The sequence below is a fragment of the Hemitrygon akajei genome, chromosome 11, assembly GCF_048418815.1.
Source record: "Hemitrygon akajei chromosome 11, sHemAka1.3, whole genome shotgun sequence".
NCBI classification, from domain to species: Eukaryota; Metazoa; Chordata; class Chondrichthyes; order Myliobatiformes; family Dasyatidae; genus Hemitrygon; species Hemitrygon akajei.
This window is the reverse complement of record NC_133134.1, coordinates 23,570,110-23,793,259: the sequence shown is the minus strand read 5'-3', so window position 1 is coordinate 23,793,259 and position 223,150 is coordinate 23,570,110. Positions and strand designations below refer to the sequence as shown.

General features: G+C 41.6%; 3 protein-coding genes across 11 annotated transcripts; all 3 read right to left on the bottom strand.

Annotated features, from left to right (window-relative positions):
• Nucleotides 1–24,382: 24,382 nt before the first annotated feature.
• Nucleotides 24,383–74,775, bottom strand: LOC140736329 (lysosomal dipeptide transporter MFSD1-like). Its single transcript, XM_073062332.1, has 13 exons — nucleotides 74,722–74,775; nucleotides 66,473–66,573; nucleotides 55,396–55,505; nucleotides 53,872–53,927; nucleotides 52,996–53,139; nucleotides 50,027–50,185; nucleotides 44,929–45,044; nucleotides 44,599–44,699; nucleotides 44,135–44,246; nucleotides 42,270–42,407; nucleotides 41,520–41,659; nucleotides 35,539–35,650; nucleotides 24,383–24,490 (listed from the first exon to the last, which is right to left on the bottom strand). Exons 1-13 carry the CDS (start codon nucleotides 74,741–74,743, stop codon nucleotides 24,383–24,385), a joined length of 1,419 nt encoding a protein of 472 aa, XP_072918433.1. The 5' UTR covers nucleotides 74,744–74,775.
• A 14,051-nt stretch (nucleotides 74,776–88,826) lies between these two features.
• On the bottom strand, nucleotides 88,827–151,540 carry LOC140735406 (lysosomal dipeptide transporter MFSD1-like). 5 transcript variants are annotated; one of them, XM_073060435.1, is made up of 13 exons: nucleotides 151,396–151,540; nucleotides 134,877–134,977; nucleotides 122,948–123,057; nucleotides 121,424–121,479; nucleotides 115,134–115,277; nucleotides 112,167–112,325; nucleotides 109,438–109,553; nucleotides 109,108–109,208; nucleotides 108,643–108,754; nucleotides 106,779–106,916; nucleotides 106,039–106,178; nucleotides 100,932–101,043; nucleotides 88,827–89,853 (listed from the first exon to the last, which is right to left on the bottom strand). In XM_073060435.1, exons 1-13 carry the CDS (start codon nucleotides 151,415–151,417, stop codon nucleotides 89,746–89,748), a joined length of 1,419 nt encoding a protein of 472 aa, XP_072916536.1. In that variant the 5' UTR covers nucleotides 151,418–151,540; the 3' UTR covers nucleotides 88,827–89,745. The 5 variants fall into 5 exon arrangements, with proteins under 5 accessions (XP_072916536.1, XP_072916538.1, XP_072916537.1 ...); XM_073060437.1 differs by lacking the exon at nucleotides 151,396–151,540 and adding an exon at nucleotides 148,511–148,888; XM_073060436.1 differs by lacking the exon at nucleotides 151,396–151,540 and adding an exon at nucleotides 146,519–146,821.
• A 673-nt stretch (nucleotides 151,541–152,213) lies between these two features.
• On the bottom strand, nucleotides 152,214–209,270 carry LOC140735405 (lysosomal dipeptide transporter MFSD1-like). Of its 5 annotated transcripts, none has more exons than XM_073060430.1 (13): nucleotides 209,017–209,251; nucleotides 201,982–202,082; nucleotides 194,361–194,470; nucleotides 192,602–192,657; nucleotides 190,604–190,747; nucleotides 188,459–188,617; nucleotides 186,070–186,185; nucleotides 184,749–184,849; nucleotides 184,284–184,395; nucleotides 183,109–183,246; nucleotides 182,365–182,504; nucleotides 166,136–166,247; nucleotides 152,214–158,332 (listed from the first exon to the last, which is right to left on the bottom strand). In XM_073060430.1, exons 1-13 carry the CDS (start codon nucleotides 209,036–209,038, stop codon nucleotides 158,225–158,227), a joined length of 1,419 nt encoding a protein of 472 aa, XP_072916531.1. In that variant the 5' UTR covers nucleotides 209,039–209,251; the 3' UTR covers nucleotides 152,214–158,224. The 5 variants fall into 5 exon arrangements, with proteins under 5 accessions (XP_072916531.1, XP_072916533.1, XP_072916532.1 ...); XM_073060432.1 differs by lacking the exon at nucleotides 209,017–209,251 and adding an exon at nucleotides 204,966–205,442; XM_073060431.1 differs by lacking the exon at nucleotides 209,017–209,251 and adding an exon at nucleotides 203,809–203,925.
• Between the last annotated feature and the right edge of the window lie 13,880 nt (nucleotides 209,271–223,150).

Below are 223,150 nucleotides of genomic sequence, written 5' to 3'. Positions count from 1 at the left end.
CTGTGGTGGTTAGCATTACCTGAATAGCAATGCGAAGATTGGGGAAGACGCTCTCATCTCCATACTGAACAATAAATTCAAGAAACTCTTCAGGTCTTGATATTTTCATGTTGAACCGCCTTGATAGCAACATTCTGCAATCCAAAATTTCTTCATATACCTGCTGTCCATCAACATCAGAGTTGTACAACTCGCCCAAATTTTATTAAGCTCGTTACTCTCGGCGCCGTAACACAGTTCCTCGACATTGAGAAGGAACCCAAACTTGGCGTCAGTGTCGTGCAAACGAGCGAATCCTTCTTCCATTTCAAGGAGGTATTAGCCTTGGGGTTTATCCGTCCGTCAATCTCGCCAGCAGGTGCAGGCTTCGGTTTAGTCCGCAAGAAAGATGGCGAGCTCTGTCCCTGCATCGATTATCGGCCCCTAAACACTATTCTGTGAGGCACCGCTACCCTCTTCCCCTGCTTGCCTCTGCGTTCGAACATCTCCAGGGAGTAATCATATTTTCCAAAATTGATCTGCGCAATGCTTATTATCTGTTTGGTATCAGAGAAGGATGTGAGTGAAAGACAGTTTTCAATACTTCACTGGCCACTATGAATACCTTGCCATGCTCATTGGTCTGGCCAACGCCTCTGTTGGTTTTCAGACCCGAGTTAACGATGCGCTCAGAGACATCTGTAGAATCAGTTCGTATTTGTGCGTTTGGACGATATTCTTATGGATTCTCGCTCTCATCAGGAATACATCCGGCACGTCCGGCGGCTCCTCGAGGATAACCTGTACGCTAAGCCAGAGTAGTGCGAGTTGCATAACGACCAGGTGTCGTTTGGGACTATATTCTTACCCCATCCAGTGTTCAAATGGAGCCGAGAAAATTTCAGGCGGTTCCGGAACAGCTCAAAGTATCTACAATCAAAGATTGTAGAGGGTAGCTGTTCCTCACAGTAATAGTGTTTAGGGGCCGATAATCGATGCAGGGACGGAGCTCGCCATCTTTATTGCGGACAAACCGAAGTCTGCTACTGCTGGCGAGATTGGCAGACGGATAAACCCCAAGGCTAACACCTCTCATGGGCTTTGCGAACTTTAACCGCCGCATCATCCGGAATTTCATCTCTGCGACGGCTCCTAAAAGTGCACACACCAGGAAGACATCTGCAAGATCCCATTGGACAAATGATGCCGATCAAGCATTTTCCGAACTAAGGCGACGTTTCACCACAAACTCGGTCCTTCGACGCCCAGACCCATCAGCTGACCAGGAGATTGATGCGGAGATCCTACTGCGGAACAGCTGATCCAGCGCTACAACCGCTGCTGGAGACGAGCCGGAGCTTCTCTGCTGCGCGCTCGGAGACAACGTACCCGGCGGGCTGATCGGCTCCGCCGGCAGGCGAGGCCTTTCAAGCCAGGAGACGAGGTCCGGTTGGCGTCAAGGGATCTTCCCCTGAAAGCCAGGAGCCGCTTCAGTGTCTCTCTCTCCGCACTTGCGCCATACCCAAATGCCCTGACACTTACAAACTTGAATCACAGTACCGCGCCGTGGTGTAATCGGTTCGGATTCAATCAATAATGTAACTACAGAAGTTTGTTAGTGTTCGGTAACAGGTCAAACCTCCTCAACCTTTAAGAAAGTAAAGATGCTGATGTGAATTCTTCTCGTTGTGGAACACTGCAAAGATCACAATTTGCGAACAGTCCATTGGATTAAAGATGAAGCAAGATCTACGCAAGAAATCTGTCATGGAGGATTTGCCGCGAACACGGTAGATTTGTAAAAGCCCGCCCGATGACCTAATCTGGGCTCAGATCCCACACGCAAATCCATCACAGGTAGGGCTTTGAAAAACAAGAGCAAGTCTGCAGATGCTGAAAGGAACTCAGCAGGCCCGGCAGCATCTACGGAAAAAAAGTCCAGCCGACGTTTCGGGCGGAGACCCTCTGGCAGGACTAGACAGAGAGAAAAAAACGACGAGTAGATTTAAAAGGTGGAGGGCGGGGATGGAGAAACACAAGATGATAGGTGAAACCGGGAGGGGGATGGGATGAAGTAAAGAGCTGGGAAGTTGATTGGTGAAAGAGAGCGGGTTGGGGAAGGGAGAGTCTGATAGGAGAGGACAGAAGGCCATGGAAGAAAGAGGGGAGAAGCACCAGAGAGAGGCGATGGGTAGGCAAGGGTAGGCGAGAGATGGAAAAGGAGATGAGGAATGGCGAAGTGGGGGGGGGGGGGCTTTATTGCACGTCTTTTTAACACCTCGTATTCCCGCACCGACCTATCAGTTCTCAGCCTCCCTTTTACTAGTTGAGCCACGACTGATTATGTAGAATGTTATTTTACATGGTAATCTTCAAAACCTTTCCATGTTTACTGCATTGAGACTGACTGAAATCACAGCGCAGACACAAACAATGAATTAAACGTCTCTTGTACTGAGCAGTTCGGCCACCAAAGTACATAGAGTTATGGTCAATTTTCAATTAGATGGCCAAAGTAAAGATTAACATTCGTGTCTTCCTTATGTAAAATGACACAAACAAAATGTTATCTTAATATTTTCTTTTTAACGTACTGTGTAATAAATCAACATGTAATCCCAACTAAACTTTGCTTTAGCTAATATAATCTTAGCCTTTCTTTGGTGTATGTTAGATCAAAAGAATTCATTCTAGCGCTTAATCTAATCCCCACTCAGGACGAGCAACAGTCCAATACAGCGGAGGGGCCAGTACCTCTGCACAGAATCCCAGTGACAGATTCGGTGTAGCTCAAACGAGCGATACCCTTCATCACACTGTCTGACTGAGAAACTTCACGGCACAGAAAGAGATGATCAGTCTATCCGACTACCAGACAGAGACATCTGAACATTTCAATACTGACCTCTTTCTGCCGGCTGAGCCATGTTGGAGAACCTGCTCCGTTCGCGAAGACGGATTTGACACGAATCCGAGTGTTCCGGTATTTATTTTCAGTCTCAGACGCTGGCGTCCTTGCACTGCTGACGACATCGCCGGGAACAACACGGCCCCGGAAGGATGTTCGTTTTCTGGGGAATCAGCCTTCGTCACGCCAAACTGGGTAATCACGTTTGTGTGGATGCTGTGTAACGTAACCCCAGTTACAAACCCACAACGCAAAATACCAGACAGTACACCATATGCAATTAATCTTAATCTGAATCTAGAGTTAGTAAATGAAAATGAGCAACAGAAAATAGGGCCCAAGTCAAAGACTCTTTGGAGCTCACTCAGCAGTCATTCTTCCACCATCGGTCTCCTCCGAACGTCGCCGACCTTCCGACCTCAGGTCCCAGTCCACTCCGTCCAGTAGTCTACCAGCTCTCTCCACACGCGTCTTCCCTCTTCATCTCCCCTCGACAAAAGACCGCGAAAACAACATCCTGCCGGATACACAGGACAAAACAACAATCCCCAATTGGCTAACAGTCCTGTTATCTCCAGCCATAACCCAAACATTGCTGCTACACAGAAACTGTTATCTCAGCAGTGAACATTACAAAGAAGCCATTACATTTAAATAATACAAAATTCTGGAGGAATACAAAATACAAAATACAAAATACTCTCATCTATGGAAGAGAGTATAGTCGACTTTCCGGGCCGAGACCCTTCGTCAGATTCTGCCTGGCCTGCTGAGTTCCTCCAGCATTTTGTGTGTGTTGTTTGGATTTCCTGCGCCTCCAGTTTTTCTGTCATTTTATAAAAGACAGCTCAGTGGATTGCTGATATGAAGTGCCAGATATTTTGAACATATTCATTCTTCCTTTTTCATTAATATTGCAATTTTGACAAGGAGTGGTTAGAATGAGAATTCATTGTTGCGAGAAGCCTTTTAGAAAAGAAAGTTGTAACTCATTAACTTACAGTATGGCAGACAATTGTGATTTGACTCGAGGGTAAATTTTACTTTAAAGCTGACTGGATCGTTAACTGTTTAAAGGCTGTGTCACATAGTAAATCATTGCAATATGCTGCTCTGTGCTTGAACGTTAAATGACAATTGAACTAGGTGGCTTGGCAAGTAGTTGAGAAGGATTTTCTTTCAGATTTAGCTGGACTATCTTGTCCCACATTGATACGATGAGGGCACCTATTTCTTCGAGAACAAAGATTTGCCAATAAAATAATTGAAATGAGTACAGTGGTTTTTAGATCATAAAACAGTACAATACAGAACAGACACAAAGATGAAAGAAAATTGCAGGGCTATTGGGAGGAAAGGGTTTTGCAATAGAGTCATAGAAATGTACAGCAGAGAACAAGCCCTTCGGCTCATCAAGTCCATGCCAAACCATTTCAACTGCCTAATCCAATCAATCTCCACTGGGACTGTTGCCCCCCTCCCCCATCCATATACCTATTGAAACTTCTCTTAAACGTTGAAATCAAACTCACATGCACCACTTCACTGGTAACTCATTCCACACTTTCAGGAGTCCCTGACTGAAGAAGATTCCCCTCATGTTCCCATTAAACTTCTCACCTTTCATCCTTAGTCCATGATCTGTGGCTATAGACCCATGTAACTCTAGTGGAAAAAGCCTGCTTGAATTTACCCTATCTATACCCCGCATCATTTTGTATAACTATCAAATGCCCCCTCAATCTTCTGTGCTCCAAAAAAAAATAAAGTCCTACCCCTATTGAATCTTTCCTTATAACTCAGGGTCTCTGTACCAGGCAACAACCTGGTAAAGTTTCTCTGCACTCTTTCAACCTTGTTTACATCTTTCCTGTAGGTAGGCGACCAAACATGCATACAATACTCCACATTCAGCCTCAGCATTGTCGTATGCAATTTCAACAGTAGGTGAAAGGGTCGGCATGTTCATCTTGTACAACTGTGTAAATGCAGTATGCTCTCTCTGTTCACTGCTCTTTTCAGGTTAGCATTCTGAGATAAACACCAGCTGCTCTTGGAAGATGATTAATTTAGCCAAGGACACATTTCTTTAAGTATCCACAATGATAGCGGCAGTCACATTACAAATGACAAGTTTTATGTGTTCAGTGGCTATCATCGTGGAGAGCAATTGGTCAGGTTTGGTTTCCTGCTTCTCAGACAGGAGGGGAGGCATGAATGCTACAAGTACATATGTGGATCTCAGGAAATAAACATTGTGATATATTCCTACACACTGCATTGTGATTCACGCGATGAGTGAAATACATTTACAATTTTAGGTAATTGTGCAGACTCTTCAGTTTTCTCCAGGATCATTCCTTTGGATGCTTTACTTTATTAAATCCAATTTTACTGCTGCTTTGTGATTAGTTACTGTTAGAAATTCCTTGTACATGCTCTATAATACTAATAAATGTGTGTGTTCTGCCATTTTCTTATGGCTAATCTAATTTTCCCCTCATCCCCAATCCCTTGCCATTTCCCAGTATCCCTTAATGCAGTGGTCCCCAACCACAGGGCCGCAAAGCATGTACTACGGGCCGCGAAGAAACGGTATGATTTGGCGATATGAAACGATATGAGTCAGCTGCACTTTTCCTCATTCCGCGTCACGCTCACTGTTGAACTTGAACGCACGCGAGGTCATTACGCACGCGCGGTCATCCGTCACCTGAACGCAGTGATACCCTCGCGCCAGGCTGACTGGTTGGCTTCGGGGTCATCGGCCGCCTCCTATCAGCACATGATGGGACCGTCCTGTTGCCGGGAAACAAGCCACTGATTCAGCGATATTGGTGTGTTGCAATGATTTTATATGTTCTTGCGAGGAAAATACGCGCTGTGTGTTTAATATTTAATATGAAAGTTTGGTGACTCCTGTTTTAAAATGGCGCGCTGTGGGGACTCGGAACAGAGTGATCGAGGGACGGTTGTAGGAGGAGGAGCGAAGGGCCTGCGAGAGCGCTGAGCAGCTGAGGTGCGCGTTGCGCAGCGGGGACTGAAGGGTTAAACAGAGTGTTGCTCAGAGGGAGCGAGTACTTGAGATAATTGACAGGGACAAATAAAAGGAGGGGTAACTGAAGAGGAGCAGCCAGTGGTGTGAGTGGCTTAGGGTAGGAGTGGAGATTGGGTAAGTTCCTTTAATTAATTAAATTAAATTACCAGTAGGTAATGGAGACAGCAGCTAGGGCAGTTGAGTGCTCTGTATGCAGAATATGGGAAGTCAGGGACAGCATATTTGTCCTGGTGACTACACCTGTAAAAGGTGCATCCAGCTGCAGCTCCTGACAAACCGAGTTAGGGAACTGGAGCTGGTGCTGGATGAACTTCGGATCATTCGTGAGGCAGAGGCAGAAATAGACAGGAGTTACAGGGAGATAGTCACCCTAAAAGTCTGGAGATAGGTAGCTGGGTGACTGTCAGGAGAGGGAAGGGGAATAGGCAGAATGAGCAGAGCACCCCTGTGGCTGTTCCCATCAACAATAAGTATACCGTTTTGGATACTGTTGGGGGGGGTGGGGGGGATGGCGACCTACCAGGGACAAGTTGCAGTGGTTGCATCTCTGGCACTGAGACTGGACCCTCAGCTCAGAAGGGAAGGAGGGAAAAGAGGAGAGCAGTAGTGATATGGGATTTGATAGCGGGACAGATAGGAGGTTCTGTGGGAGAGATTGAGAATCCTGGATGGTCTGTTGTCTCCCTGGTGCCAGGGTTCGCGATATGTCGGATCAAGTTTTTGGTATTCTCAGGAGGGAGAGTGAGCAGCCAGATGTCGTGGTCCATGTAGGGACCAATGATGTGGATAAGAAGGAGGAGGAGGAGGTCCTGCAGAGAGAGTTTAGGTAGTTAGGTGCAAAGTTGAAGGACAGGACCTCCTGGGTTGCAATCTCAGAATTGCTGCCTGTGCCACGTGCTAGTGAGGCTAGGAATAGGAAGATAATACAGTTAAACATGGCTAAGGAGATGGTGCAGGAAGGAGGGCTTCATGTTTCTGGACAATTGGGCTTTGTTCCATAGAAGGTGGTACCTGTTCCAACGGGATGGCTTGCACCTGAACTGGAGGGGGACTAACATCCTTGCAGGAAGGTTAGCTAGTGCTGCTCTGGGGCGTTTAAACTAGATTTGCAGGGGGAGGGGAACCAGAGGGTTGGAGCAGATAGTGAGGTGGAGGAGGATAAAGATCATGTGAGGACTGATTGTATAGACAGAAATCAAAGGTTTGCACTGAATAGAAATGTTGTCAGGTGCCAAACTGAAAAGACTGGGGAAGAGGTGGCTGGTTCACAAATAGAGGAAGCTAGGAGACAGCGTGTGAGTGAGGATAGGCAGGTGATAGAGAAGGGAAGCGCTCAGTCTGAAGGTTTGAGAGGTGTCTATTTTAACACAAGGAACATTGTGAACAAAGCGGGTAAGCTTAGAGTGTGGATCAGTACTTGGAGATATGATGTGGTGGCCATTACAGAGACTTGGATGGCTCAGGGACAGGAGTGGTTACTTCAAGTGCCGGGTTTTAGATGTTTCAGAAAGGACAGGGAGGGAGGCAAAAGAGGTGGGGACGTGGCATTGTTAATCAGAGATAGTGTCACGGCTGTAGAAAAGGTGGATGCCATGGAGGGATTGTCTATAGAGTCTCTGTGGGTGGAGATTAGGAACAGGAAGGGGTCAATAACTTTACTGGGTGGTTTTTATAGGTTGCCGAATAGTAACAGGAATATCGAGGAGCAGATAGGGAAACAGATCCTGGAAAGGTGTAATAAGTACAGAGTTATCGTGATGGGTTTAATTTCCTAAATATTGATTGGCATCTACCTACAGCTAGGGGTTTAGATGGGGTGGAGTTTGTTTGGTGTGTTGAGGAAGGTCTCTTGAAGCAATATATAGATAAGCCTACAGGAGGAGAGGCTGTACTTGATTTGGTATTGGGAATTGAACCTGGTCAGGTGTCAGACCTCTCAGTGGGAGAGCATTTTGGAGATAGCTATCATAATTCTATCTCCTTTACCATAGCATTGGAGAGAGATAGGAACAGACAAGTTAGAAAAGCGTTTAATTGGAATAAGGGGAATTATGAGGCTATTAGGCAGGAAATTGGCAGCTTAAATTGGAAACAGATGTTCTCAGGGAAAAGTACGGACGAAATGTGGCAAATGTTCATGGAATATGTGTGTGGAGTTCTGCATAGGTACAGTCCAATGAGACATGGTAGGGTACAGGAACCATGGTTGTACAAAGGCTGTAATAAATCTATTCAAGAGGAAAAGAAAAGCGTAGAAAAGGTTCAGAGAGCTAGGTAATGTTAGAGATCTAGAAGATTATAAGGCTAGCAGGAAGGAGCTTAAGAAGGAAATTAGGAGAGCCAGAAGGGGCCATGAGAAGGACTTGGCGGGCAGGATTAAGGAAAACCCCAAGTCATTCTACAAGTATGTGAAGAGCAGGAGGATAAGACGTGAAAGAATAGGACCTATTAAGTGTGATAGTGGGAAAGTGTGAATGGAACCAGAGGAAATAGCAGAGGTATTTAATGAATACTTGGCTTCAGTATTCACTATGGTAAAGGATCTTGGTGATAGTAGAGTTGACTTGCAGCAGATTGAAAAGCTTGAGCATGTAGATATTAAGAAAGAGGATGTGCTAGAGCTTTTGGAAAGCATCAAGTTGGATAAGTAGCTGGGCCCAGATGAGATGTACCCCAGGCTACTGTGGGAGGCGAGGGAGAAGATTGCTGAGCCTCTGACAATGATCTTTGCATCATCAATGGGGACGGGAGAGGTTCCGGAGGATTGGAGGGTTGCGAATGTTGTTCCTTCTTTCAAGAAAGGGAACAGGAAATTATAGTCCAGTGAGTCTTACCTCGGTGGTTGGTAAGTTGATGGAGAAGATCCTGAGAGGCAGGATTTATGAGCATTTGGAGAAGTATAATATGATTAGGAATAGTCAGCATGGCTTAGTCAAGGGCAGGTCGTGCCTTGCAAGCCTGATTGAATTTTTTGAGGATGTGACTAAAAACATTGATGAAGGAAGAGCAGTAGATGTAGTGTATATGGATTTTAGTAAGGCATTTGATAAGGTACCCCATGCAAGGCTCCTTGAGAAAGTAAGGAGGCATGGGATCCAAGGGGACATTGCTTTGTGGATCCAGAACAGGCTTGCCCACAGAAGGCAAATAGTGATTGTAGACGGTTCATACTCTGCGTGGAGGATGGTCACCAGTGGAGTGCTTCAGGGATCTGTTCTGGAACACTTAATCTTTGTGATTTTTATAAATGACCTAGATGAGGAAGTGGAGGGATGGGTTAGTAATTTTGCTGATGACACTAAAGTTGGAGGTGTTGTGGATAGTGTGGAGGGCTGTCTGAGGTTACAGCGGGACATGGCAGAATATAGTATTAATGGTAAGACTCTTGGCAGTGTGAAGGATCAGAGGGATCTTGGGGTCTAAGTCCATAAGACGTTCAAAGCAGCTGTGCAGGTTGACTCTGTGGTTAAGAAGGCATATGATGTATTGACCTTCGTCAATCATGGAATTGAATTTAGGAGCAGAGAGGTAATGTTGCAGTTATGTAGGACCCTGGTCAGACGTCACTTGGAGTAATGTGCTCAGTTCTCATCACGTCTCTACAGGAAGGATGTGGAAACCATAGAAAGGGTGCAGAGGAGATTTACAAGGATGTTGCATGGATTGGGGAGCATGCCTTATGAAAACAGGTTGAGTGAACTTGGCCTTTTCTCCTTGGAGCGATGCAGGATGAGAGGTGACCTGATAGAGGTGTATAAGATGATGAGAGGCATTGATCATGTGGATAGTCAGATGCTTTTTCCCAGGGCTGAAATGGTTGGCACAAGAAGAGGTAGGTTTAAGGTGCTTTGGATTAGGTACAGAGGAGATGTCAGGGTTAAGTTTTTTACTCAGAGTGGTGAGTGCATGGAATGGGCTGCTGGCAACACTGGTGGAGGTGGATACGATAGGGTCTTTTAAGAGACTTTTGGATAGGTACATGGAGCTTAGAAAAATAGAGGGCTACAGGTAAGCCTAATAATTTCTAGGGTAGGGAGATGTTTGGCACAACTTTGTGGGCTGAAGGGCCTGTATTGTGCTATAGGTTTTCTATTAAATATACATAAAGACTTATCCATGCTAGAATCTCTCCTGTAATATAATGGGTCTTAACATTTAGTTGCTTTCTGTTGTGTTTTAAAACTGCTTAATCCTGTAACTTTCCACTAATTTTTGCTCTGTTATATGCCTTGTTTTTGGCTTTCGTGTTGGCTTTGACGTCTCTTGTTAGTATGGTTGTGTCATCTTACCTTTAGAATACTCCTTCCTATTTGGGATGTATACATCCTGTGCCTCAAGAATTGTTCCAGAAATTCCTGCCATTGCTGCTCTGCCGTCATCCCTGCCAGTGGTCATTTCCAATCAATTCTGGCCAATTCCTCTCTCGTGCCTCTGTAACTCCCTTTTCTCCACTGTAATACTTATACATCTCACCTTAGCTTCTCCTTCTCAAATTTTAGGGTAAATTTGATCACCTTGCTCCTTATCACACTTATAACACTTGCTCCTAAGGATTATTTTACCTTAAGCTCTCTGAATTCAAGTTCATTACACACACCCAATCCAAAATAGTTGAATCCCTCGTGGGGTCAAACCTGAGATGCTCTAAACATCTATTGCGTAGGAGGTCTAGAAATTCCCCTTGTTGGAATCCAGCACCAAACTGATTTTTCCCAACCTACCTGTATATTGAAACCCCCATGACGATTGCATTATTGCCCTAATGTCATGCATGTTCTATCTCCCATTGTAATTCGTAGACCACATCCTTATTACTGTTTGGGGGTTCTGTATACAATTTCTATCAGGGTCTTTTTACCCTTGCAGTTTGTTAGCTCTAACCACAATGATTCAACACTTTCCAACCCAATGTCAGCTCTTTCTAATGATTTAATTCAGTTTTTTTTACCAACAGAGCAACATAACTTCCTCTGCCTTCTTGCTTGTCCTTATGATACAATGTATATCCTCGGACATTAAGCTCCCAGCTACAATCTTCTTTCAGTCATGATTTAGTGATGCCTACAACATCATCCTTGCCAATCTGTAACTGTGCTACAAGTTCATCTACCTAATTCTATATACTGTGTGCATTCACGTACAACACCTTCTGTCCTCTATCAAACGTTGCAACTCATCCTGTTGACTGCAACTTTCTCCTATCAACTGCCCCTCCTCACTACAAATTGCCTCTATTTGTAAATCAGCTAGCTCATCTTCATCTGCCTGTCCTACGATATTTCTTGCATTGAATTATATGAAGCTCACGACACGAATCTTACCATGCTCAACCTTTTCATTCATAACTTTGCCTGAAGTCTTACAGATATCTGGCTCCGCAACCTCTCCACTAACTGTTCTGGCACTCTGGTTCCCATCCCCTGCAACTCTTGTTTGATTGCCACTGTTCAGCATTAACAAACCTTCCCAATAGGGTATTAGTCCCCATCAAGTTCAGGTGCAAACTGTCCGTTCTGTCCAGGTCCCACCTTCCCTGGAAGAGTGCCCAATGATCCAAATATCTTATGCCCTTCCTCCTACACCAACTCCTTAGCCATGTGTTAAACTATGTAATCTTCCTATTTCTGGCCTCACTGGCACAAGGCATGGGTAGCAATCTTGGGATCACAGCCCCTCAGGCCCTGCCCTTTAACTTAGCACCTATCTCTCTGAATTCCCCATGCAGAACCTGGTCACTCATCCTTCTCGTGTCATTAGAACCTACATGGACCGAGATCTCTGGCTGTTCACCCTCCCACTTAAGAATGCTGGGATTTCCCAGACCCTGGAAGCTGGGAGGCAAAATACCATCTGGAAATCTCTCTCACTCACAGAACCTCGTGTCCGTTCCTCTACCCAACAAATCCTCAATCACTAAATGTGCCTTTTCTCCCCACCCCTCCCTACCGTTCTGAATCGCAGAGCCTGACTCAGAGCCAGAGACATGACCACTACAACCATCCTGTTATGTCAACCCCCTCTCCCTCAACAGTATCCAAAGTGATATAGCTGTTTGGGTATGCAAAATTATTTCCCATGGTAGGGGATTCTAGGACAAGAGGGCTCGACTTCAGGATTGAAAGACATCCCTTTAGAACTGAGATGTGGAGAAATTAAGTTGTAAATCAAGTCAAGAAGAAAAGAAGCTTATGAAAGGTTAAAATAAAACTAGGTAATGTTTGAGATCTAGAAAATTATAAGGCTAGCAGGAAGGAACTTAAGAATGAAATTAGGAGAGCCAGAAGGGGCCATGAGAAGGCCTTGGTGAGCAGGATTAAGGACAACCCCAAGGAATTCTACAAGTATGTGAAGAGCAAGAGGATAAGACGTGAGAGAATAGGACCAATCAAGTGTGACAGCGAAAAAGTGTGTATGGAACTGGAGGAGATAGCAGAGGGACTAAATGAGTACTTTGCTTCAGTATTCACTGTGGAAAAGGATCTTAATGATTGTAGGGATGACTTACAGTGGACTGAAAAGCTTGAGCATTTTAACCTTACAAAAGAGGATGTGCTGGAGCTTTTGGAAAGCATCAAGTTGGATAAGTCACCGGGACTGGACAAGATGTGCCCTAGACTACTGTGGGAGGCGAGGGAGGAGATTGCTGAGCCTCTGGCGATGATCTTTGCATCATCAATGGGGACAGGAGAGATTTTGGAGGACTGGAAGGTTGTGGATGTTGTTCCATTATTCAAGAAAGTGAGTAGAGATAGCCCAGGCAATTATAGACCAGTGAGTCTTACCTCACTGGTTGGTAAGTTGATGGAGAAGATCCTGAGAGGCAGGATTTATGAATATTTGGAGAGTCAGCATGGCTTTGTGAAAGGTAGGTTGTACCTTACGAGCCTGATTGAATATTTTGAGGATGTGACTAAACACATTGTTGAAGATAGAGCAGTAGATGTAGTGTACATAGATTTTGGCAAGGCATTTGACAAGGTACCCCACATAAGGCTTTTGAGAAAGTATGAAGGCATGGGATCTAAGGGGACATTGCTTTGTGGATCCAGAACTGGCTTGCCCACAGAAGGCAAAGTGTGGTTGTAAATGGATCATATTCTGCATGGAGGTCAGTCACCAGTGGAGTGTCTCAGGGATCTGTTCTGGGACCCCGGCTCTTTGTGATTTTTATCAATCACCTGGATGAAGAAGTGGATGAATGGGTTAGTAAATTTGCTGATGACACAGAGGCTGGGGGTGTTGTGGATAGTGTGGAGGGCTGTCAGAGGTTATAGCGGGACCTTGATAGAATGCAGAACTGGGCTGAGAAGTGGCAGATGGAGTTCAACCCAGATAAGTGTCAGATGGTTCATTTTGGTAGGTCAAATATGATGGCAGAATATAGTATTAACGGTAAGGCTCTTGGCAGTGTGGAGGATCAGAGGGATCTTGGGGTCTGAGTCCATAGGACACTCAAAGCTGCTGCACAGGTTGACTCTGTGGTTAAGAAAGTATGTGGTGCGTTGGCCTTTATCAATCGTGGGATTGAATTTAGGAGTGAAGGGGTAATGTTGCAGCTATATAGAACCCTGGTCAGTACTGTGCTCAGTTCTGGTCACCTCACTACAGGAAGGATGTGGAAACCATAGAAGATGCAGAAGAGACTTGCAAGGATGTTGCCTGGATTGGGGAGCATGTCTTATGAGAATAGGTTGCGTGAACTCGGCCTTTTCTCCTTGGAGCGACGTTGTATGAGAGGTGACCTGATAGAGGTGTATAAGATGACAAGAGGCATTGATCATGTGGATAGTCAGTGGCATTTTCTCCAGGACTGGAATGGCTAGTGTTATGCCGTTGGCCCCCTCCTTTGTGAAAATCGCAAGAACTCTAGTTAAGGGGGGGTCAGCTGTCCCAAAAGAGAGACGTGCGGAAGACCACGTTCTCTCAAGAAGCAGACTAACGGTGACTTCGATTATCGTCTCATGGAAACCACGTGAAAAGCCCTCGGGCAAAGTGGGCTGGTTAAGAGAAAGATCGCATTACCTGCAACTTGATTGATACCTGCGATCCCGTGAAGAAGTATAAAGGCGGGTCTGAGGGGAGGACCCTCAGATGCACCCAGCAGATACGAGATCGATTCCCGTGGGAGCGGGACGCCATTTTGAAGGAAGCTACGTGCGCTAGATTCCGACTTTGAATCTGTGGCTAAAACCAACGAAAGACTGCTTTTAAAATAACAACGGGGAAGTCTGCTCCCCTGATTCCAAGGATTTGCTCTGCCAAGACGACGGGCAAGTGTGCATCTTTTCTAAATTGTAAAGGAAAAAGCCTGCAAACTTCTGAGTGACTCTTAAGACTTCCGTTGGACTCAGTATTACCCCCCTAGACAACTGTAGAGCTTATTTCTGATTGATTATGGTTACACCGGTGTTTTAGATTGAGTTTTGACGATTTGAATGTTTTGTATTAACCATACGTTTGTGCCCTTGTTGAATAAAACGTTTGAAAATAGTAGCATCCGACTCAGCTGATCCATCTATCTTTGCTGGTAAGTTACCTGGTTACGGGGTTTACGTAACAAGTGGGGTTCTCGTCCCGGATTTGAAACCAAACGGGAGGGTCAGTGAATCGGGCTGTAAGTCCAAACTTAAATCTGGTTACGCAGGTAGTCAGACGAGAAACCAGCAAAGATGGATGTGCAGGAATTTATGGGAAACCCGACGGTAGGGGCGCTATGGAAAGCTACAAAATCAGACTTAGTAAGTTTGGCGCAGGCCTTAGACCTCACAGCGGTGAAGCCAGTAATGAAAAAGCAGGAAGTGCTAAGGGTCATACAACAGCATTACGTTGGGAAGAAGGTGTTTACAGCTGAGGATTTGGAAAATATTCCCGAAAGGAGATTAGTGAGTGGGACAAATCAGGCAGAGTTGGAGAAAGCAAGGCTGGAATATGAGTTTAAAATAAAGCAGCTAGAAATAGAAGCAGCTCAGAAGGCTGCAGAGAGAGAAGCCGAGAGAGCCGAGAGAGAAGCCGAGAGGGCAAGAGAAGCCGAGAGGGCAAGAGAAGCCGAGAGAGAAAGAGAGCAGGTGTTCAAACTAAAGCAGCTAGAAGCAGAAGAGAGAGAGAAACAAAGGAACTATGAATTGGAGCTGGACAGGCGAAAACAAGAGCGAAGAACTCAAGGGGGAGAGAGAGAGGAGGGGTTTGATATTAGTCGGGCATTGAGGTTGGTCCCCCCGTTCGAGGAGACGGATGTTGATAGTTATTTCTTGCTCTTTGAAAAGGTGGCAGAGAATCAGCAGTGGCCCAGAGAGCAATGGGTGGCGTTGTTACAAAGTGTGTTACGAGGAAAAGCACAGCGGGTATATGCCGCGCTGCCCACAGAAAGGGACGGGAATTATGATCAAGTAAAGGAGGCCATTCTCCGAGGTTACGAGTTAGTACCTGAGGCGTATAGACAAAGGTTCCGAAATTTAAAAAGAGGGTGGAATCAAACGTATACCGAGCTAGCCCATGAGAAGGGTGTGCTCTTGGACCGTTGGTGCACAGCTGAAAAGGTGGCCGAGAACTATGGGCGTCTCAGGGAGCTAGTTTTGATTGAGGAATTTAAAAGTTGCGTTCCGGAAGAGATCCGAATGTATTTAAATGAGAGGACGAATCAGTCCATCTCAGAGATGGCTAGGCTCGCAGATGAATATGCCCTAACCCACAAGACAAAGTTTTCCTCGCCAAAAAGTTACCCGAGAGACCGTCGGAATGGTAGGGACAGTCCGCCGGCTAAGGGAGAAACTCCACCGGGAGCTAGCACAAAAAGTGAGGATAACAGACAGGAAACCTGGAGATCTCCTGGTTTCAACTGTTTTAATTGTGGAAAGGTGGGACATATTGCATCAAAATGCACTGCACCGAGGAAGGAGTCGGAACGAGGGAAAGCAGCTATTTCCATATGCTGTGTTGCGTCGATCCGAAAATCGACAAGCAGGCCCCAGACAGATGGAATACAGGAGGGGCGGGAGACATTTAGGTCCGAAGGAACCGTGGCTTTGAAGGAAGGGGACCCCCCAATTCCCGTACGAATTTGGAGAGACACGGGGGCGGAACTATCGTTAATTAGCCGTAATGTGTTAAAATTCGGCCCTCGCACGGGGGAGGTAGCCCTTAGAGGTATCGGGAACCGAACCGAGGTCGTGCCTTTGCATAGGGTCTTTCTAGATTGTGAGTTGGTGTCGGGACCAGTAGATCTGGGGGTCCTGCCGGAATTGCCAGGAGAAGGAGTGGACGTCCTTCTGGGTAACGACCTAGCGGGTGGGAGGATGGGTGCCGCCGTGAAGCTGACCACCCAGCCCGTGAGAGTTGAAGACCCTCCCTCAGGAAAAAAAATTCTATCCCGCATGTGCGGTCACTCGCAGCATGTCGAAAAGGGCCGCTGAGACCGAGAGCGGGTGGAATCTGGCCAGTTTTGATTTGGCCGAAACTTTTTTACCGACTCTGTACCAACGAGAGTCCGAGGAAGGGAAAACGGAGAGTAGGGAGGAACGAGTGGGAAATAGGGAGGAGGTAGACCGGTCCTTAGCCAGAAGAGAGTTTGTACGGGAACAGAATGGTGACGAGGAGCTGGTAGCCTTGAGAGAGTCGGTTCTCTCCGAGACTGAACTGGAGGCAGAGCCAGAGGGTTATTATCTCCAGGAGGGGGTGTTGATGAGGAAGTGGAGACCCCCTGCGGTGCAGGCCGATGAGGACTGGGCGGTGCTACATCAGATAGTAGTCCCGAAAGTATATCGGAACGACATCCTTGACTTAGCCCATAAGGGACCTTTAGGCGGGCATTTGGGAATAAAGAAGACCGTGGAGCGGGTTCAGAGGGAATTCTATTGGCCCAATCTGAGGAAAGATGTTACTGAGTATTGTAAAAGATGTCATACCTGCCAGGTGGTGGGTAAGCCGAATCAAGTTATCCCTAAGGCCCCCCTCCGACCTATTCCCGCATGTGAGGAGCCTTTCTCCCGAGTCATTGTGGATTTTGTGGGACCCTTACCTAAAACTGCGAGTGGGCGGCAGTATATCATGACCCTGATGTGTGCCGCTACACGATTTCCCGAGGCCGTGCCTCTGGGTAGTATTAGGACCTCTGCGGTGGTGAAGGCCCTTATCAAATTCTTTACCACCGTGGGGCTACCCAAGGAGATACAATCAGACCAGGGAAGTACATTCACGTCGAACGTATTTCGGCAGATGATGACCCAGCTCGGGGTGAGGCAGATTATGGCCTCTGCGTACCACCCGGAGTCACAGGGAGCGTTGGAAAGGTTCCACGCTACCCTAAAGACCATGCTTAAAGCTTATTGCCAGGAGAACGTTCGAGACTGGGATGAGGCTTTACCCCTTTTGTTATTTGCCGTAAGGGATACAGTCCAGTGCTCCCTGGGGTTCAGTCCGTTCGAGCTGGTTTTCGGTCACAGGCCCAGGGGACCCCTAACCCTACTGAAAGAAAAATGGTCTAACCCGACCGCCCAAGTCAGTGTGGTCGACTATGTGCTGAAATTCCGGGAAAGACTGCGTCAAGTATGCGCCTTGGCAAACGAAAACCTTAAAGCCTCTCAGGAAAAAATGGGTCAGTGGTATAACCAGAGAGCGAGAGAACGAGAGTTTCACGTGGGCGACCGGGTCCTGGTCCTATTCCCGGTAGCTACTCACCCCCTGGGGGCGAGGTTTCAAGGACCATATACAGTGCGTAAGAAAATAGACTCGCTGAATTACGTGATCGAAACCCCCGACCGACGAAAGCCGACCCAGTTAGTTCACGTGAACATGATAAAAGGGTATCACGAACCCACCCCCCCGGTTGTTGGCGCGGCTATGAAAGCCGATGAAGTTGGGGGGGACGGTAAGGAGGAACCAGAACGGTTCGACAAGATAGGTATAGTCCCTACCAGATTAGAGAACTCTGTCGTATTGGCGAATCTTGCGGGTAAAGTTGGCCACTTAAAGCCTGAACAGCGGGAGCAGGTAATACAGCTCGTTAACCGGCATGCAGACTTATGCCCAGATGTTCCCCGAAGGTGTAATGGGACACAACATGATGTGATAGCTACCTCAACCCAACCTATTAAACAAGCCCCTTATTGGATGAATCCTGAGAAAAGCCAGCTGGTAGAGAAGGAGATTGAACATATGCTAGTTGCTGGGATAATCCGCAAATCCTCATCCGCGTGGGCTTCTCCTTGCGTGGTTGTCCCAAAGCCGGACGGGACCATACGATTCTGTACCGATTATCGGAAGGTCAACGCGGTTACCCAGACCGATGCTTACCCTCTTCCCCGGGTGGATGATTGCATTGATCAACTGGGGAAGGCAAGGTACATCACAAAAATTGACTTGCTAAAGGGGTACTGGTGCATTCCTTTAACGGACCGGGCTCGAGAGATTTCAGCCTTTGTCATCCCGTCTGGGTTGTACGAGTACAACGTTATGCCGTTTGGGATGAAAAATGCCCCAGGGACATTTCAGCGGATGATAGACGCTGTGATAAAGGGGTTAACCCACACCAAGGCTTATCTTGACGATGTGGTAGTTTGGAATGACACCTGGGAGGAGCATCTGGGGGCTGTAGAAAGTTTGTTTACCCGAATGTCGGCAGCCCACCTTACTGTAAACCTCGCCAAGAGTGAGTTTGGTCATGCCACGATCACCTATCTGGGGTATGTGGTGGGAGACGGGCAGTTGGCCCCTGTGCAGGCGAAGGTCCGGGCTATTTCCGAGGTCCCGGTACCCTCCAACAAAAGGGCCCTGAGGAGGTTTCTGGGCATGGTGGGATACTATCGGAAATTCTGTAAAAATTTTGCGGACATTGCACTCCCCCTTACAAAATTACTGCAGAAGGAGGAAAAATTTGAGTGGGGTCATTCTTGTCAGAATGCCTTTGAAAAGTTAAAAGCCGTACTGTGCCATGACCCGGTGTTAAAAGCGCCCGATCTGTTAACCCCCTTCTCCTTGGCCACGGACGCCAGCGATGAGGCGGCAGGAGCAGTCCTATTGCAGCAAGCGGGGGATGGAATGGAGCACCCGGTAGCATATTTCTCTCGGAAGTTCAATAGACACCAGAGGAATTACTCTACCGTGGAAAAGGAATTGTTAGCGCTTGTGTTAGCGATACAACATTTCGAAGTGTACATTTGTCCGGCGCAAAGACCCCTAGTGGTCTATACCGATCACAACCCGCTGGTATTCTTGAACAATATGAAAAACAAAAACAGAAGGTTATTAAGCTGGAGTCTGATGCTACAAGAATTTGATATTAAGATCCAGCACATAAAGGGGAGTGATAATGTGCTAGCGGATTGTTTATCCAGGTGTTGAATTAAGTATGCGATGTATGGCACGGTAGGGTAAGGTATTAAAGAAAAGGGGCACTGTACTTGTTACCTGTTTAGATACTGACTTGAATGTATAACAGTAGTACTCTGTGAAGAGAAAAGCTTGTGTAGTATGTAGATTCAAAAAGAAAGAGAAAAAAAAAATCCGGTGTCAACCTGTTTTTAACCGCTGGTTAAAACCCATTATGGGGGGAGGTGTTATGCCGTTGGCCCCCTCCTTTGTGAAAATCGCAAGAACTCTAGTTAAGGGGGGGTCAGCTGACCCAAAAGAGAGACGTGCGGAAGACCACGTTCTCTCAAGAAGCAGACTAACGGTGACTTCGATTATCGTCTCATGGAAACCACGTGAAAAGCCCTCGGGCAAAGTGGGCTGGTTAAGAGAAAGATCGCATTACCTGCAACTTGATTGATACCTGCGATCCCGTGAAGAAGTATAAAGGCGGGTCTGAGGGGAGGACCCTCAGATGCACCCAGCAGATACGAGATCGATTCCCGTGGGAGCGGGACGCCATTTTGAAGGAAGCTACGTGCGCTAGATTCCGACTTTGAATCTGTGGCTAAAACCAACGAAAGACTGCTTTTAAAATAACAACGGGGAAGTCTGCTCCCCTGATTCCAAGGATTTGCTCTGCCAAGACGACGGGCAAGTGTGCATCTTTTCTAAATTGTAAAGGAAAAAGCCTGCAAACTTCTGAGTGACTCTTAAGACTTCCGTTGGACTCAGTATTACCCCCCTAGACAACTGTAGAGCTTATTTCTGATTGATTATGGTTACACCGGTGTTTTAGATTGAGTTTTGACGATTTGAATGTTTTGTATTAACCATACGTTTGTGCCCTTGTTGAATAAAACGTTTGAAAATAGTAGCATCCGACTCAGCTGATCCATCTATCTTTGCTGGTAAGTTACCTGGTTACGGGGTTTACGTAACACTAGCATGAGAGGACAGAGTTTTAGGGTGCTTTGAAGTAGGTATAGAGGAGAAGTCAGGACTAAGTTTTTTACACAGAGAGTAGTGAGTGTATGGAATGGGCTGCCGGCAATGGAGGTGGAGGCAGATTCAATAGGGTCTTTTAAGAGACTCCTGGACAGGTATATGGAGCTCAGAAAAATAGAGGGCTGTGGATAACCCTAGATAATTTCTAAGGTAAGGATATGTTTGGCACAGATTTGTGGGCTGAAGGGCCTGTATTGTGCTGTAGATTTTTTATGTTTGTATGTTTCTAAATTACTTTAGTCAGAGGGTGGTAAGTCTGTGGAATTTGTTGCTATGAGCGGCTGTGGAGGGCAAGTGAGTAGGTGTATTTAAGGCAGAGATAGATAGGTTCTTGGTTAGCCAGGGCATCAAAGGGTATGGGGTGAAAGCAGGGGAGTGGAGATGACTGCAAAAGTTGGGTCAGCCCATGATTGAATTGGCCGAATGGTCTTATGTTGCTGATGGGGATGGCCACAGGGGTACTCTGCACTGGTTCTTTTTAACCTCTTTCCTTTTCCTGACTGTCACCCAGTTTCCTGTGTCCTGCACCTTGGGTGTATCCACCTCTCTATCACCCATTCAGTTGAATGATTCGGAGTTCATTTGGTTCCAGTTCCAGTTCCAATTTCTTAACGTGGACTGTTAGAACCTGCAACTGGATGCACTTCTCGCGGTTCTGGTCATCAGGGATGCTGGATGTCTCCCTGCCTTCCCACATCTCGCAGAAGAACCATTCCACTCTCCTGCCTGGCATCTCTACTGTCCTAGCTGAGCAGATATAAAGAAGGAAAGGAAAAATAATTTAACCTTGAGGTTTTCCTTTTTAAACCTTCTCTGACTCTAGCCTCTCTTTGCTGAAGCCTCAAAGAGCTAAATTCTCAAGATCACCTATCTGACTCAGTCCATTAAGATGCCGGCCGCTGCCCTTGCCCCTGCCTATCTTTAATTTTCTCTTGCTAATCAATCCCAATCGTGGACTGGTTGCTGGTTAACGCTCTATTTCACTGAAGTGACCCGCTGCTCCCTTTTCTGTGGTCCTGTGTGAAACTCCCCCCTCTCAAAACTTCTGATGTTCGGATTCGTCGCTGGTCAAAGCTTGTTGTTATGTTGTGGGTATAATATCAAAGAGAATTAATAACAATAGTGCATGTTATTTTGCTAAGCAATCGTATCAGGATATATAAACAATGCACAATTCGCCACATACTTATTGTAACAAGCAATAAAATATGAATATTTTGCTTTATACTGGAAGAAAATACATGGATCAGTCTCCCCCAGGGATTCCACAATAGCCTAGCCATTTCTTCTTAAACTTCTCACAAAGTAGAGACAATGTACCTTTGTCATGATTACATCCATGGCGCTAGCCCCAGGTTACATCCACCAAGATGGACGGGGTTGAATTTGAAGGGCTTTCTCTAAGAGATTCTTCATGTGCAGCTGGCTCCTCAGTCCCACCATACACAGCCTTTGTTATGACAGCGAGGAGTAGGAGGATGAAATCTGGTCCATCTCCTTCTGGAATATACATTTACCAAGAAGCTCTGGAAATGTATGCAGTGGTCATTGGCGAGGTTCATCTTACATAGTTGTGCGAATACAGGACTCTGTGCTCTCTGTTCTGTACTCTTGCCACATCCGCACACTGAGGTAAACATCAAATGCCCCTGTGATTAACTCAATGAAGAAAACACTTTGTCCTTCATCCAATGTCCACAGTGCGAGGTTGTAGGGACAGTTTATTCAGGTGTGCATAGGTTCTCTCTGCTGTCCTGTTCAAAGGTTTATGTAGTATTGTTGACCATAAAACTCTGATCCACATTCTCCAGTATTCCAAGCTGTCATTGCCAACTTTGGCCAGTCTCTCAATCTCTTATGCGGAACAGGAAGAGGCGCTGAGTATGTTCGAACAGTACGCAGTGGGATTAAGCAAGAATAGATTATTGCTTGGTTCAATATGACGCAGCCCAGGGGTTTCTCTGAGGAAAAATGGCTTTATCTGAGAAGCAGCAGGAGACAAGGATTTGGAGCTGTTACCAATGGACATGTGGCATGACACTTGAAACATCAGCCCAAACATGATTACCCACTGGTCCTGAATCAGCACCATCCCCAAGGATAGGAATGAGGTAAGTTTGGTTCACAAACAAGAGAAAATCTGCAGATGCTGGAAATCCAAGCAACACACACAAAATGCAGGAGGAACTCAGCAGGCCAGGCAGAGTATATTTGACATTTTGGGTCAAGACCTAACATCAGGACCAAGTTACGTTTGGTTTCCTGCTCCTATGGAAGGAAGTGAGGTATGAATGTTACTGAAGCATGATCTCACTAGCATTCCACTTGGCCTTTGATCACTGGACAATAGTAATACCTACATCAGGCTGCTGTTTATTGATTACAGCTCAGCGTTCTACACCACCATACCTCAGTTCTAATCAACAAGCTGCAAAACCTGGGCTTCTGTACCTCCTTCTGCAACTGGATCCTTGACCTCCTCATTGGGAGACTACAGTCTGTGTGGATCAGAAATAACATCTCCTCCCCGCTGACAAATCAATGTTGGTACACCTCAAGGATGCATACTTAGCCCACTGCTCTACTCTGTCTAATCCCACGACTATGTAGCTAGGCATAGCTCAAACAACATCTGTAAATTTGCCACTGACACAACTATTGTTGGCAGAAGTTCAGATGGTGATGAGGAGGTGTACTGGAGTGAGACAGATCAGCTGGTTGAGTGGTGCCGCAACAACTTTGCACTCAACAGTAAGTCCAAGGAATAGACTGTGGACTTCAGGAAGGGGAAGTTGAGGGAACACACACCAGTCCTCATTGAGGGATCAGAAGTGGAAGGAGTGAACAGTTTCAAGCTTTTGGGTGTTGACATCTCTGAGGATCTATCCTGGGTCCAACATATTGTTGCAATTACAAAGAAGGCACTTCAGTGGCTACATTTCAATGGGAGTTTGAGGAAACTCAGTATGTCACATTTGTTGCTGTGCTTCAAGAGATACCAATAATTGTACACTATTTCAATGAGAAACAAAAAGCAGCCATGAAAATGATTGCTTTCTCAGCTAAAGACAAAATGGTCTCCAAGATAAGGACACATCAGCAGACCATAAACTAAAGGATGCCCATTATCAAAATGAAGGTAGAAATTAAGGATTCCGAAGTTGACGAATTTTATGATCAAACCAACATATATATTGGCAATTCTATAATTTCAGTTTAATATTGACTTACAACCATGATTACATAGATTGACCAAACCGCTCATAAAACCATCCAAGTAATAATGTTTATCTTGTGTAAAATCTAGTACACTCTTGAATTAGAAAAATATATCCAAACAGATATGCACATACAGTTCTCTCTAACTTGCATAAAACTATGCTTCTCTTAAATCAAAGTAGTGAGAGTGACACCATATAACCACTGAAAGCAAATATACTTTAAACGTAGTGTCTAAGACTTCTGAAGTATTAAGCCTATGTCATGATGTTGCAAATTTGCCTGACAAGTCCTATAGGAATGTAAAATATTTTCTTTTGCAAATATATGTGCATCAATCCCAAGAGTGAGTTCAGAACAGGGGAACAGAAATTCTCAGCTTTTATTCCTTGACAACAATCAAAAGATTATCTGTAATCTTACAGCAAGATCCCTTGTCTCTGCAGAAATTGCAACAAATAAATTACCCATAAGCTACAAATGTTGTAAAAGTTGACTAACACCTGAGAGCAGGTTATATCATTTGCTGAAAATTATTACAGCACCATAGGCATTATAAGACTTATTTAAAACGTCCCAAACTGGGATAGTGGTGGAGTCAAATTTATTAGGGACATTTAAGAGACTCTTGAATAGGCACATGGGTTGAAAAAAAATCGGAGGACTATGTGGGAGGGAGGAGTTAGAATAATCTTTGAGTTGTTAAAAGGTCGGCATAACTTCGTGGGCCATGGGAACTGTACCATTCTAGGATCAGCTTTGAAATGACACATGAGAATTGATTATACTGGGAGAATCACACTTCAATAACAGAAAATAAACCAGTTAATATGGAGAATTGTCCATTTTCTCTCTTAAACCCAAAGAGCTCAGTTGTCATTGTCTCTGTCTCTTGACAGAGGAAATATCTCTGCTGCTACTTTGTTTTTCCTTTTTGTAGCCTCAAGCTGCTTGGTGGTTTTGTTCAATGTGTTACCCTGAAAGGAAAGAGAGAAAGAAATACCAATGTTAATTGACAGCTGTTGATACAGGAAGACTTATGTGATCCAGGAGAGGGGACAGGGATTGCATTTCTATAAAGTGCCCCATATTGTAGATGTAAGACTGGCAGTACATTTGCCAACAACTGCCTTCTGGGAAATCATCTTTGTACTTGTCACCAAAGAGTTAAAAGGTTTTAGGTAAGAATAGGCTTTAATTAAACACAACCGAAAGCACTTTGATTATGGAGTATACTGAAAGTTATTGCAAAAGTAAAACAAGATGTGCTGCAATGATCATGACAGGTCATTCCTTGGTAATGCAGCGTGAGGTTTAAAAAGAAATCAGGTGCTTAGAAGATTTTTCGATGGGCTGCAATCATAACAATCTATTAGGCATTTGGCAGGGACCAATAAAGAGAAGTGAATTGTAACAGGAACGGCAATTGTGTGAGTGGACGGTGTTAATTGTGATTAGGCTTGGGCAAGAGCAGATCTTTTGGAAAACACAGGCAGAGGTTCGAAGTAAGTTGGCTCTAAGTTTCTTTTCTCTGCCAGTATATAGCTAATCCACTGAGAATGGGTCCAGAGTTAATGGTATGTTCCCTGTGCGAGATGCGAGAAATTTGGGAGACCTCAATTCTCCATGATAACTGTATAGTATCTGCACAAAGTGCACTGAGCTACAGACTCCGCCTTCCGCCTGTGGACATGTAAGTCAGTTTCTTTCTGTCCGCCTTTAATCCCTCCCTTTCCCGACTTGAACTTTGAGATTTTAACTTTATTCAGTCAGTTATAATTATTTCTAACATAAGAAGCACCAGAAGAAATCCAGAAACAGGCAACGGTAACTTTAAAAAAGCTGACGAGACTTCAGAGGAGCCACCCTGGGAAATGGATTAGAGTCTCAAATCAGCTATATCATTGCTGAATTAACTCAACTAAAAGAAAGATTTCTCCCCCTGAGGAAAAAATTGACTCTTTGAGTCTTGATCTTAAAGAGGTTGGTCGTAATACGGCTGATATTTCTTCTCGTTTGGAAAAGGCTCAACAACGGCTCGTTGATTTAGAGGCTCGCTCTCGTCGGAACAATATTCGAATTGATGGATTAAAAGAGAAATCATAATATGTCGACACACTGGATTATTTTGCTAAAATGTTTCAATCTTTATTTCCGGAGGCTTGCCTACAAACTGCCGGAGATTGAAATGGCTCACAGAGTTGGTGCTTTAAAATCCTCGGATCAAGGTAAAAACAGGCATGTCCTTGTGCGTTTTCTTCGTGTTAGAGATAAAGACCACATTATTAAACTTGCAAGAAAACAAAGGTTGTTTCAATTTCAAAGCTCTGAGATTCTCTTCTTCGAAGATTTTCCACGTGAAATTTTTCAGAAACGTTCTGGATTCGCTGCTGTAATGCGTACGGTTTATCAAAGACAGTTGCATCCATCTCTTCAATACCCAGCTAAATTAGGGCTTTTCGTCAAAAATTCTGGGGTTTGTATTTATGAGGACCCATAGTTTTATTAATTCTCTCCCTGACGAGTCTGGAGTCTGAAGTCTGAAGTTTGAATGATTTACTACTGTTTGATTGTCTCGCGACATAAGGAGTGATTAATAAATCAGAAGATTTGATGGGTATAAAAAGTGTTTACCTTAAAATGTACCTTTATCTCTGAAATAGACTGGTTTGGATGGTTTTAACCTCAGAAGACATAGCGAGAGAACTGTCAAAAGACTAGATAACTTTGAACCATCTAGAATTTTTTTTTCTGTTTGCAGCATTTAAATGAACTAATTGCTTTTTTGCTTTGTATGCTTTTGCTCAGGACTTGTAAGTAATTATCTGGGTTTCTTTACATTTTCAAGATAGATTTGATAATTTTAAAATGGCAACACACACAAAATGCTGGTGGAACACAGCAGGCCAGGCAGCATCTATAGGGAGAAGCGCTGTTGACGTTTCGGGCCAAGACCTTTCGTCAGAAATGTCGCCAGCACTTCTCCCTATAGATGCTGCCTGGCCTGCTATGTTCCACCAGCATTTTGTGTGTGTTGTTTGAATTTCCAGCATCTGCAGATTTCCTCATGTTTGCATTTTAAGATGGCGATTGATTTTCTTCTGAGCAAATATTTCAAGATTTTTTTTGGACATGTTTTTTTTCCTTGTATAATGTTATGAAGGTTATTTTCAAAACTGAAGGTGGTTTCTAATAACTGTTCTTTTCAACTCAAATGTAATGAGCTGTATGTCGACTGTAATGAGATATATATCTAGGAGAGGAAGGCAGAGATTACTCTTTTCATTTTTACCTTCTATTCAGGCAGGTGGAGTTTATAATTGCTTTTCATACATTCTTTTGGGTTTGCATCGATCGATATTGACTTATTTCTGGGCTTTATAGGTTGGGTGGGTTTTTTCCTTTTTTCTTTTCTTATTTTTTATCCACATTATGGAATTCCGGAGCGTACGCAAATTATTATTATTGTTGTTTATCACCGCCATTCTCGACTACCTTATCCTGACATGCATCTAACTACTTTTTTAGATATAAAGTTTCATGATGATATTTAAACAGTTAAATGTTTTAAGTTGGAACATCCATGGTTGGAATAATCCTATTAAGCGTAAGAAAACATTTAAAACTATTAACTGATTCCAACCTGATATAATCTTTGCACAAGAGATCAGGTTATGTGATAAAAATCTCTAGTGATAGAGAATATTCCTTTTTCTCAAATGTTCATAATAAATATTCGAGAATCGACTATTTTATAGTCGACCCTGGACTTCTATTTAATGTTCAGAAATGTGAATATGATGCAATTGTTATCTCTGATCATGCTCCCTTAAATCTGAACTGAAAGATGTTGCTTCTACAAGTCCACTTTGGCATTTTCCAGAATATTCGTTACAAAGCTCAGAATTTGTTGAGTTTATTGAAAGTCAGATAAAAGAGTTTTTTCTCTTTAATATTACAGGAAACATCTCAAAGTTAGTACTTTGGGATACATTAAAAGTTTATTTACGTGGTCAGATTATTTTATATATAGCTAAGCTGAAGGAACAGACAAGAATGGAATTAGATAAAATTTCTAAACAAATTAAAGATTTGGATAACATCAATGCAACCTCTCCAAATGTTGATTTGTTTAAAAGAAGAGTGGAATTACAATCACAGTATAATTTATTACTAACTTATCCTATTGAAGGATATTTGCTTAAATTGAAAAGTCAGTTTTATATTTTTGGGGATAAAAATAATAGGCTCTTAGCTTCCCAATTAAGGGCAGCTAGAGCTAAAAGACAAATTTTAAAGATTCGTAAAGATAATGGAGATATAGTAAGTAATCGTGAAGACATTAATAATGTTTTTCAGGATTTTTATTCTGATCTTTATAAATATCAATTTCCTGCAGATTCCTCCAAAATGAAGGCTTTTTACATAAGATTAAATTTCCTCAAATTACTGTTGAAGATCAACAGATGCTTGATGCTCCAATTACTGAGCATGAAATTCAGAAAGCTATGTTGTCCATGCAATCGGGTAAAGCTCCTGGACTTGATGGTTATTTGGTAGGGTTTTACAAAAATTTTTATAAATTACTTTCTCTGTATCTTTTGGAAATATTTCATGAATCCTTTGAGAAGGGTAATTTACCTCCTTTTTATGAAGCTTCTGTTTCCTTAATCCTTAAGAAAGATAAAGATCCTACTGAATGTTCATCATAGACCTATTTTGTCATTAAATGTGGATGCAAAAATTCTTTCTAAGGTGATGGCTAACCGTTTGGAAATTTTTAAACTAAAATCATCTCTATGGATCAAACAGGCATTATTAAAGGCTGTTACTCTTTCTCCAATGTTCGGAGATAGATGAACATTATATATTCATCACTATCTAAGATACCCCAATGTGTTATTTCTCTTGATGCAGTAAAGGCATTGATAGAATTGAATGGACATATCTGTTTAAGGTATTAGAAAAATTTGGCTTTGGTAATAATTTCAATAGGTGGATTCAAATGATCTATAAGAATCCTCTTGCTTCTGTTATTACTAATAATCTCAGGTCTCCTTTATTTCCCTTTCACGAGGTACTAGACAGAGATGTCCATTAAGCCCTTTATTATTTAATCTTGTACTGGAGCCTTTGACTATAATACTCCGTGACACTAAAAATATTCATGGTATCTCTATAAATGGGACCACACATAAAATTTCTCTTTACCCAGATCTTTTTGTTTATATTTCGAACCCTGAAAAATCTATTCCTAATCTCTTGGAAATACTAAATGACTTTGGAAAATTTTCAGGATATAAACTTAAATAAAAGTGAATTGTTTCCATTAAATGCTCCTGTTTTTATATACAATGATATTCCATTTAGAATTGTTAGTTCTTTTAAATATTTAGGTATTATAATTACTAAAAAAATATAAAGATCTTTATAAAGCTAATGTAGTTCTTTTAATGGACTCTATGAAACAATTATTTTCTAGATGGAACACAATTGTGCTTTCTTTAATAGGTCATATCCCTGCCGTGAAAATGATGACTTTACCTAGATTTTTATATATTTTTCAAAATATACCTATCTTTTTAACTAAAATTTTTTTGATCAAATTGACTCAATTATTTTGTCCTTTATTTGGAATAATAAAAGACCAAGAATTAATAAGTATCATTTATAAAAACCTAAAAAAGATGGTGGACTTGCACTTTCTAATCTAAGATTGTATTATTGAGCTGTTAATATTCGAAATTATGCTTTTGGCTATATTTGGCTCGATAAGAGACAAAACCCAGCTTGGATTGATTTGGAATTAAAAGCTATCAAACAATTTCATTTAACCTCATTATTAGGAGCTTCATTACCTTTACAACTCTCTAAAATTCCAAATTTAAACCTCTACCCTGTTACTAAACAGTCCTTACGGATTTGGTTTCAGTTTCGCAATTTTAAACATTTTAAACAATTTAAATTGTCTAGCTGTTTATATCGAAATTGTTTTATTTAAACCTTCAATAACCAATCCCATTTTTCTCTTGTGGAGAAATAAGGGGATCTGTTTTTTTTGCAGTTTTACTTTGTGATGGTCGATTGATGACTTTTGAAGAGTTAATTAGCAAATATTCTCTCATATACACTTTCTGCAATATCTTCAGGTTAGACATTTTTTACAAAAATACTTATGTAAGTTTCCATATATGCAAGAATCTGATTTGTTGGATACCATTTTGAATATGAATCCTTTAGTAAGAGGTTTCATTGGTAGAATTTATAATTTATTTTTACTACAGAAAGATAACCTCTCACTAAAGATTAAACAAGATTGGGAGAGAGAACTTAGTATGACCTTTGTTAATGAAGATTGGTTGCGAGTTCTGAAAATGGTCAATTCTTCTTCAATATGTGCCAATCACTGTTTAATTCAATTTAAAATTGTTCAACGTTATTATTTAACAAAGGAGAGACTATCCAGAACATTTCCTAACATAGACAATTATTGTGATAGGTGCAAAACTGAAGTAGCCACTTTGTCACATGTGTTCTGGTCATGTTCTTCATTAAAATCTTTCTGGAAATCTTTATTTTCTACAATTTCTAAAGCTCTGAAAATTAATTTACAACCTAATACATTGACTGTTCTATTTGGAATAGTTCTGCATCATATTCAGGGTATTTCATCTTCAGACCAACATGCAATTGCATTTGTTACATTGTTGGCAAGAAGGGCTATTGAAATGGAAAGATACCTCTGTCCCTACATTAATTCAATGGTTTTCTCAAATAATGTTATGTCTTAGTTTGGAAAGAATTAGAAGTAGAACTGTTGATCCTCGATTCGATTTTGAGAGAAGATGGGGCTCTTTTGCCAAACATTATCATTTAATTTGAATTAATTTATATGGTTTCCTTCCAATTTTATTTTATATAAATGTAAATTGGCAGTTGATGATTCTTCTTTTTATTTATATATATATATTATATAAATACGATGGTAAGACATATTGCTCCAGGAGTTGAGTCCTAATGGGTTATTCTTCTTTTTTTTCTTTTGTTTTTAGTTAGTTGGGGTTCTCTTTTTTTTCCTTTTCTTTATAAAATAAATTGTTTTCATTATATATTCTTTTTTGGTAAGTTTTTTTTCTTCAGCTTTATTAATTGTATAAATATCAACTTGTTGAAGTCTTGTATCATTTTGTAGCTGTAGAAGATTATGTATCAATAAAAAGGTTTCAAAAATGAAAGTGCACTGAGCTACAGCTCTTGGAGTCTGTGTAGAGGAACTGGAGCTGCATCTGGATGACTTTCAACTCGTACAGGAAAATGAAGATGTGATAGATAGGAGATACTTGGTGGTAGTCACCCCTTCGTTGCAGGAGGCAGGTACCTGGGTGACTTGTCAAGACAGGGAAATGAAATGGGCAGCCAGTATTCACTGGAATTTAGAAGAACAAGGAGTGACCTCATTCAAAGCTATTGAAAGCTGAAAGGCCATGATAGAGTGGATGTAGAGAGGATGTTTCCTGTGGTAGAAAAGTCTAAGACCAGAGGATAAGGCCTCAGAATAGAGGGGCATCCTTTTAAAAAGGAGATGAGGAGGAATTTCCTCAGCCAGTGAGTGGTGAATCTGTGGAATTCTTTGCCACTGGCAGCTGTATGTATGTATAAGTCTCTATGTATATTTAAGACAGAGGTTGATAGCTTCTTGATTGGTCCGAGCATGAAGGGATACAGGAGAAAGACAGGAGATCGGGGCTGAGAGGGAAAATGGATCAGCCATGATGAAATAGTGGACTAGACTCGAAGGGTCAAATGACCTACTTCTGCTCCTCTATCTTATGGTCTGACATTCTCACATTTCTGGCATTCTGCTAGTGTCTTCCATAGTGAAGACTAATATAAAAAAGCATATTAGGTTCATCCGCCATTTTTTGTCTCTGACTACTACCCCTCTAGCATCATTTTCCAGCAGTCCAATATCCACTTTTGTCTCTCTTTTACTCTTTATACATCTGAAAATTTGTTTTTTATTCTCCTTTTCTTTTATTGGCAAGCTTATTTTTGAATTCCATCTTTACCTTAATGACTTTTTAGTTGCCTTCTGTTGATTTTTTAAAAACTTTCCTACTACTCTACCTTCCAATTACTTTTTGCTCTATGGCTTTTATGTTGGCTTTGACTTCCCTTGGTTGTGTCATTTACCTTAAATAAAAAACTCTTCCACTTTGGGATGTAAAGATTATATGCCTTTCAAATTGCTTCTAGAAATTCCAGAGATTGCTGTTGTGCCGTCATTCCTGTCAGTGTTCTTTTCCAATCAATCCTGGCCAACTCCTCTCTCATGCCTCTGTAATTCCTTTTACTCCACTGTAATACTGATACATCTGACTTTAGCTTCTCCTTCTCAAATTGCAGGGTGAATTTGATCATATTATGATCACTTTCCCCAAGGGTACTTTTATCTTAAACTCACTAATTAATTCCAGTTTCTTTGCACAACACTTAATCTAGAATAGGGGATCCCCTAGTGGGCTTCTACAATAGTTGATATCCTAGTTGGCTCAACCACAAACTGCTCTAAAAAGCCATCTTGTTGGCATTATTGAAATTCCCTTTCCTCGATTCCCGCATCTACCTGATTTTCCAAATCTACCTGCATATTGAAATCCCTGTAACTATTTGTAACATTGCCCTTTTGGCATTCATTTTCTATCTCACATTGGAACATGCAGATCACATCCTTTGGGGGGGTCTGTACATAACTCCCATCAGGGTCTTTTTACCCTTGCAGTTCCTTAGCTCTAACCACAACGATTCAACACATTCTGACCCTATACCACCTCTTTCTAATGATTTAATTTCATTTTTTCCAACAGAGCCACCCACCCCCTCAGCCTTCCTCCCTGTCCTTTCGATGCAATGTGTAACCTTGGACATTAAGCTCCCAGCTATAATCTTCTTTCAGCCATGATTCAGTAATGCCTACGTCACACTTGCCAATCTGTAACTGTGCTACAATTCCAACGACCTTATTCCGTATACTGCGCAATTTCAAACATAACACCTTTAGTCCTGTTCTGACTTTTTTCAATTTTGTCTGCCTTTTACTTTGCAACTCATCCTGTCGACTGCAATTTTGCCCTATCATCAACCTCTCCTCACTTCATATTGCCTCTGTTTGGAAACCAACCACCTCATCTTCACACTATCACTTTGGTTCCCATCCCCCTTTCGAATTAGTTTAAACTCACCCGAAGAACTCCAGTCTTCCTGCCCACAAGGATATTAGACCCCTTTGGGTTCAGGTGTAATCCATCCCTTTTGTACAGGTCATACCTTCCTCAGAAGTGATCCCAGTGATCCATAAATCTGAAACCCTGCCCCTTGCACCAGTTCCTCAGCCACACATTCACCTGCCAAACCATCCTATTCTTACCCTCACTGGCACTTGGCACAAGCTGCAATCCAGAGATTACTATCCTGAAGGTCCTGTTACTCAGTTTTCTACCTAGCTCCCTAAAATCTCTCTTCAGGATCTCCTCACCTTGTCTACCCAAGTCAATGGTGCCAGTATCTACCAAGACCTCTGGCTGCTCACCCTCAACCTTGAGATTGCCATGGACACGATCCAGGGAGGCAACACAACATCCAGGTGTCTCTCTCATGCTCACAGAACCTTGTCTCTGTTCTTCTGACTAAGGAATCTCCTACAAGCTCTGGAGTCCTCTTCACCTCTCTGCTCTTCTGAGCCACAGCACCAGACTCAGTGCCAGAGAGTCGGTCACTGCAGCTCCCCCCGGTAGGTCGTCCCCCTCAGTAGATTCTGAAGTTGTATACTTAGTATTGAGGGGAACAGCCGGAGGTATACTCTGCACTGGCTGTGCATTTTCCCTCCTTCTCCTGACAGTCACCCAGTTACTTATCTCCTGCAAGATAGGTGTAACTACCTTCCCATAGCTCCTGTCTACCACCTCCTCATGCTCCCATATGAGACGCAGCTCAGTGCACCTGGTGCAGATGTGCTCATCTGGGAGACTGGAGGTCTCCCAGACTTCCCACATCCCACACACAGTACAAAACACTGTCCCAGGCATTCTCACTATACCATGCACTAATAGATGAGGAATGAACAAATAAGAACAGAGAAAAAGTAACTTGCAAGACAATCTAGCTCACCCAAGCCTGACCTTGCTGAAGGCTGATGAGCCAAAGCCACTCTAAAGGCAGGCACACTCACAAGAACGGCCGCACCGCTTGCATTTTTATTATTCTTATTGGCCCTTCATAATTAATCCTTCTTGCTAATTAGTCGGTCCTCAATGCAGAGGAACTGACGTGAAACTCTGCCTTCAAAACCTCTATCACCATTCTAGTTCAAAATTAGCTCATGTTATGCATCCCTGGTGTGGATTGTCCAAATAAGAAAACAGGCTTAAAGGTCTGCTTTTTAAATCTTGAGCGCGGACCTGACTGAAAGGTAGCTCATTTAACACAGTCTCTTGCTGACTGGTCACTCCTAAAACCAGAAAATCTGCTGCGAACCTCTGCCTTTAAATGCCTGATTGCGTCCCTGATTTAAAAAGTAGTTCTTTTTACGCACCCCTGGTGTGGATTGTCCAACTCAGAGCATAAGTGAGTGTCATTGCTATTACTAAGGTAAGCATGGAAAGCTGAAACATCTGAAGGTAGGTATGTCACCTGCTCCAGTTGGATTACATCTCAGTGTTCTGAAAGAGGTAGCTGAAGTGGTGCTGGGACGGCTTCTTTTCATGCTGGATATCAATGATTTGGTTGAAAGAACTGATGGCTTTGTGGCCAGTTTTATGGACAACACAAAGATCGGTGGAGGGGCTGGTGGTGTTGGGGAAGCAGGGAGACTGCAGAAGGACTAAGATGGATTTGGCAAATGGGCATAGAAGTGGCCAATGGAATACAGTGTAAGGAAGTGCGTGAGCATGTATTTTGGTAGAAGGAATAAAGGCATGGACTATTCTCTAAAAGCAGAGAAAATTTTAAAAATCAGTAGATTTGTGAGTCCTCATGCAGGATTCCCTAAACATTAGCTTGCAGGTTGAGATGGTGGTAAGGAAAGCAAATATAATGTTACCATTCATTTCGAGAAGACTACAATACAAGAGCAAGGATGTAATGCTGAGGCTTTGTCAGGCACTGGTGAGGCCTCAATAGGAGTATTGTGAGCAGTTTTGGACCCCTTATCTAAGAAAAAGTGGAGAGGTTCCAGAGTAGGTTCACAAGAATGATCCCAGGAGTGAAAGGGTTAACATCTGAGATGCACTTTATTGCTCTGGTGCTGCACTCTGAAGAGTTTTGAAGAATGAGGGGCAATCTCTTTGAACCTATCGACTATTGAAAGGCCTAGAGAGAATGGAAGTGGAGAGGATGTTTCGTATAATGGAGGAATCTAGGACCAGGTGGCACAGTCTCAAAATAGAGAGACTTCCATTTTGAACAGAGATGAGGATACATTTTAAAACTAGATGGTCGTGAATCTCTGGCATTCATTGCCACAGATGGCTGTGCAGGCCAAGTCATTGGGTATATTTAAGGTAGAGGTTGATGCGTTGTTGATCAGGGTGTCAAAGTTAACGGGAAGAAGGCAGGAGAATAGGTTTGAGAGGGATAATAAATCAGCCATGATGGAATGATGGAGCAGGTTCGAAGGGTCAAATGGCCCCATTCTACGCCTGTGTCTCTTGGTCTAAATATCACATGAGTTTAGCTTAAAATAAGTGAGAAAGGGAATAACAGTGAGGAAATAAAGGCTAAGGGAGAAAAAAGTGATGTAAAAAGAAGGCAAACATTTTATAAACAGAATATTTGATTATTGGTAAGATACAGAACAGACACTTGTGGGCTGCCCCCAGACATCCTCAGCCTGTTTTGGCTGTTAACACAATGGATGCATTTTACCAAATGTTTTGAGGTATATGTGATAAATAAATAAATATGAATCAGTATCTGAAGCTGAATATTTCACTCCATTTAACTCTTTGCCTTAAAGTGAGACCCTTACCTGTTTTGTGTCCACTATATTGAGAATGATGGAAGTGCTGAAACAGCAGATGGTGTTGGCCAGCATGAAGATCAACGTCCACTGCCAGCGCCACACTGGGATCTTTGGATCACTGCGGGTCAAACACCGAGTGTTACTTGCGGAGAATGGAGTAAAGGAAAAACCATTCCTCTAGTACTTTGAAAATGCAAGTGTTCAAAGAGACAGCAATCAGCATTCAGGGTGACTGGACAAGATGTTAAAACATTAATCTCCATTTCAGAAAAACCTGGTCATGAACTCAACAATCCATTTTCCTGAATTCCATACTGATTTTCCTATTTGGGAATAAGAAAACATTTTAAAATGTTAAGAAATGAATCTTACAGCCTTTATTTTCCACCCTCACTCTTCCCCAACAGAAGAGCATAGCTTTGTACTATGTTCTCTCTTTGACTTATAATCTTCAAACCCCCATATTGATCCCTCACTTTCCAGATTGTCACACTTGCATATTCTGTCATTCTACCCACAATGACCCAATTCCAGAGATCCTTCAGGTATCTCACTCAGTCAGAGATCTCTATCCAATTGCCAGTCCTTTTGGACTGCAAAGCCTTGGGGAAATTGGACCTTAAAAGTGAATATCACCTACTGATTCACAGGTCAGGAAAATGAACTGCCACTGTTGGCTTCATAGATCAAAGGGCTTTCCTCGCCCCTCTATTAATGCAAAGGAGATCAAAAGGTTGGCCATTCCGTAATCCAGATCTGTAGAGCAATCAATCTAGCCTTTTATTCTGCTTCAGAATTAAGTTTTTATTTCTTTGTCATATGTGATAGAAGAATGGAAGGCTATGTAGAAGGGAAGGGTTAGATTGATCTCAGAGTAGGTTAGATACCGCACACCATCATGGGCTAAAGGTCTTCTAATGTACTGTATAAGGAAGTAAGCAAGATTGTTACAGAAACATAATGTGCTCTTGGAGAAAACCTAAGATTTCTCATGTAACCGACAGTATGCGGTTCAACTTAAACGTAATTAAGCACTAAACAGAACAGAATACGTATAAAGTAGATAAACCCACGAGAAGTTGTATAGATGAGAAAGTCATTCTGCTAAGCATAAAAAAAATTGAGAGCACAGAAGTGGGAGAATCATGTCCCCTTTAATAAATCATGTAACAAGTGCAAAGAGCAAACATTTTGCCAAGAAATACCACAAAGAACCATCTGGACACAGACAACCAGAGCAGTTGATAAGGAACCCGCAACAGATGATTTTCTTGTCAGTGTTGTCAATGCTTTTGGTTGGTGAAAGATGTCTTCCAATTAATGTTAGTAAATTGTAATCATCTTTCAAAAAACATTGGACTCAGGCATGGTGCCAGAGGAGTGGAAAATTGCAAATATCACCCCATTCTTTAAGAAAGGAGGCAGACAGCATAAGGAAATTATACACCAATTAGCTTGACTTCAGTGGTTGGGAAGATGTTAGAGTCAATTGTTAAGGACAAGGTTATGGAGTACTTGCTTGACACATGACAAGATAGGACAAAGTCAGCATGGTTTCCATAAGCAAAAATCTTGCCTGACGAACCTGATGGAATGCTTTGAGGAGATTACAAGTAGGATTGATAAAGGGGATGCAGTGGATGTTGTATATTTCAATTTCAGAAAGCCACACATCAGGCTGCTGATCAAGTTAAGAGACCATGGTATTACAGGAAACACAGGAGACCTGTGTAATTCCATTTCACTTACACAAAAAAGCAAATAAAGGTTTAATTTTGTACACATTAGAACCACTTCAGCTTGAGGTTGAAGAGTATGGTGTGGCCACTCTGGGTCATTGATTTTATTCAAAATTACAATGTAAATATTTCCTGCAGGACACCGCCAAAGCCGTTGGTAACTTGACCGTGTTCAGGGAGTAACTGAACTGTACAGCCATACAGTATACACTTCACGGCTTGATCACCGGTCTTTGTGAATTATATTACAATTGCTGTCAGAGAAGCCAGGATACAAAGGAGAAGGGAGAAAGACAAATCATGGGATATTACTCATGTTCAGTATTGATTGCTTAGATGACTCAGGTACAGTGGCATGCAAAAGTTTGGGCACCCCTGGTCAAAATTTCTGTTACTGTAAATAGTTGAGTGAGTAGTTGATGAACTGATCTCCAAAAGTCATAAAGTTAAAGATGAAACATTCTTTTCAATATTTTAAGTAAGATTAGTGTATTATTTTTGTTTTGTATGCCTTTAGGGTGAAAAAAAGGAAAGGAGCACCATGCAAAAGTTTGGGCACCCCAAAAGATTTGAGCTCTCAGATAACTTTTACCAAGATCTCAGACCTTAATTAGCTTGTTAGGGCTATGGCTTGTTCACATTCATCATTAGGATAGGCCAGGTGATGCAAATTTCAAAGCTTTATAAATACCCTGACTCCTCAAACCTTGTCCCAACAATCAGCAGCCACGGGCTCCTCTAAGCAGCTGCCTAGCACTCTGAAAATTAAAATAAATGATGCCCACAAAGCAGGAGAAACCTATAAGAAGATAGCAAAGAGTTTTCAGGTAGCCGTTTCCTCAGTTCGTATGTAATTAAGAAATGGCAGTTAACAGGAATGGTGGAGGTCAAGTTGAGGTCTGGAAGGCCAAAAAAACTTTCCGAGAGAACTGCTCGTAGAACTGCTAGAAAGGCAGATCAAAAACCCCATTTGACTGCAAAAGACATGCAGGAAGATTTAGCAGACTCTGGAGTGGCGGTGCACTGTTCTACTGTGCAGTGACACCTGCACAAATATGACCTTCATGGAAGAGTCATCAGAAGAAATCCTTTTCTGCATCCTCCCCACAAAATTCAGTGTCAGAAGTTTGCAATGGAACATGTAAGCAAACCTGATGCATTTTAGAAACAAGTCCTGTGGACTGATGAAGTTAAAATAGAACTTTTTGGCTGCAGTGAATATGTTTGGAGAAAAAAGGGTGCAGAATTTCATGGAAAAAATACCTCTGCACCTGTTAAGCATGGGGGTGGATCAATCATGCTTTGGGCTTGTGTTGCAGCCAGTGGGTCAGGGAGCATTTCACTGGTAGAGGGAAGAATGAATTCAATTAAATACCAGCAAATTCTGGAAGTAAACATCACACCATCTGTAAAAAAGCTGAAGATGAAAAGAGGATGGCTTCGACAACAGGACAATGATCCTAATCACACTTCAAAATCCACAACGGACTACCTCAAGAGGCACAAGCTGAAGGTTTTGCCATGGCCCTCACAGTCCCCTGACCTAAACATCATCCAAAATCTGTGGACAGACCTCAAAAGAGCAGTGCGTGCAAGATGGCCCAAGAATCTCACAGAATTAAAAATTTTTTGCAAGGAATAATGGGCAAAAATGCCCCAAAAAACAATTGAAATTCTCTTAGCCTGCTACAGAAAGCATTTACAAGCTGTGATACTTGCCGTAGGGGGGGGGGGGGGTTACTAAGTACTGACCATGCAGGGTGCCCAAACTTTTGCTTCAGGCCCTTTTCCTTTTTTGTTATTTTGAAACTGTACAAGATGGAAATAAAAAAAGTAATCTTGCTTAAAATAATAAAGAAATGTGTCATCTTTAATTTTATGCCTTTTGGAAATCTTTTACTCGCTTAGCTATTCACAGTAACAGAAATTTTGACCAGGGGTGCCCAAACTTTTGCATGCCACTGTATATAAACAGGAGAAATCTGCAGATGCTGGAAATCCAAAGCGACACACACAAAATGCTGGAGGAACTCAGCAGGTCAGGCAGCATCTATGGAAAAGAGCAAATAGTCGATGTTTTGGATTGAGACCCTTCATCAGGACTGGACCAAAAAGATGAGAAGTCAGAGTTAGAAGGTGTAGGGAGTGGAGGAAGAAGTACAAGGTAATAGGTGATTGGTGAAATTGGGAGAAGGGGAACAGTGAAACACAGAGCTGGGACGTTGAATGGTAAAAGAGATAAAGGGCTGGAGAAGGGGGAATCTGATAGGAAAGAACAGAAGGTCGTGGAAGAAAGGGAAGGGGAGGAGCAGCAGAGGGAGGTGATGGGCAGGTAGGGAGATAAGATGAAGGAGGGAATGGGGAATGGTAAAGAAAAGGGGGAGCAATTATTGGAAGTTTAACAAATTGATGTTCATGCTATCAGATTGGAGGCTACCCAGATGGAATATAAGGTTTTGCTTCTCCAACTTGAGTGTGGCCTCATCGCGGCGGTAGAGGAGGCCGAGACTCAGATTGACACCATAGTCGAATAACTCAAATGCTATTCTCTATCAAAGCACTAGTATGAAGAATAATTCATGTACAGGATATGGGAAAGTGAACAGGACACGTTGTGAAGAAGTCTGCCGCAGAGCAATTTTCCAATAAAATCAGTTCAGTTTCAGTTTATTGTCATTTAGAAACCACAAATGCAATGCAGTTAAAAAATGAGACAACATCCCTCCAGAATGATATCACAAAAGCACATGACAAAACAGACTACACCAGAAAATCCACATAATGTTTGGCAATCCCCAATCCAGAATCTGGAGAGGCTGCTGCGTATTAATATCGCTCTACCATCTTAGTGCGTTGTTACGTATTCAGGCAACAATGAATTGATGAGTTAGGCAAGGGTTTATATAACAAACAACACTTTTATTAAACACTGAAAACAAACCCCCCAAAAGTAAACAAACACTAACGTAACCGGAAATCAGCTGCTGTGCAGCAGCTTAACAGTTCTTAAAGCGATGCAGCTCAAACAGTTCTTAAAGCGATGTTGCAAAAACAGTTCTTAAAAGTGGTATTGCCAAAATTTCAAAATGCTCACAGTCCATTTAAAAGGAGAGACTTTTTAAGGCGATTTAAATTCTCTTCCACGTCGTTTTTCTTCCGTTTCCAAAGTCGAACTCTTCCCACGAAGAATTTTATGAAACAAAACGGCTTAAAGGCACTGACCTTCTCTTCCACACTATTCTCAATCTTTTCTGGTATTTCCCAGAGATTAACACGAGAATAGTCAACGAAATCCTTCCGAATAAGGATCAAATAAGGTCGAACCTGTTTCACCGACGTAAATAGATTCTCCTCGATCTTTAACTCCCGAACTCCGATCTTCACTCTCCACTGATTCTCAAACTAGCAGTATTGTAAAGAAACTGCTGGGAATGAATCTTTTAAACTTTAGGCATTAGATAAAACTTCATTTTTCAACTAAACTGCATCGTAACATTAAATCACGCAGTGGCATGAAGTCAACATGGCAAATCCAGCCACGAACTGCCCCTCCTCACAAGGTGGGGTCTTCCTTTTATAACCTGTTAAAAAAAAACTGTCACATGACCTCTACTGGCGGGAAAATGACATCACTCCACCATCACAAGACCATTACCTCAAGTCCAGTATAGCTTCAACCCCAGTCACATGACAAGGGTACCACTGTCTCGTGCCACGAGTACGTAACAGCGTTCCCCAGAAAGGAGCTCCAAATCCACAAGATAAAACAAGACTACCCAGACACACCAAGTCAGGAGACCAACTCTAGCAACCAAAAAACCCAAAAACTAAAGCTACAAGACCTGCACAATAAACAAAAACAGAAAATGCTGGAAGAACTCAGCTAGTCATGCAGCATCTGTGTGCAGAGGAAACAGTTAATTTTAAGTACAGGGACCTGAAGGTTTTCTGACTCAAAAAGTTATAGTTCACATTCTGTCACTTCTATCATTTTCAATTTAGTCTTCCTATCAGATAACTACATCTAAATGTATCAAGCAATCTGGGTCTACATTGAATATGCAACATTTTCACTATCATTATGCAGTGTGGAACCTGTATCTCTCAGTTCTGAACAGCATGGTTAGTGGATCTAGTAGGATGGCAGAAATAAAACAACAGAAAATAAAACATCAAATAATGCAAAATAAAAAGGAATTAAGTACATGCATTTCATATTACTAAACTTTATAGAATGAAAAAGCTTACCTGAATTTGGTTCCAAGTATCCGTCCAACAATCAAGTTGCAAACACCAAGACCAATCATTTGCACTGAAGTAGCGATTCCTAAAGCTGTTCCAAGGTTTGCTGAAGGAACCACTAAAATGATAGAGGGCCACAGACTTGCCTGTGAAATAATCGGAACTAACTGATAAAAACAGCAATTAAGTACCTAAAATCAGAAAATGACTGCAAAGATATTATCACAATATGCCCTTGCTGGGTTGACTATGAGTTCACTGCATAAACGACTACAATATATTTAAAGTTTATTTTAAATAACCCTGAACCCATTTGTAATGATGAATGCTTTGGTGTATTGGTATTGGTACTGGATTAGTATGTTATTGTCACATGTACCTGATAAGGTGTTCTGCAAACTGTTTACACAGATCAAATCATTACACAGTGTATTCAGCTAGAATAAGGTAAAATATTAACAATGCAGAATAAAGTGTAAAAGCTACCGAGAAACTGCAGTGCGGGTAAATAATAAAGTGCACAATTATAATGAGGTAGATTGTGAGTCTATCCTGTCATACAAGAGGTCTGTTCAACAGTCTGATAACAGTCGGGTAGAAGCTGTCCCCGAGCCCAGTGGTACATGCTTTCAGGCTTTTGGATCTTCTGTCCGATGGGAGAGGGGAGAAAAGAATGTCTGGAATGGGTGTGTAGATGGTGAAAGAATTTAATGAGAGCTACTTGTCAGCGGAGAGAAAATAAAAATAACATCTTACAACAGCAAATGAATAGGTGACTCCCAGCCATATCATTGAAACCAATGGTGGTACGAAGGTGAATGCCAAAAGAGCGAAAACAGGGACTGTCAACACAGCACACATCGAGACAAGTATTCCTCTTAATCCTATGTAATCCTGAAAATGATTTTTAAAACATTTAATTGATTAATTTGTACATGAATATATAACATTAGAGCATTTGGAAAGAGTGCTCATTGTTGGTGAGTGGGAGGGTGTGGGGCCTAGTACAGGCAGTGTAGCAAACCACACAATTATTTAAATCCTTCCTTCTATTTAATTATAGACTGGTAAGCTGCTCTCCCTTAACATGTTTTGTATCCTATGTTACTTTTTAGTGTTTATCATTGTATACATTTAATATATTTGATGATGTTTCTTCTTTCTTACTCAGGAAACTCATGTCTCACTGAGTCTATGGTTGTCACATGGCCAGATCTGTATGATATCATGGCTGTAGGATAGAGTTCTCCAAGTCTGTCACTTTGGACTTGCTTCAATGAAGAAATGTTCGGGAGGGTCATACCAATTGGGGAACTGACAAAAGCAACGGTGGGTTTTATATTTCTCTTTACTTTCAGTCAGTAAGTTCAGCTGCAATCATTTCAATGTACAATAATCAAAAGAACAAAAGATAAAGTTAACTGTACACGCTAGTGTGAAGCCAGTGGTTTTACGGGCCTGAACTGTGATAATGCCCATTGTTTTCTAGATATGGTATGACATTAACAAGAAAGTTAAGAAAGTCTGTTCTCTATAAGTAAACAATGATAATAGTTAATTGAATGTGATAAGCAATGATAAGGGATGATTAAATATGTAAACCAAATTTGTATTACTCAGCAAATAAACACAGAATTATTTTATGGTATTGGAACAGGAAATATTGCTAGAGGGACAGGGGATGTAACTTGGATTCTTCTGCTATCTGTTTGCTTCATATTTTACTGAAACCCACACTTTAAAATTCAGCCTGTGTGTTGCCTTTAAGGCATTTGTTTAGTTTATTATATTTTCGCTTTAGTAATTCATTTGTTATCGTTTTCTAGTTAAAGTTAAGGTTGTTTAAAGTAAATTCGTTGTCTGTGATATATCGCGGCATGCGATGACGTCACACCCGGTTATGCCGCGTCTTGTGGGAAAATACCGGTTTGGAGAAACGGGAAGGAGGGGGCTTATATGTGTGCAGGATCAGCGTGAGAAAAGTTCTCTTTCTACGCATTAGAAACATCAGAGAAGCAACGCCGTAAGTTCATAAGATAATCGATATGTTGAATTAAAATGTTAACGCTGATTCTGTTAAAAGTAATGATGATTGATAAAGTTTATGTTTTTTGTTATTTAAAGAGTTGCGGATAGTTTGTGTTGAAGTGTATTTAAAGCCAGTCGATGGCGTAGGTAGATTCTGACTGTATGTTGAACTTTAATGTAATATAGTTGTTGTAGTTTTACTTTTGCAAGTATTTATGATGTAAATGTGATGTCAAGAAGGAAACAAATACTGTATATATTTTGTATTGTTTTATCAACAGTTTTCACCATACGTTAATGTGGAAGAGTGAACAGTAAACGGTTAATCTTACTGGGACCGCCTCATTGACTGGTTTATGCTTGGTGTTTAGTTCAGAGTTCTTTTACACCTGTGCGAGAACACTACAGCCTGAGTTCAATACAGTTAATATCCATGAAAAAGATGTCTGACGTTCCTGGTGATCACAATCTACCTTGCATTTAGGATAGGGGTTCCCAACCTGGGGTCCTTGGACCCTTTGTTCAATGGTATTGGTCTATGGCATAAAAGTGGTTGGGAACTCCCGAGTTAGAACAAAGCAGATGGTACTCACAATGAGGATTCCAGCTATGGGTAGTAGAAGCATCGAGGTATCGAACACAGCACCAGTGATGTAGGAGGCTTCCTGATTACTGTACCTAGAATACTTATCCTGAATGAACTTGCTGAAAAATAAATGCCAAGATATAACAGATATAATTGCAATAGTCACCTGTATCTAGTTTTCTCATCACATGAATAATCCTGGAGACTGTTGCAAAGAATTAATCAAAGATTCAAAATTACAACAGTATGCCATGAGTGCTACCATATAAAAGACAAAGTGCCAACTTATGAGTGAAAAATCACTGCTGTCCTTTTGTAGAGCATCTCAATTTTGAAAAATAAAGAGAGGTACAGTAGGTGTGAGAAATAAAGAGAAACTTGCAATGATTCCTTACAATTAAATAGCAAGATCAGACCATTTGGAAGATGGTATAAACACATTAGATGTTTAATACATTGAACTCTACTTACGTAGCATCAGCAATAAATGGAAATAATCCACTATAAAAGAACATGATGGTAAGAACCAGCAGCCAGTAGCGGAGAGACAAATGACAAATATCCTTTAGCCTCTGGGGAGAAAGAACAAGAAGGTCAGAGAAGACCCTGTGGGGGAGCTGTAGTTAGATCCCACTCAGTCTAAATAATGTCGATATATCTTCTGGTACACATCTTCCAGAGGTCTACTTTAAGGACCACTGATTACTCACCAAAATAGCTGATTACTATAGATAGTTGTTCCATATCCAAAATCAGTAACTTTTTTCCAAAGTTAGATCCTGAGCCACTGAATCTACCCACCATTTTTTTGGATTCCTGCTGGTGGACAACATCAAGTCCCAGCTGTTTTGCCCCACTTCTATCCAGGATGCCAACGATGAGGGCTGAGACAAAGCCAAGAACACACAGCAAAGTTCCTGAGAAAATGAACCACAGGATACTCAGATTACTGCCAAAAATATACCAAAGCAGATAGAAATCTGAGGTGGTCCCACAAGTGGTACCCACTCTTGGGGTTCCACAATCAGCAGCTATTCGGCACGCCAAAAGCTTGGCCCAAGATTTCAGCTCGCATTCAGAAGCCTGGGATCTCGAGGAACTGGAGACGGGCGAATCATGTGTCGGTGTCTCCACAGGAGACCCATGTGTCATTGGGGAAGTCGGAACATCTGTTGTGTGCCTGGGGACCCGGGATCTTTGCGATCTTCAGGTACAGGGCTCAAGGGGTATGGTATTGATGTGGATAGAGAATTGGTTGGCAGACAGAAAGCAAAGAGTGGGAGTAAACAGGACCTTTTCAGAATGGCAGGCAGTGACTAGTGGGGTACCAGAAGGCTCAGTGCTGGGACCCCAGTAGTTTACAATATATGTTAATGATTTAGACGAGGGAATTAAATGCAGCATCTCCAAGTTTGCAGATGACACGAAGCTGGGCGGCGGTGTTAGCTGTGAGAAGGATGCTAAGAGGATGCAGGGTGACTTGGATAGGTTAGGTGAGTGGACAAATTCATGGCAGATGCAATTTAATGTGGATAAATGTGAGGTTATCCACTTTGGTTGCAAGAACAGGAAAACAGATTATTATCTGAATGGTGGCCGATTAGGAAAAGGGGAGGTGCAACAAGACCTGGGTGTCATTGTACACCAGTCATTGAAGGTGATCATGCAGGTACAGCAGGTGGTGAAAAAGGCAAATGGTATGTTGGCATTCATAGCAAAAGGATTTGAGTACAGGAGCAGGGAGGTTCTACTGCAGTTGTACAAGGCCTTGGTGAGACTGCACCTAGAGTATTGTGTGCAGTTTTGGTCCCCTAATCTGAGGAAAGACATTCTTGCCATAGAGGGAGTACAAAAGAGGTTCACCAGATTGATTCCTGGGATGGCAGGACTTTCATATGAAGAAAGACTGGATCGACTAGGCTTATACTCGCTGGAATTTAGAAGAATGAGGGGGGATCTTATTGAAAAGTATAAAATTCTAAAGGGATTGGACAGGCTAGATGCAGGAAGATTGTTTCCAATGTTGGGGAAGTCCAGAACACGGGGCCACAGTTTAAGGATAAAGGGGAAGCCTTTTAGGACCGAGATGAGGAAGAACTTCTTCACACAGACAGTGGTGAATCTGTGGAATTCTCTGCCACAGGAAAGAGTTGAGGCTGGTTCATTAGCTATATTTAAGAGGAAGTTAGATATGGCCCTTGTGGCTAATGGGATCAGGGGGTATGGAGAGAAAGCAGGTACAGGGTTCTGAGTTGGATGATCAGCCGTGATCATAATAAATGACGGTGCAGGCTTGAAGGGCCGAATGGCCTACTCCTGCACCTATTTTCTATGTTCCTATGTTTCTAAGAAAAGCAACATAATGGATTTTTAACATCATAAATCAGTGAATTGTTCGTTATGTCTCCCCATTCATTGGAAAATGGAGTCACCTCTTTCTCCCTTATTAGGAGAGAGAGAGCCTGCAGCACGTCGAATAATCGAGTGAACAATGTAGTCTGTGGGGTAAGTGCAAGTCTGTGTCTTTGCTATTGCTTTGTTCACGCTTGAGTGCTGGTAGCAGATGCGCTTTATTTTTGCCGGTGGGGGAGGGGGATTGTTGTTCGCTGCCGCTTACGCACAGGAGGGAGGGGAGTTGGGGGGGACTTTGGGGTTATAACATTTAACTGTTATTCATTCTTGGGGCACTCCTCTGTTTTTATGGATGGTTGTGAAAAAAAAGCATTTCAGGATGTATATTGTATACATTTCTCTGAAACTAAATTGTAGCTTTGAACCTTGGAGATGGCAGCCAGATCTGCTGCAGCCTCTTGCAATTGAACTCAGTGACTACTTTACTAGGTACACCGGTACACCTGCTCATTAATGCAAACATCTAATCAGTCAACTGTGTGGCAGCAACTCAGTGCTCAAATGTACGTGCATACATGTTGAAGAGGTTCCGTTGTTGGATCTGTGATGAAGGGCACTCATAGATGTTGGATTAGCAAGTACTGTGGATGAGGCCTGGCGAAGCTGAGGGCTGGTAGCCCAACAGGTCATCTAGTTCCCAGAGGGGATAGGTCCTGGGATTGCATGTCCGTGATCTAACTGGGAATGATTCTTTTAGCACATAGAGATTCAAGCACGATTACTGAGGGCCTGTGCGACTGAGCTGGGAGAACCACTACAGCGCATCTTCAACATGAGCCTGGAGCAGAGAAGAGTACCCAGACAGTGGAAAACATCCTGTATTGTCCCGGTACCGAAGAAACCACAACCAAAGGAGTTGAATGACTTCAGACCTGTTGCCTTGACGTCGCACGTGATGAAGACCATGGAGCAGCTGATAATACAGAATCTGAGGCCACAAACCAGGCACGCCTGGGATCCTCTTCAGTTTGCGTATAAGGAGAAGGTGGGAGTGGAGGATGCTATCACATATTTGCTGCACAAATCCCTCTCTCACCTAGATGGGGTCAGTGGTGCTGTGAGGATTACATTCCTGGACTTCTCTAGTGCCTTTAACACCATCCAGCCCAAGATCTTAAGGCACAAACTAACGGAGATGGGAGTAGACTCTCACATGGTGGATTGGATAGTGGACTACTTGACAGAGAGACCTCAGTATGTGTGGTTGGGAGACTGTAGGTCTGACACGGTGGTCAACAGCACAGGAGCGCCGCAGGGGACCGTGCTCTCTCCGGTCCTGTTCACCCTGTACACATCAGACTTCCAATATAACTCGGAGTCCTGCCATGTGCAGAAGTTCGCTGACGACACGGCCATAGTGGGGTGTGTCAGGAATGGACAGGAGGAGGAGTATAGGAAACTGATACAGGACTTTGTGATATGGTGCAACTCAAACTACCTGCATCTCAATATCACCAAGACCAAGGAGATGGTGGTGGACTTTAGGAGACCTAGGCCTCATATGGAGCCAGTGATCATTAATGGAGAATGTGTGGAGCAGGTTAAGACCTACAAGTATCTGGGAGTACAGTTAGACGAGAAGCTAGACTGGACTGCCAACACAGATGCCTTGTGCAGGAAGGCACAGAGTCGACTGTACTTCCTTAGAAGGTTGGCGTCATTCAATGTCTGTAGTGAGATGCTGAAGATGTTCTATAGGTCAGTTGTGGAGAGCGCCCTCTTCTTTGTGGTGGCGTGTTGGGGAGGCAGCATTAAGAAGAGGGACGCCTCACGTCTTAATAAGCTGGTAAGGAAGGCGGGCTCTGTCGTGGGCAAAGGACTGGAGAGTTTAACATCGGTAGCTGAGCGAAGGGCGCTGAGTAGGCTACGGTCAATTATGGAAAACCCTGAACATCCTCTACATAGCACCATCCAGAGACAGAGAAGTAGTTTCAGCGACAGGTTGCTATCGATGCAATGCTCCTCAGACAGGATGAAGAGGTCAATACTCCCCAATGCCATTAGGCTTTACAATTCAACCGCCAGGAGTAAGATATGTTAAAGTGCCGTGGTTGATTGTATATAATGTATCTAAGTAAACTACTTAAGAACTTTTTAAAAGCTATTATTAATGCTTTTTGAGAGAGTGATTTAGATGCATATCATATTTTTACTGAGTTAAGTATTGTATGTAATTAGTTTTGCTACAACAAGTATATGGGACATTGGAAAAAATGTTGAATTTCCCCATGGGGATGAATAAAGTATCTATCTATCTATCTATCTATCTATCTATCTATCTAAGAAAATCAACCATCAAAGCTAACCAGGGGAAATATCACTGTAACTCTACCCTTTCCATGAAGCTTGCTGACTGCTGAGCGGTGTGGAGGATTAAATCCCCCTATTAGATCCTAGACTAGTCACGGGACAATTTATGATGTCTAATTAACCTACAAAATGCAACATCTTTGGGCTGTGGGGGGAAATCCACGTGGAGTAGGTGCAAACTCTATATAGGCAGCAGCGGGAATTGAACCGGGGCCGCCTGTACTGTAAAGTGTTATACGCTACCATTTCATAGTGGCTGTGATGAAGAGAGCAGAGAGTTAGGAATGGTTTGGCCAGAATTCATTGTCTACAATATCTGGGTGGCTAGGATCAGTAGAGGGACAGTTCGTAGCACCTTTCCCCTGACCAAGAGCTGCTGAGGCAGGGCTTGGGAGAGGAAGAGTGGAGAGAACAAAGGAAAATTAAGGACAGGAATGATCTTGGCACTCTCTTCCCTCTGTTATAGTGGAAAGCCCTGCAAATAGCTCCAAGCCATGATTTATAATCTATTGACATCAGTGACAAGATTAGTAATTATTGTCAATTTCAATTACCCTTGACATGGTGGTGGGTATGCCTTTTGGAATCACTGTAGCTCATGTGATTATAGGTATTATCTGTGGTTTTGAGGGCTATTAGCAATCAACTGAAGTCACGCATAGACCAGTCCAGTTAAGTAGTTGCTGAGGGACATTAGTGACTCAGATGGTGTTTTACTTCAATATGATGATTTAATTCTATTTTCGACATTGCATTCCAAAATAGCTTTAAATAAATTAATTTAATTAAAATTGTAAAGCTTGGTATGGTGAGATTTAAACTAAATTCTTTGCAACAATCGTCCAGAAGACGCAAGTTTCAAATCATCCTGTTTACCAACCGTTGAAAATTGTGGCATTAATTCAGTTCACTTACTAGTTATGTCAGAATAAGATTTATACCAACATCCAATTTAACTGTTTATCAGAAAATGAGTCACGGCATAGTTCTAGCATTATCTGGAAAGTTCAATTTGGTTAAAGCTAATTATGAAAATAACAGATTGCACTCATGTCGTATCTGTAACCAGCATTTAATAATCTGATTTAATGTGGTGATAGTAGAGCACAAGACTGATTTCACTCCCTTTGTACAATTTTCAAGTCCATGCCTTCAAGTTCATCATATTCATCCGTACCTGCCCAAAGAGTCCACTGCAGCCCAAAACGTGATTCAAAAGATTGGGTGAATAAAAAGCTGAAGACATTGCCAAGATGAGAGAAGGCCACATTCAGCCCAAAGGCCAATGACAACTCCTTATCTTTGAACCAGAAAGCGATAGTACGGTCCTGAATAACTGAAAGAGTGGAAAAGAAGAGAATGTGAGTGACAAAATACACTGTTCAGTTCAGAGCTAAGGGATAATTGTTAAAATTGTTAAAATGTTAAATTGTAAAAATGTTAAAATGTTAAAATTGGGATGTAATGTTAAAATTGTACAAGGCATTGCTGAGGCCAAATTTGGAGTATTGTGTATGGTTCTGGTCACCGAGTTATAGGAAAGATGTCAACAAAATAGAGAGAGTACAGAGAAGATTTACTAGAATGTTACCTGGGTTGCAGCACCTAAGTTATAGAGAAAGGTTGAACAAGTTAGGTCTTTATTCTTTGGAGCATAGAAGGTTGAGGGGGGACTTGATAGAAGTATTTAAAATTATGAGGAGGATGGATAGAGTTGACAGGGATAGGTTTTTTCCATTGAGAGTAGGGGAGGTTCAAACAAGAGGACACGAGTTGAGAGTTCAGAGGCAAAAGTTTAGGGGTAACACGAGGGGGAACTTCTTTACTCAGTGAGTGGTAGCTGTGTGGAACGAGCTTCCAGTAGAAGTGGTAGAGGCAGGTTTGATTTTGGCATTTAAGAAAAATTTGGATAGGTATATGGACAGGAAAGGAATGTAGGGTTATGGGCTGAGTGCAGGTAGGTGGGACTAGGTGAGAGTAAGCATTCAGCACAGACTAGAGGGGCCGAGATGGCCTGTTTCCATGCTGTAATTGTTATATGGTTATAAAGGTAGATTTATTAGATCTGGCAGAATTAGCAGAAAAATTACCATTAAAAATTATTTTATGGGTATGAATGAAGGTTTGGCCAGAAAAGCCCTGAATTATAGTTCTTACAAGTGTGGTCGACTGGATTTTATGAACTTCTTCCTAGCTTCACAACTCCAGCCATCTTCTGAAGGACAATTAAAGGTAGGCAGTAAAAGCTGGCCTTACCAGCAATGCTAATGCCCACTAAAATGTATGAGACAACATGTATCTAAGGGTACTTAACATATATCTAAGGGTCTGTCATTGTATAAACAAATCTCTATCGTATATTTCATTGAAGACTGGTAAAATTTCTAAAGACTGGAGATGGGCGAATGTCAGAAGGGTGACCACACTTACCCTGCTAACTACGGACTAGTAAGTTTCATGTGTATTGTAAGTAAGATGATGGAAACAATAATGAAGAATGAGATGAAAAGCAACTGATAAGAACAGGCATGTTAGCAGAAAGCCAGCATGGGTTTGGGGAGGGGTTTGAATTTAGAAGAATGTGGGGGGGGGGGGTGTAATCCTGTTGAAACCTTCCGAACGTTAAAAGGAGAAGATGATTCCTATGGTGGGGGTATCCAGAACCAAAGGGCACAGCCTCTATGCTGAGGGGCGTCCTTTTAGAACAGGTGGAATTTTGTTAATGAGAGTGTAGTGAATCTATGTAATGCATTGCTACAGATTGCGGTGGAGGCCAAGTCCGTAGGTACATATAAAGCAGAAGTTGATCGTTTCCTGATCAATCAGGGCATCGAAGGATATGGCGAGGAGGCAAGTATATGGGGTTGAGTGGGATATGGGATCAGACATGATGGAATGGTGGAGCAGACTAGATGGGCTAAATGGCCTCATTCTGCTCCTTTGTCTCATGCTCTTATGGTACCCCACATCGGGTAAATAATCAAATCACAGGAGGTTGGCATTCAGGGCAAGGTGTACGAATGGGTGCGGTATTGGCTCAAAAACAGAAATCATTTTCTCACCGAGAAGATGTTAAAAGTGAGTTCTGCATTGCGATCAGTTTTGGGGCCATTACTGTTTTTAATTTACATTAATGGTTTGGAGAAGCACAAAACAAATAAATTAGTAAAGTCTACTGATGACACAAAATTAGGGGGAGTGGCTGATAACATTCAGGCAGCAGAATCAATACAGTTAGATCTGAACAAATCCAGATGTGGGAAGATAAATGGCAGTTAAAATTTAAGTAATGTTAAGTAAATGTAAAGTATTACATATAGGAAGTAGAAATATTAGACATAAATATACAGTGGGGGTCTTGAGTTAGAAAGTACACTGAATGAGCAGGATTTGGGGGTCCTGGTAGACTCATCACTATCAACGTTTAGACAGTGCACAGAAGTGATTAGGAAGGCTGATAGAATGTTGGACTATATAATGCACTCAGTGGAGTTCAAGTCAAGAGACGTTCTTAAGCTGCATAATGCACTTGAGAGGCCACACCTTAAATACTGTGTACAGTTTTGGTTTCCATATTGCATGAGGCATGTGAAGGCACTGGAGCGAGTCCAGAGAAGGGCAACGAGACTCATTCCAGGTCTACAGTGTAAGATAGATTGAAAGAATTACATCTTTTTAGCCTAAGTATTCGTAGAATGAGAGGAGACTGATAGAAGTGTTCAAAATCATTAAGGATAAACATCAAGAAGCATTTCTTTACACAGCGAGTTGTAGACATGTAAAACCTAGTTGTGTAGTTGAGAATAATACCGAAGAGATTCTCAAATCTAAACTCGATAGTTACTTCAACACAATATCTGAATAGGAATTTGGCAAGCTTTTTTGGGCTGAATAGCCAGTTCTTGTCAAAAAGTTTCTGATGTTCTTGGATAAGTACAAAAATCCAAGCTCTCATTTTTTTGAAAAAATTTATGTCACATCTTCATCCAGTCCTTCACGAACGAAGGGTAGAAATCACCTTGAAAAAAAAAGTAATTTAGATGCTGGATGAAATGAATGAAGAATTTTAACTGTTTAGAAAATCTGTACTAAGCTACTGACCATTCCTTGTCAGTCTGTTAACAACAGATTGAAACTGGTACTTACGATGGAATGACCCACTGCTTGAGCCAGTGAGAATTTGGCCGATGATCATCAATGGCAGTAGGTAACTGGTGCCTTTGAAATGGGATCCCAAAGCAAAGGTAGCCGAGCCCAACATAATAATAAAGTAGGACAAGATGACTCCAACTACAGGGGAACACAAATAAAACTGTTTCAACAAAAGAATATCTCAGAAGATTTACTTCAACATTCAAGTTTCAAAAATTCAAAGTACATTTATTCTCAAAGAACGTATAAATTATACAACCTTGAGATTTGTTTGCTTATAGGTAGCCAGAAACCTGAAAGAACCCAATTATGCAAGCAACAGTTAAAAGCTACAATCCATCAACACATATTCCTGAACAGCTGGTTTCTTTTTTTTTGTGTGCTGGGAGATTATTTACTACTTATTAAAAAGCTTTTTCCTAAATCATTTTTAAAATGATGGTGGACCCTTATCTTGATCTCTGACCTAATTAGGAAAAAAATCATAATTTCTGTATCTATTTCAGCTGATGTTGTGCATTGCATCCAAAGTTCAGCTCCACTGAAGTCAATTAGCTCATGTGGTTAGCAGCTGAAGAACCTGATGGTTCTCAATTATGTGTATAGAGTCATATCTCCTGCTTCTAATTTCTGATCATATTTATTAACGTCAATCTTAACTTAACCATGGTGTCTTAACCTGTACAATTTTATATAACATCTAATTCACTATGCAATTGATCAAACACGACATACAACTGCCAATGCACTAATGCAGGCAGCATTCAGATAAACAAGATGCTGTAAACATTCTGCAGAAGGTGCAGAAGGAGAGTAAATTACAAGGCTGAGGACATCTTTGTTTAAATTGATACTGTTCTTCATACTCACTGCAATTTCCCAGCTTGTCTGTGTAATACCCGGCCAGTATCACCACCACAGCGTTTCTAGAGGAGAGATGAAGTAATTAAATGAAAATGAATGATGAGGGCCTCAACTAAAATGTTAACAGTACATTTCTCACAATAGATGCAGCCGGAGCTGCTGAGCTCCTCCAGCATTGCTCCAGAATACAGCTTCCGTAGACTCTTGTGTCTTGTGTATCCAAGAACCTTGTGCCTTCTAAAGTATTAATACTGGAATGAATTCCTGCGCATCCTCCTTTCTATACCTTTGACAGAGGAGAACTATTTCCATCTTTGCAGTATGCCATAATTTAAATGCCTTACAATGGTATAATTTTTGTGCCATTTGAACACAAGGTGTCAATCTCAGATATACAATTGGATTCACTTAAAACTAGAGCTCCTTATTATAAAGGTGGAAATTATGCCTTAGATAGTGGTTAAAATGGTTCACAACATATTCTTCCAGAAGATTCTACCAGTTTGAAAAAACATATAAGCATTACCAGCACAAAATGCACATGGACACTTACATGGATGGGAACGGTTCAGCGGGCTTTGAGCCAAAAATGGGAAGTGGTACTGGTTTAAATGGGCATGGACCAGACATGTCAAAGGACCTCTTTCCATGCTCCAATGCTCTATGACAACAGGGTATAGACTGTCCTTGTTGGAGAAGAAGACTAAAACAAATTGTGCTTATTTCTCTCCTCTAATTGCAAACAAATAATCATCTCTGTAAATTATAATTACATAGTAAATGCAGGTGAACACAAGTGAATCATGATAAACTTGGTGCCTTGCCTTTCCCATGAAGAACAAGCAAGAACAATACAAAGACAGATGGTCCAGAACATGGTGAATTGATTAGTGCAGCAGACAGAGAAGGCCAGGAAAGGAATATAAGGTTGCTGAGTATACACTGAATATTCCAGCCATTTAACTAACCACAAACAGATAATGGCACAGTAGTGTAGCAGTTTGCTTAATGCTACTACAGTGCCAGTGACCAGAGTTCAATTCCACCACGATCAGTAAGCAGTCCCTGTGACTCTGCAGGTTTCCTCTGGGTGCTCTAGTTTCCTCCCACAGTCCAAAGACATACTAGTTATAGTAAGTTAATTGGTCAAAACAGTGTAATTGAGTGGTGTTGGCTCATTGGGATGGAAGAATCAGTACCATGATGTATCTCCAACATAAAATAAAGATGTTTCAGAGAGAATGTGCAAGAAAAATATAGATTGAAAAATTATACTAACAAGAAATTCCACAAATATGGCCTTTACACAAAACCCCCTGTGGTGATAAATGGAATTCACTAGGATTACCATACTCCATTTCTGGTTTGACAAGACTATTGGTAACTAGACTAATTTAATGATGATTTTGAAAGTGAGCTGCTAGGAATAGGGGTCTGCATTGAAATTTATTCCACGTTCAAAGCAAAGGAACAGAGTAAAAATGAAGAGGGCATTGTGGAAGTGTATATTCTGTTAAATATTATACATACGTCCATGCATAGGTAGCAAAGAGAAGGTTGAACTGCTCTGGGGTCATTCCCAATCCTTCCACACAACCTGTTGTCCCATTAGTCATGGTAGAATTAAAACAAGTGATATTCTGGAAAGACACAGGTCACAACACAGTCAGGCAGAGACAACAGATAGAAATTTATCCAATAACCTTAAAATTTTCATAACTGTGCAACTTATCCATTGAGGATTTGTGACCAGTGTCAATACATCATCATTAAATCTTCAAGCTCATTGTCTTCACTTACACAATATCAGTTGTAAATTTACCAGCATCAAACCAAAAGCAATAAATGAAATCGTTAAAAGGCACTAAAGGTCAGAAGACAAACTGACATTAAATTGACAATAAATGGGAAAGGCAAAGGCTATTTGATAATGTGAATAGTTTTCTTTGTAACTTTTTGCTTCTAATATTGGGTTTTTAAATTGCAATACAAATCAGTAAATTTTCTGATAGTTGTTGACAAAGATGCGACCAAAGAGCTGCTCCCCAAAACAGTGTGGATTCTTCTCATTCTAGAAGTATCTAATGAGAACACCAATAAAAATAGCCGGAATCAATACTAGCCACTTTTTCTTCGATTACCCCACTAAACTGTTGACTATCAATCAAGAGGTAATGTGAAGCAGACTCCTCAAATTCAGATGTCCACAGAAATTCACTTGCATTTTGCATTTGCTCAACAATAGAATGCAAGTCATGGCACAAGCCAAAGTGCTAATAACAAAACAATCTCAATGAACACGAGTGTCAAACAAACTTGTTGATGCTTTTCTCAATATTTCTTGTTGCAATGTTTCACCTCAATTCCAATTAGCTTCCCACATGTGTGGACCAAACTTTTAGAATCAATGTGAAACCATTCAACCCATGGTGACTACATTTTTTTAGACCCAAGATCACCAAACCTCACAAATTGAACTATTGTATGGAGACTATGTTAGTGTTTGTACACATTCTTAAGTTCAGATCCCACACTTACAAGAAATGGGCCTTACAATTAACTTCTTCAAGAGATACTGTTATCTCAATTGTTATCTACTGTATTTCACTGTCCTTGGACAATAAAATTTTATAGTAAGGCCTTGGAAACTATAAAACTCTTCCAAACTTCAAAAGTTCCTATCAGCAAAACTAGGCATTGATGACAGAATAAACCCTCATCATTAAAGCTTTTTTTCACCCTTTGGTTTATTGAGGAAAGAAGTATTTGGAGATCAATAATTCAAACCCTGCATAAAACATGGGAGCACAGATCTCTGCTTCTGGGCTATTAGAACAGGAAATTCATGTTATGCAAAACCTAATTCCACAAAATCATCTGAATTGCATGTCAGGCTATGCAAATTAACACTAGCACCTTCTTGCAAGGAGTCCTTGTTATGAGGGCTAAGCCTTTCTTGGCTGTTATTTAGTCCAGCTTGGAATACAGATGACCTTGGAATTAATTATGAGTCGATCAGCAGGCTGTTTGGGGAGAGTGATGTCATTAGTTGTAGCTGCCAGCTTTCCTTTGGCTGGCCTTCTGACTTTGGGAGGGGGGAGGGGGGTGTCTTTTTCTGGGAGCTGTTTTGGGATGTTAGCCAAATCTGTTGCTTGCTTACCCTATTTCAAGGCTTATTGTTTGGTTTTAATGTTCATATTACTGGTTATTACTTTAATTTCTCTATTAAATAGTATTAATAATGGGTCATACTATTAACTTACTCAGTCTTAACATGAAAGGATTAAATCACCCTGTGAAGCAGAATAAGACTTTTGTCTATTTTAAAAACTTAAGGCCCCAATTATATTTTTACACGAAACACATGTATGTAAGTGTGATAACTTATGTCTTTTCAGTAGATGGAAAGGACTACATTTTTACTCCTCTTTCCAGGCTAAGTCTAGAGGAGTTTCGATTTTTATGGATCATACAGTTCCCTTTGTCCAACATAGTGTCTGATACTAATGAGCGTTTTGTCATTGTGTCAGGATAATTAGATAATAAATTAATGGTATTTAACAATCTATATGCTCTGAATATAGATGATCCAGGATTTTTTGAGTGTTATTTTTTGTTTTTTGCCAAATTTGAGCCTTTACTCATTGGTGATGGGAGGAGATTTCAATTGTTGGTTAAATCCAGTTTTAGATAGGTCATCCTTTAAAACAGTGACACTTTATAAATCAGCTTTGTTTATTCAATCTTTAATGAAATGCAATATCGGTGGTATATGGCGTTTCTTACATCCACTAGATAAGGAGTATTCATTTTATTCTCATGTCCATCATACGTATTCCAGGATTAATTTCTGTTTTATTGATAGTCAAATGATTCCTTTAGTTTGATCTTGTGAATACAAAGAATTTGCTGTTTCAGATCATGTTCCAGTGCTTTCATCTTTAAGTCTTCCTGGTCTTCCTCAAATGAACAGACCTTGGCATTTTAATTTAATTTTATTATCTGACAAAGATTTTTTTAAATTTCTGGAGAGACAAATTATTCTTTTTTTTTGAGGAGAATACTTTGGAAGAGACTTCTAGTCTTATTAGATGGGATGCTTAAGGCTTTTATTAGAGGTCAAATTATTTCTTATACTGTAAGTGTCAAGTAAAAAAGCTAATAAAGAGAGAATTGAGTTAGCTAATCAGTTAAAACAATTGGATCAAAAATATGCCTTGGTTCCAGATCCTGCTTTATATAAAATGTGTGTTGAAATTCAAACTAAATATGATCTTCTTTTAACATATCCAATTGAAACTCAACTTTTAAAAGATAAAAGTCAATTTTATATCCATGGAGACATAACAGGTAAATCATTGGCTAACTAATTAAAAACCTTTATAGCTAAACGGCAAATTAAAGGAATTTGTAAAGCCAATGGTGATAGGAGCACTGATCATTTAGAAATAAACAATGTTTTTAAAGATTTTCATTCTAAACTTTATAGTTCTGACCCTCCCAAATATAACACTGTAATGAATAATTCTTAGATTAATTAAACATTCCTACATTTTCTGTTGATAACCAAAAACAATTGGATCAACCTGTTTCATATGAGGAAATTGCCGAGGCTGTACGTTCCTTACAGTCGGGGAAGGCTCCGGGTATTGAAGCACTTTCTGCAGAATTTTGTAAAGCTTCTTCCTCACTGCTTATACCTCATTTATGTGTAGTTTTTTCAGACTCCTTTAAGTTGGGTAGGTTGCCACAATCTTTTTATGAAGCTTCTATTTCACTTATTCTCAAAAAGAATAAGAACCCAACCGAATGCTCTTCATACTGTTACAAAGGATGAACAACTCTGATGGGCAGAAGGGTGCAGAATCGCCCATGCCCCCCCCCCCCTTTTGGAGAATCGCAAATCACTACTATTTCGATGCTGTTATCCAGGAAGTAAGAGAGACAAAGGAAATCTGCCAGGGCAGTTGTTATTAATAACAGCTCATGAAAGAGAATGAGAGAGAGACACAGCTAAGGTGGAACGTCTCCTACTGACAAAAGCCATTGATTTACTGCTATTGTCTTGTGGAAAAGGATTGTTTACTTGGTACTGTTCTATTCATTGAAACCCCTCAGGGGGCAACCAGAGTGGGCTGGTTTGATGGGTTATATCATCCCAACCTGATTGACACCTGAGACCCCGTGAGTGGGGATAAAAGTGAGGTCTGGGGTAACACCCCTCAGACGCATCAGGAGAAACACTAGTGAGCATCAGAACCCCCACGAGACAGGGTGGGAGACCGGAGATCGAACGAAGGGTCAGTAAATTTTAACTCACAGTGTTTTGTAGCGAGACTGGTGGGGGCTTGTGTGTGTGTCCACCCTTGCCTGGGTGACGACTCCACCACGGAAGAATGGTCTAGCTAAAGGGCGGAGGGGTCATACGTGAATGGCCACAACAACAACGCATTGACGGATCAAAATCGTAAAGGAAGGTTGGCAAGATAATAGCTGTTACTGTTCATACTTTTTTTTTCTCTCTCCAACAATTGCAACACATCGACAAACAGCTACCGCAGCCTGCATGAACTGAACTGAACTTTATATTTCCATCTGTCACTTCATTATCCCCTAGACAACGATAGAGCTTGTTTCATTAGTGATTATTATTATACCCGCACTTTTAGGTTTAGTATTGCTAACGTATATTCTCTGTATATTCGCATTGATATTATTTTGTATATTTTTGCTAATAAATATTGTTGAAAATAGTATCACCAGACTCCAATGGACACTTCTGTCTTTGCTGGTAAGACACCCAGTTATGGGGTACGTAACGATACAGACCATTTTCTTTACTTAATGTTGATATTAAAATCCTATCTAAAGTTCTGGCCCATAGAATAGAAAATATTTTACCATCTATCATTTCTGATGATCAGACGGGATTTATTAAAAATCGATATTCCCACTTGAATACTCGTTGTTTATTAAACATTATTTATTCCCCTTCTAAGGAGGTATTGGAATGTGTGATTTCTTTGGATGCTGAGAAGGCTTTTGATCGGTTTGAATGGAACTATTTACTTAAAACTTCAGAAAAATTTAATTTTGGGCCCGATTTTATTCAATGGATTAAATTACTGTATTTATCTCCTTCTGCCAGGATCCTTACTAATTTTCAGTATTCCAAACCTTTTAAACATCAATGTGGAACTAGACAAGGTTGTCTCCTGAGCCCTTTGCTCTTTCATTTGGCCTTAGAAACCTTAGCCATGGTTTTTGAGAATCTAATGATATTACTGGTATTCTTAGGAGATGGACTGTTCATAAAGTTTCGCTTTATGCTGATGATCTACTGCTTTTTATTTCTAATATCGAGACTTCACTACCTCCTGTGCTTTCTCTACTTTCTTGTTTTAGTCAGTTTTCAGGATACAAACTGAAGTTACATAATGATTAACTTTTTCTTCTGAATAATTTGTCAGCAATTAATACTAATCTTCTTTTCAAAATTGTAAAAAATCAATTTACTTATTTTGGGTGTAATAATTACCAAGAATTATAAACACCTATTTAATGAATATTTTCTTACCTTACTGAATTTTGTAAAAAGAACACTATCAAGCTGGCAGCCTTTCTCATTAGCCTTGATTGGCCAAATTAATTCTATTAAAGTGAACATTTTATCTAAATTTATATACCTTTTTCAGGCATTACCTATTTTTATTCCTAAATCTTTTTTTTAATTCTCTTGATTCTATTATATCTTATATATGGAAAAACAAACATTCTTGACTAAATAAAGTTCATCTTCAAAAATATAAGAAGAATGGAGGTTTAGCTTTACCAAATTTTAGGTTTTATTATTGGGCAGTCAATTATACCAAATCTTACGATTTGGAAATATTATATTAACTGTGAGAACTGTCTGATATGGGTTCTTTAGAAGCTAACTCTGTTAATAAATTTTCTATCATTTCTCTTCTCTGATCCTCACTCCCTTTATCTTTTAGTAAACTAACTGAAACTTTGGTAGTTAAACATACTTTGAGGATCTGGGTACAATTTAGGAAATTCTTTGGTCTATTGAGATTTTCTTTGTCTAGTCCCATTTGTTTTAACTTTTTTTTAACCTTCGGTGATTAATTCAGTTTTTAAAGAATGGGACAGATTGGGTATTAAATACTTCCAGGATTTGTTTGTTGGAGGAAGTCTTCTTTTGTTTGAGCAAATATCAGCTAAATATAGTTTAACCAAAACTCATATTTTTTGTTATTTACATATTAGAGACTTCCTGCGTTCTCAACTATATACATTTCCTATAATTCCAGCAAAGACTTATTATATGTAATTTTTAATTTGAAACCTTTTTATAAAGGTTCAATATCCAATATTTATGGTATGTTGTTAGGAATGAGAAATGTTTCTATAGACAAAATTAAAAATCTTTGGGAACAAGATTTAGACTTCAATTTCTGAGGAAACTTGGAATGAAATTTTTAAATTGGTTAACACTTCATCGTTTTGTGCCCGTCATTCGGTTTTACAATTTAAAGTGGTTCATGGGGCTCACATATCTAAAGATAAGCCATCTCATTTTTATTTGGATATATCCCCTTTCTGTGATAGATGTAATAAAGGAGAAGCTTCATTAATTCACATATTTTGGACATGTCAGAGCCTTGGAAGATACTGGAAGGAAGTATTCCAAACTTCCTTGGTTCTTTTCAAGATAAATTTTAAGCCTAACCCTTTGACTGCATTATTTGGTATTGTTGGAGGAAAAGACTTTATTTTGGAGACACCTGATTTGCATATTTTGGCTTTTACTTCTCTTATAGCTAGGAAGGCGCACTTGCTTAAATGGAAGGATGCTGGTCTGCCTACTCATGCTCAATGGTTACGGGATGTTATGTCATGCTTAAATTTAGAGAAGATTGATGTTCAGTTTTTGAATCTAGCCAAGACTTTTATACATTGTGGGGACTAATTTTGAGTTATTTTCAAAACCTTTGATTTGTTGTAAAAGTACAGATGGTGGCTAATAATATATTCTGTTACATAAGGGTTTTTCTTTTCCCTTTTTTGTTGCTTTTCCTAACAGCTCTGACTTTGGTAGTGGGTTTAGAATTATTTTCTGTATAACACAATTATTATATTTCAATATTATGATTTAATTTAATTTTTACGAATACAGGGTTTTGTGATTGTAACTGTACTTTTAATACAATGTATTTGGTACTATACTTTTTCTTTTGACTTATGATATATATCTTCTTGTACTCTGTACTCCTTTACACAGAAACTAATAAAAATATTGAAGGAGTACCCTCTTGCATGCAAATATCCCTGGCATTCAATCTCTGGTCCATGACAAGCCAAAATGGAGAACAACCACTTGAGGTGGTTTAAAAAACTTTGAAACTATACATGAGGAGCACAAAACAGTCCTGCACAAGATATGGAAGGAGCGTATCACTTCACAAACCACCCACCCGCCTGCTCCATTAGCCACCTCCATTTGTGGAAGGGACCAAGGTTCCCATATTGGTCTCATTGGTCAACACTGAAGGAGAATGGATATGCTCATCATCCTTAATCCCAAGGAACTACATGAAAATATACAATGAGCCTCCATAGACTGCTTTACACAATTTGAATTTGTGCAATTTCAAAGAGATGCAAAGCACTAACATAGTAAATTGGTCACATCTCATAGTTGGCATCATCCATATCATACCATGCAATTTGATCAACCCAAGTCTTACCACCTCAGCTAGTGGGTCATTCCAAGCATTAATCATTCTGAGTGATATCATTCTTCCCTGCATTTCCACAGGCATCCGTGACAACAAAATCCACAGATTCACCACCCTCTGAAGAAAATTTTCTTCATCTCTGTTATAAATGGACATCCTCTATTCTGAGACTGTGTCCCCTGGTCCCAGATACCTCCACTATAGGAAAATTTCTCTCCATATCCTCTAGAAAGGCCTTTCAATATTTGATAGGTTTCAATGAGATCTCTCCTCATTCTTCTAAATCCAGCGATTACTGGCCCAGGGACATCAAATGCTCCTCATATGTTAACCTCTTCATTACTGCGATAATTTCTGTGAACTTCCTCTGGACTTTCTCCAATACTAGCACATTCTTTCTTAGATTAGGGGCCCAAAACTGCTCACAATACTCCCAAGTGCAGTCTGACCAGTGCCTGATAAAGCCTCAGCATTACATCCTTACTTTTGCATCCTAGTCCTCACAAAACAAATGCTAACATTGTGTCCCTTACCACCAACTTAACTTGCAAGTTAGCCTTTAGGAAATTCTGCACAAAGAGCTCTTTGCATCTCTGATTTTTGAATTTTCTCCCAATTATAAAATAGTCCATGCCTTTATTCCTTCTACCAAAGTGCATTTCAGTGCACTTCCCTACATTATATTTCATCTGCCACCTCTTGGCCCGTTTTCCAAGACGTCCATGTCCTAAAGCAGAATCCCTGGTTCCTCAACACTACATGACCCCCATCTATCTTTGCATGGTCAGTAAACTTCGCCAGAAGGCCACCAATTCCTTGATCAGAATCATTGACATACGGGATAAGAGGCTGAACCTGCGGCACACCACAAGTCACTAGCAGCCACCCAGAAAAGGTCCCCATTGTTCCCACTCTTTGCCTCCCGCCAGTCAACCAATCTTCCATCCATGCTAGTAACTTTCCTATAACACCATGGGCTCTTATCTTGTAAAGCGGTCTCACCTGCAACACCTTGTCAAAGGCCTTCTGAAAATCCAAATAAGCAACATTCACTGACTTTCCTTTGTCTATCCTACCTGTTATTTCCTCAAAGAATTCCAACAGATTTGTCAGACAAGATTTCCTCGTAATAGACCAAGCTGACTTTGGCCTATTTTGCCATGTGCCATCAACAGCCCCAAAACCTTATCCTTAATAATACACTCCAACATCTTTCCAACCACTAAAGTCAGACTAATTGTCCTATAATTTATTTTCTTCTGCCTCCCTTCCTTCTTAAAGAGTGGTGTGACATTTGCAATGATCCAGTCCTCAGGAACAAGTGATTCTCGAACGATTAGTACTAATGCCCCCACAAACTCTTCAGCTAACTCTTTTAGAAACACTGGGGTGTAAATCCATCTGGTCTAGTTGTCTTATCTACCTTCACACTTTTCAGCTTCCCAAGAACCTTCTCCTTACTAATAGCAAAGACACTTCTGCCCCTGCCAGTCTTGCATTTCTGGCATTTTGCTAGTGTCTTCTACAGTGAAGATTGATGCAAAATACTTAAGATCATCTGCCATTATAAACTCTCCAGTGTCAATTTCCAGTGGCCCGATACCTTTGCCTTCCTTTGTCAACTACGGTTGCCTCATCCTCCCTTTAGAATACCTCTTCATCACTGGGATGTATTTTTTCTGCATCTTCCAAATTTCTGAAAGAATCTCCAGCCATTTCTGTTCTGCTGTCATCCTTGCTAGTGTCCCCTTCCAATCAACTTTTTCCAGCTCCTCTTTCATTCCTATGTAATTCCCTTTCCTCTATTGTAATACTGATACGTCCGATCTTAGCTTCTAATTTTCAAGCTGCAGTGTGAATTCTATCATTTATGATCACTGCCTCTTGTGGGATCCTTTACACAAAGCTCCCTAATGAAATTTGGATCATTAGATAACATCCACTTCAGAATTGCCATTCCCCAAGTGGATTCAACCAAAATCTACTCTAAAAAGCCTTCTTGTAGCAATTCTACAAATACCTTCTCTTGAGAGCACCAAATTGATTTCACCTGCATATTGAAATTCTCTATGACTATTGCATCATTGCTTTTTTTTAAATCTCCCATTGTAATTTGTAGCCCACATTCTGGCTACTGTTCCAAGGCCTGTATATAACTCCCATCAGAGTCTTTTCATATGTGCAGTTTCTTAAATATACCCACAAGGATTCTACACCTTCCAATCCTATGTCACCTAAGGATTTGATTTCATTTTTATCAATAGACCTACCCCACCCACTCTGCCTACCTGACTGTCCTTTCAATACAATATGTATTCTTGGATATTAAACTCCCAACTATGATCTTCTTTCATCCATGACTCAGTGATGTCCACAACATCATTCGTGCCAACCTCCAACTGCACTACAAGATCATCTACCTAATTCCATATACTGTGTGCGTTCAAACCTTCAGTCCTGTATCCATCACCGTCTTTGATTTTTGCCCTCTGTTACACTTTAACTCATCCATATGACTACAATTCTGCCCTAACATCTGCCTGTCCTTCCTGACAGTTAGACTACACACTGCATCGAGTTGTATATCAACTGCACCACCCTCAGCCCATTACTCTAGTCTCTAACCCCCTACCAGATTAGTTTAAACCCTCCCCTGCAGCTCAAGCAAACCTGCCCGCAAGGATATTGGTCCCTCTCAAGTTTAGGTGTCACCTGTCATTTTGATGCAGGTTATATTTATACTAGAAGAGATCCCAATGATCCAGAAATCTGAAACCCCACCCTTTGCACCAACTCTTTAACCATGCATTCAGGTGCCAAATCATTCTATTCTTAGCCTCAATGATGCATGATACAGGCAGCAGTCCAGAGATTACTATCCTCGAGCTCCTGCTTTTCAGCTTTCTACCTAACTCCCTAGATTCTCCCTTCAGGACATCATCCCTTTTCCTTCATATGTCGTTGGTACCAATATGCACCATGACTTTCAGCTCTTCAGTCTCCCTCTGTTGAATGTTGTAGACCAGATCCGAAATATTCCTGATCCTGGCACCTGAGAGGCAATTTACTATCCGGGTGTCTCTTTCCTGTCCACAGAGTCCGCTCTCTGCTCCTCTAATTATGGAATCCCTTCTGCACTCCTCTCACCCCTTCCCTTCCCCTTCTGAGCCACAGAGACAGACTCAGTGCCAGAGATCAGGTCACCGCAGTGTTCCCCTGAGAGGTTGTTCCCGAACAGTATCCAAAGTGGTAACCTTATTATTGAGGGGTACATCCACAGGGGTACTTTACAGTCTCTGACTCCTCCCTTTGCCTCCAATGACAATCACCCAGGTACCTGCCTCTTTTAACTTCAGGGTCTTACCCCCCCCCCCCCCAACCCCCTGCAGCTCCTATCTATCACCTCCTCATTTTGTCGTATGAGCCAAAGGTCATCCAGCTAGAGCTCTGTGCACTTCGTGCAGATGTAGTTATCAGGGAGAATGGGGATCTCCCAGAGTTCCTACATCTCACACTAGGAGCACACCACTAACTCTGGACCCATCCTCAGCAAAACTAGCTATAGTCAGAAGGAAAAACAACGTCCAAGAAACTTACTTAGAACATCTGCCTCTGCTTGCCCAAGCTTGTTCTTGACAAAGGTTCTTGATCCAAAGCCTGACTACTCTAACACAGTCCACTCACACGTGTTAGGTGAATTCTTGCTCTGAATATTTCAGAGCAATTTGCAGAATACTAGAGGCAGAAGGTAAGACAGTGTTGTGCCTTGGACAGATACGTAGGATTCAAAACAGGCAAATTATTTGCATAATATTAAAACTAGATAATTTACATACTCATGCACTGGGCATTTCAGTACTCACCCCCTGGAACTTGTCCTGAAGCACACTAGGAATTGTGTAGCAGAAGTAGGAAGCAAAGCCTGGCAGACAGTTGAAGATTAGTAACAAGAACCTGTAATAGGCTTAAGTGGGAAGGATGTGTAAGAAGATTCAGAATGAAGAGAAGGAATATTAATATTAACATTTTACTTACAGTTATACAAAAATTAAACATGTTCCTTGGTAAACAAAAACAAAACACTTACAGAAAACACTGAAAAAACTCATTAAGTTCTTATCTATCATCTAGGCACTAAACAGTTTTCTAGAAGAAGAACTAATTTTCCAGCCCTTTTCTTATGTATCTGTAAGGCAAGGCAAGTTTATTTGTACTTTTCAAGCACAAGGCAGTTCAAAATGCTTTACAAAGAACAAGATATAAAAATCAAACATCAAATTTAGGACAATATGAAGAGAATAAAATCACACAAAAATAATATGATTAATAGATTTTTAAATGAATAAAAGTTACAGTGCAGGAGATTCTAATTAAAAACTACAGCAAAATGAAAAATATTAAGCCTCGCTTTAAAGAGCTTAAAGTTGGGGCAGACTTCAGATCCTCCGGAAGGTTATTTTAGATATGTAGAGCATAGTAACTAAAAGCTGCTTCACCGTACATAGTTTTGACCCTGGAGACGGTAAGAAGACCAACCCCATCTGACCTGAGAGCTTGGGAAGGTTCATAATGGAACAGGAGGTCAGAGATGTATTTTGGCCCTAAATCATATAGCGCTTTATAAACCAGTAATAATATTTTAAAGTCAATCCACTGATGAACAGCTGCTATTAGTACCCACGCTCATTATTACCTGATCAGTCTTAAACAAATTCCATATTTGCTTTAGTCTTGCACTGCAGTCTCCCCCAGAACTCTGCTTTCAAACTCACACCTCTCCATTCTTCCCCAATTCTCAGGAACTGTCGCTGATCTGAAAGTTTAACTAGTTTCTCTTTCTACATATACTGCTTGACTGTCTGATTTTCTCCAGTAGTTTTTCTTTACAAGGACATTATTTCTCTCACAAGGAATAATTTTTCCATGGCATATAAAAAGAATGTAAACTATGATTTTATAGTGCTGTCAGACAAAAGAAACACCAACAATGTTATGATTGGACATTTCAATTATAGTCTTCTCTTAATCCAACACAATGGTCTAGAATCTCTAATCAATGGGAATGCACCAACACTCCATGCTCAACTGGGAAATAAAATCCATGCCCCTCCAACACACAAAAAAATTAGCAATCTCTTTCCTGGCATCTCTTCCTGACAGGTCTCAAGTCTCTGGACTGGAGCAGCTAGATGAGAGCCAATCACAACAAAGAATTTTTATATCATAGAACATAGAAAACCTACAGCACAATACAGGTCCTTTGGCCTACAATGCTGTTTTGAACCTGTACTTACTTTAGAAATTATCCAGGGTTAGACACATCCCTCTATTTTTCTCAGTTCTATGTACATATCCAAGAGTCTCTTAAAAGACCCTATTGTATTCGCCTCCACCACCGTCGCCAGTAGCCCATTCCACGCACTCACCACTCTCTGTGTAAAAAAACTTACCCTTCACATCTCCTCTGTACCTACTTCCAAGCACCTTAAAATGGTGTCCTCTCATGTTAGCCATTTCAGCCCTGGGAAAAGCCTCTGATCATCCACACAAGCAATGCCTTTTGTCATCTTATGCACTGCTATTAGGCCACCTCTCATCTTCCATCGCTTCAAGGAGAATAGGCCAAGTTCACTCAACCTATTCTCATAAGGCATGCCCCCCAATCCAGGCAACATCCTTGTAAATCTCCTCTGCACCCTTTCTATAGTTTCCACATCCTTCCTGTAGTGAGGTGACCAGAACTGAGCACAGTACTCCAAGGGGGTATGACCAGGGTCCTATATAGCTGCAACATTATCTCTCGGCTCTTGAACTCAATCCCACGGTTGATGAAGGCCAATACAACATATGCCTTCCTAACCAAACAGTCAACCTGTGCAGCAGCTTTGTTGTCCTATGGACTCGGACCCCAAGATCCCTCTGATCCTTCACACTGCCAAGACTCTTACCATTAATATTATATTCTGCCATCATATTTGACCTATCTGAATCAACCACCACATACTTATCTGGATTGAACTCCATCTGCCACTTCTCAGCCCAGATTTGCATCCTATTGACATCCCTCTGTAACTTCTGACAGCTCTTTTCACTATCCACAACTCCTCCAACCTTTGTGTCATCAGCAAATTTACTCACCCATCCCTCCACTTCCTCATCCAAGTCATTTATAAAAGTCACAAAAAGAAGGGGTCCCAGAACAGATCGCTGAGGTACACCACTAGCCACCGACCTCCATGCCGAATATGACCAGTCTACAACCACTCTTTGCCTTCTGTGGGCAAGCCAATTCTGAATCCACAGAACAAGGTCACCTTGGATCCCATGCCTCCTTACTTTCTGAATGAGCCTTGCATGTGGTAACTTATCAAATGCTGAATTCCATATACACTACATCTACTGCTCTACCATCAATGTGTTTAGTCACATCCTCAAACAATTTAATCAGGCTCATAAGCCACAATCTGCTTTTGGCCAAGCCATGCTGACTATTCCGAATCATATTATGCCTCCCCAAATGTTCATAATTCCTGCTTCTCAGGATCTTCTCCATCAACTTACCAACCAATAAAGTAAGACTCACTGGTCTATTATTTCCAGGGCTATCTTTACTCCCTTTCTAGAATAAGGGATCAACATCTAAAATCCTCCAATCTTCCCTGTCCCCATTGATAATGCAAAGATCATTGCCAGAGGCTCAGCAATCTTCCCCCTCACCTCCCCCAATAGTCTGGGGTACATCTCGTCTGGCCCCAGTGACTTATCCAACTTGATGCTTTTTAAAAGCTCCAGCACATCCTCTTTCTTAATGTCTAAAGGTCAAGCTTTTCAATCCGCTGTAAATCATCCCTACAATCCTTTTCTGTAGTGAATACCGAGGCAAAGTATTCATTAAGTACCTCCGCTACCTCCTCCGGTTCCATACACACTTTTCCACTGTCAGTCTTGATTGGTCCTATTCTCTCACATCTTAACCTCTTGCTCTTCACATACTTGTAAAATGCCTTGGGGTTTTCCTTAATCCTGCTCGCCAAGGCCTTCTGATGGCACCTTTTGTCTCTCCTAATTTCATTCTTAAGCTCTTTCCTGCCAGCCTTATAATTTTCTAGATCTCTGTCATTACCTTGCTTTTTGAACCTTTCATAAGCTTTTCTTTTTTTCTTGCCTAGATTTTCAAAAGCCTTTGTACACCGCGGTTCCTGTACCCTACTGTCCTTTCCCTGTCTCATCAGAACGTACCTATGCAGAATGGCACACAAATATCCCCTGAACATTTCCTATCATGACAACTCTGTTTTACAGAGGTGAAACCAGAAAGCAGTCCTTAATTAAAGTTATACAAAATAGTATATAAACATTGTAACATGCATTACTGGAGAGTAGAAATCATAAACACACATTACTAAATACTTATTTTATCACTGCAATTAAGAAAACTACAATCAATCTTCATAAATGTAGTTTCTTCAGATGCCAGAAGTTTGATAGGTGAATGCCTTAATATGCTCTAGAATCTCAAGCAATTAAGTGGAGAATCCACAGGGTATTTTATACTGGGATAAGTTTGTAAAACCCTGTATTTCGATTATAAAGTCATAAAATTGAGTTGATTAACATAGCACTAGGACCGCCACTGACTCTCGCGTTCAGACCACCACTGGGCAGATTCTCCCGTGACCCCGAAGTGGCAGAACTTTTATCACCCAGTGTGAGCTGACATTCCAAGCCCACACTGGATGTTTTGGTGATGAGGTAGAACAACTGGCTTACCTGGTAAATCTCCTCGATAGACAACCACTCCGCCTGTTCAACGCTTTACGGGTGCAAGGATATCCTGCAGCCTAACCCTTTCAACATTTCTTTGCAAAGATAAGGAGAGTTTTTAATCTTCCAAACCGGAGTCAGGAGAAAGCCCATCGACTCCTGGACCTGTACCAAGGCAGAGGGACGGTGAGGCCCTATGCAGTCATGCTTGCTGGAGTGACGGGATGGAACGAGAGATCTCGCATCAATGCCTTCAGTCGCGGACTGACCACAGGGGTCCGACACGAGATCGCTGTCCGTGACGAGCAGGATAGTCTGGATGGCCCGAGTAATCTGGCTATTCGAATTGACGACCGGGCAGCTGAGTGGCGCAGGGTAAGAATGTCTCAAGCTTCCCACTCACCGTCTGATCACAGTGTTTCCTCACCTTCTCCCTGATTACCCAGCGCTCAGTTTACGGAGGTGCCTGTGCAAGTGGGAAGCATGCGCTTATTTCAGGAGCAACGGGATCGACACAGGAGAACAGGTTCCTGTCTCTATTAAGGTGATCCAGGACAATTCTGAGCGTCTCGTCTCAACCGTCCAGTAAATTAGGATACCCGTCAGTGGGGAGAGGAGTCTTGACGGGTCGGTCCTCTTTGCATTCACCTTCCCCTAATTGTGTAATGCTCGCAGCTTCCTTGCTCGGACCCATGAACTTCAGGCATTTGTCAACTCCGGTGACATCAGGAATCTCATGGACATCTCTCTGGCTCAGAGATGGGGAGTTCCTACTCATGAATTAAGACAAAAGATGAACGTCAAGGCTATGCTCGGTCAACTTCTGGGCACCGGCCAGGTCCACCTTTCCAACAAACCCCTCCAACTTGTGCTCGAAGACGACCATAGTGAAGAACTCTCCTGTCTGGTTGATTGGTCTGAACTGCCGCTGCTGCTTGGTCCTCCTGGTTATCCCTAAATAACCCACGGGTCGATTGGTCTCTTAATGCACTTCAAGAGTGGGGACTGGCATGCCTGTCCACCTGTCTGGGTCCAGCTCAATCCGCTCCATGAATCTCCTCCTGTGTCAGCAAAGGATGAGGACCTGTCTGGGATTCCGGCCGAATATGCTGATCCAGGGGCGTATCTACGGAGAATAGCACCTATGGCAAGCACTGAAATTGCGCCCCTGTCCAAACATCTAACACCCATCTTTTAGATAACTTTATCGTAATATCAGCTCAAAAATACAAGTCAAGCTCGTTAATCTTTTAATTAACAAATTATGGCACTACATGAAAATTATAACTGCACCTTTCTTGTTTTCACTGATGCAAATTGGTCTATGATGTGATCAAAGTCAGTTTTTTCAGTTTCTTCTCTTTCTGCACTCAGCAGAGCAAGATCACAGAGTCTGCCTTGACCCTTGGAGGCTCTCAAATACGAAAGTATTAGCTTTAACTTGCTGAATGATCTGTCACAGCTGGCGATGGAAACTGTGGTGGTTAGCATTACCTGAATAGCAATGCGAAGATTGGGGAAGACGCTCTCATCTCCATACTGAACAATAAATTCAAGAAACTCTTCAGGTCTTGATATTTTCATGTTGAACCGCCTTGATAGCAACATTCTGCAATCCAAAATTTCTTCATATACCTGCTGTCCATCAACATCAGAGTTGTACAACTCGCCCAAATTTTATTAAGGTCGTTACTCTCGGCGCCGTAACACAGTTCCTCGACATTGAGAAGGAACCCAAACTTGGCGTCAGTGTCGTGCAAACGAGCGAATCCTTCTTCCATTTCAAGGAGGTATTAGCCTTGGGGTTTATCCGTCCGTCAATCTCGCCAGCAGGTGCAGGCTTCGGTTTAGTCCGCAAGAAAGATGGCGAGCTCCGTCCCTGCATCGATTATCGGCCCCTAAACAATATTTCTGTGAGGCACCGCTACCCTCTTCCCCTGCTTGCCTCTGCGTTCGAACATCTCCAGGGAGCAATCATATTTTCCAAAATTGATCTGCGCAATGCTTATTATCTGTTTGGTATCAGAGAAGGATGTGAGTGAAAGACAGTTTTCAATACTTCACTGGCCACTATGAATACCTTGCCATGCTCATTGGTCTGGCCAACGCCTCTGTTGGTTTTCAGACCCGAGTTAACGATGCGCTCAGAGACATCTGTAGAATCAGTTCGTATTTGTGCGTTTGGACGATATTCTTATGGATTCTCGCACTCATCAGGAATACATCCGGCACGTCCGGCGGCTCCTCGAGGATAACCTGTACGCTAAGCCAGAGTAGTGCGAGTTGCATAAAGACCAGGTGTCGTTTGGGACTATATTCTTACCCCATCCAGTGTTCAAATGGAGCCGAGAAAATTTCAGGCGGTTCCGGAACAGCTCAAAGTATCTACAATCAAAGATTGTAGAGGGTAGCTGTTCCTCACAGTAATAGTGTTTAGGGGCCGATAATCGATGCAGGGACGGAGCTCGCCATCTTTATTGCGGACAAACCGAAGTCTGCTACTGCTGGCGAGATTGACGGACGGATAAACCCCAAGGCTAACACCTCTCATGGGCTTTGCGAACTTTAACCGCCGCATCATCCGGAATTTCATCTCTGCGGCGGCTCCTAAAAGTGCCCACACCAGGAAGACATCTGCAAGATCCCATTGGACAAATGATGCCGATCAAGCATTTTCCGAAATAAGGCGACGTTTCACCACAAACTCGGTCCTTCGACGCCCAGACCCATCAGCTGACCAGGAGATTGATGCGGAGATCCTGCTGCGGAACAGCTGATCCAGCGCTACAACCGCTGCTGGAGACGAGCCGGAGCTTCTCTGCTGCGCGCTCGGAGACAACGTACCCGGCGGGCTGATCGGCTCCGCCGGCAGGCAAGGCCTTTCAAGCCAGGAGAGGAGGTCCGGTTGGCGTCAAGGGATCTTCCCCTGAAAGCCAGGAGCCGCTTCAGTGTCTCTTTTTCCGCACTTGCGCCATACCCAAATGCCCTGACACTTACAAACTTGAATCACAGTACCGCGCCGTGGTGTAATCGGTTCGGATTCAATCAATAATGTAACTATAGAAGTTTGTTAGTGTTCGGTAACAGGTCAAACCTCCTCAACCTTTAAGAAAGTAAAGATGCTGATGTGAATTCTTCTCGTTGTGGAACACTGCAAAGATCACAATTTGCGAACAGTCCATTGGATTAAAGATGAAGCAAGATCTACGCAAGAAATCTGCCATGGAGGATTTGCCGCGAACACGGTAGATTTGTAAAAACCCGCCCGATGACCTAATCTGGGCTCAGATCCCACACGCAAATCCATCACAGGTAGGGCTTTGAAAAACAAGAGCAAGTCTGCAGATGCTGAAAGGAACTCAGCAGGCCAGGCAGCATCTACGGAAAAAAAGTCCAGCCGACGTTTCGGGCGGAGACCCTCTGGCAGGACTAGAGAGAGAGAGAAAAAACGACGAGTAGATTTAAAAGGTGAAGGGCGGGGATAGAGAAACACAAGATGATAGGTGAAACCGGGAGGGGGATGAGCTGGAAAGTTGATTGGTGAAAGAGAGCGGGTTGGGGAAGGGAGAGTCTGATAGGAGAGGACAGAAGGCCAAGGAAGAAAGAGGGGAGAAGCACCAGAGAGAGGCGATGGGTAGGCAAGGGTAGGCGAGAGATGGAAAAGGAGATGAGGAATGGCGAAGTGGGGGGGGGGGGGGGGCTTTATTGCACGTCTTTTTAACACCTCGTATTCCCGCACCGACCTATCAGTTCTCAGCCTCCCTTTTACTAGTTGAGCCACGACTGATTATGTAGAATGTGATTTTACATGGTAATCTTCAAAACCTTTCCATGTTTACTGCATTGAGACTGACTGAAATCACAGCGCAGACACAAACAATGAATTAAACGTCTCTTGTACTGAGCAGTTCGGCCACCAAAGTACATAGAGTTATGGTCAATTTTCAATTAGATGGCCAAAGTAAAGATTAACATTCGTGTCTTCCTTATGTAAAATGACACAAACAAAATGTTATCTTAATATTTTCTTTTTAACGTACTGTGTAATAAATCAACATGTAATCCCAACTAAACTTTGCTTTAGCTAATATAATCTTAGCCTTTCTTTGGTGTATGTTAGATCAAAAGAATTCATTCTAGCGCTTAATCTAATCCCCACTCAGGACGAGCAACAGTCCAATACAGCGGAGGGGCCAGTACCTCTGCACAGAATCCCAGTGACAGATTCGGTGTAGCTCAAACGAGCGATACCCTTCATCACACTGTCTGACTGAGAAACTTCACGGCACAGAAAGAGATCAGTCTATCCGACTACCAGACAGAAACATCTGAACATTTCAATACTGACCTCTTTCTGCCGGCTGAGCCATGTTGGAGAACCTGCTCCGTTCGCGAAGACGGATTTGACACGTATCCGAGTGTTTCGGTAATTGTTTTCAGTCTCAGACGCAGGCGTCCTTGCACTGCTGAGCGTGACAGCTGACGACATCGCCGGGAACAACACGGCCCCGGAAGGATATTCGTTTTCTGGGGAATCAGCCTTCGTCACGCCAAACTGGGTAATCACGTTTGTGTGGATGCTGTGTAACGTAACCCCAGTTACAAACCCACAACGCAAAATACCAGACAGTACACCATATGCAATTAATCTTAATCTGAATCTAGAGTTAGTAAATGAAAATGAGCAACAAAAAATAGGGCCTAAGTCAAAGACTCTTTGGAGCTCACTCAGTAGTCATTCTTCCACCATCGGTCTCCTCCGAACGTCGCCGACCTTCCGACCTCAGGTCCCAGTCCACTCCGTCCAGTAGTCTACCAGCTCTCTCCACACGCGTCTTCCCTCTTCATCTCCCCTCGACAAAAGACCGCGAAAACAACATCCTGCCGGATACACAGGACAAAACAACAATCCCCAATTGGCTAACAGTACTGTTAGCTCCAGCCATAACCCAAACATTGCTGCTACACAGAAACTGTTATCTCAGCAGTGAACATTACAAAGAAGCCATTACATTTAAATAATACAAAATTCTGGAGGAATACAAAATACAAAATACTCTCATCTATGGAAGAGAGTATCGTCGACTTTCCGGGCCGAGACCCTTCGTCAGATTCTGCCTGGCCTGCTGAGTTCCTCCAGCATTTTGTGTGTGTTGTTTGGATTTCCTGCGCCTCCAGATTTTCTGTCATTTTATAAAAGACAGCTCAGTGGATTGCTGATATGAAGTGCCAGATATTTTGAACATATTCATTCTTCCTTTTTCATTAATATTGCAATTTTGACAAGGAGTGGTTAGAATGAGAATTCATTGTTGCGAGAAGCCTTTTAGAAAAGAAAGTTGTAACTCATTAACTTACAGTATGGCAGACAATTGTGATTTGACTCGAGGGTAAATTTTACTTTAAAGCTGACTGGATCGTTAACTGTTTAAATGCTGTGTCACATAGTAAATCATTGCAATATGCTGCTCTGTGCTTGAACGTTAAGTGACAATTGAACTAGGTGGCTTGGCAAGTAGTTGAGAAGGATTTTCTTTCAGATTTAGCTGGACTATCTTGTCCCACATTGATACGATGAGGGCACCTATTTCTTCGAGAACAAAGATTTGCCAATAAAATAATTGAAATGAGTACTGTGGTTTTTAGATCATAAAACAGTACAATACAGAACAGACACAAAGATGAAAGAAAATTGCAGGGCTATTGGGAGGAAAGGGTTTTGCAATAGAGTCATAGAAATGTACAGCAGAGAACAAGCCCTTCGGCTCATCAAGTCCATGCCAAACCATTTCAACTGCCTAATCCAATCAATCTCCACTGGGACTGTTGCCCCCCTCCCCCATCCATATACCTATTGAAACTTCTCTTAAACGTTGAAATCAAACTCACATGCACCACTTCACTGGTAACTCATTCCACACTTTCAGGAGTCCCTGACTGAAGAAGATTCCCCTCATGTTCCCATTAAACTTCTCACCTTTCATCCTTAGTCCATGATCTGTGGCTATAGACCCATGTAACTCTAGTGGAAAAAGCCTGCTTGAATTTACCCTATCTATACCCCGCATCATTTTGTATAACTATCAAATGCCCCCTCAATCTTCTGTGCTCCAAAAAAAAATAAAGTCCTACCCCTATTGAATCTTTCCTTATAACTCAGGGTCTCTGTACCAGGCAACAACCTGGTAAAGTTTCTCTGCACTCTTTCAACCTTGTTTACATCTTTCCTGTAGGTAGGCGACCAAACATGCATACAATACTCCACATTCAGCCTCAGCATTGTCGTATGCAATTTCAACAGTAGGTGAAAGGGTCGGCATGTTCATCTTGTACAACTGTGTAAATGCAGTATGCTCTCTCTGTTCACTGCTCTTTTCAGGTTAGCATTCTGAGATAAACACCAGCTGCTCTTGGAAGATGATTAATTTAGCCAAGGACACATTTCTTTAAGTATCCACAATGATAGCGGCTGTCACATTACAAATGACAAGTTTTATGTGTTCAGTGACTATCATCGTGGAGAGCAATTGGTCAGGTTTGGTTTCCTGCTTCTCAGGCAGGAGGGGAGGCATGAATGCTACAAGTACATATGTGGATCTCAGGAAATAAACATTGTGATATATTCCTACACACTGCATTGTGATTCACGCGATGAGTGAAATACATTTACAATTTTAGGTAATTGTGCAGACTCTTCAGTTTTCTCCAGGATCATTCCTTTGGATGCTTTACTTTATTAAATCCAATTTTACTGCTGCTTTGTGATTAGTTACTGTTAGAAATTCCTTGTACATGCTCTATAATACTAATAAATGTGTGTGTTCTGCCATTTTCTTATGGCTAATCTAATTTTCCCCTCATCCCCAATCCCTTGCCATTTCCCAGTATCCCTTAATGCAGTGGTCCCCAACCACAGGGCCGCAAAGCATGTACTACGGGCCGCGAAGAAACGGTATGATTTGGCGATATGAAACGATATGAGTCGGCTGCACTTTTCCTCATTCCGCGTCACGCTCACTGTTGAACTTGAACGCACGCGCGGTCATCCGTCACCTGAACGCAGTGATACCCTCGCGCCAGGCTGACTGGTTGGCCTCGGGTCATCGGCCGCCTCCTATCAGCACATGATGGGACCGTCCTGTTGCCGGGAAACAAGCCACTGATTCAGCGATATTGGTGTGTTGCAATGATTTTATATGTTCTTGCGAGGAAAATATTTAATATTTAATATTTAATATTTAATATTTAATATGAAAGTTTGGTGACTCCTGTTTTAAAATGGCGCGCTGTGGGGACTCGGAACAGAGTGATCGAGGGACGGTTGTAGGAGGAGGAGCGAAGGGCCTGCGAGAGCGCTGAGCAGCTGAGGTGCGCGTTGCGCAGCGGGGACTGAAGGGTTAAACAGAGTGTTGCTCAGAGGGAGTGAGTACTTGAGATAATTGACAGGGACAAATAAAAGGAGGGATAACTGAAGAGGAGCAGCCAGTGGTGTGAGTGGCTTAGGGTAGGAGTGGAGATTGGGTAAGTTCCTTTAATTAATTAAATTAAATTACGAGTAGGTAATGGAGACAGCAGCTAGGGCAGTTGAGTGCTCTGTATGCAGAATATGGGAAGTCAGGGACAGCATATTTGTCCTGGTGACTACACCTGTAAAAGGTGCATCCAGCTGCAGCTCCTGACAAACCGAGTTAGGGAACTGGAGCTGGTGCTGGATGAACTTCTGCAGAGGCAGAAATAGACAGGAGTTACAGGGAGATAGTCACCCTAAAAGTCTGGAGATAGGTAGCTGGGTGACTGTCAGGAGAGGGAAGGGGAATAGACAGAATGAGCAGAGCACCCCTGTGGCTGTTCCCATCAACAATAAGTATACCGTTTTGGATACTGTTGGGGGGGGGGTGGGGGGAATGGCGACCTACCAGGGACAAGTTGCAGTGGTTGCATCTCTGGCACTGAGACTGGACCCTCAGCTCAGAAGGGAAGGAGGGAAAAGAGGAGAGCAGTAGTGATATGGGATTTGATAGCGGGACAGATAGGAGGTTCTGTGGGAGAGATTGAGAATCCTGGATGGTCTGTTGTCTCCCTGGTGCCAGGGTCCGCGATATGTCGGATCAAGTTCTTGGTATTCTCAGGAGGGAGAGTGAGCAGCCAGATGTCGTGGTCCATGTAGGGACCAATGATGTGGATAAGAAGGAGGAGGAGGAGGTCCTGCAGAGAGAGTTTAGGTAGTTAGGTGCAAAGTTGAAGGACAGGACCTCCTGGGTTGCAATCTCAGAATTGCTGCCTGTGCCACGTGCTAGTGAGGCTAGGAATAGGAAGATAATACAGCTAAACATGGCTAAGGAGATGGTGCAGGAAGGAGGGCTTCATGTTTCTGGACAATTGGGCTTTGTTCCATAGAAGGTGGTACCTGTTCCGACGGGACGGCTTGCACCTGAACTGGAGGGGGACTAACATCCTTGCAGGAAGGTTAGCTAGTGCTGCTCTGGGGCATTTAAACTAGATTTGCAGGGGGAGGGGAACCAGAGGGTTGGAGCAGATAGTGAGGTGGAGGAGGATAAAGGTCATGTGAGGACTGATTGTATAGACAGAAATCAAAGGTTTGCACTGAATAGAAATGTTGTCAGGTGCCAAACTGAAAAGACTGGGGAAGAGGTGGTTGGTTCACAAATAGAGGAAGCTAGGAGACAGCGTGTGAGTGAGGATAGGCAGGTGATAGAGAAGGGAAGCGCTCAGTCTGAAGGTTTGAGATGTGTCTATTTTAACACAAGGAGCATTGTGAACAAAGCGGGTAAGCTTAGAGTGTGGATCAGTACTTGGAGATATGATGTGGTGGCCATTACAGAGACTTGGATGGCTCAGGGACAGGAGTGGTTACTTCAAGTGCCGGGTTTTAGATGTTTCAGAAAGGACAGGGAGGGAGGCAAAAGAGGTGGGGACGTGGCATTGTTAATCAGAGATAGTGTCACGGCTGTAGAAAAGGTGGACGCCATGGAGGGATTGTCTATAGAGTCTCTGTGGGTGGAGATTAGGAACAGGAAGGGGTCAATAACTTTACTGGGTGGTTTTTATAGGTTGCTGAATAGTAACAGGAATATCGAGGAGCAGATAGAGAAACAGATCCTGGAAAGGTGTAATAAGTACAGAGTTATCGTGATGGGTTTAATTTCCTAAATATTGATTGGCATCTACCTACAGCTAGGGGTTTAGATGGGGTGGAGTTTGTTTGGTGTGTTGATGAAGGTCTCTTGAAGCAATATATAGATAAGCCTGCAGGAGGAGAGGCTGTACTTGATTTGGTATTGGGAATTGAACCTGGTCAGGTGTCAGACCTCTCAGTGGGAGAGCATTTTGGAGATAGCTATCATAATTCTATCTCCTTTACCATAGCATTGGAGAGAGATAGGAACAGACAAGTTAGAAAAGCGTTTAATTGGAATAAGGGGAATTATGAGGCTATTAGGCAGGAAATTGGCAGCTTAAATTGGAAACAGATGTTCTCAGGGAAAAGTACGGACGAAATGTGGCAAATGTTCATGGAATATGTGTGTGGAGTTCTGCATAGGTACAGTCCAATGAGACATGGTAGGGTACAGGAACCATGGTTGTACAAAGGCTGTAATAAATCTATTCAAGAGGAAAAGAAAAGCGTAGAAAAGGTTCAGAGAGCTAGGTAATGTTAGAGATCTAGAAGATTATAAGGCTAGCAGGAAGGAGCTTAAGAAGGAAATTAGGAGAGCCAGAAGGGGCCATGAGAAGGACTTGGCGGGCAGGATTAAGGAAAACCCCAAGTCATTCTACAAGTATGTGAAGAGCAGGAGGATAAGACGTGAAAGAATAGGACCTATTAAGTGTGATAGTGGGAAAGTGTGAATGGAACCAGAGGAAATAGCAGAGGTATTTAATGAATACTTTGCTTCAGTATTCACTATGGTAAAGGATCTGGTGATAGTAGAGTTGACTTGCAGCAGACTGAAAAGCTTGAGCATGTAGATATTAAGAAAGAGGATGTGCTAGAGCTTTTGGAAAGCATCAAGTTGGATAAGTAGCTGGGCCCAGGTGAGATATACCCCAGGCTACTGAGGGAGGCGAGGGAGAAGATTGCTGAGCCTCTGACAATGATCTTTGCATCATCAATGGGGACGGGAGAGGTTCCGGAGGATTGGAGGGTTGCGAATGTTGTTCCTTCTTTCAAGAAAGGGAACAGGAAATTATAGTCCAGTGAGTCTTACCTTGGTGGTTGGTAAGTTGATGGAGAAGATCCTGAGAGGCAGGATTTATGAGCATTTGGAGAAGTATAATATGATTAGGAATAGTCAGCATGGCTTAGTCAAGGGCAGGTCGTGCCTTGCAAGCCTGATTGAATTTTTTGAGGATGTGACTAAAAACATTGATGAAGGAAGAGCAGTAGATGTAGTGTATATGGATTTTAGTAAGGCATTTGATAAGGTACCCCATGCAAGGCTCCTTGAGAAAGTAAGGAGGCATGGGATCCAAGGGGACATTGCTTTGTGGATCCAGAACAGGCTTGCCCACAGAAGGCAAATAGTGATTGTAGACGGTTCATACTCTGCGTGGAGGATGGTCACCAGTGGAGTGCTTCAGGGATCTGTTCTGGAACCCTTAATCTTTGTGATTTTTATAAATGACCTAGATGAGGAAGTGGAGGGATGGGTTAGTAATTTTGCTGATGACACTAAGGTTGGAGGTGTTGTGGATAGTGTGGAGGGCTGTCTGAGGTTACAGCGGGACATGGCAGAATATAGTATTAATGGTAAGACTCTTGGCAGTGTGAAGGATCAGAGGGATCTTGGGGTCTAAGTCCATAAGACGTTCAAAGCAGCTGTGCAGGTTGACTCTGTGGTTAAGAAGGCATATGATGTATTGACCTTCGTCAATCATGGAATTGAATTTAGGAGCAGAGAGGTAATGTTGCAGTTATGTAGGACCCTGGTCAGACGTCACTTGGAGTAATGTGCTCAGTTCTCATCACGTCTCTACAGGAAGGATGTGGAAACCATAGAAAGGGTGCAGAGGAGATTTACAAGGATGTTGCATGGATTGGGGAGCATGCCTTATGAAAACAGGTTGAGTGAACTTGGCCTTTTCTCCTTGGAGCGATGCAGGATGAGAGGTGACCTGATAGAGGTGTATAAGATGATGAGAGGCATTGATCATGTGGATAGTCAGATGCTTTTTCCCAGGGCTGAAATGGTTGGCACAAGAAGAGGTAGGTTTAAGGTGCTTTGGATTAGGTACAGAGGAGATGTCAGGGTTAAGTTTTTTACTCAGAGTGGTGAGTGCATGGAATGGGCTGCTGGCAACACTGGTGGAGGTGGATACGATAGGGTCTTTTAAGAGACTTTTGGATAGGTACATGGAGCTTAGAAAAATAGAGGGCTACAGGTAAGCCTAATAATTTCTAGGGTAGGGAGATGTTTGGCACAACTTTGTGGGCTGAAGGGCCTGTATTGTGCTATAGGTTTTCTATTAAATATACATAAAGACTTATCCATGCTAGAATCTCTCCTGTAATATAATGGGTCTTAACATTTAGTTGCTTTCTGTTGTGTTTTAAAACTGCTTAATCCTGTAACTTTCCACTAATTTTTGCTCTGTTATATGCCTTGTTTTTGGCTTTCATGTTGGCTTTGACGTCTCTTGTTAGTATGGTTGTGTCATCTTACCTTTAGAATACTCCTTCCTATTTGGGATGTATACATCCTGTGCCTCAAGAATTGTTCCAGAAATTCCTGCCATTGCTGCTCTGCCGTCATCCCTGCCAGTGGTCATTTCCAATCAATTCTGGCCAATTCCTCTCTCGTGCCTCTGTAACTCCCTTTTCTCCACTGTAATACTTATACATCTCACCTTAGCTTCTCCTTCTCAAATTTTAGGGTAAATTTGATCACCTTGCTCCTTATCACACTTATAACACTTGCTCCTAAGGATTATTTTACCTTAAGCTCTCTGAATTCAAGTTCATTACACACACCCAATCCAAAATAGTTGAATCCCTCGTGGGGTCAAACCTGAGATGCTCTAAACATCTATTGCGTAGGAGGTCTAGAAATTCCCCTTGTTGGAATCCAGCACCAAACTGATTTTTCCCAACCTACCTGTATATTGAAACCCCCATGACGATTGCATTATTGCCCTAATGTCATGCATGTTCTATCTCCCATTGTAATTCGTAGAACACATCCTTATTACTGTTTGGGGGTTCTGTATACAATTTCTATCAGGGTCTTTTTACCCTTGCAGTTTGTTAGCTCTAACCACAATGATTCAACACTTTCCAACCCAATGTCAGCTCTTTCTAATGATTTAATTCAGTTTTTTTTACCAACAGAGCAACATAACTTCCCCTGCCTTCTTGCTTGTCCTTATGATACAATGTATATCCTCGGACATTAAGCTCCCAGCTACAATCTTCTTTCAGTCATGATTTAGTGATGCCTACAACATCATCCTTGCCAATCTGTAACTGTGCTACAAGTTCATCTACCTAATTCTATATACTGTGTGCATTCACGTACAACACCTTCTGTCCTCTATCAAACGTTGCAACTCATCCTGTTGACTGCAACTTTCTCCTATCAACTGCCCCTCCTCACTACAAATTGCCTCTATTTGTAAATCAGCTAGCTCATCTTCATCTGCCTGTCCTACGATATTTCTTGCATTGAATTATACGAAGCTCACGACACGAATCTTACCATGCTCAACCTTTTCATTCATAACTTTGCCTGAAGTCTTACAGATATCTGGCTCCGCAACCTCTCCACTAACTGTTCTGGCACTCTGGTTCCCATCCCCTGCAACTCTTGTTTGATTGCCACTGTTCAGCATTAACAAACCTTCCCAATAGGGTATTAGTCCCCCATCAAGTTCAGGTGCAAACTGTCCGTTCTGTCCAGGTCCCACCTTCCCTGGAAGAGTGCCCAATGATCCAAATATCTTATGCCCTTCCTCCTACACCAACTCCTTAGCCATGTGTTAAACTATGTAATCTTCCTATTTCTGGCCTCACTGGCACAAGGTATGGGTAGCAATCTTGGGATCACAGCCCTTCAGGCCCTGCCCTTTAACTTAGCACCTATCTCTCTGAATTCCCCATGCAGAACCTGGTCACTCATCCTTCTCATGTCATTAGAACCTACATGGACTGAGATCTCTGGCTGTTCACCCTCCCACTTAAGAATGCTGGGATTTCCCAGACCCTGGAAGCTGGGAGGCAAAATACCATCTGGAAATCTCTCTCACTCACAGAACCTCGTGTCCGTTCCTCTACCCAACAAATCCTCAATCACTAAATGTGCCTTCTCTCCCCACCCCTCCCTACCGTTCTGAATTGCAGAGCCTGACTCAGAGCCAGAGACATGACCACTACAACCGTCCTGTTATGTCAACCCCCTCTCCCCCAACAGTATCCAAAGTGATATAGCTGTTTGGGTATGCAAAATTATTTCCCATGGTAGGGGATTCTAGGACAAGAGGGCTCGACTTCAGGATTGAAAGACATCCCTTTAGAACTGAGATGTGGAGAAATTAAGTTGTAAATCAAGTCAAGAAGAAAAGAAGCTTATGAAAGGTTAAAATAAAACTAGGTAATGTTTGAGATCTAGAAAATTATAAGGCTAGCAGGAAGGAACTTAAGAATGAAATTAGGAGAGCCAGAAGGGGCCATGAGAAGGCCTTGGTGAGCAGGATTAAGGACAACCCCAAGGAATTCTACAAGTATGTGAAGAGCAAGAGGATAAGACGTGAGAGAATAGGACCAATCAAGTGTGACAGCGAAAGTGTGTATGGAACTGGAGGAGATAGCAGAGGGACTAAATGAGTACTTTGCTTCAGTATTCACTGTGGAAAAGGATCTTGATGATTGTAGGGATGACTTACAGTGGACTGAAAAGCTTGAGCATTTTAACCTTACAAAAGAGGATGTGCTGGAGCTTTTGGAAAGCATCAAGTTGGATAAGTCACCGGGACCGGACAAGATGTGCCCCAGACTACTGTGGGAGGCGAGGGAGGAGATTGCTGAGCCTCTGGCGATGATCTTTGCATCATCAATGGGGACAGGAGAGATTTTGGAGGACTGGAAGGTTGTGGATGTTGTTCCATTATTCAAGAAAGTGAGTAGAGATAGCCCAGGCAATTATAGACCAGTGAGTCTTACCTCACTGGTTGGTAAGTTGATGGAGAAGATCCTGAGAGGCAGGATTTATGAATATTTGGAGAGTCAGCATGGCTTTGTGAAAGGTAGGTTGTACCTTACGAGCCTGATTGAATATTTTGAGGATGTGACTAAACACATTGTTGAAGATAGAGCAGTAGATGTAGTGTACATAGATTTTGGCAAGGCATTTGACAAGGTACCCCACATAAGGCTTTTGAGAAAGTATGAAGGCATGGGATCTAAGGGGACATTGCTTTGTGGATCCAGAACTGGCTTGCCCACAGAAGGCAAAGTGTGGTTGTAAATGGATCATATTCTGCATGGAGGTCAGTCACCAGTGGAGTGTCTCAGGGATCTGTTCTGGGACCCCGGCTCTTTGTGATTTTTATCAATCACCTGGATGAAGAAGTGGATGAATGGGTTAGTAAATTTGCTGATGACACAGAGGCTGGGGGTGATGTGGATAGTGTGGAGGGCTGTCAGAGGTTATAGCGGGACCTTGATAGAATGCAGAACTGGGCTGAGAAGTGGCAGATGGAGTTCAACCCAGATAAGTGTCAGATGGTTCATTTTGGTAGGTCAAATATGATGGCAGAATATAGTATTAACGGTAAGGCTCTTGGCAGTGTGGAGGATCAGAGGGATCTTGGGGTCTGAGTCCATAGGACACTCAAAGCTGCTGCACAGGTTGACTCTATGGTTAAGAAAGTATGTGGTGCGTTGGCCTTTATCAATCGTGGGATTGAATTTAGGAGTGAAGGGGTAATGTTGCAGCTATATAGAACCCTGGTCAGTACTGTGCTCAGTTCTGGTCACCTCACTACAGGAAGGATGTGGAAACCATAGAAGATGCAGAAGAGACTTGCAAGGATGTTGCCTGGATTGGGGAGCATGTCTTATGAGAATAGGTTGCGTGAACTCGGCCTTTTCTCCTTGGAGCGACGTTGTATGAGAGGTGACCTGATAGAGGTGTATAAGATGACAAGAGGCATTGATCATGTGGATAGTCAGTGGCATTTTCTCCAGGACTGGAATGGCTAGCATGAGAGGACACAGTTTTAGGGTGCTTTGAAGTAGGTATAGAGGAGAAGTCAGGGCTAAGTTTTTTACACAGAGAGTAGTGAGTGTATGGAATGGGCTGCCGGCAATGGAGGTGGAGGTAGATTCAATAGGGTCTTTTAAGAGACTCCTGGACAGGTATATGGAGCTCAGAAAAATAGAGGGCTGTGGATAACCCTAGATAAGTTCTAAGGTAAGGATATGTTTGGCACAGATTTGTGGGCTGAAGGGCCTGTATTGTGCTGTAGATTTTTTATGTTTGTATGTTTCTAAATTACTTTAGTCAGAGGGTGGTAAGTCTGTGGAATTTGTTGCTATGAGCGGCTGTGGAGGCCAAGTGAGTAGGTGTATTTAAGGTATTAAGGTTCTTGGTTAGCCAGGGCATCAAAGGGTATGGGGTGAAAGCAGGGGAGTGGGGATGACTGCAAAAGTTGGGTCAGCCCATGATTGAATTGGCCGAATGGTCTTATGTTGCTGATGGGGATGGCCACAGGGGTACTCTGCACTGGTTCTTTTTAACCTCTTTCCTTTTCCTGACTGTCACCCAGTTTCCTGTGTCCTGCACCTTGGGCGTATCCACCTATCTATCACCCATTCAGTTGAATGATTCGGAGTTCATTTGGTTCCAGTTCCAGTTCCAATTTCTTAACGTGGACTGTTAGAACCTGCAACTGGATGCACTTCTCGCGGTTCTGGTCGTCAGGGATGCTGGATGTCTCCCTGCCTTCCCACATCTCGCAGAAGAACCATTCCACTCTCCTGCCTGGCATCTCTACTGTCCTAGCTGAGCAGATATAAAGAAGGAAAGGAAAAATAATCTAACCTTGAGGTTTTCCTTTTTAAACCTTCTCTGACTCTAGCCTCTCTTTGCTGAAGCCTCAAAGAGCTAAATTCTCAAGATCACCTATCTGACTCAGTCCATTAAGATGCCGGCCGCTGCCCTTGCCCCTGCCTATCTTTAATTTTCTCTTGCTAATCAATCCCAATCGTGGACTGGTTGCTGGTTAACGCTCTATTTCACTGAAGTGACCCGCTGCTCTCTTTTCTGTGGTCCTGAGTGAAACTCCCCCCCTCAAAACTTCTGATGTTCGGATTCGTCGCTGGTCAAAGCTTGTTGTTATGTTGTGGGTATAATATCAAAGAGAATTAATAACAATAGTGCATGTTATTTTGCTAAGCAATCGTATCAGGATATATAAACAATGCACAATTCGCCACATACTTATTGTAACAAGCAATAAAATATGAATATTTTGCTTTATACTGGAAGAAAATACATGGATCAGTCTCCCCCAGGGATTCCACAATAGACTAGCCATTTCTTCTTAAACTTCTCACAAAGTAGAGACAATGTACCTTTGTCATGATTACATCCATGGCGCTAGCCCCAGGTTACATCCACCAAGATGGACGGGGTTGAATTTGAAGGGCTTTCTCTAAGAGATTCTTCATGTGCAGCTGGCTCCTCAGTCCCACCATACACAGCCTTTGTTATGACAGCGAGGAGTAGGAGGATGAAATCTGGTCCATCTCCTTCTGGAATATACATTTACCAAGAAGCTCTGGAAATGTATGCAGTGGTCATTGGCGAGGTTCATCTTACATAGTTGTGCGAATACAGGACTCTGTGCTCTCTGTTCTGTACTCTTGCCACATCCGCACACTGAGGTAAACATCAAATGCCCCTGTGATTAACTCAATGAAGAAAACACTTTGTCCTTCATCCAATGTCCACAGTGCGAGGTTGTAGGGACAGTTTATTCAGGTGTGCATAGGTTCTCTCTGCTGTCCTGTTCAAAGGTTTATGTAGTATTGTTGACCATAAAACTCTGATCCACATTCTCCAGTATTCCAAGCTGTCATTGCCAACTTTGGCCAGTCTCTCAATCTCTTATGTGGAACAGGAAGAGGCGCTGAGTATGTTCGAACAGTACGCAGTGGGATTAAGCAAGAATAGATTATTGCTTGGTTCAATATGACGCAGCCCAGGGGTTTCTCTGAGGAAAAATGGCTTTATCTGAGAAGCAGCAGGAGACAAGGATTTGGAGCTGCCAGATGCCCCTGTTACCAATGGACATGTGGCATGACACTTGAAACATCAGCCCAAACATGATTACCCACTGGTCCTGAATCAGCACCATCCCCAAGGATAGGAATGAGGTAAGTTTGGTTCACAAACAAGAGAAAATCTGCAGATGCTGGAAATCCAAGCAACACACACAAAATGCAGGAGGAACTCAGCAGGCCAGGCAGAGTATATTTGACATTTTGGGTCAAGACCTAACATCAGGACCAAGTTACGTTTGGTTTCCTGCTCCTATGGAAGGAAGTGAGGTATGAATGTTACTGAAGCATGATCTCACTAGCATTCCACTTGGCCTTTGATCACTGGACAATAGTAATACCTACATCAGGCTGCTGTTTATTGATTACAGCTCAGCGTTCTACACCACCATACCTCAGTTCTAATCAACAAGCTGCAAAACCTGGGCTTCTGTACCTCCTTCTGCAACTGGATCCTTGACCTCCTCATTGGGAGACTACAGTCTGTGTGGATCAGAAATAACATCTCCTCCCCGCTGACAAATCAATGTTGGTACACCTCAAGGATGCATACTTAGCCCACTGCTCTACTCTGTCTAATCCCACGACTATGTAGCTAGGCATAGCTCAAACAACATCTGTAAATTTGCCACTGACACAACTATTGTTGGCAGAAGTTCAGATGGTGATGAGGAGGTGTACTGGAGTGAGACAGATCAGCTGGTTGAGTGGTGCCGCAACAACTTTGCACTCAACAGTAAGTCCAAGGAATAGACTGTGGACTTCAGGAAGGGGAAGTTGAGGGAACACACACCAGTCCTCATTGAGGGATCAGAAGTGGAAGGAGTGAACAGTTTCAAGCTTTTGGGTGTTGACATCTCTGAGGATCTATCCTGGGTCCAACATATTGTTGCAATTACAAAGAAGGCACTTCAGTGGCTACATTTCAATGGGAGTTTGAGGAAACTCAGTATGTCACATTTGTTGCTGTGCTTCAAGAGATACCAATAATTGTACACTATTTCAATGAGAAACAAAAAGCAGCCATGAAAATGATTGCTTTCTCAGCTAAAGACAAAATGGTCTCCAAGATAAGGACACATCAGCAGACCATAAACTAAAGGATGCCCATTATCAAAATGAAGGTAGAAATTAAGGATTCCGAAGTTGACGAATTTTATGATCAAACCAACATATATATTGGCAATTCTATAATTTCAGTTTAATATTGACTTACAACCATGATTACATAGATTGACCAAACCGCTCATAAAACCATCCAAGTAATAATGTTTATCTTGTGTAAAATCTAGTACACTCTTGAATTAGAAAAATATATCCAAACAGATATGCACATACAGTTCTCTCTAACTTGCATAAAACTATGCTTCTCTTAAATCAAAGTAGTGAGAGTGACACCATATAACCACTGAAAGCAAATATACTTTAAACGTAGTGTCTAAGACTTCTGAAGTATTAAGCCTATGTCATGATGTTGCAAATTTGCCTGACAAGTCCTATAGGAATGTAAAATATTTTCTTTTGCAAATATATGTGCATCAATCCCAAGAGTGAGTTCAGAACAGGGGAACAGAAATTCTCAGCTTTTATTCCTTGACAACAATCAAAAGATTATCTGTAATCTTACAGCAAGATCCCTTGTCTCTGCAGAAATTGCAACAAATAAATTACCCATAAGCTACAAATGTTGTAAAAGTTGACTAACACCTGAGAGCAGGTTATATCATTTGCTGAAAATTATTACAGCACCATAGGCATTATAAGACTTATTTAAAACGTCCCAAACTGGGATAGTGGTGGAGTCAAATTTATTAGGGACATTTAAGAGACTCTTGAATAGGCACATGGGTTGAAAAAAAATCGGAGGACTATGTGGGAGGGAGGAGTTAGAATAATCTTTGAGTTGTTAAAAGGTCGGCATAACTTCGTGGGCCATGGGAACTGTACCATTCTAGGATCAGCTTTGAAATGACACATGAGAATTGATTATACTGGGAGAATCACACTTCAATAACAGAAAATAAACCAGTTAATATGGAGAATTGTCCATTTTCTCTCTTAAACCCAAAGAGCTCAGTTGTCATTGTCTCTGTCTCTTGACAGAGGAAATATCTCTGCTGCTGCTTTGTTTTTCCTTTTTGTAGCCTCAAGCTGCTTGGTGGTTTTGTTCAATGTGTTACCCTGAAAGGAAAGATAGAAAGAAATACCAATGTTAATTGACAGCTGTTGATACAGGAAGACTTATGTGATCCAGGAGAGGGGACAGGGATTGCATTTCTATAAAGTGCCCCATATTGTAGATGTAAGACTGGCAGTACATTTGCCAACAACTGCCTTCTGGGAAATCATCTTTGTACTTGTCACCGAAGAGTTAAAAGGTTTTAGGTAAGAATAGGCTTTAATTAAACACAACCGAAAGCACTTTGATTATGGAGTATACTGAAAGTTATTGCAAAAGTAAAACAAGATGTGCTGCAATGATCATGACAGGTCATTCCTTGGTAATGCAGCGTGAGGTTTAAAAAGAAATCAGGTGCTTAGAAGATTTTTCGATGGGCTGCAATCATAACAATCTATTAGGCATTTGGCAGGGACCAATAAAGAGAAGTGAATTGTAACAGGAACGGCAATTGTGTGAGTGGGCGGTGTTAATTGTGATTAGGCTTGGGCAAGAGCAGATCTTTTGGAAAACACAGGCAGAGGTTCGAAGTAAGTTGGCTCTAAGTTTCTTTTCTCTGCCAGTATATAGCTAATCCACTGAGAATGGGTCGAGAGTTAATGGTATGTTCCCTGTGCGAGATGCGAGAAATTTGGGAGACCTCCATTCTCCATGATAACTGTATAGTATCTGCACAAAGTGCACTGAGCTACAGACTCCGCCTTCCGCCTGTGGACATGTAAGTCAGTTTCTTTCTGTCCGCCTTTAATCCCTCCCTTTCCCGACTTGAACTTTGAGATTTTAACTTTATTCAGTCAGATCCTGCAGACTGACAGTTATAATTATTTCTAACATAAGAAGCACCAGAAGAAATCCAGAAACAGGCAACGGTAACTTTAAAAAAGCTGACGAGACTTCAGAGGAGCCACCCTGGGAAATGGATTAGAGTCTCAAATCAGCTATATCATTGCTGAATTAACTCAACTAAAAGAAAGATTTCTCCCCCTGAGGAAAAAATTGACTCTTTGAGTCTTGATCTTAAAGAGGTTGGTCGTAATACGGCTGATATTTCTTCTCGTTTGGAAAAGGCTCAACAACGGCTCGTTGATTTAGAGGCTCGCTCTCGTCGGAACAATATTCGAATTGATGGATTAAAAGAGAAATCAGAATATGTCGACACACTGGATTATTTTGCTAAAATGTTTCAATCTTTATTTCCGGAGGCTTGCCTACAAACTGCCGGAGATTGAAATGGCTCACAGAGTTGGTGCTTTAAAATCCTCGGATCAAGGTAAAAACAGGCATGTCCTTGTGCGTTTTCTTCGTGTTAGAGATAAAGACCACATTATTAAACTTGCAAGAAAACAAAGGTTGTTTCAATTTCAAAGCTCTGAGATTCTCTTCTTCGAAGATTTTCCACGTGAAATTTTTCAGAAACGTTCTGGATTCGCTGCTGTAATGCGTACGGTTTATCAAAGACAGTTGCATCCATCTCTTCAATACCCAGCTAAATTAGGGCTTTTCGTCAAAAATTCTGGGGTTTGTATTTATGAGGACCCATAGTTTTATTAATTCTCTCCCTGACGAGTCTGGAGTCTGGAGTCTGAAGTTTGAATGATTTACTACTGTTTGATTGTCTCGCGACATAAGGAGTGATTAATAAATCAGAAGATTTGATGGGTATAAAAAGTGTTTACCTTAAAATGTACCTTTATCTCTGAAATAGACTGGTTTGGATGGTTTTAACCTCAGAAGACATAGCGAGAGAACTGTCAAAAGACTAGATAACTTTGAACCATCTAGAATTTTTTTTTCTGTTTGCAGCATTTAAATGAACTAATTGCTTTTTTGCTTTGTATGCTTTTGCTCAGGACTTGTAAGTAATTATCTGGGTTTCTTTACATTTTCAAGATAGATTTGATAATTTTAAAATGGCAACACACACAAAATGCTGGTGGAACACAGCAGGCCAGGCAGCATCTATAGGGAGAAGCGCTGTTGACGTTTCGGGCCAAGACCTTTCGTCAGAAATGTCGCCAGCACTTCTCCCTATAGATGCTGCCTGGCCTGCTATGTTCCACCAGCATTTTGTGTGTGTTGTTTGAATTTCCAGCATCTGCAGATTTCCTCGTGTTTGCATTTTAAGATGGCGATTGATTTTCTTCTGAGCAAATATTTTAAGATTTTTTTTGGACGTGTTTTTTTTCCTTGTATAATGTTATGAAGGTTATTTTCAAAACTGAAGGTGGTTTCTAATAACTGTTCTTTTCAACTCAAATGTAATGAGCTGTATGTCGACTGTAATGAGATATATATCTAGGAGAGGAAGGCAGAGATTACTCTTTTCATTTTTACCTTCTATTCAGGCAGGTGGAGTTTATAATTGCTTTTCATACATTCTTTTGGGTTTGCATCGATCGATATTGACTTATTTCTGGGCTTTATAGGTTGGGTGGGTTTTTTCCTTTTTTCTTTTCTTATTTTTTATCCACATTATGGAATTCCGGAGCGTACGCAAATTATTATTATTGTTGTTTATCACCGCCATTCTCGACTACCTTATCCTGACATGCATCTAACTACTTTTTTAGATATAAAGTTTCATGATGATATTTAAACAGTTAAATGTTTTAAGTTGGAACATCCATGGTTGGAATAATCCTATTAAGCGTAAGAAAACATTTAAAACTATTAACTGATTCCAACCTGATATAATCTTTGCACAAGAGATCAGGTTATGTGATAAAAATCTCTAGTGATAGAGAATATTCCTTTTTCTCAAATGTTCATAATAAATATTCGAGAATCGACTATTTTATAGTCGACCCTGGACTTCTATTTAATGTTCAGAAATGTGAATATGATGCAATTGTTATCTCTGATCATGCTCCCTTAAATCTGAACTGAAAGATGTTGCTTCTACAAGTCCACTTTGGCATTTTCCAGAATATTCGTTACAAAGCTCAGAATTTGTTGAGTTTATTGAAAGTCAGATAAAAGAGTTTTTTCTCTTTAATATTACAGGAAACATCTCAAAGTTAGTACTTTGGGATACATTAAAAGTTTATTTATGTGGTCAGATTATTTTATATATAGCTAAGCTGAAGGAACAGACAAGAATGGAATTAGATAAAATTTCTAAACAAATTAAAGATTTGGATAACATCAATGCAACCTCTCCAAATGTTGATTTGTTTAAAAGAAGAGTGGAATTACAATCACAATATAATTTATTACTAACTTATCCTATTGAAGGATATTTGCTTAAATTGAAAAGTCAGTTTTATATTTTTGGGGATAAAAATAATAGGCTCTTGGCTTCCCAATTAAGGGCAGCTAGAGCTAAAAGACAAATTTTAAAGATTCGTAAAGATAATGGAGATATAGTAAGTAATCGTGAAGACATTAATAATGTTTTTCAGGATTTTTATTCTGATCTTTATAAATATCAATTTCCTGCAGATTCCTCCAAAATGAAGTCTTTTTACATAAGATTAAATTTCCTCAAATTACTGTTGAAGATCAACAGATGCTTGATGCTCCAATTACTGAGCATGAAATTCAGAAAGCTATGTTGTCCATGCAATCGGGTAAAGCTCCTGGACTTGATGGTTATTTGGTAGGGTTTTACAAAAAATTTTATAAATTACTTTCTCTGTATCTTTTGGAAATATTTCATGAATCCTTTGAGAAGGGTAATTTACCTCCTTTTTATGAAGCTTCTGTTTCCTTAATCCTTAAGAAAGATAAAGATCCTACTGAATGTTCATCATAGACCTATTTTGTCATTAAATGTGGATGCAAAAATTCTTTCTAAGGTGATGGCTAACCGTTTGGAAATTTTTAAACTAAAATCATCTCTATGGATCAAACAGGCATTATTAAAGGCTGTTACTCTTTCTCCAATGTTCGGAGATAGATGAACATTATATATTCATCACTATCTAAGATACCCCAATGTGTTATTTCTCTTGATGCAGTAAAGGCATTGATAGAATTGAATGGACATATCTGTTTAAGGTATTAGAAAAATTTGGCTTTGGTAATAATTTCAATAGGTGGATTCAAATGATCTATAAGAATCCTCTTGCTTCTGTTATTACTAATAATCTCAGGTCTCCTTTATTTCCCTTTCACGAGGTACTAGACAGAGATGTCCATTAAGCCCTTTATTATTTAATCTTGTACTGGAGCCTTTGACTATAATACTCCGTGACACTAAAAATATTCATGGTATCTCTATAAATGGGACCACACATAAGATTTCTCTTTACCCAGATGATCTTTTTGTTTATATTTCGAACCCTGAAAAATCTATTCCTAATCTCTTGGAAATACTAAATGACTTTGGAAAATTTTCAGGATATAAACTTAACTTAAATAAAAGTGAATTGTTTCCATTAAATGCTCCTGTTTTTATATACAATGATATTCCATTTAGAATTGTTAGTTCTTTTAAATATTTAGGTACTATAATTACTAAAAAAATATAAAGATCTTTATAAAGCTAATGTAGTTCTTTTAATGGACTCTATGAAACAATTATTTTCTAGATGGAACACAATTGTGCTTTCTTTAATAGGTCATATCCCTGCCGTGAAAATGATGACTTTACCTAGATTTTTATATATTTTTCAAAATATACCTATCTTTTTAACTAAAAATTTTTTGATCAAATTGACTCAATTATTTTGTCCTTTATTTGGAATAATAAAAGACCAAGAATTAATAAGTATCATTTATAAAAACCTAAAAAAGATGGTGGACTTGCACTTCCTAATCTAAGATTGTATTATTGAGCTGTTAATATTCGAAATTATGCTTTTGGCTATATTTGGCTCGATAAGAGACAAAACCCAGCTTGGATTGATTTGGAATTAAAAGCTATCAAACAATTTCATTTAACCTCATTATTAGGAGCTTCATTACCTTTACAACTCTCTAAAATTCCAAATTTAAACCTCTACCCTGTTACTAAACAGTCCTTACGGATTTGGTTTCAGTTTCGCAATTTTAAAAATTTTAAACAATTTAAATTGTCTAGCTGTTTATATCGAAATTGTTTTATTTAAACCTTCAATAACCAATCCCATTTTTCTCTTGTGGAGAAATAAGGGGATCTGTTTTTTTTTGCAGTTTTACTTTGTGATGGTCGATTGATGACTTTTGAAGAGTTAATTAGCAAATATTCTCTCATACACTTTCTGCAATATCTTCAGGTTAGACATTTTTTACAAAAATACTTATGTAAGTTTCCATATATGCAAGAATCTGATTTGTTGGATACCATTTTGAATATGAATCCTTTAGTAAGAGGTTTCATTGGTAGAATTTATAATTTATTTTTACTACAGAAAGATAACCTCTCACTAAAGATTAAACAAGATTGGGAGAGAGAACTTAGTATGACCTTTGTTAATGAAGATTGGTTGCGAGTTCTGAAAATGGTCAATTCTTCTTCAATATGTGCCAATCACTGTTTAATTCAATTTAAAATTGTTCAACGTTATTATTTAACAAAGGAGAGACTATCCAGAACATTTCCTAACATAGACAATTATTGTGATAGGTGCAAAACTGAAGTAGCCACTTTGTCACATGTGTTCTGGTCATGTTCTTCATTAAAATCTTTCTGGAAATCTTTATTTTCTACAATTTCTAAAGCTCTGAAAATTAATTTACAACCTAATACATTGACTGTTCTATTTGGAATAGTTCTGCATCATATTCAGGGTATTTCATCTTCAGACCAACATGCAATTGCATTTGTTACATTGTTGGCAAGAAGGGCTATTGAAATGGAAAGATACCTCTGTCCCTACATTAATTCAATGGTTTTCTCAAATAATGTTATGTCTTAGTTTGGAAAGAATTAGAAGTAGAACTGTTGATCCTCGATTCGATTTTGAGAGAAGATGGGGCTCTTTTGCCAAACATTATCATTTAATTTGAATTAATTTATATGGTTTCCTTCCAATTTTATTTTATATAAATGTAAATTGGCAGTTGATGATTCTTCTTCTTTATTTTTATATATATATACGATGGTAAGACATATTGCTCCAGGAGTTGATTCCTAATGGGTTATTCTTTTTTTTCTTTGTTTTTAGTTAGTTGGGGTTCTCTTTTTTTCCTTTTCTATATAAAATAAAAATTTTTCATTTTTTGGTAAGTTTTTTTCTTCAGCTTTATTAATTGTATAAATATCAACTTGTTGAAGTCTTGTATCATTTTGTAGCTGTAGAAGATTATGTATCAATAAAAAGGTTTCAAAAATGAAAGTGCACTGAGCTACAGCTCTTGGAGTCTGTGTAGAGGAACTGGAGCTGCATCTGGATGACTTTCAACTCATACAGGAAAATGAAGAGGTGATAGATAGGAGATACTTGGTGGTAGTCACCCCTTCGTTGCAGGAGGCAGGTACCTGGGTGACTTGTCAAGACAGGGAAATGAAATGGGCAGCCAGTATTCACTGGAATTTAGAAGAACAAGGAGTGACCTCATTCAAAGCTATTGAAAGCTGAAAGGCCATGATAGAGTGGATGTAGAGAGGATGTTTCCTGTGGTAGAAAAGTCTAAGACCAGAGGATAAGGCCTCAGAATAGAGGGGCATCCTTTTAAAAAGGAGATGAGGAGGAATTTCCTCAGCCAGTGAGTGGTGAATCTGTGGAATTCTTTGCCACTGGCAGCTGTATGTATGTATAAGTCTCTATGTATATTTAAGACAGAGGTTGATAGCTTCTTGATTGGTCCGAGCATGAAGGGATACAGGAGAAAGACAGGAGATCGGGGCTGAGAGGGAAAATGGATCAGCCATGATGAAATAGTGGACTAGACTCGAAGGGTCAAATGACCTACTTCTGCTGCTCTATCTTATGGTCTGACATTCTCACATTTCTGGCATTCTGCTAGTGTCTTCCATAGTGAAGACTAATATAAAAAAGCATATTAGGTTCATCCGCCATTTTTTGTCTCTGACTACTACCCCTCTAGCATCATTTTCCAGCAGTCCAATATCCACTTTTGTCTCTCTTTTACTCTTTATACATCTGAAAATTTGTTTTTTATTCTCCTTTTCTTTTATTGGCAAGCTTATTTTTGAATTCCATCTTTACCTTAATGACTTTTTAGTTGCCTTCTGTTGATTTTTTAAAAACTTTCCTACTACTCTACCTTCCAATTACTTTTTGCTCTATGGCTTTTATGTTGGCTTTGACTTCCCTTGGTTGTGTCATTTACCTTAAATAAAAAACTCTTCCACTTTGGGATGTAAAGATTATATGCCTTTCAAATTGCTTCTAGAAATTCCAGAGATTGCTGTTGTGCCGTCATTCCTGTCAGTGTTCTTTTCCAATCAATCCTGGCCAACTCCTCTCTCATGCCTCTGTAATTCCTTTTACTCCACTGTAATACTGATACATCTGACTTTAGCTTCTCCTTCTCAAATTGCAGGGTGAATTTGATCATATTATGATCACTTTCCCCAAGGGTACTTTTATCTTAAACTCACTAATTAATTCCAGTTTCTTTGCACAACACTCAATCTAGAATAGGGGATCCCCTAGTGGGCTTCTACAATAGTTGATATCCTAGTTGGCTCAACCACAAACTGCTCTAAAAAGCCATCTTGTTGGCATTATTGAAATTCCCTTTCCTCGATTCCCGCATCTACCTGATTTTCCAAATCTACCTGCATATTGAAATCCCTGTAACTATTTGTAACATTGCCCTTTTGGCATTCATTTTCTATCTCACATTGGAACATGCAGATCACATCCTTTGGGGGGGTCTGTACATAACTCCCATCAGGGTCTTTTTACCCTTGCAGTTCCTTAGCTCTAACCACAACGATTCAACACATTCTGACCCTATACCACCTCTTTCTAATGATTTAATTTCATTTTTTCCAACAGAGCCACCCACCCCCTCAGCCTTCCTCCCTGTCCTTTCGATGCAATGTGTAACCTTGGACATTAAGCTCCCAGCTATAATCTTCTTTCAGCCATGATTCAGTAATGCCTACGTCACACTTGCCAATCTGTAACTGTGCTACAATTCCAACGACCTTATTCCGTATACTGCGCAATTTCAAACATAACACCTTTAGTCCTGTTCTGACTTTTTTCAATTTTGTCTGCCTTTTACTTTGCAACTCATCCTGTCGACTGCAATTTTGCCCTATCATCAACTTCTCCTCACTTCATATTGCCTCTGTTTGGAAACCAACCACCTCATCTTCACACTATCACTTTGGTTCCCATCCCCCTTTCGAATTAGTTTAAACTCACCTGAAGAACTCCAGTCTTCCTGCCCACAAGGATATTAGACCCCTTTGGGTTCAGGTGTAATCCATCCCTTTTGTACAGGTCATACCTTCCTCAGAAGTGATCCCAGTGATCCATAAATCTGAAACCCTGCCCCTTGCACCAGTTCCTCAGCCACACATTCACCTGCCAAACCATCCTATTCTTACCCTCACTGGCACTTGGCACAAGCTGCAATCCAGAGATTACTATCCTGAAGGTCCTGTTACTCCGTTTTCTACCTAGCTCCCTAAAATCTCTCTTCAGGATCTCCTCACCTTGTCTACCCAAGTCAATGGTGCCAGTATCTACCAAGACCTCTGGCTGCTCACCCTCAACCTTGAGATTGCCATGGACACGATCCAGGGAGGCAACACAACATCCAGGTGTCTCTCTCATGCTCACAGAACCTTGTCTCTGTTCTTCTGACTAAGGAATCTCCTATAAGCTCTGGAGTCCTCTTCACCTCTCTGCTCTTCTGAGCCACAGCACCAGACTCAGTGCCAGAGAGTCGGTCACTGCAGCTCCCCCCGGTAGGTCGTCCCCCTCAGTAGATTCTGAAGTTGTATACTTAGTATTGAGGGGAACAGCCAGAGGTATACTCTGCACTGGCTGTGCATTTTCCCTCCTTCTCCTGACAGTCACCCAGTTACTTATCTCCTGCAAGATAGGTGTAACTACCTTCCCATAGCTCCAGTCTACCACCTCCTCATCCTCCCATATGAGACGAAGGTCATCGAGCTGCAGCTCCAGTTCCTTAACACATTCTCTTAGGAGCTGCAGCTCAGTGCACCTGGTGCAGATGTGTTCATCTGCGAGACTGGAGGTCTCCCAGACTTCCCACATCCCACACACAGTACAAAACACTGTCCCAGGCATTCTCACTATACCATGCACTAATAGATGAGGAATGAACAAATAAGAACAGAGAAAAAGTAACTTACAAGACAATCTAGCTCACCCAAGCCTGACCTTGCTGAAGGCTGATGAGCCAAAGCCACTCTAAAGGCAGGCACACTCACAAGAACGGCCGCACCGCTTGCATTTTTATTATTCTTATTGGCCCTTCATAATTAATCCTTCTTGCTAATTAGTCGGTCCTCAATGCAGAGGAACTGACGTGAAACTCTGCCTTCTATCACCATTCTAGTTCAAAATTATGCATCCCTGGTGTGGATTGTCCAAATCAGAAAACAGGCTTAAAGCTCTGCTTTTTAAATCTTGAGCATGGACCTGACTGAAAGGTAGCTCATTTAACACACTGCCTCTTGCTGACTGGTCACTCCTAAAACCAGAAAATCTGCTGCGAACCTCTGCCTGATTGCATCCCTGATTAAAAAGTAGTTCTTTTTACGCACCCCTGGTGTGGATTGTCCAACTCAGAGCATAAGTGAGTGTCATTGCTATTACTAAGGTAAGCATGGAAAGCTGAAACATCTGAAGGTAGGTATGTCACCTGCTCCAGTTGGATTACATCTCAGTGTTCTGAAAGAGGTAGCTGAAGTGGTGCTGGGACGGCTTCTTTTCATGTTGGATATCAATGATTTGGTTGAAAGAATTGATGGCTTTGTGGCCAGTTTTATGGACAATACAAAGATCGGTGGAGGGGCTGGTGGTGTTGGGGAAGCAGGGAGACTGCAGAAGGACTAAGATAGATTTGGCAAATGGGCATAGAAGTGGCCGATGGAATACAGTGTAAGGAAGTGCGTGAGCATGTATTTTGGTAGAAGGAATAAAGACATGGACTATTCTCTAAAAGCAGAGAAAATTTTAAAAATCAGTAGATTTGTGAGTCCTCATGCAGGATTCCCTAAACATTAGCTTGCAGGTTGAGATGGTGGTAAGGAAAGCAAATATAATGTTACCATTCATTTCGAGAAGACTACAATACAAGAGCAAGGATGTAATGCTGAGGCTTTGTCAGGCACTGCTGAGGCCTCAATAGGAGTATTGTGAGCAGTTTTGGACCCCTTATCTAAGAAAAAGTGGAGAGGTTCCAGAGGAGGTTCACAAGAATGATCCCAGGAGTGAAAGGGTTAACATATGAGATGCACTTTATTGCTCTGGTGCTGTACTCTCAAGAGTTTTGACGAATGAGGGGCAATCTTTTTGAACCTATCGACTATTGAAACGTCTAGAGAGAATGGAAGTGGAGAGGATGTTTCGTATAATGGAGGAATCTAGGACCAGGTGGCACAGTCTCAAAATAGAGAGACTTCCATTTTGAACAGAGATGAGAATACATTTTAAAACTAGATGGTCGTGAATCTCTGGCATTCATTGCCACAGATGGCTGTGCAGGCCAAGTCATTGGGTATATTTAAGGTAGAAGTTGATGGGTTGTTGATGAATCAGGGCATCAAAGTTAACGGGGAGAAGACAGGAGAATAGGTTTGAGAGGGATAATAAATCAGCCATGATGGAATGATGGAGCAGGTTCGAAGGGTCAAATGGCCCCATTCTACGCCTGTATCTCTTGGTCTAAATATCACATGAGTTTAGCTTAAAATAAGTGAGAAAGGGAATAACTGAGGAAATTAAGAAAGGTTAAGGGAGAAAAAAGTGATGTAAAAAGAAGGCAAACATTTTATAAACAGAATATTTGATTATTGGTAAGATACAGAACAGACACTTGTGGGCTGTCCCCAGACATCCTCAGCCTGTTTTGGCTGTTAATGCAATGGATGCATTTTACCAAATGTTTTGAGGTATATGTGATAAATAAATAAATATGAATCAGTATCTGAAGCTGAATATTTCACTCCATTTAACTCTTTGCCTTAAAGTGAGACCCTTACCTGTTTTGTGTCCACTATATTGAGAATGATGGAAGTGATGAAACAGCAGATGGTGTTGGCCAGCATGAAGATCAACGTCCACTGCCAGCGCCACACTGGGATCTTTGGATCACTGCGGGTCAAACACCGAGTGTTACTTGCAGAGAATGGAGTAAAGGAAAAACCATTCCTCTAGTACTTTGAAAATGCAAGTGTTGAAAGAGACAGCAATCAGCATTCAGGGTGACTGGACAAGATGTTAAAACATTAATCTCCATTTCAGAAAAACCTGGTCATGAACTCAACAAAACCATTTTCCTGAATTCCATACTGATTTTCCTATTTGGGAATAAGAAAACATTTTAAAATGTTAAGAAATGAATCTTACAGCCTTCTTTATTTTCCACCCTCACTCTTCCCCAACAGAAGAGCATAGCTTTGTACTATGTTCTCTCTTTGACTTATAATCTTCAAACCCCCATATTGATTCCTCACTTTCCAGATTGTCACACTTGCATATTCTGTCATTCTACCCACAATGACCCAATTCCAGAGATCCTTCAGGTATCTCACTCAGTCAGAGATCTCTATCCAATTGCCAGTCCTTTTGGCCTGCAAAACCTTGGGGAAATTGGACCCTAAAAGTGAATATCACCTACTGATTCACAGGTCAGGAAAATGAACTGCCACTGTTGGCTTCATAGATCAAAGGGCTTTCCTCGCCCCTCTATTAATGCAAAGGAGATCAAAAGGTTGGCCATTCCGTAATCCAGATCTGTAGAGCAATCAATCTAACCTTTTATTCTGCTTCAGAATAAGTTTTTGTTTCTTTGTCATATGTGATAGAAGAATGGAAGGCTATGTAGAAGGGAAGGGTTAGATTGATCTCAGAGTAGGTTAGATACCGCACACCAGCATGGGCTAAATGTACTGTATAAGGAAGTAAGCAAGATTGTTACAGAAACATAATGTGCTCTTGGAGAAAACCTAAGATTTCTCATGTAACCGCCAGTATGCGGTTCAACTTAAAAGTAATTAAGCACTAAACAGAACAGAATACGTATAAAGTAGATAAACCCACAGGAAGTTGTATAGATGAGAAAGTCATTCTGCTAAGCATAAAAAAAAAAATTGAGAGCACAGAAGTGGGAGAATCATGTCCCCTTTAATAAATAATGTAACAAGTGCAAAGAGCAAACAATTTGCCAAGAAATACCACAGAAAAGAACCACCTGGACACAGACAACCAGAGCAGTTGATAAGGAACCCGCAACAGATGATTTTCTTGTCAGTGTTGTCAATGCTTTTGGTTGGTGAAAGATGTCTTCCAATTAATGTTAGTAAATTGTAATCATCTTTCAAAAAACATTGGACTCAGGCATGGTGCCAGAGGAGTGGAAAATTGCAAATATCACCCCATTCTTTAAGAAAGGAGGCAGACAGCATAAGGAAATTATACACCAGTTAGCTTGACTTCAGTGGTTGGGAAGATGTTAGAGTCAATTGTTAAGGATAAGGTTATGGAGTACTTGCTTGACACATGACAAGATAGGACAAAGTCAGCATGGTTTCCATAAGCAAAAATCTTGCCTGACGAACCTGATGGAATGCTTTGAGGAGATTACAAGTAGGATTGATAAAGGGGATGCAGTGGATGTTGTATATTTCAATTTCAGAAAGCCACACATCAGGCTGCTGATCAAGTTAAGAGACCATGGTATTACAGGAAACACAGGAGACCTGTGTAATTCCATTTCACTTACACAAAAAAGCAAATAAAGGTTTAATTTTGTACACATTAGAACCACTTCAGCTTGAGGTTGAAGAGTATGGTGTGGCCACTCTGGGTCATTGATTTTATTCAAAATTACAATGTAAATATTTCCTGCAGGACACCGCCAAAGCCGTTGGTAACTTGACCGTGTTCAGGGAGTAACTGAACTGTACAGCCTTACAGTATACACTTCACGGCTTGATCACCGGTCTTTGTGAATTATATTACAATTGCTGTCAGAGAAGCCAGGATACAAAGGAGAAGGGAGAAAGACAAATCATGGGATATTACTCATGTTCAGTATTGATTGCTCAGATGACTCAGGTACAGAGGCATGCAAAAGTTTGGGCACCCCTGGTCAAAATTTCTGTTACTGTAAATAGTTGAGTGAGTAGTTGATGAACTGATCTCCAAAAGTCATAAAGTTAAAGATGAAACATTCTTTTCAATATTTTAAGCAAGATTAGTGTATTATTTTTGTTTTGTATGCCTTTAGGGTGAAAAAAAGGAAAGGAGCACCATGCAAAAGTTTGGGCACCCCAAAAGATTTGAGCTCTCAGATAACTTTTACCAAGATCTCAGACCTTAATTAGCTTGTTAGGGCTATGGCTTGTTCACAGTCATCATTAGGATAGGCCAGGTGATGCAAATTTCAAAGCTTTATAAATACCCTGACTCCTCAAACCTTGTCCCAACAATCAGCAGCCACGGGCTCCTCTAAGCAGCTGCCTAGCACTCTGAAAATTAAAATAAATGATGCCCACAAAGCAGGAGAAGCCTATAAGAAGATAGCAAAGGGTTTTCAGGTAGCCGTTTCCTCAGTTCGTAATGTAATTAAGAAATGGCAGTTAACAGGAATGGTGGAGGTCAAGTTGAGGTCTGGAAGGCCAAAAAAACTTTACAAGAGAACTGCTCGTAGAACTGCTAGAAAGGCAGATCAAAAACCCCGTTTGACTGCAAAAGACCTGCAGGAAGGTTTAGCAGACTCTGGAGTGGTGGTGCACTGTTTTACTGTGCAGTGACACCTGCACAAATATGACCTTCATGGAAGAGTCATCAGAAGAAATCCTTTCCTGCATCCTCACCACAAAATTCAGTGTCAGAAGTTTGCAATGGAACATCTAAGCAAGCCTGATGCATTTTTAGAAACAAGTCCTGTGGACTGATGAAGTTAAAATAGAACTTTTTGGCCGCAATGAGCAGAGGTATGTTTGGAGAAAAAAGGGTGCAGAATTTCATGAAAAAAATACCTCTGCAACTGTTAAGCATGGGGGTGGATCGATCATGCTTTGGGCTTGTGTTGCAGCCAGTGGGACAGGGAGCATTTCACTGGTAGAGGAAAGAATGAATTCAATTAAATACCAGCAAATTCTGGAAGCAAACATCACACCATCTGTAAAAAAGCTGAAGATGAAAAGAGGATGGCTTCGACAACAGGACAATGATCCTAATCACACTTCAAAATCCACAATGGACTACCTCAAGAGGCGCAAGCTGAAGGTTTTGCCATGGCCCTCACAGTCCCCTGACCTAAACATCATACAAAATCTGTGGACAGACCTCAAAAGAGCAGTGCGTGCAAGATGGCCCAAGAATCTCACAGAACTAAAAAACTTTTGCAAGGAATAATGGGCAAAAATGCCCCAAACAACAATTGAGAGTCTCTTAGCCTGCTACAGAAAGCATTTACAAGCTGTGATACTTGCCATAGGGGGGGGGGGGGGGGTTACTAAGTACTGACCATGCAGGGTGCCCAAACTTTTGCTTCAGGCCCTTTTCCTTTTTTGTTATTTTGAAACTGTACAAGATGGAAATAAAAAAAGTAATCTTGCTTAAAATAATAAAGAAATGTGTTATCTTTAATTTTATGCCTTTTGGAAATCTTTTACTCGCTTAGCTATTCACAGTAACAGAAATTTTGACTGGGGTGCCCAAACTTTTGCATGCCACTGTATATAAACAAGAGAAATCTGCAGATGCTGGAAATCCAAAGCGACACACACAAAATGCTGGAGGAACTCAGCAGGTCAGGCAGCATCTATGGAAAAGAGCAAATAGTCGATGTTTTGGATTGAGACCCTTCATCAGGACTGGATCAAAAAGATGAGAAGTCAGAGTTAGAAGGTGTAGGGAGTGGAGGAAGAAGTACAAGGTAGTAGGTGTTTGGTGAAATTGGGAGAATGGGAACAGTGAAACACAGAGCTGGGACGTTGAATGGTAAAAGAGACAAAGGGCTGGAGAAGGGGGAATCTGATAGGAAAGAACAGAAGGTCATGGAAGAAAGGGAAGGGGAGGAGCAGCAGAGGGAGGTGATGGGCAGGTAGGGAGATAAGATGAAAGAGGGAATGGTAAAGAAAAGAGGGAGCAATTATTGGAAGTTTAACAAATTGATGTTCATGCTATCAGATTGGAGGCTACCCAGATGGAATATAAGGTTTTGCTTCACCAACTTGAGTGTGGCCTCATCGCGGCAGTAGAGGAGGCCGGGACTCAGATTGACACCATAGTCGAATAACTCAAATGCTATTCTCTATCAAAGCACTAGTATGAAGAATAATTCATGTACAGGATATGGGGAAGTGAACAGGACATGTGGTGAAGAGGTCCGCCGCAGAGCAATTTTCCAATAAAATCAGTTCAGTTCAGTTTCAGTTTATTGTCATTTAGAAACCACAAATGCAATGCAGTTAAAAAATGAGACAACATCCCTCCAGAATGATATCACAAAAGCACATGACAAAACAGACTACACCAGAAAATCCACATAACGTTTGGCAATCCCCAATCCAGAGTCCGGAGAGGCTGCTGCATATTAATATCGCGCTACCATCTTAGCGCGTTCCCCGGAAAGGAGCTCCAAATCCACAAGATAAAACAAGACTACCCAGACACACCAAGTCAGGAGACCAACTCTAGCAACCACAAAAAACCAAAAACTAAAGCTACAAGACCTGCACAATAAACAAAAACAGAAAATGCTGGAAGAACTCAGCTAGTCATGCAGCATCTGTGTGCAGAGGAAACAGTTAATTTTAAGTACAGGGACCTGAAGGTTTTCTGACTCAAAAAGTTATAGTTCACATTCTGTCACTTCTATCATTTTCAATTTAGTCTTCCTATCAGATAACTACATCTAAATGTATCAAGCAATCTGGGTCTACATTGAATATGCAACATTTTCACTATCATTATGCAGTGTGGAACCTGTATCTCTCAGTTCTGAACAGCATGGTTAGTGGATCTAGTAGGATGGCAGAAATAAAACAACAGAAAATACATCAAATAATGCAAAATAAAAAGGAATTAAGTACATGCATTTCAGATTACTAAACTTTATAGAATGAAAAAGCTTACCTGAATTTGGTTCCAAGTATCCGTCCAACAATCAAGTTGCAAACACCAACACCAATCATTTGCACTGATGTAGTGATTCCTAAAGCTGTTCCAAGGTTTGCCGAAGGAACCACTAAAATGATAGAGGGCCACAGACTTGCCTGTGAAATAATCAGAACTAACTGATAAAAACAGCAATTAAGTACCTAAAATCAGAAAATGCCTGCAAAGATATTATCACAATATGCCGTTGCTGGGTTGACTATGAGTTCACTGCATAAACTACTACAATATATTTAAAGTTTATTTTAAATAACCCTGAACCCATTTGTAATGATGAATGCTTTGGTGTATTGGTATTGTTACTGGATTAGTATGTTACTGTCACATGGGTGTTCTGCAAACTGTTTACACAGATCAAATCATTACACACTGTATTCAGCTAGAATAAGGTAAAATATTAACAATGCAGAATAAAGTGTAAAAGCTACCGAGAAACTGCAGTGCGGGTAAATAATAAAGTGCACAATTATAATGAGGTAGATTGTGAGTCTATCCTGTCATACAAGAGGTCTGTTCAACAGTCTGATAACAGTCGGGTAGAAGCTGTCCCCGAGCCCAGTGGTACATGCTTTCAGGCTTTTGGATCTTCTGTCCGATGGGAGAGGGGAGAAAAGAATGTCTGGAATGGGTGTGTAGATGGTGAAAGAATTTAATGAGAGCTACTTGTCAGCGGAGAGAAAATAAAAATAGCATCTTACAACAGCAAATGAATAGGTGACACCCAGCCATATCATTGAAACCAATGGTGGTACGAAGGTGAATGCCAAAAGAGCGAAAACAGGGACTGTCAACACAGCACACATCGAGACAAATATTCCTCTTAATCCTATGTAATCCTGAAAAAGATTTTTAAAACATTTAATTGATTAATTTGTACATGAATATATAACATTAGAGCATTTGGGAAGAGTGCTCATTGTTGGTGAGTGGGAGGGTGTGGGGCCTAGTACAGGCAGTGTAGCAAACCACACAATTATTTAAATCCTTCCTTCTATTTAATTATAGACTGGTAAGCTGCTCTCCCTTAACATGTTTTGTATCCTATGTTATTTTTTAGTGTTTATCATTGTATACATTTAATATATTTGATGATGTTTCTTCTTTCTTACTCAGGAAACTCATGTCTCACTGAGTCTATGGTTGTCACATGGCCGGATCTGTATGATATCATGGCTGTAGGATAGAGTTCTCCAAGTCTGTCACTTTGGACTTGCTTCAATGAAGAAATGTTCGGGAGGGTCATACCAATTGGGGAACTGACAAAAGCAACGGTGGGTTTTATATTTCTCTTTACTTTCAGTCAGTAAGTTCAGCTGCAATCATTTCAATGTACAATAATCAAAAGAACAAAAGATAAAGTTAACTGCACATGCTAGTGTGAAGCCAGTGGTTTCACGGGCCTGAACTGTGATAATGCCCATTGTTTTCTAGATATGGTATGACATTAACAAGAAAGTTAAGAAAGTCTGTTCTCTATAAGTAATCAATGATAATAGTTGATTGAATGTGATAAGCAATGATAAGGGATGATTAAATATGTAAACCAAATTTGTATTACTCAGCAAATAAACACAGAATTATTTTATGGTATAGGAACAGGAAATATTGCTAGAGGGACAGGGGATGTAACTTGGATTCTTCTGCTATCTGTTTGCTTCATATTTTACTGAAACCCACACTTTAAAATTCAGCCTGTGTGTTGCCTTTAAGGCATTTGGTTAGTTTATTATATTTTCACTTTAGTAATTCGTTTGTTATCGTTTTCTAGTTAAAGTTAAGGTTGTTTAAAGTAAATTTGTTGTCTGTGATATATCGCGGCATGCGATGACGTCACACCCGGTTACGCCGCGTCTTGTGGGAAAATACTGGTTTGGAGAAATGGGAAGGAGGGGGCTTATATGTGTTCAGGATCAGCGTGAGAAAAGTTCTCTTTCTATGTACTAGAAACATCAGAGAAGCAACGCCGTAAGTTCATAAGATAATCGATATGTTGAATTAAAATGTTAATGCTGATTCTGTTAAAAGTAATGATGATTGATAAAATTTATGTTTTTTGTTATTTAAAGAGTTGCGGATAGTTTGTGTTGAAGTGTATTTAAAGCCAGTCGATGGCGTAGGTAGATTCTGACTGTATGTTGAACTTTAATGTAATATAGTTGTTGTAGTTTTACTTTTGCAAGTATTTATGATGCAAATGTGATGTCAAGAAGGAAACAAATACTGTATATATTTGTATTGTTTTATCAACAGTTTTCACCATACATTAATGTGGAAGAGTGAACAGTAAACGGTTAATCTTACTGGGACAGCCTCATTGACTGGTTTATGCTTGGTGTTTAGTTCAGAGTTCTTTTACACCTGTGCGAGAACACTACAGCCTGAGTTCAATACAGTTAATATCCATGAAAAAGATGTCTGACGTTCCTGGTGATCACAATCTACCTTGCATTTAGAATAGGGGTTCCCAACCTGGGGTCCATGGACCCTTTGTTCAATGGTATTGGTCTGTGGCATAAAAGTGGTTGGGAACTCCTGAGTTAGAACAAAGCAGATGATACTCACAATGAGGATTCCAGCTATGGGTAGTAGAAGCATCGAGGTATCGAACACAGCACCAGTGATGTAGGAGGCTTCCTGATGACTGTACCTAGAATACTTATCCTGAATGAACTTGCTGAAAAATAAATGCCAAGATATAACAGATATAATTGCAATAGTCACCTGTATCTAGTTTTCTCATCACATGAATAATCCTGGAGACTGTCGCAAAGAATTAATCAGAGATTCAAAATTACAACAGTATACGATGAGTGCTACCATATAAAAGACAAAGTGCCAACTTATGAGTGAAAAATCACTGCTGTCCTATTGTAGAGCATCTCAATTTTGAAAAATAAAGAGAGGTACAGTAGGTGTGAGAAATAAAGAGAAACTTGCAATGATTCTTTACAATTAAATAGCAAGATCAGACCATTTTAGAAGATGGTATAAACACATTAGATGTTTAATACATTGAACTCTACTTACGTAGCATCAGCAATAAATGGAAAGAATCCACTATAAAAGAACATGATGGTAAGAACCAGCAGCCAGTAGCGGAGAGACAAATGACAAATATCCTTTAGCCTCTGGGGAGAAAGAACAAGAAGGTCAGAGAAGACCCTGTGGGGGAGCTGTAGTTAGATCCCACTCAGGCTAAATAATGTCGATATATCTTCTGGTACACATCTTCCAGAGGTCTACTTTAAGGACCACTGATTACTCACCAAAATAGCTGATTACTATAGATAGTTGTTCCATATCCAAAATCAGTAACTTTTTTCCAGAGTTAGATCCTGAGCCACTGAATCTACCCACCATTTTTTTGGATTCCTGCTGGTGGACAACATCAAGTCCCAGCTGTTTTGCCCCACTTCTATCCAGGATGCCAACGATGAGGGCTGAGACAAAGCCAAGAACACACAGCAAAGTTCCTGAGAAAATGAACCACAGGATACTCAGATTACTGCCAAAAATATATCAAAGCAGATAGAAATCTGAGGTGGTCCCACAAGCGGTACCCACTCTTGGGGTTCCACAATCAGCAGCTATTCGGCATGCCAAAAGCTTGGCCCAAGATTTCAGCTCGCATTCAGAAGCCTGGGATCTCGAGGAACTGGAGACGGGCGAATCATGTGTCGGTGTCTCCACAGGAGACCCATGTGTCATTGGGGAAGTCATTGAAAAGTATAAAATTCTAAAGGGATTGGACAGGCTAGATGCAGGAAGATTGTTTCCAATGTTGGGGAAGTCCAGAACGTGGGGTCACATTTTAAGGATAAAGGGGAAGCCTTTTAGGACCGAGATGAGGAAGAACTTCTTCACACAGAAAGTGGTGATTCTGTGGAATTCTCTGCCACAGGAAACAGTTGAGGCTGGTTCATTAGCTATATTTAAGAGGAAGTTAGATATGGCCCTTGTGGCTAAAGGGATCAGGGGGTATGGAGAGAAAGCAGGTACAGGGTTCTGAGTTGGATGATCAGCCATGATCATACTAAATGATGGTGCAGGCTTGAAGGGCCAAATGGCCTACTCCTGCACCTATTTTCTATGTTCCTATGTTTCTAAGAAAAGCAACATAATGGACTTTTAACATCATAAATCAGTGAATTGTTTGTTATGTCTCCCCGCTCATTGGAAAATGGAGTCACCTCTTTCTCCCTTGTTAGGAGAGAGAGAGCCTGCAGCATGTTGAATAATCGAGTGAACAATGTAGTCTGTGGGGTAAGTGCAAGTCTGTGTCTTTGCTATTGCTTTGTTCATGCTTGAGTGCTGGTAGCAGATGCGCTTTATTTTTGCCGGTGGGGGAGGGGGATTGTTGTTCGCTGCCGCTTACGCACAGGAGGGAGGGGAGTTGGGGGGGACTTTGGGGTTCTAACATTTAACTGTTATTCATTCTTGGGGCACTCCTCTGTTTTTACGGATGGTTGTGAAGAAAAAGCATTTCAGGATGTATATTGTATACATTTCTCTGAAATTAAATTATAGCTTTGAACCTTGGAGGTGGCAGCCAGATCTGCTGCAGCCTCTTGCAAATGAACTCAGTGACTACTTTACTAGGTACACCGGTACACCTGCTCCTTAATGCAAACATCTAATCAGTCAACTGTGTGGCAGCAACTCAGTGCTCAAATGTACGTGCATACATGTTGAAGAGGTTCCGTTGTTGGATCTGTGATGAAGGGCACTCATAGATGTTGGATTAGCAAGTACTGTGGATGAGGCCTGGCGAAGCTGAGGGCTGGTAGCCCAACAGGTCATCTAGTTCCCAGAGGGGATAGGTCCTGGGATTGCATGTCCGTGATCTAACTGGGAATGATTCTTTTAGCACATAGAGATTCAAGAAAATCAACCATCAAAGCTAACCAGGGGAAATATCACTGTAACACTACCCTTTCCATGAAGCTTGCTGACTGCTGAGCGGTGTGGAGGACTAAATCCCCCTATTAGATCCTAGACTAGTCACGGGACAATTTATGATGTCTAATTAACCTACAAAATGCAACATCTTTGGGCTGTGGGGGGAAATCTACGTGGAGTAGGTGCAAACTCTATATAGACAGCAGCGGGAATTGAACCGGGGCCGCCTGTACTGTAAAGTGTTATACGCTACCATTTCATAGTGGCTTTGATGAAGAGAGTAGAGAGTTAGGAATGGTTTGGCCAGAATTCATTGTCTACAATATCTGGGTGGCTAGGATCAGTAGAGGGACAGTTCGTAGCACCTTTCCCCTGACCAAGAGCTGCTGAGGCAGGGCGTGGGAGAGGAAGAGTGGAGAGAACAAAGGAAAATTAAGGACAGGAATGATCTTGGCACTCTCTTCCCTCTGTTATAGTGGAAAGCCCTGCAAATAGCTCCAAGCCATGATTTATAATCTATTGACATCAGTGACAAGATCAGTAATTATTGTCAATTTCAATTACCCTTGACATGGTGGTGGATATGCCTTTTGGAATCACTGAAGCTCATGTGATTATAGGTATTATCTGTGGTTTTGAGGGCTATTAGCAATCAACTGAAGTCACACATAGACCAGTCCAGTTAAGTAGTTGCTGAGGGACATTAGTGACTCAGATGGTGTTTTACTTCAATATGATGACTTAATTCTATTTTCGACATTTTATTCCAAAATAGCTTTAAATAAATTAATTTAATTAAAATTGTAAAGCTTGGTATGGTGAGATTTAAACTAAATTCTTTGCAACAATCGTCCAGAAAACTCAAGTTTCAAATCATCCTGTTTACAAAGCATTGAAAATTGTGGGATCAATTCAATTCACTTACTAGTTATGTCAGAATAAGATTTACACCGACATCCAATTTAACCATTTATTAGAAAATGAGTCACGGCATAGTTCTAGCATTATCTGGAAAGTTCAATTTGGTTAAAGCTAATTATGAAAATAACAGATTGCACTCATGTAGTATCTGTAACCAGCATTTAATAATCTGATTTAATGTGGTGTTAGTAGAGCACAAGACTGATTTCACTCCCTTTGTACAATTTTCAAGTCCATGCCTTCAAGTTCATCATATTCATCCGTACCTGCCCAAAGAGTCCACTGCAGCCCAAAACGTGATTCAAAAGATTGGGTGAATAAAAAGCTGAAGACACTGCCAAGACGAGAGAAGGCCACATTCAGCCCAAAGGCCAATGACAACTCATTATCTTTGAACCAGAAAGCGATAATACACTCCTGAATAACTGAAAGAGTGGAAAAGAAGAGAATGTGAGTGACAAACTACACTGTTCAGTTCAGAGCTAAGGGATAAATGTTAAAATTGTTAAAATGTTAAATTGTAAAAATGTTAAAATGTTAACATTGGGATGTAATGTTAAAATTGTACAAGGCTTTGCTGAGGCCAAATTTGGAGTATTGTGTATGGTTCTGGTCACCGAATTATAGGAAAGATGTCAACAAAATAGAGAGAGTACAGAGAAGATTTACTAGAATGTTACCTGGGTTGCAGCACCTAAGTTATAGAGAAAGGTTGAACAAGTTAGGTCTTTATTCTTTGGAGCATAGAAGGTTGAGGGGGGACTTGATAGAGGTATTTAAAATTATGAGGGGGATGGATAGAGTTGACAGGGATAGGTTTTTTCCATTGAGAGTAGGGGAGGTTCAAACAAGAGGACATGAGTTGAGAGTTCAGAGGCAAAAGTTTAGGGGTAACACGAGGGGGAACTTCTTTACTCAGTGAGTGGTAGCTGTGTGGAACGAGCTTCCAGTAGAAGTGGTAGAGGCAGGTTTGATTTTGGCATTTAAGAAAAATTTGGATAGGTATATGGACAGGAAAGGAATGTAGGGTTATGGGCTGAGTGCAGGTAGGTGGGATGAGGTGAGAGTAAGCATTCAGCACAGACTAGAGGGGCCGAGATGGCCTATTTCCATGCTGTAATTGTTATATGGTTATAAAGGTTATATTAGATCTGGCAGAATTAGCAGAAAAATTACCATTAAAAATTATTTTATGGGTATGAATGAAGGTTTGGCCAGAAAAGCCCTGAATTATAGTTCTTAGAAGTGTGGTCGACTGGATTTTATGAACTTCTTCCTAGCTTCACAACTCCAGCCATCTTCTGAAGGACAATTAAAGGTAGGCAGTAAAAGCTGGCCTTACCAGCAATGCTAATGCCCACTAAAATGTATGAGACAACATGTATCTAAGGGTACTTAACATATATCTAAGGGTCTGTCATTGTATAAACAAATCTCTATCGTATATTTCATTGAAGACTGGTAAAATTTCTAAAGACTGGAGATGGGCGAATGTCAGAAGGGTGACCACACTTACCCTGCTAACTACGGACTAGTAAGTTTCATGTGTATTGTAAGTAAGATGATGGAAACAATAATGAAGAATGAGATGAAAAGCAACTGATAAGAACAGGCATGTTAGCAGAAAGCCAGCATGGGTTTGGGGAGGGGTTTGAATTTAGAAGAATGTGGGGGGGGGGGGGGCGGTGTAATCCTGTTGAAACCTTCCGAACGTTAAAAGGAGAAGATGATTCCTATGGTGGGGGTATCCAGAACTAAAGGGCACAGCCTCTATGCTGAGGGGCGTCCTTTTAGAACAGGTGGAATTTTGTTAGTGAGAGAGTAGTGAATCTATGTAATGCTCTGCTACAGATTGCGGTGGAGGCCAAGTCCGGGGGTACATATAAAGCAGAAGTTGATCGTTTCCTGATCAATCAGGGCATCGAAGGATATGGCGAGGAGGCAAGTATATGGGGTTGAGTGGGATATGGGATCAGACATGATGGAATGGCGGAGCAGCCTAGATGGGCTAAATGGCCTCATTCTGCTCCTTTGTCTCATGATCTTATGGTACCCCATATCGGGATAATAATCAAATCACAGGAGGTTGGCATTCAGGGCAAGGTGTATGAATGGGTGCGGTATTGGCTCAAAAACAGAAATCATTTTCTCACCGAGAAGATGTTAAAATGATTTCTGCAGCGATCAGTTTTGGGGCCATTACTGTTTTTAATTTACATTAATGGTTTGAAGAAACACATAACAAATAAATTAGTAAAGTCTACTGATGACACAAAATTAGGGGGAGTGGCTGATAACATTCAGGCAGCAGAATCAATACAGTTAGATCTGAACAAATCCAGATGTGGGAAGATAAATGGCAGATGAAATTTAAGTAATGTTAAGTAAATGTAAAGTATTACATATAGGAAGTAGAAATATTAGACATAAATATACAGTGGGGGTCTTGAGTTAGAAAGTACACTGAATGAGAAGGATTTGGGGGTCCTGGTAGACTCATCACTATCAACGTTTAGACAGTGCACAGAAGCGATTAGGAAGGCTGATAGAATGTTGGACTATATAATGCACTCAGTGGAGTTCAAGTCAAGAGACGTTCTTAAGCTGCATAATGCACTTGAGAGGCCACACCTTAAATACTGTGTACAGTTTTGGTTTCCATATTGCATGAGGGATGTGAAGGCATTGGAGCGAGTCCAGAGAAGGGCAACTAGACTTATTCCAGGTCTACAGTGTAAGATAGATTGAAAGAATTACATCTTTTTAGCCCAAGTATTCGAAGAATGAGAGGAGACTGATAGAAGTGTTCAAAATCATTAAGGATAAACATCAAGAAGCATTTCTTTACACAGCGAGTTGTAGACATGTAAAACCTAGTTGTGTAGTTGAGAATAATACCGAAGAGATTCTCAAATCTAAACTCGATAGTTACTTCAACACAATATCTAAATAGGAATTTGGCAAGCTTTGTTGGGCTGAATAGCCAGTTCTTGTCAAAAAGTTTCTGATGTTCTTGGATAAGTACAAAAATCCAAGCTCTCATTTTTTTGAAAAAATTTATGTCACATCTTCATCCAGTCCTTCACGAACGAAGGGTAGAAATCACCTTGAAAAAAAAGTAATTTAGATGCTGGATGAAATGAATGAAGAATTTTAACTGTTTAGAAAATCTGTACTAAGCTACTGACCATTCCTTGTCAGTCTGTTAACAACAGATTGAAACTGGTACTTACGATGGAATGACCCACTGCTTGAGCCAGTGAGAATTTGGCCGATGATCATCAATGGCAGTAGGTAACTGGTGCCTTTGAAATGGGATCCCAAAGCAAAGGTAGCCGAGCCCAGCATAATAATAAAGCAGGACAAGATGACAACAACTACAGGGGAAAACAAATAAAACTGTTTCAGCAAAAGAATATCTCAGAAGATTTACTTCAACATTCAAGTTTCAAAAATTCAAAGTACATTTATTCTCAAAGAACGTATAAATTATACAACCTTGAGATTTGTTTGCTTATAGGTAGCCAGAAACCTGAAAGAACCCAATTATGCAAGCAACAGTTAAAAGCTACAATCCATCAACACATATTCCTGAACAGCTGGTTTCTTTTTTTTTCGTGTGCTGGGAGATTATTTACTACTTATTAAAAAGCCTTTTCCTAAGGATGGTGGACCCTTATCTTGATCTCTGGCCTAATTAGGAAAAAAATCATAATTTCTGTATCTATTTCAGCTGATGTTGTACATACTTATAGACTCTAGAGTAAAAGATATGGTCATCGTTTTGTCTTGGCTGGTCTTTACATATCATTTCAATTTTGTTATGCTTTTCTGCTTTCTCTCATAAGCATGCTAAAACAGTTCATTAAAATTCAACAGTGAATAATTCATTTTTAAAATTTATTGATTGAGATACAGCACGGAACAGGCCCTCCCATCCCTTCAAGCCGTGCCACCCAGCAATCCCCAATTTAATCCTAGCCTGATCACGGGACAATTTACAATGACCAGTTAACCTACCAGTGGGTGCATCTTTGGGCTGTGGGAGGATACCTGAGCACCCAAAGGAAACCAATGCAGTCACAGGGAGAACATACAAACTCCTTGTAGGCAACAGCGGGAATTGAATCTGGATGGCCAGCAAACGAAAACATAAAAAGAAATTTGGACTCGCATCTGGAATGGCTGACTATGAAGTGCCAATCAACTCAAGCTGAGGATTCCATGTACATTATACAGTAAAAATAAACACCCAGATCCAAGGGATGCCACAAGCAAAGGATAATATGAAAGCACTGAATGGTCTTGCACGGTGGATTATAATTAAGTAGTTAATGGGAGGGGAAGAATACAAGAACAACATCTTGGAGCCTCTGAGGCATACTGAGGTAGCATGGCAGTGTAGCAGTTAGTGTAATGTTTTTCAGAGCCAGCCGTAAAATCGATCGGGGTTCGATTACCACTATTGCCTGTAAGCAATTTGTACATTACTCCCGTGACCACATGGATTCAGTCCTGGTGCTATCCTTTACTTAACAAAGAAGATAATGGTGGTCAAGATGGAGCTAGGGAACAACAATTCCTCGGGCAACATCTTCCAGATAGTTAATCATTTCAGTTTTCCTATGTCTTCTACTTATTCCTTTCATCTTAATTTTGTTTTTGAAACTGTTGGAGCTTGGGACTTGCAGTTTGTAGTTTGATTGAGTGAGCTAGCACTCTGCTGTTCCCAAGAAGACTCCAGAAGAGAAGCACAAGCACAAGCTATCATGAGCAGAAGCTCAGAGACAGGGCGAGGTGCCATGATCAACAACATTTCACGCCGATTAAAGAGTTAAGGAAGATTGAAACATCAAGGCAAATGCGGAGGAGAGCAAGCCAGTCCGTCACGGGTAAAGCCCTCCCCAGCATTGAACACATCTACATGGTATCAGTGTCGCAGGAAGGCAGAATCCATCATCGAGGATCTCCATACAGCCAGGCCATGCACTCTCCTCACTGCTGCCATCAGGAAGAAGTTACAGGAATCTCAAGACCCACACTACCAGGTTCAGGGACAGTTATTGCCCCTCAACCAGCAGGTTCTTGAACCAGAGGGATACCTTCACTCAAGTTCACTCATCCCATTACTAAAATGTTCCCACAACCCATTGACTCACTTTCAAGGTCTCTTCATCTCACATTCTCGATATCTGTTATTTATTATTACCGTAGATTCCGGACTACAGAGCGCACCTGATTAAAAGCCGCAGGCTCTAATTTTAGAAATAAAATCAATTTTTTAATTGTAAAGGCCGCACCGGATTTTAGGCCGCACCGCTACTTTTAAATATACATACGTATCGGTAACACAAATTACGTTGCATATACTTTTTTACTGAACAGCACGAACAACATTCCAATATCTCCTAGCGACTGGTAAAAATATATATACTGCAGCCTACCAGGAAAAGTTATTGATCGACTTTAACTTAAAAGCAGCGTTTTCGCTCGGGTCTAATCTGGTCTGACGCGCTTGCGCATTGCGATCGGGTCTAATCGGGTCTGACGCGCTTGCGCAATGCGATCGGGTCTAATCGGGTCTGACGCGCTTGCGCATTGCGATCGGGTCTAATCGGGTCTGACGCGCTTGCGCAATGCGATCGGGTCTAATCGGGTCTGACGCGCTTGCGCATTGCGATCAGGTCTAATCGGGTCTGACGCGCTCGGGTCTTGCTTTTCTTCGAGTATTTTCCATGTTGATGAGGGTGAGTACAAATGACTGATTTACAATAATTTAATTGTGAAAGTGCGCTTGATTTATCGTACAATTTCATTGGACCTCTGTGAACTACTCATCAATTTTATTGGTCTACTGTTACGAGGCAAAATGTTTACGAGGCGGCATGAAAAAAAACCATGTATTAGCCGCTCTGGATTATAGGCCGCAGAGTTCAAAGCTGTTCAAAATGTGGGGAAAAAGTAGCGGCTTATAATCCGGAATCTACGGTAGTATTATTAGAATGCTGATCTTGGACTACAGTTCAGCATTATGGTTTGTACATTGCAATGGAGATGCAGCATAAAGATTTTTACTCCCTCATGTTGTGAGATGAAGTAGGAAAGAAAATAGATTTTAAATTCTATTCTTTTTCTTTGACTTACAATGTATGCCCACAAGAAAACTAATCTCAGGTTATCTATGGTGATATAGACGTACTTGATAATAAATTTATTTTGAACTTTGCACACTGGTGTTTGTCATTCTTTGTTTATGTATGGTTTTTTCATAAAATTCTATTGTATTTATTCTTTCCTGTAAGTGCCTGCAAGAAAGTGAATCTTGTGATAGTACCTGGACAGGTGTACGTACCTTGTGACAAACTTACTTTGATGAACATAATCTCTGAAGATCCTGTCAAACACCTGGCCGGACTCTCCAGAACCTAGTTGTTGCTTGAATGAATGCAAGTCAGACAGAAGTAACACACTGTTAAGTGATGGTGTTGTGATTTACTACTGAGATGAATGGAAGCGATGCTTCACTACCAGATGAACTCAATGCCTTCTATGCATTGAAGGGAGAACACAACTACAGTTGTGAAGATCCCTGCTGCACCTGATGACCCTGTGATCTCTGTCTCAGAGGCTGATGTTAGGCTGTCTTTAAAGAGAGTGAACCCTCGCAAGGCAGAAGGTCCTGATGGAGTACCTGGTATGGCTCTGAAAACCTGTGCCAACCAACTAGCGGGAGTATTCAAGGACATTTTCAACCTCTCACTGCTATGGGCAGAAGTTCCCACTTGCTCTACAACAATTATGCCAGTACCAAAGAAGAACAATGTGGGCTGCCTTAACAACTATCACCCGGTAGCACTAACATCGAAAGTCATGAAAGTCACCTAGACAACACAAACACCTACGTCAGGATGTTGTTCATCAACTATAGCTCAGCATTTAATACTGAAATTCCCACAATCCTGATTGAGAAGTTGCAGAACCTGGGCCTCTGTACCTCCCTCTGTAATTGGATCCTCGACTTCCTAACTGGAAGACCACAATCTGTGCTGATTGGTGATAACATATCCTTCTCGCTGACGATCAACACTGGCGCACCTCAGGGGTGTGTGCTTAGCCCACTGCTCTACTCTCTGTATACACATGACTGTGTGGTTAGGCATAGCTCAAATACTATGTACAAATTTGCTGACAATAGAACCATTGTTGGTAGAATCTCAGGTGGTGACAAGAGGGTGTCCAGGAGTGAGATATGCCAACTAATGGAATGGTGTCACAGCAACAACCTGGCACTCAACGTCAGTAAGACGAAACAGCTGATTGTGGACTTCAGGAAGGGTAAGACGAAGGAGCATACAGTATCCCAATCCTCATAGAGGGATCAGAAGTGGAGAGAGTAAGCAGCTTCCAAGTTCCTGGGTGTCAAGATCTCGGAGGATCTAACCTGGTCCCAACATATCGATGTAGTCATACAGAAGGCAAGGCAGCAGCTATACTTTACTAGGAGTTTGAAGCAATTTGGCATGCCAACAAATACGCTCAAAAACTTCTATAGTTGTACTGTGAAGAGCATTCTGACAGGCTGCATCACTGTCTGGTATGGAGGGGCTACTGCACAGGATCAAAAGCAGCTGCAGAAGGTTGTAAATCTAGTCAGCTCCATCTTGGGCACTAGCCTACCAAGTACCCAGGACATCTCTAGAAAGCGGTGTCTCAGAAAGGCAGTGTCCATTATAAAGGACCACCAGCAGCCAGGGCACGCACTTTTCTCACTGTTACCATCAGGTAGGAGATACAGAAGCCTGAAGGCACACATTCAGCAATTCAGGAACCGCTTCTTCCCCTCTGCCATCCAATTCCTGAATGGACTTTGAAGCTTTGGACACTACCTCACTTTTTAAATATACAATGTTTCTGTTTTTGCACATTTTTAAATAATCTGTTCAATATACATAATTGATTTACTTGTTTATTCATTATTATGTTTTATTTAATTTATTATTATCTTTTTCTCTCTCTGCTAGATTATGTATTGCATTGAACTGCTGCTGCTATGTTAACAAATTTCATCTCACATGCTGGTGATAATAAACCTGATTCTGATTCTGAGATCAGAGAGCAACAGATCAATCTCCTCACTGCACTCCCCAAAACAGATTCAGGCCAGGTCAGTACCAAGGAGGGAGGCTACCTGGGAATACACGGTACAGCAGGCTCACATCCTGGGGAAAGAAATCATCCCCCAGCACTGTAAATTCGATTAGAATCTCAGACATATTCTACACACAAAATAGATGTGATAGGTGTTGTTTAAAATAGCATTTGATCTCCCTTTCAATAGCTACCAGTGACTCTTAATACTTTCAGGTGCATCAATCTGCATTAACTAAACCTTGCTCTAGTACCATCCTCCGACAGGATCGAAGAGAGAGATATCATTGGAATGGAGAGGCCCTCCCTCAGGAGCAGCAAACAAGAGGGAGAGGGAGACCATTATACACCGACGCTGTCCTCCGGTAGCAGTGAGTGAGAGGCTGATAGATGGCACTGAATACTTGCTCGACACTATGTTTGCAATCTTCCTTGACAATTTAGTCGGTGAAAAATTGGGTCAATAATGGGCTTGCAACCCATCTCTAAACTTCTTGGCCTCAAGGCCACTTGAGCATGGTTGATAAAAGAGTGTGCTCAGTACAGTTCTGAAATGATTTAACACCTTCAGAAAACAACGCCTCTGGAACCCAACACGTCCACCACACAAGAGGTTATGAAGGGAGACAGTAAAATCCTGATAAAGTTTAACATTGTGCTTCTTAAATAATAATGAATACACCATAAAGCAACCTGGCTGGTTAAGTCATTCAACTTAAAGTAATAAGGCAGTCTATCTTGGGTTTAATTTTAACACTCTTTGTAGATCAGTCATCAGTTGATCTGTTATCTGTAGTAAGTTTCCACCTGAAGTCATTATCGCCTGTGTAAATGGTAATTTAACCATCCATTTTACACGGAAGGAAAAATTTTTAAAAGTCCTCTGAGAAAGTCTCAAATCTGTAGTGATAATTTAACTTATATGGAAATATAGTGCATTTTGTTTAGAAACTGGGCACCAGAAACTTTCAAAGTATTTAGAAGTATAAATTAATATTCCACGATTCAGGCATTTGTGTACTGGGCATTGCATCCAAAGTTCAGCTCCACTGAAGTCAATTAGCTCATGTGGTTAGCAGCTGAAGAACCTGATGGTTCTCAATTATGTGTATAGAGTCATATCTCCTGCTTCTAATTTCTGATCATATTTATTAACGTCAATCTTAACTTAACCATGGTGTCTTAACCTGTACAATTTTATATAACATCTAATTCACTATGCAATTGATCAAACACGACATACAACTGCCAATGCACTAATGCAGGCAGCATTCAGATAAACAAGATGCTGTAAACATTCTGCAGAAGGTGCAGGAGAGTAAATTACAGGGCTGAGGACATCTTTGTTTAAATTCGTACTGTTCTTCATACTCACTGCAATTTCCCAGCTTGTCTGTGTAATACCCGGCCAGTATCACCACCACAGCGTTTCTAGAGGAGAGATGAAGTAATTAAATGAAAATGAATGATGAGGGCCTCAACTAAAATGTTAACAGTACATTTCTCACAATAGATGCAGCCGGAGCTGCTGAGCTCCTCCAGCATTGCTCCAGAATACAGCATCCGTAGACTCTTGTGTTTTGTGTATCCAAGAACCTTGTGCCTTCTAAAGTATTAATACTGGAATGAATTCCTGCGCATCCTCCTTTCTATACCTTTGACAGAGGAGAACTATTTCCATCTTTGCAGTATGCCATAATTTAAATGCCTTACAATGGTATAATTTTTGTGCCAATTGAACACAAGGAGTCAATCTCAGATATACAATTGGATTCACTTAAAACTAGAGCTCCTTATTATAATGGTGGAAATTATGCCTTAGATAGTGGTTAAAATGGTTCACAACATATTCTTCCAGAAGATTCTACCAGTTTGAAAAAACATATAAGCATTACCAGCACAAAATGCACATGGACACTTACATGGATGGGAACGGTTCAGCGGGCTTTGAGCCAAAAATGGGAAGTGGTACTGGTTTAAATGGGCATGGACCAGACATGTCAAAGGACCTCTTTCCATGCTCCAATGCTCTATGACAACAGGGTATAGACTGTCCTTGTTGGAGAAGAAGACTAAAACAAATTGTGCTTATTTCTCTCCTCTAATTGCAAACAAATAATCATCTCTGTAAATTATAATTACATAGTAAATGCAGGTGAACACAAGTGAATCATGATAAACTTGGTGCCTTGCCTTTCCCATGAAGAACAAGCAAGAACAATACAAAGACAGATGGTCCAGAACATGGTGAATTGATTAGTGCAGCAGACAGAGAAGGCCCAGAAAGGAATATAAGGTTGCTGAGTATACACTGAATATTCCAACCATTTAACTAACCACAAACAGATAATGGCACAGTAGTGTAGCAGTTAGCTTAATGCTACTACAGTGCCAGTGACCCGAGTTCAATTCCACCACGATCAGTAAGCAGTCCCTGTGACTCTGCAGGTTTCCTCTGGGTGCTCTGGTTTCCTCCCACAGTCCAAAGACATACTAGTTATAGTAAGTTAATTGGTCAAAACAGTGTAATTGAGTGGCGTTGGCTCATTGGGTTGGAAGAATCAGTACCATGGTGTATCTCCAACATAAAATAAAGATGTTTCAGAGAGAATGTGCAAGAAAAATATAGATTGAAAAATTATAGTAACAAGAAATTCCACAAATATGGCCTTTACACAAAACCTCCTGTGGTGATAAATGGAATTCACTAGGATTACCATACTCCATTTCTGGTTTGACAAGACTATTGGTAACAAGACTAATTTAATGATGATTTTGAAAGTGAGCTGCTAGGAATAGGGGTCTGCATTGAAATTTATTCCACTTTCAAAGCAAAGGAACAGAGTAAAAATGAAGAGGGCATTGTGGAAGTGTATATTCTGTTAAATATTATACATACGTCCATGCATAGGTAGCAAAGAGAAGGTTGAACTGCTCTGGGGTCATTCCCAATCCTTCCACACAACCTGTTGTCCCATTAGTCATGGTAGAATTAAAACAAGTGATATTCTGGAAAGACACAGGTCACAACACAGTCAGGCAGAGACAACAGATAGAAATTTATCCAATAACATTAAAATTTTCATAACTGTGCAACTTATCCATTGAGGATTTGTGACCAGTGTCAATACATCATCATTAAATCTTCAAGCTCATTGTCTTCACTTACACAATATCAGTTGTAAATTTACCAGCATCAAATCAAAAGCAATAAATGAAATCGTTAAAAGGCACTAAAGGTCAGAAGACAAACTGACATTAAATTGACAATAAATGGGAAAGGCAAAGGCTATTTGATAATGTGAATAGTTTTCTTTGTAACTTTTTGCTTCTAATATTGGGTTTTTAAATTGCAATACAAATCAGTAAATTTTCTGATAGTTGTTGACAAAGATGCGACCAAAGAGCTGCTCCCCAAAACAGTGTGGATTCTTCTCATTCTAGAAGTATCTAATGAGAACACCAATAAAAATAGCCGGAATCAATACTAGCCACTTTTTCTTCGATTACCCCACTAAACTGTTGACTATCAATCAAGAGGGAATGTGAAGCAGACTCCTCAAATTCAGATGTCCACAGAAATTCACTTGCATTTTGCATTTGCTCAACAATAGAATGCAAGTCATGGCACAAGCCAAAGTGCTAATAACAAAACAATCTCAATGAACATGAGTGTCAAACAAACTTGTTGATGCTTTTCTCAATATTTCTTGTTGCAATGTTTCACCTCAATTCCAATTAGCTTCCCACATGTGTGGACCAAACTTTTAGAATCAATGTGAAACCATTCAACCCATGGAGACTACATTTTAGACCCAAGATCAACAAACCTCACAAATTGAACTATTGTATGGAGAGTATGTTAGTGTTTGAACACATTCTTAAGTTCAGATCCCACACTTACAAGAAATGGGCCTTACAATTAACTTCTTCAAGAGATACTGTTATCTCAATTGTTATCTACTGTATTTCACTGTCCTTGGACAATAAAATTTTATAGTAAGGCCTTGGAAACTATAAAACTCTTCCAAACTTCAAAAGTTCCTATCAGCAAAACTAGGCATTGATGACAGAATAAACCCTCATCATTAAAGCTTTTTTTCACCCTTTGGTTTATTGAGGAAAGAAGTATTTGGAGATCAATAATTCAAACCCTGCATAAAACATGGGAGCACAGATCTCTGCTTCTGGGCTATTAGAACAGGAAATTCATGTTATGCAAAACCTAATTCCACAAAATCATCTGAATTGCATGTCAGGCTATGCAAATTAACACTAGTTCCCTCTTGCAAGGAGTCCTTGTTATGAGGGCTAAGCTTTTTTTGGCTGTTATTTAGTCCAGCTTGGAATACAGATGACCTTGGAATTAATTAAGAGTCAATCAGCAGGCTGTTTGGGGAGAGTGATGTCATTAGTTGTAGCTGCCAGCTTTCCTTTGGCTGGCCTTCTGACTTTGGGAGGGGGGAGGGGCCTTCTGACTTTGGGAGGGGGGAGGGGGGTGTCTTTTTCTGGGAGCTGTTTTGGGATGTTAGCCAAATCTGTTGCTTGCTTACCCTATTTCAAGGCTTATTGTTTGGTTTTAATGTTCATATTACTGGTTATTACTTTAATTTCTCTATTAAATAGTATTAATAATGGGTCATACTATTAACTTACTCAGTCTTAACATGAAAGGATTAAATCACCCTGTGAAGCAGAATAAGACTTTTGTCTATTTTAAAACTTAAGGCCCCAATTATATTTTTACACGAAACACATGTATGTAAGTGTGATAACTTATGTCTTTTCAGTAGATGGAAAGGACTACATTTTCACTCCTCTTTCCAGGCTAAGTCTAGAGGAGTTTTGATTTTTATGGATCATACAGTTCCCTTTGTCCAACATAGTGTCTGATACTAATGAGCATTTTGTCATTGTGTCAGGAAAATTAGATAATAAATTAATGGTATTTAACAATCTATATGCTCTGAATATAGATGTTCCAGGATTTTTTGAGCGTTATTTTTCGTTTTTGCCAAATTTGAGCCTTTACTCATTGGTGATGGGAGGAAATTTCAATTGTTGGTTAGATCCAGTTTTAGATAGGTCATCCTTTAAAACAGTGACACTTTATAAATCAGCTTTGTTTATTCAATCTTTAATGAAATGCAATATCGGTGGTATATGGCGTTTCTTACATCCACTAGATAAGGAGTATTCATTTTTTTCTCATGTCCATCATACGTATTCCAGGATTGATTTCTGTTTTATTGATAGTCAAATGATTCCTTTAGTTTGATCTTGTGAATACAAAGAAATTGCTGTTTCAGATCATGTTCCAGTGCTTTCATCTTTAAGTCTCCCTGGTCTTCCTCAAATGAACAGACCTTGGCATTTTAATTTAATTTTATTATCTGACAAAGATTTTTTTAAATTTCTGGAGAGACAAATTATTCTTTTTTTTTTGAGGAGAATACTTTGGAAGAGACTTCTAGTCTTATTAGATGGGATGCTTAAGGCTTTTATTAGAGGTCAAATTATTTCTTATACTGTAAGTGTCAAGGAAAAAAGCTAATAAAGAGAGAATTGAGTTAGTTAATCAGTTAAAACAATTGGATCAAAAATATGCCTTGGTTCCAGATCCTGCTTTATATAAAATGTGTGTTGAAATTCAAACTAAATATGATCTTCTTTTAACATATCCAATTGAAACTCAACTTTTAAAAGATAAAAGTCAATTTTATATCCATGGAGACAAAACAGGTAAATCATTGGCTAACTAATTAAAAACCTTTATAGCTAAACGGAAAATTAAAGGAATTTGTAAAGCCAATGGTGATAGGACAACTGATCATTTAGAAATAAACAATGTTTTTAAAGATTTTCATTCTAAACTTTATAGTTCTGACCCTCCCCAAAGATAACACTGTAATGAATAATTCTTAGATTAATTAAACATTCCTACATTTTCTGTTGATAACCAAAAACAGTTGGATCAACCTATTTCATATGAGGAAATTGCCGAGGCTGTACGTTCCTTACAGTCAGGGAAGGCTCCGGGTATTGAAGCACTTTCTGCAGAATTTTGTAAAGCTTCTTCCTCACTGCTTATACCTCATTTATGTGTAGTTTTTTCAGACTCAAAAGTTGGGTAGGTTGCCACAATCTTTTTATGAAGCTTCTATTTCACTTATTCTCAAAAAGAATAAGAACCCAACCGAATGCTCTTCATACTGTTACAAAGGATGAACAACTCTGATGGGCAGAAGGGTGCAGAATCGCCCATGCCCCCCCCCCCTTTTGGAGAATCGCAAATCGCTACTATTTCAATGCTGTTATCAAGGAAGTAAGAGAGACAAAGGAAATCTGCCAGGGCAGTTGTTATTAATAACAGCTCATGAAAGAGAATAAGAGAGAGACACAGCTAAGGTGGAACGTCTCCTACTGACAAAAGCCATTGATTTACTGCTATTGTCTTGTGGAGAAGGATTGTTTACTTGGTACTGTTCTATTCATTGAAACCCCTCAGGGGGCAACCAGAGTGGGGCTGGTTTGATGGGTTATATCATCCCAACCTGATTGACACCTGAGACCCCGTGAGTGGGGATAAAAGTGAGGTCTGGGGTAACACCCCTCAGACGCACCAGGAGAAACGCTAGTGAGCATCAGAACCCCCACGAGACAGGGTGGGAGACCGGAGACCGAACGAAGGGTCGGTAAATTTTAACTCACAGTGTTTTGTAGCGAGACCGGTGGGGGCTTGTGTGTGTGTCCACCCTTGCCTGGGTGACGAGTCCACCACAGAAGAACGGTCTAGCTAAAGGGCGGAGGGGTCATACGTGAATGGCCACAACAACAACGCATCGACGGATCAAAATTGTAAAGGAAGGTTGGCAAGATAATAGCTGTTACTGTTCACACGTTTTTTTTTCTCTCTCTCTCCAACAATTGCAACACAGCGACAAACAACTACCGCAGCCTGCATGAACTGAACTGAACTTTATATTTCCATCTGACAATTCATTATCCCCTAGAACGCTTGTTTCATTAGTGATTATTATTATACCCGCACTTATAGGTTTAGTATTGCTAACGTATATTCTCTGTATATTCGCATTGATATTATTTTGTATATTTTTGCTAATAAATATTGTTGAAAATAGTATCACCAGACTCCAATGGACACTTCTGTCTTTGCTGGTAAGACACCCAGTTACGGGGTACGTAACGATACAGACCAATTTCTTTATTTAATGTTGATATTGAAATCCTATCTAAAGTTCTGGCCCATAGAATAGAAAATATTTTACCATCTATCATTTCTGATGATCAGACAGGAATTATTAAAAATTGATTTTCCCACTTGAATACTCGTTTATTAAACATTATTTATTCCCCTTCTAATGAGGTATTGGAATGTGTGATTTCTTTGGATGCTGAGAAGGCTTTTGATCGGTTTGAATGGAACTATTTACTTAAAACTTCAGAAAAATTTAATTTTGGGCCCGATTTTATTCAATGGATTAAATTATTGTATTTATCTCCTTCTGCCAGGATCCTTACTAATTTTCAGTATTCCAAACCTTTTAAACATCAATGTGGAACTAGACAAGGTTGCCTCCTGAGCCCTTTGCTCTTTCATTTGGCCTTAGAAACCTTAGCCATGGTTTTTGAGAATCTAATGATATTACTGGTATTCTTAGGAGATGGACTGTTCATAAAGTTTCGCTTTATGCTGATAATCTACTGCTTTTTATTTCTAATGTCGAGACTTCACTACCTCCTGTGCTTTCTCTACTTTCTTGTTTTAGTCAGTTTTCAGGATACAAACTGAAGTTACATAATGATGAACTTTTTCTTCTGAATAATTTGTCAGCAATTAATACTAACCTTCTTTTCAAAATTGTAAAAAATCAATTTACTTATTTTGGGTGTAATAATTACCAAGAATTATAAACACCTATTTAATGAATATTTTCTTACCTTACTGAATTTTGTAAAAAGAACACTATCAAGCTGGCAGCCTTTCTCATTATCCTTGATTGGCCAAATTAATTCTATTAAAGTGAACATTTTATCTAAATTTATATACCTTTTTTGGGCATTACCTATTTTTATTCCTAAATCTTTTTTTAATTCTCTTGATTCTATTATATCTTATATATGGAAAAACAAACATTCTTGACTAAATAAAGTTCATCTTCAAAAATATAAGAAGAATGGAGGTTTAGCTTTACCAAATTTTAGGTTTTATTATTGGGCAGTCAATTATACCAAATCTTACGTTTTGGAAATATTATATTAACTGTGAGTACTGTCTGATATGGGTTTCTTTAGAAGCTAACTCTGTTAATAAATCGTCTATCATTTCTCTTCTCTGATCCTCACTCCCTTTATCTTTTAGTAAACTAACTGAAACTTTGGTAGTTAAACATACTTTGAGGATCTGGGTACAATTTAGGAAATTCTTTGGTCTATTGAGATTTTCTTTGTCTAGTCCCATTTGTTTTAACTTTTGTTAACCTCCGGTGATTGATTCACTTTTTAAAGAATGGGACAGATTGGGTATTAAATTCTTCCAGGATTTGTTTGTTGGAGGATGTCTTCTTTTGTTTGAGCAAATATCAGCTAAATATAGTTTAACCAAAACTCATATTTTTTGTTATTTACAAATTAGAGACTTCCTGCATTCTCAACTATATACATTTCCTATAATTCCAGCAAAGACTTATTATATGTAATTTTTAATTTGAAACCTTTTTATAAAGGTTCAATATCCAATATTTATGGTATGTTGTTAGGAATGAGAAATGTTTCTATAGACAAAATTAAAAATCTTTGGGAACAAGATTTACAGACTTCAATTTCTGAGGAAACTTGGAATGAAATTTTTAAATTGGTTAACACTTCATCGTTTTGTGCCCGTCATTCGCTTTTACAATTTAAAGTGGTTCATGGGGCTCACATATCTAAAGATAAGCCATCTCATTTTTATTTGGATATATCCCCTTTCTGTGATAGATGTAATAAAGGAGAAGCTTCATTAATTCACATATTTTGGACATGTCAGAGCCTTGGAAGATACTAGAAGGAAGTATTCCAAACTTTCTTGGTACTTTTCAAGATAAATTTTAAGCCTAACCCTTTGACTGCATTATTTGGTATTGTTGGAGGAAAAGACTTTATGTTGGAGACACCTGATTTGCATATTTTGGCTTTTACTTCTCTTATAGCTAGGAAGGCGCACTTGCTTAAATGGAAGGATGCTGGTCTGCCTACTCATACTCAATGGTTACGGGATGTTATGTCATGCTTAAATTTAGAGAAGATCGATGTTCAGGTTTTGAATCTAGCCAAGACTTTTATACATTGTGGGGACCAATTTTGAGTTATTTTCAAAACCTTTGATTTGTTGTAAAAGTACAGATGGTGGCTAATAATATATTCTGTTATATAAGGGTTTTTCTTTTCCCTTTTTTGTTGCTTTTCCTAACAGCTCTGACTTTGGTAGTGGGTTTAGAATTATTTTCTGTATAACACAATTATTATATTTCAATATTATGATTTAATTTAATTTTTATGAATCCAGGGTTTTGTGATTGTAACTGTACTTTTAATACAATGTATTTGGTACTATACTTTTCCTTTTGACTTATGATATATATCTTCTTGTATTCTGTATTCCTTTACACAGAAACTAATAAAAATATTGAAAGAGTACCCTCTTGCATGCAAATATCCCTGGCATTCAATCTCTGGTCCATGACAAGCCAAAATGGAGAACAACAACTTGAGGTGGTTTAAAAAATTTTGAAACTATACATGAGGAGCACAAAACAGTCCTGCACAAGATATGGAAGGAGCGTATCACTTCACAAACCACACACCCACCTGCTCCAATAGCCACCTCCATTTGTGGAAGGGACCAAGATTCCCATATTGGTCTCATTGGTCAACACTGAAGGAGAATGGATGCTCATCATCCTTAATCCCAAGGAACTACATGAAAATATACAATGAGCCTCCATAGACTGCTTTACACAATTTCAATTTGTGCAATTTCAAAGAGATGCAAAGCACTAACATAGTAAATTGGTCACATCTCATAGTTGGCATCATCAATAGCATACCATGCAATTTGATCAACCCAAGTCTTACCACCTCAGCTAGTGGGTCATTCCAAGCATTAATCATTCTGAGTGATATCATTCTTCCCTGCATTTCCACAGGCATCCGTGACAACAAAATCCACAGATTCACCACCCTCTGTCTGAAGAAAATTTTCTTCATCTCTGTTATAAATGGACATCCTCTATTCTGAGACTGTGTCCCCTGGTCCCAGACACCTCCACTATAGGAAAATTTCTCTCCATATCCACTCTATAAAAGCCTTTCAATATTTGATAGGTTTCAATGAGATCTCTCCTCATTCTTCTAAATCCAGCGATTACTGGCCCAGGGACATCAAACGCTCCTCGTATGTTAACCTTTTCTTTACTGCGATAATTTCTGTGAACTTCCTCTGGACTTTCTCCAATACTAGCACATTCTTTCTTAGATTAGGGGCCCAAAACTGCTCACAATACTCCAAGTGCTGTCTGACCAGTGCCTGATAAAGCCTCAGTATTACATCCTTACTTTTGCATCCTAGTCCTCTCGAAACAAAGGCTAACTTTGTGTCCCTTACCACCAACTTAACTTGCAAGTTAGCCTTTAGGAAATTCTGCACAAGGAGCTCCCAAACCTCTTTGCACCTCTGATTTTTGAATTTTCTCCCAATTATAAAATAGTCCATGCCTTTATTCCTTCTACCAAAGTGCATTTCAGTGCACTTCCCTACATTATATTTCATCTGCCACCTCTTTGCCCATTTTCCAAGATGTCCATGTCCTAAAGCAGAATCCCTGGTTCCTCAACACTACATGACCCCCATCTATCTTTGCATGGTCAGTAAACTTCACCAGAAGGCCACCAATTCCTTGATCAAAATCATTGACATACGGGATAAGAGGCTCAACCTGCAGCACACCACAAGTCACTGGCAGCCAACTAGAAAAGGTCCCCATTGTTCCCACTCTTTGCCTCCCGCCAGTCAACCAACCTTCCATCCATGCTAGTAACTTTCCTATAACACCATGGGCTCTTATCTTGTAAAGCGGTCTCACGTGCAACACCTTGTCAAAGGCCTTCTGAAAATCCAAATAAGCAACATTCACTGACTTTCCTTTGTCTATCCTACCTGTTATTTCCTCAAAGAATTCCAACAGATTTGTCAGACAAGATTTCCTCGTAATAGACCAAGCTGACTTTGGCCTATTTTGCCATGTGCCATCAACAGCCCCAAAACCTTATCCTTAATAATACACTCCAACATCTTTCCAACCACTAAAGTCAGACTAATTGTCCTATAATTTATTTTCTTCTGCCTCCCTTCCTTCTTAAAGAGTGGTGTGACATTTGCAATGATCCAGTCCTCAGGAACAAGTGATTCTCGAACGATTAGTACTAATGCCCCCACAAAATCTTCAGCTAACTCTTTTAGAAACACTGGGGTGTAAATCCATCTGGTCTAGTTGTCTTATCTACCTTCACACTTTTCAGCTTCCCAAGAACCTTCTCCTTACTAATAGCAAAGACACTTCTGCCCCTGCCAGTCTTGCATTTCTGGCATTTTGCTAGTGTCTTCTACAGTGAAGATTGATGCAAAATACTTAAGATCATCTGCCATTATAAACTCTCCAGTGTCAATTTCCAGTGGCCCGATACCTTTGCCTTCCTTTGCCAACTACGGTTGCCTCATCCTCCCTTTAGAATACCTCTTCATCATTGGGATGTATTTTTTCTGCATCTTCCAAATTTCTGAAAGAATCTCCAGCCATTTCTGTTCTGCTGTCATCCTTGCTAGTGTCCCCTTCCAATCAACTTTTTCCAGCTCCTCTTTCATTCCTATGTAATTCCCTTTCCTCTATTGTAATACTGATACGTCCAATCTTAGCTTCTAATTTTCAAGCTGCAGTGTGAATTCTATCATTTATGATCACTGCCTCTTGAGGGATCCTTTACCCTAAGCTCTCTAATGAAATCTGGATCATTAGATAACATCCAGTTCAGAATTGCCATTCCCCGAGTGGATTCAACCTGTTACGTACCCCGTAACTGGGTCACTTACCAGCAAAGATAGAGAGGTCCGTTGAAGTCTGATGGTACTATTTTTAACAGTATTTATTGATAGAAATACACAAAAATAATATCAATGCAAACACACAGATAATATACGTCGTCAATACTAAATCTAAAAGCGCGGGTATAATAATAATCAATAAGAAATAAGCTGTATCGTTGTCTAGGGGATAATGAATTGTCCGATGGAAATATATAGTTCGTTCAGTTCATACAGGCTGCAGCCGTTGGGGACCCTGTGTGGCAATTGTTGGAGAGAGAGACGGGTTAAAACTTGGCCATTCCGTTTATGATGTCAATCCTTCGAGAGTCGTTGGGAGTTGAGTTCCCCGTTGTTAGCTAAAAACCGTTTTTCCGTGGCAAAGGTCACCGATTCCGGGCAAATGGAAGCGGACGCATGTGGCCTTCCACCAGCTTTCGCTATTATGGGATCGCTAGCGTTTCTTCTGGTGCGTCTGAGGGGCTGTTCCCACAGACCCTCTTTTTATCCTGACTCACAGGGTCTCAGGTGTCAATCAGGTTGGGATGATGCAATCCCTCCTCTAACCTCCTCCTTGGTTCATTGCCTGGGGCTTTGATTGCATCGTACAGGATGCAATACACAAGTCCGTCTCCAAGAGCCAATAGCCAGTACCAATGGGTCCACCTTTTGGAGGCCAGGACACAGTCCAACCCTTTTGTGGATTCTGCATGTCTTTCTCTCATTTCCTGTGTCCCCTGAACTGACTTAATAGTGATCTTGCGATTCTCACAAAGGAGGGGGCTACCCCGCACCCTTCGGCCCCTCAGAGCTGTGGCACATTCATAACAAACCAAAATCTACTCTAAAAAGCCTTCTCGTAGCGATTCTACAAATACCTTCTCTTGGGAGCACCAAATCGATTTCACCTGCATATTGAAATTCTCTATGACTATTGCATCATTGCTGTTTTTTAATCTCCCATTGTAATTTGTAGCCCACATTCTGGCTACTGTTCCAAGGCCTGTATATAACTCCCATCAGAGTCTTTTCATATGTGCAGTTTCTTAAATATACCCACAAGGATTCTACACCTTCCAATCCTATGTCACCTAAGGATTTGATTTCATTTTTATCAATAGACCTACCCCACCCACTCTGCCTACCTGACTGTCCTTTCAATACAATATGTATTCTTGGATGTTAAACTCCCAACTATGATCTTCTTTCATCCATGACTCTGATGTCCACAACCTCATTCGTGCCAACCTCCAATTGCACTACAAGATCATCTACCTAATTCCATATACTGCGTGCGTTCAAACCTTCAGTCCTGTATCCATCACCGTCTTTGATTTTGGCCCTCTGTTACACTTTAACTCATCCATATGACTACAATTCTGCCCTAACATCTGCCTGTCCTTCCTGACAGTTAGACTACACACTGCATCAAGTTGTATATCAACTGCCCCACCCTCAGCCCATTACTCTAGTCTCTAACCCCCTACCAGATTAGTTTAAACCCTCCCCTGCAGCTCAAGCAAACCTGCCCGCAAGGATATTGGTCCCTCTCAAGTTTAGGTGTCACCTGTCATTTTTATGCAGGCCATATTTATATCAGAAGAGATCCCAATGATCCAGAAATCTGAAACCCTACCCTTTGCAGGAACTCTTTAGCCATGCATTCATGTGCCAAATCATTCTATTCTTAGCCTCAATGCTGTATGGTATAGGCAGCAGTCCAGAGATTACTATCCTCGAGCTCCTGCTTTTCAGCATTGTACCTAACTCCCTAGATTCTCCCTTCAGGACATTATCCCTTTTCCTTCATATGTCATTGGTACCAATATGCACCATGACTTTCAGCTCTTCAGTCTCCCTCTGTTGAATGTTGTGGACCTGATCCTGGCACCTGGGAGGCAATTTACTATCCGGGTGTCTCTTTCCTGTCCACAGAGTCTGCTCTCTGCTCCTCTAATTATGGAATCCCATCTGCACTCCTCTCACCCCTTCCCTTCCCCTTCTGAGCCACAGAGACAGACTCAGTGCCAGAGATCAGGTCACCACAGTGTTCCCCAAGAGGTTGTTCCCGAACAGTATCCAAAGTGGTAATCTTATTATAGAGGGGAACATCCACGGGTGTACTCTGCACTCTCTGACTCCTTCCTTTGCCTCCCATGACAATCACCCAGGTACCTATCTCTTATAACTCAGGGTCTACCCCCCCTGCAGCTCCTATCTATCACCTCCTCATTTTGTCGTATGGGCCGAAGGTCATCCAGCTAGAGCTCGGTGCACTTTGTGCAGATGTAGTTATCAGGGAGAATGGGGATCTCCCAAAGTTCACACATCTCACACTAGGAGCACACCACTAACTCTGGACCCATCCTCAGCAAAACTAGCTATGTACTAACAGAAGAAAAAACAACTTCTGAGAAACTTACTTAGAACATCTGCCTCTGCTTGCCCAAGCTTGTTCTTGACAAAGGTTCTTGATCCAAAGCCTGACTACTCTAACACAGTCCACTCACACGTGTTGGGTGAATTCTTGCTCTGAATATTTCAGAGCAATTTGCAGAATACTAGAGGCAGAAGGCAAGACAGTGTTGTGCCTTGGACAGATTCGTAGGATTCAACACAGGCAAATTACTTGCATAATATTGAAACTAGATCATTTACATACTCATATACTGGGCATTTTAGTACTCACCCCCTGGAACCTGTCCTGAAGCACACTGGGAATTGTGTAGCAGAAGTAGCAAGCAAACCCTGGCAGACAGTTGAAGAATAGTAACAAGAACCTGTAACAGGCTTAAGTGGGAGGGATGTGTAAGAAGATTCAGAATGAAGAGAAGGAATATTAATATTAACATTTTACTTACAGTTATACAAAAATTAAACATGTTCCTTGGTAAACAAAAACAAAACACTTACAGAAAATGCTGAAAAAAACTCAATAAGTTCTTATCTATCATCTAGGCACTAAACAGTTTTCTAGAAGAAGCACTAATTTTCCAGCCCTTTTCTTATCATGCATCTGTAAGGCAAGGCAAGTTTATTTGTACAGCACTTTTCAAACACAAGGCAGTTCAAAGTGCTTTACATAGAACAAGATATAAAAATCAAACATCAAATTTCAGACAATAAACATAGAATAAAATCACACAAAATAGATCAATAAATAGTTTTAAAAAAGAATAAAAGTTACAGTGCAGGAGATTCTAATTAAAAACTACATCGAAAAGAAAAGTTTTAAGCATCAATTTAAAAGAGCTTAAAGTTGGGGCAGACTTCAGATCCTCCGGAAGGTTATTCTAGATATGTAGAGCATAGTAACTAAAAGCTGCTTCACCGTACATAGTTTTGACCCTGGAGACGGTAAGAAGACCAACCCCATCTGACCTGAGAGCTTGGGAAGGTTCATAATGGAACAGGAGGTCAGAGATGTACTTTGGCCCTAAATCATTCAGTGCTTTATAAACCAGTATTAATATTTTAAAGTCAATCCACTGATGGACAGCTGCTATTAGTACTTATGCTCGTTATTACCTGATCAGTCTTAAACAAATTCCATATCTTCTTTAGTTTTGCACCTCAGTCTCCCCCAGAACTCTGCTTTCAAAACTGACACCTCTCCATTCTTCCCCAGTTCTCAGGAACCATTGCTGATCTGAAAGTTTAACTGGTTGCTCTTTCCACCTATACTGCTTGACTGTCTGATTTTCTCCAGTATTTTTTCTTTACAAGGACATTATTTCTCTCACATGGAATAATTTTTCCATGGCATATAAAAAGAATGTAAACTATGATTTTATAGTGCTGTCACACAAAAGAAACACCAACAATGTTACGATTGGACATTTCAATTACTGTCTTTCCTTTAATCCAACACAACGGTCTAGAATCTCTAATCAATGGAATGCACCAACACTCCATGCTCAAATGGGAAATAAATGCACACCCCCCCCCCCCAACACAAAAAAATTAGCCATCTCTTTCCTGGCATCTCTTTCTGACAGGTCTCAAGTCTCTGGACTGGAGCAGCTAGATGAGAGCCAATCACAACAAAGAATTTTTAGATCATAGAACATAGAAACATAGAAAACCTACAGCACAATACAGGTCCTTTGGCCTACAATGCTGTTTTGAACATGTACTTACTTTAGAAATTACCCAGGGTTAGCTATAGCCCTCTTCTTCTCAGTTCCATGTACCTATCCAAGAGTCTCTTATCCTCCTCCACCACTGTCACCAACAGCCCATTCCACGCACTCACCATTCTCTGCGTAAAAAAACTTACCCCGACATCTCCTCTGTACCTACTTCAAAGCACCTTAAAATGGTGTCCTCTCATTTTAGCCATTTCAGCCCTGGGAAAAAGCCTCTGATCATCCACACGATCAATGCCTCTCATCATCTTATACACCTATATCAGTTCACCACTCATCCTCCATTGCTCCAAGGAGAAAAGGCCAAGTTCATTCAACTTATTCTCATAAAGCATGCTCCCCAATCCAGGCAACATCATTGTAAATCTCCTCTGCACCCTTTCTATAGTTTCCACATCCTTCATGTAGTGAGGTGACCAGAACTGAGCACAGTACTCCAAGTGGGGTCTGACCAGGGTTCTATATAGCTGCAACATTACCTCTCGGCTCCTGAACTCAATCCCACGGTTGATGAAGGCCAATACACCATATGCCTTCTTAACCACACAGTCAACCTGCACAGCAACTTTGAGTGTCCTATGACACTCCTCTCTGATCCTCTGATCCTCCACAATGCCAAGAGACTTACCGTTAGTACTGTATTCTGCCATCATATTTGAACTATCTGAATAAACCACCTCATACCTATCCGGGTTGAACTCTATCTGCCACTTCTCAGCCCAGATTTGCATCCTATTGATGTCCCTCTGTAACCTCTGACAGCTCTTCTTACTATCCACAACTCCCCCAACATTTATGCCATCAGCAAATTTACTCACCCATCCCTCCACTTCCTCATCCAGGTCATTTATAAAAATGATAAAGAGAAGGGGTCCCAGAACAGATCCCTGAGGCAAACCACTGGTCACCAACCTCCACGCCAAATATGACTCGTCTACAACCACTCTTTGCCTTCTGTGGGCAAGGCAATTCTGGATCCACAAAGCAATGTCAGCTTGGACCCCATGCTTCCTTACTTTCTGAATAAGCCTTGCATGGGGTACCTTATCAAATACCTTGCTGAAATCCATACACACTACATCTACTGCTCTAACTTCATCAATGTGTTCAGTCACATCCTCAAAAAATTCAGTCAGGCTCCTAAGACACGATCTGCCTTTGGCAAAGCCATGCTGACTATTCATAATGTCTCTGTTTCAGAAACATTAAGTTTTTCCTGATTTCTTGCGTAGCCAAATTATTTATTTCATTCCTAATTCTTTTAATTTCCCCTAATGTATCCTGTGCCAAATTCAATTTGTGTTTTTTCTCTAGTTCCTTCAGCCTATTTTGCAATTCCTCTAATGTTTTATTCCTTATTTTTTTCTTATATGAGGATATCACTATAATTTTCCCTCTTAAGACCGCCTTCAGAGTATCCCATAAAACGGGAGGCGAAACCTCTCCATTATCATTAAATTCTAAGTAGAGACCAATTTCTTTTTTAATGTGTTCCTTAAAGTACGGATCATTGAGTAGACTTGAATTTAGTTTCCAAATAGTATTCTTTGGTTGTAGGTCAAAATCAACAAATAAATATATAGGTACATGGTCACTTATATTTATTGTCCCAATTCCACAGGTGTTTATTTTGTCTTTGTCTTTTCCAAATGTTATGAAATAGTCCATTCTTGTATATACAGAATGGGGAGCAGAATAATGAGTGTAATCCCTTCTGTCAGGGAAAAGGTCCCTCCATATGTCAATTAAATCCACACTCTCAAAAAGTGTATTAGCTTTCTTATGTAAAGATTTTGTTTCATAGGTTTTTCTATTGGAAGAGTCTAAGTTTGGTTGTAATTGTAAATTTAAGTCTCTCCCACATATCAGGAGACCTTCTGTTTCCGTTACCATAATATCAGTAATTTTCTGAAAGAAACCAATATCACTTCCCGGGGGTGCGTATATATTCAATAGAGTAACTGAATTGCCGTCTATGTTCCCCCTTACCAGAATATATCTGCCCTCTTTATCTCCCATTTCAAATACTTTTTCAAAATTTAGCTTACTTGAGATATGAATAGCAACTCCTCTCCTATGTCCTGATTTATATGAGGAGAAAAACAGATTAGTGAAGCCCATTCTCTTTAGTTTTTTTATGCTCATTATCACTTAAATGAGTTTCCTGTAAATATACTACATGGGCTTGTTCTTTTTTCATTTTGGATAAAATTCTCTTACATTTGATAGGATTTAATAGCCCATTTACAATAAACGAAATGAATTTTACCTTGTCCTTAGCCATTTGTATTTATCTGTCAATGTATCATTGAAATTAGAATAAAACTTAATCGATCTACTCCCTGAACAAATAAGATCCAAGAAACGCAAATAATAACAAAAATGGCAACGAATGTGTGATTCCAAGGCTGAGGTCTCTAGATAACCCTGTGTTGAGCTAGAAGAAATGTCTAGCTGTGGGGGATAACCCCTCCTACTTGTCAGTTGAGGGCTGCATTGCAGTATTCATAAAAGTCAATGAAAAAATCCATTACACAGAAAAGATTTCCGTGTACTCATCCTATATATATATATACACATACACACACACACACACACACACATTACACACATACACATATATGCACACATATTCTCATTTTGGTGGGGAAAAAGGAGTAAGTGAACAAATAAAGAATAACAACTAAGTAATATAAAATCCACATTATAGTAAGTATTTCTTGATTTAGGTATATCACCATGTACTTTTGCTTCCGTTTAGCTTCTCAACATTTTTAAAGTTAGCCAAACCTTATGGCTCTTCTGAAGGGGGTGAGGACTGTCTTTGGGAAACTCCCGGTCTCTTCCTGATGTATTTCTCTCGGCCTCCCCCTGTCTCCTGCCTTCTCGATTCTCACACTATTTCCCAAGCGGAGCGGGATAATTCCTCAGTCAGGCTTTCCCGCATTTTGATCATGCTGACGGGCAACCCTCTGGCCTTCATGTCTGTAGTCGCCTCTTTCACTGTCTGGTACAACCGCGTCCCGTTGTCATAAAACACTCGAAGTTTAGCTGGGTACGGAGTTTGAAATCTAATCTTATTTTGCTTTAGTACTCGCTTTACTTCAGAGTATTCTTTGCATTTCTGGAGGACCGTGGGGGGGGGGGGGGGGGGTAAATCTTGGTCGAAATATATTAATTTATCCTCTAAAAACACTCTCTTCTTACCCCAGGCCCTTCGTAGAATCTCCGCCTTGGTGCTGTACCAAAAGAATTTAATTATTATTGAGCATGGCTTTCTATCCTGCTTAGGTTTTGGGTCTAATGCGCGGTGGGCTCTTTCGACTTCCAGCTTCATAGCCGGGGGAAGATCCAGCGCGTCTCGCAGTAACTTTCCGACAAACTCCGTCATAGACGAGCCCTCCGCTCCTTCGGGAACGTTGTAGATTTTGATATTTTTCCACCGTGATCTTCCCTCCAGGTCAAGCAGTTTACCTTCTTGGTGATGTATTATTTTTATTGTCTTACTCAGTATCCGTTCTACGTTTTGAACGCGATCTTCCACCTTCTCAATTCGAGTCTCTGCCACCGCTATTTTTTTGATTAACGCTGGCGAGCTCTGCCTTAATATCATGGAGCTGCTGCTCTATTTCTTTCCGGAACTCCCTTATCTCTTTCAGGATTTCTAACATATTCGCCACTTTGTCTGAACGAGGCCCAGCAGTCGCCTCACTAGCACGCGGTCGGGTCGGAGAGCCGCTCGCTGCACTTCTCTCTGATGCAGGCTCCGCAGTGTCGCTTTTTTTATTTCCATTTATTTTCCCCATTCTTGCCCCTCTTTTCAGTTCAAATATTTTTTGAAAAATATTATATTTGATGGGTGAAATACGCGTTTTTCCGGAGGAGCTGGTGAGTTAAGCTGCCATTCTCGATGATGATGTCACCGGAAACTTTCTTAAACACATGTTATTAAATATTTATTTCATCACTGCAATTAAGAAGATTACAATCAATCTTCATAAATGTAGATCCTTTAGATGCCGGAAAGTTTGATAGACGAATGCCTTAAAATGCTCTAGAATCTCAAGCAATTAAGGGGAGAATCCACGGGGTATTTTATGCTGGGATAAGTTTATAAAAGCCTAAATTTTGATTATAAAGTCATCAGATTGAGTTAACATAGCACTACGACTGCCACTGACTCCTACATTCAGACCACTAGTGGGCAGAAACTCCCGTGACCCTGAATGTAGCAGAACTTTTATCACCCAGTCTGAGCTGACATTCCAAGTCCACATTGTATGTTTTGGTGATGAGGTAGAAAAACTGGCTTACCTGGTAAATCTCCTCGATAGACAACCACTCCGCCTGTTCAACGCTTTATGGGTGCAAGGATATCCTGCAGCCTAATCCTTTCAACATTTCTTTGCAAAGATAAAGAGAGTTTTTGATATTCCAAACTGGAGTCAGGAGAAAGCCCATCGACTCCTGGACCTGCACCAAGGCAGAGGGACGGTGAGGGCCCTATGCAGTCATGCTTGCTGGAGTGACGGGATGGAACGAGAGATCTCTCATCACTGCCTTCAGTTGTGGACTGAACACAGGGGTCTGACACCAGATTGCTGTCCGTAATGAGGAGAATAGTCTGGATGGCCCGAGTAATCTGGCTATTCAAGTTGACAACTGGGTAGCTGAGTAGAACAGGGTAAGAATGTCTCAAGCTAACTACTCGCTGTTTGATGGTCACGTGGGGTCTTGGTATGGTGTAGATGTGTGTCCCCGGAGCTGCTCCTACGTTCACATTTTACCTCACCCAAATAGCAGTTAGTTCCATTTTTTAAGTGACTGAAGTGAGCTGTAACGGGCTGAACAAAATGACGAAGCCAGGTAAAAGGAAGAAACAAGAAAAGGGCGCAGGAGAAGAAGATTCTGGCGAGGGCTCCACGAATCTAGCGGGCCTAGGAGAAGCTAAAGCCAATGCTGCTAGGGGCCCGGTCCCAGCTACCATTGAAGAAGTCCTTGAGGCGGGAAACAAACTGTACAGTTTGATAGACGGGAGACATGCAGAGCACAATAAGTCAATCATGAACGTAATAGCGGCTCTAACCGAGTTCAGTAAGCGTGTTTCATTAATGGAGGATGCCGCCAAATTGTATGAGAGACGAATCGAAGAGTTGGAGAGGTGGCTTGAAAGTCTAATATCCCAAAACACGCAGCTACAGGCTAAGGTGGATGACCTTGAAGCCCGGTTTCGCCGTCAAAACATTCGCATTATCGGGATTCAGGAGAAAGCCGAAAACAATAAGCCGACGGATGTTGTAGCCACGTTGCTTCCGAAGTTGCTGGGGAAAGAACATTTCCATCAACCGATTAAAGTGGACTGTGCCCACCGGAGCCTAGCACCTGATAAAAATGTTAGGCCAATAGCTATTATTGCGAGGCTACTCCGTTACCAGGTTAAAGAGCTGGTGCTACGGTTGTCCAAGGAGAGAGCTCCGCTGCTATATGACGGGCGTCCGGTGTTCATTTACCCAGATTTAACCTCGGCTACCATGAGGAAACGTCAAGATTTTCAGCACATTAAGGAGAAATGCCAAGCCAGGAAAATTAGGTGTGGATTCCGGTATCCGGTGACGTTCGTGGTTACAGTTAACAATAGCACCAGTACATTCAAGCACTGCAGCCGTAGCGGAGGAGTTCCTGAGCCGAGAAGTTAAAGATTGGCATTCGGACACCGTATAAACCTAAAAATGGATTAACGCTGGGTTACTGGATTCGTCCTTGATCATTAGTGGCTTCAGCTGGAGACTTTGTTATGTTCAGCACACGAGGAACTGAAAAATAAACTCACAATAAGATGTGGGTGAGGACTGCTTGTTACTGTTTTTATATTTCATGGTGTATTTGCGAAGGGGTGTTTAGTGAGTAATGGGTAGTTATCTTGCTATTCAGGGCCATGCGTTGGACCGTGGATATAGCTTTGACTCTAGGTTAGGGATATGGAAGTGCTACTCCTGGTGTGTTTTTTTTTACTTTTGGGAGAGTTTTCTGTGTTTCTCAAGGGGTTGTTACCGCACATCTATTTGTTTGAGTTACAGTTTGTGTTATGCCGTGACCATACAGCATCTTTTTTTGTTAAGCAGCAGTTATGACATCTAATTCGCATATGCACAGCATTGGTGAAACTAAATTTGTCAGCTGGAATGTATGAGGGATGAATAGTCCACTGAAGAGAGGGAAGGTGTATGCACATCTTCGTACACTCAAAGCTGATATTTGTTTTCTCCAAGAAACGCACATTAAGAAAACAGCGGCGAAAAGTGCTTTGTCCCTCCTGGGCATCTCAGATCTACCAGTCGAATTTTAGTACTAAAATTAGAGGTGTTGCAATCCTAATTAAAAACTACCATACCATTTGTTCATACACAAACTATTGCTGACCAGAGGGGCAAATATGTAATAGTAAGTGGAATATTAAATTCTATACCATTGACACTAGTAAATGTGTACAGGCCCAACTTTGATCCAGTTTTTTTTCAGAACCTCTTTAAGGCCATGCCTATCTGTCTGACTCTAACATAATTATAGGTGGAGACTTTAATTGCATCTTAGACTCCCTCCTAGATAGACAACGTCCCCAAGTTTGTTCATTTAAAAATAGTGTAACACTTAATAATCTCATGCAATTGTTTAACATAGTGGATATTTGGAGGCTTCTTAATCTCATGAAGAAGGATTTTTCATATTTCTCTGCAGTACATAAATCCTACTCCAGGATTGATTATTTTCTGTTAGATTTGAAATTGGTCTCGTCAGTAGTCGGTTGCACTTACCATAATATACTTATATTGGATCATACTTCTGTCTCCCTTATACTCAAACTGAACCATAAAAGAGGTGAATGTAGTTGGCGGTGAAATAATGCTTTGCTAAAGGATAAGGATTTTTGCTCTTATCTTTCAGATAAGATAGATCTATACTTAAGCACCAATAATGTGGGCGATGTCGATGATTCCACTCTTTGGGAGGCCATGAAGGTGGTTATTAGAGGTTGCATAATAGCATATGAGACAGCAGAAAAAAGAAGATTCAAGAAAAGTTTAACTGAAACAGATGATCAGTTGGCAAATCTGGAAGCCTCTTATAAAATAAACCAGGAAGCAGAATTACTTAATAAGATTACTGCCTTACGGTATGAGTATAATTCTGTAATGTCCAAGAGTGTTGCAAAACCACTGACACAAGTCCGACAGAGGTATTTTGAGCTTGGTGAAAAGCCCCATAAGTTATTAGCCCATCAGTTAAGACAGATGTAGGCCTCCAGGGCCATACATCGTATAAAGGTGAAAGATGGCTTTTTATTGATGGACCCAGAAAAAATTAATGTGTTTTGCGGAGTTCTATGCTAATGTTTACCAATCTCAAGTAGGTCCGGACGTTGAAGCTATGGAAACATTTTTTGATAATCTGAATCTGCCCACGCTGTCAACAGATTCAGTAAATACAGTTGTTGCTGATATAAGCCTAGATGAGATCAAGAAGGTCACCTCTTCCCTCCCCAATAATAAGGCAGTGGGTCCGGATAGTTTTAGCATGGATTTCTTCAAAGTATTTGGTCCAAAATTGTCACCTCTGCTCTTACGTATGTTGAATCACTCCAGGACAGCTTCCAGATTGCCACCTACTTTATGTAAAGTCGATGTTTCTCTGATTCCAAAAGTAGGCCGTGATCCCGAGGTGGTTTCATCATATCGCCCCATTTCACTGCTGCCCATGAAACCAAAATTCTCGGGAAAGTCCTGGCCAATAAGTTAAAAGAATGCATTTGTTCTATTATTCATCCAGATCAAACTGGCTCTATGCCAGGTATTTTAATTTGTATTTTAATTTGCGTCGTCTTTTCAATATTTTATATACAAAACATGCAGAAGAGGCTGTCGTCATTTCATTAGATGCGCAACGTGCATTTGACCAAGTGGAATGGCCATATATGATGTTTGCACTTAAGAAATTTGGATTTGGACCATCTTTCATCAAATGGATTGAGGTAATTTATTCACACCCATCTGCCTCTATTATCATTAATCAGAATATTTCCTTCCCTTTTGCAATTCATCGTTGGACTCGTCAAGGCTGCCCCTTTCCTCCATTTTTGTTTGCAGTTATCATTGAGCCACTGGCTGTTAGCATCAGACAGGACCCTTTGATACCTCCCATTGATATGCATGGACATAAACATCACCTTTCGTTATACACTGACGATGTCCTTTTATATATCATCAAACCACAAATATCAATACTCGCCCTTCTGACTCTAATTAATAATTCTGGCAGTTTCTCAGGTTTCTCTATTAATTGGGATAAGAGTGGACTAATGCCAGTCACTGCAGTGGTTAATACAGAGTATTTACAGTCTATTCCCTTTAAAATAACTTATGATAATTTTTCCTATCTTGGTGTGTCTATTACAAAAAAACCCAGAAGACCTTTTGCAAGTGAATTGGCGAAACAAAGTTGAACAGGTTAAACACAATATTGACTTTTGGAAAACCCTTCCAATTTCTTTGGGGGGAGGGTTAACGCAATCAAGATGATTGTACTGCCACGATTTAGTCTTTTCCAGTCAATTCCATGTTTTATTCCTCTATCATATTTTAAGCAATTGGATTCAATTATTATACCCTTTATTTGGAATTATAAAGCCATTAGAATTACTAAAAAACACTTGTCAAAGCCCAAGGAAGCAAGAGGTTTTGCCTACTGGACGTTAAAATATATTACTGGGCTGCCCACCTATCCATTCTTGCATGGTGGAAAAAAGGCCCACCCTCTACCTCAGACTCGTGCCCAGCATGGTTACTCATAGAGCGAATGCTTTGTAAGAAGACTTCCTTACCAGCTCTCCTTAATAGCCCCACTGCAGTTAATAAGTCACATTTTAGTAACAGCTTTGTGGTTGGCAGCAGTATAAGAATTTGGAAGCAGATTCAACTACACATTAAGGCCTCAAAAACTTATATTGACACTCCAATTTGTGACAATCATTCCTTTTTGCCTGGCCTGAATGATACTGTTTTTTCATCCTGGAAACAAAGTGGCATCTGTAGTGTAGGTGACCTATATATTAATGGAAACTTTGCCTCATTTGCACAGTTACAAGCAGTTTACAATATCCCTGCATCTAGTTTTTTTTAGATATTTACAGATTCGAGATTATGTTAGGAAATATATACCTAATTTTGAAGTTTTATATAAACATGAGTCCCTGGAGGCAATAAATAAATTTGATCTGGTTACTCGTAGTGCCATATCCTATTTTTATCAGATCCTACATAATGGAGCTCAGGTGAATACTGCAGGTCTTAAACAGGCATGGGTGGATGAATTGGGTATAGAACTGACAGAGGAGGTCTGGGATTGGTGTTTAAAGAGTATACATGATTGTTTGGTCAACGTCAGACACAGACTTATACAGTTTAAAACAATACATAGACTCCATTATTCCAAAGAAAAGTTGCACAGCTTCTATCCTGATGTTTCACCAGTTTGTAATAGATGTAAATCTGAGAACAGTAACTTGTCACATCCATTCTGGTCATGTTGTAAGCTTTATGCATACTGGAAAAGTATTTTTCACTGTTTCTCTGAGGGTTATGGGAAGCAGTGGGAAGCAGACCCACTCATAGCCATCCTTGGAGCATCAAGCTCCCTATCTTCAGCCAATAAGTATTAAAATTGGCTGTATTGTTTGGAATGGTGATTGCTAAGAAGTTAATCCTGCAAATGTGGAAAATGGACTCTGTGCCTACGTACGATCTGTGGCTGAGAGAACTGGCAAACATTTTACATTTGAAGAGACTGAGACTATGTAATGAGGACAGAGGTGACATCTTTGAAAGGATATGGGGTCCTGTATTGGACTTTCTTACAGGGTGAGGACTGAGGTTTTTTTGGTGCGGTGCACCTCTGCTGTGTATATTTACTTTTGCCTTTATATTATTCTCCCTTTTGCTGCTCAATATTTGATTTTGTTATGGTCATGGTTTTTGTGGATGTGTTGTTTTTTTGTTGTTTGTTTGTAGAAAAAAAAAGAAAAAATATATTAATACCTACTCACCGTCTGGTCACAGTTTTTCCTCACCTCCCTGATTACCCAGCGCCCAGTTCACAGAAGTGCCTGTGCAAGTGGGACGCATGCGCTTACCTCAGGAGGAACAAGATTGACGCAGGAGAACAGGTTCCTGTCTCTATTAAGGTGATCCAGGACATTTCTGAGTGTCTTGTCTCAACCGTCCAGTAAAAGAGAATACCCGTCAGTGGGGAGAGGAGTCTTGACGGGTCGGTTCTCTCTGCAGTCAGCTTCCCCTCATTGTGTAATGCTCGCAGCTTCCTTTCTCTGACCCATGAACTTCAGGCATTTGTCGACTCCGGTGACATCAGGAATCTCATGGACATCTCTCTGGCTCAAAGATGGGAAGTTCCTACTCATGAATTAAGAGAAAAGATCAATCTCAAGGCCATGCTCACCTTTTCACCAAACCCCTCCAGCTTGTGCTCGAAGACGACCATAGTGAATAACTCTCCTGTCTGGTTGATTCGTCTGAACTGCCGCTGCTGCTTGGTACTCCTGGTTATCCCTAAATAACCCACGGATTGATTGGTCTCGTAATGCACTTCAAGAGTGGGGACTGGCATGCCTGTCCACCTGTCTGGGTCCAGCTCAATCCGCTCCATGAATCTCCTCCTGTGTCAGCTAAGGATGAGAACCCGTCTGGGATTCCGGCCGAATATATTGATCTTCTTAAGGTCTTCAGTAAAAAGGTTTCCCTACCTCCACACGACTGCACCCTTTACTTCCCACCCGGTAATTGTCCTCCCTGGGGCTGGCTCTTTTCCCTCTCACATCCTAAAATGGTGGCCATGGAAGAATACTTCAAGGAGGTATTAGCCTTCGGGCTTATCCGTCCATCAATCTCGCCAGCAGGAGCTGGCTTCCTTTTAATCTGCAAGAAAGATGGCGAGCTCCGTCCCTGCATCGATTATACTGGACTACAAATTTTTTCAAAAGTGTTGCTACCTCAGAATATTTTTTTGTTGATGATAGACTGTTTGAAGATGAACACAAATATAATTTCAGACTACTTGTGTCATGTAGGAATCTGGAGAAACAACAAATTAACTTTTATTGAATATAATGTGTATAAGTCCATAATGGTGCTGATGCTTTGCAATAGATCAACTGTTAAAAATATTTTGTTAATGATTTTCATTTGTACTCAAGTGTCTGAGGCTTCTCGCTTAAGTGTCCAACAATAATTCACCAGCATTGATGGATTCCAGTTGCCCTGGTATCTTTTCTCCATGACTGCAATGTACTGGTGAAACCTTTCACTATGCTTGTCACTAACAGCACCAAGGTTTGCAGGGAAGGAGTTTAGGTGGGAATACAAAAAATGAATTTTTAGTGACATGTTGCATTTCAGGGTTCTTTCTGCTTGAAGCATGCTTTTAACCAGCTGCATGTAGTTTGGTGCTCTGTAGATGCGGAGAAAAATTTCAACAACTTTCTTGAATGGCTTCCATGTGATTTTCTTTGGTCCCACTAGAAATTCTTCAAATTGCCTGTCATTGATGACCTGTTTGATTTGTGGACCAACAAAAATGGCATCGGCTATTCTGGCAAGCATCTGTCTCAAACATCAAAAACCTTCATATAAATTTTTGTGCCTGGTGATAACAAATTCCATCCTTACAGTCCTGAACCCAATCATTATTACTAAAACCTGTCCTGCCATGCAGCAGGCGTGCCACCCAAGCACGCCTGGACAAGATGGGAAACTTTCCAGCTTACATTTTAACTGATTTGAATTATGATTTGAAATAATAAACTAAGTTTATTTAAAAAATAGTGCGTGATAGGGAAATTTCATGGTGATTTTCATGATCAGTAGCCCAAAATTCATGGGATACACTTAAAGGTATTCAGGACGCAAAATCTTTGTTGTGCAGTGTTATCGGCCCCTAAACAATATTTTTGTGAGGCACCGCTACCCTCTTCCCCTGCTTGCCTCTGCGTTCGAACATCTCCAGGGAGCAATCATATTTTCCAAAATTGATCTGCGCAATGCTTATTATCTGTTTGGTATCAGAGAAGGATGTGAGTGAAAGACAGTTTTCAACACCTCACTATGAATACCTTGCCATGCTCATTGGTCTGGCCATCGCCTCTGTTGGTTTTCAGACCCGAGTTAACGATGCGCTCAGAGACATCTGTAGAATCAGTTCGTATTTGTGCGTTTGGACGATATTCTTATGGATTCTCGCTCTCATCAGGAATACATCCGGCACGTCCGGCGGCTCCTCGAGGATAACCTGTACGCTAAGCCAGAGTAGTGCGAGTTGCATAAAGACCAGGTGTCGTTTGGGACTATATTCTTACCCCATCCAGTGTTCAAATGGAGCCGAGAAAATTTCAGGCGGTTCCGGAACGGCTCAAACTATCTGCAGTCAAACACATCCGGGGCTTCATGGGCTTTGCGAACTTTAACCGCCGCATCATCCAGAATTTCATCTCTGCGGCGGCTCCTAAAAGTGCACACACCAGGAAGACATCTGCAAGATCCCATTGGACAAATGATGCCGATCAAGCATTTTCCGAACTAAGGCGACGTTTCACCACAAACTCGGTCCTTCGACACTCAGACCCATCAACTGACCAGGAGATTGATGCGGAGATCCTGCTGCGGAACAGCTGATCCAGCGCTACAACCGCTGCTGGAGACGAGCCGGAGCTTCTCTGCTGCGCGCTCGGAGACAACGTACCCGGCGGGCTGATCGGCTCCGCTGGCAGGCGAGGCCTTTCAAGCCAGGAGAGGAGGTCCGGCTGGCGTCAAGGGATCTTCCCCTGAAAGCCAGGAGCTGCAAATTGACCGGGCGCTCTGTGGGACCATTCATAGCGGAAAAAGCTGTCAACAATGTCTCGCATAGATTGCGCCGACCTGCATCAATGAAGATCTACTCTGTGGTCTAAGTTTCCCAGCTCAAGCCAGTCACTACCTCTCCCCGGTACCAGTCACACCCCCCCCCCCCCACCTTTCTCCCCGCTTGATGGATGGTTCCTTGGTCTATACTGTGCGGTGGCTCCTGGCCTCCTGGATTTGGAAGGGCATGGTCCTGGGGAAAGTTCTTGCATCTTTTGCAAATGACATCTCGGGCAAGTTACTCATCTGGGACTTCTTGCGGCACAGGTCTCTGGTGCCTGCTTGGGGGTGGGGGGTGGAGGGGGAATGGAGTCACAACCACGGGTTCTTTTGCGGTGTGTTCGCGCCACAGCGGGCGGCTGCACAGCAAGTTCGGCAATTGCGCTTGTGAATATGCTCGTTCCAGCTAATTACTGATTTATTAACTCCCTGCTTTTCGTTGCAGTCTGATCGAGATTTGAGTAAAGCACAATAATGTTACGCTCCCTGCTTACTGTCAGCCTTATCCGAGAGAGAGACGAGCGGGTATTCGTTTGGTATTTAACTGTTGTTTTCAGCCGCGGCGTTGGCATCTAACTTTCAGTTCGGGAGTTTGGTTAACGACTCTGTTGGCTTAGCGTCTCTTGTTTTCCCTTTCCTTAAAATCCTGCAGAGTTCGCATTGAAGTCCGTGAACTGTCGACTCGCTTCAGTGTCTCTTCCTCCGCACTTTTGCCATACCCAAATGCCCTGACACTTACAAACTTGAATCACAGTACCGCGCCGTGGTGTAATCGGTTTGGATTCAATCAATAATGTAACTATAGAAGTTTGTTAGTGTTCGGTAACAGATCAAACCTCCTCGACCTTTAAGAAAGTAAAGATGCTGATGTGAATTCTTCTCGTTGTGTACCACTGCAAAGATCACAATTTGCGAGCAGTCCATTGGATTAAAGATGAAGCAAGATCTACACAAGAAATCTGCCATGGAGGATTTGCCGCGAACACGGTAGATTTGTAAAAGCCCACCCGATGACCTAATCTGGGCTCAGATCCCACACGCAAATCCATCACAGGTAGGGCTTTGAAAAACAAGAGAAAGTCTGAAGTCTGAAAGGAACTCAGCAGGCCAGGCAGCATCTACGGAAAAAAAGTCCAGCCGACGTTTCGGGCGGAGACCCTCTGGCAGGACTAGAGAGAGAGAAAAAAACGAAGAGTAGATTTAAAAGGTGGAGGGCGGGGATAGAGAAACACAAGATGATAGGTGAAACCGGGAGGGGGATGGGATGAAGTAAAGAGCTGGGAAGTTGATTGGTGAAAGAGAGCGGGTTGGGGAAGGGAGAGTCTGATAGGAGAGGACAGAAGGCCATGGAAGAAAGAAAAGAGGGGAGAAGCACCAGAGAGAGGCGATGGGTAGGCAAGGGTAGGCGAGAGATGGAAAAGAAGATGAGGAATGGCGAAGTGGGGGGGGGGGGCATTATTGCACGTCTTTTTAACACCTCGTATTCCCGCACCGACCTGTCAGACCTCAGCCTCCCTTTTACTAGTTGAGCCACGACTGATTATGTAGAATGTGATTTTACATGGTAATCTTCAAAACCTTTCCATGTTTACTGCATTGAGACTGACTGAAATCACAGCGCAGACACAAACAATGAATTAAATGTCTCTTGTACTGAGCAGTTCGGCCACCAAAGTACATAGAGTTATGGTCAATTTTCAATTAAATGGCCAAAGTAAAGATTAACATTCGTGTCTTCCTTATGTAAAGTGACACAAACAAAACGTTATCTTAATATTTTCTTTTTAACGTACTGTGTAATAAATCAACATGTAATTCCAAATAAACTTTGCTTTAGCTAGTATAATCTTAGCCTTTCTTTGGTGTATGTTAGATCAAAAGAATTCATTCTAGCGCTTAATCTAATCCCCACTCAGGACGAGCAACAGTCCAATACAGCGGAGGGGCCAGTACCTCTGCACAGAATCCCAGTGACAGATTCGGTGTAGCTCAAACGAGCGATACCCTTCATCACACTGTCTGACTGAGAAACTTCACGGCACAGAAAGAGATCAGTCTATCCGACTACCAGACAGAAACATCCGAACATTTCAATACTGACCTCTTTCTGCCGGCTGAGCCATGTTGGAGAACCTGCTCCGTTCCCGAAGACGGATTTGACACGAATCCGAGTGTTCCGGTATTTGTTTTCAGTCTCAGACGCAGGCGTCCTTGCACTGCTGATGTCATCGCCGGGAACATCACATCCAACTTTTTTGTACATCTTGATTTGACCACAGCATCTGCAGTGTACTTTGTGTTTACAGCCCCTAAGTACGTTAGCTTAATAAATAACATAAAGTTCTGGAGGAACTCAGCAGGCCAGGCAGCATCTACGGAAGAGAGTATCATCGACGTTCCGGACCGAGACCCTTCATTAGATTCTGCCTGGCCTGCTGAGTTCCTCCAGCATTTTGTGTGTGTCGCTTAGATTTCCAGCGTCTGCAGATTTTCTGTCGTTTTATAAAAGACATTTCAGCGGATTGCTGATATGAAGTGCTGGGTGTTTTGACCATACTGTATTCAATCATTTGTTTTTCATTAATATTGCAATTTTGACAAGGTGTGGTCAGAATGAGAATTGATCATTTGCGAGAAGCCTTTTAGGAAAGAAAGTTGTAACTCGCTAACATACAGTATGACAGACAGAATTGTGATTTGACTCGAGGGTAACTTTTACTTTAAAGCCGACTGGATCGTTAACTGTTTAAAGGCTGTGTCACATAGTAAATCATTGCAATACGCTGCTCTGTGCTTGAACGTTAAGTGACAACTGAACTAGGTGGCTTGGCAAGTAGTTGAGAATGGTTTTCTTTCAGATTTAGTTGGACTATTGTCGTGGTTTTTCGTGCCTTACAAATGACCAGGAGACGCAGAAGATTCTTCAAGAAGGGTTAAACTTTAATTTGCAAATCAAAGCTGAGACAGTCATTGAGCTAGTCGCTGATCCTTGGAAACTGCAGCTTTTATAGCAATCTCTAGTTGCATACTGCACGTACATCATGTCCCTTTTGTTCCTATCAATTGGCTTAATCATGTTTTAATCTACATCTCTTAGCTACCTCTCATTAACACACCATTGTCTTCTACATTCCCAAGATTTCATTCTACTAAATTGAGTACATGCATAGAAAATAACTGACTTCATAGTTAAAGTTTATACTTTTATACTCCAATACTATCCTGTCCCACATTGATACGATTTTAGCGGGGATTAAAGCAGTTATTTCTGCCAGAATAAAGATTTGCCGATAAAAAATTGAAATGAGTACAGTGGCATTCAGATCATAGAACAGTACAATACAGAACAGACACAAAGATTAAAGCAAATTGCAGGAATAGACTCATAGAAATGTACAGCAGAGAACAAGCCCTTCTGCCCATCTAGTCCATGCCAAACCATTTAAACTGCCTAATCCAATCGATCTCCACTGGGACCGTTGCCCCCCTCCCCCATCCATATACCTATAGAAACTTCTCTTAAACGTTGAAATTAAACTCCCATGCACCACTTGCACTGGTAACTCATTCCACACTTTCAGGAGTCCCTGACTGAAGAAGATTCCCCTCATGTTCCCATTAAACTTCTCACCTTTCATCTTTAGTCCATGATCTGTGGCTATAGACCCATGTAACTCTAGTGGAAAAAGCCTGCTTGAATTTACCCTATCTATACCCCACATCATTGTGTATAACTATCAAATGGCCCCTCAGTCTTCTACATTCCAAGGAATAAAGTCCTATCCTATTGAACCTTTCCTTATAACTCAGGGTCTCTGGACCAGGCAACAACCTGGTAAAGTTTCTGTGCACTCTTTCAACCTTGTTTACATCTTTCCTGTAGGTAGGCGACCAAACATGCATACAATACTCCACATTCAGCCTCAGCATTGTCGTATACAATTTCAACAGTAGGTGAAAGGGTCGGCATGTTCATCTTGTACAACTGTGTAAATGCAGTATGCTCTCTCTGTTCACTGCTCTTTTCAGGTTAGCATTCTGAGATAAACACCAGCTGCTCTTGGAAGATGATTAATTTAGCCAAGGACGCATTTCTTTAAGTATCCACAATGATAGCGGCTGTCACATTACAAAGGACAAGTTTTATGTGTTCAGTGACTACCATCGTGGAGAGCAATTGGTCAGGTTTGGTTTCCTGCTTCTCAGGCAGGAGGGGAGGCATGAATGCTGCAAGTACATATGTGGATCTCAGGAAGATAACGTTGTGATATATTCCTATGCACTGCATCGTGATTCATATGATGAGTGAAATACGTTTATAATTTTAGACAATTGTGAAGATTCTTCAGTTTTCTCCAGCATGATCGCTTTGATTTTTCAAAATCCTATTTTACTGCTGCTTTTGTGATTAGTTAATGGTAGAAATTCATGTACTTGCTCTATAATACTAATAAACGAGTTTGCTCTGCCATTTCATTATGGCTGATCAAATTTTCCCCTCATCCCCAATCTCTTGCCATGTCCCAGTAATCCTTAATGCCCTGTGTCATGGTCCCTTTTGGCACCTGGCTGTCTTACTCAGGAATTGGGCTTTTAATACCTCGTTAGTTCCCAATCTATTCTCAGGTTCCAATAATTATGAACACCTGCATTCCATCAAACAGTAGTATAAGAGTCCTGTGACCACCACTAGAAGGTGCCAGTTCATTGGTCAACTCGTGTATGAGTAACCTCACTCCGTGGTGTTTAGAACTATCAATTTTAAGTTTAGCCTTGTTCCTGGTTTAACTACCAAGACCCTGGGAAAAATCCCCCTTGGATCCCTTCCCACGCTCGCTACGATGACAGCATCTCCCTCCTCAGCCTCTGTGCCTGTGTTCAGCATTTGGGTTCGATCCACCACCACGTCCGTGCAACACCCTGAGCTATCAAGAACCTATTAACTTCTGCCTTAAATATACATAAAGATTTGGCCTCCCCTGCTGCTTCTGGCAAAGAATTCCACAGATTCATCACTCTCTGGCTGAAGGAATTCCTCTTCATCTCCATTCTAAAAGGTTTCCTCTTCATTCTAAGACTGTGCCCTCTGGTCTTAGAATCTCCCACCATAGGAATAATCTTCTCCACATCCACTCTATCAAGGCCTTTCACCATTCAATAGGTTTTAATGAGGTCACCCCTCATTCTTCTGAATTCGGTTGAGTACAGGTCCAGAGCCATCAAAAGCTTTTCATGACAACCCATTCAATCCTGGAATCATTTTCTCTCGCATGCCTCTGTAATTCCCTTTGCTCCACTGTAATACTGATACTTCTGACTTTAGCCTCTCCTTCTCAAATTTCAGGGCAAATTTGATCCCTTACGATCACTTTCCCCTAAGGGTTCTTTTACCTGAAGCTCTCTAATGAATTCAGCTTCACTGCACAATATCCAATCCAAAGTAGTTGATTCCCTAGTGGGCTCAACCCTAAGCTGCTCTAAAAATCAATTGTGTAGGAAGTCTAGAAATTCCCCATCTTGGAATTCAGCACCAACCTGATTTTCCCAATCTACCTGCATATTGAAACCCCCATGACGATTGTATCATTGCCCTATTGTCGTACACTTTCTATCTCATGTTGTAATTTGTAGACCACATCCTTACTTCTTTTGGGAGGGGGGGTCTGTATACAATTCCCATCAGGGTTTTTTTTTTACCCTTGCAGTTCCTTAGCTCTATCCACAATGATTTACCACCTTCCAACCCTATGTCACATCTTTCTAATGATTTAATTTAGCTTTTTACCAACAGAGCAACATCGCTCTTTCTGCCTCCTTGCTTGTCCTTCTGATACCATGTATATCCTTGAACATTAAGCTCCCAGCTATAATCTTCTTTCAGCCACGTAAACATCTGCCTCTGCAACCTCTCCACTAACTGTTCTGGCACTGATTTCCATCCCCTGCAACTCTTGTTTAATCACCACTGTTCAGTATTAACAAACCTTCCTGCTAGGATATTAATCTCCATCAAGGTCCGGTGCAAACTGTCCCTTCTATCCAGGTCCCACCTTCCCTGGAAGAGAGCACAATGATCAAAATATCTTATGCCCTTCCTCCTACACCAACTCTTTAGCCATGTATTAAGGTGTGCAATCTTCTTATTTCTGGCCTCACTAGCATGAGGCATGGGTAGAAATCCTGAGATCACAGCCCTGGAGGCCCTGCCCTTGAACTTAGCACCTATCCCTCAGATTTCCAAATGCAGAACCTCGTCAGTCATCCTGACTACTCATTTCATTGGACCAAGACCTCTGGCTGTTCACCCTGTTACTTAAGAAAGCTGAGGACTCAATCTGAGATTTCTCGGGCCCTAACAGCCGGGAGGCAACACACCATCTGGAATTCTCGTTTTCACTCACAGAATCTCATGTCCGTTCCTCTGACTAACAAATCCTCAATTACCAAATGTGCCTTTTCTCCACCTCCCCCCCCCCCCCCGCCCTTCCCTTCTGAATCACAGAGCCCGACTCAGAGCAGGAGACATGACCACTGCGTCTGTCCTCTTATGTCAACCGCCTTTCCTCCAACAATCTCCAAAGTGATATACCTGTTGTTGAGGGGGACGGCCACAGGGTTACTGCACTGGCTCCTATCTCCTTTCCTTTTCCTGATTGTCACCCAGTTTCCTGTGTTCTGCACCTTGGACGTATCCACCTCTCTATCACCCATTCAGTTGAATGATTCGGAGTTCATTTGGTTCCAGTTCCAGTTCCAATTTCTTAATGTGGACTAACAGAACCTGCAGCTGGATGCACTTCTCGCGGTTCTGGTTGTCAGGGATGCTGGATGTCTCCCTGCCTTCCCACATCTTGCAGAAGAACCATTCCACTCTCCTGCCTGGCATCTCTACTGTCCTGGCTGAGGAGATATAAAGAAGGAAAGGAGAAAGAACTTAACCTTGAGCTTTTCTTTTTTTTTTACTTTCTCTGACTGAACATCTAGCAGTAAAGCGTTGTCCTTTTTATCTACCATGGGAGTTCTTTGGGGTCATTTTGGTAGCAGTGTACATTCCACCTCAGGACAATGTCAAGCAGGGTTTAGATGATCTGAGCAATGGGATCAACATATACTAAAAAGCACACCCTAACGCCTTCACCATAGTTCTGGGAGATTTTAACCAGGCCAGTCTGAAACATCAGTAAGGAACTACCATCAACAGAGCACTTACAATACCAGAGGAACAACACACCAGACCATTGCTACACCATCAAGAATGCCTATTGTGCTATTCCACACCCTCACTTTGGGAAGTCTGATCACCTTGCTGTACTTCAACTTACCTGAGAATAGGCAGAAATTGAAGACTACAGCACCACGAGAACCAAGAAGGTATGGACAAGGGAGGCACAGGACTGCTTTGAATTGGTGGATAGACTGTATTCAGGGATTCATCTTCAAACCTGGATGAATATGCTGCAATTGTTACTGACTTCAAAAAAACCTGTGTGGATGAGTATGTCCCCTCAAAGACTTACTGTACATTCCCAACAAAAGCCGTGGATGAACCAGGAGGTATGTTGTCTGCTGAAGGCTGTGGCATTCAAGTCTGGTGACCCAGGTATGATTTGCGGAGGGCTATTTCAAGAGTGAAGAGACAATTTCGAACGAGGTTGGAGGCAACATTGGATGCACGGCAACTCTGGCAGGGGCTGCAAGACATTACTTCCTACAAAGAGAAATCCAATAGCATGAATGGCAGCGATGCTTCACTACCAGATGAACTCAACACCTTCTATCCATGCTGCTTTGAAAGGGAGAACAAAACTATAGTTGTGAAGATCCCTGCTGCACCTGATGACCTTGTGATCTCCGCCTCAGACGATGATGTTAGACTGTCTTTAAAGAGAATGAACCCTCGCAAGGCGGAAGGTGCTGATGGAGTAGCTGGTAAGGCTCTGAAAAGCTGTGCCAACCAACTAGCGGGAGTAGTCAAGGACATTTTCAACCTTTCATTGCTATGGGTGGAAGTTCCCACTTCAAAAAGACAACAATTATACCAGTGCCTATAATGTGGGCTGCCTTAATGACTATTGCCCAGTAGCACTCAAATCAAAGGTGATGAAATTCTTTGAGAGTTTGATCATGACTAGATGGAACTCCTGCCTCAGCAAGGACTTGAACCCATTGCAATTTGCATATCACCTGATTAGGTCAACGACAGACGCAATCTCAATGGTCGTCCACACAGCTTTAGACCACCTGGACAACACAAACACCAATGTCAGGATGTTGTTCATTGACTATAGCTCAGCATTTAATACCATCATTCCCACAATCCTGATTGAGAAGTTGCAGAACCTGGGCCTCTGTACCTCCCTCTGCAATTGGATCCTTGACTTCCTAACTGGAAGACCACAATCTGTGTGGATTGGTGATAACATATCCTCCTCACTGACGATCAACACTGGTGCACCTCAGGGATGTGTGCTTAGCCCACTGCTCTACTCTCTATATACACATGACTGTGTGGCTAGGCATAGCTTAAATTCCATCTATAAATTTGCTGACAATACAACCATTGTTGGTAGAATCTCAGGTGGTGACAAGAGGGCATACAGGAGTGAAATATGCCAACTAGTGGAGTGGTGCCGCAGCAACAACCTGGCACTCAACATCAGTAAGATGAAAGAGCTGATTGTGGACTTTAGGAAGGGTAAGACAAAGGAACACATACCAATCCTCATAGAGGGATCAGAAGTGGATAGAGTGAGCAGCTTCCTGAAGTCCACTATCAGCTCATTTGTTCTCTGATCAGCTAAAAAAAAGTTGATTTTGAAATTTCATGTGAGAATTGATTATACTGGGAGAATCACACTTCAATAAAAGAAACCAGTTAATCTAGAGAATTGTCCATTTTCTCTCTCAAATCAAAACAGCTAAATCATTCCTCAGTTGTCATTGTCTCTGTCTGTTAACAGAGGAGATGTCTCTGAAGCTGTTTGGTTTTCCTCTTTTGTAGCCTCAAGCTGCTTGGTGGTTTTGTTCAATGTGTTACCCTGAAAGGAAAGATAGAAAGAAATACCAATGTTAATTGACAGCTGTTGATACAGGAAGACTTATGTGATCCAGGAGAGGGGACAGGGATTGCATTTCTATAAAACGCCCCATATTGTAGATGTAAGACTGGCAGTACATATACCAACAACTGCCTTCTGGGAAATCACCTTTGTACTTGCTAACAAAGAGTCAAAATCTCCAAGGTTATAGGTAAGAATAGGTGAGAATTAAACACAACTGAAATCACTTTGATTATAGAGAATACTAAAAGTTATTTAAAAAGAAAAAGAAGATGTTCTGCAATCATCATGAGAGGTCATTGCTTGGTGATGCAGCATGAGGTTTAAAAAGAACTCAGGTGCTTAGAAGATTTTTCGGTGGGCTGCAATCATAAAAATCTATTAGGCACTCGGCAAGGACAAATAAAGAAAAGTGAGTTGTAACAGAAGCGGCAATTGTATGAGTGGACGTTGTTTAGAGTGATCAGGTTTGGGCGAGAGCAGATTTTGGAAAACACAGGCAGAGGTTCTAAGTCAGTTGTTTGTAAGTTTCTTTGCTAGTACATAGGTAAACCACTGAGAATGGGTTCAGAGTGGTATGTTCCTTGTGTGAGATGTGGGAAATTTGGGAGACCTCCATTCTCCATGATAACTATATCTGCACAAAGTGCACCGAGCTACAGCTCTTGGAGTCTGTGTAGAGGAACTGGAGCTGCAGCTGGATAACCTTCAACATGTACAGGAAAATAAGGAGGTGATAGATAGGAGCTACAGGGAGGTAGTCACCCCTAAGACCTAAGATCAGACCTGGGAAATGAATGTACAAGGGTATACGTGCTATCGTAGGGACAGAAATGTGGGCAGAGGGGGTGGGGTGGCCCTGTTGGTGAGGAATGAGATTCAGTCCTTTGCAAGGGGGGACATAGGGTCAGGAGAAGTAGAGTCTTTGTGGATAGAACTGAGGAACAGTAAGGGCAAAAGGACCGAAATGGGTGTTGTCTACAGGCCACCAAACAGTAGCATGGATATTGGGTGCAAGTTGAATAGGGAGTTAATATTGGCATGTGGCAAAGGTAATGTCGCAGTAGTTATGGGGGATTTCAACATGCAGGTGAACTGGGAGAATCAGGTTGGTGCTGGACCACAGGATAGGGAGTTTGTAGAGTGCCTACGGGATGCATTCTTGGAACAACTTGTACGAGAGCCGACCAGGGACAAGACTATTCTGGATTTAGTGTTATGTAATGAACAGGATTTGATAAGCGATCTCACAGTAAAGGAGCCATTAGGAGGTAGTGATCACAATATGATAAGCTTTTATCTGCAATTTGAGAAGGATAAGGGCAGCTCGGAGGTGTCAGTGTTGCAGATGAACAGGGGAAACTATGGAGCCATGAGGGAGGAGCTGGCCAAAGTTGACTGGACGGATAGCCTAGCAGAAAAGACAGTGGAACAGCAATGGCAGGTATTCTTGGGAATAATGCACAAGGTGCAAAATCAGTTCATCCCCCAGAGAAGGAAGGATTCAAAGGAGGGAAAGGGGCCTCAGTGGTTGACAAAGGAAGTCAGAGACTGCATAGCATTAAAAAAAAGGAAATATGACAGAGCTAAGGTGAGTGGGAGGACAGATGATTGGGAAGTTTTTAAGGAACAACAGAACTTAACTAAAAAGACAATACGGGGAGAAAAAATGAGGTACGAACGCAAGCTAGCCAGGAATATAAAGGAAGATAGCAAAAGCTTTTTTAGGTATGTGAAGAGAAAGAAGATAGTTAAGAACAATGTTGGGCCCTTGAAGAATGAATTGGGTGAAATTGTTATGGGAAACAGAGAAATGGCAGAAGAATTTAATGAGTACTTTAGATCTGTTTTCACTAAGGAAGACACAAGCAATCTCCCAGATGTATGGATGGGCCAAGGACATAGGGTAACAGAGGAAATGAAACAGATTGACATTCGGAAGGAAACGGTGATGAGAAGACTGATGGGACTGAAGGCTGACAAATCCCCAGGTCCAGATGGTCTGCACCCTAGGGTACTAAAGGAGGTGGCCCTGGAAATTGCGGATGCATTGGTAATCATTTTCCAATGTTCCTTAGATTCAGGATCAGTTCCTGAGGATTGGAGAATAGCTAATGTTATCCCACTTTTTGAGAAAGGAGGGAGGGAGAAAACAGAGAACTATCGACCTGTCAGCCTGACATCGGTGGTGGGAAAGATGCTAGAGTCCATTATTAAGGATGAAATAGTGGCATATCTAGATAGCAGTGATAGGATTGGGCCGAGCCAGCATGGATTTACCAAGGGTAAATCATACTTGACTAATCTGTTGGAGTTTTTCGAGGATGTAACCAGGAAGTTAGACGGGGGAGATCCAGTGGATGTAGTGTACCTCAATTTTCAGAAGGCATTTGATAAGGTCCCACATAGAAGATTGGTGGGTAAAATCAAAGCTCAGGGCATCGGGGGGAAGGCATTGACATGGATAGAAAACTGGTTGGCAGATAGAAAGCAAAGGGTAGCGGTGAATGGGTGTTTCTCGGAATGGCAGGTGGTGACTAGTGGGGTGCCACAGGGCTTGGTATGGGACCACAGCTGTTTACAATTTACGTCAACGATTTAGATGAAGGCATAGAAAATAACATCAGCAAATTTGCTGATGATACTAAGCTGGGTGGCAGTGTGACATGTGATGAGGATGTTAGGAGAATTCAGGGTGACTTGGATAGGCTGGGTGAGTGGCCAGATACTTGGCAGATGGCGTTTAATGTGAATAAGTGGGAGGTTATCCACTTTGGGAGTAAGAACAGGAAGGCAGATTATTATCTGAACGGTGTAGAGTTGGGTAAGGGAGTAATACAAAGAGATCTCGGAGTCCTTGTTCATCAGTCACTGAAGGTGAATGAGCAAGTGCAGCAGGCAGTGAAGAAGGCTAATGGAATGTTGGCCTTTATTACAAAGGGAATTGAGTACGAGAGCAAGGAAATCCTCTTGCATTTGCACAGAGCCCTGGTGAGACCACACCTGGAGTATTGTGTACAGTTTTGGTCTCCAGGGTTAAGGAAGGACATTCTGGCTGTAGAGGAAGTGCAGCGTAGATTCATGAGGTTAATTCCTGGGATGTCTGGACTGTCTTACGCAGAGAGGTTAGAGAGACTGGGCTTGTACACGCTGGAATTAAGGAGATTGAGAGGGGATCTGATTGAAACATATAAGATTATTAAGGGATTGGACAAGATAGAGGCAGGAAATATGTTCCAGATGCTGGGAGAGTCCAGTACCAGAGGGCATGGTTTGAGAATAAGGGGTAGGTCATTTAGGACAGAGTTAAGGAAAAACTTCTTCTCCCAGAGAGTTGTGGGGGTCTGGAATGCACTGCCTCGGAAGGTAGTGGAGGCCAATTCTCTGGATGCTTTCAAGAAGGAGCTAGATAGGTATCTTATGGATAGGGGAATCAAGGGATATGGGGACAAGGCAGGAACCGGGTATTGATAGGAATTAATCAGCCATGATCTCAAAATGGTGGTGCAGGCTCGAAGGGCCGAATGGTCTACTTCTGCACCTATTGTCTATTGTCTAAGCTGCAGGAGGCAGTTACCTGGGTGACTTGTCAAGACAGGGAAATGAAATGGGCAGCCAGTATTCACTGGAATTTAGAAGAACAAGGGGTGACCTAATTGAAACCTATCGAAAGTTGAAAGGCCTCGATAGAGTGCATGTGGAGAGGATGTTTCCTATAGTGGGAAAGTCTAAGACTAGAGGACTCTGCATCAGAATAGAGTATCATCCTTTTAGAACAGAGATGAGGAGGAATTTCCTTAGCCAGTGAGTGGTGACTGTAGAATTCTTTGTGGAGTAGACTCGATGGGCCAAATGGCCTATTTCTGCTCCTCTATTTATAGGTGGCATTCTCACATTCCCGGCATTTTGCTAGTGTCTTCAATAGTGAAGTCTAATATAAAAACATTATGTTTGTCTGCCATTTTTTGCCCCTCCAGCATCATTTTCCAGCAGTCCAATATCCACTTTTGTCTCTCTTTTACTCTTTATACACCTGAAAATTTGTTTTTGATTCTCCTTTTCTATTATTGGTAAGCTTACTTTTCAATTCGATCTTTACCTCCTTAATGAGTTTTTAGTTGCTTGGTTTTTTAAAACTTTCCCAGTACTCTACCTTCCAACTTTTTTTTGCACTATTATATGCCCTCTCCTTGGGTTTTATGTTCGATTTGTCTTCCCTGTTAGCCATAGTTGTGTCATTTGCTTTTAGAAAAATTCTTCCTCTTTGGGATGTATATATCGTGCCTTTTGAATTGCTTCCATAAATTCCAGCCATTGCTGCTCTGCTATCATCCCTGCCAGTGTTCTTTTCCAATCAACGCTGGCCAACTCCTCTCTCATGCCTCTGTAATTCCCCTTACTCCACAGTAATACTGATACATCTGACTCTAGCTGCTCCTTTTGAACTTGCATGGTGAATTCGATCATTTTACCCTAAGGATTCTTTTACCTTAAGCTCTCTAATTGATTCAGATTTACTGCACAACACACAATCCAGAATAGTTGAATCCCCCTAGAGGGCTCAACCATGAGCTGCTCTAAAAAGCCATCTGGGTGGCATTCAGAAATACCCCTTCCTGGATTTCTGCACCAACCTGATTTTCCCAATCTACTTGCATATTGAAACCCCAGAGACTATTGTAACATTGCCCTTTTGTCATGCATTTTCTATCTCCCATTGTAACATGTAGACCACATCCTTACTACTGCTTGGGGGGGGGGGGCTTGTATCCAACTCTCATCAGGGTCTTTTTACCCTTGTAGTTCCTTAGCTCTATCCACAATGATTCATCACCTTCTGAATCTATGTCACCTCTCTAATGGTATAATCTCATTTTTCCAGTAGAGACACCTGACCTCCTGGTTATCATCTTCTTTCAGCCATGATTCAGTGATGCCTGCATCATACTTGTCAATCTGTAACTGTGCATCTGTCCATTGACCTTATTCCATAAACTGCTCACATTCAAGTATAACACCTTTAGCCCTGTATTGACCTTTTGTGATTTTGCCTGCCTTTTACGTTGCAGCTCACCCTGTAGACTGCAATTTTACCCTATCATCAACCTCTGCTTGTTAGGAGTCTCACTACACATTGTCTCTGTTTGTAAACCAACTATCTCATCTTCAGCATTATCACTTTGGTTCCCATTCCTCTGCCAAATTAGCTTAAACCAACCTGAACAACTCCAGTCTTCCTGCCCACAAAGATATTAGACCCCCTTGGGTTCAGGTGTAATCTGTCCCTTTTGTACAGGTCATACCTTCCTCAGAAGAGATCCCAGTGATCCATGAATCTGAAACCCTGCCCCCTGCAACAATTCCTCAGCCACACAATCACCTGCCAAACCATCCTATTCTTACCCTCACTGGCACTTGGCACAAGTTGCAATCCAAAGATTACTACCCTGAAGGTCCTGTTACTTAGCTCCCTAAAATCTCTCTTCAGGATGTCCTCACCTTTTCTACCCATGTCATTGATGCCAGTATCTACCAAGACCTCTGGCTGCTCACCCTCACCCTTGAGATTGCCATGGATACGATCCAAGACATCCTTGATCCTGGCACCTGAGAGGCAACATATCATCCGGCTATCTCTCTCATGCTCACAGAACCTCGTCTTTGTTCTTCTGACCAAAAAGAATCTCCTATCAGCTCTGGAGTCCTCTTCACCTCTCTGCTCTTCTGAGCCACAGTACCAGACTGAGTGCCAGAGACCCAGTCCTTGCAGCTCCCCCAGTAGGTCATCCCCCTGAATAGTATCTAAAGTTATATCCTTATTATTGAGGGGAATGGCCACAGAGGTACTCTGCACTGGCTGTGCATTTCCCCTTCTTCTCCTGACAGTCACCCAGCTATCTGTCTCCTGCTATCTAGGGGTAACTACCTCCCTGTAGCTCCCATCTATCACCTAGTCATTCTCCCGTTTGAATCAAAGGTCATCAAGCTGCAGCTCCAGTTCCTTAATGCATTCTCTCATGAGCTGCAACTACTGCACCCAGTGCAGATGTGTTTACCTGGGAGAGTAGAGTTCTCCCAGACTTCCCACATCCTACACACAGTACAAAACACTGCCCTGGAGCCATTCTCACTATACGATGCACTAATAGATGAGGAATGAACAAATGAAGAAGGAGAGGAAAAGGAAGAAGGAGAGAAAAAGTAACTTACAAGACAATCTAGCTCACCCAAGCCTCACCTTGCCTAAGGCAGAAGAGCCAAAGCGACTCTGAAGGCAGGAACACTCACAAGAACAGCCACTCCGCTTGCATTTGAATTATTTTTATTAGCTCTTCATAATTAATCATTCTTACTAATTTGTTGGTTCTCAACTCAGAGAAACTGCTGTGAAACTCTGCCTTCAAAACCTTGATCGCTGTCCTAATGAAAAAGTAGCTCTTTTTACGCACCCCTGGTGTGCATTGTCCAACTCAGAAAACAGGCTCAAAGCTCTTCTTTTTAAATCTTGAACATGGACTTGATTGAATGGTAGCTCATTTTACGCACTGTCTCTTGCTGATTGGTCACTCCAAAAATCATGAAAACTGCCATGAATCTCTGCCTTCAAAATCCCAATGACTTCCCTGATTAAAAATAGGTTCTTTTTACACAGCCCTGGTGTGGGTTGTTCAACTCGGAGCATAAGTGAGTGTCAGGGGGCATACATGAGTGTCATTGCTATTAGTAAGGTTAAGATTCTTGGAAAGCTGAAAAGTCTGAAGGTAGATAAGCTGAAGAGATTGTGGAGGCATTAGTAATGAACTCACAAGAATCACTAGATTCTGGAATGGATCCTGAGTGTGACAGCATTGCAAATGTCATCCCACTCTTCAAGAAGGGAGGGAGGCAGAAGAAATGAAATTATATGCCAGTTAGCCTAAATTCAGTAGTGGAAATAAGTTGGAGTACTGTATTTTATTAAGGATGATGTTCCAGGAACTTGAAGGCACATGACAAAATAGGCCAAAGTCAGCATGGTTCCTTCAGGTGAAATCTTGCCTGACAAATCTGTTGGCATTTGTTAATGAAATAACAATCAGGATAGAGAAAGGAGAGTCAGTGGATGTTGTTAATTTGGATTTTCAGAAGGCTTTTGACAAGGTACGACACATGAAGTTGCTGATCAAGATTGGAACTCATTATCTTACAGGAAAGAGACTAGCAAGGATAGAAGATGGTTGACTGGCTGGAGGCAAAGAGCCTGAATAATGGGAGCTTATTTTGGTTGGCTGCCAGTGACTTGTGGTGTGCCACAGAGGTCTTTGTTGGGACAGCTTCTTTTCACATTGGATGTCAATGATTTGGTTGAAGGAATTGATGGGTTTGTGGCCAATTTTACAGACAACGCAAAGACAGGTGGAGGGGCTGTTAGTGTTGAGGAAACAGGAGGCAGGCCGCAGCCCCATTCTGAGGACTGAAATATGAATGGAATCATACAATTCCCCTCCCAAGGCATGAACCAAATTAGTGTAGTGTGGATTTCCATGTAACAGCTTCCCTAATGAGTATCAGGCATAACGTATAATAAATAATGCAGTTGAGCTCATCCTATGTTGGAGCCGGAATGTGAGCTGACACTGGTGGGCTGCCCCCAGACACTGTAGGGTGTGTTGGTTGTTAACACAATGGATGCATTTTACTGAATGTTTTGAGGTATATGTGATAAATAAATAAATATAAATCAGTATCAAAAGCTGAATATTTCTCTCCATTTAAGTCTTTGCCTTAACGTGAGACCCTTACCTGTCTTGTGTCCACTATATTGAGAATGATGGAAGTGATGAAACAGCAGATGGTGTTGGCCAGCATGAAGATCAACATCCACTGCCAGCGCCACACTGGGATCTTTGGATCACTGCGGGTCAAACACCGAGTGTTACTTGCGGAAAATGGAGTAAAGGAAAAACCATTCCCCTAATACTTTGAAAATGCAAGTGTTGAAAGCAACAGCAATCCAACATTCAGGGTGACAAGATGTTAAAACATTTATCTCAATTTCAGAAAAGCCTGGTCATGAACTCAACAAAACCATTTTTCCTGAATTCCATACTGATTTTCCTATTTGGGAATAAGAAAACATTTTTAAAATGTTAAGAAATAAGTCTTTCAGACTTCTTTATTTTCCACCCTCACTCCTCCCCAACAGAAGTCCACAGCTTTGTACTATGTTCTCTCTTTGACTTTTTAATCTTCAAACCCCCATATCGATCCCTCACTTTCCAGATCCTCACACTTGTGTATTCTCTCATTCTACCCAGACTGGGCCATTTCCAGAGATCCTTCAGGCATCTCACTCAGTCAGAGATCTCTATCCAACTGGCAGTCCTTTTGGACTGCAAAACCTTGGAGAAATTGGACCCTGAAAATATATACCACCTACTGATTCACAGGTCAGGAAAATGAACTGCCACTGTTGGCTTCAGAGATCAGATGGCTTTCCTCGCCCCTCTATTAATGCAGAGGAGGTCAAAAGGTTGGCCAGTCTGTAATCCAGATCTGTAGAGCAGTCAATCTAATCTTTTATTCTGCTTCAGAATAAGTTTTGTTTCTTTGTTTTAGGTGATAGAAGAATGGAGGGTATGCAGAAGGGAAGGGTTAGATTAATCTTAGTGTAGGTTAAATATCGACAACATCATGGGGTGAAGGGCTTGTACTGTGCTGTACTGTTATGTCTTCTATTGCAATCTTTAGGTAAGAGTGATTAAAAATAATCCAGTAAATGATGGCAGAAATGGAAATGACTATTTAGAATATTTCACATGCCCTTTTGGTGAACATCTTGAAGATGGGTCTTATGTTTAAAAACTGTTTCGTGGAATACTCCACCAACATTGCTGGCTCCTGAAATAGATGAAAGAAAGATTGAGGGAATGTGGAAGACATTCAAATTAGTTTGCCAAAACTATGCTGTGGCAATGAAGTTAGAGTAGGAAATAGGACAAGACCATCAAACTTAATGCAAAAGGGAGAAGTTTGTGAAGTTTATTCTCATTGGTCAGATTGGGTTAAAGAGTGGATATATACAACTGCACAAAAACATCATCTTCAAGAGGCATGCATTTAACAAGATAAGGCAGAAGTAAGTAAACATGTTACTAGTATAGAACTGGGAAGTGAAAACTCTCCAAATTATATTAATTGCCTGCAATTACAGCAGAAGAAGTAATTAGAAAGACAGTCTTGTATGGAATAGGACATTTGAGGAAAGCAGATTGTTACAGAAACATAATGTGCCCTTCGAGAAAACAGATGAGATTTCTCATGTAAGAGAGAGTATGTATTCAAATTAAATGTAATTAAACACTAAACAGAACAGAATACCTGTAGATAAACCCATGAAAAGTTCAATAGAGACAACATCTTTCAGCTAAGCAAAAAGAAATCATGAGGGCACAAGAGTGGCGGGAATCACAAGTTGTGGATCTCAAGGAGGCGGTCATGGTGAGGCACACTTTGGCTTTGCTCCATTCCTTTTACTTCTTTTACCCGTAATCACCCTTAAATGCCTTACTGATACCTACACTAAAGGGGTTTATATTGCAGATATGTTCTTTGAGCCTTGATTTTAGTTCGCTGGAAATGTATACTACAGCACGAGAAGCTAAAGAGGGGAAAGATTCTAACGGCAACGGCAAAACAATGGTGATGCTAAACCACCATCTAAGCAAGTCCCTCTAACTCTGGATGCAATTTCGAAGCTTCTAGATGAGAAACTAGTTCAAAAACTGGATGCAAAACTCAGCCAAAAATTCTCTTCACTTGAAGGAATTTTAAAGACGGTTGAAGACAGTATCAAATCGTATAGACGTGAATTTGGACAACAACAAACAAGAATTTCAGAACTCGATGAAGCTGCTCGTTGGAGAGATCATAAAACTGAAGCTTCGGAACAAAAGCTATCTTCAACCTCTCAAGTGCTGGAACGTTACAAATCCAAAATTATCAATCTCAGAGACAGAACCGGCAGATAATTGAACCTCCTGAAGATTATCATCTGATTCGATTTGCCCGGCAGAAGGATATGTTCAACTGTCAAAGTCTCAAATTTCACATTGTTGAAGATTTCAGTCCTGAAATTTTGAGGGAACGGATGTCTTTTAAATCTGTGCTGTCAGAGTTTCATCGAAAAGATTTTAAACAAGATTTGTTCTTTCCAGCGTGTTTGAGAGTCATCCTTCCCGATAATTCTCACCTATTGTTTAAATCTCCAATTAAAGCCCAAAATTTCCTCGAGGAGCAGCGTGCTGTTCCGGACTAATCAATGTATTGTATTTTTCATCATCTGTTCTTATTTGTCTGTTTTTAAGCTAATAATTAGCTTTTAGACCTGGAGTTTCATAATTTGAGGGTCTTTGTTTTTGATTGGTAGTGTAGGTATTTCTTGTATGTCTAGGTAAACGCTCTTTTTCTTTTTCTGTGATTTTGCTCTTTTTATTACTAATCGTTTGATTTTGACTAAAGGATTTGATATTTGACTGTATTTGTTTCTGTATAATTTTTATGGGGAAATATTCAGTTTTTTTTAGGTTTTCTTTCTTTTCAAGATGTTGTTCCGCTTTCTTCTTCCCATAAGACCTTATTCTTTTGATATGTCATTTTCATTCGGCTGTATTTGAAAACAACTGACAACATGATTTGGCGCTTTTCTTCTGGAAATATTAGTACAGCGGTACTCTGTTTTATGTTTTAAATTTTTAGTCTTTTTTTATTATTATTAACCGTTGTAGCCTTTTTTTACAGTAATTTTTTTTGAATATGGGTGGTTTTCTTTTAGTCATATATCTTTTTGGGCTGCCTTCTTGAGAGATGGGGTTAAATTTAGTGTTAGTTTGCTTGCTGGCCATTCATTGGCTTATTTTCGGGCTTTTGCGGGTGGCGGGAGGGGGTATTTCTTTTTTTACTTTTTGCTTAGATTTTTCTAACTGGGCTGACTGGAAACTACAAAAATATCCGAAGTGTCATAACTTCTGGTTGCTCTTTGAACCTTTTTTCTTCTTCTGGGTTTATGAGTTTGTATTCTGGTCAACCTTTTACGTAATATATGGTAGATATTAGTAACATGGATAAGATTATTAACTTTGTTTCTTGGAATATAAATGGTTTAAACCATACAATTAAATGGAAAAAATATTTAAAGTATTTCATAGAATGAACGTTAATATTATTTTTGTACAAGAAACTCATGTGAGAAAAGAGTATAATCAGCGTTTCTTTAGGTTTTGGAAGGATCACAGTGCCATTCGAATTCTCAAGCTAAAGTGCATGGAGTTTCTACTTTTATAGATTCTTCAACCTCATTTGTTCATTATGAAACAATTTCAGATCCGAATGGTAGATTTTTGATAATTACTGGCTTACTTTTTAACAAAACATGGTTAATGTACAATCAACATGTTGATTGTCCTGAATTTTTTAAGCAATTATTTACATCCCTTCCTAATTTAAATGATTATATGTTGAGAATGGGTGGGAATTTTAACTGTTGTTTAAATCCCTCAATGGATAGATCTATGTCTAACCTGACACTTCCGAACAAATCAGCTTCTTTTATCAACTACTTTATGGTTGATTCTGGTGTTTTAGAAATTTGGAGATTTCTACATCCTAAGAATTTTCATTCTTTTCTCATGTATATCATAATTATTCTAGAATTGACTATTTCTTTATTAATTATTGTTTAATTCCATCCGTTAATGACTGTAACTATGATTCCATGGCCATCTCCGACCATGCACCTTTGAAACTATCTATGAAGATAATAGATACATTTTCTAGTGCTAGACAATGGCGGTTCAATTCTACTCTACTTCAGGACTCAGACTTTGTCAATTTTATTAGACAACAGATTGATTTTTTCTTTTCAACAAATGTTACAGAAGAAATTTCCAAAGGGATATTATAGGACACTTTTAAAGCATATATTCCTGGACAAATTATTTCATATTCTGCTGAAGTGAAAAAACAAATCAATAGTGAAATACTTAAGCTGCTTGACAAAATTAAAGAAATTGATAAGAAATATTCTATGGCTCCTAGTAAGGAGCTTTATAAAAAGAGAGTCGAACTTCAAATGGAGCATAGTCTATTATTAACTTCTTCGATTGAAAATCAATTAAGTAAAACTGGGACCCAGTTTTATTTTTATGGTGATAGATTTGGTAAATTACTGGCTAGTCAACTGAAAATTGCTTCCGCCAAACGCCAGATTATCAAGATTCGTAAATGAGATGGAACCCTGACAGTTGATCATGATGAGATAAATAAACCTTTTCAAGAATTTTACAATTCTTTATATCAGAATCCTCTGATGATCCTACTATAATGCACAGATTTTTAAGGAAACTGAATATTCTGAAATTATCATCCAATGAAAGTTGAACATTGGATACATCTGTTATGGAAGAAGAAATAAAAGAGGCTATTTTTTTGATGAATTCAGGTAAAGCACCTGGTCCGGATGATTGCACAGTAGAATTTTTTTAATCCTTTTCTACTATGCTCTATCCTTGGTTATGTAAAATTTTTAAGGAGGCATTAACCATAGGTAAACTACCGCAATCTTTTTATGAAGCCTGTATTTCCCTAATTCTTAAAAAAGATAAAGACCCTATTGAATGTGCATCATATGGGCCCATATCCTTGCTGAATGTGGACTCTTAAGATTTTTTCTAAAATTTTGGCAACTAGATTGGAGAACATATACCTCAAATTATCTCTGTTGACCAGACTGGATTTATTAAAAATCATTATTCATCTTTAAATATTAGGAAATTAATTAATATAGTTTACACTCCTTCACCTAGAACTCCAGAGTGTGTCACCTCACTGGACGCCAAGAAAGCGTTTGATAGAGTTGAATGGCCATATTTACTTAGTACACTTGAGAATTTTAATTTTAGTCCAAAATTTACATCTTGGATTAAATTGATATACCATACCCCTTTGGCTTCGGTATTTACCAATAATCAAAGATCTCCCTTTTTTCAGTTGTTTCGTGGTACTAGGCAAGGCTGTCCTCTTAGTCCTTTATTATTTGATATTGCTTTGGAACCTTTAGCTATTGCAATTCATGATTCACCCAACATTTTTGGTATTACCCGTGGAATGGGACATACAAGCTATCACTATATGCAGATGACTTGTTACGATATATATTTCCAATCCTGATAAATCCATTCCTGCAGTTTTATCTCTCCTTGCTCAGTTTAGTAGCTTTTCCGGCTACAACCTGAATCTTAATAAGAATGAACTATTTCCATTAAACATGCAAATTCCAATTTATAAACATTTACCATTTAAATTGATCACAGACAATTTTACTTATTTGGGTGTTAAAATTACTAAGAAGCATAAGGATTTATTCAAGATTAATTTTTTACCTTTAGTTGATCAGGTTAAACAATTGTTTACTAAATGGTTCCCATTGTCTTTATCACTGATTGGTCAAATCAATGCTATTAAGATGATTGTTTTACCTAAATTTTTATATTTTTTTCAAGCACTACCTATTTTTATTTCTAAATCCTTTTTTGATATCGTTGTCTCTAAAATTTCTTCATATATATGGCAGAATAAAAAGCCTAGGTTAAGTAAAAAATATTTACAGAAGTCTAAAAAAGACAGTGGTTTGGCATTGCCGAATTTAAGATTTTATTACTGGGCAATTAATATTAGATACTTAATATTCTGGACACAGGACTTGGATGCAAATCTGTACAAGTGTCCTCACCAGTTTCTATCTCAGGGACCTCGCTTCCCTTTGCCCTTTCTAAATTGAGTAAACAAATGGTTAATCCAATAATTATATATACATTACAAATATGGTTTCAATTTCATAAATTTTTTGGCTTGAATAAGTTTATTCTTTCAAGCCCTATTATATCTAATTTCTTTTTCCAACCCTCTGTTATGGATCAAGCCTTTCTGATATAAAAAATGAAGGGTATAATATGTTTTCGTGACTTGTTCTTGGATAACTGTTTCATGTCTTTTGAACAGTTGTCTAATAAATATAATTTACCTAGGTCCCATTTTTTTAGATACCTACAAATTAGAAATTTTCTGAATAATATGTTACAGACTTTTCCAAATTCATACCCAACTGATATCACGGAAATTTTTTTAGGTTTAAACCCTTATCAGAAGGGTTAATAGCAACTATTTATGATATGATTATGAAAATACAGCCAGGTATATCAGATAAAATTAAGAATGAATGGGAAAAAGAACTTCAACTTTCCTTACCTACAGAGAAATGGGAGAACATTTTTCAATTAGTTAACTCCTCCTCTATATGAGCTAAACATGCACTGATACAATGCAAGGTGGTGCATAGGGCCCACATGTCTAAAGACAAGCTGACTCGTTTTTACTCCCACATAAATCCTATCTGTGATAGATGTCATTCGGAAGTAGCCTCTTTGTCTTATATGTTCTGGTCTTGCCCTTATTTGAAAAAAAATTGGAAAGTTATTTTTGATATTATTTCATCTGTTTTGAATATTGATTTACATCCTCATCCTATTACTGCAATTTTTGGCTTACCAATGATGGAAAATAGTTACTTATCCTCTTCAGTTCGTCGGATGATTGCATTGGTTACATTAATGGCCAGAAGATCCATTTTATTGAATTGGAAAGAGATTAATCCTCCTACTACATTCCAATGGTTTTCCCAAACTATATCTTGTTTAAATTTAGAAAAAAAAAACGTAAGTGTCATTTTTGACCCTTTGGTTAAATTAGAAGAAATTTATTCATAGATGCATAGGACCATTTATTCAACACTTTCATATGATGTAACTTGACCTTTTCCAAATTCTTTTCATTATCCTTAACTATTTGGATAGAGGAGCGGAGTTATTGACATTATTGATTATATCTGTTGTAATATAATACCAGCTTTGTTTAGTTTAGGTTTGCTTAGTTTAATTTTTTTTATTTCTAATTTGGGGTTTTTCTTTTTGGCATTTTTTTTCCATTATGTTAACTACATCAAGAGTTTGGGAGGCTTAATACATTTGTGTTATCTATAGCTTATACTTGTATGTACTGTTTATTAACTATGTATTCCCAATCTCTCTATTACTATTGTTATTATGCCTATGTTTGAAAATTAATAAAAAGATTTGAAAAGAAAGGAATCACAAGTTGCGCTGGAGAGAATTGTTACAGGAGCTGGCTGTGGACAAACCCAAGTGCAGAACATGGGTGTGGAGACAGAGACAGGAGGCGTTATTAACGTAGCGAGTGGGAAGTCGGTATCCAGGAGCGATGCTTGACCTAGAACTGTTAGTCCTAAGAACCTTGAAATGAGGTTACTCACATCAGTGTCAACCGATGAACTGGCAGCTTCTCGTTGTGCTCACAGGGTCTTCATACTGCATTTGCTGATGGAAAGCAGCTGTGTGCAGTTAGTGGAACCTGGGAATGATTGGAACTAATCGAGGTGATTGAGGCCCAATTCCTGAGGAAAATAGCCAGGTGGGGAATTGCCAGAAGGGACCATGGCAGTACCCCTCCCTCAACGGGAGCCTCCAGGCGATCCTCCAGGCCTGTCTGGATGGTCCTGATGAAAATCCTGGATGAGGGAAGGGTCTAGGATGAAGGAGCGGGGGACCCAGTAATGCTCTTCTGGACCGTACCCTTCCCAGTTTGCCAGGTATTGGAAACCCCAGCCCCTACGGCATACATCCAGCAGTCTTTGGACATTGTATACTGGTTGGTTGTCGATCATATGGGCACGTGGGGGAGTCTCAGCTGGGGGACACAAGGGGCTGACAGATACTGGCTTTAACTGGGAAACATGTAAAGTTGGGTGGATGCGCATGGATTCTAGCAATTTTAGACGGACTGCTGCGGGATTGATAACACTCTCGACCTTGAATGGTCCCAGGAAGCGAGGGGCAACTTTTCATTGCTCATACTTCAGCAGGATGTCCCTGGATGAAAGCTACACCATCTGCCCCAGTTGGTACTCAGGCACCGGAGTCCGATGTCGGTTGGCTGTCTTTTTGTTGCGTTTCGCTGATCCGAATAGGGCCGTGTGTGTCTCCTCCCACACTTTAGGGCACCAATCGATATGGTCCTGAACCGATGGTACTGCAATCTCCTCTATCAGCGCGGGGAATGGGGGGGGGGGGGGGTTGGTATCCCAGGGAACACTCGAAATGAGACCCTCCAATGGCTGTGCTCACTAGAGAGTTGTGGGCGTACTCAACCCACAGGAGCTGGTCGCTCCAGGTCGATGGGTTGTTTGCTGTTACACAACATAACGTCATCTCCAGGTCTTGGTTGACCCGTTCTGTCTGCTCGTTCATCTGGGGGTGGAAGCCAGATGGCAGGCTGACCGATGCACCTAAGGCTTGACAAAAGGCCTTCTGTACCTGTGAGATGAACCGAGACGAAATGAGGACCTCGATCGGAGACAATGTCTGCGGGGATTCCGTGGAGGCGGAAGACATGGTGGACGAGAAGATCTGCGGTTTCTTGAGAGGAAGGGAGTTTAGGGAGGGTTACAAAGTGCACCGCCTTGGAGAACCAATCTACCACGTTGAATATGGTGGTGTTCCCATGTGAGGGGAGTAGACCAGTGACAAAGTCTAGGGCGATGTGTGACCAGGGACGACCAGAAACAGAGGACGAAGAAAACCTGCAGATGGCCGATGAGAAGCTTTTCCCCAGGCACAAATGGAACATGCTGAGACATAGGAATGGGTACCTGCCTTCAGTATCCTGCCTAAATGACTACCATCCCGTTGCACTCACATCCATCATCATGAAGTGCTTTGAGAGGCTCATCATGAGGCATATCAAGACCCTGCTGCCCCCCTCACTGGACCCGCTGCAGTTTGCATACCGTCCCAACCGTTCAACAGATGACGCCATTGCCATCACCCTCCACTTGGCCCTAACCCACTTGGACAAAAAAGATACATATGTTTGGATGCTGTTCATAGACTTCTGTTCAGCATTCAACACAGTCATCCCTCAGAAACTGATTGGAAAACTGAGCCTACTGGACCTGAACACCTCCCTCTGCAACTGGATCTTAGACTTTCTGACTGGGAGACCTCAGTCAGTCCGGATCGGGAGCAGCATCTCCAACACCATCACACTGAGCACAGGGCTGTGTGCTCAGTCCACTGCTGTTCACTTTGTTGACCCACGACTGTGCTGCAACACACAGCTCGAACCACATCATCAAGTTTGTCGATGACATGACCGTGGTGGGTCTCATCAGCAAGAACGATGAGTCAGCTTACAGCGAGGAGGTGCAGCGGCTAACGGACTGGTGCAGAGCCAACAACCTGTCTCTGAATGTGAACAAAAGAGATGGTTGTTGACTTAAGGAGGGCACGGAGCGACCACTCTCCACTGAACATCAACAGCTCCTCGGTAGAGATTGTTAAGAGCACCAGATTTCTTGGTGTTCACCTGGCGGAGAATCTCACCTGGTCCCTCAACACCAGCTCCACAGCAAAGAAAGCCCAGCAGTGTCTCTACTTTCTGCGAAGGCTGAGGAAAGTCCATCTCCCACCCCACCATCCTCATCACATTCTACAGGGTTTGTATTGAGAGCATCCTGAGCAGCTGCATCACTGCCTGGTTTGGAAATTGCACCATCTCGGATCGCAAGACCCTGTAGTGGATAGTGAGGTCAGCTGAGAAGATCATCGGGGTCTCTCTTCCCACCACCATGGACATTTACACTACAGTCTGCATCCGCAAAGCAAACAGCATTATGAAGGACCCCATGCACCCGTCATACAATCTCTTCTCCCTCCTGCCGTCTGGGAAAAGGCACTGAAGCATTTGGCCTCTCATGACCAGACTATCTAACAGTTTCTTCCCCCAAGCTATCAGACTCCTCAATACCCTGCACCTGGCCTGACATCTTCCCCTATTGTCCGTTTATTATTTATTGTAAGGCCTGCACTGTTTTGTGCACTTTACGTAGTCCTGGGTAGGTCTGTAGTCTAGTGTAGCTTTCTCTGTGTTGTTTTTTTTACGTAGTTCAGTCTAGTTTTTGTACTGTCATGTAACACCATGGTCCTGAAAAACATTGTCTCATTTTTACTATGTACTGTACCAGCAGTTATGGTCGAAATGACAATAAAGGTGACTTGACTTGAGGGTCCAAAAACGACTGCCAATTCGACTCCAAGGAGGACACTTCCAGCCCAGGAACTATCCTCCCACCATCCTGCGTGGTTGTCACCCTCACTTGGGAGATCGAGTCCCTGGACGGTATGTAAGGGAAAACTTGAACCGTCCGAAAAATAACACCCAATGGGCCTGGCGGGAGTTCAAACATTTGGCGGTCTGAATATACCCCAGGTTTTTATGATCAGTCCATACCACAATGGTTGTTCTCCCCCTCGAGCCAGTGCCTCCATTCTTCCAGTGCTAGTTTGACCGCCAGGAGTTCCCGATTCCCCACGTTGTAACTCCGCTCGGTGGGGGACAGTCGGCGAGAATAGAAGGCGCATGGGTGAAGCTTTTCAACCGAACTTGATCGTTGGGACAGGACTGCTCCAATCCTGGAGTCAGAGGCGTCCACCTTGACAATGAATTGACGGGCTGAGTCCGGATGGACCAGGATGGGAGCAGTAGTGAACCGCCTCTTCAGGTCAATGAACGCCGAGTCAGCTTCAGAGTCCCAACAGAATGGGGTATTAGGTGAGGTAAGCCAGGTAAGAGGGGCTGCCACTCGACTGTAGTCTCTGATAAATTGGCAGTAGAAATTTTCAAACTCCAGGAATCGTTGAAGTTGTTTGCGGGTTGTGGGCCAAGGCCATTCTTCCACTGCCCAGATCTTCTCCGGGTCTGCTCTCACCAGCCTACTCTCGATTATATAACCTAGGAAGCTGACCAAAGAAACATGGAACTCACATTTCTCCGCCTTCACAAACAATTGGTTTTCCCATAGTCTCTGGAGGACTTGACGGACATGGTGAACGAGTTCTTGGGGGGGGGGGGGTGCTAGAAAATATCAGGATATCAGTGAGGTAAACGAACATGAACTGATTAATAAATGCCCTCAATACGTCATTAATGAGGGCTTGAAAAATGGTGGGAGCATTGGTGAGGCCAAAAGGCATGACCAAATATTCAAAGTACCCCAGTGTATTAAAGGCTGTCTTCCACTCATCCCCCTCCCTCACCCTGACTAGATGGTATGCATTCCAAAGGCCCAGCTTTGAGAAAATGATGCCTCCAAGCAGTTGGTCAAAAGCCAAACTAATGAGGGGTAGGGGGTACTTATTCTTAACTGCTACACTATTTAGGCCTCTGTAATCAATACAAGGACAAAACAACACGTCCTCCTTTTCTACAAAGAACCCAGCGCCTACCGGGGAAGATGAAGGTCTGATAATGGCCGCCACGAGGGATTCGCTGATGTACTTCTCCATGGCCTGTCTCTCAGGTCGGGATAGGATAAAAAGGCGACTGGTGGGTAGCGAGGCTCCGGGGAGAAAGTTGATGGCACAATCATATGGGCGGTGCAGAGACAGGGAAAAAGCCTATTGTTTACTGAATACTGGTCCCACGTCATGGTATTCGGTGGGGAGTCAGGACAAATCGAGGGGTTCCGGGACAGGCAGGGTGGCGGTAACTTCCCTGGGAGATCGCAGACAGCTGGCGTGGCAAGACTGGCTCCATTTGGCTATCCTCCCTGTAGACCAGTCAATGTGGGGATTGTGTTGGGTCAGCCATGGGTACCCTAGAACTACCAGAGCTTGAGGTGAACGAATGAGACTGAACCCTACCTCCTCCCAATGGTTGCCGGATAGGATCAAGGTCAGGGGAGGCATACAGTGGGTCACCCGAGCCAGCAGTCTTCCGTCCAGGGCCCGGGCCTCCAGGGGTGTGGTTAGCGGCTCGCAAGGTATTCCAGCCTGGGAGGCGATGTCCTCGTCCAGTAATTGCCCTCGGCACCGGAATCCACCAAAGCGGATAGGGACAGGGACTGTCACTGGGAATTCATGGTAGCTGGGATCTGCATCCGAGTCTGGGGGGGTTGAAGGGTTTGTCGTCGGACTCACCAGAACAGTAGGAGCGGGAGCTCTGCAAGGAATGGAAGGGGAGAGAGGTTAGGGCTGGTGGAATAAGGTGAACCGTGGGATGACCCGAGGAATGGGGTAACCGGTCTTCTCTCTCAGACGTTCTCGAAGTTGGTTGTCCAGCCTGGTAGCTAGCGAGATCACTGAATCCAGGCTGTTACTGTCATCCTTAGCCGCCAACTCGTCCTTTACCTTGTCAGAGGTCTTGCCGGAATACCTCCTGGAGTGCCTCATCATTCCAGCCCGAGTCGGCCGCTAGCGTCCGGAACTCCACGGAGTACAGGCAGTCCCCGGGTTACGTATGAGTTCCATTCCTGAGTCCGTATTTAAGTCGGATTTGTAGGTAAGTCGGAACAAATACATCCGGTATTATTTAGCGTCAGTTAGTCAAACGTTTGTCTTAGAATATAGTATATATTTTACCTTCCTATGCATATAAAACACTTAAGAAACATATGTATTCCAATAATTAAACCACTGCGTTGCTTAGTAATAATTGTAGCTTTCATCGGGCTTTTCACATGCTCTATTATTCTCACTTTATCCATTATCCTTTAAAATTGTTCCGATCGTTGACCAACTGTAGCCTAATGCTTTTCTAATGACCGATGACGTTTCACCTCTTTCCAAATGCTTTATTATTTCCACTTTATTTTCAATCGTGAACGCTTCCCGTCAACAGAACAGAAACACTGCAGGCGTCGGGTCCCGACCTCCACTGGCTCCCGAGGTCCGCTGGGTCTTAAGGACCACTGCACACCGTCAACGGAACAGAAACATGCGGGCGTCGGGTCCCGACCTCCACTGGCTCCTGAGCTCCGCCGGCTCCTGAGGTCCGCTGGGTCCTAACGACCACCGCACTGAGACAGGCTAAATGGGACAAGTGGGGACTGTGCTGGGTTTGGGTATTTGATCATCCACAATATTCCGTGTGGGAATTTAAACTGGAGGTGGCAATGTTTTATTTTCACGAGGTCGAGTTGCAAGCTCGATTTCAACCTGGCACAGATGGTACGGGAGTCACTGGATCCACCTCAACCAGGCACGGGAGTGGTCTGTCACTGGATCAAACTCGGAAACCTCTGTTCTCCAGCCCGGCGCTGATCTCACTGCACCACCAGCCAACCAGAATGGGGGGGGGCAGGGTCAGGGTGAATCTTACTAAGAAAATTTAAAGCCAAATACAAAGTTAAACACTCAACACAGTGTCAACGGCAACAACTTAAAATGGCAGACGGCGTTGGGATTCAACTTAAAATAGTGGACGGCGTTCTCCTTCCTCAGTTCGTAAGTACAAGTTGTTTGTAAGTCAGACGTTTGTAACCCGGGGACTACCTGTATTCGGCAACACTGCATGAGCCTTGATGGATGGTGAGTAGTAGACGCTTAGCAGCATCTTTACCGCGGATGGGACGGTCAGAAATCTTCCTTATTCCTGAGATGAATGTGGGGAAGGAAAAGCAGGTCTCTGGCTGCTTATCCCAAATCACGGTGGTCCATGCTAAGGCATTTCCTCGCAACAACCCCATAATGTAAGTTATTTTTGACCTATCCATGGCGTATGTGGATGGCTGCTGCTTGAACACCAAGGAGCATTGTAGTAGAAAAGCCCAGCACTTGCCCAGATCTCTGGCGTAGGGTTCTGGTTCAGTTATGTGTGGTTCACTTGGCAGACGTGTTGTTGATGTATCAGGCGTCGCCACTACAGGCAGTCCGGGCTGGTCTGATAGAGTTCCTGGAGTCAACGGGGTAAGACGGGGCAGATATTCAGTCGACCTGTTCACTGACCTTTCTTACGTTCAGTGACGGGGAACGGAGGTTCTCCATGACAACCCAGAGCAGCTGATCATGCAAGCCCAGTAGGGAACCCTGGCTGGCGAAGACTTGTTGCCGGGGATTCGTGTCTGTTGGGTTCATTATAGCCAGTTCGTTCTGTTACAGGAGCGTGGCAGTGGACGAACACAAGTGCAGAACACAGGCGTGGAGACAGAGTCGGGAGGCGTTATTAATGTAGCGAGCAGGAAGTCGGTATCCAGGAGCAATGCTTGACCTAGAACTGGTAGTCCTAAGAACCTTGAAACGAGGTTACTCACACCAGAGTCAACCAACAAACTGGCAGCTCCTTGTTGTGATCACAGGGTTTTTATACTGCAATTGCTGATGGAAAGCAGGTGTTTGTAGTTAGTGGAACCTGGGAATGATTGGAACTAAACGAGGTGATTGAGGCCCAATTCCTGAGGAAAATAGCCAGGTAGGCGATTTTCCGAAGGGACCATGACAAGAATCATGTTCACCTCAGTAAATCATGTATGAAGTGCAGAGAGAAGAAACATTTTGCAAAGAAATACCACAAAAAAAAACCTTGCACACAGACAACCAGAGCAGTTGATAAGGAACCAGAAACAAATGATTTTCTTGTCATTGTTGTCAATGGTTTTGGATGGTGAAAGATGTCTTCCAATTAGTGTTAGCAAATTGAAATAATCATCAAAAACATTGGACTCAGGCGTGGTGCCAGAGAAATGGAAATTTCCAAATGTCACTACATTGTTTAGGAAAGGAGGAAGGCAACATAAAGGAAATTATAGACCAGTTAGCCTGACCTCAGTGGTTGGGAAGATGTTGGAGTCAATTGTTAAGGATGAGGTTATGGAGTACTTGGTGACAAAGGACAAGACAGGAGAAAGTCAGCATGGTTTCTGTAAGGAAAAATCTTGCCTGATTAACTTGTTGGATTGCTTTGAGGAGATTACAAGAAGGATTGATAAAGGAGATGCAGTGGATGTTGTATATTTGGACTTCCAGAAGACCTTTGAAAAGGTGGCACACATGAGGATGGAGAAAGACAAATCACAGGGTATTACTTATGTTCAGTATTCACTGTTCAGATGACTCAGATACAAAAACAAGAGAAAATCTGCGGAAGCTGGAAATCCAAAGCAAAACACAAAATGCTGGAGGAACTCAGCAGGTCAGGCAGCAACTATTGAAAAGAGCAAATAGTCGATGTTTCGGGTTGAGACCCTTCATCAGCACTGGAAAAAAGATGAGAAGTCAGAATAAGAAGGTGTAGGGAGGGGAAAAAGAAGTCCAAGGTAATAGGTGATCGGTGAAAATTGGAGATGGGGAACGGTGAAATACAGAGCTGGGATGTTGATTGGTAAAAGATATAAAGGGCTGGAAAAGGGGAATTGATGGGAAAGGACAGAAGGTCATGGAAGAAAGGGAAGGGGAGGAGCAACAGAGGGAGGTGATGGGCAGGTAGGGAGATGAGATGAAAGAGGGAAATGGGAATGGGGAATGGTAAAGAAAAGGGGGAGCAATTATTGGAAGTTTAAGAAATCGATGTTCATGCTATCAGATTGGAGGCTACCCAGATGGAATATAAGGTTTTGCTCTTCCAACTTGAGTGTGGCCTCTTCACAGCAGTAGAGGAGGCCATGGACTCAGATTGACATCATAGTCGAATAACTCAAATGCTATTCTCTATCAAAGCACTAGTATGAAGAATAATTCATGTTCCGGATATGGGAAAGTGAACAGGACACATGGTGAAGAGGTCCACCACAGAGATCCAGTTAATGTTTTCAGGGACCTGAAGGTTTTCTGACTCAAAAAGTTATAGTTCACATTCTGTCACATCTATCATTTTCAATTTAGTCTTCCTATCAGATAACTACATCTAAATGTATCAAGCAATCTGGGTCTACATTGAATATGCAACATTTTCACTATCATTATGCAGTGTGGAACCTGTATCTCTCAGTTCTGAACAGCATGGTTAGTGGATCTAGTAGGATGGCAGAAATAAAACAACAGAAAATAATACATCAAATAATGCAAAATAAAAAGGAATTAAGTACATGCATTTCAGATTACTAAACTTTATAGGATGAAAACGCTTACCTGAATTTGGTTCCAAGTATCCGTCCAACAATCAAGTTGCAAACACCAACACCAATCATTTGCACTGATGTAGCGATTCCTAAAGCTGTTCCAAGGTTTGCCGAAGGAACCACTAAAATGATAGAGGGCCACAGACTTGCCTGTGAAATAATCAGAACTAACTGATAAAAACAGCAATTAAGTACCTAAAATCAGAAAATGACTGCAAAGATATTATCACAATATGCCCTTGCTGGGTTGACTATGAGTTCACTGCATAAACGACTACAATATATTTAAAGTATATTTTAAATAACCCTGAACCCATTTGTAATGGTGAATGCTTTGGTGTATTGGTATTGGTACTGGATTAGTATGTTATTGTCACATGTACCTGATCAGGTGTTCTGCATACTGTTTACACAGATCAAATCATTACACAGTGTATTCAGCTAGAATAAGGTAAAATATTAACAATGCAGAATAAAGTGTAAAAGCTACCGAGAAACTGCAGTGTGGGTAAATAATAAAATGCACAATTATAATGAGGTAGATTGTGAGTTCAAGATCTACCTTGTCAAACAACAGTCTGATAACAGTCGGGCAAAAGCTGTCCTCGAGCCCAGTGGTACATGCTTTCAGGCTTTTGGATCTTCTGTCCGATGGGAGAGGAGAGAAAAGAATGTCTGGAGTGGGTGTATAGATGGTGAAAGAATTTAATGAGAGCTACTTGTCAGTGGAGAGAAAATAAAAATAGCATCTTACAACAGCAAATGAATAGGTGACACCCAGCCATATCATTGAAACAAATGGTGGTACGAAGGTGAATGCCAAAAGAGCGAAAACAGGGACTGTCAACACAGCACACATCGAGACAAATATTCCTCTTAATCCTATGTAATCCTGAAAAAGATTTTTAAAACATTTAATTGATTAATTTGTACATGAATATATAACATTAGAACAGTTGGGGCAAGTGCTCATTATTGGTGAGTGGGAGCGTGTGAAGCCTAGTTCAGGCAGTACAGCAAACCACACAAATAATTACTTAAAATCCTTCCTTCTATTTAGTTATAGACTGGTAAGCTATTCTCCCTGAACATGTTTTGTATCCTATCTTAGTTTTTAATGTTTACCATAGTACATATTTAATATATTTGTTGATGTTTCTTCTTTCTTATGTTGGAAACACATGTCTTACAGAGTCTATGGCTGTCACGTGGCCAGATCTGTAATATGTCATGGCTGTAGGATACAGTTTTCCAAGTCTGCTACTTTGGACTTGTTTCAATACGGAAATGTTGGGGTCATACCAGAGAGAACATCAAAGATAGGGCAAGGACGTTAGGTAGAAAGCTGACAAGCTGCTATTAGTTGCACTGGTGGAAAATGGAAGACAATAATCAAAAGAACAAAGGATAAAATTAACAGTACAGCTGAGTGTGAAGCCAGTAGTTTCATGGGCCTGAACTGAGATAATGCCCATTTTATTTTAAACATGGTATGATATTATAACAAGAAAGTGAAGAAAGTCTGTTCTCTATAAGTAAACAATGATAATAGTTGATTAAATGTGATAAGCAATGATAAGATGATTAAATATGTAAACCAAATTTGTATTACTCAGCAAATAAACACAAAATTATTTTCTGGTATAGGAACAGGAAATATTGTTAGAGGGACAGGGGATGTAAATTGGATTTTTCTGCTATCTGTTTACTTCAAATTTTACTGAAACCCACACTATAAAATTCAGCCTGAGTTCAATACAGCTAATATCCATGAAAAGGATGTCTGACATTCCTGGTGATCACAATCTACCTTGCATTTAGAATAGGGGTTCCCAACCTGGGGTCCATGGACCCTTTGTTAATGGTATTGGTCTATGGCATAAAAATGGTTGGGAACTCCCGAGTTAGAACAAAGCAGATGATACTCACAATGAGGATTCCAGCTATGGGTAGTAGAAGCATCGAGGTATCGAACACAGCACCAGCGATGTAGGAGGCTTCCTGATTACTGTACCTCGAATACTTATCCTGAATGAACTTGCTGAAAAATAAATGCCAAGATATAACAGATATAATTGAAATAGTCACCTGTATCTAGTTTTCTCATCACATGAATAATCCTGGAGACTGTTGCAAAGAATTAATCAGAGATTCAAAATTGCAGCAGTATGTGATGAGGACTACCATATAAAAGACAAAGTGTCAACTATGAATGAAAAATCACTGCTGTCCTATTGTAGAGCATCTCAGTTTTGAAAAATAAAGAGAGGTACAGTAGGTGTGAGAAATAAAGAGAAACTTGCAATGATTTTTTTTTCAATTCAATAGCAAGATCAGAGCATTCGGAAGATGGTATAAACACTTTAGATGTTTAATACATTGAACTCTACTTACGTAGCATCAGCAATAAATGGAAAGAATCCATTGTAGAAGAACATGATGGTAAGAACCAGCAGCCAGTAGCGGAGAGACAAATGACAAATATCCTTTAGTCTCTGGGGAGAAAGAACAAGAAGGTTAGAGAAGACCCTGTGGGGAAGCTGTAGTTAGGTCCCTCGCAGTCTAAATAATCAGAATCAGAATCCTTTATTATCACTAAGTATGAGGACACATACAGGGAATTTGATGCTGGTTTCCCTGAGCTCTCTCTGTACAGAATTAAAAGCAAACAAAAACAATAGTGCAAATAATCATAAACTATATACAATGAGGTCCACCTCAATGAATGTACAGGTGGACTTGATTTATAATAGACTAAAATTCAAGTGTTCATAAGACTGATGGCATACGGAAAGAACCTGTTCTCGTACCTATTTGTCCTGGCATACAGTGATCTAAACAGCCTACCAGAAGGAAGGAGTTGGAACAGGTGATGTCCAGGGTGTGATGGGTCTATAATAATGATGCTTGCTCGCTTCCTGACTCTAGATGCATATAAGTCCTGGATCGAGGGCAGCTTCACACCAATAATCCTTTCCACAGCCCTGACAGTTCTTTGGAGTCTATTCTTGTCTTGTTTGGTAGCTGATCCAAACCAGACAATGATGGATGAACAGAGAACAGACTGCATTATTCCTGAATAGATTTGAATCAGCAGCTCCTGAGGCAGGTTGTACTTGCTGAGTTGATGTAGGAAATACAACCTCTGCTGAGCCTTTTTGATAAGAGTGTCCATGTTGGGTGTCCACTTCAGGTCCTGGGAGATTGTGACACCCAGAAATCTGAAGGTCTCCACAGCAGACACAATACTGTTGAGTATAGTGAGTGGGGGGAGTATTGGGGGGCTCCTCCTGAAGTCCACTGTCATCTGCACAGTCTTGAGCGTATTTAGCTGCAGATTGTTCTGACCACACCAGAAGGCCAGCCGTTCCACCTCCCGACTGTATGCAGACTCATCACCGTCTCGGATAAGGCCAATGACAGCTGTGTTGTCTGCAAACTTCAGGAGTTTAACAGATGGATCCTGTGAGGTGCAGTCATTAGTGTAAAGGGAGAAGAGCAGTGGGGAGAGCACACATCCCTGGGGGGCACTGATACTGATTGTCCGGGTGCTAGAGATAATGCTCCCCAGATCTTCTGGTACACATCTTCCAGATGTCTACTTTAGGGACCAATGATTACTCACCAAAATAGTTGATTACTAAAGATATTTGTTCCCTATCCAAAAGCAATATTTTTTTCCAACGTTAAATCCTGAGCCACTGAATCTACCCACCACTTTTTTGGATTCCTGCTGGTGGACAACGTCAAGTCCCAGCTGTTTTGTCCCACTTCTATCCAGGATGCCAACGATGATGGCTGAGACAAAGCCAAGAACACACAACAAAGCTCCTGAGAAAATGAACAACATGATAACCACATTACTGACAAAAATACACCGCAACAGATAGAAATCTGAGGTGGTCCCACAAGTGGCAGTCAGATCTGTTGCAGCCTCTTACAATTGCACTCAATTTACTAGGTACACCTGTACATCTGCTCATTAATGCAAACATCTAATCAGCCAATTGTGTGGCAGCAACTCAATGCTCAAATGTATGTGCATACATGTTGAAGAGGTTCCGTTGTTGGATGTGATGAAGGACACACATAGATGTTGGATAAGCAAGTACTGTGGATGAGGCCTGGCGAGGCTGAGGGCTGGTAGCCCAACAGGTCATCTAGTTCCCAGAGGGGATGGGTCCTGGGATTGCATGTGTGTGCTTGCAGGAGACACAAGAGCTGCTGCCCCACTAGATACATGACTTGGTGACCAGGCCCGGAGTTCAGAATCCTGTCATTGGCAAATCCTGAGAGCAATATGAAAGATTGAAGCCTGAAGGTTGATTGGAAGTCCGGAAGTTGAAATCTGATTGGCGATGCCCTGGATCTACAAGTTTTGAATCTACTGGGGAATAAGAACCCCTTCTCCATGAATTTGCCTGAGGACCAGCAGCCTGTTCTGGGGTTGGAGGACCGTCTGTGGGGGTGTGTGGGAGGACAGAAAGGGCCTTGTTTTACCATTGTTTTGTTATTGCTGTCTTCTGTTTTGTTGTATTCTGTATTGGTCTGCTGAATACTGTGCTGGTTGTTAATGGAAATGACACACTTCATTATATGTTTCAATCTACTGTAGATGATATAAAAGAATAAATCTGAACCACTGACCTCATTCTAAAATCACACGGTGATCTAACTGGGAATAATTCTTTTAGCGCCAGGAGATTCAAGAAAATCAAACATCAAAGCTAATCAGGGGAAATACACATTTATAACACTGTCACACTGTGCTTTCCAGGAAGTGAGAGCAATGTATTTATTTATTGCAGAGTAGGCCCTTCCAACTTCCAGTCCTGCGGATTGCTGAGCGGTGTGGAGGATTAAGTCCCCCAATTTAATCCTAGTTCAGTCATGGGACAATTTATGATGTCTTATTAACCTACAAAATGATGCAGCTTCGGACTGTGAGGGGAAATCCACGCAGTCACAGTGAGAACATGGGAACTTCTTATAGGCAACAGCAGGAATTGAACCTGGGTCACCTGTACTGTAGAGTTTTATACACTATCATGCCATAGTGACTGTGACAGGAGAGTGTTGAGAGTTGGGAAAGACTTTGCCAGGCTTCATTGTCTACAGTATCTGGGTGGCTAGGATCAGTAGACGGACAGTTCGTAGCACCTTTCCCCTGACCAAGAGCTGCTGAGGCAGGGCACAGGCGAGTGGGAATGGACAGAACAAAGTAAAATTAAGGACAGGAATGATCTTGGCACTTTCTTCCTTCTGTTACAGTGGAAAGCCCTGCAAATAGCACCATGCCATGATTGGTGGTATTGACATCAGTGACTATTGTCAATTTCAATTACCCTTGACATGGTGGTGGATATGCCTTCTGGATTCACTGTAGCTCATGTGATTATAGGTATTATCTGTGGTTCAGAGGGCTATTAGCAATCAACCACATTGCACTGTGGTCTGAAGTCACACATAGACCAGTCCAGTTTAGTTGCTGAGGGGCATTAGTGACTCAGATGGGGTTTTACTTCAATATGATGACTTAATTCTATTTTTGACATTTTATTCCCAATAGATTTAAATAAATTAATTCAATTAAAATTGTAAAGCTTGGTATGGTGAGATTTAAACTAAATTCTTTGCAAAAGTCGTCCAAGAATCTCACAGAACTAGAAGCCTTTTGCAAGGAAGAATAGGTGAAAATCCCCCAAACAAGAATTGAAAGACTCTTAGCTGGCTACAGAAAGTGTTTACAAGCTGTGATCCTTGCCAAAAGGGGTGTTACTAAGTACTGACCATGCAGGGTGCCCAAACTTTTGCTTTGGGCCCTTTTCCTTTTTTGTTATTTTGAAACTGTAAAAGATGGAAATAAAAAAGTTTTCTTGCTTAAAATATAAAAGAAATGTGTCATCTATAACCTTATGCATTTTGGAAATCATTTCATCTTTTACTCACTTAGCTATTCACAGTAACAGAAATTTTGACCAGGGGTGCCCAAACTTTTGCATGTCATCTGATTTAATGTGGTGATAGTAGAGCACAAGACTGATTTCACTTTCTTTGTACAATTTTCAAGTCCATGCCTTCAAGTTCATCATATTCATCTGTACCTGCCCAAAGAGTCCACTGCAGCCCAAAATGTGATTCAAAAGATTTGGTTAATAAAAAGTTGAGGACACTGCCAAGGCGAGAGAAGGCCACATTCAGCCCAAAGGCCAACGACAACTCCTTATCTTTGAACCAGAAAGCGATAATACGGTCCTGAACAACTGAAAGAGTGGAAAAGAAAAGAGTGTGAGTGAGAAAAGGCACTGTTCGATTTAGAGCTAAGGGGTAAAAACAGATTTATTAGATCTGGCAGAATTAGCAAAAAAGTACCATTTTAAGCATTTATTCTGTGGGTAGGGAATGAAGCTTTGGCCAGAAAAGCCTGTATCTATTGTCCTTAGAAGTGTGGTCATCTGGATTTAATGAACTTCTTCCGAGCTCTGGAACTCCAGCCATTTGCTGAAGGACAATTAAAGGTAGGCAGTAAAAGCTGGCCTTACCAGAAATGCTAATGTACACTGAAATGTATGAGACAACGTGTATCTGATGGTCTGTCATTATATATACAAACCCTTAAGATGTATTTTTTCCAAAAATCATTGAAGACTGGTAAAATCCCAAAAGACTGGAGATGGGTGAATGTTGCCCCAGTATATAAGAAGGGTGACCTTGGTAACTATAGACCAGTAAGCTTAACGTGTATCATAAGTAAGATAATGGAAACAATAACAAAGAATGAGATGGAAAAGCAGCTAATAAGAACAGGCATGTAAGCAGAAAGCCAGCATGGATTCAGAAAGGGGAAATCATGTTTTATTAATACGTTGGATTTCTATCAGGAGGCAACTAAAATTTATGACAACAATAGAGCAGTTGATATCATTCATGGTATTTCAGAAGGTTTTTGACAAGATACTCCAACTTACAGGAGGTCGGGATTCAGTGTAAGGTGTGCGAATGGGTGAAGAATTGGCTCAAAAATAGAAAATAACAAGTAACAGTGAGTTGCTCTTTTTCCACACCTAGATGATGTTAAAACTGGGGTACTGCAAGGATCAGTTTTGGGGCCACTACCATTTTTAATTTACATTAATAATTTGGATAAGCACATAACAATTAAACTGGTAAAGTTTGTAGATGACAGAAAATTAGGGGGAGGGGCTGATAACATTCAGGCAACAAACAGAATCAATACAGTTAGATCTAAACAAAATCCAGACGTGGGCAGATAAATGGCAGATGAAATTTAATGTAAGTAAATGTAAAGTGTTTCATACAGGAAGAAGAAATAGTAGATATAAATATACAATGGGGGGTGGGTCTTGAGTTAGAAAGTGCACTGAATGAGAAGGATTCGGGCATCCTGGTAGACTCATCACTATCAACATCTCAACAATGTACAGAAGTGATTAAGAAGGCTAATAGGATGTTGGGCTATATTTATCAGTTGAGTTCAAGTCAAGAGACATACTCCTTAAACTACATAAGGCACTTGAGAGGCCACACCTTGAATACTATGTACAATTTTGATCTCCATATTGTGTGAGGGACGTGAAGGCACTGGAAAGAGTCCAGAGCAGGGCAACTAGACTTATTCCAGGTCTGCAGTGTAACAGCTATGAAGATAGATTGGAAGAATTAAATCTTTTTAGCCTAAGTAGACATAGAATGAGAGGAGACATGATAGAAGTGTTCAAAATTATTAAGGGTATAAGTAAAATGGATGACAGTTGCTACTTCAAAATTAATCCATCATCAAGGACACAAGGCCATAGGTGGAGGCTGGTTAATGTAGATTTAACATCAGGAAGTATTTCTTTATACAGTAAGTTGTAGACATATGAAACAAACTACCTAGTTGTGTAGTTGAGAGTAGTACCTTAGAGACTCTCCAATCTCAACTCGATAGTTATTTCAACACACTATGTGATTTGGAATTTGGCAAGCTTTGTTGGGCCAAATAGCCTGTTTTTGTCAAACACGTTCAAATGTTCTAAACTTTATAATATTCTTGGATAACTACAAATATCCAAGCTCTAATTTATCATCCAGTCCTTTAGGAAGGAAGCGGAAAAATCAACCCAAAAGAAAAGTAATTAAGATGCAGGACTGAATGAGTGAATAATTTTAACTCTTCAGAAAATCTGTACTAAGCTACTGACCATTCCTTGTCAGTCTGTTAACAACAGATTGAAACTGGTACTTACGATAGAATGACCCACTGCTTGAGCCAGCGAGAAACTGGCCAATGATCATCAATGGCAGTAGGTAACTGGTGCCTTTGAAATGGGATCCCAAAGCAAAGGTAGCCGAGCCCAGCATAATAATAAAGTAGGACAAGATGACAACAACTACAGGGGAAAACAAATAAAACTGTTTCAACAAAAGAACATCTCAGAGGATTTATTTCATTATTCAAGTTTCAAAAATTCAAAGTACATTTATTCTTAAAGAATTTATAAATTATACAATCTTGAGATTTGTTTGTTTATGGGTAGCCAGAAACCTGAAAGAACCCAATTAAGGAGGAAAAAATAAAAGACTAACAACTGAAATGCAAGGGAAAGGAAAGAAAACACAAGTCATACAAATAATTGAAGCAAACAATGTTTAAAAACTACAATCAATCAGCACATATTCCTGAACAACTGGGGTTTTTTTTAAGTGCTGGGAGATTATTTCATTCATTTACTATTTATTAAAAAGCCTTTTCCTAAATCATTTTTAAAATGATGGTGGACCCTTATCTTGATCTCTAACCTAATTTGGGAAAAAAAGCAGATTTTTCATATCAATTCTGGTTAATGTTGTACACATTCATTTAATTGACTCTAGAATAAAGGATTTGGACATTTTATTTGTCTTAGCTGATCTTTACGTATAGTTTCAATATTGTTATGCTTTCCTCCTTTCTCTCATAAGCAAGCTAGTTTGGTTTACTAAAATTCAACATTAGTGAATAATTCATTTTTAAAATTTATTTATTTAGATACAGCGCTGAATAGGCCCTCCCGTCCCTTCAAGCCGCGCCACCCAGCAATCCCCCAATTTAATCCTAGCCTAATCACGGGACAATTTACAATGACCAGTTAACTTACCAACGGGTGCATCTTTGGACTGTGGGAGGAAACCAGTGGAAACCAATGTGGTCACAGGGAGAACATAGAAACTCCTTATGGGCAGCAACGGGAATTGAACCTGGATCACCAGCACAGTAAAGTGTTCTGCTAAGCACTGAGCTGTCATGAGGAAAGGAAGAAAACTCGGCAAGAAATGGAGTCAATAATGTGCCCTGCTCCTTCTCTTAACTTCTTGGCCTCGAGGCCACTTGAGCATACCTGATACAACAGTGTGCTCAGTGCTGAGGGATCATTGCTTCTGAAATGATTTAACACCTTCAGAAAATGCCTTTGGAACCTAATAGCACCAACACACAAGAGGTTATGAGGAGAGGCTGTAAAACCCTGTTAAAGTTCAACAACATGCTTCTTTAATAATAAAGCATACACCATAAAACAACTTGGTTGATTAAATCATTCAATTAAAAGTAATAAGGCAGTATCTTTTGGGATTCATTTTAACATTTTTTGTGGATCATTCATAAGTTGATTTGTTATCTGTAGTAAGTTTTCACCTGAAGTCACTGTTGCTTGTAAAAATGGCAATTTATCTGTCCGTTCACACTAAAGGAAAAAAATTTAATGTCCCCTGAGAAAATCTCAAATCTGTACTGATAATTTGATTTATACCTGTACCTGGAAATATAGCACATTTTGTTTAGAAACTAGGTGATGGAAACTCCCAAAGTACTTAGAAGTATAAATTAATATTCTACAAACGTACTACTCAGGCATTTGTGTACTGGGCATTGCATCCAAAGTTCAGCTCCACTGAAGTCAATTAGCTCATGTGTTTAGGAGTTGTAGAACCTGATGGTTCTTAATATGTGCATACAGAAATATCTCATGCTTGTAATTTCTGATCGTGTTTATTAATGTCAATCTTAACTAGAGTCTTAACTGTACAATTTTACATAACATCTAATTCACTACACAATTGATCAAACACGTCATACAACTACCAATGCACTAATGCAGGCAGCATTCAGATAAACAAGATACACATTCTGCAGAAGGTGCGGAAGGAGGCTTTATTACTGTGCTGAGGACCTCTTTGTTTAAATTCATACTGTTCCTCATACTCACTGCAATTTCCCAGCTTGTCTGTGAAGAACCCAGCCAGTATCACCACCACAGCATTTCTAAAGGAGAGATGAAGTAAATAAATGAAAATGAATGATGAGGGCCTCAACTAAAATGTTAACAGTACATTTCCGACAATGGATGCAGCCGGAGCTGCTGAGCTCCTCCAGCATTGCTCCAGAATACAGCATCCGTAGACTCTTGTGTCTTGTGTATCCAAGAACTTTGTGCCTTTTAAGGTATTAATGCTGGAATGAACTCCAGCACATCCTCCTTTCTGCACCTTTGACTGAGGAGAACTATTTCCATCTTTGTAGTATGCCATAATTTAAATGCCTTACAATGGTATATTTTTGTGCCAATTGAACACAAGGTGTCATTCTCAGATATACAATTGGATTCACTCAAAACTAGAGCTCCTTATTATAATGGCGGAAACTAAGCCTTAGAGGTTGGTTAAAAAGGTTTCACAACACGTTCTTCCAGAAGATTCTCCTAGTTTGAGATATATACATAAGCATTACAAGCAGAAAATCCTAGATTATTTGCAAAGAGGGGCATAAATAGGATGTCTTCTATCCAGGGTTGGTGATTTAAGAACTAGAATGCATGGATATAAGAAGAGAGAAAAGATTTAATAGTAACCTGAGATACAATGTTTTTGTACACCAGAGGGTGGTTCACACATAGAAGGAGTTGCCAAAGGAAACATACATTAACACCATGTAAAATATACGTGGACGATTACATGGATGGGAACGGTTCAGCAGGATTTGGGCCAAAAATGGAAAGTGGTACTAGTTTAAATGGGCTTGGACTAGATGGGTTAAAGGGCCTCTTTCCATGCTCCAAGGCTCTATGACAACAGGGTATATAGACTGTCCTTGTTGTAGAAGAAGACAAAAACTAATTGAGAACACAAAGTACACTGCAGATGCTGTGGTCAAATCAACACGTACAAAAGCCGGATGAACTCTGTTGAAATGAGTAGTCAACGTTTCGGGCTGAGACCCTTCGTCAGGACTGAAGAAGGAGGGGGCAGGGGCCCCATAAAGAAGGTGGTGGGAGGGTGGAAAACTAATCAGAGGAAAGATCAAGGGGTGGGGGAGGGGAAGCAGGGAGGGGATAGGCTGGAGAGGTGAAGACGGAGTGAAAGAGGAAAGCACTATGGGTAGTAGAAGAAGGCAGAATCATGAGAGAGGTGATAGGCAGCTAGAAGAGGAGACACAGTGAAAGTGGGATGGGGGAAGGGAGAGGGAGGGAATTACCGAAAGTTGGAGAATTCGATGTTCATACCAAGGGGCTGGGTAGTCTTCATGGAAAGAGGCCCTTTAACCTTCTTTATGGGGCCCCTTCCCCCTCCTTCTTCAGTTAATTGGTCAAAAGGGTGTAATTGAGTGGCATTGGCTCATTGGGTTGGAAGAGCCAGTTACCGTGCTTTATCTCCAAAATAAAATAAAGATGTTTCAGAGAGAAGGTGCAAGAAAAACAGTCTGAAAAGTTATATAACAAGAAATTCCACAAATAAGGCCTTTACATAGAACCCCCTGTGGTGTTAAATGAAATTCACTAGGATTACCATACTCCATTTCTGGTTTGACAAGACTATTGGTAACTAGACTAATTTACTGATGATTTTGAAAGGGAGCAGGTGGGAATATAGGTCTGCACTGAAATTTATTACCAAGTTCAAAGCATAGGAACAGAGTAAAAATGAAGAGGGCATTATGGAAGAGTATATTCTGTTAAATAGGATACTTACGTCCATGCATAGGTAGCAAAGAGAAGGTTGAACTGCTCTGGGGTCATTCCCAATCCTTCCACACAATCTGCTGTCCCATTAGTCATGGTAGAATTAAAACAAGTGATATTCTGGAAAGGCACAGGTCACAACACAGTCAGGCAGAGACAACAGATTGAAATGTATCCAATAATTTTAAACTTTTCGTAACCAGGCTGCTTATCCATTCAGGATTTGTGACCAGTATCAATACATCATCATTAAATCCTCAAGCTCATTGGCTTTACACACAGAATTTCAGTTGTAAATTTACCAGCATTAACTCAAAAGAAATAAATGAAATCATTAAAAGGCGCTAAAGGTCTAGAAGACAAACTTACATTAAATTGACACTAAATGGGTAAGGGAAAGGCTATCTGATAATGTGAATAGTTTACTTTGTAACTTTTTGCTTTTAATATTGGGTTTTTTAATTACAATACAAATCAGCAAATTTTCTGATACTTGTTGACAAAGATGCGACCAAAGAGCTGCTCCCCAAAACAGTGTGGATTCTTCTCATTCTAGAAGTATCTAATGACAACACCAATAAAAATAGCCGGAATCAATACCAGTCACTTGTTCTTCGATTACCCCACTAAACCTTTGACTATCAATCAAGAGGGAATGTGAAGCAGACTCCTCAAATTCAGATGTCCACAGAAATTCACTTGCATTTTGCATTTGCTCAACAATAGAATGCAAGTCATGGCACAAGCCAAAGTGCTAACAACGAAACAATCTCAATGAACACGAGTGTCAAACAAACTTGTTGATGCTTTTCTCAATATTTCTTGTTGCAATGTTTCACCTCAATTCCAATTAGCTTCCCACATGTGTGGACCAAACTTTTAGAATCAATGTGAAACCATTCAACCTATGGTGACTACATTTTAGACCCAAGATCATCCAAACCTCACTAATCGAACTATTGTATGGAGACTATGTTAGTGTTATACTCTTGTATACTCTTATCTCAATTGATCTCTACTGTATCTCACTGTCCTTGGACAATAAAATATTATAGTAAGGCCTTGGAAACTATATAAAACGCTTACAAATTTCAAAAGTTCCTATCTGCAAAACCAGGCACTAATGATAGAATAAATCCTCATCTTTAAAGCTTTTTTTTCACCCTTTGGTTTATTGAGGAAAGAAGTATTTGGAGATCAATAATTCAAACCCTGCATAAAACATGGGAGCACAGATCTCTGCTTCTGGGCTATTAGAACAGGAAATTCATGTTATGGAAAACCTAATTTCATGAAATCCTCCAAATTCCATGTCAGGCTATGCAAATTAACATTAGTACCCTCTTGCATTCAAATATCCCTGGCATTCAATCTCTGGTCCATCACAAGCCAAAGTGGAGAACAACCACTTGGGATGGTTTAAAGAACCTTGAAACTATACATGAGGAGCACAAAACAGTCCAGCACAAGATATGGAAGGAGCGTACCACTTCACAAACCACCCACCCGCCTGCTCCATTAGCCACCTCCATTTGTGGAAGGGACCAAGGTTTCCATATTGGCCTCATTGGTCAACAATGAAGGAGAGAGAATGCTCATCATCCTTAATCCCAAAGAACTACCTGAAAGTATACAATGAGCCTCCAAAGGCTGTTACAGAATTTCAGTTTGTGCAGTTTCAAATGAGATGCAAAGCAGTAACATAGTAAATTGGTCACATCTCATAGTTGGCAACATCAATAGCATACCATGCAATTTGATCAACCCAAGTCTTACCACCTCAGCTAGTGGGTCATTCCAAGCATTAATCATTCTGAGTGATATAATTCTTCCCTGCATTTGCACAGTCATCTGTCACAACAAATCCACAGATTCACCACCCTCTGGCTGAAGAAATTTTTCTTCATCTCTGTTCTAAATGGACATCCTCTATTCTGAGACTGTGTCCCCTGGTCCCAGACACCTCCACTATAGGAAAATTTCTCTCCATATCCACTCTATAAAGGTCTTTCAATATTTGATAGGTTTCAATGAGATCTCTCCTCATTCTTCTAAATCCAGCGATAACAGTCCCAGGGACATCAAATGCTCCTCATATGTTAACCTTTTCATTACTGAGATAATTTCTGTGAACCTCCTCTGGACCTTCTCCAATACTAGCACATTCTTTCTTAGATTATGGGCCCAAAACTGTTCACAATACTCCAAGTGCTGTCTGACCAGTGTCTTATGAAGCCTCAGCATTACATCCTTACTTTTGCATCCTAGTCCTCTCGAAACAAATGCTAACATTGTGTCCCTTACCACCAACTTAACCTGCAAGACTTCCAAATCCCTTTGCACCTCTGATTTTTGAAGTTTCTCCCAATTAAAAAATAGTCCATGCCTTTATTCCTTCTACCAAAGTGCATGACAGTGCACATCCCTATATTATATTTCATCCTCCACTTCTTTGCACATTTTCCAAGCTGTCCATGTCCTAAAGCAGATTCCCTGGTTCCTCAACACTACATGCCCCTCTACCTATCTTCGTATGGTGAGTAAACTTGGCCACAAAGCCACCAATTCCTTCATCAAAATCATTGACATACGAGATAAGAGGCTGAACCTGCGGCACACCACAAATCACTGGCAGCCAACCAGAAAATTCCTCTTTGTTCCCACTCTTTGCCTTCCGCCATGAAATTCTCCATGACTATTGCATCAATGTCTTTTTTTTAAATCTCCCATTGTAATTTGTAGCCCACATCCTGGCTACTGTTTGGAGGCCTGTATATAACTCCATCAGAGTCTTTTCATATGTGCAGTTTCTTAAGTATAGAACATAGAATAGTACAGCACAGTACAGGCTCTTCAGCGCACAATGTTGTGCTAACCCTTAAATCCTGCCTCCCATATATCCCCCCACCTTAAATTCCTCCATATACCTGTCTAGTAGTCGCTTAAATTTCACTAGTGTATCTGCCTCCACCACAGACTCAGGCAGTGCATTCCATGCACCAACTACTCTCTGAGTAAAAAACCTTCCTCTAATATCCTCCTTGAACTTCCCACCCCTTACCTTAAAGCCATGTCCTCTTGTATTGAGCAGTGGTGCCCTGGGGAAGAGGTGCTGGCTGTCCACTCTATCTATTCCTCTTAATATCTTGTATACCTCTATCATGCCTCCTCTCATCATCCTTCTCTCCAGAGAGTAAAGCCCTAGCTCCCTTAATCTCTGATCATAATGCATACTCTCTAAACCAGGCAGCATCGTGGTAAATCTCCTCTGTACCCTTTCCAATGCTTCCACATCCTTCTTAGTGAGGCAACCAGAACTGGACACAGCACTCCAAGTGTGGCCTAACCAGAGTGTTATAGAGTTGCATCATTACATCGCGTCTCTTAAACTCTATCCCTCGACTTATGAAAGCTAACACCCCATAAGCTTTCTTAACTACCCTATCTACCCATGAGGCAACTTTCAGGGATCTGTCGACATGTACCCTCAGATCCCTCTGCTCCTCCACACTACCAAGTATCCTGCACTTTACTTTGTACTCTACCTTGGAGTTTGTCCTTCCAAAGTGTACTACCTCACACTTCTCTGGGTTGAACTCCATCTGCCACTTGCATCTGCAATCTTCAACAATCCTCTACACTATCCACAACACCACCAACCTTTGTGTCATCTGCAAACTTGCCAACCCACCCTTTTACCCCTCACATCCAGGTCATTAATAAAAATCACGAAAAGTAGGGGTCCCAGAACCAATCCTTGTGGGACACCACTAGTCACAACCCTCCAATCTGAATGTATTCCCTCCACCACGAACTTCTGCTTTCTGCAGGCAAGCCAATTCTGAATCCACCCGGCCAAACTTCCCTGGATCCCATGCCTTCTGACTTTCTGAATAAGCCTACCATGTGGAACCTTATCAAATGCCTTACTAAAATCTATATAGATCACATCCACGGCACTACCCTCATCTATATGCCTGGTCACCTCCTCAAAGAACTTTAACAGGTGTGTTAGACACGATCTGCCCTTCACAAAGCCACAATGACTGCCTCTGATCAGACCATGATCCTCTAAATGCCCATAGATCTTTTCTCTAAGAATCTTTTCCAACAACTTTCCCACCACAGACATAAGGCTCACTGGTGTATAATTACCCGGACTATCCCTAATACCTTTTTTGAACAAGGGGACAACATTCACCTCCCTCCAATCCTCCGGTACCATTCCCGTGGACAACGAGGGCATAAAGATCCTAGCCAGAGGCTCAGCAATCTCTTCCCTCGCCTCGTGGAGCAGCCTGGGGAATATTCCATCAGGCCCCAGGGACTTATCCGTCCTAATGTATTTTAACAACTCCGACAAATCCTCTCCCTTAATAACAACATGCTCCAGAACTTCAACCTCACTCATATTGTCCTCACTGTCATCAAGTTCCGTCTCATTGGTGAAACCTGAAGAGAAGTATTTATTGAGGACCTCGCTCATTTCCACAGCCTCCAGGCACATCTTCCCAACTTTATCTCTAATTGGTCCTACCTTCACTCCTTTTGTTCTTCACATAATTGAAGAATGCCTTGGGGTTTTCCTTTACCCTACTCACCAAAGCCTTCTCATGCCCTCTTCTTGCTCCCCCAGCCCCTTCTTAAGCTCCTTTCTTGCTACCCTATATTCCTCAATAGCCCCATCTGATCCTTGCTTCCTAAACTTCATGTATGCTGCCTTCTTCCACATGACTAGATTTTCCACCTTACTTGACACCCATGGTTCCTTCACCCCACCATACTCTATCTTCCTCAATGGGACAAATTTATCCCTAACATCCTGCAAGAGATCCCTAAACATCGACCACGTGTCCATAGTACATTTCCCTGCAAAAACATCATCCCAATTCACACCCGCAAGTTCTAGCCTTATAATTTGCCCTTCCCCAATTAAAAATGTTCCTGTCCTCTCTGATTCTAAACTTTTCCATGATAATGCTAAAGGCCAGGGAGCAGTGGTCACTGTCTCCTAGATGCTCACCCATTGAGAGATCTGTGACCTGACCCGGTTCGTTACCTAATACTAGATCCAGTATGGCATTCCCCCTAGTCAGCCTGTCAACATACTGTGACAGGAATCCATCCTGGACACACTTAACACACTCTGCCCCATCTAAACAATTGGAACTAATCAGGTGACAATCAATATTAGGGAAGTTAAAGTCACCCATGATAACAACCCTGTTATTTTTGTACCTTTCCAAAATCTGCCTCCTAATCTGCTCTTCAGTGTCTCTGCTGCTACCAAGGGGCCTACAGAATACTCCCAATAGAGAACTGCTCCCTTCCTGTTCCTGACTTCCACCCATACTGACTCAAAAGAGGATCCTGCTACGTTACCCACCTTTTCTGTAGCTGTAATAGTATCCCTGATCAGTAATGCCACCCCTCCTCCCCTTTCCCCCCTCTATCCCTTTTAAAACACTGAAATCCGGGAATATTGAGAATCCATTCCTGCCCTGGTGCCAGCCAAGTCTCTGTAACGGTCACTACATCATAATTTCATGTATGTATCCAAGCTCTCAGTTCATCACCTTTGTTCCTGATGCTTCTTGCATTGAAGTACACGCACTTTATCCCTTCTACCTTACTAGCTTTACACCCTTTATTCTGCTTCTCTTTCCTCAAATCCTGTTTATATGTTAGATCTGGCTTTACTCCATGCACTATACTTGCTGTTCTTGCATGACCTTTATCCTCCTTCGCCTCACTATCTGCTGTAATGCTCTGGTTCCCCTCCCCCTGCAAATCTAGTTTAAACCGCACCCCCCCCCCCCCCCCCCCCCGGAGCAGCACTAGCTAACCTTCCCGCAAGAATATTAGTCCCCCTCCAGTTCAGGTGCAACCCGTCCCGTCAGAACAGTTCCCACTTTCCCTCGAACAAGGCCCAATTGTTCAGAAACATGAAGCCCTCCCTCCTAAACCAACTGCTTAGCCACAAGGTGGCTAATATACCCACAAGGATTCTACACCTTCCAATCCTATGTCACCTAAGGATTTGATTTCATTTTTATCAATAGACCTACCCCACCCACTCTGCCTACCTGACTGTCCTTTCAATACAATATGTATTCTTGGATGTTAAACTCCCAACTATGATCTTCTTTCATCCATGACTCTGATGTCCACAACCTCATTCGTGCCAACCTCCAACTGCACTACAAGATCATCTACCTAAATCCATATACGGCGTGCGTTCAAACCTTCAGTCCTGTATCCATCACCGTCTTTGATTTTCACCCTCTGTTACACTTTAACTCATCCTACTCACTACAATTCTGCCCTATCATCTGCCTGTCCTTCCTGACAGTTACAGTACACACTGCATAGAGTTGTATATCAACTGCCCCACCCTCAGCCCTATCATTCTAGTCTCTAACCCCCTACCAGATTAGTTTAAACCCTACCCTGCAGCTCAGGCAAACCTGCCTGCAAGGATATTGGTCCCTCTCAAGTTTAGGTGTCACCTGTCATTTTTATGCAGGTCATATTTATACCAGAAGAGATCCCAATGATCCAGAAATCTGAAACCCTACCCTTTGCACGAACTCTTTAGCCATGCATTCATGTGCCAAATCATTCTATTCTTAGCCTCAATGATGCATGACACAGGCAGCAGTCCAGAGATTACTATGCTCGAGCTCCTGCTTTTCAGCTTTCTACCTAACTCCCTAGATTCTCCCTTCAGGACATCATCCCTTTTCCTTCATATGTCGTTGGTACCAATATGCACCATGACTTTCAGCTCTTCAGTCTCCCTCTGTTGAATGTTGTGGACCTGATCCTGGCACCTGGGAGGCAATTTACTATCCAGGTGTCTCTTTCCTGTCCACAGAGTCTGCTCTCTGCTCCTCTAATTATGGAATCCCTTCTGCACTCCTCTCACCCCTTCCCTTCCATTTTCTGAGCCACAGAGACAGACTCAGTGCCAGAGATCAGGTCACCACAGTGTTCCCCTGAGAGGTTGTTCCTGAACAGTATCCAAAGTGGTAATCTTATTATTGAGGGAAACGTCCTCAGGGATACTCTGCACTCTCTGCCTTTTTCCTTTGCCTCCCATGACAATCACCCAGGAACTTGCCTCTTATAACTTAGGGTGACTACCACCCTGTAGCTCCTATCTATCAACTCCTCATTTTGTCGTATGAGCCGAAGGTCATCCAGCTAGAGCTAGAGCTCGGTGCACTTTGTGCAGATGTAGTTATCAGGGAGAATGGGGATCTCCCAAAGTTCACACATCTCACACTCGGAGCACACCACTAACTCTGGACCCATCCTCAGCAAACTAGCTATGCATTAACAGAAGGAAAAACAACTTCTGAGAAATTTACTTAAAACCTCTGCCACTACTTGCCCAAGATTGTTCTTGATTAAGCTTCTTGAGCCAAAGCCTGACTATCTAACACAGTCCACTCACACTTGTTGTGTGACTTCTTGCTCTGAATATTTCAGAGCAAGTTGCAGAATACTAGATACAAAAGGCAAGACAGTGTTGTGCCTTGGACAAATACACAGGATTCCAACATAGGCAAATTACTTGCAGAAACTGGATATTTACATACTACTGCACTGGGCATTTCAGTACTCACCCCCTGGAACTTGTCCTGAAGCACACTGGGAATTTCAAAGTAGAAGCAGGAAGCAAACCCCGGCAGACAGTTGAAGAATAGTAACAAGAACCTGTAATAGGCTTAAGTGGGAAAGATGTGTAAGAAGATTCAGAATGAAGAGAAGGAATATTAATATTAACATTTTACTAACAGTTATACAAAAATTAAACATGTTCCACAATAAACAAAAACAAAACACTTACAGAAAATGCTGGAAAAACTCAGTAAGTTCTTATCTACCATCTAGGCACTAAAGAGTTTTCTGAAATAAGTACTAACCTTCCAGCTATTTGCCCTTTTCTTATCATGTGTCTGTAGGGCAAGTTTATTTTATAGCACTTTTCAAACACAAGGCAGTTCAAAGTTCTTTACAAACAACAAGATATAAAAGTCAAACATCAAATTTCAGAGAATAGAAAGAATAAAATCACACAAAAATAGATTTGATAAATATATTTCAAAAATAATAAAAGTTACATAGCAGGATATTCTAATTAAAAGCTTACAGAGAAAAGAAAGCTTTAAGCCTCGATTTAAAGAGCTTAATGTTGGGACAGTCTTCAGATCCTCTGTAAGGTTATTCCAGATATGTGGAGCATTGTAACTAAAAGCTGCTTGATCGTGTTGAGTTTTGACCCCAGAGACGGTAAAGAAAGACGACCTGAGAGCTCGGGATGGTTCATAATGGAACAAGAGATTAGAGATGTATTTTGGCCCTAGACCATTCAGTGCTTTATAAACCAGTAGTAATATTTAAAAGTGCTATTAGTACTCACACTGTTTATTACCTGATCCGTCTCAAACAAATTCCATATCTTCCTTTGTCTTGTAACTCAGTCTTCCCCCAGAACTCTGCTTTCAAAACTGACACCTCTCCATTCTTCCCTAGTTCTCAGGAATCATCGCTAATCTGAAAGTTTAACTGCTTTCCTTATCCACATATGCTGCTTGACTAGCTGATTTTCTCCAGTAGTTTTCCTTTGCAAATGCATTATTTCTCGCACATGGAATAATTTTTCCTTAGCATTTGAAAAGAATGCGAACTATGATTTTATAGTGCTGTGAGACAAAAGTGTATATTTGCAACACCAACAATGTTATGATTGGGCCCTTCAGAATCAGAATTCAATTGTTGTCTTTCCCTTAATCTAACACAACACTCCAGAATCTTCAATTATTGGGAATGCATCAACACTCCATGCTCAAATGGGAAATAAAATCCACCCCATAAAAATATTACCAATCTCTTTCTGACAGGTCTCAATTCTCTGGAATCCAGCTGCTAACTGAGAGTCAATCACAGCAAAGAATTTTTACAAAGGTGAAACCAGAAAGCAGTCCTTAATTAAAATTATACAAAATAGTAAATAAACATTGTCATTTGCATTACCAGAGAGTAGAAATCTGTGCATCATAAACACACATTACTAAATATTTACTTCATCACTGTAATTAAGGAGATTACAATCAATCTTCATAAATGTAGTTCCTTTAGATGCTAGAAAGTTTGATTGGTGAACACCTTAGTATGTAATGACAATGCTCTAGAATCTCAAGCAATTAAGTGGAGAATCCACGGGGTATTTTATACTGGGATAGTTTGTAAAAACCTAAATTGCGATTATAAATTCATCAGATTGAGTTGATTAACATAGCACTAGGACCACCACTGACTCTCGCGTTCAGACCACCACTGGGCAGAAACTCCCGTGACCCCGAAGTGGCGGAACTTTTATCACCCAGTCTGAGCTGACATTCCAAGCCCACACTGGATGTTTTGGTGATGAGGTAGAACAACTGGCTTACCTGGTAAATCTCCTCGATAGACAACCACTCCGCCTGTTCAACGCTTTACGGGTGCAAGGATATCCTGCAGCCTAACCCTTTCAACATTTCTTTGCAAAGATAAGGAGAGTTTTTGATCTTCCAAACCGGAGTCAGGAGAAAGTCCATCGACTCCTGGACCTGCACCAAGGCAGAGGCCCTATGCAGTCATGCTTGCTGGAGTGACGGGATGGAACGAGAGATCTCTCATCAATGCCTTCAGTCGCGGACTGACCACAGGGGTCCGACACGAGATCGCTGTCCGTGACGAGCAGGATAGTCTGGATGGCCCGAGTAATCTGGCTATTCGAATTGACGACCGGGCAGCTGAGTGGCGCAGGGTAAGAATGTCTCAAGCTTCCCACTCACCGTCTGATCACAGTGTTTCCTCACCTTCTCCCTGATTACCCAGCGCTCAGCAAGTGGGAAGCATGCGCTTATCTCAGGACGAACGGGATCGACACAGGAGAACAGGTTCCTGTCTCTATTGATGCACCATCAATAACTCTGAGACGTGGGTTAAGGTAGGCTTTTATTGGCTGGAAGAAAGCACAAGCAGCAAGTGACCATCACACAACATCCTGGAGACTGAGGAAGGGTCTGTGGCTCCAATCGCCTTTATACCGGGGTCTGTGGGAGGAGCCACAGGAGCAGTCAGCGGGGGGGGGGGGGGGCGTGTCCAGACAGGTATATTTAGTACACCACATCTATGAAGGTGATCCAGGACATTTCTGAGCGTCTTGTCTCAACCGTACAGTAAAAGAGAATACCCGTCAGTGGGGAGAGAAGTTTTGACGGGTCGGTTCTCTCTGCATTCAGCTTCCCCTCATTGTGTAATGCTCGCAGCTTCCTTGCTCGGACCCATGAACTTCAGGCATTTGTCGACCCCGGTGCCGCTGGGAATCTCATGTCCCCAAGAATGATGGCAATCTCCGTCTCTGCATCGATTATCGGCCCCTAAACAATATTTCTGTGAGGCACCGCTACCCTCTTCCCCTGCTTGCCTCTGCGTTCGAACATCTCCAGGGAGCAATCATATTTTCCAGAATTGATCTGCGCAATGCTTGTTATCTGTTTGGTATCAGAGAAGGATGTGAGTGAAAGACAGTTTTCAATACTTCACTGGCCACTATGAATACCTTGTCATGCTCATTGGTCTGGCCAACGCCTCTGTTGGTTTTCAGACCCGAGTTAACGATGCGCTCAGAGACATCTGTAGAATCAGTTCGTATTTGTGCGTTTGGACGATATTCTTATGGATTCTCGCTCTCATCAGGAATACATCCGGCACGTCCGGCGGCTCCTCGAGGATAACCTGTACGCTAAGCCAGAGTAGTGCGAGTTGCATAAAGACCAGGTGTCGTTTGGGACTATATTCTTACCCCATCCAGTGTTCAAATGGAGCCAAGAAAATTTCAGGCGGTTACGGAACGGCTCAAAGTATCTACAGTCAAACACGTCCGGGGCTTCATGGGCTTTGCGAACTTTAACCGCCGCATCATCCGGAATTTCATCTCTGCGGCGGCTCCTAAAAGTGCACACACCAGGAAGACATCTGCAAGATCCCATTGGACAAATGATGCCGATCAAGCATTTTCCGAACTAAGGCGACGTTTCATCACAAACTCGGTCCTTCGACACCCAGACCCATCAGCTGACCAGGAGATTGATGTGGAGATCCTGCTGCGGAACAACTGATCCAGCACTACAACCGCTGCTGGAGACGAGCCGGAGCTTCTCTGCTGCGCGCTTGGAGACAACGTACCCAGCGGGCTGATCGGCTCCGCCGGCAGGCGAGGCCTTTCAAGCCAGGAGAGGAGGTCCGGTTGGCGTCAAGGGATCTTCCCCTGAAAGCCAGGAGCCGCTTCAGTGTCTCTTTTTCCGCACTTGCGCCATACCCAAATGCCCTGACACTTACAAACTTGAATCACAGTACCGCGCCGTGGGTAATCGGCTTGGGTTCAATCGATAATGTAACTACAGAAGTTTGTTAGTGTTCGGTAACAGATCAACCCTCCTCGACCTTTAAGAAAGTAAAGATGCTGATGTGAATTCTTCTCGTTGTGGAACACTGCAAAGATCACAATTTGCGAACAGTCCATTGGATTAAAGATGAAGCAAGATCTACGCAAGAAATCTGTCAGGGAGGAATTGCCGCAAACACGGTAGATTTGTAAAAGCCTGCCCGATAACCTAAACTGGGCTCAGATCCCACACGCAAATCCATCACAGGTAGGGCTTTCAAAAACAAGAGAAAATCTGCAGATGCCGGAAATCAAAGCAACGCACACACACAAAATGCTAGAGGAACTCAGCAGGCCAGGCACTTGAAAGTATGGAAAAAAGTACAGTCGACGTTTCGGGCCGACACCCTTTGGCAGGACGGCAGCAAAAAAAGATGAGAAATAGATTTAAAAGGTGGAGGGAGGGGAGAGAGAATTACAGGAAGAGAGAGTTACAAGATGATAGGTGAAACCGGGAGGGGATGGGATGAAATAAAGAGCTGGGAAGATGTTTGGCGAGATACAGAGCTAGGGAAAGCAGGGGACAGAAGGAAGAAAAGGTGAAGGAGCACTAGAGGGAGGCGATTGACAGGCAAGGAAATGAGAAGAGACAGGGAAAAGGGAATGGGGAATGGTGAAGCGGGGGGGGGGGGCATTATCGGAAGTTCGAGAATTCAGTGTTCATGCCATCAGGTTAGAGGCTATCCAGGCGTTGTTTTTCAACTTGAGTGTAGCCTCATCGCGACAGTAGAGGGGGCTGTGGATAGACATATCAGAATGGGAATGGGAAGTGGAATAACAATTGGTTGCCACTGGGAGATCCCGCTTCTGCTGCTGGTCGAAGCGATGTCCCAATCGAGGTCGGGTCTCACCGATATACAGGAGGCCTCAACAGGCACAGTATATGACCCATACAGACTCAGGGATCCCTCCCTAAGTGACTCCCTTGTCAATTGGTCGCTTCCCACCAATCTCCCTCCTGGCACTTACCCTTACAAGCGAAACAAGTGCGACATCTGCCCCTACACCTCCTCCCTCACTACCATTCAGGGCCCCAAACACTCCTGCCAGGTGAGGTGTCACTTCACCCTAGAGTCTGTGCCCCCCTTCACCATTGTCCCTCTCTCAGTTTATCTCCTTGCCTGCCCATCGCTTCCCTCTGGTGTCCCCCCCACTTTCTTTCTTTCATGGCCTTCTGACCTCTCCTATCAGACTCTCCCTTCTCCAGCCCCATATTTCTTTCACCAATCAAATTCACAGCTCTTTACTTCATCCCTCCCCCTCCCGGCTTCACCTATCACCTTGTGCCCCCTACCCCACCACCACCACCACCTTTTAAATCTACCCCTCATCTTTTTTTCCTCCAGTCCTGCGGAAGGGCCTCGGCCTAAAAAGTCGACTGAACTTTTTATCCATCGATGCTGCCCAGCCTGCACAGTTCTTCCAGCATTTTGTGTATCTTACAACTTTTCACATTTTGCAGTCCCCAGCCTTCCCTATTACAAGTTGAGACACATCTGATTATGCAGAATGTGATTTTACATCGTAATCTTCAAAACCTTTCCATGTTTACTGCATTGAGACTGACTGAAATCACAGCGCAGACACAAACAATGAATTAAACGTCTCTTGTACTGAGCAGTTCGGCCACCAAAGTACATAGAGTTATGGTCAATTTTCAATTAGATGGCCAAAGATTAACATTCGTGTAAAAACACAAAATGCTGGCAGAACTCAGCAGGCCAGACAGCGTCTATGGGAGGAGGTAGTGACGACGTTTCGGGCCGAAACCCTTCATCAGGAGTGAAGTAACATGGGATAGTCGAGGGGGGATAAGAAGTGGGAGGGGGGATGAAGTAGAGAGCTGGGAAGTGATAGGCTGGAGGGAAATGAGCTGGGGGGGAAGGTGGAGAATTATGGGAAATAAAAGAGAAAGAAAGGTAGGGCTGGGGGGAGATTATAGTGAGGGGGGAAAAGAGAGAGAAAGAGAACCAGACTAAAATTATAGATAGGGATGGGGTAAGGGGGGGGGGTAGGGGTATCAACGGAGGTCTGTGAGTTGGACGTTCATGCCGGCAGGAAGGAGGCTACCTAGGCGGGAGATAAGGTATTGCTCCATCGAACTGCGTGTGGCCTCATCTTGACGGTAGAGGAGGCCATGGACAGACTTGTCGGAGTGGGAGTGGTCTGTGGAATTGAAGTGTGTGGCCACAGGGAGATCCCGCCATTGCTGGAGGACTGAGCGCCAGTGTTCGGCGAAACGGTCTCCCAGTCTGCAGCAGGTCTCCCCAATGTATAAATGGCCACATCGGGAGCACCGGATACAGTATAATCACCCCAGTTGACTCACAAGTGAAGAGGTGCCTCACCTGAAAGGACTGTCTGGGGCCTGGGATGGTGGTGAGGGAAGAAGTGTGGGGGCAGGTGTAGCACTTCTTCCATTTGCAGGGATAAGTGCCTGGAGGGAGGTCGGTGGGGAGGGATTGGGGGGGGGGGTGAATGGACAAGGGAGTCGCGTTGGGAGCGATCCCTGCGAAAAGCTGAGAGTGGGGGTGGGGGGGAGAAGATGTGGCTGGTGATGGGATCCCGTAGGAGGTGGCGGAAGTTACGGAGGATTATACGTTGGATCTGTAGGCTGGTAGGGTGATAGGTGAGGACCAGGGTGACTCTATCCCTGGTGGGCTGAGGAACACAGTTGTGTGTTCCTTATGTAAAATGACACAACCAAAACGTTATCTTAATATTCTTTGTTTTTAACATACATGTAACGTACATATAACATGTAATTCCAACTACACTTTGGCTTAGCTAGTATAATCTTAGTCTTTCTTTGGCGTATTTACTTCGATTTGTACTTCAGGGAGCGCGAAGCGCAGAAACAAATATCACTGTGATGATTGTACGATCTAGTATCAATTGTTTGGTGACAATAAAGTAAAGTATCAAGTAAGTATGTTAGATCAAAAGAATTCATTCTAGCGCTTAATCTAATCCCCAGTCAGGACGAGCAACAGTCCAATACAGCGGAGGGGCCAATACCTCTGCACAGAATCCCAGTGACAGATTCGGTGTAGCTCAAACGAGCGATACCCTTCATCACACTGTCTGACTGAGAAACTTCACGGCACAGAAAGAGATCAGTCTATCCGACTACCAGACAGAAACATCTGAACATTTCAATACTGACCTCTTTCTGCCGGCTGAGCCATGTTGGAGAACCTGCTCCGTTCGCGAAGACGGATTTGACACGAATCCGAGTGTTCCGGTATTTGTTTTCAGTCTCAGACGCAGGCGTCCTTGCACTGCTGAGCGCGACAGCTGACGACATCGCCGGGAACAACACGGAAGTAATGTTCGTTTTGGAAATCTGTTCCAAAAGACAAACGGAAGTCTGTTCGTGAAGTTCTGGAGGAACTCAGCAGGCCAGGCAGTATCTATGGAAGAGAGTATCGTCGACTTTCCGGGCCGAGACCCTTCGTCAGATGCTGCCTGGCCTGCTGAGTTCCTCCAGCATTTTATGGAAGAGAGTATCGTCGACTTTCCGGGCCGAGACCCTTCGTCAGATGCTGCCTGGCCTGCTGAGTTCCTCCAGCATTTTATGGAAGAGAGTATCGTCGACTTTCCGGGCCGAGACCCTTCGTCAGATGCTGCCTGGCCTGCTGAGTTCCTCCAGCATTTTGTGTGTGTTGCTTGGAAACGTCTGCCAGCGTCTGCAGATTTTCTCTCGTTTTATAAAAGACAGCTCAGCGGATTGCCGATGTGAAGTGCCGGATGTTTCGAACATAGTTTTTCTTTTTCATTAATATTGCAATCTTGACAAGGTGCGGTTAGAATGAGAATTGATAATTGTTGTCAGATGCCTGTTAGAAAAGGAAGTTGTAACTTACTAACTTACAATATGGCAGACAGAATTGTGATTTGACTCGAGGGTAACTTTTACCTTAAAGCCGACTGGATCGTTAATGTTTTGTGGCTGTGTCACATAGTAAATCATTGCAATATGTTGCGTTGTGCTTGAACGTTAAGTGACTATTGAACTAGGTGGCTCGGCAGGTAGTTGAGAAGGGTTTTCTGTAAGATTTAGCTGGACTATCCTGTCCCACATTGATACGATCTTAGCGGGGATGAGGGCACTTATTTCTTCTAGAACAAAGATTTGCCAAAAAAAAAATCAGAAATGGGTAGAATGGTTTTTAGATCATAGAACAGTACAATACAGAACAGGCTCAAGGATGAAAGAAAATTGGAGGGCTATTGGGAGGAAAGGGTTTTCGAGTAGCGTCATGGAAAAGTGCAGCAGAGAACAAGCCCTTCGGCCCATCTAGTCCATGCTGAAACACAAACTGTCTAATCCAATTGATCACCACTAGGACTATTGCCTTCTATACCTCTACCATCCAGGTACCTATCCAAACTTTTCTTAAACGTTGAAATCAAACTCACCTGTACCATTTGCGCTGGCAGCTCGTGGAGTCCCTGACTGAACAAGATTCCCCTCATGTTCCCCTTAAACTTCTCATCTTTCATCCTTAACCCATGACCTCTGGTTGCAGTCCCACTCAACCCCAGTGGAAAAAGCCTGCTTGAATTAACCTATCCATACCCCTCGTTATTTCTATTACTCTATCAAATGCCCTCTCAATCTTCTACGTTCCAAGGAATAAAGTACCAACCTATTCAATCTTCCTTTATAACACAGGTCCTCTGGACTGGGCAACATCCTTATAAATATTCTCTGTACTCATTCAACCTTGTTTACACACTTCTTTAAGTATCCACAATGACACAGACTGACACATTGCAAAGGACGAGTTTTATGTGTTGAATGATTCAATCATCATGGAGAACAATTGGTCAAGTTTGCTTTCCTGCTTCTCAGGCAGGAGGGGAGGCATGAATGCTACAAGTACATATGTGGATCTCAGGAAATTAACATTGTGATATGTTCCTAAGCACTGCATTGTGATTCACGTGATGAGTGAAATACATTTACAATTTTAGGTAATTATGAAGATTCTTCAATTTTCTCTAGCATCATTCCTTTGGAGGCTTTACTTGTTGAAAATCCTATTTTACTGCTGATTTTGTGATTGGTTAATCACAATACTGTATTCTATCTGCTATTTCTTTGCCCATTTTCCATCTGTCAAAGTCCTTCTGTAGCCTCTCTACTTCTTTAAAACTACCTGCCCCTCCACCTATCTTCATATCGTCTGCAAACTTTGCATCAAAGCCATCAATTCCATCATCCTGACATATATCGTAAAAAGAATTGGACCCAATACAGACCTCTGTGGACTACCACTAGTCACTGGCAGCCAATCGGAAAAGGCTCCCTTTATTACCACTCTTTGCTTCCTGCCAATCAGCACTGCTTTATCCATGATAGAATCTTGCTCGTAATTTGTTAAGCAGCCTCATATGTGGCACCTTGTCAAACGCCTTCTGAAAATCCAAGTACACAACATCAATTGATTCTCATTTGCCTGTCCTGCATGTTATTTCTTCAAATAATTCCAACAGATTTGCCAGGCAAGACTTTCACTTGAGGAAACCATGGCTAACAGATACCTATTTTATCATATACCTCCAAGTGCCCTGAGACCTCATCCTTAATCATCGATTCCAACATCTTCCCACCCACTGAGGTCAGACTAATTGACCTCTGATTTCCTTTCATCTGCCTCTCTCCTTTCTTGAAGAGTGTATTGACATTTGCAATTTTTCAGTCTTCCAGAACCATTCCAGTGATCTAGTGATTCTTGAAAGATCAGTATTAATGCCTCCACAATCTTTTCAACCACCTCTTTCAGAATCCTGGGGAGAGTACACCATCTGGTCCAGATGACTTATCTTCCTTCAGACCCTTCAGTTTCCCAAGAAACTTATCTCTAGTTATGTAACTTCACACACTTAATGCCCCCTGGCTCCTGGAACTTATGCCATTATAGTGTCTTCTTCCATAGTGAAGGCTGATGCAAAATACTTATTCAGTTCGTATGTCATTTCCTTGTCCCCCATTACTACCTCTCTAACATTGTTTTCCAGCGGTCTAATATCCATTCTCAACTTTCTTTTACACTTCATGTATCTGAAGAACCTTTTGGTATATTGTCTTTAATATTATTGGCTAGTTTACTTTCTTAATGACTTTTTTGGTTACCTTCTGATGGTTTTTAAAAGCTTCCCAATCCTGTAACTTCCCACTAATTTTTGCTCTAATATATGCCCTCTCTTTGGATTTTATGTTGGTTTTGACTTCTCTTGTTAATCATGGTTGTGTCATCTTGCCTTTAGTATAGTCCTTCCTCTTTGGGATGTATATATCCTGTGCCGTACGAATTGCTTTATGAAATTCCTGCCATTGTTGCTCTGCTGTCATCCCTGCCAGTGTTCTTTTCCAATCAATTCTGGCCAACTCCTCTCTCATGCCCCTGTAATTCCCTTTACTCGACTGTGATACAGATCAGTCTGACTTTAGCTTCTCCTCAAATTTCAGGGCGAATTTGATCTTATTATGATCACTTGCCTCTAAGGGATCTTTAATTTTAAGCGCTCTGATCAATTCAGTTTTATTGCACAACACCCAATCTAAAATAGCTGATCCCCTAGTGGGCTCAACTACGAGCTGCTCTAAAAAGCCATCGCATAGGAGGTCTAGAAATTCCCCTTCTTGGAATCCAGCACCAACCTGATTTTCCCAGTCAACCTGCATGTTGAAGCCCCTGTGACAATTGTATCATTGCTCTATTGTCATGCATTTTCCATCTCCCATTGTAATTTGTAGACCACATCCTTACTACTGTTTGGGGGTCTGTATACAGTTCCCATCAAGGTCTTTTTACCCTTACAGTTCCTTGGCTCTACCCACAATGTTTCAACACCTTCCAACCCAATGTCACTTCTTTCTAATGATTTGATTTAGTTTTTTACCATGTGAAGGACCAGAGTAGGCATAAAACTGGGAGAGCAGGTAAAGGTGACAAAAAAGGGGGTTTTATTACCCAAAATGTTTACATACTCAACAGAACTGTTCTAGAGTCCAAACTTGAATCAGCTAAACAAAACAGAGCTTGGTTACAACCACATAGTAAATACTCCTCAAACCAAGAGACACCACTCATGTCCTGACTGCGGGTTTATATTCGATGCTGGCCAGTCTATAGTAAATTGCAGGGGAGAGAAAACATTCCTCTCCTTAAAAAGATATGGCATAAATGAAGCAGCTCCAGAGAACACCCCTCTGGCTGTAGCAGAATGGCACAAACCAATTACCCAGCCCCATCTACTTAGACTGGTGTAATGCAACAGCTGATGCACTATCAATTACTCCAAAAGACTGGAAGTAGAGTGAATACCGAAAGGCTTTTATTAACAGTAAAATGGATCCACGTCCATGCTGTATGTCTGTCCTGGACAGTGGGAGGGGCAGTGACACAATTGCCTTTATTCAGGGGTCTGGGGGAGGAGCCACAGGAGCAGTCAGCAGAGGGGCGTGTCCAGACAGATAACTCAGTTACAACTGTGATGAGTAAACCAGGCTGAGATGGGGTCCAGAGTTGACCCCCCCCCCCCCCCGTGAACTATGCTGCTAATGAGAGAGAGAGGAGAAGAGGGGGGAGGCATCCTGCTGCAGATGAGTGAGAGAGAGATGATTGAATATTATGGCTTTAGCTGATTGTTTACCTTTGCTTCAGGGACACTTTCTTTGCCTGTTTGTGTGGATTCTTGCTGAGACAGCAAGGCGGGACCAGGTGATGGATGGCCGGTGACTTGCAAAGTGATGATAAAAAGCAGTTCTGCGAACACCCAGGCAGACACACCAGGGACACTGAAGGAGCATTGTGCACCCATGTGAATGTGGCGATTTGGAGGATCGATTCGGGGGAATCGATCAGAGGCTCACAGTGTGTGAAGGTACGAACGGTGGGGGTTTGTTTGTGCGTCCACCCTTGCCTGGGTGACAAGCCTACCACTGAAGAATGGTCGTGCCTAGTACAGGGTCACAGTCGGTGACCATAACAGGACAGGAAGACAACGGAAGATTCAACAGCAACTGTATCACCTCTCTCTCTCTCTCTCTCTCCCTCTCTCTCTCTCTCTCTCTCTCTCTCTCTCTCTCTCTCCAACGGTACACCAGCAACTACCTCGACCTAAACTAAACTGAACTGAACTCTGCACCATTATAAGACTATTCATTTACCCCCTAGACTTTGAAAGAACTTGTTTTGATTCCTACTTTCACGTTTCTGTATATATCATTGCTAACCTGTTTCATATATCTGCATTTTATAGTACTGTATTACTCAGTTCACTAATAAACACTACTAGTTACAGTAATACCAGACTCCAACATGTATTCCATTTCTGCTGATTCAGTAACCCAGTCATGGGGTATGTGACACAACCTATATACATGGTTTACCACAACAGCTCAGTCGTTTACCAGATTATCGGGAGGATGGTTGGCTACAGGACACTTTAATATGCCCGGTTGATGGTGTGGCTGGTAATTGCAGCCGACACACACTCCCCTCCTTCTGATATCACGCCCTAAGAGCGTGATAAAAAGTCTGCAGCGGTGTTATCTCGCCCGGGAATGTGCTGGATGGTGAAATGATACGGCTGCATTGCCAAATACCAGCGGGTGATACGGCTATTAGCATCCTTCATCCTTCCCATCCACCTCAGGGCTTAATGGTCAGTTTCCATATATCTCTATAATATATATAATCAAGTATTATATCTCTCTTCCCCAGATATAATACTTGAGGGAGTCCAAAGCCCATTTCACTGCCAAGCATTCTTTCTCCACAGTGGAATAACGAGTCTTCCTCGAGAACAACTTCCTGCTGATGTAAGCCACTGGGTGATGATCATTGGCCTCTCCCTGCAAAAGCACCACTCCCAAACCTCGCTCTGAGGCATCCGTCTGCAACACAAGATCTTTGGTGAAGTCAGGACTACACAACACGGGGTTCTCACTCAGCGCATCCTTGAGGTCCTTGAAAGCACATTCCACTTCCTCATTCCACTGCAGCTGAGTCGGACTCATCTGCTGAGTCATATCTGTGAGAGCAGCAGCACGAGAGGCACAAATCGTCTGTACCAACCTGCCATTCCAAGGAATGATTTCGGCTGGGTCTGTCTGCGGATGCGGAGAGGACTGCATGGCTTGAAGTTTGTGGGCCTGAGGTTTGGTAACCCTGTTGCCAATAATATAGCCAAGATATTCAGTCTCAGTCTTGGCAAACTGACACTTTGAGGGGTTGACAGTCAATCCGGCTTCCTGGAGACGTCTGATGACCACCTTCAGGTGACCTGTATGCTCCTTCCAGGTAGCACTGCGAACAACAATATCATCCAAATAGACTGCAGGGAAATCAGAAAATCCCAACAATCTTTGGAACGTAGCTGGGGTACCATTCGGTCCAAAAGGCATTACAGTGAACTGATACAGACCCCATGGCATACAGAAGGCTGTCAGCTCACTGGACTGAAGAGTCAACAGCACCTGCCAGTAACCTTTGCAGAGATCAATGGTGGTTTGAAATTTTGATTTGCCCAACCGGTCAATAAGTTCATCAACGTGAGGAACTGGATAGGAATCAAATTCAGAGATTGCATTCAGATGACGAAAATCTATACAGAATCTTATAGTACCATCTTTCTTTGGAACCAAGATAATGGGGTTACACCACTCACTTCTTGATACCTCAGTCATGCCCAGGGACCGCATCAGTTCTATCTCCCTTTTGAGGGGCACCAGGAGGCCCTATGCCTCCAGGATTCTGTAGCTCCTTCTTCTCACAGCAGCATTCTTTTTAAGCACAATGTTATGTTCAATTACTTTTGTATGACCAGGAATTTCTTTAAAAACTTCCGGGACACAGAGGGCACTGACCTGGGTCTGCTGATCAGCTGTGAGGTGGACGAGATCGGGCAAGGCAGGGGCAAGTACCGGGAGGTACTGATCCTCATCGTCGTCCTCTTCTTCCACACGTCTAATCAACAGCACCTCTTTCTGGTCAGACCTGGGAAACCATTCTTTCAGTAAGCAAACATGCAAAATTCTCTGTGGGCGTGCCTCGCCAGGAGTTGCTATCTCATACGCAGTTGGACCCCTTGCCACTTAGCTAAAAGCTTGCTCTCTTGTGTAGGGAGCATTACCAAAACTTTCTGTCCAGGGGAAAAACTCCACTCCCGGGCAGTTTGGTCGTACCAGGTTTTTTGGTTCTGTTGAGCCTCCATCACATTCTGCTGAGCCAATGCAGCCATTTTCTCCAATTTCTCCCTCATGTGGACAACATAGGCTACGACACCCTGTGGCTCAGCTATTTTGTGACTCTTTTCCAAGTGGGTTTTAAGTAAAGTAAGTCGGCCTCTTACCTTATGTCCGTACAATAATTCAAAAGGTGAAAAACTGGTTGATGCCTGAGGTACTTCCCTATAAGCAAAAAGCAAATAGGGTAACCATTGGTCCCAATCAGATCCTGTATCATTTATGAACTTTCTGAGCATTTGTTTAAGGGTTTGGTTGAACCTCTCTGTCAACCCATCAGTCTGGGGATGATATGGGGTAGTCCTGATACCTTTAATCCCCAGCAGTCGGTACACATCCCTCAATAACTTGGACATGAAGTTAGTCCCTGATCAGTAAGAATTTCCTTAGGAAACCCCACCCTTGCAAAGAATTGCACCAAACAAAAAGCAATTGACTTAGCCTTGACATATTTTAGTGGAAAAACTTCTGGATATCTAGTAGCATAGTCAGTAATTACCAACATAAAGTGATTTCCTGACTTGCTTCTTTCTACTGGGCCCACAACATCCACACCCAACCGCTCAAATGGAGTGGCAATGACTGGCAAAGACCGAAGGGGAACTTTAGAAGGAAATCTGGCAGAGGTTTGATGACATTGAGGACAGCTTCTGCAGTACTGGGCCACATCAGCATGTAGACCAGGCCAGTGAAAATGATTCTTAATACAGCCAAAACTTTTGTGTTTCCCCAGGTGACCTGCCCAGGGAATAGAGTACAATTTCTCTCGCAGATTTAGGTACCATTAGCTGCTTCGCTGACCCCTGCTGGCAGCACAGTATCCCATTTTCTATAAAATATCCATTTCCATTCATCAGTTCAACTCCCTCCCCCCCCCCCCCCCCCTTGCTTAAAGTGTCTAACCTGCTTAAAATAAGGAGTTAGACTAACATCATTTTGTTGCATTGCCTGGATGTCAGTCGGTATTTGAAACCCCAAAAGCTGGGGTGGGTGTGGTTCAATGGATGAATTCACTTCAGTATTTTGAAACTTTTCCCGTCTTTTCTGGCTACGAGTTTTATGATCCCTTCCAGTCTTAGTTTCAATTTCAGCATTATAAAAAGGAAGTTCACTGAGAGGTTGGCTAGATTGTTTGATGTCCTTGACTTTTGCCAGTGTAAGTACAACATTACAGATCTTACTTGGATGCAAAAGATCAAGAAGAACAGGCAAATCCTGACCTAGCACCACCAGAAAGGAGATGATCAGCAACCCCTACGTTCAGGAGATAATTCTGGCCTTGCACTTTGATATAAACATCTGCTGTGGGATAAGGTTTTTCATCTCCATGTACGCAAAAGATGGGCACAGTCTCAGTCATACACATACTATGAGGAGGAATGAACTGTCTTTGAACAAGGGTCTGGTCGCCGTCACTGTCAATAAGTGCCTTTAACTCACAGCCATTCATCTCCACCATGATCTCTCTCTGCGATTGTTGTGGCTCCCTCTTTGACTTCAGGTCACCTCTGGGCACATAGCAGACCTGGGTTAGTTTCACAGAATTCTTGGGGCAAACAAACTTAGTGTGCCCCTCTTTCACCACGCATGTAACAAATAAGTCTCTTGGAAGATCTAGAAAATGATTTAACCTCTGTATATTTCGCCTTTACAGGAGCCTTACCCCTGGCTGAATCCACCCTTTGTATGGACCGGGAGACACCTGGCCCTTTGCGATCCTTAGTTAACTTCCAAGCGGTGAATCTCCATGGCTGCCTCTTCTGTGTGGCAGCAACAAACACATCAGCTAGGCCAGCTGCTTCTCCAGCCATTGCAGGGTTGTGTTCCTTAATCCAGACCCATAACTCAGGGGGAAAGCATTCTCAGATATTGTTCCAGGACAATAATTTCTCCAATTTCATTTACCATCTTCCCCTTCGGGTGAACCCACTTCCCATAAAGCTCCTTTAACCTGACATACAATTCTTTTGAGCCTTAATCTGGTTCAATCTCAAGGCTGCAAAATCTTTGTAGGTTTCTGGATTTATATCATTTTTTTTTAGAATAGCACTTCTAACTTCCTCATAGTTTAGAGCATCAGGTCCATACGAACATAGGCACTCCTGGCTTTGCCTGTCAATAATGGAATGAGCCTAAAGGCCCAATCTTCAATTGGCCATCTGCATGCTGTTGCTATTCTCTCAAAAGTAACAAGAAAATGTTCAATATCATCAGTATCAGTCAGCTGCTGAAGCTTTGCACCCGAGTAGATCTCAAGTGTACCGCTGTAGAGCCATCCTCACGGGAGACCCCAGAGTTTACCTGGGCAGGAGGGGGACCTGCATCTGAACCCACAACATCTGCCCCCAAAGTATCTGTCTTAACAGAAGGTTGATCAAATGTTGGACCTGCACCTCTAACTGAAGCAGATTGAACTGGTGCTGTAGCACTTTAAATCGCTGCTCTTGGCGTGCTGTTTCCTCAGCCAATTGGGCATCTCATACCTGCTGCTGCCCCATATACATGCCAAGAATATTGGCCAGGGTCAATAATTAGTGGGCTCCCAGGGCTCCTCCATTTCTGAGGACCTGGCCCCACCTTCCGCTCCAGTTTCAGACTGCTCCCCCAACTCCAGCTGCTGCTCTCAATCGGCCAGTGTTTTCCCTCCTCTTACTGACCTCTCCATGTTGGAAAAAAAAATCCAAAACACCTTTCCTACACCTCCTACTGCTGATCCCACCACTGCCACCATCTGTGAAGGACCAGAGTAAGTAAAAAACTGGGAGAGCAGGTAAAGGTAAAAAAAAGTAGGGGTTTTATTTACCCAAAATGTTTACAAACTCAACAGAACTGTTTTAGAGTCCAAACTTGAATCAGCTTAAAAAAAAACAGAACTTGGTTACAACAACATTGTAAATACTCCTCAAACCAAGAGACACCACTCGTCTCCTGACTGTGGGTTTATATTTGATGCTGGCCAGTCTATAGTAAGTTGCAGGGGAGATAAAACACTTCTTTCCTTAAAAAGATATGGCATAAATGAAGTAGCTCCAGAGAACACCCCTCTGGCTGTAGCAGAATGGCACAAACCAATTATCCAGCCCCATCTACTTAGGCTGGTGTAATGCAAAAGCTCAGTTGTTTACCAGATTATCAGGAGGGTGGTCAGCTACAGGACACTTTAATATGCCCGGTTGCTGGTGCGGCTGGTAATTGCAGCCACCATGTACCAACAGATCAACGCTGCCCCCTCTGCCTTACTTGCCTGTTTTGATACAATGTGTATCTTTGGACATTACACTCCCAGCTATAATCTTCCTTCAGCCATGAATCAGTGATGCCTACAACATCATACATGCCGACCTGTAACAGTGCCTACAAGTTCATCAGCCGTATTCCATATACTACGTGCATTCAAATAGAACATCTTCAGTATTGTATTAAACCTTTTCAAGTTTGTTTACCTTTTACTTTGTAATTCATCCTGTTGAATGCAATTTTTCCCAATCAACAGCCTCTCCTTACTACACATTGCTTCTGTTTGTAAATTAGCTACCTCATTTTCATCCACCTTTCCTATGATATTTCTTGCATTGAAATACTGTATATGCAACTCAGTATGCTAGTCCACCATGGTCAACCATTTGATTCCTAATTTTGTCTGAAGTCTTGCACACATCTGCAAGATGTGAAGTCTGAAGTCTGCCTCCATAACCTCTCCACTAAATGTTCTGGCACTCTGGTTCTTATCCCCTGCAACTCTCGTTGAAACTCCAACATACAGCATTAACAAACCTTCCCACTAGGTTATTAGTCCCCCTCCAGTTCAAGTGCAAACTGTACCTTCTGTACAGATCCCACCATCCCTGGAAGAGAGCACAATAATCCAAAAATCTTATGCCCTCCCTCCTACACCTACTCCTTAGCCACGAATAAAACTGTGTAATCTTCCTATTTCTGGCCTCAGCAGCATGTGGCATGGGTAGCAATCTTGGGATCACAACCCTGGAAGCCTTGCCCTTTAACTCAGCACCTATCTACCTGAATTCCCCATGCAGAACTTCGTCACTCATCCTACCCATGTCATTGATACCTACATGGACCAAGACCTCTGGCCCTTCACCCTCCCACTTAGAAATGCTGAGGACTCAATCCGAGATATCCCAGGCCCTGGCACCCAGGAGGCAACATACCACCCAGAAATCTCGTTCTCACTCACAGAACCTCGTGTTTGTTCCTTTAACTAATGAATCCTCAATCACTAAATGTGCCTTTTCTTCCCCCCCCCACCCGCCCTACCCTTCTGAATCACAGAGCCTGACTCAAAGCCAGAGACATGACCACTGCGACTGTCCTCTGTTATGTCAACCCCCTCTCCCCCAACATTATCCAAAGTGATATACCTATTGTTGAGGGGTATGGCCACAGGGGCACTCTACACTAGTTCCTTAATCCTGACTAGTTCCTCTTCCTGACTGTCACCCAGTTTCCTGTGTCCTACACCCTGGGCATAATCACCTCTCTATCACCCCTTCAGCTGAATGACCCAGAGTTCACCTGGTTCCGATTCCAGTTCCAAATCCTTAACGTGGATTGTTAGAACCTGCAGCTGGATACATTTCTCACAGCTGTAGTCATCAGGAACGCTTGCAAAAGGATCATCCCATTATTCTGCCCTAGCTGAGCAGATATAAAGAAGGAAAGGAGAAAAAAAACTTAACCTTGAGCTTTTCCTTTTTTTTACCTTGTTTGACTGAAGCCTCTCTTTGCTAAAGTCTCACGCTCACCACTGTGCCTCCGTCCACTCAGACAAAGGCCTCTGCGCTTGCCCATCTTCCTTTAATTTGCTCTTGCTAATCAATCACAAATGCGGATTGGTCGCTGATTAAAGCCCTATTTTGCTGTTCCCTTTTCTACCTGGGCAGTGGTCCTGAGTGAAACCCCCTTCTCTCAAAACATCCGATGTCCAGATTGGCTGCTGGTCAAAGCTTCTTGTTGTTACGCTGTGGGTATAATGTTAAAGGAGAATTAATAACAGTAATGCATGTTATTTTGCTAGGCAATAGTGTCAGGAAGAGCTGATTACATAAACAGTGTACATTTGGCTACATATTTCAACAAGCAGAAAAAATATGAATACTTTGCTATATTGGAAAGAAAACAAATATGAAAATCTTTAAACAGAACAGTAATATTAAAATCACAAAATTGATAACTTTCGAAGAGCTTTAGTTATATTATGGAAAATACTGTGTTTTTTACTCTTGTTCGAATTTTAAACAATTAATATCCTTTTCAAAATGAAAGGTATTTTAGTTTTGATGGTATCAGAATTATTTGAAAAATAATTCTTCTATGTGGAACATATGGTTTCATCATCTTGATTCTTATTGATACTCAACCTCTGCAGATGCAGTGCGCACTTTTTCTCAACCAAAACCAACTACTTTTGTCCAACTTCTCAGATGACAGAATGCTTCATTAGTATCAACAGTACATCCAGGCATTCATTTACCATTCTTTTGCTATAATGTTACACTAAAATGATAATAGCTACAAACCTGGTACTCTCTGTACACTCCCAAAAAATTATGTAATTTATGTAGAGCTCTATGGATAACCCGAGGTAATTTCTAAAGTAAGTATATGTTTGGCACAGCATTGTGGGCTGAAGGGCCTGTATTGTGTTATAGGTTTTATCTGTGTTTCTAATTCTGAGCTCATGTAAATGATCCCTGCCATTTCCCACTTTGTTACTGCAGGTACATTCTTAACTGTCCCATCCTAAGTTCTCCTCTTCCACCAAAGCATCATTCCTGTTTCCCTCCTTTGCCCCAATCCAACCCCTTTAAATGTGCTACTTTCCTTCCTTTGAACATTCTATAATCCAGTGCACTTTTCCTCTATTGCCTCCTTGTTACCTTCCTCTTGTAAATCTTGCTAAACTTGCACTTGTTTCTTGCTGAAGGCAATCATCATATTATTAAATTCATCATAAAATTAAACTTTGATTTGTGATTTCACACATTTAATCTAATGCTACTGCCAGCATCTCATAAACTGATGCTGGAAATCCCAAGCAACACAGAGAAAATGCTGAAGGAACTCAGCAAGTCAGGCAGCATCTATGGAAATGAAAAAAAAAGTTGATGTTTCTGGCTGAGACCCTTTATCAGGACTGAATGAAGGGTCTCAGCCTGAAACATTGACCGTTTATTAATTTCCATAGATGCTGCCTGACCTGCTGAGTTTCACCAGAATTTTGTGTGTGCTAACCGAATGTGTTTGTGTTTGGTCACTGAATTACAGGAAGGATATTAATAAGGATGAAAGAGTGCAGAGAAGGTTTACAAGGATGTTGCCGGGGCTTGAGAAACTGAGTTACAGAGAAAGGTTGAATAGATTAGGACTTTATTCCCTGGAGCGTAGAAGAATGAGGGGAGACTTGATAGAGGTATATAAAATTATGATGGGTATAGATAGAGTGAATGCAAGCAAGCTTTTTCCACTGAGGCTAGGGGAGAAAAAAACCAGAGGACATGGGTTAAGGGTGAAGGGGGAAAAGTTTGAAGAGAACATTGGGGGGGGGGGCTTCTTCACACAGAGAGTGGTGAGAGTGTGGAATGAGCTGCCAGATGAAGTGGTAAATGTGGGCTCACTTTTAACATTTAAGAAAAACTTGGACAGGTAGATGGATGAGAGGTGTATGGAGGGATATGGGCCAGGTGCAGGTCTGTGGGACTAGCCAAGAAGGGCCAAAAGGCCTGTTTCTGTGCTGTAATGTTCCATGGTTCTATAGTTCTAACAGCATCTCAGTATTTTGTTTTTCATTAACTGTAGTCATCAGAATATTTTCCATCTTCAGTGTTGTAGGTAGCATTTCATTTATTGGGAAAACTAGTGTTTTCAAAATAGTTTTCATACATTTGTTGAGCAAGGAAACTTGGTTATATGAACAAATGACTTATTATTCTGAAGGAAAATTCTTTATATTACGATAATCAAGGATTTTTCCTAGGTGCTGAAAACAGAAGGGCAAAGGTGTAAATTTATAGTAAGA

Excerpts from the sequence above, each read along its gene's own strand:
- LOC140736329 (XM_073062332.1), bottom strand. The coding sequence starts at position 74,743 with ATGGCTCAGCCGGCAGAAAGAG. Across the intron at positions 53,140-53,871 it reads AGACAAGCTGGGAAATTGCA|TTGGAGTCATCTTGTCCTAC; the intron begins GTGAGTATGAAG and ends GTTCCCCTGTAG. Across the intron at positions 44,700-44,928 it reads AGCAGGAATCCAAAAAAATG|AGGCTAAAGGATATTTGTCA; the intron begins GTGGGTAGATTC and ends CTTTCTCCCCAG.
- LOC140735406 (XM_073060435.1), bottom strand. The coding sequence starts at position 151,417 with ATGGCTCAGCCGGCAGAAAGAG. Across the intron at positions 115,278-121,423 it reads AGACAAGCTGGGAAATTGCA|TTGTTGTCATCTTGTCCTGC; the intron begins GTGAGTATGAAG and ends TTTCCCCTGTAG. Across the intron at positions 112,326-115,133 it reads AAGCAGTGGGTCATTCCATC|TTATTCAGGAGTGTATTATC; the intron begins GTAAGTACCAGT and ends CCACTCTTTCAG.
- LOC140735405 (XM_073060430.1), bottom strand. The coding sequence starts at position 209,038 with ATGGCTCAGCCGGCAGAAAGAG. Across the intron at positions 202,083-209,016 it reads GGCTCAGCCGGCAGAAAGAG|CCTATTACAGGTTCTTGTTA; the intron begins GTCAGTATTGAA and ends TTCCCACTTAAG. Across the intron at positions 184,396-184,748 it reads CCATTTATTGCTGATGCTAC|CAAGTTCATTCAGGATAAGT; the intron begins GTAAGTAGAGTT and ends TTTATTTTTCAG.